This window comes from Hypanus sabinus, chromosome 3 (assembly GCF_030144855.1).
Source record: "Hypanus sabinus isolate sHypSab1 chromosome 3, sHypSab1.hap1, whole genome shotgun sequence".
Taxonomy (NCBI): Eukaryota; Metazoa; Chordata; class Chondrichthyes; order Myliobatiformes; family Dasyatidae; genus Hypanus; species Hypanus sabinus.
In genome coordinates, this window is record NC_082708.1 from 150,473,578 (window position 1) to 150,761,935 (window position 288,358).

Here is a 288,358-nt window from a genome sequence, read left to right on the forward strand (position 1 = left end):
TTCTGCTATAATCACCCCCACTTGTAAGCCTGAACATTCTGGGTTGAAATCCCATTCTAATCGAGCAGTGAGGTGCTGCTAGCAAACCTTTGGATGAGATGAATTATCGTGGACTAACATAGCAAGGGGCAAAATTAAAATTGTTGGAGAGAAACTCCTGGGGTCCAAGCCAACATATATTATATCCTCAGTAATCTTTGGATTATCTGTTCATTATTAGGTTGCTATTTGGGGGCCTTGAACTAATATCCGTTACTAGGTCAACTGCATGTATTTCACAGTGACTGCTTTTCAAAACATTATCTGATTAAAGTAGTATAGGAAACAAGCTATTTTGCTCAACTCATCCATACTGACGATATTAGTACCATCTCCCAGCACTTGGTCCATAGCCGTCTTTGCTTAATCCAGAAAACTTCTTAGTGAACCAGCTTCAACCATTCTTTCAGGAAGTGAATTGTTGGTCCTTACGGTTGTCTGAGTGAAGAAAGACACACTCATCTCCCCTTTGAATCTTTTCTCTCTTACACTGAAACGATGTCCTTTAGTCTAGCTGTGATATATGTGGGAAATTTCCTCAGTCATGTCCTCTCTATCACTCCTGGGCAAATGGCCTAGCTTAATGAGTACCCCTTCATAACTAATCTGCTCCCTTTTAGGTACCATGTTGGTGAAGCTTCTCTACACACAATGCACCCAATGCTACCTCAGAAGTAATATAGGTCATGTAAGGTCCCAATTGAATACAAATTGATTCTTTTTTCATCTGAGTTTACACTGTGTAAATGCAGGTTATTCTCACATAACCTTATATTTTCTCACAATGTAGGAGGACAATCAACCCACTAACACCATACTGGCCCTTTTAACATTACTAGCAGTTGCACTTCCCTGCTTATTTTTCCTGAAATCTAGTCTTTCGCATATGTCAGTAACTCCACCCTGATGTGACCTTCACTAAGGGGTAATTAAGTGTAGACAATTAACATAACAACCAACACACCTCTGAGATGTGACAAAAAACTAGACCATCCAGGGAACACCAAGCAATCATTTGGAGAACAAGCAAACTCCACACAGATGACATCAGAGATCAGGACTGAACCTAGACTGCTGGAGTTATGAGACAGCAACTCAGTGTGCTGTTACAGCCTACATTTGTTGAGAAGACCATATTCAAACTCTGATCTATGGAGAGGGAGGTGTTTCTCAGAATGCTAAGCTAAGATCAACATTATTGCAATAGGAAAATTAAATAATTTTGAGGATCCACTGATTTTTCTTTTATTAAGAACTTTTTTAAAATGGAATTTGGGGATGGAATCAGCTGGAATCATCCAGAACTGATCACTCAGGCAGAAAGGTCTAATTTAGTATTGCGTCATCTTCTGGATTTGAAGCTGCTGTTCACTGTAGCAAGCAGCTTGGAAGGAAAATATTTAGGGTATGGAAAGGAAATGCTTCTTTATATGATTGTCAAAGATCATCCCATGAAGTCATGGTAAACAACTTTTAGAGCTTGTAGGTGGCACAGGATTGCAGACAGGGAGGAGTTGGCACTGGCTTGAGTACAGGGAATCATGTGGTAACACTTCTCAGAATATAACCAACAGGGTTGCAAGGGCAGGGCAGATAAGATAGAGGAAGGTTGAAGAAAATGGATTAGTAATCTAGTGGCCTGGGTTTATAGTCTAGTGACATAAGATCAACCCTCATCACAACAACTGAGGGTTAATAATTAAATACATCTGGAATAAGTGCCACAACCATGGCATAATTTGGCACTGCAATGTTGTCTTAAAAATCTAGAAGTTAAAAATATCTGCTGTTGCTGGCAATGTGAAAGATATATAACCATATAACAATTACAGCACGGAAACAGGCCATCTCGGCCCTTCTAATCTGGGCCGAACACTTATTCTTAGCCCCACCTACCTGCACTCAGCCTATAACCCTCCATTCCTCTCCTGTCCATATACCTATCCAATTTTACTTCAAATGACAATATCGAACCTGCCTCTACCATTTCTACCGGAAGCTTGTTCCACACAGCTACCACTCTCTGAGTAAAGAAGTTCCCCCTCATGCTACCCCTAAACTTTTGCCCCTTAACTTTAAACTCATGTCCTCTTGTTTGAATCTCTGCTACTCTCAATGGAAAAAGCCTATCCATGTCAACCCCATAAAGCCTATAACTCTATATATAACTTTATAACTCTCTTTTGGTTTGAAATGTTCAAAATAAAAACAGGTCAAACAGCACCTATGGAGAGAGAAGCAGAGTAGAAGGCTCTAGAATTTAAGTACATTGTTGTTAACTGCCACACTCAGTAAGCAGCTCCATTTCCACAGATCAGAGTTGGACTGTAGTCTCTCCAACAATAATGGACTAGCACAATAGGAGGTGTTCCGGTAACCTGGGTTTGATCCTGACGTCAGGTGGAGTTTGCGTGCCTGGGATCTTCTGGGTGCTCTGGTTTCATCTCTCAATCCCTCAAGGATAGTTGGTTCTGATGATGAGTCCCACCTTTATTCTCTTCCCAGAAGCTCCATGTCTTGTTAAATACTTACATCACTTCTTTGTCTTTTTTTAGTTCAGATTTACAACCTATCTCTACTTCTATATTTAGTCTGAAATATTCGTATTTTTCTCCCTCTCCCCGGCCGGCTGAGTATTTTGAGCATTTTCTGTTTATCAGCAAACGAGATTTCATCTGGTGTTGTCCATGTGTAATTCACTCATCCCCCTGTGACAGCATGGGTTTCCTCCCACAAGCCAAGGTGATGTAGGTTGTTAGGTTAATTAGTCACTGGAAGTTGTCTGTAGGGTATACGTGAGTGGTAGAGTAGGGGTTGGGGAGCATTGGTGCTGTGGACTCAGTGAATCAAAGGGCCTGTTTTCATGCTGTATGGCTCTGATTCTATATCGTTAATACCACTCTGGTTTACCAGTAACCACTAGAGCAGAATATGAACTACATTCACAGGACTGGTTGGTGTTTGGTGAAGTTTTGCTTGGCCATCGGAAGTTTTGCAGCCCTTCATTTTTGCTTATGTACGTGACTGATTAACATTTCAATTTCTCCCTGGTTAAACAGTTTCTATCCTTGGATTAATTGTGTAATTTCATGGGAAACGTGAGCTGTCTCTGAGTGTATGTTTGCACAGCAGTGATTCGAGAGTACCAGCCGTCTTTGTTGAACAGGCTGCAGTGTTGCCAGGCAGAACTACCTAAACCAAAGCTGCTAATATCAAGGGAAGCCTTGCATCGGAAGGAAACTGTGGTAATGAAGAATATTGTCCAAACTCCAACTGATCAGGCCGATAATGCTAGGAACTGTTAAAATTTATGAGTCATTCTGGATCAGGGCCAAGCCAAGGGCAGGGCAATAAAGAGGAATTCATGTCTTGTCAGAAAGGGGAGGGAAACAGTGTGTCAGATCTGGATCAGGGAGTAGAGATCTCTGCCTTCTGTAATGTTAAATTCCATCAAGACTTCAGTGTGCTTCCAAAAAAATTAACATTCCTTGCTACATATCATCAATTTTATGAACAGAGAATGTAAGCGTTCAGTGCAATTATTTAATTCACAATCATGACACGATTCAAATTTAATCAATCTCCGCATGACAGGATATGTCTCAATAAATTCCCTGAACTGAAACCATTCTTTCTAATGATTAATATCTACATGACAATAAACTCCTTCACACAAAGGGTAGTGGAAATTTAGAACTTTTTCCAAAAACGTAATATGGATTTAGTGTCAGGGCAGTTGGGGTTCAGAAAATGAAAATTTTAGAAAGGAGACAGAGATTTTTAACGGGCTCAGGTATTAACAATTATAAAATCAGAGTTTAGATGGGATAAAAATGCTAATTTAGTTGAATAACACATTTGGGTGGACGACCTACCTGGGGGAAGCAACAATGGCCGTGCCTCTGACACAGAGTCTGGCCCTGTGGCTCAGAAGGGTAGGGAATTGAGGAGGATGATCGCAGTAATAGAGGACTGTACAGTTAGGGGGACAGATCGGCAAATCTGTAGATGTGAAAAAGACACACAGCTGGTATTTTGTCTCCCAGATGCCAGTAATGTTTCTGAATGCATCCACAATATCCTGAAAAGGGAGAGTGAGCAGCCAGAAGTCGTGATACATATTGGTTCCAATGACATAGGTAGAAACAGGGAGGAAGTCTTAGAAACAGAATGCAGGAAGTTAGGAAGGAAGTTGAGAAGCAGGACCTCAAAGGTAGTAATCTCGGGATTGCTGTCTGTGCCATGCGACAGTGAGGATAGGAATAAAATGAGAAGGCAGATAAATGCGTGGCTGAAGAATTGGTGCAGGGGGCAGAGATTCGGATTTCTGGATAATTGGGACCTCTTCTGGGGGAGATGTGTCCTGTACAAAAGGGATGGGTTGTGCTTGAATCTGAGGGGGAGACAATATTTTTGCAGGCATGTTTTCTAAGGCTGTTGGAAGTGGTTTAAACTAATATGACAGGAGATGGGAACCAGTATGATAGAGCTGAGGATGAGCCAGCAGATTTACAAGTAGATGCTGGGTGTAATATGAATGTAAGGAAGGACAAGCCAATGACTGGGTACAAATGCAGGCAGTGCAAAGAGTTAATTTGTACCACAGAGGCAAAATTCAAGGGGTGAAGAATGCAGGACTGAAGGTGCTGTATTTAAATGCATGGAGTATTTAGAATAAGGTGGATGAACTCATGGCGCAATTAGAGATTGGTCAGTGTGACGCTGAGGGCATCACTGAGTCGTGGCTGAAAGAAGGCCATTGTTGGGAACTTAACATCAAAGGATATACTTTGTAAAACAGGCAGGAAGCCACAGGCGATGGAATGGCTCCCTCGGTAAGAGATGGAATTACATCTTTAGAAAGAGGGGACATAGGGTCAGAGAATGTTGAATTTTTGTGGGTGGAGTGAAGAAACTGCAAGGGTTAAAAACCATTGTGGGAATCATATATAGGCCTCCAAACGGTATCCAAGATGTGGTGTTGAGATTGCAGAGGGAGCTGGAAATGGCATTTTATTAAGGGCAATATCAAAATTGTAATGGGGGTCTTCAGTATGCAAGGAAATTGGGAAAACCATTTTGGTGTCGGATCACAAGAGAGAATGCCTACGAGATGGCTTTTTAGTGCATCTTGTGCTTGAGCCTACTAGGGGAAAGGACAGCTTAGATCTGGTGTTGTCTAATAATCCAGATTTTATTAGGGAGCTTAAGGTAAATGAACCCTTTGGAGGCAATATGTTTGAATTCCTACTGCAATTTGAGAGGGAGAAGCATAACTCACATATAACAGTATTGAAATGGAATAAAGGGGATTACAGAGGTATGAGAGAGAGGAGCTCGTCCAGGTGGATTGGAGGAGGATACTGGCGGGGATGTTGGCAGAACTGATGTGGGTGAAGTTTCTGGGAATAGTTCACAAGGTGCAAGATAGATATGTCCCACAGAAGAAGAACTTCGCAAATGATAAGAATAGACAACAATGGCTGATAAGGGGAGTTGACTGCATAAAAGCCAAGGAAAGGGCATATAATGTAGCAAAAGTGAGTGGGAAGTTGGATGATTGGGAAGTTTTAAAAATCCAACAAAAGGCAACTAAAAAAGCCAAAAGAAAAGAAAAGATGAAACATGAGAACAAACTAGCCAATAATATAAAGCAGGATACTAAAAGTTTTTTCAGTTATATAAAGAGTGAAAGGGAGGTGAGAGGTGATATTGGACCACTGGAAAATGATGCTAGTGAGGTAGTAATGGGAGACAAAGAAAGACGGATGAACTTAATGAGCACTTTACATCTATCTTCAATGTGGAAGGCACTAACATTGTGCCAGACATCTGTGAGTGTCAGGGAGCAGGAGTGAATACCATTGCTATTACAAAGGGAAAAGTGCTAAGCAAGCTCAAAGACCTTAAGGTGGATAAGTCACCTGGACCAGATGGACTACAGCCTGGAGTTCTGAAAGTGTTTGCTGAAGAAATAATGGATGCATTGGTTATGATTTCAAGAATCATTTGATTCTGGCATAGTTCCAGAGGACTGGAAAATTGCAAATGTCACTCCACTCCTTAAGAAAGGAGGAAGGCTAAGGAAAGGAAATGATAGGTTAGTTAGCCTAACCTCAATAGATGGGAAATTGTTGGAGTCTATTATTAAGGATGAGGTTTTCAGGAACTTGGAGACTAATGATAAAATAAGTCAAAATCAGCATGGTTTCTGTAAAGGGAAACCTTGCCTGACAAATCTGTTAGATTTTGTCGAGGAATTAACAAGCAGCATGGAAAAACTAGAGGCAGTGGATGTTATTTACTTGGATTTTCAAAAGGCATTTGATAAGGTGCCAAACATGAGGCTGCTTAACAAGATAAAATCCTATGGCATGACAGGAAAGATACAGGAATGGATAGAGGAATGGCTGATGGACAGAAGGCGACAAGTGGGAATAAAGGGAGCCTTTTCTTGTTGGCAGTCAGTATCTGAAGCAGGTGGATACATCAGTTTGGCAAAGTGAGTAGTTAAAGATCTCCATATGACAGTAGATTTCTTTACCACTTTCCATTATCTCTTCAGTACTTATCACCAAGCTTCAAAACTGGAACTTCTGTATCTCCCTCTGCCACTGGATCATCAACATCCTTATTGGGAGATTATAGTTACCGCAGATTGGTAATAACATCTCCTCTTCATTGACAATCAACTCAAGAAGGTGTGCTTCATTCACTACTCTGCTTTTTCTGAATGGCTAAGCAGAGCTCAAATGACATCTATAAATTCACTAAGTGATGCTATCTTTGTTGATGAGTGAGGTTGGCTGATTGGGAGGTGATGCAAAAACAACCTTGCACTCAACGTCAGCAAGATCAAAGAACTGATTGCAGGCTTCAAGAAGGGGAAGTCAGGAGAACACATGCATTGAAGGGTCAGTAGTGGAAAGGGTGCGGAGCCGCAACATCTAGAGCATTAACATCTCAGAGGATTTACCCTGAACCAACACATTAATGCAATCACAAAGAAGGCACATCAGTGAATCAGTTGCATTAGGAGTTAGAGTTATTTGATCTGTCACCAAGGACTCTGGCAAATTTCTGTGGATGTGGAGAACATTCTGACTGGTTGCATCACAGCCTGGTATGGAGGCTTCAAAGCTTAAGATTGCAAAAAGTTGCAGAGGGTTATAGCCTCAGTCAGCCCCATGACGGGCACAACTTTCAACACTATTGAGGACATCTTCAAGAGATGTTACCTCAAGAAGGTAACAACCATCACTAAGGGCCTTCTCCATCCAGGACAAGACCTCATGTCATTACTGCTCCAGGGAGGGGTACAAAGGCCCAAAAGCCCACAGGTTTCTGAATGATTCCTGAACCTATGAACACTTCCTTGATATTTTTTACACTATATTTTTGCGATTTTTATACTTTTGTTGTCTTTGCACTGTGCTTTTGCCACAAAACAACAAATTTCCCATCATGTTAATCATATCGTATTAATACCATCTGGAATGGGGGGGGGGCTGCTACTGCACAGGATCAAAAGAAGCTAGAGATAATTGTAAAATTAGTAGTATCTTCAAGGACCAGTGCCTCAGAAAGGCAGCATCCATCATTAAGGACCACCACCACCCAGGACATGCCCTCTTCTCATTGTTAACATCAGGGAGCAAGGACAGAAGAGAGAAAGCACACACTCAGTGTTTCAGGAACAGCTTCTTCCCCTCTGCCATCCAATTCCTAAATGGACATTGAATCCCTGAATACTACTCTCACTACTTTTTAAAAATGTTTTATTTCTGTTTTTGATGTTAATTTAACTATTTAATATACTTATACTGTATATACTTATTGTAATTCATTTTTCTATATTTACCATGTATTGCATTGTACAGCTGCCACAAAGTTAATAAATTTCATGACATTTGCAGGTGATATTAAACCTGATTCTGAATCTGATTCAATGATAATAAATCTGAATATGAAAAAAATTGTAGATTGTTCTATAATTAAAAGTTGCTTGGATTAGGGCTTGATTTAATTTTTATTCTTTCTTCTTGAAACAAAGCTTTATGCAGCAATGAGTAGTTATTGTTCATTATTATCCATGAGTTGGATTGAGGCCAACAACAACTATAAAGCACTTTTAATATCTGGAAGAAAAAGTCTCCAAAGACACTATTGTAATTTAATCAGACGAAATTGGATGCCAGACCAAAGTACAAGATAGTTGGAGGGATGACAAAAAGGTGGTAAAAGGAGTGGTCTGAAACATAACTTCAGAGAGATGGGAAGGGTTGAGAGATAGGAAAAAGGAAGTCATGAAGTGTGGAATTAGGCAATTGAAGGTACAGGTTTTGATGTTGGAATGAAATATATCGGAAACTTAAGGTGAAAAGAGGATATAGGAGTTCTATTAAAATATGTAAATAAAGTCAACTAAGTGGGCATTAATATGGCAGGTGTAAATTGTCTATTTTGATAGGGAAGGTAGAAAAGCCTGTTATCTAGATGGTGAGACATTGCAGAGTTCTGAATGCAAAGCGATTTGATTGCTCTAGCGGATGTTTCACTAGGATACTCAGATACAAAGCTAACAGAACATTGTCATTCATCGCAGGGAACCAAAGGGTAGTGAATCTGTGGAATCCATTGCTGCAGACAGCTGTAGAGGCCATGTCTCTGGGTATATTTAAAGTGGAGGATGATAGTGTGGTGAACTACCTATACCTGTCTGGACACGCACCCCCACCCCCCACCCCGCTGACTGCTCCTGTGGCTCCTCCCACGGACCCAGTATAAAGGTGATTGGAGCCTGAGCCCCGGCCTCAGTCTCCAGGATGTAGTGTGGTGGTCAATTGCTGTTTGTTCTTCCTTCCAGCCAATCAAAGCCTATATCTCGCCTCACATCTCCGAGAGTTATTGATGGTGCATCAGATAGGTAATTGATTAGTAAGAGTGTCAAAGCTCATGGGGAGAAGGCAGGAGAATGTGACTGAGAGGAATAATAGATCAACCATGACTGAATGGTGAAGCAGACTAAATGGGCTGAATGGCGTAACTCTGCTCCCATATGGTCTTATGGTCTGGTAGAACTGAATATAAAGTAGGGAGGTTATGCTTCACTTATGTAGAGAATTGGTGAGGCCACATCTGGAGCACGCCATATGGTATTGATCTGATTATTTAAAGAAGAGTATTAATGTGAGGGAAGCAGTTCAGGCACTTGCTAGACTGATACCTATAAATGGGTGTGTTGGTTTATTAGGTAAGGACAGACTAGGTCTTTATCCGCTGGAGTTCAGAAAGTTCAAAGGAGACTTGTTTGAAACAAGTTCAAGTTTATTGTTGTCATAGGACATGTATTGTTGTCATAGGACATGTGTTGTTGTATACATGATACTTAACTTTTAGCAGCAACAGAAATGTATAATTAAATGTGACGACAAATATAAGTTTACATAAACTTAAATGAACATAAATTATGAATGACACTTGCAAAATAATCAATAAAGTAAGCATAACAACACTAGTCCTGACGAAGGGTCTCAGTCTGAAACGTCGACTGTACTTCTTCCTATAGATGCTGCCTGGCCTGCTGCGTTCCACCAGCAATTTGCGTGTGTTGCATAACAACACTAGTGCAAGACTGAGACAGCAAAGAAAAATTAGTCTGAGGGAGTGTTGAGGTTTTTCAGGTTGGTTCCAGCACTGGATGGCTTGAAAGCAAGAAGACGAAAGAATGCATGTGGGGAGCATGATTTCTCATAAGTGAACCTAGAACTAGGAGTCACTGTTTACAATTAAGGCAATGCCCAGTTAATCGAGATGAACCAAAATTTTTACTTCATTAGTAAAGGTCTACCCAACCCATTGAGTCCATGAATTGTGAAACGAGTTTTGCATCTAATGATATAACCAGCATTTTGTATAGGTACTTCAAATCTTCCCAGCTTTTGTACTTACTGCTTCTGTTTACGAATTCCATGATCCCATGTGTTTCAATAACTCATTCTCTTCATAGTAATCTTCCATCTTCAACAATGTAAACACGTGCACATTTGGTTCCCTCTGTTTCTGGACAAGCTTAACAATGGCACAATTTATTTTCACCCTTAACACATGACCTCTAGTTCTACTCTCACCTAATCTCTGTGGAAAAAGCCGACTTGCTTTTACCCTATCTATACCCCTCATCATCTGTTTAGGAAGGACTTGATGGTCCTGAGGAAGAGCAATAAAGTATTCATAGTCATACATGATATATCACAGAAAGTGGCTCGTTAGCCTACAGTTTTTTGATGACCATCAACCATCCATTTGCATTAATCCTACATGAGTCCTATGTTAAATAGAATGTTTCTGGGGCTGAGCATCCTGGGTAAAATAGTTTGAGTCAGGACAAGAGTTAAACTCAGGTCTGCAAGTTCTGGCTACATCCTTATAAATTTTCTTTGCACTGTTTCCATCTTATTGACATCTTTCCTGTAGGTAAGTTACGAAAACTGCACAAAATACTCTAAACAAGGCCTGACCAATGTTTTATACAATTTCAACATAACGTCTCAATCCCTGTACTCAGTATTTTGATTTATGACCCTATTTACCTGTGATGCCACTTTCAAAGAATTATGCTTCTGTATTCCCAGTTTCCTCTGTTCTACCACACTCCTCGGTGCCTACCACTTGCCAAGTAAGTCTTATCCTGATTTGTCTTCCCAAAGAACCGCCCTTACTCTATTAAATTCCATCAGTTACAGGACCTGTTTTCACATGTCTCAAGGAAAATCCTTTCCAATTCAGTAAGCAAATCAAGTGTCCACCCCAGCATCTTTGACTACAATCCATGGCAATAGAGATGATACAATTCCTTAAGTGAAGCTTTTTGTGTTAGATATCTTCCTGGCTCCTGCTCCACCAATTCCTGAGACTACAATAAAGATCTGAAACCTCTTGCGCTCCATCTCTGATCTACAGAGCTTTCTGCTTTAGGGATCTATTCAAACAGTATGATATAACCAGAGCTGTAGGACTGGAGGGGAGAGGAAATAAAGGATCGCAACACCAAACTCAGCACATGCTCTGTACCCATTGTGATGCAATGGATTTGTGACTGTTCTTGAGTCACTGGTAAATATGTCAATTCACTACACTTCTGTTATGGCAGAACAGATATTTGACCTCAGTTATGTTTGTTGCTTGAAAGATGGATCTGTTCCATTAGCCCTTAGTTTGTGTAATGTATAATTTAGGCTCATAGAACATAGAACAGTCCAGCACAGGACTGGCTACTTGGCCCACAGTGTTGTGCTGACCTTTTCACCTACTCCAAGATCAATCAACTCCCACATATCCCTCTGTCTTTCTCTCAGAGTCTCTTTCATCTCCCTAATACATCGGCCTCAGCCATCACTTCAAGCACTGTGTAAAGAACTTAGCTCTGACATCCCCTCTATCTGTCATGGTCCCTTCTGGCACCTGGCTGTCTTACTCAGGAATTGGGCCTTTAACACCTTATTTAGTTCCCAATCTATTCCCAGGTTCCAATCAGTATGAACACCTGCATGGCATCAACCAGCGTAGTATAAGAATCTGGTACCACTACCTAAAAGGTGCCAGTTTGTTGGTCAACTTGTGTACGAGTAACCTCACTCTATGGTGTTTAGGACTATCAGTTCTAAGTCTAGCCTTGTTCCTGAGTTATCTACCAAGACTCCAGGTAAACCCCCCCCTTGGAACCCTTCCCACGCTCGCTACGATGGCAGAGTCTCCCTCAACAAACTGATGCCAAAGTCCATTGGGTTCATGACTCAGAATTAGATTTTAAGTTCACAGGGATGATTTTTGGGAGCAGTGCAGAGGGTTAGAGATCAGATTTGTTTTTTGGGACTGGGATGCTTCATTAAGATATTTATAGCCAGGGTGGGAGGGGTTGGTAGTGGGGATGAGATGCCAATAGCATGCATCTCAAATAACCTCTGACAGCCAAGTCCAGCTCTTTGCCTTCACATATGGCTTAGCTACTAAACCTGGCGGAACCTTTTCTGAGGGGCAACTGTGGGTTACTGGCATCTTAAAACCAGTCGCTTTGGGCAGATGGGGCTAATCAACCATGGTTGGCAGTACATTTAGAAGGAAAACTCTGATCTCAATCTTCTGCTGACTTGTGTCTATACCTATTCACAGGGAAGGCTTTGGGAGTAAACCCTGAGGAAAAATCCAGAGCTAGACTCCCTAAGGCAGTCCTGTGTTGAGTTCAAAGCTGACTGGCAACTCCTGCAATGCAGCTGGTGCCAAACCGTATCTCTCTCCGCTGTTCCTTTGCATTCATCAGCTGCATGGAGGGGGGAGCCTGCTACATGGGCAGCAGTTTTCTCTCCATATCGTACTGTACTGGCTTGCATATCACGGAGACAGCCAGGATGCAACACTCATGGTTGACCCTGAACAAGAGTGGTCAGGGCAGTGAATGCAGAGCTGGAGGAAGGAACCAGGGATTGGTATTCAAGACAGAGTGTTCCACGTCGGGAGGGGATTGATCCACAAGGACGGAGGGCTGAGGTCTTTGTGCCCTCAAAAGAAGGGCTGATGATCCCTGAGGTCAGTGGGTCTGGGGTTGGAGGCCCAAGGAAGTTCCTGAGGTTGACTGGTGAGTCCTTGGGTCTAAATACAGTGGTCAGCAAGTTCGGATATCAAGGTAGGGAGGTTAAAGTCCCGTGAACAGTGAGGCCTGGGATTGATACACAGAGGTCAGCAAAGTCTGGAGGTCAGAGCCAGAGATCAATGTCCAGATGTGGGTGAGTGCAGAGTCTGAAGATCAGAGTCAGTGAGTCCAGAAGTTGCGAGTGAAGGCTGAAGCCCCTGGATTGGTATCTCCAGAGGTCAGAGCCCTAATATCTGCAAGTTTGCGAGTCCTGTGGCAAGGACTGGAGGTTGTAGGCCCAGAGGTGACCTGTTCTGAGGTTGGAGGCCTGACACTGCGTGTGAGTGGGTAAGGGGCTTGTTCTGCTGTTGCTTGTGTTGTTCTGCTGAATATTGTAGGATGCTATGTGGGCACCAGAATGTGTGGTGACATTTACGGGCTGCCCCCAACGTATCCACAGTTGTGTTGGTTGTTGATACAAATGATATATTTCACAGTTTATTTGGATGTACCAGTGATAAGTAAGTAAATTTGAATCTGAATCAAGTCACCTCTTATCCTCCTTCACTCTAAAGAGAAACGTTCTAGCTTACTCGACCTTTCCATATAAGATGTGCTCTCTAATCCAGCCACATCCTAGTAAATATCTACTGCACTCTCTCAAAAGCTTCCACACCGTTCCTATAATGAGGTGACCACAAATAAATGCAATTCTCCAAACGTGGTCCAATCAGGGCTTTATCAAGCTGCAATATTACCTTGCAGCTCTTGTATTCAAATACTTGTCGATACCTGGGCACAGCCACATCACTGACGGGTGACATAATTGGCTGAAATACTAAACTGCTCCCTCAAGTGGCAAAAGCTCCTCTATATTGTTTCAATTGACTTCCCTCCTTGTCTTTGGCCAATATAAGGAAAATTGACCAGAACATCATTGCTGCTTGCAAGTAATAATTTTTTAAGCCTTAATAAAGATTTCAGTATATCCTGAAGTGTTTCATGGTCAATGGAGCGTTTCCAAAGCTTGACATTTTGTAACTTCAACAACCCCTCTTCCCAGCTGCCTGTCATTGCAGCAGGATATGTATCCTTGGATGTTTTGTCCTTTGCTATGCTCTTCCAACACCTGACAATTTCTAACTGCACTATAAGCTTGTTTACCTTGTTTTGTATTCAAATATAACCCCCTCAGTCCTTTATTCCCCAGCTTCTCCTCAAATTTGATTCCATGTTGCCTTAAATTAAATTCTGATCCCTTTCTAAACTTCCTCTTTAACATTGTATTCTGGAGACTTCAATAACCTCTCCTTGGCTCTCTTTTCCTTTTACTTTATCTATAACTTCAGTCTGTGGATTCTGCAATGCCCCCCTCCCCACGTACTGTTTAGTTTAAAGGCCCATCCACAGTTCTAGTTATGTGATCCACCAGGTTCAGGTGGAGTTCATACCATCGGTACAGCTCATTCCTTCCAAAATACTGGTAGTAATGTTCCAAGAATTCAAACGCACTCCTCTGTCATTGATCCTTGAGGCATGTATTTAGCTCTCTAATCTTATTGACCCTGTACCAATTTGCCTTAGCTCAGATGACAATCCAGAAAGTAGTAACATTTCACTTCTGCTTTTTAATTTCATCCTCAGCAGAGTTTATTTCCTTGTTCTTCATACCACCTGAAGCACAACAACTGGATCTCTCCCTTCCCACTCCAAGTTCTTCTGCAGGTCAGATGAGATGTTCTGACCCAGGACACCAAGCAGATAATGTAGCTTTCTGTTCTTTCAGACAAGATCCTCCAGGCTCCTCCAGCACTATCTCTTAAATCCTCCTACCTGCCTGACTCATAGTCACACCCTCTTTTTCCTTACCGCAACGGTTGACCTAATAGATGTGACTGCCTCCTGAAACACAGCATCCAGGTAAATCTCCCCCTCCTTGATGTGTCGCAATATTTGAAGCTCAGAATCCAGGTGATCGACTTTGAGCCTAAGGTTCTCATTCTGCATACAGGGTCACCAGAAAACAAAATGGGATCCAGCAGCTCCCACATCATGCAGCACCTGATCCTGCTCCCCTCTTTATTTAATTAGTTGTAAATTGGTCTCTTTTCATTTAATTTAATTCCTATGTTAAAGCAGGTCCCTGTTGTCAACCCTAATCTCTACTTCTCTGAGGATGCCGATTTTGGTGTCTTTCAGATGTCTTGCTACTCCTTCACCTGTGTCTCATCGAGTACTAGCTTGTAACGTTCTTTGGTTTTGTGCACAGTCAGTATCAGTTTCCAATGTGCCGTTTCCTTTCCCCTTATTCCTTTGTCGGATGTGGCCATTGTTGGTAAGGCCGGCATTTATTGCCCATCTCCAGTGCTACTTGAAAATGTGACGATGACCTAGCACCCGGAGACACTGCCATCCTTCTGGTGTTCCCACAGTGCTGTTTGAAAGGCAGTTCCAGGACTTAGACCCATCAATAGTAATACATCTGTAAATGAAGATTTGATGAGATTAGAATGGAACCTGCAAGTGGAGATATTCAGATACCTTGACTTTCTAGGGATAGCAAAGTGCAGGCTGAGAGGCCCCATAAAGCAGCGGTGGAGAGTGATAGTAATGTACCATGTACAGTACGGACATTAGATGCTGCTTGATAAATTATTAGGAGTACACTAATAAGGTACCATTATCCTTGAGGAAGTAATAGGTTATGGAATCAACCACAAAGGAGAACAGGGCTTTAATCTTTCAGTGCTAGGTACCCTATTCCAAAACCTAGGAAGTTTACTTACTCCACCACAAGGCAGTTAGTGATCAATTGGTTTTTAGATAATTGGCAAGTGATGACCCTTGTCTTGGTGGTGATGTTTCCATGTCTGAGCCAGCAGGTTGTGCACAATCTACTGAGAGGAAACAAGAGCTCCACCCTTGAACTTTGGGTTATCCATTTTTTTAAACCTAATTCCAGGAGGAGAGGCGCTTTTATTGCAATGCACTCAGTCATTTCTCCTATTGCTGTTGGCAGGGGAATCTCTAGTTCACAAAAACAAGGCAGAGTGTCATCTGCTAATATTGAAAGCAGGAAATGTGCTGGGACAAGATGACAGCCATGGATGGCGTTGAGTCCTTGTTAGGTAGATATCGGGATAATGGAAACTTCTCATGGTAGAACAAAGCACTTCATTTTGCAATTTTCACAATAACTATCTTGTGCTGACCACTGGACCCCGCGCTATAACCAGTGGACTGATGGAGCCTCAACAACACTGGAGTACTTTCTCTGCAATGAATCACAGAAGAAGAGCACTTTAGATATCTGAGAGCACCAGTCCTCTGGGTAAATTCCTTCTAATGCTTTGCTTTGTGTCTGCATTCACATCAATGGACAATCATCTGCAATATAGAAGATGCACTGACATTTCATTGACTTTGTTGTTCTTTAGGGTCTGGACAAATAAAGAACACACAAGAACTTTACATTAAAATGGGAAAAAAGGTGTACTACGCATCAAGCTACAGCATCAAGTAATAACATCGTGTCCACCAAGGTATATCAAATACAGTATATTGAAATCTCTAGCAAGAAGAAATACGAGGTGGAACAAAGTACAGTGATACACTACAAAATATAGTATTGATTTATACTGAGCTAGTACACTATTTACATTGAACAACCAATCAAATGGAGGTTTTTTATCAGTGTGGATTGATGACAAATTAAACTTGCAAGAACTGAGAGGGCCAATGTGGGATGTTCCATTTGAAACAGAACAGTTATGTTGTGCAGTTGAGGACATTGATTAAGTTCTATAGAATGAATACATATTGCTTACAGACCTCACTCCTGAACCTACAGAGAAAACACTCCATAAAATAGCCTTACTCTCCTCTCAACTTTTGTCAGTATCTCAGTTACATTATTAACAGTATCTCTGGTGAAATTAGCTTTCACAAACATCCTTGTAAGGTAGGTTCAGTATCAGTAAATATGTAAAAGTTGTGGCATGAAAAAACATTTAGCCCCACCAGTCTGCTTTGATGTTTATCATCTGCATGAGCAAATAATTCCAATCACGTGTACCCACCCCGTTTTCATACTGCTTTGCCACATGGTCTCTTCTAATCTAATCTCTAGTATTAGCATAGTTTCTGCCTAACCCATTAACCCTGAAAGTGAATACCATGAACACTTCGCCTCCAAATTAATTTCATTTTTAATTATTAAACTTTCACTTGTTCTAATAAGAGGATTATTACTCTAAAAGTGTCAATGGCACATAAATATTAAATGCCCCAGGAACCCTGATACCTCAAGAAACTAACAATATTATGGATTCCTGCCTTGCAATAGGGTATTTCAATCCCATCATGAGTAAATGGAGAAGAGGGATACACAAATTGTTGCATGTCCTCATTTGAGTTCTGCTCTTTGGGGACTATGTAAAGCTGTCTTATAGCCAGATGGCATCACATGCAAAATATTGACTTTACCTCCATTCACCCTCAGTAATCTTCCAACATTCTCCTTTTAGTGTGCCCTGGACTGGTTGTACAGCAGTTCACATTAATGCTATAAATGTGAATAGCATAAGTTTAAATTATCTATAGATTTGACTGCACAGATCACATACAAATTTGGTATCAATTCAAATACATCATGGTATGTATAGCATAAACATCCACAAATCCAAAACCATCTTATCATACCTCTCCACAGTAAGTATTTGCCAAGATGTGTTCCCCTTCCCATTAACAGGATGTGGTATTCCACTACTGGGAATGTTGCACACAAATCTAACCCAGCATTTACTTTCAGCATTCCTTCTATAGCTCAGTCATATCACATCTAGCTTCATCGAGAGAGAAGAAACACGACACTTTAGGGTGAAGAAACTGTTGAGCTTGTGTCAACGTTTTGAAAAGAGTTTACAGTTGGTTCACCTGTGCTTCCCATAACCCTGCAACATTTTCGCCCAAGTTTATACCCAATTGTCTTTGGAATGTTTTTGTTGAATTAACATCCACCATCCTTTCAAGTAAGGTATTCCTGGTTGTTTATATTTGGCCACAGATTGACTTCTCAAAGAGGCACAGAAATTCCACGAAAATAGGGATTGTTGATAAATCAATTTCATAAAACCATGCACATGGACACTCAAGAATTCTTTTGATCATACGTGTGGGTAATGCTCACACACTTGCTTATATTTAACAAGAATTATGTTTTCAGGATGCTCCAAAAGGGTCTTGGCCAATTAATCATTTTGAAATGTTGGCAGTTACCATTGAGTCAACACATTGTGTGCGAGGACAGTGCTGTTGGATGAGAAGTTCCAGGATGTTGATGAAACAGCAAATAACTAGCAATGGACATCCAAACCGGTTGGTGTGAGCATCCAGAGATGATGGTGTTCCACAGTGGCAGCTACTCTTGTAATGTCAGGACGAGGCGATCAGCCCAACATAACATTGCTGCTTCCTGAGTCACTGGGACATTGCTGAAGATAAAAGTTTTCCATGTATGTGCAAGTCAAATAATGACTGGAAACCAATTTGTTTTTTTTAAATTTCTCTTTGATTTAAAGCATTCACATTTTCCATGCAGAGCTTATAAATGTCATAGCTCAACCAGGGAACTGGACATGCATGGCAGAAGATGGGAGCCATTTGGCCCAATAATTTTTTGCTAAATCCATCTAAAATGAATTCCACTATTCCAATGTACATTCATATGCTGAAACTATAGAAAATCATTTACAACTTGTTGGAATTCCTGCATAATTAAACCTAACACAATTGGATTCTGCTTAATTATATAGCACATCCAATATTTTATACAGTACATACCATTATTGTTGAGCTGGTGCTGGAATCTATTCTATTTAATGTCACATCACTGCCTTGATTTTTACTGTTTTACTGTTTTACTATTTTTACTGTTGTGGTGAACTACAGATACCTGTCTGGACACGCCCCCCTGCTGACTGCTCCTGTGGCTCCTCCCACAGACCCCAGTATAAAGGCAATTGAGGCCTGAGCCCAAGTCTCCAGGATGTAGTGTGGTGGTCAATTACTGCTTGTTCTTTCTTCCAGTCAATAAAAGCTGATATCTCGCCTCACATCTCAGAGAGTTATTGATGGTGCATCAACTGTTTAATTTATTCAGGTTTCTGTGCCATTTAGTTGATCTCTGGCTATGTATTTCCCACAAATTTAGGATTTTAATCCCTACATATTAAGGTCAGAAAATCATTTAGATGCTATTTTATCAGGGGAATTCTGAACTCAAGTTTGATTTTTTCCAAAAATACTGTAGATTTCAAGCAAGTAATGTGATTTGGGGTACAAGAGCGGTTGATTTGGTGGTCAAAGCTTGTGACGTTGGTGAACTTCTCTATGACTTGATGACTAAGATCAGCTTCCAACCTTACCTTGTTTGAATTTTTTTTTTGCTGTGTTTTACCCATTTCCTTCTCATCAGCTCCTGGAGCGCTAAAGTGTTAAGTCAACAGCAACAGGAATCAGCGGCTTCTGCTTGCATACCTCACCAATAACACAGCTAGTCAGAGAGAAGCAGAAACTTCCTCCCTGTGCTCTCAAATTCCTGAGGTAATTTTAGTGGAAGACGGTTAAAATCTGACCGCCTACCCCATTAGTCCGTACCAGCTCTCAGGGTATGGAGTCCTGAACGTATTCATCCTGACATATACCCATCAACTCCGTTTTCATTCTTCTCAACATTAACCAACCAACATTTCCCTCTTCTCGCAATTCCTCCGTCTCTGCCGCATCTGCTCTCAGGATGAGGCTTTTCGTTCCAGGACGAAGGAGATGTCTTCCTTTTTTTAAACAAAGGGGCTTCCCTTCTTCCACCATCAACTCTGTTCTCAAATGCATCTCTCCAATTTCCCGCATGTCTACCCTCACCCCATCCTCCCGCCACCCCACTCGGGATAGGGTTCCCCTTGTCCTCACCTACCACCCCACCAGCCTCCGGGTCCTATGTATAATTCTCCGTAACTTCCGCCACCTCCAACGGGATTCCACTACCAAGCACATATTTCCCTCCCCCCACTTTCTGCTTTCTGCAGGGATCGTTCCCTATGCGTCTCCCTTGTCCATTCATCCCCCCCCATCCCTTCCCACCGATCTCCGTCCTGGCACTTATCCTTGCAAGCGGAACAAGTGCTACACCTGCCCTTACACTTCCTCCCTCACCACCATTCAGGGCCCCAGACAGTCCTTCCATGTGAGGTGACACTTCAATTGTGAGTCGGCTGGTGTGGTATACTGCGTCTGGTGCTCCCAGTGTGGCCTTTTATATATTGGTGAGACCTGGCACAGACTGGGAGACCGTTTCACTGAACACCTATACTCTGTCCACCAGAGAAAGCAGGATCTCCCAGTGGCCACACATTTTAATTCCATGTCCCATTCCCATTCTGATACATGGCCTCCTCTACTGTCAAGATGAAGCCACGCTCAGGTTGGAGGAACAACACCTTGTATACCGGCTGGGTAGCATTTCAGTTACTGTGCGGCCAAACATCCACGTTGCTTAGAGGGATCAGTGACCAATATTGAGAGATGATGAAAGGTCTCAGCCAAACATGGCAATAGTTCGTTCATTTCCATAGATTCTGGCCGACCTGCTGAGTTCCTCCAGAGTTTTGTGTGTGCTACATGAAGATTTACAGTTGTCCATTAACATAAGCACGCCTCTGGGAGCTGGAGTTGTGACAAGCAGCAGTATTTGTTTCATCATGATTCAGCATAAGCAGTAGGCAAAAAAGATGCAAATAAAATTTCAGTGCGAGGAATTAAGTAGCTTTCTATCATTTACTCCAAGATGATAATGTCTCTATATTTGCCTACTATACTGTGTATAAGTTAATGTATTATTTAAGTGAATATACACTAAAAAGAGTATGAAAACCCCCACAAAAATCCTGGTGACTGTACTGAAAATTCAACCAATGCCACTGAAGCCTAACACTATATTCTTTTCACTCACGCTGTTTCACCAGGTTTTATTTAAACACCATTTAACTAAGCTTGCTTACGTTCTTTGATTCCATTCTCAAAGAAAAATCCATTTGACCAGCCTTGGAAGTTTTAATTCATATAAAGAGATCCTGTGTTCCTTCTTGTGTAAGAGATAGACAGAAGGGAGAAAAAAGAAAGTTGATTGGCCGACAGAGATGGGTAGGTAAGTAGATAGTAAGGCTGATTGCTCATTAACTGGTGCTGATTTCAAGCCATTTTTCAATTATACAAACTGGGGAAGGTGGACACTGCTCCAGCAGTCAATAGTATCACCACCCAGCTGCAGTGACTTGGGTTCAATCCTTTCCCTGGGAATTTGCATTTTCTCTCCCTAAATGGATGGGTGGAAGATTATTCTCTCAAGGGCAGTGAATCCCTGAAATTTTCTGCCCCTAAGAGTGGGGTAGGCAAGATAATTTAATACTTTTAAGGTGAAAATAGATAAATATTGGAAACATAAGAATATTTGAGGGTGTTAGGACTGGGTGTGATGTTGTTCAAAAATTCTTTGGAAGTCAAGAATGAGATGGAAATCTCATGGTTACTGCTGTTTGACTAGATGTTCATTCTAGAACAGGTCAGACAGATTCAGCATGTACCAGCAAGCAAGACAAGTAAAGAAAGAGCAAAGGAACGTATGCACATGTTTTTCTTTTATAGTGCAAACTTGCCTGAACTGGTTTAAGTAAGACACATATGAACAGGTACGGGCTGAGTCGCTCTTCACCTTTCTAGACAAAGAAATTACAGCATTTAGAACCAAATATACTACAAGTTACTAAACATTCACAAACTGGTGATTATACAAACATATAAGCTGGTGTTAAAAAAAGCTAAAACTTCAAAGGAAAACACAATTAAAACAACAATCTGGACCCATTCCAACAGAGGAAATGTCCACCTGGTATAGAGAGGGAGTTGAGGTCAGCATAAATCAGTCACGATCAACATATTCGATGTTAAGACAATCTTGAGGGGCCGAATGGCTTAATCATGCTGCTTTCGTCTTGTGTAGCTCTTCAAGAGCTCTGGTTTCCTCTCGTATCATGAAGTTTTATTCACAGGCTATTGGCTGCTGTAAGTTATTCCTTAGTTAATGGCAAAAGGGACATACAGAATGGCCCTTCCAACCCTTCGAGTCACACCACCCAGCTATCACCCAGTTTAACCCTAGCCTAATCAGAGGACAATTTACAATGACCAATTAATTGACAAATTGATACATTTTTGGAATGTGGGAAGAAACTGGAGCACCAGGAGGAAACCAACATGGTCACGAGGAGAACAAACAAACTCCTTACAGGCAGTGGCAGGAATTGAACCCTGGTCGCTGGCAACGTGAAGCGTTATGCTAACGCGGTATGTGTGAGAGAGGATATTGTAGCGATGCAGGGAAGGGGAGGGAATGGAACTAGTAGGATTGCCCTTTAGGAAAGAAGCATGCATCTAATGAGTCAAGGGGCCTTCTTCTGTGTCAAGCATGTTCGAGAACCCAGAGTTTTTTCACAGCAATTTGTGTTTTACAGTGATTTTTACCAGCTTTGAATGTCCAGATTTTGTCATGCTGAATTGAATTTTTTTTTATTGTTATAGTGGGATCTGAGCTCAAATTCATTTGGTTATAAACCCAGGCTCTGTACTGGTTCCTGTACGTTGTCTCTACGCAAACATGGCCATACAAGTAAGTGGGATAGAATAGGGAGAAAGCTTTAACAATTCTTTTGACTTACGCAAAATGTTCTTATCATGCATAATAGCTCTGTAGTGTCAAGGATTATCCTGTTAATAATTAATTAGAAATGGCATAGTGGAAAGTATTATCCTACAGCATCTAGCAGAACGGTAATGAAATGCTGCTGATTGAGAGGGAGCTAATCATACCAGATTCACCTTAGTGCTGTAGGACAAGGTTGTTCTGGATCTTAATGAGTTCATTCTATTTAAGAAATCAATCAGTAAATAGATCTGGGGTAGTTTATCTTTCTACATGTAAGGGTAAGTTATTTCTTGTTTGCAGCTTGGTGTAAGTATTTAAACTGTCTAAGGTAAACCCTGAGGTGGATTAGGAATTATTACACTCACTGATGGTCTTTTGTTTTCCCGGCACATTAGAACATTCTAAAACTAGTGCTTTTAAAATTGAGTTTGGGCAAAAGCCAGGAGAAGACACTCTCAGAAAGGTTGTGGGAAATTACACGTAAAAAGAGAGTGGGTATGATGATTCAGTGTTGTATTTTTCACATTTATATACGTCACTTCAAAGTCTTAACTCATTACTTTGCCTTTGATTGCTGTGCCTCCAAAGTTTGTAATTTTGTCAGATAATTTTGTTGGGATAAATATATTCATTTATGAATTTTGGCTTATTGTATCATGGAGGATTATCTTTTAAACACTTCATATCTTGTGCTATTAGTTGGTTTTCAATGGACTTGATGGAATTAAATGTTCTGTTATAAAAGCTTTCCATTTTGTTATTGAGATGGAATGTAAAGCTAACAGGACTGAAAATCAAGATAGCAGGGAAAGTGAGCTAGTGTTGTAGCAATCCTGCCAAAAACACTTCCCCTTTTCCAGGAAATCGGCCCAATTGCTGATCACTGAAATGAAGATGTTTCAGTCCTGGGCCATATCCAGCATATTGTGTCAGTTCTGTTTAACTTGACAAGATTCCAAATGTATATTCAACAGTTGTGTTGTAGGACTGTAAAATTAGTGATCTTTTAACTAGAGAAGATTCCAAGCATGTTTTATGTTAGCGCTGTTAAACATGTTTTTAATTTTGAGTTACTTATGTGCTTTATAATTCTACTGTAGTTCTGAATGGATTTAAAAGATAACGAGAGGTTAGTTAATTTATAAAGGCATCAAAATAAGCCTCTGAGCCAGAAGCAGCTGACTCAATGGAAGTGGGCTGAACCTGTAATCCAGCTGTCATTGGTTCAAAGCCATTCCTCAGCATCCAAGATTAATATTGTAATCAAACAATATGGACTAAAACAACTGTGCTGTTCCGAAGAGCACTATATGAGGTCATTCTTACCCTTGGCCATTAGGCTCTATAATGAGTCAACCTATAGCCAGGGAAGTGATGACCCCCCACACCCCCGCCACTCCTGTTAGATTGTTATTAACCTCTATTTACCAGAGCTCTGTTTAAGCTTTATTTAGCACTGTTTACCACAGCCCTACTGTCGCAGACACCCTGTGCAATACCGTGCAATATTACAATCACTTCTTATCTGAACAGTGGGTGTGAATGTGCACCCATTCCTGTATAATATTACAGTAATTCTTGCACTACCACCTTATCACTGTGAACTTGGAAATCTTGTAAATCTTGTAATCTGTGACTTGTAAATCTTGTATACCTTATATTTAAGGTAACTTACTTTTAAAAATTTTTTCTTATTTCTCTTCTAATATTTGTGTATCTGTGAGTTAGTAGTGCTACTGTGATGCTGTAGTTTCCTTTGGGATCAATAAAGTATCTATCTATCTATCTATCTATCTATATCTATCTATGAGTATAGAGCGAGGAGAGCAGTGGGCTTAGTACACATCCTTGTGCTGTGTCACATTGCTCGTCAGCAAGGAGAAGATGTTAATATTGATGTTCATGGACAGTAGTCTCCTGATTAAAAAGTCAAGGATCCAGTTGGGGGGTGGGGTACAAACCAGGTTTTGAAGCTTATTGATTGGCATTGACAATTGGCCTCTTTCACCTCAGACAGCTGAAGAAGTTTGGCATGGGCCCCCAAATCTTAAGAACTTTCTATAAGGGCATGATTGAGAGCATCCTGACTGGCTGCATCACTGCCTGATATGGGAACCGTACTTCCCTCAATCACAGGACTCTGCAGAGAATGGAGCGGACAACTCAGCACATCTATAGATGTGAACTTCTCACTATTCAGGACATTTACAAAGACAGGTGTGTAAAATGGGCCCAAAGGATGATTGGGGACCTGAGTCACCCCAACCACAAACTGTTCCTGCTGCTACCATCGGAGAAACGGTACCGCAGCATAAAATCCAGGAGCAACAGGCTCCAGGACGGCCATCAAACTGATTAATTCACCCGACACAACCGTATTTCTAGTTATATTGACTGTCCTGTTGTACATACTATTTATTATAAATAACTATAAAATGCACGTTGCACATTTAGACGGAGACATAACGTAAAGTGTTTTACTCCTCATGTATATGAAGAATGTAAGTAATAATTCAATTCAATGATTGTGTTAAATGCTGAACTATAATCAATGAAAAACAGTCTGACAGAGATATTGCTATTATTCAGATAATCCAGGACCAAGTGGAGAGCCAGTAAGATTGCATCCACTATAGACCCCCTGGACATTAGTTGTTGAGGCAGCTCACCCAACTCTTCTTGGGCACTGGCATGATTGATGCCCTTTTGAAGCAAATGCACCTGCAGCAAGAGAGGTTGAAGACGTTTTTGAATACTCCAGCTAGTTGTTTGGCACAGCTTCTCAGTACCCTGCCAGGTATGCTATCGGGGCCTGACACCCTGTGAGGCTTCACCTTAATGACGGATGGTCTGAGACAGAGATCACAGGTGTAGTTTTATTCTCCTTTTCAAAGTGTGCATAAAAAGCATTGAACTCATCCAGGAGTGAAACATCACAGTCATTTTTTAAGTATTAGTACAAAGTAAGTTTATTATCAAAGGTCACCACATACAACCCTGAGATTTGTTTTCTTGTGGGCATACTCAGTAAATCTAAGAAACAGAATGGAATCCGTGAAAGACTGTACCCTAGAGGATGGTCAAACAACCAAAGTGCAAAAGACAGCAAAATGTGCAAATACAAAAGAAAAATAAGGAAATAATAATCATAATAATACCAATAAATAAATAAGAAATGAATATCAAGTTTTGCAGTCAGGTTTCACCTTCTAGTAATAATGGCTTGCAAATCCTGCACAGTTGACATGCATTAGACTGTGTCTCTACCTTCACATGAAATTGCCTTCCATAGGTCATATCTGGACTTCCTGTAGGGTTCAGGGTTGCGGAATATGAAAACCACAGACCTAGCCACATACTGATGACATTGGTGATGACTGTTTTATTCATTCAGATCAAAAGATTAATCCTTGAATAGGGTCTTGATGGTGGTATAGCAGTGATCAAGGATATTGGCTCTTCTGGTTCCATAGGTGAAGTGTTGTCAGTAGCTTGCCAAAGACTTCTTTAAGCTGGCCTGGTTGAAATTCTTTGCAATGATTGGGAAGGTATCAGGGTGTTCTGTCTCTTGACTTTGATCCCAGGGCTCAGCTCCTCCAGTACCAGCTTGACATCTGCTCAGGTTGGAATGCGCACTGTAACTAGGATGATGGTGGAGAATTCCCTTATCAGATAGAATGAATGGCTCTTGTCTGCCAGATGTTCCAAGTCAGGAGAGCAGGACTGAGACAAAACCTCCAAGTCTATGCGCTATAGTCATGAAGAAAATACTGCTGCCTCTGCCTTTACCTGATGCCACAACCTGATCCATGCAGGGGCAGGTGTATCCCTCAAGCTGGAGTACTGAGGTGAGCCATGTCTCTGAAGCAGAGTACATAGCAGTTCCTGATGTCCTATATATCACTGTACTCTTCTGTTTTCCCACCAAAGTGAATATTTATATTCTACTGCATCCGCCAAATACTTGTGCACTTACTAAACTTGCATAAACTGCCCTGAAGCCTTGTCTGTTCAAGATGAGGGCTAAAGATCCTGCAATTTGCATGAGAAGTTTTGTAAGTTTCCCCTTCTTTACTTTTAAACATTCAATGTGCAATCTTTAGCACAAGCATTCTCTGAAATACAAAGCGTCCAATATGTTACAACATTACTGTACATAAACTATTGAGTGATTTAAATGCAAGGCTGTGGATTTTAATCTAGATGTGCTGGGAGCCGATGTGGATTGAAAAGCAAATATGATTGGAACTCGATGTGGGATAGAATGTGGGCAGCAAAAGAATGGATCTGTGGCACTTTGCAGAAATCATGACTTAAGCACAATTTTGCATGCAGAGTTCTCCACAGATCACTGTTTCACACTACAGTATAAATAATACCAGCTCAGCCCACCAGAATAACTAATATTGCTCATGCCTCAGTAACAGTGATCTTCTTATCTCTGTATCTGTAATACTGATTAGATTCAATACTTTCTTCTTCAAACTGTATAATTAAAAAAATCAATTTATTCTAATCTCTGTGGATTGCTTAAATTACATGCAACACAAAGAAGTAATGCAAACAGAATGTGAATCAGGGCAACTATAGGAAGATTCTACAATGGCAATTCCCTTGGTCATCTATATTTACTCTCAACCTGTCCTTGAGATCTGCCATAACAGAATATCTCTCTCTTTGGGTCCCCTGACCTCTCCCACTAGGAATCCATTTTGCTCCATTGGACAGAAAAACTACTAAGTGATCAATAAAGGACCTAGTGCATTCCTGGCATATACGACAAATAAACTTTTCTCCAGCTTTCAGCCGGGTACAGGTATCAATTTTAATCAGTGTTTCAATGACAAGGTGGCAGAGTTTGTCATCGAAATATTGGTTAAAATCGATACCTGTACCCAACTCAAAGCCTGAGAAGAGCTTACTCCCTCAAAAGGATCAATTCATGTTGGACAAGTTAACTCAGAAAGATCAGTAAAGAATACAGGACAATAAGTAGTTCCAGGGTTAGCGAGTATTCTGGAGTTATGTGAAGATTCAAGGAAGTTCTTAATGTAGATTGTAACTTGCAAGCAGTAAATTGAAATAAAAAGCACAGCTTTGCAAAATGATGACATTAGCATATGACTCAGCCAAATGTTAGGAGAAAGGGGTTGTGTTAATAGAAACATAGGAACATAGAAAATAGGTACAAGAGTAGGCCATTTGACCCTTCAAGCCTGCACCGCCATTCAGTATGATCATGGCTGATCATCCAACTCAGAAACCAGTACCTGCTTTCTCTCCATACCCCCTAATCCCTTTAGCCACAAGGGCCATATCTAACTTCCTCTTAAATATAGTCAATGAACTGGCCTCAACTGTTTCCTGTGGCAGAGAATTCCACAGATTCACCACTCTCCGTGTGAAGAAGTTTTTCCTCATCTTGGTCCTAAAAGGCTTCCCCTTTATCCTTAAACTGTGACCCCTCATTCTGGACTTCCCCAACATCGGAAACAACCTTCCTGCATCTAGCCTGTCCAATCCCTTTAGAATTTTATACATTTCAATAAGATCCCCCCTCAATCTTCTAAATTCCAGTGAGTATAAGCATAGTCAATCCAGTCTTTCTTCATGTGAAAGTCCTGCCATCCCAGGAATCAATCTGGTGAACCTTCTCTGTACTCCCTCTATGGCAAGAATGTCTTTCCTCAGATTAGGGAACCAAACTGCACACAATACTCTAGGTGCGGTCTCACCAAGGCCTTATACAACTGCAGTAGAACCCCCCTGCTCCTATACTCAAATCCTTTTGCTATGAATGCCAACATACCATTTGCCTTTTTCACCGCCTGCTGTACCTGCATGCCCACCTTCAATGACTGGTGTACAATGACACCCAGGTCTCCTTGCATCTCCCCTTTTCCTAACTGGCCACTGTTCAGATAATAATCTGTTTTCCTGTTCTTGCAACCAAAGTGGCAATTGCCCTACATCGACTATGTTTTAAGGAATTTGCACTATTGTAACAGTGTGAGCATTGTGTAAATTCAGGCAAGTAGTTTGACTTAGCAAAAGTATTTGAACATTCAGCGGTGTCGCCCACTGTAGACATGCAATTCAAAGGAAACATTATCAACCCTAAGTATTGAAGCAAACAATGTCATTGTAACTATTGAAACTACATTGAATCACCTATTGATCTTAAGGATATAAGAATGTGATGTGGTTTGAGCCAAAGAAGGACAATAGTGCAGAAATATTTAACTTTCTTCACAAAAGGGATACAACATCATGAGCTCATTTATGAAGAGGGGAGAATGCAAAGGCTATATTGACAGGAATGTGCAGTTATGGTGCAAGTGCAGAGGGAGATACACTGAAGCAGATGAACAGTTCAACGAATTTTAATAAGAATTGTGCAGAAATAAAGAAAAAATAATAAACGCTAGACCAACAGGGCTGTTGGCTAAAACTCTCAAACTGAAAGCTAGCACTGATACTACGTCTTGGGAGCAGTAACTTAACACTAATAAATATCACCTCTTTATGGTGTCAATCTACACGCTTTTTGGTCGAGATTCAACAAGGCTGAAATGAGAGGAAAGGAGTTAACTGCAATCACAATGAAACATAAATTGCCTAGAATGTGCATACTTATAGGTGCAATTGGCAACCCCGTTCTGTCGCCCACCTGCAAGGACACCCAGACTCTGCAGAGAAGTCCCTAGAGTGTGGCAGGGTCCATCTCACAAGGTGTCAGAGAGCTCTGCATGCTGGAAGTCCCAAATGAGAGACTTGTCCAGGATTTGGGTCAGAACCCAAGGGCATTCCTCTGGGTCATACCTCTCCCAATCCACAAGACACTGGACCCTGCCCGTACCCAGCAAGATGCCAAAAGGCACCACACGGTATAGACCAGAGACCCATGCGCCAGCAGGGAGAAGGGGGAGGTGTGTGACTGGAGCAAGGAGGGAGGAAGTCACTGGCAAGAGCTGGGAAATATGGAGCACTGGGTGAAATTTATCAATGATAGTGGGTGCAATCTATACGAGATCTTGTTGACAGCATTCTCCATTACAAGTAGTTCCACATAGCGTAGGGTCAACTCACAGCATTCAACTTTCAAAGGAAGATCTCTAAAAGCCAGCCAGACTTTCTCCCTTGTTCTGTCGGCTGAGTTGATCAGCCTGTTGAACATATTGGTTCTGATTGTGCAGCAGAAAAGCCCTAGCCATCTCCATGTGTGCTTTTTAGCATTGGACCAACTATTCACCAGCAGCAACTCCCATCTCAATCTCCTAGTCAGGGAAGAGTAGTGGCTGGAATCCCTTCTGGCTTCTAAGGGGGACATGCCAGTGGTGGGCGACTGGAGTTATTGTGGGCAATCTCTGTCCGGACCAGTTGTGAGCTCCAGATCGTGGGGCTGGAAGAGACAAGACAGCACAGGCATACCTTCAGCTCCTGATACACTCTCTCAGTCTGGTCATTAGATTGGGGGGGGGGAAAACTGGCAAGAAGCTGGCTGTGGTTCATTCAAGAGAACAGAAAGCCTTCCCAAAGCAGAATGTGAACTGTGGTCCTCGATCAGACACTATGTCCCGAGGCAAGGCCTGCAGCCTGAGCACATGCTGAACCATGAGGGTTGCAGTCTTACAAGCTGATGGGAGCTTAGGGAGAGCAATGAAGTGGGCAGTTTTGGAGAACCAGCTCACAACCACCAGGATGGCAGCATTTCCATCTGATGAGGGCAGACCAGTGATGAAATCCACCAAGAGGTGGGACCAGAGGTGGCAAAGCACAGGCAGCAGGCAGAGCAGACCCACAGGGCACTGACATGGCACCTTGATCTGGGCACAAGCAAGGCGGGCGGAGACAAAGTTGTGGTCATCCAGGGACATAGACGGCCACCAAGGTCATCTCTTTATAAATTTCAGGGTCCATTGAATTCTTAGATGACCAACCAGATGAAAAATGTCCCCACTCCAGCCCTCTAGGGTGCACAGTGGCAATGACAAACAGCCGGTTGGGAGGCCCCTCACCTGGGCCTGGATCAGACTGTTGGGCAGTCATCGCCTCTGCTTCCATTCCCCAAATAAATGGAGTGGCAATGCATGAGCAAAGAAGAGTGGGCTCTCGATTGGCATTATCCTCAGAGATGTCATACTGGTGGGAGAGAGCACTGGCCTTGGTGTTCTTGCCGCCAGGACTGTAGGTAAAGGGGTAATTACACTGGGTGAAAAAGAGAGTCCAACAGGCTTGATGGGAGTTGAGTTTCCTGGCATCCCAAATATGTAAGAGATTCATGTGGTCTTTCCATATGCAAAAGGGGCTTGCTCCTTGACAGCCAGGAGTTCTTGTTCCTGACATCGTAATGTTACATACCCCGTAACTGGGTCACTTACCAGCAAAGATAGAGAGGTCTGTTTAAGTCTGATGGTACTATTTTTAACAGTATTTATTGATAAAAATACACAAAATAATATCAATGCAAACATACAGATAATATACATCGTCAATACTAAATCTAAAAGCACGGGTATAATAATAATCAATAAGGAATAGCTCTATCGTTGTCTAGGGGATAATGTATTGTCCGATGGAAATATAAAAGTCACTTTAGTTCATTCAAGCTGCAGCGTTTTGTTTTGAGAGAAAGACGGGTTACAACTTGCCCAGTCCTTTTATGATGTCAATCCTTCGAGAGTCATTGGAAGTTAATTTCCCCGTTCTTAGCTAAAAACCGTTCTTCCGTGGTAAAGGCACACCGATTCCGGGGCAAATGGAACCGGACACACATGGCCTTCCCACTGGCTTTCACTATTACGGGATCGCTAGCGTTTCTTCTGGTGCGTCTGAGGGGCTGTTCCCACAGACCCTCTTTTATCCTGACTCACAGGGTCGCAGATGTCAATCAGGTTGGGATGATGCCTTCCCCCAACCAGCCCACGTTCCCTGAAGGCTTCCACGAAGCACAGTATTTTAATACACAATTCCGTCTCCAAGAGACAATGGCCGTTTCCCGTAGCTTTATTTCGCTGGGGGGGTGGGGTCAAGACATTCCAAACGTCTCTCTCTCATTTCCTGGGTCTCCTGAACTGACTCAATAGTTATCTTGCGATTCTCACAAAGGAGGGGCCTACCCCGCATCCTTCGGCCCCTCAGAGTTGTGGTACATTCATAACAGTAACTACACTCATCAAGATTCAAGAGAAGGGAAGAAAAGCACAGGAGTGTAGCTGATTATCCACAGAAGAGCCCTGGAAGATTACAGCTCCAATGCTGAAATCTGATGCATCTACCTTGACGATGGGGCTAGATGTTGCAGCACTGGGGCAGTGGTGAAGTGTCGCTTAAGTTCTGAGAATGCTTGGTCTGCATCACTTGTCCATAAGAGTTCTAGGTGAGTATATGTATGGGGCTGCAATGGATCTGAAGTTTCTGATGAAGTGGCAATAAAAGTTTACAAGCCCCATGAAGAAAGAGCCTCATCTGTTTAGGCTACTCAGTGACTGACTGAACTTTATATGGGTCCATTTAAACACTGGAAGGGGTGAGGATATAGCCCATGAACAAAACCCGCTCTTTGTGGAACTCACACTTTTCTGACTTGGCATAAAGGTTGTTCTCAAGAAGCCATCTGAGGACCATCCGGACATGTTGGATGTGTCCCTGGTGAAAACAGGAATTGATAAGAATTTCTTCCAAGTACACAAAAACAGTGATTTCAATATGTCCCAGAGTATATCATTGATTAGGGCCTGAAAAACAGCAGGGATGTTGGCCAGATCAAAAGGCATCATGAGGTACTCATAGAGGAGGTATTGAATGCTGTCTTCCATTTGTGCTCTTCTCAGATACAAACCAGGCTGAAAACATAGCGCAGATCTGTCTTGGAGAATATGGTTGCTCTTGGAGATGTTCAAAGGCAGAGGCAAGCTGGGAAAGAGGTTTGTGCTTCTTCACCGTGATGTTGTTGATGGGCCAATAATCAATGCGGAGACAGAGCTTGTTGACCTTCCTGCTCACAAAGAAGAAGCTCACCCTTGCTGGCGAGGGTGATGGATGGATAAATCCTCAGGCTAATGCCTCCTTGATGTATTCTTGCACAGCCATCAACTGAGGATAAGAGAGGAAAAAGAGCTGGCACCATAGAAGACCAGGACCAGGTAAGAGATCAATGGTGCAGTCATATGGGTGGTGTGGAGGCCTTTTTTTAATGAAGAGCTCAAGAAGGTCAGCATATTCAGCTGAAAGATCAGACAGGTCCACACTAGCAGTTGGCACAGGAAGGTTTACGCTGACAAAGCTGGACCCAGACAGACATGCCAGTCCCCACTCCTGGAGTGCCTTTAGGGACCAATCAATCCATGTGTTGTGTTGAGATAGCCAGGGAAGGTCTAGCTCCAATGGCAGTTCAAGTGAATCAACAAGACAGAAGGAGAGGAGCTCCCTGTGGTTGCCTTCCAGCATGTTGAGGGGCTCTGTGAAAAGGTGGACTTTGCCAATGCCTATAGTCTGACCATCAAGAGCGTTGACAGTGATATTCTTTCTGAAATGTTGAGTCAGACCTCTTCATCTGTGAGCCCGAAAGATATCCATGAGTTTCCTGGCTGCCCAGGATCTCATGGATCTGGGACACTCACAACAAGCAAGCTGGGAGCATTAGGGGAAGATGCTTGCAGAAAGAATTCCCCTTCGTTCCTCTTTTACTGGGCACTTGATACATGATGCCGGGAAGTGTCCTGGATGGCCACAGTAGAGGCAAAAACCTGACTTCCTGCGATAGGTGCATGCACCCTACCTGTCTAGGCTCCTGCACAGTCTGGGTACTGGCTGACAAGGGAGAGGATGAAGACAGTCATGATCTAAAGAGTGGGAAGCTCGAGGCATAGTTTCTCTACGCCTCTCGGTTGCCCGGATGTCAAGTCAAATGGCCAGATTTATCGTGTCATCCAGGCTGTCCTGTTCATCACGCACCACGATCTCATGCTGAACCCCTGCACTCAGCCCATGCACCAAAATGGCGATGGAGGATCTCTTATTCCATCCATCTCAGCTGCAAGTGTGTAGAAATTTACTATGTGGTCTCTCGCCGAACCTTTTGTTTGGTGCTGCTGCTGGAGTCGGAGGGCTACATCCTGACCCCATATTGGAAGATCAAACACTCTCTTAAGCTTGACCATGATTTGCTGGAAAGACTGGGCTGCAAGAGGACCTTGTTCTCACAGAGCATTGAACAGGCTGAGTGGGGATGCGTCTAAGCAGTACAGCATGTTTATGTGCATCATCACCAAACTGACCTGGTTGGACTTGGAACGTTAGCTCACACTAGGTAATAAAATCCCTGCAGTCGTCAGGGTCACAGAAATATCTGCCTGATGGAGTAATACTCAGTTTAGATCCAGACACTGTCATGGGAGTCAGGACATCAGAGACCAAGGCCGATAATACTTCTACACCTGAACCCAAGGGGGACCAATATCCTTGTGGCAGGTTTACTTGAGCTGTGGGGGAGGGTTTAAACTAATTTGGCAGGGGGATGTGAACCGGAGTGATAGGGCTGAAGATGGGACAGTTGGTATACAAGTTGATGCAGTGTCTAGTGAGACTGTGAGGAAGGACGAGTTGAAGTGCAGCAGGAGGCCATTAAAGAAACGGGTGATGAAAACAAGACTGAAGGTGTTATGTTTGAATGCACACAGTATACGGAATAAGGTTGATAATCTTGCAGCGTAGTTAGAGATCAGCAAGTGTGACATTGTGGGCATCACTGAGATGTGGGGTGGCTGAAAGAAGATCGTAGATGAGAGCCTGACATCCAAGGTACACCTTGTATCAAAAGGACAGGCAGGTAGGCAGAGGGGATAGGGTGGCTCTAAAATGAAATCAAATCCTTAGAAAGAGGTGAGGATTGGAAAACGTTGCCTCCTTGGGGTAGAGTTAAGAAACTGCAAGGGTAAAGAGACCCAGATGAGAGTTACATACAGACCTCCGAACAGTAGCCAGGATGTGGGCTACAAATTATGATGGGAGATTGAAAAGGCATGTAAAAAGGGCAATAGTTGTGATAGTCATGGGGGATTTCAATATATTGGTAGATTCGAAAAATCATGTTGGTTCTGGATCCCAAGAGTGGGAATTTGCAGAATGCCTACGAGATGGCATTTTAGAGTAGCTTGTGGTTGAGCCCACTAAGGGAAAGGCAAATCTAGACTAGATGTTGGTTAATGAACCAGATTTGATTAGGAAGATAAAGGTAAAAGGACCATTGGGAGGTAGTGCTCATAATATGATAGAATTCATCCTGCAGTTTGTGAGGGAGAAGAATCACTAGATTCTGGCATAATTCTGGAGGACTGGAAAATTGCAAATTTCACTTCACTCTTTAAGAAGGGAGGGAGGCAGAAGAAAGAAAATTATAATCCATTTAGCCTGACTTCAGTGATTAGAAAGATGTTGGAGCCTGTTATTAAGGATGAGGTTTCAGGTTACTTGGAAGAACATGACAAAATGGGCCAAAGTCAGCATAGTTTTCTTAAGGGGATGACAAATCTGTTGGAATTCTTTGAGGAAATAATGATCAGGAGTAATAAAGGAAAGTCAGTTCATTTTGTTTACCTGGATTTTCAAAAGGCCTTTGACAAGGTACTGCACATGAGGTTGCTTAATAAGATAAGAACCTGGATATAAGTCTGTTGTAAATCTAGTCAAGAAGAAAAGAAAAGCTTACGAAAGGTTCAAAAAACTAGGTAAAGATATAAATCTAGAAGATTATAAGGCTAGCAGGAAGGAGCTTGAGAAAGAAATTAGGAGAGCCAGAAGGGGCCATGAGAAAGTCTTGGATTAAGACAGGATTAAGTAAAACCCCAAGGCATTCTACAAGTATGTGAAGAACAAGAGGATAAGATGTGAGAGAATAGGACCAATCAAATGTGACAGTGGAAAAGTGTGTATGGAACCAGAGGAGATAGCAGAGGTACTTAATGAATACTTTGCTTCAGTATTCACTACGGAAAAGGATCTTGGCGATTGTAGAGATGACTTACAGTGGACTGAAAAGCTTGAGTATGTAGATATTAAAGAAGAGGATTTGGTGGGGACATTGGAAAGCATCAAGTTGGATAAGTCACCAGGACTGGACAAGATGTACCCCGGGCTACTGTGGGAGGAGAGGGAGGAGATTTCTGAGCCTTTGGCAATGATCTTTGCATCATCAATGGGGATGGGAGAGGTTCCGGAGGATTGGAGGGTTGCAGATATTGTTCCCTTATGCAAGAAAGGGAGTAGAGATAGCCCAGAAAATTATAGACCAGTCGGTCTTACTTCAGTAGTTGTTAAGTTGATGGAGAAGATCCTGTTAGGCAGGATTTATGAACATTTGAAGAGGTATAATATGATTAGGAATAGTCAGCATGGCTTTGTCAAGGGCAGGTCATGCCTACGAGCCTGATTGAATTTTTGAGGATGTGACTAAACACATTGATGAGGGTAGAGCAGTATATGTACTGTATATGGATTTCAGCAAGGCATTTGATAAGATATCCCGTGCAAGACTTATTGAGAAAGTAGGGAGGCATGGGATCCAAGGGGACATCACTTTGTGGATCCAGAACTGGCTTGCCCACAGAAGGCAAAGAGTGGTTGTAGATGGGTCATATTCTGCATGGAGGTTGGTGATCAGTGGTGTGCCTCAGGGATCAGTTCTGGGACCTCTATTCTTTGTGATTTTTATAAATGACCTGGATGAGAAAGTGGAGGGATGGGTTAGTAAATCTGCTGATGACACAAAAGTTGGAGGTGTTGTGGATAGTGTGGAAGGCTGCCAGAGGTTACGGAGGGACATTGATAGGATGCAAAACTGGGCTGAGAGATGGCAGATGGAGTTTGACCCAGATAAGTGTGAGGTGGTTCATTTTGGTAGGTCAAATACAATGGCAGAATATAGTATTAATGTTAAGACGTTTGGCAGTGTGGAAGATCAGAGGGATCTTGGGGTCCGAGTCCATAGGACACTCAAAGCTGCTGCGCAGGTTGACTCTGTGGTTAAGAAGGAATACAGCGCATTGGCCTTCATCAACTGTGGGATTGAGTTTAAGAGCTGAGAGGTAATGTTGCAGCTATATAGGACCCTGGTCAGACCCCACTTGGAGTACTGTGCTCAGTTCTGGTTGCCTCACTACAGGAAGAATGTGGAAGCCATAGAAAGGGTGCAGAGGAGATTTACAAGGATATTGCCTGGATTGTGGAGCATGCCTTATGAAACAGGTTGAGTGAACCTGGCCTTTTCTCCTTGGAGTGACGGAGGATGAGAGATGACCTGATAGAGTTGTATAAGATGATGAGAGGCATTGATTATGTAGAAATTCACATACTTTTCCTCAGGGCTGGAATGGCTATCATGAGAGGGCACAGTTTTAAGGTGCTTGGAAGTAGGTACAGAGGAGATGTCAGGGGTAAGTTTTTTTTACTCAGGGAATGGTGAATGCGTGGAATGGGCTTCTGGTGATGGTGGTGGAGGCGGATACGATAGGGTCTTTTAAAAGACTCCTGGACAGGTACATGGAGCTTAGAAAAATAGAGGGCTATGGGTAACCCTAGGTAATTTCCAAGGTAAGGACATGTTTGGCACAGCTTTGTGGGCCGAAGGACCTGTACTGTGTCGTAAGTTTTCTATGTTTTCTAAGTCCTGATGAAGGGTCTCAGCCCGAAATGTCGACTATACTGTTATCCATAGATGCTGCTTGGCCTGCTGAGTTCCTCCAGCATTTTGTATGTGTTGCTTGGATATAAGGCTGGCAGAATGGTAGGAGTCAAAGAATAGGAATAAAGGGGGACTTCTCTGGTTGTCTACCAGTAATTAGTGTTGTTCTGTAGGGGTCAGTATTGGGACTACTTCTTTTTATGTTCTATGCCGATGATTTGGATGACGGAGTTGATGGGCTTCTGTCCAAGTTTGTCAATGAAACAGAAACAGATAGTGTTAAGGAAGCAAGAAATCTTCAGAAGAACATAGACAAATTAGGATTTTGGGCAAAGAAGTGACAGATGGAATATATAGTGGGGAAGTGTATAGTCATGCACTCTGGTAGGAAGAAGAAAGTTGTACACTATTTTCTAAACAGAAAGAAACTCCAAAAATCAGAAGTTCTATGCATGACTCTCTACAGGTTAATTTCCAGGTTAAGTTGATGGTAAGGAAGGAAAATGCAATGTTAGCCTTCATTTCAAGAGAACTAGAATATAAGAGCAAAGATATATTACTGGGGCTTTATAAGACATTGGTCAGACCACACTTGGAGTATTGTGAGCTGTTTTGGGCCCCTTATCTAAGAAAAGATGTGCTGGCATTGGAGAGGAAGTTCACAAAGGAATGATTCTGGGAATGCCCAAGAAATCTATGGGGCAGTATGACCCCAGGGTTACAGGATGGAATATTCCCAACTATTGGGAAAGCCAACAATGAGGAAATACATTGGAACTTCAAGTAAGAAGTGTGGCAGTGACTTGGAGGAGAAGAGAGTAACTGGGAAATGAAAATGTCGCTTATTCAGAAGGCCAATGAACCTGCATGGGTTCATGAGATAATACTGGGTCAATGAGGTATACACAGGACTGTATGATCTGGAGACAAATGATCCAGTCTTCCTGAAAATGCTCAGTCCCCCAGGAAGTTTTACATCTGGGAATAACTGTGGGATCCAGCTACTCCACAATAGTTTATTGAGCTGGGGAAATAGTTCGATAGAGAGGAAAGAGAAGTCGTAATGTGACTGAAGTGGATATAGTTGCTGCAGGACACAGAGGACTTGATTTGTGTGCTAGCAACCAGGGCACCTAACAAAGGACTCCCAGAATAGAAATAGAAGGATAAAGACAATGGTTTGCTACAGCTGTGGCCTCTCAGGCCATGGTCAGGGGCAAAGTTGCAGGAAGGAAAGAAGATCTGACAGGCACCCACCAAGATAGGTAGAAACTACAGCAGCATCTTCTGTATTCACCTTGAACCACTGACCAGATTATAGAACTATTAAAGACAAACAGCTATCGGCAGCTCTCATTGCCAGTACTGGTCACCCATGGCTGCACACAAAAGCCTTAAGGGGGAGAACGAAGTGATATGTTAGTGGACCCAGAAGAATCAGTATCCATACCGATCTACCCTTGCCCAGGACTGGAGAGGTTATTTATCTTACAGGAAACAATGTAGAGGAGGAAACAATGAGGGCAGAAAAAGGTGAGCCTCAGGGAAAGGGAGTGTGCTTTCCAGTAGATCTTTGGGTGTGCCCGAACAATTAAGGTATTGCTCTGAGGACAGATGCACTTAGTAAGGCAAGTGCTGTCATTGATTCAGGGACGGATCTGATTACGTGGACAAGTTAGAGTCAGCAACCTCCTAACATTCACAGAACAAACAACGTGGCCACAGCAGCCCTGATGAGCAGGGACTGGAGCCCAGATGGTGTATACAGATTAAAGCAGGAAAACCAGGGGCATGGGCTGAACACAAATGGGATTGTGAACAGGTCAGAGTACTTCCGATTAGAACAGAAGATTCTAGCATGGTTCTAGAAGAATGAATTGCTCTAAAGTAGAAAACATTGCACAAGATTGTAAGACAAACTAGTCACACAAACAAAATTCTATAGATCAGAGATCTGTGTTTGAGAAAGCTCAGAAGATGTTGCAATTTTGGTTGATGTGGGGGTGATTGAATGCTATTTTTTTATGACCAATAATTTCCATCTTTCTTTGTTTCAAGGCTTTAAGGTCTAGGATTCTGGAAAGTGGTTGTAAATGTGTATTTTAAGATGCTTTGCTGAATGTTTAACCTTTGAGAGAAAGTAACTAAAATATGAATGGTTTGAATTAGAAAAATGATGCTTGAGGTGTGGCCAAGCGTGAGTTCATTTGAGCGAGAGTGAGTGAGTGGGTGCAAAGTCTGTCATGTACTTAGAGTCACAGAATCATAGAAAAGTACAGCGCAGAAACAGGCCCTTAAGCCCATCTAGTCCATGTCAAACTATTTAAACTGCCTACTCCCATCAACCTACACTGGGACCATGGCCTTTCATACTCTTACCATCCACGTATCTATCCAAACTTCTCTCAAGTGTTGAAATCGAGCTTACATACACCACTTGCACTGGTAGCTTCTTCCACACTCTCATGATCCGCTGGGTGAAGAAGAATCCCCTCATATTCCCCTTAAACTTTTCATTTTTCACCATTAGCCCATGACCACTAATTATAGTCCTGCTCAACCTCAGTGGAAAAAACCTGCTTGCATTTACCCTATCTATACCCTCATATTTTTGTATACCTCTATCAAAACTCCCCTCAATCTTCTACATTCCAAGGAATGATGTCTTAACTTATTCAATCTTTCCTTACAATTCAGGTTTTCCAGAGCTAGTAACATCCTCGTAAATTTTCCCTGTGCTCGTTCAACATTATTTACATCATTCCTGTAAGTAGGTAACCAAAAATGCACACAACACTCCGAATTAAGTCTTATACAACTTCAACCTAGCATCCAATCCCCTGTTCTCAGTACTTTGTTTTATGAAGGCCAAATGCCAAAAACTTCCTTATGACCCTATCGAACTGTCATGCCACTTTCAATGAATTATGGAACTCTGTCTGAGATCTCTTTGTTCGACTGCACTCTTCAGTACTCTACCATTCCAGAGAGGCAACTATTTACTCCCACTCTCTTGCTTCTCCCACAAAGCCATTATCTAGTCCAACTTCATCTTGAATGCTGAGTACTAAACCTCCTTGACCAACTTCCATGCTGGACCTTGTCAAATGCCTTACTGAAATCCAAATAGACAACATCCACTGCATTGCCTTCATCCACTTTCCTGGTAACTTCCTAGAAGTATTCTATAAGATTGCTTAGGTATGACCCGCCACACACAAAGTCATTCTGGCTATGCCTAATGAGTCCATGTTTATCGAAATACTGAAAGATTCAGTCACTTAGGACCTTGCCATTTCTTCAGCTTTTTGCTCTGTTTTTTACAAGGCCGAGTTGCTAGCTTGACGTTCAACCCTACATGAATGGAAAGCGAGCAAGATGCCAGCTGGATTTAAACTGGGCATCACTTGCCTTGAAGTTCAGTGCAGATGCCAGAAGACCACCTGTCAGGCCCTTAGAATACCTTCCAATAACATTCCCACTGCTGATGTCAGCCTCACCAGCCTGTAATTTCCTGTTTTATTTTTTTAGAGCTTTTCTTAAACAGCAGAACAACATTGGCTATCCTCCGATCCTCTGGTACCTCATCTGTTGCTAAGGATGATTTAATTATCTCTAATCGGTAAAATTTGGAATTTGGAGGGAGATTGAAACACTTGGGGAGCGAACTGAAATGTTGTTATTCTTATGAATAAGGTTAATATATACGTATATATGTAGGGTATTACCAGAGCACTGATTAAGTTTTACTTCTTTTGCAAAGAACTTCACAAAGTTGACACATAGTTATAGTGTATCTCATAAAATGCAAAAGAGTAGTAAGTACTGCGGTCATTCCTGCCTCCTAGAATGCAAATATAGAATGTGCTTAAAGTGCAGCATGTTTCGAGAAAAATGCAAATGTGAGTTCACACTGCTGACTATAGAGAATCAGAGGGAGAAGGCAGACAAAGGGAGCCAGCCCACTAACAATCTCATTATAGAAAACTTAAATAATGACACCAAACTTCTGATTGAAGAAGATCTGTGAATGAAAAGGAGCAGGAGTTGCAGAAGACACAAAGTGAGCATGACAGCAGGCCACGAGTAACATGGTAACACATAATGGCAATGGTACTTTGTACTGAAGGGCTGGTTTTGGAAGCCAGACGATTTAGTTATATAGATCAAAACAGAAAAAATATTGGGAAAGTAGTATGGACGATTCCGAGTTGGCAGAAATATTAGCTTCCACCTCTCATTCGTTCCACAACCTCGATGGCAAGGCAAACTAAGAAAAAGAGAAGACTTCGCAAAATGATGGGGCAAATGAATGTAGCTATCCCCTTATATTCAAGAACCTGCGCTTCACTTTCTCTATAACTGTTGCTCTGCATTCTGCTATTGCTTTCCCTCATACTACATATGTTTGCATTGACATGGTCTTAACAGATGGCATGCAAAATAGATTTTCACCATAGCTCATACACATGAAAATAACAAACCAATTTACCAATTTAATTTAGTATTAGCCACATCTACCACTATTTCTTCCCAATCAGTATTAGCTTCTCCTACATAATTTGATCTTTCTGCTATTACTCCACCATAGGAACTAGAGGATGTTCGGGGAGGCTGCTACCTATGGCAACCATGTTAGCATTGAGGAACACGTGCACTCTGTGACTAGCTACATAGAGAAGTGTTACTGCTATGGGTGAGGGCAAATCAGAAGCCTTGGCTTATTGAAGAGGTCCGTGCCAGGCTGAGGGATCGTAATGTTGCCTTTAGATAAGGGGATGTGACAGCTCTCAGGAAGCAAGAACTGTGCTTTCCTATTCCATCAGCAAAGTGAAATGGGATCATTCTCAGAGAATTTACAGTCACTTCTGTGTTACCAGAGAGACGAGGTGCACGTGGCAGGGAATTTAGAGGATTACAAACTACAAGGCTACCCTGCACGTCAGTGACAGGGATGCTTCATTCCCTGAGAGGCTGAATGTCTTCTAAGCCCAGTTTGATACACAGAGCAAAGTGCTGGCAAGGAAGGCACCCGTCTCCCCCGGGGAGCAAACATTCCATCTGGCTGAAGCTGGATTGGGGAAGGCCTTGGCCTGAGTAAACCCATGCAAAGCCTGATAATATACCAGGTCGAGTTCTGAACGATTGCGTAGCCTGGCTGACAGAGGTACTGATGGATATATTTAACATCTCTCTGGAACAATTCATTATCCACTCAGTTTTCAAGACAACAGTCATCATTCCAGTGCTAAAGAAGGCAAAAGTAATCTACCTAAATGATCATCGACCATTGGCATTAATATCAACCAGTCTGAACTGCTTTCAACAGCTGGTCATGGAGTATATTAACGCCTTTCTCCCAGCTACACTGGACCCTTTCCAGTTCGCTTATTGCTCAGATCGATCCACTGATGAATCAATAGCCTCAGCCCTCCACTCTGTCATGTCCCACATGGAAAATGGGATTTCATATGTCAGACTGCTGTTTATAGAAAATGGGATTTCATTTGTCAGACTGCTGTTCAGCATTCAACACCATGGCTCAGAAAATGGTGGGGAAACTGTCCTCGCTGGGTCTCAACACCTCCCTCTGCAATTGGATACTGGACTTCTTGACAGTAAGGCCACAGGCAGTCAGTGTGGGCAGCAATGTCTCTCACTCCATTACACTGAGCACCGGCACTCCCCAAGGCTGCGCACTCAACTCATTGCTGTTCACACTGCTGTCGTATGACTATGTTGCAGGATCCATTTCAAACCATGTCATCAAGTTTGCAGATGACACAACAGTGGTTGGTCTTATCAAGAACCATGTCGAGATGGAGTACAGAGAGGAAGTGGAGTGGCTGGTGGATTGGTCAGAGAAGACCAACTTAAGCCTGAATGTGAAGAAGACAAGGGAGATCATTGTGGACTTCAGGAAGATGCAGACAAACTACCTCCTTCTGCGAGTCTATGGCTCCTCTGTAGAGAGCGCTATGTGCACCAAGTTCCTGGGAGTGGAGTTGACATCACGGATGACCTCACCTGGTCTCTTAATATCACCTCCCTGAACAAGAAGGCACAACAGCACCTCCACTTCCTAAGGAGATTGAGACAAGCAAGGTTCCCACCCCCTATCTTAACTGCATTTTACAGGAGCATCATTGAGACTGCTCTCATACCAGAAAGAGTTGCAAGGCTCTTAGCATTATTAAGGATCCCACCCCTCCATTCTGCATCCTCTTTGACTTTCTACCATCAGGCAGGAGACTCTGATGCATAAAAACAAGAATGGTCAGGATGAGTAACAGTTTCTTCCCCCAGGCCATTAGGCTTCTGAACGCCCTGCTGCATTGTATTCAGAGTGTCAATGGTTAATCTGTTCCAGACCTTACATTATTTAATATTAATATACTTTGGTTTGTTATTTATGTGTGATCCATCTATAAATTTTATCCTTACCTTCATAAGTTATCATGTGTTATGTGTGTATTGTGCTTTATAACCTGAGTTGAAGAAATGTTGTCTCATTTCTATATACATCATATACATTATATACATGTATATAATTAAATGACAACAAACTTGACTTGGGTATTAGCTGTTCCATACATTAGTTTTTCCCAGTAATAGCTTCACTCAACATTTGTTTTCATTGTGTAGTAGCGCCTTTATTTTCTCTTCCTTACATTAGCTCCCTTATTGTTAGGTCTTCTCACCATTAATTATTTCTTTCAAGATGAGGCAAAATTTCAGCTCCTGCATTGCTTTTGGATCAGATGATCATGAGTTTTCCCTTAAACATATGGAAATTTGCTGACACCTCAGCATGTTACAGGGGTGAGTGTTGAACTCTATCCTGTTTTGAATGAAAAGATCAGTTGGTACAAAAATGTTCTCTTGGGTGAAAGCAGAAGTTCTTGAGGTATGATTTCAAAGAACGTGATAGTTAGACAATGGTTTTCATTTAATGACCTTCACTATAAATATATAGATTTTTCCAGATATTTATTTCATTGCTAATGGCACATTAGACTGAAATAACACAGGCTATCCTTTACAACTAGCATCAATGTTACAATAAAATACTTTAAGATAGTAAAAAATGATTTATTCAGACAAAAATATGTGGCATTGCTTTAAAAACCAAGGCATGAAGACATATAATAGATTTAAGGGAGGACTTAAAGAAAGGACAACGATAAAAGTTGAAAGTGAATTTATCATCAAAGTCCATATATGCAGGCATTTACAATAAATAAAAAGAAACACAATGGAATCAATGAAAATCTGCTCAAAACAAAGATGGACAAACAACCAAAGTGCAAAAGGCAATAAATAGTGGAAATACAAAAAAGAAAAAAAAACAAAGCAATAACAAATAAATAAATGAACAAATAAAAAAAACAAAAAACAAATAAATAGATAAACAAATATCTCTCTCTCTATATATATGTATAGAGATAGATAGTTAGATATTGAGAATATGAGTTGTAGAGTCTTTGAAAGTGAGTCCATAGATTGTGGAATCAGTTCAGCATTGGGTGCGTGAAGTTATTCCTCTGCTTCAAGATCTTGATGGTTGAAGAGTTATAACTGTCCCTCAACCTGATGTGTGGGATTTTGAAGACTTTGAAGGCTGCTGTAGCTCCTTTCTGATGGCAGCAATGAGAAGAGAGCATGGTCTAACTGGTGAATATCTTTGATGATGGATCCTGCTTTCCTGCAGCAGCTTTCCTTTTAAATGCGTGTAATAATGGGGAGGACTTTGCCTGTGATGAACTGGGCTGTATCCACTACTTTCTGCAGGCTTTTCTGTTCAAAGGCATTGGTGTTTCTATACCAGACTGTGATGCAACTGATCAGTATACTCTCTATTGCGCATCTACAGAAATTTGTAAAAGTTTGAGATGACATGCCAAAACTTCTTTAACGGCATTTATGTGTTAGACCCAGGACAGATACTCTGAAATGATAATGCCAAGGAATTTAAAGTTGCTGATCCTCTCCAGTACTGATCCCCTGATGAGCATTGACTCATGACCCTCTGATTTCTTCCTGCTGTTGTCAATAACCAGCTCTTTCATTTTTCTGACATTAGATGAGAGGTTGTGTTGTGACACCATCCAGGCAGATTCTAAATCTTCCCCTTACATGCTGATTCATCACCACCTTTGATTCTGCCAACAGCAGAGGTGTCATCAGCAAACTTAAATGTGGCATTGTGACATGAGTATAAAGCAATTAGAGCAGGGGAGTAAATGTACAGCCCAGTAGTGTACCTGTGCTGATGGTGATTGCAGAGGAGGCACTGCAATCCAAACTGACTGGGGTATGCAATTGAGGAAATCAAGGATCCAGTTACACAAGAGTTATTGAGGTCTAAGTCTGCAGCTTATTAATCAGTTGAGGGGATGATATTGTTGAATGCAGAGCTGCAGTCAATGAAGAGCATCTTGATATATGAATCTTCACTGTCCAGATATTCCAGTGTTGAGTGAAGAGCCAATGAAATAGCATCAGCTTTTGACCTGTTGTGATGGTAGGCAAATTGGAGCAGATCCAAGCCACTCCTCAGGCAGGAATTTATATGTGCAGGATTTGATAACATTAGCCTGCGATTGCATTATCATTCTTTAAACAGTAGTACGCTGGTCATAAATGGAGCAAAATGAGGGAGTGTTGCAGAAGCAACCATACTGAAGGAATCAAAAGATCTTGCAGAGTTGTAAGGCTGAAGGAGTGATAATAGAATCAAGAATGAACATTTTGAAGTAACAGTGCTGGTGGAATAATAATGGTTGTCCAAAGATAAACGTCTTTGTCCAATCTAATACACTTGAAAAAAATAGTGATTAAGCTGTTGAAGACATTGTGTAAATGCAAGTATTTTCTTTCATTGTGGTCCTTGCAACCAGAACGTGATGATGTTAATGTTTTTTCACTTTATATGACTGAGGGTAAGTTGAGATCTCATCCTATTTAGGAATCATCATTAGGAGTAAATTCCTGGGGAAAATTTGGTGGAATCACGCTGGGACTCCTGAGTAAACATTCTGTGTGGGAGTGAGCCATTTTGCCACATTTCCTTTTAGTATTGACATGTTTTCCTATTGCCCTCTGGTGGTTGGGTATGCCAATCGTATCACACAATGATTTTGGGAAGTAATAGGACGAAGCTTCACTTCTGCCACTGAGTATATTGATGTAGTTGTTTGTTTTACTGTACTCACAAATCAGTAAATGTAGATTTAATCTATGCTGCAGCAATTTGAATTCAGTTTTTAATATCTTGTAAATTGGTGTTAGTGAACAAAAGCAGAAAATGTTGGAAATCCTTGCAAATCAGGCAGCAATCTTCAATGGAACTGTCAAAGGTTAGAAATCAAGCATGTTTTATGTTACAGAGAAGATTTGCTGAGAACAAGGAATCTCTGTTACAGGACGAAAGCGAAGAGAGTGGGAATGATTAAAAAAGGCTAAGTAGAAGTGCTAACAACTTTTGAAATGCAGCTTATCTACTGATGTCTATTATGAACCCATGAACTCTCACAACTACCTGGACTATACCTCTTCCCAGCCTGCTATTTGTAAAATGCCAACCCCTTCTCTCAATTTCTCCATTTCAGCCACACCTGCTCTTAGGATGAGGCTTTTCATTCCAAAACCAAGGAAATGTCCTTCTTCTTAAAAGAAAGGGGCTTCCCTTCCTCCACCATCAATGCTGCCCTCAACTACATCTCTTCCATTTCATGTACCTCTGCCCTCACCCTATCCTTCCACCACCTCAGCAAGGATGGGGTTCCTCCACTCCACCAGCCTCTATGTCCAGCACATAATAAGCCTCTGGTGCTTCTCCCCCTTTTCATTCTTCCATGGTTTCTGTCCTCTCTTATCAGATTCTTCCTTCTCCAGCCCTGTATCTCTTTCACCAATCAACTTCCCAGCCCTTTACTTCACCCCTCCCAGTTTCAACTATCACCTTGTGTTTCTTCCTCCTCTCCCTCCACCTTCTAACTCTGACTCCGAAACGTAGACTGTGCTACTCTCCATAGATGCTGCCTGGCCTGCTGCGTCCTGCCAGTGACAACCTCTGTGCTTCTCAGTTGCCTGTCACTTTAATTCTCCATTCCATTTTGACTACCTATAGACTCTTATACTATTTCAATAAAACTTAACATGAGAAAATCTGCAAATGCCATAGATCTAAGCCACCCACACACAACATGCTGGAGGAACTCCAGAGGCCAGGCAGCATCTGTGGGAAATAGTAAAACGGTTGATGTTTCGGGCTGAGACCCTTCATCAGGACTGGGTCTTATGCAGGATCTTGGCCCAAAATATCAACTCTTTGCTCGTTTCCATAGATGTTGCTGGGCCTGCTGATGCGCTTTTTACATCTTACTCAACTCACTTTGGAATATACATTGAAAGGTCAAACTGTAAGGCAGAGTACTGGTTTATTAGCAGGATTCTTAGCAGTGCGGAATTACAGAGGGTTCTTGGGGTCCACGGCCACAGACCCCTCAAAGTTGCAGCTCAGTTTTGGTTAAGAAGGAGTATGGTGTGTTGCCTTTCATTAGTCAGGGATCAAGTTCAAGAGCTCCAAGTTAATGTTGCAGCTCTATAAAACTCTAGTTAAAGTAATATTGTGTTCACTTCTGGTCACTTCCTTATAGGAAGGGTGTGCAAGCATTTGAGAGGATGCAGAAGAGGTTTATTTGGAGGCTGCCTGGATTAAAGAGCTCATTTTATGAGGATAGGCTGAGAAAGCTAGGACTCTTTGTAGCAGAGGATGAGAGGCGACTTAACAGAGTTGTAAGGAGTATAAAATGACAAGAGGCATTGATGGTGTCGATCGCCAGCTCCTTTCTCCCAGGGTAAAAATGGCTAATACAAGAGGACATAATTTAAGATGTTTGGAGTACAGTATAGGGAGGATGTCAGAGACTGGCATTTTTAGACAGAGTGGTAGGTGTGTGGAACACTCTGCCAGGTTTGCTGGTAGAGGCAGATACATTAGGGACATTGAAGAGACTCTTAGGTAAGCACATAAGAAGAAGAAAACTGGAGGACTATGTAGGAAGGAATCAGAATCAGAATTAGGTTTAATATTGTTGGTATATGTCATGAAATTTGTTTTGTGGCAGCATTATAATGCAATACATAATAATAAAAAATCTATAAATTACTATAAGAAATATATACAGTGCCTATAAAAAGGATTCACCCCCCCCCCCCCCCCCGGAAGTCTTCATGTTTTATTGTTTTACAACAGTGAATCACAGTGGCTTTTTTTACACTGATTAACAGAAAAAGATTCCGTGTCAAAGTGAAATCAGATCTCCACAAAGTGATCTAAATTAATTACAAATATAAAATACAAAATAATTGATTGCATAAATATTCACTCTCCCTCTCCCCCTTTAATAATACACACCAAATCATCACTGGTGCACAAATTGGTTTTGGAAGTCACATAATTAGTTAAATGTGCAGACAAGGTGTTTCAATTGATTGTATTTAAAATACAATCTGGAGATACAATCTGTATCTGGAGGGTCCAGCTGGGGAGTTGGTGCATGCGTGAATCTGGTTTGGAACTTGTTGAGGGAAAGAGAGTGGGAAGGAGTGGGAATTGCTGGGAGGGGGTTGCCTGGGTCTGGTAATGGCAGACAAGGCGAGAGGAGGGGCTGAGGGTAAGAGAATGGAGAAGGAGCGAGATAGGGATTTGGGATCAGAGGTAGGCAGCTGGGGAGAAATGGATTATTGTGAAGGGAGAAATAAAGGGAATGAGGAGATAGTGAGGGGATGGATGAATGAAAACTGAGACAAAGGGAATAAAAGAATAAGAAATGACAGTGGAGAGAGCTCTGAAAGTGAGGAAGATGAACAAGTTTAGAGAGGAGGTGTTGTCATAATTAGGTTTAATGAGAAGGCGCAAGAACACATGAAGAAAATTAACCCCTTTGTGCTAACAATAACTCTGGCAAATAAGATAGGGGAAATAGTATTTGCAAAAGTCCTTAATGATGGCAATCTAAGCTAGAAGAGATAGGAAAATGCAAGGTGGAATATGGGAGAGTGGGAGCACGAAATGGTGGTTGTAAAGGAGTGATCATGGGTGTACCAATGAGTATAAACATGGAGGAGTTAAAGAGGAATATCAAAGGGGGGAAGTAATTAATGTTCTAAGACTGAAAACAACAAAGGAGGGAGTGAAAAAGGAAAGTGAAACAGTATTGATTGAATTTGAAAAAGAAAGAGTGCCAAGGAAAGTGTTCCTAGGTTTCATGAGTTGCCCAGTAAGGGTATATGTGCCAAAACCATTGAGGTGCTATAATTGTCAAAGGTTTGGACACATAGATAAAAACTGTAAAAGACAGAGGAGATGTGCTAGATGTGGGTGTGATCATGAATATGGAAAGTGCGGAACAGGAGTGCAACCAAAATGCTGTAATTGTGGAGGAGCTCATAATGTGGCATATAGTTGGTGTGAGGTTATGAGACGGGAGAATAAAATTCAAGAAATAAGAGTGAAAAGAAGGATCACTTATGCAGAAGCTGTAAGAATGTCAAGAGAACAGAATAATGCTCTTAATGAACAGGGAGCAGTAGGGATGTGAGAGATGCAGCAAAGAATAAATGACAGGAATTATGTAGAAAAAAAGCTCTAGTAACATTCATTGCAGAAGTGGTTAATAGCATGGCTGAGGTAAAGTCAAAAAGTGACAAAATTCAGCTGGTGGTCAAAGCAGCAGTAAACCATTTAGGGTTAGTAGGACTGACATGGGAAGAAGTGAGGGAGAACCTCACTAATCAGTCAAGTCAGGAAGTGTCATAGGTTGGTTAATACTCATTATGGCAATTCTTTTGCAATGGAATGCAAGGAGTTTACTGGCCAATGGCCAGGAATTTATTAAGGAAATGGTTGTAAAACTGGATGTAGTGTGTATTCAGGAAATTTGGTTGAAACCAGCTTTAGACTTTGTGGTATATGGGTATATAATGATAAGGAAAGATAGAAATCTAGGGGGAGGAGTGGTTTGTGCTATGTTAATCAAGTAAGGTATACCATATAGGGTACTGGAAAAAGGAGACAATCAGGAATACATAGTGGTGGAAATGTGGGAGAGAGGGGAGCGAGTGGTTATAATTAACTACTCCAATCCATGTAAAAGGTTGGATTTGGACAGCCTACTAAGGATACAAGGACAAAACAGACATAAAGTAGTGTGGTGTGCAGATTTCAATGCTCACAGCACAATATGGGGGGATCCGATTACAGATTCAAATGGAAATGTAATTGAAGATTTGATGGAAGAAAGGGATTCGGTATGTATGAATGATGGTAGAGGAACAAGGATAAACATAACAATAGGAACTGAGTTGGTATTAGATATTACATTAGTGTCTCATGTCTTGGCTGGCATTAGTAACTGGGGAGTTTGGACTGCTTCAACAGTAGGCAGTGATCATTACCCAGTTTTATGTTCAGTGGGTGAAAGAGTTGAAATAAGACCAGGTGGTGGAATCCCAAAGTGGGTGTTTGGAAAAGTAGATTGGGATAAGTTCCAGAAGTTAAGTGAAGAAGCATTGACAAATATTGACATTTCTGGAAATATAGATGAATTGAACAGTCAGGTGACTTCAGCAATTATTATGGCAGCAGAAGGATCTATACCCAGGAGTAAAAATAGGATGAATAGAAAACTAGTGCCATGGTGGACAGAGGAATGTTGTCAGGCTGTAAAAAACAGAAATAGAGCATTCAGGCTAGTTAAAAGAACCCATAATATGCAACATTTCATTCAAAATAAGAAGGCAGAGGCAGTGGTGAGAAGAACTATACATCAAGCTAAAAGAGCAAGTTGGAGGAGTTTCTGCAACAAAATAGGAAGAACAACGCCTGTGGGAGAGGTATGGGGAATGATTAAGAGGATGGGAGGAGATAGAAGGGATTGGGAATATCCAGTAATGATATCTGAGGAGGAAACAGCAGTCTCCAACAGGAATAAGGCTGAGATCATGGCCAAGTAATTTGTAAAGATAAATAGTTCAGAAAATTTGTCTGAAGAAAGGAGAAGGAGAAGGGAAAGAACAATGAGTCAATACCCAGGTGTGTTAAACAGGAGGGAAGAAACAGATGATATAATTGATGATCCATTTACTTTGGCAGTAATGGTGAGAGCAATAAAGAGATCGAGACCAACCTCCCCAGGGAAGGATCTAATATGCTATGATATGCTAAAAAATCTAGGAGAAGGAGCGCTCTTGAAGTTACTGCATTTTTATAACAGAGTGTGGGAGGAGGGAAGATTACCAAGTACATGAAAAGAAGCAGTAGTAATTCCAAATGAGATTTGCAGTTGTGCTTGAAAAGGGCTGTTCACTCATGATCCCCATGCAATCTGACAGAGCTTGAGAAGTGTTGTAAAGAAAAATGGGGAAAAATTGCAGTGTCCAGATGTGCAAAGCAGATAGAGACCCATCCACACAGACTCAAGGCTGCCAAGGTGCATCTACTAGGGGGTGAATACTTACACAATCAGTCATCTTGTGTTCTATATTTGTAATTATGTTCGATCACTTTGTAGAGATCTGTTTTTATTTTGACACAGAAGGGTCTTTTTTTGTTGATCAGTGTCAAAGTGCCGAATTAAATCCACTGTAATTCAATATTGTAAAACAACAAAATGAAAACTTCCAAAACTTTGTATATGCACTGTATAAATTAGTGCATAAAGTGAACAAAAATAGTGAGGTAGCACACATGGGTTCATTGCCCAATCAGAAATGTGATGGCTGAGGGGTAGAAGCTGTTCCTGAAACATTGAGTGTGTCTTCAGGCTCTTGCACCTGGTTGATGGTAGCAATGAGAAGAGGGCATGCCCAAAGTGGTGGGGGTCCTTAAGGATGGATGCTTTAGATAGGGAAGTATTTTTGATTTTTGATTAGGTTAAAAGAAAGGCCTGTACTGTGCTGTACAACACTAAATTCAAGAGTTTCGATAGCTTGTCTTCTAGATAAATGGCCATCAATCTATAACGTTAAATCTGTTTTCTCTCCGCAGCTATTGCCAAATTTGCTGGGTATTTCAAGCAATTTTATTTTGCTCTTGGTGTCTACCTACTATAAAAATGACTTGTGTCGTCTTATAAAAAGGAAGCTGACTGTCCAGTTTTAATGGCTTTGACTAATGTCCGTAACAACGTGATAGATCCTCAACGGACAAATAAGCTACTTAATTTAAGCAAACTATTACACGGATCAAAATGAAAAAAATCACAAACATTTGCAGGAAACTGATATCAGCTCTGGTTCAGCTGGCAAGTTTTGCACAGGAATCAGATTTTATATTCGTTATTTACAAACGCCGAGGCCGCTATTCCACCGCAGTAATGAGGAAGTGTATCACACAGCCTTTTCTCATTAGCAAATGCACTAGTGAGCTGAATGAAGTCTGGCCTCTCTGATTGACGCGGATTTCAGAATAAATCTGAGAGGATCAACAGCACAGAGAGAAATTATTGAATAGATGCATCAGTTCATTGAATCCGTGTCAGCCAACAAACTATCCATCTGTACTAATTACATATTAATTCCATGGTTTTATTTTCTCCACACGCTCCAAATTCTACTCATACAACGGGACAGGACGACTGATGCAGCCCGCTCTGCCTGAGGCCGGCTTCGAACCACCGGCGCTCGGCGATGCCGGCTCTACTCTCGCGAGATCTCGGCCGAGCTCCGCCCCTGACGCGTGGCGTGGCGCTGAAACCTGCTCAGTTTCGCTGCCTCTCGGTCTCCTAATTCGGGTTCTCGCCATGGAGGAGAAGCAAGTGAAGAAAGCGAAGCTGAACAACGATCCGAACTGGGTGAGAGACCGGGCAGACTGGAAAGCGGCGCGGGGCGCGGATGCGAGTCAGGTTGGGCGGCGGGGGAGTGGAGGAGGAGAGGAGGGAGGGAGTGGGTGGGGGAAGAGGGGAGATTGGCGGGGTGAGGGTAGGGGAGGAAGGAATGGAAGTGAGGAAGCGTAGAGGGAGAGAAAGAAGGGGGAAGGGAGACGATCAGAAATCGTAAAATATGAATTAATAGCAAGAAAATTATGACACCCAAACTAAACATGTTTGTGCTGTGAAATGCTGAAGGCAGCAGTTGTTGGCAATCTTAAATGCAAATACTCAGAAATGATGCATCATCTGCTGAAGGAGGGAGTTTAATTAACAATCTAGTCAATTAAGGATCTTCAGATCTGAAAAGCTGAGCGAACAGTACAGAAAGGGATGGGGGGTGGGGGGTAGGTGGTTTGTGTGAAGACCAGGGTTGTCTCAGTATAGAATCTTTTCGTTACCTTCAAAACAGATTTAAGCAGGAAATCGGATGGGTAAAAAGAAAGTATGTGATGGATTTGGCAATCAGGTTAAAACACATCCTGGCTGTGTTGCAGCCCGAAGGTGTGGTGACCCTTGCAGGCTGTCCCCAACACAGTTTTATGTGTGTTGGTCGTTAATGTAAACAACAGTTTACTGAATGCTTCCATGTACGTATGTGATAAATAAACCTGAAGCGGTTTTTCAGTTATTTTAACGGTAAAAGGGTGAGAGCATAAGTCCTTTTTAAGACCGTTAGGGTTTCCTATGTATGGAGCTCCAGGAGATGCCTGATATTTTTAACGTACATTTCTCCCTGTTGTTTACTAAGGAGAATATCATGGATACCAAAGAGCTGGGGGTAATAAGTTTCCAAATCAGAATCAGGCTTAATATCACCGGCATATGTTGTAAAATTTATTAACTTTATGGCAGCAGTGCAATGAATACATTATAAATATGGAGGAAAAATTGAATTATAGTAAGTATATATGTCAATGAAATAGTGAAGTTAAAATATGTAGTGCAAAATAAAAGTAGTGAGGTAGTGTTCATGGGTTCAATGTCCTTTTAGGAATTGGATGGCAGGGTGGATGAAGCTGTTCCTGAATTACTTGTGTGTGTGCCTTTAGGCTTCTGTACCTCCTTCCCATCGGTAACAATGAGAAGAGGGCATGTCCTGGGTGGTGGGGTTCCTTAATAATTGACACCACCTTTCCTCGAAGATGTCTTGGATAAAATGGAGGCTGTTATCCATGATGGAGCAGACTAATCTTGCAAGTTTCAGCAACTTAGTTCGATCTTGTACAGTCGCCACCCCCCATACCTGATTTAGCTAGTCAGAATGCTCTTGACAGTACATTTGTGGAAGCTTTTGAGTGTTTTAGTTGACAAACCAAATCTCTTCAAACACCTAATGAAATGTAGCCACAGTCTTGCCTGCTTTATAGTCACCTCAATATGTTGTGTCCGGCTTAGGTCCTCAGAGATATTGACACTCGGGAACTCGAAATTGTTTACTCTTTCCACTTCTGATCCCTCTGAGGATTGGTTTGTGTTCCCTCATCTTGCCCTTCTTGAAGTTCACAATCAGCTCTTGGGTCTTGCTGATGTTGAGTGCAAGGTTGTTGCTGTGACAACAGTTGACTAACTGATATATCTCCTGTACACCCTTTCACCACCATCTGAAGTTCTGCCAACCGTGGATGAATCATCAGCAAACTTATAGATGGCATTTGAGCTATGCCTAGCCACACAGTTATGGGTAGAGAGAGTAGAGCAATGCAAACTCAGTTGTGTCATTTAAGGTAAAATTGGATAGGTATATGGACAGGAAAGGAGTGGAGGGTTATGGGCTGAGTGCGGGTAGGTGGGACTAGGTGAGATTAAGAGTTCGGCACAGACTAGGAGGGCCGAGATGGCCTGTTTCCGTGCTGTGATTGTTATATGGTTTCCTTATATAAATTACAAGGAGAGCAAAGCAGAGCAAGAAAGAAGGTATCTGCACCTTTGAAGTGCATTAAGGTGGAGATATCCCAGGGCCTGACCATATGTATGCCTGAACCTTATGGGAGGCCAGGGAAAAATCGTAGAAGAACTTGTGGAGATTTTACTTTGTTGTCAACCACTGGTGAAGTTCCAGAACACTGGAGGGTGGCTAATGTTGTTCTGTTGCTCAAGAAGGTAACAAGGACAGGCCAGTGAGCCTGAATTCATTTGTAGGGAAGCTGATGAAAGGAATTTAGAGGGACAAAATCTACCATAATTTGGATAGTCAAAGCCTGATCAGGAGTAGTCATCATGGTTTTGTGTGTGGAAAGTCATGTCAGTCAAGTCTTTCAGAGTTTTTTGAAGAAGTAACTACAGGATGGATGAAGGGAAAGTAGTGGATCTATATGGACTTTAGTGGGGCCTTTTACAAGGTCCTGTGTAGCAGAGTGATCAGTAAGGTTAGGTTGCATGGGATTCCAGGGAGCTAGAGAAGTGGATTCTGAATTCACTCGATCGTCTGAAGCATAGAGTGAAGGGTATTTGTCCTTCTGGAGGCCTGTGAGTAGTGCGGTTCTCTATGGGATGAAATTGGGGCCTTTGTTTCATTATGTATGTAAATGATTTGGATGTGAATATCATGGCACAAGTTAACAAGTTTGTTGATTAAATTAAGTTAGGGAGAGGGACCTGTTGTTGGTGAAGGAAGTTTCAATGAATTGCGAAGAGATCTTGATCATTTGGGGAGATAGGCTGAGGAATGGCAAATGGATTTCTACTTGGATAAGTATCAGGTCATGCACTTTAGACTATTACCCTACTGAAGGACTTGTACAGTGAATGGCAGGGCACTGACATCTGTTGTGGAGTGAGTGCAGATGCTGCCTGGACTATAGAGCCTAAGCTATAGGGAGAGGTTGGCTACTTGGATCATTATTTATTGAGATACAGCACAAAGTAGGTACTTCCGGCCCTTTGTGCCATGTCACCCAGCAGCTCCAGATTTAACCCTAGCTTGAATGGGATAATTTACAATGACCAACGGTACATCTTTGGACTGTGGGAGGAAACTGGAAAACCCAGTGGAAGCCCTCACAATTATGGGAAGAATGTACAGACTGCTTGTAGGCAGTGGAGGGAATTGAACCTGGATCACTGATACTGTAAAGTGTTTTGCTAATCACTACCTTAGAGAATTTTTTGAGATCATGAGGGGTGTGGGTAAAGTGGGCAGTCATAGGGGAGTCCAAAGCAGATATTACAGTGGAGCAATTTCAAAGAAACCTTTAATGAGGGTATTGAGTAGCTGAAATCAGTTGCTTTCGGAAGTCGTTGTGGATACAACAGCAACATTTAAGAGGCATTTGGATAGGTACATGGAGGAGACGGGCTTGGAGGGTTATAATCCAAGCAGAAGTAACTGGGACTAGCAGGGATGATGCTGTGGTCAGCTTTCTTAAGTTGGGCTGAAGCTTTATAACTATGATTCTGTGGAGTATAGTACAGGGGAGTACACACAGCAGAAGGTAAATGGGAACTGGAGAAAGCAAGTGATGGAACAATAGAAGAGCTTGAGAAATATGCAGGTGTTGAAAATACACATTAGATGGGCAAGGACAAAGAGAATGCTTTAATATTGCAAGTGAGTGATCTTGCCTCAGAACTGGGTAGTACTGACACACATGAAAAGCTGCATATTTGATACAGGAAAATGAGTAGTAGTTTCTTGTATCTAATTCATTGGCTGAAAGTGAGATCTTGGTCAGAGAGGTAGAACAAAGGCAAAGCAGAATAGAAAAGAATGAAACGCTGATGGGCGTAAAAGCACTGAGAAAGCTGCAGAGATTCAGAAACAGGAAAGAATAACATCATAACAGAAGAAGAGGAAGATGGAAATGAGTAGGAAAGAACTAAGAATTTAGGCAAAAGAGATAATGTAAGAGAAATAGTGCAAATGAGAGTTGGTATTTTAAGATGGGTATAGAAGTGAGCCTGACAACCTTGAATGCAGGGCAGTTCAGAAACATTTGCTATAATATGGAAGCTCGTAATTTGCTCCATTTCCAATTTAGAACGGATTGGAGATGCTTGTAAGGCAGGTGGGGTCTGTGGAAGAGTTGGAACTTTTGAGATCAATAACCCTTCAGAAACCAAATGTTTAAAGCAGAGAAACAAGGATGGGTGGGACCAAATTATCCATTGTTCATAACCAATCTATTTAGTGAAGAGGAAAGTATATTAGGGCCATTGAAGAGGTGAACTGAACTACCCAGGCCAAATGAAAACTGCGTTGGAAGTGTGAGGTACAGAACATAGGAATTTTTGGAAATCATAATGGATACAGAAATATTCAGTTGATCAGATAGTATCAATGGAGAGAGAAAATAAAATGAGTTTGTGTTATAGGTAGATGATTTGCATCAGACCAAAGCATTTTTGACATACACAAAATAACCTAATAGAATATCACCAACATTTTCTGATTTCAGTTCAGATTTTCGACAACTGCATTTTTTTTTTGCTTTGCTATTTTTATGCCTTGAATGAAATGGAAAATTCTTTGTAAATTTGTTTTGTTTTAATTCTAATCTGCTTTTGTTGCCAGGAGAACCAGTATTAATAGGAAGGTATAATTACTGCAGCAATTTTACACAAATTTGCAATATATAATTCTCAATAAGAATATAATGTATATTCAGTAGGGTTTGAATATGATCTGCACACCCTTGTTATTTCTCCATTGTCCCAAGCCTGCATTCAGTATTGGTATTTTTATTGCTAATACTGGACGGGAATCATTTTTGTATGAAAATTAATCATGCTTATTAGTTCAGTTTAAGAATTTCTGACAAATTTTAATAAAACAACTGTACTTGTGGGATCTAAATTTTTTAATTAATTTATTTAAACATGGGGTTTAACTTAAAAAGCACTTGGGACAGTGGGTAGGAAAGGTTTTTAGATTGTGACTGATTGTAATGTATTAGACAAATGTGACTAGCTTAAATGGGTGTCTTGGTCAGTCGGGCTCTTTGGGACCAAGGGCCTGTTTCTGTGCTGTATGACTGTAGACATTTCCATCTTCTAGAAATTGTATATTCCAGTGGAGATAACTTCATTCGCCCCATCTCTGATCTGTTCCCACAATCTATGGACCCTCACTTTCAAGGACTCATCATCTTATGTTCTTTATATTGATTATTTTATTTTTTCTTTTGTGCTTGCACAATTTGTTGTCTTTTGCACATTCATTGTTTGTCCTTTTTGGTACAGTCCATCATTGATTCTATTGTGGTTCTTGGGTTGCATATGGTGACATATGTACTTCAATAAATTTACTTTCAACTTTTTGAGTTTTTAAACTTTTCCATTTATTTTATTGTAATCTGTTGCAATATTAAAGGGAGAGAATGAACACTTCCTTGGCTCTCAAACCACAGCTTTTGCAGCTTGAAAATTGCCCTGTAAATAGCTTTCTCTTGCACCTGTTCTTAAAGCTATCCGTGTGAAGTGAAAACCAGTAAAGACTCACAGAGCAGCACAGCCCATAACTCTTTCAAAATGTATTAAAGCAAACATACCATAAAAATAATTTTAAAAAATGTAAGTATTATAAGTAATGTGGCATGAAATGTCACAGAAATTACAGACGGTATAAAATTAATCACTATTGGCCACTTTACTAATATATATTTGCCTTTGTTTCACACATCCTTGTCTCTGCATAGGTGAGCAATTCCTTTTTTTTGCAGTTTCTTCACAAGCTATTCTTTAAACTATTTTTAACTGTGAATTTGGGCAGAACACATATTATCAGGCACTTGAACTGAATTAGACATGTGTCTTCAGTTTCCTTTTAGTTGATATTGTTTTCCCTGATCCAACTTTTTATATAATCTAGAAATCACATGTGACAATTGATATAGTCATATGTTTTGCTTGTGGCATCTTCATCTTGTTTGCTGTTGTGGGACTACCGTGAACTGTCTTGTTTAACCGACAATTAGCTCAGCAAAGATGCCTGTTCGGGAGGATAGGGTGAAGCAACAAGTTGAGTTTGTTTGCATTCTAAAAGAGCATTAATAAGGTTTTTTTTCCTCTGAAGTTTTACTGGAAAAGATGATCAATGCATTTTGTTTGGGGATGGAAATGTATTATAGTCTGAGCTTTCAAAAATTCATAAGTGCTTGCTGAAGATGGATCTGGCTACACCAGAGCCATTTTGTTATTTATAAAATGATTTGTAATTTTATTACATGGGAAGAATCGAGGAGAAAATTTTGGGATTGTATAAATGAATTCTCCAGTTTTATTTTCAATTTACAACCCACCTGAAATGTTCAGTGTTGACGCAAGTTTCTTTTGCCATATTGGAATAGGAATGTTTGTCAATTTTAGTTTGCCATGAGTTTACCACTCTTGCTGAAGGTGTCTGACTGTACCCAAATTCAGCAAAAAGTTTGCAAGCTAATTGGTTTCAAGTAAACACTAAGATCAATATTGAGACCCTAAACTACCCATGGACACCAGCCGGCTTTTACGATCTCACCAAAGCCTCAAATATTATGGAATTAAGCACAAAGTTGTTTGTTCACATTTCTGCAGGTGCCTGGCACATGATTAATGGGCTGACAGCAACAATAGCAGGACAGGACACTAGGGATTCACAGATTTTTGGTACTCCTATGTTAAAAATAGCATCTTGGGTATTTACAACATTCAGCTGAGAGTTAAGAGCGTAATAAATCTCCACCAGAGTGATGCTTTGGTGAACTATTTCGATGTGAATCTCAATAGAGTTTGTGAATTTAATCTTAGTTTACTGAAGTTATAAAACTGAAGATGCAGATTTGTTTTGTATTGTAGTCATTTCTTTGACCTGAGTCTTCACTGCAGAGGACCTATGCACATTCTTTTCAAATTCTTCCTCCCACTGATTCACAGTGCTTCCATCAGTATAACTTGTGCTACACAGTTGCATTGACAACGTTCCACAGATCTTGATTATTCTCAGTGAATACAGAATTACTTCCACCTTTTATTCCATCTCCACCCCACAAACTTGCATCAGCAACTTAAGCACATATTGCAGTATTATTGAATGGGTGATAATCATCCATGTAGTCTTTCAATATAGATAGGAACAACAGGGTGTCATGTATCAAACCATATTTGCATCATGAACTTGCTAATCCTTTTGCAGCGGGAATCAATATAAATTAGAGATTATTTCTCTCTCATTGTTCTCTTGTTTTATCATTGGTTTCCCTTGGCAACTGTAATGTAGTGAAGTTTCCTCCTCCCCCCCCCCCCCACATGTAAATTGTAATATTTTTGGCTTGGTGCTTTAAGTAACAGATTGAACAGTCCAGAGGCAGAATTTTGTGATTTTGCCTCTTCCATGCTGGCTTCTTGATAGCTACACTAATGTGGTCATTGCAAAATTTCAACTTTAACTTAGAAAAGGGTATTAATTGTTGTTGCAAGATAATTTCTTGGAAATAAAATCCAAGGACTGCCTAAAACCAGGAACTCCCTGAAGAATTTATTTGATTAGATTTGAAGGACAATATTGAATTAAGTTTATTGAATTTATTTAAATCTTACATCCATTCCACAACATGAGGGAGTAAAAATCTGTGTTATGTCTCCATCACAATGTACAGACATGAATTTAAAAGTGTAATGATTTGTAGAAGGAAGTTGACCTGTTGGTCCTGGCTTTAATGCTGCAGGTCCATTTGCCAGATGGAAGCAGCTGAACAGTTTATTGTTGAGGTGACTGGTGTCCCTGATGATCTTCCAGGCCTTCTTTCTGCACCAGTCAGGATGCTCTCAATGATGCTCCTGTAGAAATCTTGAGGATTTGGGGGCCCTCGCCAAAGTTTTTCAGTCACCTGAGGTGGAAGAGACGCTGTTGTGTTTTTTTTTGCCACAAAGCCAGTGTGTACAGTCCAGGTGAGATCAATTCTAAGGAACTTGAAGCTACTCACCCTCTCAACTGCAAAACACATTGATATTGATTGGGGTGAGCCTGTCTCCATTCCTCCTGTAATCCACAATCAGCTCTTGTGTTTTCTGGACATTGAAATTGTTCTCATTGCACCACTGTGTCAGGGTATCAACCTCTCCTCTGTAGGCTGTCTTGTCACTGCTAGAAATAAGGATGATCAACGTCGTGTCATCTGCGATTTTGATCAGGTTGGAGCTGTGTGTGGCAGCACAATCATGAGGGTAAAATATTCAGAATTCAAAAGGCAGTATTTAATCTGGAGCCAGAAACATGTCATATGCAGGTGAAGTAAAATTGTATAGACGGAACTTATCATTCAAGCAAGCCATTGTGACCACAATGTCTTGAAGCATATTTAAGCTCTTGGAACCTCCAGTTTTAATTGAGGTATTTCCTGCTCTAACTAATCATATCAAAATAACATTCAATTTTTTTTTCCCTTAACTTCCTCATTAATGATCTGTGCTCTTTGCCTTGACTATTCCATAAGGTAGCAAGTTCTGCATTCTACGCACTCTTTAGAGAAGCTGTCTTTAGATTCTTACATCATCGGGGTTTCTCTTCCTGCCATCACGGACATTTACACTACAAGCTGCATCCGCAAAGCAAACAGCATTATAAAGGACCCCATGCACCCCTCGTGACAGACAGACAGACATACATTATTGATCCCAAGGGAAATTGGGTTTCGTTACAGCCACAGCAACCAAGAATAGTGAAGAAATATAGCAATATAAAACCATAAATAATTAAATAATAATAATTATGAGTTAATCATGCCAAGTGGAAATAAGTCCAGGCCCAGCCTATTGGCTCAGGGTATCTGACACACCAAGGGAGGAGTTATGAAGTTTGATGGCCACAGGTAGGAATGACAAACTCTTCTCCCTCCTGCGGTCTGGGAAAAGGCGCTGAAGCATTCGGGCTCTTATGACCAGACTATGTAACACCTTCTTCCCCCAAGCTATCAGACTCCTCAATACCCAGAGCCTGGACTGACACCTTACTGCCCTATTGTCCTGTTTATTATTTATTGTAATGCCTGCACAGTTTTGTGCACTTTATGCTGTCCTGGGTAGGTCTGTAGTCTAGTGTAGTTTTTTTTTCCTCTTTTTTTTACATAGCTCAGTCTAGTTTTTGTACTGTGTCACACCATGGTCTTGAAAAACGTCTCATTTTTACTATGTACTGTACGTAGCAGTTATGGTCGAAATGACAATAAAAGTGACTTGACTTGATATTTTATTTATGCACCTTCATTGGTCACATAGCTATAAATGCAAAGTTGTGTGTTATTCTTTTTCTCTCATAAAGTAACTTTAACTGCATTGTATTGCCATTCTCTCCTCATTGACATGTCTTATAGGGTAAACAGAGGGCAACCAATGTGACCTTCCAAGCTCACCATGTTAGCAGGAACAAACGTGGACAAGTTGTAGGAACCAGAGGTGGCTTTCGTGGATGTACTGTCTGGCTCACAGGTAATGTTCCTTGTTCTGTTTTTAAATGTTCTCTTAAACTCTCCTGCGTTGCCCACCTCTTCCTGGTATAGCACTCAATGCAGTGAAAAGTCTGCGTATTTTTCTTACTGCTCTCCTACTGACACCCTAACTAAGCTTCAAGTGTTTATCTCAACATTCAAGCTCAGTCCAAGTCGCAGTCCTGTTAATTCACGTTGCATTACCTTTTCTTGAAGTGTACCATTTTCAGTACTACTTGAATATTCTCACATCTGTGAGCTCACAGCACCAGTGATCTGGGTTGGATCCTGATCACTGCTGCGATGTGCTTGGAATTAACACGGTCTTCCTTGGATTGTGTGGTTAATAGTTTCCCTTCTAGAACTCCAAGACAATGAATAACAGGAGAATAAGGGTGGAGTTGATGTTAATGTTGGTTATAGTGAAATAAATATGGAAGTTGGATTGATAGTAGAGCTCTGAGAACTGACATAGACTTGATAAGCTGAATGGCCTCCTTTTATAAATATGAACTCTGGGGGGGGGGGGGGAATGAATTATTTGACTCTTGATTTGTTGCTGGTACTGTTCTTCTCTACACTGGATGTGGTGGAATTGTGGCTTTATTACAATATTAGTAATCCAGGGGTGTGGCAAAACAGCTTGTCACTCCGATCATTTTGAGCCTGTCAGTATTAAGTACCGTCGCTAAAATGTCTTCCTTTCTCCCTGCACGATCATACCCTTAAATCTACTGAGTTACAGAACCAAGAATTCCCTGTTTCCTATGTTCCCTGCTATGATGAGCAGATTTTGAAGGATAATTGAAGACGGCTCTTTACTGTAAAAGCTACAGTTGCAAGAAAAGTTTGAGCCCTTTGCTATTACCAGGTCTTCTGCATTAATTACTCATAAAATGTGGTCTGATCTTTATCTAGGTCACAATGGTAGACAAACACACAGACAAACTAATAACACACAAACAATTGTACTTTTCATGTCTTTTTGAATATTGTTTAATCATTCGCATTCCAGGCTAGAAAATTTTATTTAATATCTGGTAGAACTTGTAGCAGCAAAAACCTCCACCAAACTTTTCCTGTAGCTGCTGATCAGACTCGGACAATGGCAAGGAGGAATTTTAGACTATTCCTTCATACAAAACTGTTTCAGTTTAGCAGTATTTCTGGGATACCTTCTTCAGGTCATGCCACAGCATCTCAATTGGGTTAAGGTCTGAACTCTGACTTTCCCATTCTAAGTTTTCTTGTTTTTAAACCATTCTTTTGTTGATTTACTCTTTTTTGGATCATCCAACTTCTATTAAGCTTCAGATCATGGACCGCTACCCTGATATTCTCCTGGAAAATGTCTTGATAAGATATTGAAATCATTGTTCCCTCAATGATAGCTAGTTGTTCAGGCCCTAAGGCAACAAAGCAGCCCCAAACCATGATGCTCCTTCCACCATGCTTCACAGTTTTTGGTGATGAGGTCTTGGTGTTGGTGTGCTGTGTCCTCTTTCCTCCAAACATAGCAATGTCCATTTCTTTCTTTATCACTCTTTTTATTAAGTTTCAAATAGGTAAACATAACAATGATAGTGATACAAAGAGATCGGGATTACATTAATAATAGTTAATGTAAACATAAACAGACTCCGAGTAACATGTGCAATCTAAGCCTCCGTAACTAAACTTGAGAAAGGTTCAAAGAAAAAAGATTTTTACAAAAAAAAATCCTGAATGAAAACAAAACAAAAGCTGGGCTGCCTTGTTTCATTGGTTAAAATATTTATTTATCATTAACTCCGCTCCTCTATACACAAACAAAAAGTTAATGAGAAGGATTCGGAAAAGGTCAGCTTACATCATATGAAAATGTTTCTTCAAATTTAACCGAAGAGTCGATAGTACCACTCCTAATTTTTTCCAAGTTTAAGCATATTATAGTTTGGGAAAACCATTGAAATGTAGTAGGGGGATTAGAATCTTTCCATTTAAATAAAATGGATCTTCTGGCTATTAATGTAACAAATGCAATCAAACAGCAAGCTGAAGGGGATAATTGACTAGGGTCCATCACTGGTAATCCAAAAAATGCAGTAATAGGATGAGGTTGTAAATCAATACATGAAACTGCTGAAATAATATCAAAAATCTTTCCAATATTTTTCTAAAAGAGGAGAAGACCAGAATATATGTGTCAAGGAAGCTACCTCAGACTTGCATCTGTCACAGATAGGATTTATATGACAATAAAAGCGAGCTAACTTATCCTTGGACATATGGGCCCTATGAACCACCTTAAGTTGTATCAAGGTGTGTCTAGCACACATTGAAGAAGTGTTAACTAGTTGGAGAATTTTCTCCCATTTCTCTACAGGTAAAGATACTCTAAGTTCTCTTTTCTCATTCATTAAATTTCTCAGATGTACCGAGAAGTATTTTCGTAATCAGATCATAAATAATTGCCATTAAACTCTTCTGATAGGGGTTTAAGTCTAAAATTTTTTCTGTAATTTCAGTTTGATGTGATACCGGAATAGTAGGTAACATAATATTCAAAAAGTTTCTAACCTGTAAATATCTGAAAAAATGTGATCTAGGCAAACTATATTTATTAGACAACTGTTCAAAAGACATGAGACAGTTATCCATGATAAGTCACGAAAACATATTATTACCTTCATTCTCCATAAAAGAAAAGCTTGATCAATTCTAGATGGTTGGAAGAAAAAATTAGGTATAATAGGATAAATCTATTCAATCCAAAAATTTATGAAATTGAAACCATATTCATACTGTATGTTTAGTTATTGGATTAGTCATTTGTTTATTCAGTTTAGTAAGTGCTAAGATAGAAGCCAATGAGAACCCCTGTACAGACTCGAGCTCAAGGTTCTCCCATCGTGGACAATGAATTTCATTCAGATCTTGCCCAGAACATGCAATATTGAATATTAATTGCCCAATGATAGAATCTTAAATTCAGCATTGCCAAACCACCCTCTTTTTTTGATTTTTGTAAATATTTCTTTCTTAATCTAGGATTTTTATTCTGCCATATATATGAAGAAGTTTTAGAGTCAATAATGTCCAAGAAGGATTTAGAAATGAAAATTGGTACCACCTGAAATAGATGCAGAAACTTGGGTAAAATAATCATCTTAATAGTATTAATTCTACTAATCAACGATGACAATGGGGACCATTTAGTAAGCAGTTGCTTAACATGATCAATTAAGGGTAAAAAGTTAACTTTAAATAGATCCTTATGCTTCTTAGTAATTTTAACACCCAAATAAGTAATCAGTCTGAATGGTGATTGTCTATAGATTGGAGTTTGCATATTTAATGGGAAAAGTTCACTCTTACTAAGATTCAATATATAACCAGAAAAAGTACTAAACTGAGCAGGTAGTGATATTATTGCAGGAATGGATTTCTCTGGTTTAGAGATATATAATAACAGGTCATCTGCATATAGCAATACTTTATGTATCTCATTCCCACGAATAATACCAAATATATTGGGTGAATCATGAAGAGCGATTGCCAAGGGCTCCAAAGCAATATCAAATAGTGAGGGACTTAAAGAACAGCCCTGTCTAGTACTTTGAAAATGCCTGAAAAAGGGGGATCTCTGATTATTGATAAGTACAGAGGTGTATAATATATCAATTTAATCCAAGGTATAAACTTTGGGCTGAAATTAAATTTCTCAAGCATATTAAATAAATATTCCCATTCAACTCTATCAAACACCTTTTTGGTGTCACGCGAAATAACACATTCTGGGGTTTTAGATGAAGGAGCATATACAATATTCATTAACCTCCTAACATTAAAATGCAAATAACGATGTTTAATAAATCCTGTCTGGTCATCAGAGACAATTTGTGGCAATATATTTTCTAATCTAATTGCCAATATTTTGGAAAAGATTTTGGAGTCCACATTCAACAAGGATATAGGTCTATATGATGCACATTCAGTGGGGTTTTTATCTTTTTTAGGAATTAAAGAAATAGATGCTTCATAAAAGGATTGTGGTAATTTGCCTACAAATAAGGCATCCTTAAAGATTCTGCATAACCAAGGAGAAAGTAGATTTGAAAAATTCTACGGTATACCCATCCAAACCAGGTGCTTTACCACAGTTATTGCTTTCTTTATTTCTTCCGTGATGGGTGCATCTAATGCTAAACGTTCATTAAGTGGTAATTTTGGAATATTCAATTTCCTTAGAAATTCATGCATTATGGTAGAATCATCAAGAAATTCTGATTGGTATAAAGAGATATAGAATTCTTGAAAAGATTTATTAATTTCATCATGGTCAATCATTTAACTACCATCCCGTTTAAGAACTTTAATAATCTGATGTTTAGCGGAAGCAATTTTCAATTGGTTGGCCAATAATTTACCTGATTTATCACCATGTATATAAAATAAACTCTTAGTTTTAAGTAATTGATTTTCAATCGGGGATGTTAATAATCGGGGGTGTTGCATCTGAAGTTCAACTCTTTTTATAAAGCTCCAGATTAGGAGCAACAGAATATTTTTTTTTATCAATTTCTTTAATCTTATCAACCAATGTAAGCATTTCATTATTCATCTTTTCAATCCAGCAGATATTATAATTTGACCATGCATGTATACTTTAAAAGTATCCCATAATATCCCACTGGAAATTTCTTCCGTAACGTTAGTTGAAAAGAAAAAGGTAATCTGTTTTTTTAATAAAGTTAACAAAGTTTAAGTCCTGAAGTAGATTAGAATTGAACCACCATTGTCAAGCTCTAAAAGTTACATCAGTTAATTTGATAGTTTCAAGGGCGCATGATCTGAATCGGCAATTGCATCGTACTCACAGGCAGTAACAGGCAGAGCTAATCGAGAGTCAATAAAAGTAATCAATTCTAGAATAATTATGATATACATGAGAAAAGAATGAGAACTCTTTATTGTTAGGATGTAAAAACCTCCAAATATCTAAAGTTCTGGAGTCAACTTAAAAGGAATTGATAAGAATAGCAGATTTGTTTGGAGGTACCTGATTGGACACAGACCTGTCCATCGAAGGATTCAGACAACAGTTAAAATCTCTGCCCGTTATCAACATATATTCATTTAAATTAGGAAGAGATGCAAATAAATGTATAAAGAATTAGGATAGTCGGCATTTGGTGCATGGATATTAACCATAACAACTTTTTGGTTATAAAAGTAAACCAGTAATTAGTAGAAATCTACCATTTGAGTCTGAGATTGTTTCCTAGTGAACAAATGAAATCAGGGAGTCTATAAAAATAGATACATCTTTCACTTTAGCCTGTGAATTAGAATGAAATTGCTCACCTTTCCAAAACCTAAAGAAATGCTGATTATCCTCCTTCCGCACATGAGTTCCCTGGGCAAAGATAATCTGAGCTTTCAATCCATGAAAAACTTTTAAAAATCTAATTCCATTTAATCGGATGGTTCAAACCATTCATATTCCATGAGACAAAGTTAGTAATATTATCCATTTTATTTGAATAATCCATAAGATATGTAAGGGAATGTAAAATGCATAGGAAACTCATGAATCAGGAAGAGGGAAAAAGGTTTAAAGGAAGTTACGACAATTCAGACATATTTGTAGTTTCAGTTCAGCCCAGATGTAAAAAACTAAACTATCTGAATCTGAGAAAATGGCGGCGCGACAGCAGCGCGCGCAGCCACTGTGGGAATGAATATCATCTGTAAGTAGGGGCCGTGCACAATCTTGATTTGATGGTGACGGACGTGAGAAGCACAGAGGAACATTTGGTGAAACTTCTGACATCCCTGTTTTGCTGCCGCGGCTACTGTGTGATCGACAAATCTCCGGAGAGGAAGGCCCCAAATCCTTGGCTTTGCCTGTTGCTTGGCGGTCGGGGGGTCGTAGTGCTCAGCAGAGATGGTGCTCGGTGTCGGACGGCTGGTCAGAGGCTCGAAGTTTTTCGGACGGACTCAGAGTTGGCTGTGGTCGGATGCTTCCAGAGGCTGCATTGGGAAGCTTTGCGGCGCTGGAGGTTCATGGCAGGAGGAGTTTTTCTTCTTTCTACCATCTACGTGAGATGATGGGCTATCGAGGACTTTGAGACTTTCTTTTACCGTGTCCATGGTCTGCCCTTATGAAATTATGGCATTGCTTCGCACTGTTATAACTATATGTTATAATTATGTGGTTTTTGTAAGTTAGTCCTGGTCTGTCTTGTGTTTTTGTGATATCATACTGGAGGAACATTGTAACATTTCTTAATGCATGCATTATTAAATGACAATAAATGAGGACTGAGTGTCCTCACAATCTAATCTAATCTAAGGACAGCCCCACCCCTCACCTACAAAGACTGGAAAACTGGCCAATAGACAGCCAGAAAGCTAACTAGAGCCTCCCTTATCCCCCACTCTCTTGATGGCAAGTCTCCAAAATTGGAAAAAAGATGCAAAATACCACCCAGTCAAAAATTGAAAAAGGAATACAGTCGGCCCTCATCTGCGGATTCCATATGCGCGGATTCAACCAACCACAGTTCGGGAAACCCTGGAAGTTCTCTCTCCAGCACTCGTTGCTTGAGCATGTACAGACTATTTTTTCTTGTCATTATTCCCTAAACAATACAGTATAACAACTATTTACATAGCATTTACATTGTATTAGGTATTATAAGTAATCAGAAATGACTTAAAAGTACAGGCAGTTCCCGGGTTATGAATGAGTTCCATTCCTGAGTCCATCTTTAAGTCGGACTTGAAGTTGGAACAAGTAATCCGGTATTATTTAGCGTCAGTTAGTCAAACATTTTTCTTAGTATAGTACATATTTTACCTTTCTATGCATATAAAACACTTAAGAAACATATGTATTTCAATAATTTAACCACTGCATTGCTTAGTAATAATTGTAGCTTTCATTGGGGCGGGGCCTTTCACATGCTCCATTAAAATTGTTCCGATCGTTGATTGACTGTAGCCTAATGCTTTTCCAATGACTGATGGAGTTTCACCTCTTTCCGATCGCTTTATTACTTCCACCTTATTTTCGATCGTGATTGTTTTCGTGAACAGAAACACTGCGGATTCAGAGCTACGCCACCAGGTCCTAATGTCCACCGCACGGAGACGTGTTAAATAAAGCCTGGGGTCCACTGGGTTCTAAAGACCACCTCACTGATACATGTTAAATAAGGGACTTGCGTGTCCGCGAATTTTGGTATCCGTGGGGGGGTCCCGAAACCAATCCCCCGCGGATAAGGAGGGCCGACTGTTCCATATTTGCAAAACATTTTGAGAAGCGAAATCTTAGAAAGTGAAACAGAATACAATCTTATTAATATTTCAGGAAAAAAAACAATCCGTCACCAGACCAGAAAAAACTTCAAACTCTTAACAGTCAGATCCATAAACTGGTTATTAATTTATAAAATAAATGAATGCAGACACGAAAAAAAATTGAAAAAAAATGCGAACTTCCACCTTAGTCAAAACATTGAGAAGGGAATGCTATAAACAACACCAAGCAAGTGCTTTAAAAAAAAATCAGCCATTTGCAAAACATTTTAATAGGCAAGCTCACAAAAAATGAAACAGAATGCAATCTTATTAATATTTCAGAGAAAAAAAGTCAATCACCAAATCAATTTCTTAATTATTTTCAAAAAACGAACAATTGAAAATAGTAAAGTAACAAAGGAAAAAAAAGAAACTTAAACATAGAAGCATAATAAACATGCATACTCCGAAACAGAATACAAGTGTTATCAAGCCAATGGCAAAAATCTTCAAACTTCAAAAGTCTAAATCTATGAAGTTTAACTTATAAACCAAATGAATACAGACATGAAGAGACAGTAAATTTATTAGACAGCTGGGATCTGGGATTGAACGTTGGTTGTCAAGGAATTGCTGAGCTTATTTCACGGATTTAAGCCATTTATGTGATTTGTCCGGCAGAACGACCCTTAAACGGGCTGGAAATAGCAAAGTTGGTTGAAACTTTCTTTGATAAAGCTCGGACATCACCGGTTTAAAAAGCAATCTTCCTCGCATCACATCGGGGCTATAGTCTTCAACCAGTTGAAACTTGAGGTCCCCGTGTACAGTAACCCATTTCTGACAGGCAGTTCCAATTAAATGCTCCTTGGTTTGCACATAGTGAAATCGAAGTATAACAGGTTGGGGCTTCAGCTCTTTAGGGGATTTGGCTCTGAGAGCATGGTGCACACGATCAAGTATAGGTAGTAGAGAAAGCTTCAGAGCTGAACATGTCCATTAAAAATTGAGAAAGAATTTAGTAAGCTCACCACTGTCAACATCTTCATGGAGTCCTATTATTTGCAGGTTCTGTCTACGACTGCAACTTTCCAGATCAATAATCTGGAGTTTATACTGTTCCAGTGTCTGAGTAGTCAAAGTTAATTTCTTTTCCAGCACATCCAATCTGTGAGCTCTCTGCCTTCCAGCTTCATTGAGTTCAGCTATTTGCCGCTGTTGTTCTTCACACTCCTGCTTAAGCAAACTGGGAGCTCTTTCAATCTTCTTTAATACTACTTCCAAAGTAGAAAATTTCTTATCGAAGTTATCATTCAGGAGTTTGGACATAGCTTCCAAAGTGAGTGGAGATTGTTGAAATTGTTTAGGATCTCCTCCTTTCCTTCTGCTTCCTTTACCGGCTTCCTTGCCTCCAGCTGATGCCTTCTGCCCTCTGGTATTCATTTTCGGCAATTAAAAATCAAAGTTCAGGCATATAAATGTGTTATAAACACTTTAATATAAATAGTGAAAGGGTGGTTAAAAAAAATTGAAAAATGAATGGAGCAAAGCCGAAATATGACTTATTCCATCTAGTGTCCCAAGAGAATCCCTGCAATGTCTGTTTCTGTCAAAAATAAGTTCAACTTTTGTCTCATCTGTATACAGAACATTGTCCCAGAGTGTTTTAGAACATTCAGGTGGTCTTTTATAAACTTAAGACATGCAGCAATATTTTTTTTCAGAGAGCCTTTGTTTCCTCTGTGGTGTCTTTCCATCACCGCCATTGTTGTTCAGTCTTTTTCTTGAAGTGGAAACATGAACAGAGAGTTTAGGAAGTTCCAGAGATTTCTGCAGGTCTTTTGCTGTTACCCTTGGATTCTTTTACACCACCTTCAGTACTGCACATTGTGCTCTTGGTGTGACCTTTGCAGGGTGCCCACTCCTAGGAAGAGTAGCAACAGTATTGAGCTTCTTCCATTTGTAGACAATATCTCTTACTTTGGGCTGATGAACACTCAGGTCTTTAGAAATGCTTTTTGCAGCCATTTCCGGCTTCATGGCTACAACTCTTCTAGTCTTCTGAAAGTTGTTTCGATTAAGGCATGGTGTGCATAAACAGATCTTTCTGGAGAATTGTAGGCTCTGTCTATAACCTCACTCTGTGTGCCTGTTTATTGGACAGGGCACCTCTCCAACCTACACCTCCCATCTCATCTCATTGATTGGAACACCCGACTCCAGTGGTGTCAGTTCTGATGAAGGGTCTCGACCCAAAATGTCAGCTATTTACTCTTTTCCTTTGGGGGGGGGGGTGTAAGTAACACCTGACTCCAAATTGCTTTTGTAGAAAGCATTACCCTAGAGGTTCACATACTTTCTGGAACCTGCACTGTGCTTGCTTAAATAGTGTACTAAGTTTTGACAAGTAGTAGTACAACTGGTTGTTATTAGTTTAGACAGATTATGTTTGTCTATTATTGTGACTTGGATGAAGATCAAACCACATTTTATGAATAATTAATGCAGAAAATCAGGTAATTGCAAAGGGTTCACAACCTTTTTCTTGCAACTGATATTCCACTGTTTTAATTATCTTCAATATTCTATATATCCAAAGACAAATTAAATTCTAAAAGTTGAATTTGACCTTCAGTAGTTCAATTGTTATATGAAAAAGTTAATACAATGAATTAAATCTTAACTAAAACTAATTTTTGGCAAGGATTATCAATCTCATTCATAAGAAAGGGGTTATTGCTGGCATAGTGCTCAGGTCTGGCATAATGTTTAAAACATCAGATGCTTTCTGCACCTGACCTTTAACTCTGCAATCCAGACTGGCCTCTGAAATCAGTTGTGAGTCTGCAGCAAAGTGTAAGGTCAAACATGCAGGCATCTTCAAATTCCATGTTGCAGCGCATAGAGATGTGAAAGTCAAAAATATGCTGAGTATCAGAGTCTGGAATGGTAGTTTCCCACATCGAAACTTGCTAATTCCATTTAAATTCTTCCAACATTAGAGACTGGAGACTGAAGATCAAAGCTGGGATGAGTTGCGGCTTGTGTATCTCCATTTGGAAATGGAGATGCCTGAATGGAAGGGTCAAAAATGAATCATGTGAGGGTGAGAACGGGATGGAAAGTGGCAGCACAAAGTAATGTGTGAGTGCAGGAGGCAACACCAATACAATTATCAATGTACTGGATAAAATGCTAAAGGAGGGAGACTGGTTAGGAATAGAACAAGACCCGTTTCATTAATGAAAAAAGATGAGCATAGCTTGGAGTTCAAACCAGAAGATGTGCATGGAGATCTTGCTACTTTTATACAGTAAAGCTCAATTAGACAGGATATCAACCTTTACTTATTAGTAGCAGCTCAAAAGGTTGCTGATGCTGTGCTCTAGTAAAGCTGAGGGTGAATCAGAAGCACTTTCAGCTGAGTTAATACACATTGGCCCACCTTGCCACTGTTGAAAAAAAGATGGTCATGTTCTTTCTTTTTCAATCTTTCTATTGAATTTCATATATAAAAGAAGCATAATATAATAAATAGGTTATAAATGCATAAGACTTGAAATTGAATTAGTAGTAGGATAACAACATCCTATTAAAATATCAACATATAAACATAGTACATTATCAATCAAGTCTGTAATAATTATATGAAAAAAATAAAAATAATCATCAAAAGAAAAAGAAAAAATTATAAAAATACAGGCAAAAAATATAAAAAAAAATACTAAACTAAACTAACATGGGCAATAATAACAGTTTATTTGTATATGATAGTGCCAAAAACTCCGGAACTCCATACTTGAACAAGGATAAGTAAAGAGAAGGTCTGGAAGAGGCCAAATTAATTCATATGAAAATGTCGAATGAACGGTCCCCAAGTTTCTTCAAATTTAATTGATGAGTCAAAAATAGTGCTTCTAATTTTTTCCAAGCTCAGAAAAGAAATAGTTTGAGAGAACCACTGCAACGTGGTAGGAGGATTTACTTCTTTCCAATTTTGTAACATAGACCTTCTGGCCATTAATGTTACAAAAGTAATCATACGTCTAATTTTTTACTCTGAAAAACTTTGTTCTTGATAGCCATATTTTACTTAATTTTTTTTTCAAACCTTCTTTGACAGATCAAGCCTTTAGCATATGGAAAAGGAAAGGTATAAAATGTTTTCGTGATCTTTTCTTTGAAGGTAGTTTGATGTCTTTCGACCAACTTTCCAACAAATTTGAGTTACCTAAATCTAACTTTTTTAGATATTTACAAATTAGAAATTTTTTACATAAAATTCTACCATCCTTCCCCAATTCAACTTCAATGGACTTTTTAGGTATGATTTTTACCTTAGATCCCTATCAGAAGGGATTAGTGGCTTTTATTTATAATATGATTATGAAGATACAACCAGAAATATCAGGTAGAATTAAACAAGAATGGGAAAAAGAACTTCAATATAATATATCAATAGAAAAATGGGAAAAAATTTTACAAATGGTTAATTCTTCTTCTATATGTGCTAAACATGCTTTAATACAATTTAAAATTGTACATAAAGCTCATATGTCTAAAGATAAGCTTGCTCGATTCTATTCTCATATTAACCCTCAATGTGACAGATGTCATTCAGATGTGGCTTCATTGACCCACATGTTTTGGTCATGTCCCGCTTTACATAACTATTGGAAGGACATATTTGCTACCATTTCCTCAGTTTGGAATATCGATTTACAACCTCATTTTATTACTGCAATTTTTGGTATACCAAATGAGGATGATAATCAGTTTTCCCCTTCAATTAGACGATGGTCATGTTCTGGTGTGTTTTATTTTTCAATCAGCATTTCTTAAAAAAATATATATTAAGCTGTTTTCAAATTTGCTAACTCATTCTCTTGGATGGCAAACTGAATTGTATCTCAACAATAAATCATTAGGAAAGTAGTAATTGTTAGGATTAATGGAGCAAAGTCTGTCAGATCTTTATCTTACTTTAAGGTGTTCTAGTAACTGTATTACACGATGATAGTGAAGTTAGCTAATTATGGCCATCAATATTTAATAAGTCAGTCCCATAATACGAAAATGGGCCCTTCATCCTAAATTGTTTATGCCAAACCAGCTGCCTACCCGAGCTTGTCCCATTTACCTGCATTTAACTGCTCCTGTCCATGTACTAGTCCAAATGTCTTTTTAATGTAATTGTATCTATTTCTGACAACTTGTTTCATGTATCCAGTATCCTCTGTGTGGAAAAAGTTGCCATTCATCTCCCCTTTAAATCTCTTGCTTTAAACTTATACCCTCTAGTTTTAGACTCCCCTCCTGGGAAAAAGACGGACTGTTTCATTTATCTAAGCCTATCAGAATTTTGTATAACTCTGTCAGGTCACCCCTCAACTTACTATTCTCCAGGGAAAATATTTCAGCCTATTCAAGCCCTCTTGCCCCGGTTACATCCTTGCCAATCTTTTGTGCACTCTTTCCAGTTTAATGACATCCTTCCTATAGCAAGCTGACAAGAATTGCGCATAATATAAAAATTGAGGTCTAGTACAGTTGTAACATGACATTAAAAATTTGGGGATAAATGCCCTGATTGATTAAGGCAAGCATAACCAGTTGCTTTTTTGCTATTGTGTATCTGTGATGACACTTTCAGGAAACTATTTTGTACCTCTAGATCTCTTCTACCATTTACTGTACAAGTCCTCAATGGTTTAACTTCCCAAAATGCAATGCTTTGCACTTGTCTGTGTTAAATTCCTGGCTCACTACTTTGATTGCTTTAGATCCCGTTATAATCTTAGTTAACTCATTCACTGCCCACTATGTGACTAACTTTGGTGTCATCCTCAAACTTACCATGTCAGCCACATTCTCATACGAATCTTTACTATAGATAAGAAAACAGTGGACCTAGCATCGCCCCCTGCAGCATATTGCTGGTCACAGGCCTTCTATCTGTAAAACACCCTTTTGCTTTTGGATCTTAATAAAGTTGATGTAGATGTCTACCGTCTTGCCTTATCAATCCTTTTGCTTGACTCTTTTATATAAAAAAAAGATTTGTGCAACATAATTTCTTGCTCACAAAGCCATGCTAACTATCCATAATCAGTCCTTGCCTTTACAAATGCAAACAGATCCTGACTCTCAGAATCTGCACCAGTAACTTTCTCACCACTGATGTTGGCATCACTGGCCTGTAGTTTTGTGGCTTCTCCTTGCAGTCCTTCTTGAGTAAATCCGCATCAGCAACCCTCCAGTGTTATAGTGTCTAATCAAAAGCATAATTCAGTGAATGTTAGAAATGTCCAATAAAAACACAATGTGCTGGACAAAGAAATAGTTAACACTGCAATGCAATTATCTTTTATGAGTTAAGTATGTGTAAGTGCTTTACTCTGCAGGTGCTACTTGATCTGCTAGCTTTTAGCATTATCAATTTTCTATTCGGGTGAGTTAGTCATGAACTCTGGGAAAACATCAGAAATGAATGAGAATATATTTTACAATCTATTCATAACAACGTATTTTTATAAAATGTGTATTTTTTATTTTTTATTTGATAGGCTTGTCTGGCGCTGGTAAGACAACAGTCAGCATGGCACTGGAAGAATATTTAGTTTGCCATGGGATACCCTGCTATACATTGGATGGTGACAATATTCGACAAGGTCTAAACAAAAACTTGGGCTTCAGCCCAGGAGACCGTGAAGAGAACATTCGACGTATTGCTGAAGTAGCCAGACTGTTTGCAGATGCTGGACTTGTGTGCCTTGCCAGTTTTATTTCTCCATATACAAAGGTACTTTCCCATTTTTATGTCTAAGATTTTTTCTTTATAGTTATCATTAATTTAATCTTCAACTGCTTCATCCTGTTTATTATTTCCAATAGCATTCATATTTTCCTCATCAGTTTCAATATGCATCTAACAGTTTGCTTGGAGAATTAACTTTTGTGATAGTTTACTGTTTCTCCAATGTTAACATTTTAACATCAAAAATGCCATAGTATGCCTTTTGAATGCAAATCAGATATACAGGTAAATCCTTTTCTTTTTCAACCTTATTATTATTATTAATATCAACATAATAAGATTAATACATAGATATTGGGATTACAAACTTACAAATTTATACTGAACACGAAAGGATATGCAAACAATAGTTATAATATAATTAAGTCTTCCCAAATCATGAATGATACAAATAACATAAAAACAAAGCAAAACTAGGTTATATCATAATATATATTAAAACAAAAAAGAAAAAAAGAAAAAAAATTATGCTAGGAAAACTAATCTAACATCCTAATAAAGAGAAAAAATAAGAAAAAAAATGGGCTGTTTATAATATCTATATATAAAAAAATACAAAATCATCAGTGTCGCCAACTCCAATCCTCTCAACATATGTATAAATCAAAATTGGAAAAACGAATAGGTTTGGAACAGGGTCTCATTACATCATATGAAAATATTGAATAAATGGTCTCCATGTCTTTTTAAATTTAATAGAAGGGTCAAATACAACACTTCTAATTTTCTCCAAATTTAGACATAACATAGTTTGAGAAAGCCAATGAAATACGATAGGGGGATTAATTTCTTTCCAATTCAACAAAATAGATCTTCTAGCCATTAATGTAAGAAATGCAATCATTCGACAAGCAGAAGAAGATAAATGGATTGAGTCCATCACTGGTAAACCAAAAATTGCAGTAATAGGATGAGGTTGTAAATCAATGTTCAATACCGTAGAAATAATATCAAAAATGTCTTTCTAATATTTTTTCAAAAGTGGACATGACCAAAACATATGAGTTAAAGACGCTATCTCAGAATGACATCGGTCACAAATAGGATTTATATAGGAATAAAAATGAGCCAATTTATCCTTAGACATATGAGCCCTATGCACAACTTTAAACTGTATTAATGAATGTTTAGCTCATATAGATGATAAATTGACTAATTGAGGAATTTTATCCCAATTCTCAATAGGGATAGTAAGGTTAAGTTCTCTTTCCCAATCATTTTTAATCTTACAGAAGGGCTCTGAATGTATTTTCATAATTATATTGTAGAGTTTTGATATTACACCTTTCTGAGAAGGATTTAGTTCTAACAAATTCTCCAAAGTACCCGTAGACTCAAGATTTGGAAAGATAGGAAGTACAGTATTTAAGAAATTCCTAATCTGTAAATATCTAAAAAAAATGAAATCTAGGTAAATTATGTTTATTAGATAATTGTTCAAAAGACATAAACTAATTATCCAAAAATAAATCAGAAAATCGTAGTAATCCTTTAGTCTTCCAAGCTGAATAAGCTTGGTCTATAATAGAAGGATTAAAAAAAAATTGGATGCAATAGGAATAGTTAAAACAAACTGATTCAACCCCAAAAATTTCCAAAATTGAAACCATATACGTAAAGTATGTTTAACTATCGGATTGTCAATTCGTTTCTGCAATTTAGAAAGAGCAAAGGGAAGAGAAGACCCTAAAATAGAACCCAATGAAAATCCTTGTACAGATTTAGTTTCCAGGTTCATCCAATGAGGATTAAAAGATAAATCCCAATCCTTTAACCAACATATCAAATATCGGATATTAATGGCCCAATAATAAAATCTAAAATTAGGCAATGCCAGTCCACCTTCCTTCCTTGCCTTCTGTAAATATTTTTTACCTAATCTAGGATTTTTATTCTGCCATATATATGAAGAAATTTTTGAATCAACATTAGCAAAAAAAGGATTTCGGAATAAAAATTGGTATCGCTTGAAATATATATAAAAACTTGGGTAAAATAATCATCTTAATAGCATTAATCCGACCTATCAGAGATAAAGATAATGGTGACCATTTAGTGAACAAACATTTAATCTGATCAATTAAGGGTAAAAAATTAACCTTAAATAACTCCTCATAATTTTTAGTAATTTTAATCCTTAAGTATATAAAAGAGTCATTAACTAATTTAAAAGGTAAATTTCCATAAATTGGAACCTGTCTATTTAAAGGAAACAATTCACTCTTATTAAGGTTTAATTTATACCCGGAAAAATTACTAAATTGAGCCAACAATGATATAACTGCGGAAATGGATTTCTCAGGATCAGAAATAAATAATAATAAATCATCTGCGTATAATGATAACTTATGTATTTCCATCCCACGAGTAATGCCAAAAATGTTCGGTGATTCTCTAATAGCAATTGCCAAAGCAATATCAAATAATAATGGACTAAGAGGACAGCCTTGTCTAGTACCCCAAAATAAACGAAAAAAGGGAGATCTTTGATTGTTAGTAAAAACCGAGGCTACTGGAGTATGATATATCAGTTTAATCCAGGAAATGAATGTTGGACTAAAATTAAACTTCTCAAGCACAGTAAATAAGTATGGCCATTCAACTCTATCAAATGCTTTCTCTGCATCTAATGAAATGACACATTCTGAGGTGCTACGTGAAGGAGTATAAACAATATTCAATAATCTCCCAATATTGAAAAAAGAATAGTGATTTTTAATAAAACCAGTTTGATCTTCCGAGATAATTTGAGGTAATACCTTCTCCAGCCTGGACGCCAGTAACTTGGAAAAGATCTTGGAATCTACATTCAATAAGGATATTGGTCTATAGCAGGGGTCAGCAACCTTTACCACTGAAAGAGCCACTTGGACCCGTTTCCCACAGAAAAGAAAACACTGGGAGCCGCAAAACCCGTTTGACATTTAAAATCCCTGTGTATAAACAAACTATAATGTGTTGCATTTATGAAATTGATGAACTCCTGCAGAGAAAACGAAATTACATTTCTGCATGCAACAAAAACATTTTGAACTCCGAAAAAAATACTTTGGGTTGAAGGTTACTTTTAAGTAAAATACTCAACGTCTATTTGAGTCCTTCTTGTATTTATGAAAAACGCCAAACTTAAATTTGCCGCCAGCAGCAAACCAAAAATAATGTCAGCCAGCTGTCAACCTGAAAATTAAAAGGACTATTTCACTGAACAATGAAAACATATGAATATACGTAAAATAATAGGCAATTAAAATATTTATCATACTTGTTCAGGTTGACTCACACCTGACAATGCAGTCGTATTCAGTAGGGATGGATCGATGCTTAGGGGAGTGACTGGGAAGGATAATGTGTTTTTTTCCTCTCTGAACTCACAGAAGCGTTTCCCAAACGATGTTTGCATTGCGATGATTGCAGAATGTAAATACTCCGAATTTATCATGTCGTGACCTTGTTTGAACTTTCTCAAATTGGGGAAGTGAGACAATGTGCCTTTCTGTAAATCTCTGGCAAGCAACGTCAACTTGCGCTCGAATGCCAAAACATCCTCCAACATGTGCAGGGCTGTACGTCCTTACCCCGTTGAAGAGCTGTGTTCAGCGTGTTCAGGTGCGCTGTCATGTCTACCATGAAGTGTAGCTTTTCCAGCCACTCTGGCTGTTCCAGCTCAGGAAAGGTGAGCCCTTTGCTGCCCAGGAAAGTTTTCACTTCTTCCAGACACGCGACAAAGCATTTCAGCACCTCCCCTCTGGACAGCCAGCGATAAAAACACGTTGTAATGGTGTGCTACACGCAGTCAGTAAACTGCGGTCAAAGATAGCTTTATTCGAACTAAGCAGCCTTGCTTTTAAGCCTCCCTCAACCCGCCCCCCCCATGGACGCGGATGCTGCAAAAGACACGTACTCACAAACCCCCGTAGGCTATCTCCCTTAGCCTGAACGCTGGCTAATTGTGAGCCGGTTCGGATGTGTCAGGAAATGGGTCGCCACAACGTCTTATTTAGATTGTACAAGATCACCATAATCTTCAAATTTAGATTTACATTTCAAAAACTAACAAACTAACATTAAATACTGACCATGTAGCGGTGTGCTACACGCAGCGCTAAAATTACGACACAGAGTCGGTAACTGCAGTCGAAGGAAAAAACTTTATTCAAAATCTTCAGCCTCACTTTTAAGCCTCCCTCAACCTGCCCCCCATGGCGCAGAGGCTCCAAAGCTCTGTGCTCGCAAACCGCCGTAGGCTATCGTAATTGTGAGTCGGTTCGGATGTGCCAGGAAAAGGGTCGCCACAACCAATTATTTCCCAAAGCAACAGGGAGCCGCAGCACAGACGTAAAAGAGCCACATGTGGCTCCGGAGCCGCGGGTTGCCGACCCCCGGTCTATAGGATCCACAGTCAGTAGGGTCTTTATCTTTTTTCAATATTAAAGAAATGGAAGCTCTATAAAAAGATTGTGACAGTTTACCCAATCTAATTGCTTCTTCAAAAACCCTGCATAACCAAGGAGAAAGAGTAGAGGAAAACACTTAAAAAATTCCACTGTATACCCATCTGGACCTGGTGCTTTCCCAGAATACATAGAGGAAATAACCCCTTTAATTTCTGCATCCATAATAGGAGTTTCTAATATTGAAAGACCATCTGATGATAATTTTGGAAAATTCAATTTCCCAAGAAAATCATACGTGGTATTATGATCATGAGGGAATTCAGAATGATATAGGGAGGTATAAAAATCTTGAAAAGATTTGTTTATCTCATCATGGTTACCTGTCAATTCACCATTCTGTTGACGAATCTTAATAATTTGACGTTTAACCAAAGCATTCTTTAATTGATTAGCTAACAGCTTACCCAATTTATCACTATGTATATAAAAATCAGATCTGGTTTTCATTAATTGATTTTCAATCGAAGATGTAAGTAATAAACTGTGTTCCATTTGAAGTTCAACCCTTTGTTTGTAAAGCTCCTTACCAGGAGCAGTCGAATATTTCTTGTCAATTTCTTTAATTTTATCAACCAATAAAAGAGTTTCCTTCTTAATATGTTTTCTCAAACCAACAGAATAGGAGGTAATCTGTCCATGTATATATGCTTTAAAAGTGTCCCAAAGTGTTCCACAAGAAATGTCATCCGTGGAATTAGTTGAGAAGAAGAAATCGATTTGTTCCTTCATAAATTTAATGAAATCCGGATCTTGCAGCAAGGTAGAATCAAATCGCCATTGCCTAACACTAGAAGCTGTATCCATAAATTTAATAGAAAGTTTCAATGGAGCATGATCAGAGATGGCTATAATATCATAATTACAACCAATTCCAGATGGAATAAAACGAGAGTCAATAAAAAAATAATCAATTCTCGAGTAAGAATGATAAACATGTGAGAAAAATGAAAACTCTTTGTCCTTAGAATGCCGAAATCTCCAAATATCGAAAATTCCATTATCAGTCAAAAAAGAATTAATATAAGTTGCCGACTTATTAGGTAAAGTCTGAGTGGATATAGATCTGTCCAGCAAAGGATTTAAACAACAATTAAAGTCACCACCCATTATTAACATATATTCATTTAGATTAGGTAGAGATGTAAATAAGGACTTTAAAAAATCAGGATAATCCACATTTGGAGCATAAACATTAACCATAGCAACCTTTTTGTTAAAAAGTAACCCAGTAATTAACAAAAATCTACCATTCTGATCCAAAATAATATCGTGTTGGACAAATGTAATCGAGGAGTCAATAAAAATTGAAACTCTCTTTACTTTGGCATTCGAATTTGAATGGTACTGCTGACTCCTCCAAAACCTAAAAAAAAACGTTGATTGTCCTCTTTCTTCACATGAGTTTCTTGTACAAAAATAATATGTGCATTCAGTCTTTGGAGTACTTTGAAAATCTTTTTCCTTTAATTGGATGGTTTAAGCCATTAGTATTCCAAGAGACAAAATTAATGGTCTGAGCCATATTTCTAAAATCAACCCTTTGGTATATAAAGAGTTAACCAAATTATGAACTCGTGCACCCGGAAGAGGAACAAAAATAAGGGGCAGACCCGGAAGTGACGATATCGCAATATCACTAGTTTAAAATCAGCCCAAATGGAAAAAAAACAAACTGGTAAAAAGAACAATAGATTTAGAAAAGAGACCCCCACCCCCCACCCACGAAGAAAAAGTCCATCCCAAGCCTGGAGAAGGCTGGGGGAAAAAAAGAGTGATACTAAATCTACCCCGGTGTCAGGAGAAGGCAACTCCAAATATATAAAGGAGAGAAAAAAAAAGATCCACCCAAACTCCAAAAAAGTAATTATCACTATACTAAAACAACCTTCTTAATATAATTGCTAGTAAAAAAAAACCAAAAAGAATATAAACACTAGTAACTTATAAATCAGGTTAAAACTCAAACAAAAAGTGAAAATGTGATAAGAAATGCTTTATAGGAAGAAGACGAGAGAAAAAAAATGGCGAAATAAAAAAATATTTTAGAGAAGAAACCGCCATCTTAGTCACACAAAAAATGAAAAGGATATATATAAAACCGTTAAAAAAAATTTGCCTTCAAAGGGTTAATAATAATGACCAAAAATAAAGTACAATGGTTAAAGTAAGTAAAATATAACGATTAGTACGTCGAAAAACTTTAATTAGAATATAAAATATAGAATAAACCTACACCAATAGCCAGAAACAAAATCTGGTTTTAGAAACAAAAATTATCTTGTAACGATCAAAATCACTCATTTATTAGAAACGAGAGTCCAAAGCAGTAGGATAATTCTCATCCAGAAAGCTTCGAGCCTCAGATGTGGAGAGAAAAACACGCCGTGGTACATTCAGAGGCGAGATTCTAAGCTTTGCAGGGTATAAAAGCGCTGGTTTTAGATTTTTCTCATAACATTCGGACATCAGAGGTTTAAAAAGAAGCCTTGCCTTCATTACTTCTGGGCTAAAGTCCTCCACTAATCTACACTCGAAATCTTTGAATTTAACCATCCCTAAACGCTGAGCCACACGAATAAGTTGCTCTTTGACATGCACATAATGAAACCGAACAATTGCAACAGGTGGTTCAGATGAAGAACTTAATGATCGGCGCATAATTCTGTGGGCGTGATCAAGTAACGGAGGACTGTCTGGGAATACAGAAGGGAACACATCCTGTAAAAGTTGAGCAAAATACTTCGAGGGGTCCCCTTGTTCAATACCTTCCGGGAGACCAAAGTTCTGTCTTCTGGACCGATTTTCAAAGTCGACACTCATGGCTTTAAGTGTTTCCACCTGTTTAATTGTCGAAGATAATTTCTGCTCCAGTTTTTCAATTACCAAGTTTCGCTTCTGAGTGTCCTCTTGTAAAGTTGCGATTAGAGCTTGCTGCTGTTTAATTACTGAATCAGTCTTATCCATAGAATCCTGGAAAGCCTTTAGATCTTGTTTGAAAGTTTGTCGTTCTTCAAATTTTTCATTTAAAAGTTCCAATAACATATCATAAGTCAATTCAGTATGCTTAGGATTGGTCTTTTTTTTCTTTCCGTTGCCGTTAGAATCTTTCCCAGGGTTTCTCCCTTTAGATCTTAAAGCCATTTCTGTACTCATTTCTTCAAAATTCACAGTACACTCTTAAAGGTAAGTCCAAAAAAGTAGCAAGAATCTTTTGGTGTAGGTAAAAGTAAGTTAAATAAGGGTGATCATAGGTTAAGAAAAGTAAAGGTTATGGAGCGAATCTGAAACAGTACTCACTCCATGAGCGTCTCCTGGTGACCTGAGGTAAATCCTGTGTTATAGCCATTCAGATTATAAAAAATCCCCTGGACAGAATTCGCAAATCACTCGCTAAAATTTTGAGCTATGGAAAAAGAGTTGGTTGTCATATACACATGAGGTTATGGGTGCTGGAAATCCAAAGCACTACACACAATGCTGGAGAAGCTCAGCAGATTTTTTAAAGATTCTATAAAGGGGAATAAACACTCGATGTTTCAGGCCAAGACCATTCATCAGGACTAGAAAGGAAAGGGGAAGCAGCCTTAATAAGAAGGTGGGGGAGGGGAGAGAATACTGTTACGTACCCCGTAACTGGGTCACTTACCAGCAAAGATAGAGAGGTCCGTTGAAGTCTGATGGTACTATTTTTAACAGTATTTATTGATAAAAATACACAAAAATAATATCAATGCAAACATACAGATAATATACGTCATCAATACTAAATCTGAAAGCGCGGGTATAATAATAATCAATAAGAAATAGCTCTGTCGTTGTCTAGGGGATAATGTATTGTCTGATGGAAATATAAAAGTCACTCAAGTTCATTCAAGCTGCAGCTTTTGGTTGGAGAGAAAGACGGATGTTTATCTTGCCCATTCCTTTTATGATGTCAATCCTTCAAGAGTCGTTGGGGGCTGATTTCCCCTTTTGTTGTTAGCTAAAGCCGTTCTTCCGTGGCAAGACCCACCAATTCTGAGGCAAATGGAAAAGGACGCATGTGGGCGTTTCCACCGGCTTTTGCTATTACGCTGTTACAGGAGTTCTAGCATTTCTTCTGGTGCGTCTGAGGGGCTGTTCCCACAGACCCTCTTTTGTCCCCACTCACGGGGTCTCAGATGTCAATCAGGTTGGGAGGATGCCATCCCCCAACCAGCCCACGTTGCCTGATTCCTCGAGGGCATCGATGAATAGCACAGCGCTCAATACACAATTCCGTCTCCAAGAGGCAATAGCCGTTATCAATGGTTCCGCCTTTCGGAGGCCAGGACACATGCCAAACTCTTTGTGGATTCTGCATGTCTTTCTCTCATTTCCTGGGTCTCCTGACCTGACTTATTAGCGATCTTGCGATTCTCAAAAAGAAAGGGGGGGGGGGGGAAGCACAGGCGTAACAATACAATCTGGCAGGTAATTGATGAAGCCAGATGAGGGTGGGTGTGGGAAGGGGATGAAGCGAGAAGTTGAGGTGGTAGGTAGTAAAGGGGGGCTCCTCTTCATTTCCCATTCTGGTTTTCCTCTTACTCCTTCCCTTCTCCACATCTGTCCATCTCCTCTCTCTGATGCCCCAGCTCCTGCCCTTTCTCCCATAGTCCACTCTTCCATCAGATTCCTCCATCATAATCCTGTTAACTTCCATCTATCACCTCTCAGCATCTTACTTTACCCTCCCATCTTCACCCATACACCTTCCCACTCACCTCCACCTATCATACACCAGCTTGTACTCCTTCCACTTCCCCACCTTCTCATTCTGGCTTCATCCCCCTTCCTTTCCAGTCCTTTTGTAGGGTCTTGACCCATGTATTGACTGTTCAGAATCGGAATTATTATCATCAATGTATGCCGTGAAATTTGTTCACTTAGCAGCAGTAGTTCAAAGCAATAAATAATATAGAAGAGGAAAATAATAATAGTGAATAAGTAAATCATTACAGTATACACATATTGAATATATTAAAAATCATGCAAAAACAAATAATATATATTAAAAAAGTCAGGTAGTGTTCATGGGTTCAATGTCCATTTAGGAATCGGATGGCAGAGGGGAAGGAGCTTTAACCAAATCGCTGTGTGTGTGCCTTCAGGCTTCTGTACCTCGTACCTGATAATAACAGTGAGAAAAGGACATGCCCTGGGTGCTGGGGGTCCTTGATAATGGACACTGCCTTCAGAGACACTGCTCCTTGTAGATGTCCTGGGTACTTTGTAGGCTTTTACCCAAGATAGAGCTGACTAAATTTACAACCCTTTGCAGCTTCTTTTCGTCCTGTGCAGTAGCCCCTCCACCCACCCCCATACCAGACAGTGATGCAGCCTGTCAGAATGCTCTCCATGGTACATCTATAGAAAGTTTTTGAGTATTTGTTGACATGCCAGATCCCTTCAAACTCCTAATGAAGGATAGTCACTGTCTTACCTTCTTTATAGCTACGTCGATATGTTGAGACCTGGTTAGGTCCTCAGAGATCTTGAAGCTGCTCACTCTCTCCACTTCTGATCCCTCCTGAGGATTGGTATGTGTTCCTTCATCTTACCCGTCCTGAAGCCCCCAATCGGCTCTTTTGTCTTAGGCTATGTCCACACTACACCGGATAAATCCATAACCGAAGCTTTCGCTCTTTGTTTTTACACTCTGTCCGCACTAAAATGGCGTTTTCATCCCCTGAAGCCTGAGCTTTTCAGAAATGCTGTCCAGGGTGTGTAATTTTGAAAATGCCGCTTGGGCAGATCAGTGTGGACGGGGTAACTAGAGAAATCTGAAAACGCTTGTCAGCCAGCTGCGCGCCATTTCATTGTTATCCTGAACGCAACTCCCCCCCACAATCTAACAATTTCAGAACAGATGGCAATGAGACTGAAGCTAGAAGAGTTAGAAATGTACTCACCAAATACTGTGACCCATAACTTATTGAATAAATAAGTATACTCACTTTGCCCTGTCTTCTGTCCTTGCTTGTATGAAGGTGGTTTACCTATTTATGCAAGTTCTTCTCTGACAATAGATGTGTAACAGCCTAATGTAACATCAATTAACAAGGTAACACTGATGCAGACATGTTTTACACATTTAACAAGGTGCTTTATTAATGCAACGGAGTTAGTCAGTTTTTCAATGTTTATCATCAGCCGGGTCAATCTGTCCGTGAACTCCCTGTCGGTTGCCTCCATATGCTCCAGTATTTGTTTTTTTTTAAACTTTTAAGTCCTCCTGCATGAGAGCCAACAGCTGCTCGTCGTTTAAGTTTTTCTAGTCTGTAACAACAAATGCGCACTTCCACAGCGAGATTCGACACCAAACATGTTGCTTGTTTTCGGTAAATGTGTCCTGCGCATCCGCAGTAGGAGGAGATTTGCAGAAATCTCTATTTCAATGTGGACAGAGATATTTTTAAAAATGCCTAGTGTGGACGCCTGTTGTTTTTACGCGAAACCGACGTTTTCAAAATTATCCGGTCTAGTGTGGATGTAGCCTTACTGATGTTGAGTGCCAAGTTGTTGCTGTGACACCACTCTACTATTTGGCATATCTCACTCCTGTACGCCCTGTCATCTCCATCTGAGATTCTACCAACAATGGTTGTTATCATCAGCAAGTTTATAGATGGTCTTCGAGCTATGCCTAACTATATAGTCATGGGCTGTTCATTGTCCTTCGTAGGTGTTACCTGACCTGCTGAGTTCCTCTAACATTTTGTGTGTTTCTTAATGCATATACTGATGGCACAGCTTTGCATTATAGAAAATCACCATATGGACAGTTTTCTTGGGACACAAACCATGAAATGTGGGTACTCACCTGTAGTTACAGTTTCTGGACGCTAGATGGATTCTTCAGAAAGTTGTTCTAAATTCCATTGGCATATTCAAAACCAGTGTTCATGATTGATTTCAGTACCTCATTGTTTGAACTGTATCTTGGTGCTGCAAATTCTTATTCAAATTGCAGCTCAGCGTTAACCTGTTGTGCACAAAGTTTCAATATCCAACAACTATCCCATTTACGAATTTGCTCCATCTCCCACAGAATATGAAATCTAAACAAATTTGCTTTCCACCATTCTCCTTCCCCCAACTTGGGAATGAAGTAGAGGAGATTCTGCCTGCCTCCTCCCTTCTCTCCTCAACTGAGTAAGTGAATGAAGCTGATACAAAGTGCCAAAAAGGAAATGAGTTCTGACCCTCAGTTAGGGTATGAAGTAAAATGGATTAAATTTGGTGGGAGCTCATCACGTTAGTATGCCTTATATATTCTTCAATAACTGCTAGAATGGCATTATCAAGGGTCTTAGTGTATATGTGTACTTCATTGAATGAATACTCTATCGATCCCAAGTTGGAAATTCTTTTGTTACAACAACAACATTTAAAAACATGCTTAGCAATGTGCAGACTTAGCTAATAATAAAGTACAGAATAATAATATACGAGTTTCCCCTGCTATTTGAAGGTAGAACGTTCCTATGAAGTGGTTCGTAAGCCGGAATGTTGTAAAGTGAAGAAGCAATTACCATTTATTTATATGGGAAAAATTTGTGAGCGTTCGCAGACTCAAAAAATAACCTACCAAATCATGCCAAATAACACATAAAACCAAAAATAACCGTAACATATAGTAAAAGCAGGAATGATCTGATATATACACAGCCCATATAAAGTAGGAATACTTTTCTGCAATCATTGCAGCACTGTCCACTGTAGCGAAAATCTCACGCAAGCGCTCTCAGCAGAAAGACTGCGCAAGCGCTCTTGGCAGAAGTACTCTTTCCAGTAACCTTTAAGCTATGAAGCTGCCAAATCGTACTAAATAACACATAAAAATACACAGTCTACATAAAGTAGAAATAATGTATGTCCTGTGTAGTTTCACTTACCAGAATCAGAAAGACAGTGAGCACACTGGTGATGGTGTGGTAGGCTGAGTTGTCAGAGGCTGGGGTGGTGGGAGGAAAAGGAGACTGTGGTGTCATCTCATCGTTGTCTGTCTTCATCAGGGTAGGCAGGTCATCTTCTGTGTCTGCCTGTCTCGATGTCGAAGGTTGAGTTTCATTGTCTGCTGTGGCTGATGTGGGAGGCTTGAAAAACGTCAGTATGCTTGACTGCTTAGCCTCGGGCATTTTTCTATCATACAGTTCTTTGTAAGCACTCAAACCATCCTGCAAATATGCCCTAAACCTACGTACCGTTTCAAAATTAAAGTCATACTTTTCTGCAACCATTGCAGCATTGTCAATCGTAGCGAAAATCTCACGCAATTGCTTTATGTTCAGTTCCTGGACGACTTCACTTGTGCACCGTTCGCTACCGCAATCGGCTTCAATTGTTATCCTTTCCTCTTCATCTGTCAGTTCTTGGTCATGAGATGCCAAAACTTCTTCAACATCATCTTTGTCAACTTCCACAAACCCTTAACAATACTCACTATATCCTTACTTCATTCACCATGATCGAAACGCTTTATTATGTCTAGTTTTATGGCAAGTGTAACACCCTTATGTGCTCTTTTAGGCTTTTCTGATACCTTAGAACTCATCTTGCTTACAGATGCACAAAATAAATCGACATAAAGCACAGATGATTACAGGCACGTGTTTAAGCAATATCGGCTAGAATGCAGTTCCGGGGAGGAGCTTGGCTGCCCGGGGTGCGCTGCCTTTTTTCGTGTGCTGTCTTTTTTTGTAACAGTGAAAACACCTTCTGTTAGCGAAAACAGGTAACTAACGTAGGTCTTTCATAGCAGTGAGGTGTCATAAAGCGAACGTTCAAAAAATGGGGGACACCTGTACACAATAATTTATGAACCCAGGGAAACACAAAGCACAATTTAAAAATATAAAATTATCTTTGGTGGGACATACATAGAAAAACCTTTGTTTTACTTTATAGTTTTTAATATTTTAAAACTGCATGTCAAACGATGTAATTGTGGGAATGAATGTTTGATTTCTGACTTTTAAATCTTAACCTTCTATTTCCCAGGATCGGAAAAATAGCAGAACCATACATGAGAGTGCTGGTCTGCCTTTTTTTGAAATATTTGTTGATGCTCCGCTGTATGTCTGTGAGAGCAGGGATGTGAAGGGACTTTACAAAAAGGCCAGAGCTGGAGAGATAAAAGGTATGTACCATATGAAAACGGAACAGAAAAAGAACCTTGTGAGTGCTTGATCAGTAGTGATGTGTGATTGTACTTTGGTTATTTTAGTAAAATAAGATTTCTGTACTGGTGGGCATGAATATAATTAAATTCTATTAAATAGAATATTGAATTGGAGACTCAGCTAATGATTGTCGTTCACCCTTTTCTACATCCACACGTTCCCTCACCAGATTTTGTTGATGCACCATAGAGAGCATCTCTACATCATGACTTACTATGGCAACTGCTCTGCCCATGACTGCAAGAAACTGCAGAGAATTTTAGATACAGATCAGCACATCAGAGAGTTGGTCTGGTTTTTTTTGATATATTTGTTGATGCTTCACTATGTTTGTGAGAGCATGGATGTGATGGGACTTTACAAAAAGTTTAGACTGGAGATAACTAACTTGAAGACTAGTCTGAGAAATCCATAGTACTTTATTAATAGAACTGTCTCAAAGCTAGAGTATTCTTTATTAAATTGAGAACTTATTCACTGACTTTGAATGGTGCGCTGAACTTGTTTTCTTGCAGGGTTCACTGGTATTGATTCGGAGTATGAGAAACCAGAAGCTCCTGAGCTGGTTCTGAAGACTGATGTCTGTTCTGTCAATGAATGTGTCCAGCAAGTGATTGAACTTCTTCAGGAGAGGGTATGGATTCAGTCAAAGGTTTCAATAGCAATGTTTAAGATTTGGTTTAGTAGGACTTGGTTAATTAGATTCTAAGGTAAACCTGAAACCAATACATACACTACCAAAAGTCAGTCTGAGTCAATTTCATTGTTAGTGTCTCATCTCTGAATCTGATGGCTTTAGGCATTTTTCTAGCGAGTTCATGATTTGCCTGTATAAGTCAACAAAGCAATTAAAAATAGACATGAGCAACAGTAGCTCTGCATTTAGCTTTCTATGAACTGTTGTTGCTGTTGTAAAGTTCTTGATTCACGTGTCATTCCAACAATTTGATCATAAAACTACACGGACATTCCTGCACACTGCTAGGTGTGCCGGGTACTGCTGAAAGTACTGACTTTTGAACGGGGACATTAATGTGAGAACTTGCCTGCTTTCTCAGGTTGATGCCTTGGTTTCCATTATAGAATATTAGAATGGCATGGAAGGTATGTTTTAAGTCTTAGTCAATATTTACCAATTGCATTAAAGTTATCTGGCCTTTGTCATGTTTGTGGAAGCTTACTGCATTAAAGTGGCTGGCACATTTTCCATAGCAGTAGTATTTCAAAGAAAAATATAAATTAGGAGATGCTGAATGGGATTTGTAATAATTGATATTCAGCAAGTCTTGTCAAAGTGCTGCTAAACGGATAAGAGGCCATGGTATTACTGAAAAGATATCATGGTTTGAAGATTGCTGAATGACAGAGGCAAGGAGTGGGAATAAAGGAGACCTCTTGTGGTTGAGTGCTGGTGACTAGTAGCCAGGCTTTCAGATGATATGAAGATGGGTAGAGGAGCAGGTAGTGGTGCGGAAGCAGGGTGTCTGCAGAAGAACAGATAGGGAGAATGGGCAAAGAAGTGGCAGATGGAATATAGTGTAGGGAAGTGTATGGTCATACACTTTGGTAGAAAGAATAAAGGCATAGACTTTTCTACACTGAAAATTTTAGTATCAGAGGTGCAAAGGGACTTGGAAATCCTTGTGCAGGATTCGCTAAAGGTTAACGAGGTTGAGTCGGTGTTAAGGAAGATAAAAGCAATGTTAGCTTTTATTTTGAGAAGACTAGTATATGAAAGCAAGGGCGTAATATTGAAGTTTTAAAAGGCATTAGTCAAACCACACTAGGAGTATTGAGAGTAGTTTTGGGCTTCTTATCTAAGAAAAGATGTGCTGACAATGGAGAGGGTCTAGAGGACAATTCCAGGAATGAAATGGTTAATGTAGGAGGAATGCTTGACTGCTCTGGCCCTGTGCTCGCTTGAGTTTAGATAAATGAAACCTATTGAATATTGAGAGGCCTAGATAGAGCAGATGTGAAGAAGATGTTTCTTATAGTGGGGGAAGTCTAGGACCAGAGGACACCGCTTCAGAGTAGAGGGACGTCCATTCAGAACTGAGATGATGGTTTATTTAGCCAGAGGCTGGTGAATCTGTGGAATTCATTGCCACATCTGGCTGTGGAGACTAAATTATTGGGTATATTTAAAGTGGAGGTTGATTGATTCTTGATTAGTTAGGGTGCCACAGGTTACTGGGAGAGGCAGGAGAATGGGGTCACGATGGGGGCAAAATCAAGACATTATGGAGCAGACTTGATGGGACGAATAGCCTAATTTTGCTCTTGTGTCTTGTGGTCCATAAAGAAGTGCTGCATCTATACTACTAAAACTCTCATGCTCTCTCTGTCTGTCTTGTTTGTGACCTCCATTAGTGCAAACGGTGCATTGCAGCAGCAACTTTTTTGGCTAAATCGACTTCAAGTGCGCTAACTTACAGAATGCAGGCAAAGTTCAGGGTTACATATTCGTATAAAATTGCTCATTCGCAAAAATCAACAGGCTGCCTTTCACTCGAGCTGATCCGCCACGATGAAAATCAGGACGCAACAACATGATGCATGCGCATGGCCAGCCTCAGCAGCGACACCAACTGGAGCAAAAGGGCAGGGCAGCTCTATTTCGAGTGGTCAGATTCTGCTAATCACCATCAGCACGTGCAGGATTGGGATAGATCTAACTGCCACCCATCAATAAGAGATCATTAAATCTTATTGTAACGATGTACTTTCAATATTTTTATTAGTTTCTGCATAAAGGAATACAGAGTACAATAAGATATACAAGTAAAAAAAAAGTACCAAGTACATTGTATTAAAATACAGTAACAATCACAAAACCCTGTATCCATAAAAAATAAATTAAATTGTAATATTGAAATATTAAATATTTGGTATACAGAAAAAAAATCTAAACCCACTACCAAAGTCAGAGCTGTTAGGAAAAGCAAGAAAAAAGGGGGAAAAAGACCCTTATCATATAATGAAATATATTATTAGCCATCATCTGTACTTTTATAACAAATCAAAGGTTTTGAAAATAACTCAAAAATGGTCCCCACAATATATAAAAGTCTTGACTAGATTCAAAATTCAGATTCAAGATTCAGATCTTCTGTAAATTTAAGCATGATATAGCATCCCGTAACCCATAATGAAGTACTTTGAGACCCCCATAAACCCCTTGGCTGCAGTGAAAGGACTGCGGTGACTATATCACGTCCATTTTGGCGAGCAGCAACCACATCATCAAGAATAATCAGCTTCCTTTGGTATTACTGCTTCGTATTTTCTATCCAGCATTAGGGTAAAAAAATATTGTCAGCCTAATTATGCCGCGTGGAAAGAGAAGGGGGGGGGGGCACCAAACGTTGTCGGGAAGTGGCAAGGAGAGGGAAAGAACAGGAATCGGATGAGGCTAGGGCTGCATGACTCCAGAATGACAACAACAGACACAGGAGGAGGAGAGAGGAAGAGACAAAGGAGCTGAGAAATGCACATCAGAGACAAAGGACAACCGGCAGAAGAGATGAAGAGACAACACATGAAAGGACTGCACATCTCCAGAATGACAGTGAGAGGCACAAGAGTGGCAGATCAACCAGAAATGTTACCATCAGAAGTGTCCTTTGTTAAACGGGGAGGAGTTATATTTGCCTTGCTACGCATTCTTCTTCTTTAATAAACTGGTTTTTATTCTTTAATTTCCAAAGCATAGCGATACCAATAGCATTAAGGAAAATTTAATGTTCTTTCTGATCACATCAGACTGTATTACCTTTTTCTCAAAGGGTGTCCCAATGGGTCACCCCGTTGTCTAGTATTACACTAAAAATAATTGACTTTTCCAACCAGTTGCTTTTTGAGGAAGTGAAATCTCAAGTGGACCTTTTCACTTTCAGGAAAACTTTAACTCTCAGTATGTCATTCATGGCAATATTTGTTGTTTATTGATGAGCAATGAATGAAACAGTGTTTGACTACTTTCCTGAGGTGCTAGTGACTTTCACAGCCTTAGTATCATGAGGAACATGTAGGTTCAAGTCCTACTCTGTGCATAGTCTTTGTTGGTACTGCAGTGCATTTGCATGCATTATACAGAAAAAAATCAAAGTCAAAAAGAATAATTTTCTGTAATTATTTGCCTGTGGGTCATCATAAAGTTGGGAAACAGACAGGAATGCACTGCTAGCTGGGGAGGGCATCTACCTGTGTGCTGGAAAGAGCCGAGTAAGACCATGTACCTTGAGGATATGTAATAGCCTCGACTTTGTTTCCCAGGTCAGCAGTAGGAAGCTGGCAAACACGAGGTTCAGCCCTTTAATCCAGTTTTGCCATTCTATTAAAATACAGCTGATCTGTTGTTTAACTATTCTGGTTTATATCTGTATTACCAAATAAACATAGCTAATAGATTTATTGAACATTTATTTTCAATGTATTATTAACTTAATATTTTGAAATGTATTAAATTGACAAGGTAATCATAAACTTTGGGCAAATACAGTATTGTGCAAAAGTCTTAGGCACATATGAATAGGGTGCCTAAGATTTTTGCACAGTCAACAACACACACAAAATGCTGGTGGAACACAGCAGGCCAGGCAGCATCTATAGGGAGAAGCGCTGTCGACGTCTCGGCCTGAAACGTCGACAGCGCTTCTCCTATAGATGCTGCCTGGCCTGCTGTGTTCTACCAGCATTTTGTGTGTGTTGTTTGAATTTCCAGCATCTGCAGATTTCCTCGTGTTTGCACTTTTGCACAGTACTGTATTTATAAACATGAAGCAAAGAGTGAGTTTATAAATCTGGTAGGAGTGAAGGATATTAGGAATGGTGAGGGTGGAGTGCAGCAGGTGGGGTGATGGAGGAGGTGTGCCAGGTGTGAGGGGAGGTGTGTTGGATGCAGACACACCTAGCCCTGGGACACAAAGGCAAAGTCATTTGATTTCAAACAATTGGTTTATTGATCATTACAGAATGTCTTTCTAGTATTTCCTGCTCTTTCCCTTTCCCAACCATGTTCCCTTCCCTCTCTGTCCGCAATAGAGACCCATATCAGAATTGGGCTTATCATCACTCATGTATATCATGAAATTTTTTTGCTGCAGCAATAAAATGCAATATATTAGATCACTACAGTACTGTGCAAAAGCCTTAGTCACCCTAGCTATATATATGTGCCTGAGACTTTTGCACAGTACTATATTTTTCAGGTTTCAACCATGATTGAAAAAAATGTACACCTCCTTTGGTTATAGATTCCTAATATAGAAAATTATTTCTATTTTCTTTCATTTAATACTTCACTTTAAGCATCTTATTTAGATCACTGCTTAAGATACTGAGCTTGCAGGAGCAGTTGGGAAGTGATAGTGCATTTATTTTTAAGTTGTTGAGGGGCTTAACGTAAAGAAAATTTTCATTTCACTTTTTGCAGAAGCTTTCCTGCAACTCATTCTCCATTTTAGTCCCAGTTATTGGATTAAAAGAAGATGTTCCTATGTGGTCAAAAACTAGATAAACTTTTATAAACTAGATGTTTAAGCAAACAGCAAGTTTGATGCAATACGCAAAATAATGGAGGACCTCAGCAGGCTAGGCAGCATCTGTGGAGCGAAATGAACAGTCGGTGTTTTAGGCAAAAACTTCAACTGGACTGGAAAGAAAGAGAGAAAAAACCAGCGTAAGAGTAGGGGGAGTGGGAGGACTATGAGCTAGCGGATGAATCCAAGAGGGAAGGTAGAAAGGTCAGGGATGGGGGGAATGATTTGAGAAGCCAGGAGTGAATTTGTGGGAGAGCAAAGGCCTGAAGAAATCTAATAGAAGGCGGTAGACCATGGAACAAAAAGAAGGAGTTGGGGCACCAGAGGGACTAAAGGTGTAGGGCAGGTTGTGAGGATGGAGGAGAAGAAAGAGAAGAGCTAAAAGGGCATAAGGGGGAACAGTGGAAGGGGCAAAATAAAGGGGAGTAATTAATGTAAAAGAAATTGATGCTGGTGCTTTCACATTGGAGATCACCAAGATGGAATATGAAGTATTCCTTCTCCAATCTGAGTCTGGCCTCCACTTGGCAGTAGAGGATGCTGTGGACAGTCATCAATGTGGGAATGGGAAATGCAGTGAAAATGACTGGCACTGGGAGATCCTGGCTGTTACAGCAGACGAAGCGAGGATGGTGAATGAAGCAATCCCTCAATCTGCAGGAGCACCAGATACGATTGACCCCATTGGATTTGCATATGAAGCGTTGCCTCACCTGGATGGACTGTTTGGGCCCTGAATGGTAATGAGGGTGGAGGTGTAGTGACAGGTCTAACATTTAGTGTGTTTGCAGTGATAAGTGCCTGAAGGGTGACTGGTGGGGAGGGATAAGCAGACAAGGCAGTCATGGAGAGAGCCATCCCTGCAGAAAGCAAAGAAGGGAGGAGGGGAAAGGGAAGATGTACCTGGTGGTAGGATTGTATTGAAGATACTGGATGTTGTGAAGAATAATGTGTTAGATGCCAGTCTTCTGGGGTTGCAGGTGAGGACATGGGGAGCTCTGTTTCTGTTCTTCCCCCTTCCATCACTATTTTATTCCAGCTTTTGCCCTCTTTCCACTCCTGATCAAGGGTCTCAGCCTGAAATGTCGACTGTTCATTTCTCTCCATAGACGCTGCCTGACCTGCTGAATTCCTCCAGCATTTTTTGTGTTGCACCAGGTTTCCAGCATCTGCAATTTCTTTTGTGTCAGCAAGTTCGGAGGAGTTGGAATTTAAAAGTGCCATGTTCTACTTAAATAAACCAGAGCTTACTTCCCTTTTTAATCCACTTGTGAAGTAAACTATAAACTGATGTTTCTTTGACTACAAAGACAAGACTTTCTACGTTATGGAGTCACTCAGGCCTTACCAGTCACCAAAACAAATGAGAGCTTTTGTTCTTGTGGAAAAGAACAAAAGTTGAGAAGATAATTATGAAGGGTTGTGGTGAACTACATATACCTGTCTGGACACGCCCCCTGCTGACTGCTCCTGTGGCTCCTCCCACAGACCCCGGTATAAAGGGGATTGAGGTCTGAGCCCGGCCTCTCTGTCTCCAGGATGTAGTATAGTGGTCACTCACTGCTTGTTCCTTCTTCCAATCAATAAAAGCCGATAACTCGCTTTTACATCTCAGAGTGAGTTATTGATGGTGCATCAAGGGTATAGATAGGGTAAATACAAGCAAGTCTTTTTTCCACTCCGGTGGAGTGGGACTACAACTGGAGGTCATGTGTTAAGGGTAAAAGGTGAAATGTTTAAGGGGAGCATGAGGGGAAACTTCTTCACTCATAGGGTGGTGAGTGTGGAATGAGTTGCCATTGCAAGTTGTGTTGGCAAATTCAATTTCGGTGCTTAAGAGAAGTTTGCTCGGTACAAGAATGGGAGAGGTATTGAAGGCTGTGGACGGGGTGCAGGTCAATTGGACTAGGCAGTTCAAGTGGTCTGGCATGGACTAGATGGGCTAAAGGGGTCATTTCGGTGCTGTAGTTTTCTATGATTATTGAGAAATATGAGGGAATTAAGGCATTTCCTTACTTGAGTGGTGAGAATAGCCGTTGATAGTGGAGAACTTCGGTTCAAGATGGTGCTACTTACTGACGTTGAGCAGCAGCTAACTGGTGCTTATTAAGGCAAGCAATGTGACTAAATACTTCATGAATAGCACTTTTTCTGTGGTAAGTTGTGGTAATCTATCACAGCAAACAATGAATGTGAAGTAAACAAGACACAGTAAATGCATTGAAAGGAAGGTAAATAGGAACGTTATGGAATAGAGCTTCATATACATAAATTTGGACAAGAAAGAGATCACTTGTTGAGGTTGAATCCATAACAGACTTATTATCTCTGACTTATGATTTTTGTTTTGTAGCAATAGTGCAGTGAAAATTGCTATAAATTTCAGAAATAGTCTAACAAGATAGTGTTCTTGGAATGTTCAGAAGTCTGATGACAAGGGGAAGAAGCTCTTTCTGGATCATGAAGCGTCGCTCTCCAGAGTCTTGAACCACCTCCCTCATGAGGGCAGCGAGACGAGGGCATGTACTTGTTGGTGACTGTCCTTAGTGATGAATGCTGCCACCTTTAGGCATCACCTCAAGATGTCCTTGATTGTGGGGTAGCATAAGCAGCACAGAAAAATATCATTCAGTTCACCCAGTCCATGCAGTGTTTATGATTTTCACTCATCTATTCCTTTCTCCATCATGTAACTGTCTAGCTTCACCTTCAGTTTATGTATATTGTTCATCCTAATCACATCATGTGTGATGAGTTCCACATTCTCACAGTTCCCTCTCAATTTCCTGATGATCATTTTACATTTACAATTTCAAATTTTGTTCTTTCCCACAAGGAGACAATCTATTATTTATTTTGGTAACTAGAAACAACATTGTGATTCCAGAATGGAGGAAGTCACATGTCTGGCATCAGACAGTCACAGTCAGAAATGCCAAAGTGTGGTTTACCACCCAAAAAGCAGATTAAATGGAAGCTATTTTTTTCTATTAAAGCAGAGTACTGCCTTTTTAGATTATATGAAGCATGCTTATCAGTACTCATTAGGGGATTATTTGTGTTCTCGTTGACAGCAAGCTTGCTTTGTACCACATTCATAATGCAATGAGTTCAGAAGTCTCAATCTAAGTCTGAATCATTGAAGCAATGAATGGTACATATTTATCCATATTGTCAGTTTCTGGCTTTATTTCTCAAAGTTGGAATCGTGTATCAGACTGAAAATTTATAATGGCTACTATAAACCCAGCACTCAGCTCAGAATTTGATGGAGAGTTCATGTTGAAATAATCACCATGCTCTGAACCTGTAGGAATTTGACAGGAAGCAAAATGATAAAAATACTTAGCTGGTCAGACAGCAGCTGTAGATCAAGCAATGTTAATATTTCAGAATCATATCCTTTATTCAGATCTGAGAAAAGGTAGTTGCACAATACAACAAAGAAACAGATCAAATGGAAAGCAGAAGCAAATGAGAGCTAGTAAATAACATAAAGCAGGAGTAGGTGTTGATGGTGGAGAACTTCCAGTTTAAGATTGCACTACTGAAATTACTAGCTAATTACTAAAGCAAGTAATACGACCTAATACTTTATGAATAGCATCTTTTCTGTGGTGAACTATCACTGCAAACAATGAAAAGGTGAGTGAAGTCGAGGCTTACTCGAGGGTTGAGCTGTGCAGGTACGATGCAAAGTCAGAGCATGGCATGTTTGAGGAGAAGAGGTCAGAGCAAGGTTGAGACATGGTCAAGTTGGAATCAGAAGCGGAGTTGGAGCAAGCAAAGCAGAGAGGAGGCAACGCGGAGAAGTTTTAGAGCCTGTCCATCTAAACTGGGAGTGAGATTGAATCAACTTAAGTGCAGAGCCAGTTTGGAAAGATCGAGAGCGGCCTCAGGCTGGGCGGCGGGGTACAGGCCTAGAGCGTATCACCATGTCGCGGCCCGGGTCCTAGTGCAGGGTACAACCCGGTGTTTGGACAATTTGAATGCTGATCCAGATAGACTGAAAAGATGAGCAGATGAGTCGATAAGACTTGACCTTCCCTGATGTTTATTCTTCTCCCTGAGGCTCTGAGACTGTTCCGACTTCTATGTACTTTGTGTATGCAAGCTTACTGAATTTGCCCAGCTGCTTGATGAACTGAGACTGAGGCTATGGGCCTGCTCCATGCTCTGGGTCTACGGACACAATTTGGTTTGAACTGCTTTTGCTTGCTTGTATTGTTTGCATGATTTGTGTTTTTTTTTTCTTCCTCTGCGTATTGGGTGTTATTTTTTAAATTGGATTCTTAAAGGCTTCTTGCTTTGTGGCTCCCTGTAAGAAACAAATTTCAAGGTTGTATTGTTATGTGTGCTGAATAAACCAGATGGAAATGGGGTCCAGGGCTGACTCCCCCCTCCCCCAGGAACTATGCTGCTAATGGGAGAGGGAGATGAAGAACAGAGGTGGAGGCATCTGCTACAGATAAGAGAGAGAGAGAGACGACTGATTTATGTATTATGCCTTCTTCACTGATTATTTACCTTTTGCTACAAGGACACTTTGCTTGTTAACATTCTTGCTGAGACAGCAGGGAGTGGACTAGTTTGATGGACATGTGGAGTAGATGGATGGCTGATATCCCGTCAGTGGGGATAAAAGACGGATCTGGGGAGACACCCTCAGACACACCAGTGGACTCTGAAAGAGTGTTGTGCACCCACAGGAAGGTGGGGGCCTGGAGGATCGGTTCAGGAGAATCGGTCTAGAGCACGGTGGATGAAGCAGACCGGTGGGGATGTGTGTGTGTCTGCCCTTGCCTGGGTGACGAGTCCATCACTGAAGAATGGTCTAGCCTGGAACGGAAGGGTCATAACCAATTACCCCTATGGTACAACGGAGCAAGAAGATGATGGAAGGTTTGCCTGCTGCAGCTGCTCATCTCTTGCTCACTCGTTCTCTCTCTCTCTCTCTCTCTCTCTCTCTCACCAACATTGCAACACAACAACAACTACCTCAGCACGAACTGAACTGAACTCTTTATTCTCCTATGACAATTCATTTACCCCTAGACTTTGATAAAGCTTGTTTTTTTACTGTTGATTATTATTCCTACACTTCTGTTTTTATTATTGCTAACCTATTTTATACGTGTATTGGCATTTTTGATACTGTATTGTTTAGTTTACTAATAAGCAACTTTAGTTACAGTACCACCAGACTCCAACGTATCATTCCATTTCAGCTGGCTTGTTAACCCAGTTACGGGGCACGTAACAGTATAACTTGTACATTATTTGATAAATGTGCTTTGAATCCCTTTTCATTCTATTATGTCGCATGTCGCATTCCATTTGTCTATTTTTCTCTCCCACCTATCACATACCTTCCCTTCTGTTCCCGATGACTCTCCTTCTATAATTAGATCCTTAGCTTTTCCCATTTTTGATGAAAGGTCAGATATTCTTTGTCTTGTCCCTCTATTTCTCATCCTTTCTGCAATTTAAAACTGATTTGTTTTCTCTTCTGTGAATCGTAATGAAGGATGATCTTTCTACAAATGCTGCCTGACCTACTGAGCATTTTCTGTTTTTACTTCTCTTTACCAGAATTTGCACTTATTTTGGTTTCCATCAACTGAAATATAATTTCTGTTGATTTCTTAGCAGACTTTTATCACTTTAAGCAATTGGAATCTTCCCTTAATAAGAAGAATATTTTTCAGATGCTCTTTGTTGCTTATACAATGTAGCTCCTGCAATAGCAAGACATAATTCTAACCTTGTACTAATTATCTTCTCATCTTGCTTTGTAATACCAATCCATGGATAACAAGATGTTCTCTGAGAAAGTGTGAGGGAACAAACTAGAGATGTGACTTTTTAAAAGTTGTTAATTGTGCATTTAATGTTTTTTGCTGTTGTACACAGCTGGCTTGATGAACTTTTAAGTAGACAAGTCAGAGTGATGTAATTCCCCCCCCCCCCCCTTAGCCACATCCCTAACTCCTCCCCCCCCTCCCATGCATAAACCTGTTACACTTCCAAGAAATCGAGTTGTATGTGATGCCAATTTTTCTCCTTACTTTTGAGATTGACTTTGACTTGGGCTGTGGTCATCATTGTACAGTCACCTTGCTCCTAAATTGAAGCATTATTTCACTAAGATCCTTATAAAAAAATATTGTTTGCTCCATGAGTCTGTAAATTTTATATTTGTAACAGTGATTTAATAAGCAATGGTTTCTTTTTTTCTAACGACTTACTGATTTATGAACACAGGATGGCACTACAGAGCCAATGCTTTAGTTTTTTTAATGCTAAATTAACCTTGAGTTATGCCAGAAATCAAGAGTTGTGACTAACTTGATATTGTTTGGGTTTATTGTTTCCAATAGGACATTGTTCCTGTTGACTCTTACGCTGAAATAAAGGAACTATTTGTCCCAGAAAACAAGCTGGATCTCGCTAGAGCTGATGCAGAAATCTTGCCAGCACTGGAAATCAGTAAGGTAGATGTGTTTTCCTTTCCTTTTTTACAGATTCAACTGATGGTGGCCCTCTTGTTGTAAGGTGATGGGCTTATCCCAGTCTGAATGCTCTCCACACCAATTCCAACCTTGCCATCAAATTCATAGACTACATTTGTCTGTTTTCCCCCTCCCTTTACTTTCTTTTAACCCATCAGTCCCAGTACTCGGACTCTTGTACCTTCCTTAGTTTCGCAATCTGTCCATCACTCTCAAATTCCTCTTTCTGGTACCTCTGCTCACCTCCTGACAATTATCCTATGGCCCACTGTACTCTCTTATCAGATTCCATTTTCTTTAACTTCCTGTTACTTTTAACTTCCAGACCTGAAGTAAGTTCTTGACCTGAATCGTTGACTATCCATTACCATCCACAGATGTCTGACCCACTGAATTCCTCCAGCATTTTGTGTTATACCATCGTGTATCAATTTTCTTAGTATTCTAACAAGAGTTCTATCTCTACAATCACTGCAACGTAGATAACTCAGTCTCTTAGTGGGAGGATGATACCAGAAAATGGAAACACACAGATGTGACACCCTTGTTAAAAAAGGAGAAAGATAGAGAACTACAGGTTATTGGTTAACAGCTATTATTAGACAATAGACAATAGGTGCAGAAGTAGACCATTTGGCCCTTCAAGCCTGCACTGCCATTCTAAGATCATGGCTGATCATCTACTATCAATACCCGTATCCTGCCTTGTCCCCATCTCTCTTGATTCCCCTATCCATAAGATACCTACCTAGCTCCTTCTTGAAAGCATCCAGAGAATTGGCCTCCACTGCCTTCCAAGGCAGTGCATTCCAAACCCCCACAACTCTCTGGGAGAAGAAGTTTTTCCTTAACTCTGTCCTAAATGACCTACCCCTTATTCTTAAACCATGCCCTCTGGTACTGGACTCTCCCAGCATCTGGAACATATTTCCTGCCTCTATCTTGTCCAATCCCTTAATAATCTTATATGCTTCAATCCGATCCCCTCTCAATCTCCTTAATTCCAGCGTGTACAAGCCCAGTCTCTGTAACCTCTCTGCGTAACACAGTCCGGACATCCCAGGAATTAACCTTGTGAATCTACACTGCACTTCCTCTACAGCCAGGATGTCCTTCCTTAACCCTGGAGACCAAAACTGTACACAATACTCAAAGTGTGGTCTCACCAGGGCCTTGTACAAATGCAAAAGGATTTCTTTGCTCTTGTACTCAATTCCCTTTGTAACAAAGGCCAACATTTCATTAGCCTTCTTCACTGCCTGCTGCACTTGCTCATTCACCTTCAGTGACTGATGAACAAGGACTCCTAGATCTCTTTGTATTTCTCCCTTACCTAACTCTACACCGTTCAGATGATAATTTGCCTTCCTGTTCTTACTCCCAAAGTGGATAACCTCACACTTATTCACATTGAACGTCATCTGCCAAGTAGCTGCCCACTCACCCAGCCTATCCAAGTCACCCTGAATTCTCCTAACATCCTCATCACATGTCAGACTGCCACCCAGTTTAATATCATCAGCAAACTTGCTGATGTTATTCTCAATGTCTTGATCTAAATCGTTGATGTAAATCGTAAACAGCTGTGCTCCCAATACCGAGCCCTGTGGCACCCCACTAGTCACACCTACCATTCCGAGAAACACCCATTCACCGTTGCCCTTTGCTTTCTATCTGCCAACTAGTTTTCTATCCATGTCAATATCTTCCCCCTAATGCCATGAGCTCTGATTTTACCCACCAATCTCCTATTTGGGACCTTATCAAATGCCTTCTGAAAATCAAGGTACACTACATCCACTGGATCTCCCTTGTCTAACTTCCTGGTTACATCCTCGAAAAACTCCAAACTCAAAACGTCAAGCATGGTTAACCCTTGGTAAAACTATGCTGGCTCGGCCCAATCCTATCACTGCTATCTAGGTATGCCACTATTTCATCTTTAATAATGAACTCTAGCATCTTCCCCACTACTGATATTAGGCCGACAGGACAATAGTTCTCTGTTTTCTCCCTCCCTCCTTTCTTAAAAAGTGAGATAACATTAGCCATTCTCCAATCCTCAGGAACTGATCCTGAATCTAAGGAACATTGGAAAATGATTACCAATGCATCCGCAGTTTCCAGAGCCACCTCCTTTAGTACCCTAGGATGCAGACCATCTGGACCTGGGGATTTGTCAGCCTTCAGTCCCATCAGTCTACTCATCAACGTTTCCTTCCTAATGTCAATCTGTTTCATTTCCTCTGTTAACCCTATGTCCTTGGCCCATCCATACATCTGGGAGATTGCTTGTGTCTTCCCTAGTGAAGACAGATCTAAAGTACTTATTAAATTCTTCTGCCATTTCTCTGTTTCCCATAACAATTTCACCCAATTCATTCTTCAAGGGCCCAACATTGTTCTTAATTATCTTCTTTCTTTTCACATACCTTAAAAAAAGAGCAGCTTTGCTACCCTCCTTTATATTCCTGGCTAGCTTGCATTCGTATCTCATTTTTTTCTCCCCTTATTGCCTTTTTAGTTAAGTTCTGTTGTTCCTTAAAAATTTCCCAATCATCTGTCCTCCCACTCACCTTAGCTCTGTCATACTTCCTTTTTTTTTAATGCTATGCAATCTCTGACTTCCTTTGTCAACCACTGTGGCCCCTTCCCCCCCCCCCCCTTTGAATCCTTCCTTCTCCAGGAGATGAACTGATTTTGCACCTTGTGCATTATTCCCAAGAATACCTGCCATTGCTGTTCCACTGTCTTTTCTGCTAGGATATGTGTCCAGTTAACTTTGGCCAGCTCCTCCCTCATGGCTCCTTAGTCTCCTTTGTTCAACTGCAACACTGACACCTCCGATCTGCCCTTATCCTTCTCAAGTTGCAGGTAAAAACTTATCATATTATGGTCACTACCTCCTAATGGCTCCTTTACTTCAAGATCGCTTATCAAATTCTGTTCATTACACAACACTAAATCCAGAATAGCATTGTCCCTGGTCAGCTCTCGTACAAGCTGTTCCAAGAATGCATCCTGTAGGCACTCTACAAACTCCCTATCCTGGGGTACAGCACCAACCTGATTCTCCCAGTTCACCTGCATGTTGAAATTCCCCATAACTACTGCGACATTACCTTTGCCACATGCCAATGTTAACTCCCTATTCAACTTGCATCCAATATCCATGCTACTGTTTGGTGGCCTGTAGACAACACCCATTAGGGTCTTTTTGCCCTTACTGTTCCTCAGTTCTATCCACACAGACTCTACTTCTCCTGATCCTATGCCCCCCACCCCTTGCAAAGGACTGAATCTCATTCCTCACCAACAGGGCCACTCCACCCCCTCTGTCCACATTTCTGTCCCTACGATAGCACGTATACCCTTGTACATTAATTTCCCAGGTCGGATCTCCCTGCAGCAATGTCTCCGTTATCCCAACAACATCATAGTTACCCATTCGCACCTGAGCTTCAAGCTCATCCGCCTTATTTCTGACACTTAGTGCATTCAGATATAGAATTTTTAGCCCATTTCTCCTCACTCTGTTTAAATCGCTGCCTATTGTGCTTAACCCAGCTCCTCGAACTCCCATCGGGCTATACGTCCCTTGAATTTTGTTCTTCCTAAATTTACTTATTCTTTCTGCACATTTAACTCCATGTTCCATCAGACCATCCCTCTGTACCTGTGTCCTCCTTATCACTTGTTCCTCCTCACCTTTCTCTACTACACACTTAATATTCCGGAACCATGTCCTTTATTCTTCAAGTCCCCACTTGTCCTTTATTCTTCATCTCGCTATCCTCTCTCACATTCTGGATCCCTGCCCCTGCAAATTTAGTTTAAACCCCCCCCCCCCCCACAAGAAGCACTAGCAAATTTTCCTGCAAGAATGTTAGTACCGCTCCAGTTCAGGTGTAAACCGTCCCGTCAGAACAGATCCCACCTTCCCTGGAATAAAGCCCAATTATCTAAAAACCTAAAGCCCTCCCTCCTGCACCATCCTCTCAGCCACGTATTCATCTGTATAATCCTTCTGTTCCTTGCCTCACTCACACGTGGCACAGGTAGCAATCATAAGATACTAATTATAAGTTAGTAAGATACTGGAGTCAATCATTAAAGAAGAAATAGATAACCAATTAGGAAATCTGAATATAATTAAATCTAGTTAATGTGGTTTTATGAGAGGCTAAATCATACTCGATAAATTGCTCAGTTTATTTTCTGAAATGCACAATCGAATCCTTGGTTGATTTGAAATCAAACAGCAGGTTATTATCTATCTAAGACCAAGTAAGTGCAGTATGAAGGGACATAGGTTTTTTTTTCCCGTGAATCACAAGATGCAAACAGATGAGCACCAACAATAGTTAGGAAGGCAAATAGCATTTTTGGTCATTATTGCAAAGTGGTTAAGGTTTAGAAATAGTTTTTGTTGCAATTGTAGAGTGTTGGAGAGGTCTTGCCAAGAGGTCTGCACAGTTTTGGTCCACTAAAAAAAAGATACTGTAACATTGGTGGCAGTAAAGAAGAGATTCACCATGTTATTTCCTGAGATGAGGCAGTAGTACTACCAAATGATTTGGAGCTGTATCCTTCGAGTTAGAAGAAATAAGTTATGAATTTATTCAAACATATTCAAAGGGGCTTGATGTAGAAAATGTTGGGATGTTTTCATTAGTGGGAGAGCCTCACCAAAGAGAACTAACCACAAGATCAGGGACTGGAAATTTAAAACTGAGGTATGTAAAAAAAATGTTTTCTCACAGAGGGTGGTAAATCTCTGGAATTCTCTGCCCCAGAAGATGGTAGAAGCTGTCTCATTGGAAGTATATAAAGTGGAAGTGGATGAATATTTGATTAATACTAGGAGTAGAGGTATATGGGGAGAAATAGCACAAGAGTAGATGGACATGTTAAGTGGTGAGGCAGGTTTGCTGACTTACTATTGTTTCTTGTGAACCGAACATGGACCAAAGTTGCTTTGCAGTGTAATCCATTGGCTTTAAAATACTTGAATCATCTCTTGGGTATTCAGATGCTACTTGCAGAGCTTTGTTTTTACAGCTGCTGAACACAAATTTTGGGATTTTGAAAAGAAAAACTATATAACTTTTTGTTCCAGGTGGACATGCAGTGGGTGCAGGTTCTGGCTGAGGGTTGGGCCACCCCTCTCAATGGCTTCATGCGAGAGCGAGAATTCTTGCAGTGCCTTCATTTTAGCTGCTTGCTGGATGGTAAGAACTATGTGAAAGTTAAGTCATAAATACAATGCAAACACTGAATATCTTCTTGCATATAAGTTTGAGCATTCTCATTTTGGCAGTTCTGAAGGCTTATTGTGGGAGCAAACCTGGGAAGTTAATGTAGGAGTTGAATGAAACATCAACTGCTATAAATGAAAATTTAAGTCACTTTCAAAACTTCAGCTGGCTTTCCCATTTGGTTCGGTATGTCCCTTTGAAGATGCACACCTCCATCTTTAATCTCCTATTTCTCAATAAAAATCACTGCACTGTGCCCCTGTCTCAAACAGCTTCCCTTGATATGAGCTCCATTTGCACCTCCTTGTTCATGGAAAGTTCAGTGAATATGACAAACAATTTTTTTTGATGTATCTGTATATTTGGTTATACACCCTGAAGTCAAGTTGCCCTTGCTCTTATCAGACAAGTCTCCACACTTTTCTAGGATGACTTTGAAAAACAAAGATAACCTTCAGCTCCTTTTACCTATTTTGCAAACAATTTCTTTAAACTGCTCTCCTTTGTTTCGAAGTCCTGTCCTGCTTCCTTAATTTACTCAGAGACAGCTATTGCAGCTATTTGCTCAAGAATTGAATACTTTCTCTAATTTTGTATCTTTCCCAGTTCCTCTATATTAGCTCAACTTGCTTCATCAGCTGCTTCCTCACCTTAGCTCACTACAGTGCCGGACACCCCTGCCCCGTCAAACATTGTTGTTTTATCTCCTGATCCTGAATCAAAAAGTTGATTGACCATGTCCTTCCACAGATGCTGTCTGATCCACTGAGTTCCTCCAATATCTTGTTTGTTACTCCATATTTCAACATCTGCAGTTTGTTACTCTGTTCTTGTACCTAATTGCAGCTTCAACCTCCCTTTTGGCTTTCCAAACTTGTGCCAGTAGCTTTCTAGTTGAATTCTTCCAACCTGTTTTAACCCTGACACAGTGGCAAAAATGGCTCTAATGTGATAAATGCTTTGCTGAAATAGTAGCCTACTTTTACTCAGCCTTTCACATTGTTGACAGAAGCAACCTCTTCCAATTTATCCCTTCCATTCAATTGAGTGGGATTGCACTCACCTGGTTCCATTTTTTTATTTATTCAGTCATCACAAGAGAGTCAACAGCAATGTCTTATTGCATCTTTACCACTTCCTGGGACATGATCCAAATAATACAGAACAGTTGAATCGGTTAGGGTTTCCTTCCCTGGAGTGGAGAAGGAAGAGGTGAGGTCTTGTAGCGGTATAGAGAGGAGAAATACAGGCTTTTTCCCCTGAGGTTGGGTGAGAATAGAATTGAAGGTCATAGTTTAGGGTGAAATGTGAAATAATTAATAGGAACTTCTTTATTCAAAGGATGGTTCAGTTGTGGAATAAGCTGCCAGTGGAAATGGGAGGTTCAGGTTCATTTGCAACAAGGGATTTTTGGTTAGGCACATGAATGGAAGGGGTAGGGAGTGCTATGGTTTGGATGCAGGTAGATGGAATTAGGCATAAAAACAGGTTTGCCTGGACTAGATGGGCTAAAGGGCAACACTCTGACTTGATTTATGCTATAATTTATCCAAGTATTACCTCTTGGTAATGATGCTCAAAATATATAGTATCAATTTCCACATATAAGCTGATGGCATCCAAGTCTACCTCATCACCTCCTGATCACTCCACAAACAGACACTTTGTTCATTGTCCAGAAAAGCATGAGTAGGAATTTCCCTTTAGTAAAAATTGCCTGCTCTCCCCTCTTCCTTTGAACCCAATTATTTGGTACTACTCGCACTGTTCTTGCCTGCAAAGCATGGCAGGACGACTATATAGTGGGGTGAAGAATGTTAATGAACTGACTGATCTGCTTCTCTACTGACCAGTTGGTACTTTCCTTGTTTAGTGTTATCTAGTCATGATGTCAGGCGAAGAACCTTCAATGTTAACTGTTTAGTCCCTTCCATGGATGGTACTCGCTAAATTCTTCCGGCATCTTGTGTATGTTGTTTAAGAGATTCTGTAATAGGATGAGGTTGTAAATCAATATTCAATACCGTAGAAATAGTATCAAAAATGTATTTCCAATATTTTTCCAAGGACGGACATGACCAAAACATATGAGTTAGAGAAGCCATCTTAGAATGACATCTGTCACATATAGGATTTATGTGGGAATAAAAACGAGCTAATTTATCCTTGGACATATGAGCCCTGTGCACAACCTTAAACTGTATCAATGAATGTTTTGAACATATAGAGGATGAATTAACTAGTTGAAGAATTTTATCCCAATTCTCAATAGGGATAGTTCTTTTTCCCAATCATTCTTAATCTTATAAAAGGCCTCTGAACGTATTTTCATAATTATATTGTAAACATTTGATATTACACCTTTCTGAAAAAGATTTAATTCTAACAATTTCTCAGAAATACCCATAGAATGTAGATTTGGAAAGGTAGGAAGTACAGTGTTTAAAAATCTTTGGTTTACCAATGATGGAGTCAATTCATTCATCTCCCTCTGCTTGTCAGATGATTGCATTCCTTACATTAATGGCCAAAAGATCTACTTTGTTGAATTGGAAAGAAATTAATCCCCCAACCACATTTCATTGGTTTTCTCAAACTATTTTATGTTTAAATTTGGAAAAAATTAGAAGTGTCATATATGACCCTTCTATTAAATTTGAAAAGACTTGGAGGCTATTCATTCAATATTTTCACATGATGTAATTTTACCCTGTTCCAATCTTATTTTTTTTTCTTGTTTCTGATTGTATATATGTAGAGAGGATCGGAGTTGGGGACACTGATGATTTTTTGTCTTAGACACTATAAACAGCCCATGTTTTTTTTTCTTTTCTTTTCCTTCTATTAGTTAGTGGTTAGTTTGTTAGCAAACACGAGGAAGTCTGCAGATGCTGGAAATTCAAACAACACACACAAAATTCTGGTGGAACACAGCAGGCCAAGCAGCATCTATAGGGAGAAGCGCTGTCGACGTTTCGGGCCGAGACCCTTCGTCAGGACTAACCGAAAGGAAAGATAGTAAGAGATTTGAAAGTAGTGGGGGTAGGGGGAAATGCGAAATGATAAGAGAAGACCGGAGGGGGTGGGATGAAGCTAAGAGCTGGAAAGGTGATTGGCGAAAGTGATACAGAGCTGGAGAATGGAAAGGATCATGGGACGGGAGGCCTCGGGAGAAAGAAAGGGGGGGGGAGCACTAGAGGGAGATGGAGAACAGGCAAACAACTAAATATGTCAGGGATGGGGTAAGAAGGGGAGGAGGGGCATTAACGGAAGTTAGAGAAGTCAATGTTCATGCCATCAGGTTGGAGGCTACCCGGCTGGTATATAAGGTGTTGTTCCTCCAACCTGAGTTTGGATTCATTTTGACAATAGAGGAGGCCATGGATAGACATATCAGAATGGGAATGGGACATGGAATTAAAATGTGTGGCTCAGAAGTCAAAAGCCCATCTCGTTATGCTCTTGCACCTTATAGTTTACCTGCACTGCACTTGTGTATCTGTTATGTATTATTCTGCATTATTGTTGTTTTGCTGTGTTCTGCCTTAATACATTTTAATGATCTGAGCTGTATCTCAGTACATGTGACAATAATATTCCAATTCCCAAAAGACTCTCAAAAGATGCTTAATTTGTTCTAGGATTAATAGTGGGGATAGTGAAGTGGTCAAGAAGTGTGCAAAGTTAAGATGGGTTGGTATGTCAATTGGGCTTAAATGGAACAAGCTAGTCTAAGTATTGGCGTTTATTTTAAATTGACTGCACTGGGGGGAGAAAGCATTACTGTATAATGTATAAATTGAAAATAACCTTCCAAGTCTGTACCCATTAACATGCCTTTTTGCCGTCTGTTGTTTGACAGGGGGCCTCATTAATCTGTCAGTGCCCATTGTCCTGACAGCATCGGATGAAGATAAAGAGCGATTGGATGGCTGTACTGCCTTTGCATTGGTATATGATGGACGTCGAGTGGCCATCCTTCGAAACCCTGAATTCTATGAACACAGGAAAGAGGAGCGGTGTGCACGTCAGTGGGGAACAACATGCAGAGAGCACCCTTATATCAAGGTTTTGTTAGAATCCTTTTTTCAGACCCTTTAATCCATATGACATTCAGGTTTTCTGTGAGATAAGTCTAGGGTTAACATTTCAGATTGATGGTTTATTATTATTATTATTGTTATTATAGAAAATGGCTCAGAGCCAGGGATTAATCTGGATAAGGCACAGGCAGAGCAAATGAGTGATTTGTGTTTTGAAAGACGTGAGATGTTTATTATAGCAAGTGATGGTCCAAGTCAATGAGAAGAATTAGTAATGAGATAAATTAGAGAGACAAAGGTACAATCAAAAAAACTTGCTTCCAGCAGTATCATAGGCATATAGCAACATCTAAGCAGCATTCTCAAGGAAAACATAATTTATACTTAATCTATGCACAAAATGCTGGAGTAGGTCAGGCAGCATCTATGGTGGGGAATGGGCAATCAATGTTTCACACCAAGATCCTTTATCAGGATTAGTCCTGTCATGATGAAAGGTCTAGAGTCAAAATATTGACTGCTTATTCCCCTCTGTAGATGCTGCTTGACTTGCTCTAGCATTTGGTGTGTTGCTCAAGGTTTCCAGCTTCTGCAGTATCTTTAGTGTTGGTGAACATAAATTGTACATATTTTTCATGAGCGAGAACTCATTTAAAACAAAAGTACCCAATTTTAGTGCAAAATGATCAAAGTGGTAATAGTGATTAGGAAGTAGCTGTTCTTGAAGCTGGTGTGGGACTTGTACCTCCCACCTGTTGGTAGCTATGAGTTGATGTCATGGCCTGGATAGTGGAGACCTTTGATAGACATTGCTTTTTGATGCGGTACCTTCTGTAGATACTATTGACAATGGGGAGGGATCTACTCGTGATTCATTGGACCAAGTGAACTACTCTCTACAGCTTCTTGTGCGTTTGAATTGCCATAACAGACCATAATCAACCAGTCAGGATACTTTCAGGAGTGTATCTGTAGAGGTTTGTTCAAGTGTATAGCTGTTATCTGTGTGTTTCCAGGGTGGTCTGTTATTATTAGTTTCCAGCATGAGCAATTCTTGATTTTCATCTGCTTATTTTTTAATTTCATGTTAGTTTTTCTCAAATGTAACTATTGTTTCTCTACCCTATGAAACCAACAGATGGTAATGCAGAGTGGCAATTGGTTAGTAGGCGGAGATTTGCAAGTTCTTGATCGTGTTTATTGGAATGATGGACTTGATCAATATCGCCTCACCCCACGTGAATTAAAGCAAAAATTTAAAGCAATGAATGCTGGTGAGTACCAGTTTATCTTGTCTATCTGTTTCCGTACATGTGATTGTTTAAATTCATGAATCTAGTCAATATTTATAGTATACACGAGTGAATCTGCAGATGCTGGAAATAAATAAAAACACAAAATGCTGGCAGAACTCAGCAGGACAGACAGCATTAATGGGAGGAGGCAGTGATGACGTTTCGGGCCGAAACCCTTCTTCAGGAGTATAGTTAGTATAGTATAGTTGTTTGCAATCAAATGCCAAAGAAGCTTTTTCTTTTATTGGTTGTTACATGAGGAACATTAAGTTTGGGAAACAGCCAGTTCCTTATGTTAGCTTTTTGATGTTAAAAGTTAGGATTTCTGAGAAAGCAATCTCATTTCAGGCTTGCCATTCTAATTCCATGCCAGATCATGGGATTACTGTATCTACTTGGCTCAACCTGCTAGCATTTGGCGTACAACTGCTATACTGTCCATCCCCTTTATTTTTGAGTCCAGAAGAGGGGTCTGAACTCAGAGTGCTGATTGTTCATTTCCCTCCACAGATGTTGCCTGACCCATTGAGTTCAAATAAGATGCTAAACGTTACTCTAGATTCTAGTATCATATCTCCAGTAGGAGGATTATAGCAGTTCCATAACAACAGGCTTTTTTCATGCTTTGAGGATAAACATTAAAAAAAACCTAAAACTCCAGTTTGCTTCATCCCAAATTGATTCTTCTACCAAGATAACTACTGATATCAAAGTGTCTTTCATGCAGATTATCAAGTGGAGTCAGTCAGTTCTCCACAAGGTGGAAGCAAAACATAACTCAGTCAGTCTGAACTGCTATTTTGTACTTGAAGTCGCCAGTAAGTGTAGCACAGCAATGATTGTGAAATGAAACAGAATTTTAGCACACAAAGGCGAATGTGTGAGCCGATAGGAACGGGGTCAGAACTGCAAAGCCAATCCTTGAATTACAGAGTGGAGATAAGGAACTGGCAACTAAAGCACTCTCAGAATGTAGGTTGACAATTAATTGTTTTTGAGTTGGGTAGCCTCAAAGGGAGGGCAGAGAGAAGCAGAACTCTGTACCCAACCAATTCCCTCAAATCTTCAACAAATCATTGCCCTTGGTGTCCTAAACCATCTTCTTAACTGCAGGATGGTTGAGACCAGGAAATTTAAATAATTTGAAATAATTTTTGCAGTTTTCTGATTTTTTTTTTCACTGATTTTGCTCTGAAACAACTTTCTAAGATAAAAGTGCTCTGAGCTGATCTCTACAACAGTACAGAACATTCAACTTCCATTTTAATTCATTATTGTCTACCAAACTACTTATTCCACATCTTAGTATCGTTTAGTATTTATTTAGTTAGTTGCTTGCTATAAAAGCATAAAACATAGGAGAAGAATTGGGTTATTTGGCCCATTGTCTGCTCTGCCATTTCGCCATGGCTGATCCATTTCCCACTCAACCCCCTTCGCCTACCTCCTCCCCATAACCTTTCACATCCTGACTAATCAAGAACCTCTCAACCTTTTCCTTAATTACACCTAACAATCTGGCCTCCACATTTGCCTGTGGCCATGAATTTCACAGATTCACCACCTGTAGCTTAAGAAGTTCCTCTACCTCTGTTCTAAATGAAAGATTCTCTATATTGCAGTTGTGCCCTCTGGTCCTAGACTTGCCCACATCCAGTCAATCTAGGCCTTAATATTTGATAGGTTTCAATGAGATTCTTCTCATTCTTTTAAGTTCCAGTGAGAACAGCCCCAGAATCACACACTCTCCTCATAAGCTAACCCCTTTCATTTTCGTGAACTTCCTCTGTACCCTCTCCAATATCAGCACATCTTTTTTGAGACAATGAACCCAAAAGTGCTCACAAAACTCCAAGTGAGGCCTCACCAGTGCTTTATAAAGTCATAGCACTGCATCCTTGCTTTTATATTCAAATCCTCCAGAAATGAATACTAATAATGATTTATTTCTCATCACCGACTCAAACTGCAAGTTAACCTTTGGGAGTTTCTGTGCAGAATTCCCTAAGTTCTTTTGCATCTTGGATTTTTGAATTTTCTTCCCATTTAGAAAATAATTACGCTTTTATTTCATCTACCAAAGTGATGAAGGAAAGATTACTTTCCTACACTGTAATCCATCTGCCACTTCTTTGCTCGTTCCCCTAATTCCTTCTGCAGCTTCCCTCCTTCTTCGACACTATTTGCCCCCTCTGCCCATCTTAATATCATCCACAAACTTGCCCACAAAGCCATCAATTCCATCATCCAAATCATTGGCATACAATGTTAAAAGCAGTGGTCCCAACACCTTCGGTTGTCTGTCGGAATCCGATGACGACGTCCACTCCTTTAACAGTGAGATCTTTGACTATACAGTCCTATCCTGAACCCACAAGTTCTATTGCAGGTCCCAACACCAAACCCTGTGGAACATCACTAATCATTGGCAACCAATAAGAAAAGGCTCCCTTTTTTCCCCATTCTTTGCCTCCTGGCAAACAGCTAATGCTCTATCCATGCTAGTATCTTTCCTGTAATACTATGGGCTCTTATCTTGCTAAACAGTCCTGTTCAACACCTTGTCAATGGGCTTTTGGAAATTTAAGTACACAATATCCACTGATTCTCTTCTGTCTATTCTGTTTCTTATTTCTTCATAGGCAAGATTTTCCCTTAAGAAAATCTTGCTGACTTTGGCCTATTTTATTATATGCATCCAAGTACCCCAACACCTCACAATCGACTCCCAACGTTTTCCCAACTACTGAAGTCAGGCTAACTGGCCTATAATTTCCTTTCTTCTGCTTCCCTCTCTCCCTTGAAGAATGGAGTGACATTTCAAATTATCCAGTCCGCCGGAACCATGCCAGAATCTATTGATTCTTGAAAGATCATTACTAATGCCTCCACGATCTCTAGCTATCTCTTTCAGAACCCTGTAGTGTAGTTCATCTGGTCCAGGTGACTTATATACCTTCAGACCTTTCAGCTTCTCATTTTCCCTCATTCTTCTAACTCCAGCAAGTACAAGCCCAGAGACATGAAATGCTCCTCATAAATTAATCCTTTCATTTCTCGGATCATTCTCATGAACATTCTCTGGACAGTCTCTGAAGACAGCATATCTTTTCTCAGATACGGTGCACAAAACTGCTCACATGTACTTCATGCAATCTGACCAATGCCTTAATGCCTCAGCATTACATCCTTGCTTTTGTATTCTCGCCCTCTCGAAATAGATGCTAATATTGCATTTGCCTTCCTTACTTCCGACTTAGGCTGCAAATTAACCTTTAGGGAATCCTGCATGAGAACTCCCAAGTCCCTTTGCACCTCTGGTTTTTGAATTTTCTCCCCATTTAGAAAATAGTTCATGCCTTAATTCCTTCTTCCAAAGTACATGACCCTCTACTTCCCTACACTGTATTCCATTTGCCACTTCTTTGCCCATTCTCCAATCTAAGTCCTTCTGCAGACTCCCTTCTTCCTCAACACTACCTGCCCTTCACTGCAAACTTGGCCACAAAGTGATCAATTATGTCCTCCAAATCATTGACATATAACGTGAAAAGGAGCAATTCCAAAAATGAACAGTACTGTAGCACTCTGCTATTCACCGGGAGCCAACCAGAAAAGGCCCTCTTTATTTCGACTTTTTGCCTCCTGCCAGTCAGCCGATCTTCTATCCATGCTGATATCTTTCCTTTAATACCACTGGCTCTTGTATTGTTAAGCAGCCTCACATATGGCCTTGTCAAAGGCCAAAATCCAAATAAACATCCAATAACTCTCTTTTGTCTATCCTGCCTGTTACTTCCTCAAATAATTCCCACTGATTTGTCAGGCAAGATTTCCCCTTGAGGAAACCATGCTGACTTCGGCCTATTTTGTCATGTGCTTCCAAGTACCCCGAAATGTCGCCCTTAATGATAGATTTCACCATCCTTCCAACCACTGAAGTTAGGCTAACTTCTGCCTCCCTCCCTTCTTGGAGTGACATTTGCAATTTTCCAGTCCTTTGGAATCTTTCCATAATCTAGTGATTCTTGAAAGATAATTACTAATGCCTCTACAGTCCCTTCAGGTTTCAACCTAACTCCCTTTATTCTCTCTTCAAGACCTCCTACTTGTGTTGGCTGTTCACCGTCCCCCTTTAGAATTCTGTGGACCTGATGCAAGTCATCCCTGGCTTGACACATGGGAGGCAATACACAATCCCAGTGTCTTTCACATCCACAGAATTTGCTTTCTGCTCCTCTAATTGTGGAATCCCCGGTACTACTGCACTCTTCAAACCCTCCCCACTGCCTTACTACCAAAGACAGAGTCAGTGTCAGAGATCATGTTGTTGAGGCTTCCCCCGGTAGGGTGTACCCCCAACAGTATCCAAAGTGGGATTATTGAGGGGAACATCCACAGTGGATCTCTGCAAGGTCTGCCTATTCCCTTCCCCTATCCTGACAGTCACACAGGTACCTGCCTCCTTCAACTTCGGAGTGACTACTTCCCTGTAGCTCTGATCCATCACCTTATGAGCCAAAGGTCTTCCAGCTGCAGCTCCAGTTCCTTCCCACTGTCTCTAAGGAGCTGAAGTTTGGTGCATTTTGTGCAGATGTATTTATCAGGGTGACTGGAGATCTCCCAAATTCTCACATCTGTCACAAGAAGCCTACCACTAACTCTGGACCCATTCTCAGTGCAGTAGGTGTGTACTAGACCATAACATGTAAGAACAGAATTAGGCCATTTGGCCCATTGAGTCTACACTGTCATTTCATCATGGCTGATCCATTTTTCCTCAGCCCCAATCTGTAGCCTTCTCCCCATGCCTTCACTAATCAACTTACTAGCCACTGCCTTAAATATACATAAAGACTTGGCCTCCACAGCTGCCTATGGCAGTGAATTCCACAGATTAACCTCTGGCTAAAGAAATTACTCCTCATCTCCATTCTAAAAGGACGCCCCTATATTTTGAGGCTGTGTCCTCTGGTCTTAGATTCTCCCACCATAGGAAACATCCTCCCCACGTTCACTCTATAAAGGTCATTTCCATAAATATAGTAATGAAAGTGCAAGGAAATAGAGCAAGGATCTATTTGAAGTGCCTGAAGAGAATGGATTTGAACAGTAGTTGCATTTTAGGTTGAACACCAATGCAAAGACAATGTAAAAGAGAACTGGGTTTTCAATTTATCCATAAATTACATGTTGTTTTAATCAAACATAACTGGAATATGGTATGGTATTGATGGAGTGGTGAGCCTTCTAGACTGCAAGTCTGGAGACATGCTTTCAAATTTGAATTAAATTAATAATCTGGAATTTAAAAAAAAAACCACGTGTCGTTTCAATACTGATGGCCGTTTTCAAAGGAGGAAAGTGCCACACTTGCCCAGATAGCTCGAAGTATGACTCACCTTGAAAGAAATGTGTTTGGCTCTTAAGTTGTCCTCTGAAATGGCCCATCATACCACTCAGAACTGCTGTGTTAAATGGGTAAATGAAAAAACTGGAAAGACTTCCTAGCATCAACCTAGACTCTGAATTTGGACATCTGGAAAATGGTTTGGGAGAACGGGCAGTAGGCTGACGCAGTCATTCAGACTGATAGTGTACGTACTAAGTGACACTTACAGCAGAAGCCCTGCCAACGTCCTGTCCCACCAGCAGGACAGAAGAGCCAGCAAAGTGATATACAGGCAGGAGGAAGTATCCCAATGCTTCCTCAATACTGACTGAAGACCATGAGGTCTCATGCTGCTAAGTCTTCTCAGCTGATGAGTGGGTGTGCTGGCCGCCATGTCAATGAATAGCACTGTGTGAAGCAATGAAAGTAGCAAGGACATAATGTCACAGGGCAGGAGACGTCCAGTAGAAACTTAGCAGCAATACCATCGAGTAAGCTGGCAAGTTCCTAAAGGATTTTGCTGTCCCACCATTTCTGTACCAATCAGTGAGCAAATTGCCATAAGTAGAATCAGAATCAAGTTTAATATCACTAGCAAATGTTAATGAAATTTGCTGTCTCTGCGGCAACAGTATAATGCAATACATAACAATAGAAAAATAATTTGTGTATATATAGAGAAACAGAATGGCTCAGCATCTGTAAAGGATATGATAAGGCTGTATTTTCATTCCTTGCCTGTTTAATTTGTATGCTGAACAAATCTTCAGAGAAGCAAGGGAATCGAGGGGTGAGAATTGGTGACAGAATCATCAATACCTTCGTTATGCTGATGACAAGACAATACCGGCTGAAACTGAAGATGACCCGAAGGAACTGCAAACCAACATCAAAGAACATAGCTTCAAAAAGAAGACTAATAGTGACTACTGGCAGCACAACCAATTTCAATCTGTATGGAGTGGAAATTGAAGTGGCTGACAGTTTCAACTTGCGTGGATCAATGATTAACCCTGAAGCAGTAAGCAGGCAAGAAGTCCCAATGAAAAATCACACTTGACAGATCAGTCGTGAAGGATTTAGAGAAGATCTTCAGGAACATGAATCTATCTCTACGTACAAAGACTTGATTTGTACAGGCAATGGTGTTTTCAATGACATTATATGGGCGCGAATGTTGGATGGTAAAAAACGATAGGAAGCATATTTATGCCTTTGAAGTGTGGTGCTGGAGAGAAACACTACACATCTCATGGACCTGTCTCAGAACAAACTAATCAATGGTCAAACCAAGGCATCTCTCTGTAGGCTTAAATGACAAGACTCTGCCTTACTGTACTTTGGGTACATCATGCAAAAAAAAACAGCTCCCTGTAAAAGGATATGCTTGGCAAGGTGGAAGGCCAGCGGAAGAGAGGAAGGCTACTAATCAGATGGGTGGACACAATAAGGACAGCTATGAACGCAATCTTACTGTATCAACTATGACCTGCCTTTGCAAGGTTCAAAACTCATTTAGGGCAACTATCCATAGGGGCGCCATAAGTCGACAACGACTCAATGGCACTTAACAACAACAACATATGTTAGATTGAAAAAGCAGTGCAAAAATAAAAATTAAAAAAGTAGTGAGGTAGTGTTCATGGGTTCAATGTTCATTCAGAAATCAGATGGCAGAGAGGAAAGAGCTTATTCTGAATCATTGAATATGTACATTCAGGCGCCTGTACCACCTCCCTGATGGTAGCATGTCCTGGGTGATGGGGTCCTTAATGGTCATTGCCACCTTTTTGAGGCATCACTCCTTGAAGATGTCCTAAATACTACAAAGGCTAGTGCCCATGATGAAAGCTCATTTACAGCTCTCTGCAGCTTATTCAATCCTACGCAATAGCTTTGTCCCCTGGCCCACCATACCATGTGATGATGTAGCTATTTAGGGAGCTCTCCATAGTACATCTGTAGAAATTTGCAAGTGTCTTTAGTGACATACTAAATCTCCTCAAACTCCTAATGAAATATAGCCTCTGTGATATCCTCTTTGTAGCTGCATCAATTTGTTAGGCCCAGGATAGATCCTCAGAGATACTGACACCAGAAACTTGAAATTGGTCAGTCTTTCCACTTTGTATCCCTCCGAGGACCGGTGTGTGTTCCCTCATCTTGCCTTTTCTGAATCCATAATCAGTTCTTTGGTCTTACTGATGTTGAGTGCAAGGTTGTTGCTGTGACACCACTCAACTAGCTGATATCTTGCACTTCTGTCACTATCTGAAATTCCGGCAAAATAACTGTCATCAGCAAATTTATGGATGGCATTTGATCTGTGTCTTGCCACATTGTCATGGGTGTAGAGGGAGCTCCCTGAGGTGCGCCAGTGTTAATTATCAGTAAGGTGAGGTTATTTCCCATCTGCACAGATTGTGGTTTTCCTATTAGGAAGATGAGGATCCAGTTGCAGAGGGGGCTACAGGGGCCCAAGTTTGGAGCTTTTTGATCTATAGGAATGTTTGTGCTAAATGCTGAGCTGTAGACAATAAACAGCATCCTGACATAGGTGTGTATATTGAGGAAAATCTACTGGATTATTTCCATGTCATTCTACCTGCAGCAGGCACACCTGTCCATGGCAACATTGGTAAAGAATACAGTTGCTGTCCCTTCTTACTGTATCTGGCAGCTTTATGGGATAGACCTGGAGAAGATCTGACAGCTCAGGATGGAGTATCCATGAGCAGCAGCAGAGATGTACTTTGCCACAGTCGACATCGTAATATTCTTCGATCTAACTTTATGATCCAGATAGGCTCTCAACCTTAGTTCCATGAGGGGTGTGGGGAGTCCTTATGGGAGCAGCATCAAATCTACCTAAAGCTGCATGCACACTTGTAACCCCCAGGTCGCCTCAGGCTCACTCACCTCGTTCTCGTCTAGGGGGAGCAGCCTTTGGCCCCGCCAAACTGGGTAATCGCCAACGAACAAACAGGACACCATATGCGATTAAATGATTACAGTTTATAAAGATTACTATAAGTAATTAATAATGATAAAGTATACATTAGATACAGGATACAGGACATGCACTACCTTAGGCAGGTAGTGCAGGAGTCCCCTGGGGTCATCTTCCTCCTAAACAGATATACTGTTTTGGATACTGTTGGGGGAGATGTCTCATCAGGGGAAGGCAGCAGCAGCCAAGTTCATTGCACCATGGGTGGCTCTGCGGCACAGGAGGGAAGGAAAAGGAGTGGGAGAGCTATAGTGATAGGGGATTCAATTCTAAGGGGAATAGATAGATGTTTCTGCGGCCGCAAATGAGTCTCCAGGATGGTATGTTGCCTCCCTGGTGCAAGGGTCAAGGATGTCTCGGAGTGGCTGCAGGACATTCTGGAATGGGAGGGTGAACAGCCAGTGGTCGTGGTGCACCTAGGTACCAACGATATAGGTAAAAAACGGGATGAGGTCCTACAAGGTGAATTTAGGGAGTTAGGAGATAAACTAAAAAGTAGGACCACAAAGGTAATGATCTCTGGATTACTACCAGTGCCATGTGCTAGTCAGAGTAGAAATAGGAGGATATTTCAGATGAATACGTGGCTTGAAAAATGGTGCAAGGGGGAGGGATTCAAATTTCTGGGGCATTGGAACCAGTTCTGGGGGAGGTGTATAAACAGGACGGTCTGCACCTGGGCTGGACTGGAACCAATGTCCTAGGGGGAGCGTTTGCTACTGCTGTTCAGGAGACTTTAAACTAATGTGGCAGGGGGATGAGAACAAGTGCAGAGAGACAGAGGGGTGTAAAATGAGGGTAGAAACAAAAAGTAGTAAGGTGAAAAGTAAAAGTGGCAGGCAGGCAAATCCAGGGCAAAAAGCAAAAAGAGCCACTTTTCAACATAATCGTATAAGGGCTAAGAGTGTTGTAAAAACAAGCCTAAAGGCTTTGTGTTTCAATGCGAGGAGCAACTGTAACAAGGTGGATGAATTGAATGTGCAGATAGTTATTAATGAATATGATATAGTTGAGATCACAGAGACATGGCTCCAGGGTGACCAAGGATGGGAGCTCAACATTCAGGGATATTCAATATTCAGGAGGGATAGACAGGAAAGAAAAGGAGGTGGAGTAGCATTGCTGGTTAGAGAGGAGATTAATGCAATAGAAAGGACGGACATTAGCCTGGAGGATGTGGAATCGATATGGGTAGAGCTGCATAACACTAAGGGGCAGAAAACGCTGGTGGGAGTTGTGTACAGGCCACCTAACAGTATTAGTGTGGTTGCGGATGGCATTAAACAGGAAATTAGAAATGCGTGCAATAAAGGAACAGTAGTTATAATGGGTGACTTCAATTTACATATAGATTGGGTGAACCAAATTGGTAAGGGTGCTGAGGAAGTGGATTTCTTGGAATGTATGCGGGATGGTTTTCTGAACCAACATGTCAAGGAACCAACTAGAGAGCAGGCCATTCTAGATTGGGTATTGAGCAATGAGGAAGGGTTAGTTAGCAGTCTTGTCGTGCGAGGCCCCTTGGGTAAGAGTGACCATAATATGGTGGAATTCTTCATTAAGATGGAGAGTGACATAGTTAATTCAGAAACAAAGGTTCTGAACTTAAAGAAGGGTAACTTTGAAGGTATGAGACATGAATTAGCTAAGATAGACTGGCAAATGATACTTAAAGGGTTGACGGTGGATATGGAATGGCAAGCATTTAAAGATCGTATGGATGAACTACAATTGTTCATCCCAGTTTGGCAAAAGAATAAATCAGGGAAGTAGTGCACCCATGGCTGACAAGGGAAATTAGGGATAGTATCAAGTCCAAAAAAGAAACATATAAATTAGCAAAAAAAAGCTACACACCTGAGGACTGGGAGAAATTCAGAGGCCAGCAGAGGAGGACAAAGGGCTTAATTAGGAAAGGGAAAAAAGACTATGAGAGAAAGCTGGCAGGGAACATAAAAACTGACTGTAAAAGCTTTTATAGATACGTGAAAAGAAAAAGATTAGTCAAGACAAATGTAGGTCCTTTACAGTCAGAAACAGGTGAATTGATCATAGGGAACAAAGACATGGCAGACCAATTGAATAACTACTTTGGTTCTGTCTTCACTAAGGAGGACATAAATAATCTTCCGGAAATAGTGAGATGGAAGAACTGAGGAAAATATATGTTAGTAGGGAAGTGGTGTTAGGTAAATTGAAGGGATTAAAGGCAGATAAATCCCCAGGGCCAGATGGTCTGCATCCCAGAATGCTTAAGGAAGTAGCCCAAGAAATAGTGGATGCATTAGTGATAATTTTTCAAAACTCTTTAGATTCTGGATTAGTTCCTGAGGATTGGAGGGTGGCTATTGTAACCCCACTTTTTAAAAAAGGAGGGAGAGAGAAACCGGGGAATTACAGACCGGTTAGTCTGACATCGGTGGTGGGGAAAATGCTAGAGTCGGTTATCAAAGATGTGATAACAGCACATTTGGAAAGAGGTGAAATCATCAGACAAAGTCAGCATGGATTTGTGAAAGGAAAATCATATCTGACATATCTTATAGAATTTTTTGAAGATGTAACTAGTAGAATGGATCGGGAAGAGCCAGTGGATGTGGTATATTTAGATTTTCAAAAGGCTTTTGACAAGGTCCCACACAGGAGATTAGTGTGCAAACTTAAAGCACACGGTATTGGGGGTATGGCATTGATGTGGATAGAGAATTGATTGGCAGACAGGAAGCAAAGAGTGAGAGTAAATGGGACCTTTTCAGAATGGCAGGCAGTGACTAGTGGGGTTCCGCAAGGCTCAGTGCTGGGACCCCAGTTGTTTACAATATATATTAATGATTTAGACGAGGGAATTAAATACAGCGTCTCTAAGTTTGCAGATGACACGAAGCTGGGCGGTGGTGTTAGCTGTGAGGAGGATGCTAAGAGGATGCAGGGTCACGGCAGATGCAATTTAATGTGGATAAATGTGAGGTTATCTGCTTTGGCTGCAAGAACAGGAAAACAGATTATTATCTGAACGGTGGCCGATTAGGAAAAAGGGAGATGCAATGAGACCTGGGTGTCATTGTACACCAGTCATTGAAGGTGGGCATGCAGGTACAGCAGGCGGTGAAAAAGGCAAATGGTATGTTGGCATTCATAGCAAAAGGATTTGAGTACACGAGCAGGGAGGTTCTACTGCAGTTATACAAGGCCTTGGTGAGACCACACCTAGAATATCGTGTGCAGTTTTGGCCCCCTAATCTGAGGAAAGACATTCTTGCCATAGAGGGAGTACAGAGAAGGTTCACCAGATTGATTCCTGGGATGGCAGGACTTTCATTTGAAGAAAGACTGGATCGACTAGGCTTATACTCACTGGAATTTAGAAGATTGAGGGGGAATCTTATTGAAACGTATAAAATTCTAAAGGGATTGGGCAGGCCAGATGCAGGAAGATAGTTTCCGATGTTGGGGACGTCCAGAATGAGGGGTCACAGTTTAAGGATAAAAGGGAAGCCTTTCAGGACCAAGATGAGGAAAAACTTCTTCACACAGAGAACGGTGAATCTGTGGAATTCTCTGCCACAGGAAACAGTTGAGGCCAGTTCATTGGCTATATTTAAGAGGGAGTTAGATATGGCCCTTGTGGCTAAAGGGATCAGGGGATATGGAGAGAAAGCAGGTACAGGGTTCTGAGTTGGATAATCAGCCATGATCATGCTGAATGGAGGTGCAGGCTCGAAGAGCCGAATGTCCTACTCCTGTACCTATTTTCCATGTTTCTACACGAAGGAAAAGAAAATAAAGAAAAGGCGCCAAACTTATCGAAGTCCAAACCATTTCTTGCACAACCGTTGGAGCTCAATTACTGAAGCCTTCTGGCCACCTTTCGATCCCCTCCGAAATCTTCGACTCGCAGCTCAGGATCACCTGAAGTGGTCAACCAAACACATCTATCTTCATCTCCCCTCGCGCAGATCTCCCCAAAAGCCCGCCAACAATAGATTACAGACTCAGAAGAAAGAACATTAATCCCAATTGGTTTACAAAGGAATACAATTCTCGTTATCAGTAAATTTTAACCCAAACAAGCTTCCAGCACTCTCTCGCAACAAAGAAGCATTCCTACTTTTAACAAAACAAAGAAGCCATTTTGATTAACATACGCAGTAACAAAGAAAAAGAAGAAACCCCCCCCCTTTTCACACTGAACATTGAAAATAATCTGTAGTATTCAATAGAGTATGAAATCCCACAGCTATTGAAGAAGATCAAATTTCTGCAATCCTGTCATACATAGCTATCAAATGAACATGTTCATACAAAATATCATTGTCCTGAAACATTAATTCTTTTTGTATCACCACATTATTCTGCCTGGCCTACTGATTTATTCCAGTGAGTTATTTCAGATTTCTAGTATTTACTGCTTTGCTTTTGGATATGGTGGTGATGCAGTATTTCAATTGCAAACTAATATCCAGAGTCTGGACCAACAATCCAGAGACCACATTCTAACTTAGCACGTGAAAATTACATTTACTTAATAATTTGGGGCAGCCACTGGTTTTAGTATAATGACCACAAGGCCAATCAGTTGTTGCAAAAAACTCCATCAGGATTGTTCAAGATTTTCAGAGAAGGAAATCTGCCATCTATACGCAATCTATCCTGTGTCTGATGTCAGACTCTGTCCATGTCATTGACTCTTAAAATGCCCTCTAAAATAACCTAAAGAATAACAACATGCAGGATGTTCTTTCTAATGGTATAGTATAAAATGAATGGGGATTGATTTTTTTCTTCAGATTAAAACTGTCAATATTTCTGGCTCACGCAATTTCTTGTATCTTGAGGTATAGTATACTGGCATTTCAATTACTGAAAACAACTATATTTAAAATAACATCTCAGTTATTTAGAATGATATCTAAGTTACAACTGAATTAAAAACAACTCTCAATTTAAAAGAAATACTGGCTGCCTATATTCTTCCATTTTCCTCACATTCATGTGCCTATCTAAACTTCTGTGGAGTTTCTAATGTTTCTACCTCTACTACCACCCCAGGCATTCCAGCAAACAAACTTGCCCCTCACAACTCCTTTGAAATGACCACTTCTCACCTTAAATGCATGTATTAGACATTTCAACCCTTGGAAAAAGATATTGTCTGTGCCTCTTGTCCTTACAAACCTCTTATTAGATCTCCCCTCAGCCATAGTATCTCCAGACAAAACAGAAATTTATCTGACTTCTCTTTATAGCACATGTAAACCTCTTCTGCACCCTCTCCAAATCCTTGACATCCTTCCTATAATAGGGGCCTGTGGCGACCCTCTTCCTAGCGCACTCGAACCGGCTCACAAATAGCCAAATAGCACAAAGGCCAGTCCCAAAAGGGTGCCAGGTCTGTTTCACCAACAAAGTGAAAAGCCTGCGGGGGATTGTGAGTACATGCCCCTACAGCATCCGCGCCCAGGGAGGGTGGGATCAGGGAGGCTTTAAAGCAAGGTTGTGAAGTTCGAATAAAATCTTTCTTTAACTGCAGTTTACCGACTCCGTGTCATTATTTTAGCACTGCATGTAGCACACTGCTACAATTGGTGACCCCAACGGTCCAAATGATTTTTGGACCGGCGGTTTTGTTGAAACTGCCAAGCTTCTGGACGCTGCGACCTCACCTATGGTTCCAGCAAGCAGAAGCCCAATTCCACGTTCAGCAGATAACCTCCAAGGGCACACGTTACTACTACGTGGTGAGCTCCCTTGACCAGGACACAGCGGCCCAGGTTGACGAGTTCGTACAGTCTCCCCCAGCGGACGGCAAGTACACGGAATTCAGAGCCCTGCTCATAAGGACTTTCGGACTCTCACGGCACGAGCGGGCTGCCTGTTTACTGCACCTGGATGGCTTGGGAGACAGACTTCCATCGGCTTTAATGAATGAGATGTTGTCTCTGGCCGGCGGACACAAACCCTGCCTCATGTTTGAGCAGGCATTCCTGGAGCAGCTGCCCGAGGACATACGCCTGCTGCTGTCTGACGCGGATTTCAGCGACCCCCCCCGGAAGGTGGCAGCCCAGGCAGACTTGCTGTGGAATGCCAAGAAGGAGAGTGGGGCGTCCGTCGCACAGATCACCAGGCCACGTTCCCAGCAGCAAACCAGACCAGGCCCGGCTACAGAGCTCGCTAACCCCAGAGGCAGGGGTGAGGAGACCAACGAACAATGGTGCTTCTACCACCAGTGGTGGGGCACAGAAGCCCACCGCTGTAGCCCGCCCTGCAATTTCCCAGGAAACGCCAGGGCCAGCCGCCGCTGTTGGCTACAGCGGCTGGCCATTGGGATAGCCTCCTGTATGTGTGGGACAAGCAGTCGGGACGCCGTTTTTTGGTCGACACCGGTGCCGAGATCAGCATCTTACCTCCGACGAGTTACGACACCCATAACAGGGCACCGGGTCCCCCCCTGAGAGCCGTGAACGGCAGCACAGTAAGGACCTACGGCACCCGTACGGTGCAGCTACAGTTCGGCTCCAGCAGGTTCACGTGGGACTTCACACTGGCCGCCGTAGCCCAACCGCTTCTGGGTGCGGATTTTTTGTGGGCTCACAGCCTGCTGGTCGACCTGCCGAGGCAGAGACTGGTCCACGCCAAGACCTTTCAGACGTTCTCCATGGGAGAAGCCCAGTTGCCAGTCCCACACCTCGACTCCATCATGCTGTCCGACAACGACTTCACCAGAGTCCTGGCGGATTTCCCATTGGTTCTGGCACCGCAGTTCATGGCAGCCATGCCCCGACACGGCGTACAGCACCACATCCCGACCCAGGGACCACCCCTCCACGCCCGTGCTCGGCGGCTTCCCCCGGACAAGCTCCGACTGGCGAAGGAGGAGTTCAAGAGGATGGAGGAATTGGGGATCATCTGGCGGTCCGACAGCCCACGGGCCTCCCCCCTGCACATGGTGCCCAAAGCGACAGGGGGCTGGAGACCATGCGGCGACTACTGCAGGCTGAACGAGGCTACCACACCGGACCGCTACCTTGTGCTGCACATTCAGAACTTTGCAGCAAACCTGCACGGTGCACGGATCTTCTCCAAGGTACACCTCATCCAGGGCTACCATCAAATCCCGATGCACCCGGGTGACGTCCCCAAAACATTCGGAATTTTCGAGTTCCTCCGCATGCCGTTCGGCCTGAAGAATGCCGCACAGACGTTCCAGCGGCTAATGGACGCGACCTGGAGTTCACATTCATCTATTTGGACGACATCCTCATAGCCAGCAGCAGTCGTCAGGAGCATCTGTCCCACCTCCGTCAACTCTACGCCCGACTGAGTGAGTACGGTCTAACAATCAACCCGGCCAAATGCCAGTTCGGGCTTGACACCATTGACTTCCTGGGCCACAGGATTACTAAAGACAGGGCGACCCCTCTGCCCGCTAAGGTAGACGTGGTCCGCCATTTCCCCCGACCCACCACAATCAAAGGCCTTCAGGAATTCGTAGGTATGGTCAATTTCTACTACCGCTTCCTCCCTTCAGCTGCCCGAATCATGCGCCCCCTGTTCGCCCTGATGTCCGGTCCGGGCAAGGACATTACCTGGGACGAGGAGTCCACCGCCGCTTTCATTAAAACGAAAGAAGCCTTGGCAAATGCCGCGATGCTAGTGCACCCTAGAATGGACGTCCCTACCGCCTTCACAGTGGACGCCTCTAACACGGCAATTGGTGGGGTACTGGAGCAACTCACCGCGGTTCGCTGGCAACCCCTGGCGTTTTTCAGCAAACACCTGCGGCCACCTGAGCTCAAATACAGTGCTTTCGACCGGGAACTGTTGGCGCTATACCTGGCAATTTGGCATTACAGGTACTTCTTAGAAGGTAGGCCCTTCACCGCGTTCACGGACTACAAGCCACTTACCTTTACGTTCACGAAGGTGTCCGATCCCTGGTCGTCCCGCCAGCAGCGCCATCTGCCCTACATCTCTGAATACACGACGGATGTCCAGCTCGTCTCGGGTAAGAACAATGTTGTGGCAGACGCCCTCTCTCGCCCTAACATTCATGCCCTTTCCCAAGGGGTAGACTTTGAGGGACTGGCAGAGGCGCAGCAGGCAGACGAGATCCCGAGTTACAGAACCGCAGTCTCCGTTTTGCAGCCCCAGGACCTCCCTGTAGGCCCAGGTGAGAGGACCCTACTCTGTGACGTCGCCACCGGCCAGCCCCGTCCCGTCGTCCCAGCACCTTGGCGGCGACGCGTTTTCAACTCCATTCATAACTTAGAGCACCCCTCCATCAGGACAACCGTCTGGATGGTCTCCAGCAGGTTCGTTTGGCACGGACTCCGCAAGCAGGTCAGTGAATGGGCCAGAACGTGCATGCACTGCCAGGCGGCCAAGGTGCAGCGGCACACCAAAGCTCTGCCGCAGCAGTTCCACCCCACCCACTGGCGTTTCGACCACATTCATGTGGATATCGTGGTCCCTCTGCCAGTGTTGCGAGGAGCGCGGCACTTCCTGACTATCATGGACTGGTTCACCAGATGGCCAGAGGCGATCCCGCTCACCGACACCACCTCCGAATCTTGCGCCCGGGCACTGTTCACCACCTGGGTGTCCCGCTTTGGTGTACTGGCCCACATTACCTCCGACAGAGGCGCCCAGTTCACCTCCAGCCTGTGGTCAGCTATGGCCAGCCTTTTGAGGACGCAGCTGCACCACACCACTGCCTACCACCCACAGTCGAACAGCCTGGTGGAGCGTTTCCACCGTCACCTGAAGTTGGCTCTCATGGCCCACTTGAGAGGAGCTAACTGGGTGGACGAGCTTCCCTGGGTCCTGCTCGGCATCCACACGGCTCCCAAAGACGATCTGCATGCCTCGTCGGCCGAGTTGGTGTACGTCGCACCCCTGGTCGTCCCCGGGGAGTTCATACCAGCCCCAAGGGGGCAAGAGGCAGAACCCACAGCAGTCCTGGGCAGACTACGCGAGAGGCTCGGGTGACCTGGCCCCCATATCCACTTCGCAGCATGGGCAGAACCTGAACTGCGTACCCCAAGACCTGCAGAACTGTAAGTTTGTGTTTGTACGAAGGGGCGGGCATCGGCCACCGCTGCAACAGCCCTATGAGGGGCCGTTTATGGTGCTCAGGAACAACGGTTCCACGTTCGTGCTGGACGTTGGGGGGAGAGAGGAGGTTTTCACGATGGACCGACTCAAACCAGCCCATGTGGACTTGGCACAACCGGTCGAGTTTCCGGCACCGTGGCGCAGAGGCCGACCTCCCAAACAGGGTCCGGCCCAGACTGTGGACATTGGGGGGTGTATCGCCGGTTCTGGGGGGGCGGTTATGTGGCGACCCACTTCCTAGTGCACTCGAACCGGCTCACAAATAGCCAGCACGCCGGCACAAAGGCCAGTCCCAAAAGGGCACCTGGTCTGCTTCACCAACAAAGGGAAAAGCCTGCGGGGGATTGTGAGTACATGCCCCTACAGCATCCGCGCCGGGGAGGGCGGGATCAGGGAGGCTTTAAAGTAAGGCCGTGAAGTTCAAATAAAATCTCTCTTTAACTGCAGTTTACCGACTCCGTGTCATTATTTTAACGCTGGGTGTAGCACACCGCTACAGGCCTCCAGAACTGTATGCAATACTCTAGATGCAGCCTAACTAAGAGTTTTATGAAGACACAACCTAACTTAGTGACTTTTGAACTCAATGCCTCAACTAATAAAGGCAAGCATGCCATATGCCTTCTTAAGTACCGCTTTCAGGGAGCTACAAATCTGGGCCCCAAGGTGCCTCTGCTCATCAACACTGTTACGGATCTTGCCCTTAACAGTGTACTGTCTCCTTGCATTTGACCTAGCAAGGTGCAACACTTCACTTTGGGTTGGGTTAAATTCCTTTTTCATTTCTCCTCCCAAATGTGCAATTGATCTATTTCCTTTTGTATTCTTTGCCAGCTTTTACGCTATCCATAATACCACCAGTCTTCGTATCATCTGCAAACTTATCTCCATTTTCATCCAGGTCACTTAGCTATGTCACAAACAGCAGATTTCTCTGTACAGATCCCTGCAGAACCACTAATGACAGACCACCAGCTAGAATAAGTCCCTTCCACTACCCTCTCCCTTCTAGGGGTAAGCCAATTCTGAATCCAAACAGTATAAATCACATAAAAACACCATAAATCACATGGACCTTCTGGATGAGCTTCCTTTGAGGGACCTTGTTATACACCTTACTAAAATCTATGCAGACAATGCCCACAGCTCTACTTTTATCAATTACCCTTGTAACCTCATCAAAATACTTAATCAGGTTAGTAAGACATGACTTGCCCCACACAAAGCCATGCTGGATCTCCCTAATTAGGCCATGGTTTTACAAGTGCTCCTAAATCCTATTCTCTCCGGTAACTTCCCTATCACTGATGTGAGACTCACAGGTCTATAGGCTCCAGTATATATCTGGTTCCCTTCTTAAATAATGGAACATTAGTTACTTGCCAGTCCTCCAGGGCCTCGCCTATGGCTAGAGAGAATATGAAGATATTGGTCAAGGTCCCAGCAATTTCTTGTTTCTCTCAATAACCTGGGGTATATCCCATCAGGCACTAGGGACTTGCCCACTTAACATGACCTCCTTTACCTTGAAATGCCCTAGCATATGAATACACTTGGCTCTGATCTCCCTGTTCTCTACATCCTTCCGTTTGGTAAATTCTGATATAAAGTGCTCATTAAGGACCTCACCCACATCGTGTGCATCCAAACAAATGCCCTCTCTGAGTGCGGCTGTGATATTGTGCCTAAATTGTAGTGCACCACCTTGATAACCATCTCTTTAACCCCCTTCTCTACCTTTTCTAAAACATTGAAACCCTGGGATATTAAGCATCCATTCCTGTCCTTGTACAGGTCAGCCCTGTCCCAGAAAACGTTCCAATCATCCAAGAACCTGAAACCGTGCTCTCTGCCACCAGTTCCTCAGCCACATACTAATTTGTACTGTTATTGTATTCCTGCTCTGCGGAGTACATAGACTGGGAGTAATTCAGAGGTTACTACCTTGGAGGTCCTGCTCTTTATTCTCTTCCCTAACTCCATATACACACAGTTCAGGATCACTTCTCCTTTCTACCTGTGCAGATTGAGTCAGTGGTGAGGAAGGCAAATATAATGTTAGCATTCATTTTGAGCAGACTAGGATATATAAGCAAAGATGTAATGTTGAGGCTTTATAAGACACTAGGGAGGTCTCACTTAGAGTATTGTGAGCAATTTTGGGCCCCTTATCGAAGAAAAATATGTGCTGACATTGGAGAGTGTGCAGAGGGTGTACACAAGAATGATTCCGGGGATGAACCCTAGACACGCCCTCTTCTCATTGTTACCATCGAAAAGGAGGTACAGAAGCCTGAAGTCAGACACTCGGCGATTCAGGAGCAGCGTCTTCCCCTCTGCTATCCGACTTCTAAATGGACATTGAACCCATGAACACTACTTCCCTACTTTTTTATTGTTCTTTTTTTGCACTGCGTATTTTAACTTAACTATTTAATAGACATTTACTTTAATTCAGTTTTTTCCTCTGGGCTTGTACTCACTGGAAATCAGAAGAATAAGGGAGGATCTCATTGACACCTGTCAAATGTTGCAAGATCGTGATAGAGCGGATGTTTCTTATGTTGGGGGAGTCTAGGACCAGTGGGCACAGCTTCAGAATAGAGGAATATCCATATAGAACAGATACGAGGAATGTCTTTAGCAAGAGGGTGGTGAATTTGTGGAATTCATTGCCACAGGCATCTGTGGAGGCCAAGTCATTGGGCATATTTAAAGCAGAGGTTGTTAGGTTCTCAATTAGTCAGGGCATGAAGGGTTACGGTGAGAAAGCAGAAGGTTGGAACTGGGAGGGAAATGGATTAGCCGTGGTGAAAAGCCAGAGCAGACTCAATGAGCCAAATGCCTAATTCTGCTCCTTTGTCTCATGGTCTTATGGACATTAGTGTGAACGTGCACCACGACCTTGGGCTTTTAAAGACCGTCCCTTTTAAAGAGTATTCTGCAGCCACTCTAAGGCATCCTGGACCCTAGCATCTGGGAGGTATCCCACCACCCTGACTTCTCTTTCACGGCCTCAAAATCTCCTGTTCGTTCTCTTATCAAGTCTCCTATTCCCATCACTCTACCTGACTTTACCCTTCCCTGCCTACTGGTCTAGTTGCTGCTGTGACCTGATTATCTCCCACCCCCAGCAGTATCCAAAGGAGTATTCTTGTTGCTGAGGAGAATGGCCACAAGGGAACTCTGCACTGACTGCTTACTCCCCTTCCTTCTCGTAGTCACCCATCTTCTATCAGAAGCCTGCATTCTGAGTTTGACCACCTCAGTAAAAGCCTCATCTGAGGATTTCAGCCTGCTAGATGGTCCAGAGCACATCCAGCTCCAGCTCTGGTTCCTTACCCTGTCAGTCAGGAGCAGAGTTTGGGTGCACTTCCTGCAGATGTATTCATCAGGGAGACTGTTGGGAATCCTGCAATCTAAATATTTTACAGGAGGAGCTTCCTTTGCCTTAACTCCCATCTTATCTACACTTGTTATACCTTTGGCTCTTACTAAGGTTAAGTTCTACAATCAACTAAATGATTCCAAATGACTCTGCACCCTTGACCTCTACCTGTTCTTGCCGAAGCCTGAGCATTCTAACACTGGTCCACTCACACAGTAGCTGCTCTGCTTACACCTCGCTTCTTTTTATTGGCCCATGCTAAGTTGCTAATAATTTAAGCAATCTCTCGCTGTGCAGACAAGGCCCGACAGGTACCGATTACTTTTTAAACCTGGTGTGTAAAGTCCACAGTAAACTGTTTCCAGCTCTGTCCGTGATTTCTCACTCTGCAATATTCCCTAACTTTGCCTAATACAGATGAAAATCAGTTCTGTAGAAAATATTTAAGCTGAAAGAGATAATCCATCATCCATACCAAAATTATTTGTTTAGCAAAGTATAATAACCACTAGCTAACTAGATGTAGTGTTGTTAGCAGTTGTCTATATATATTTTGTACAAAATTGAAATAATCCAGGGCATAGTCTTAGAGACTTGAGTTCAAAAGATCCAGCTGAATTTTTACAACCACTTCCAAGTCCACAAAAAAAGTGTAAATGCTGGACATTCTTAGTGCTGATTATTCAACCCTGTGGTCATGGTTGGTCTTCTAGATGGATCAGGTTTCTAATACAGTGCTTTAAAAATTATTGCAGAAGGCTGCAGAAACTGAATGCAGCTTGTCCTTAAAGTGATGTATTCTTTTGCACTGATACTCTTTTGTGCTTTTTTTAAGTGTAGTTAAATAGGAAACTCGAGATTTTTGTGCATGATGTGCACTGCATATTGTACAGAAAGCTTAACCAATTGCTTTGGGTTGTGGACCACCTTGGAGACATTTTTTCCAAGGAGTGGCGGTAATGGTAATTAAAATATTTCTAAAATAGATCTTTTCTGGTTAGATAAATATGCCGTAATTGTTTCCACCCTCCAGATGCTGTCTTTGCATTTCAGCTACGCAACCCAGTGCACAATGGGCATGCTCTACTGATGCAGGATACCTTTCAGCGATTGATTGACCGTGGCTACAGACGTCCAGTTCTCCTTCTTCATCCATTAGGCGGCTGGACAAAAGACGATGATGTGCCTTTAATATGGCGAATGAAGCAACATGCTGCTGTGTTGGAGGAGGGAGTTCTTAAACAAGAATCTACTGTTGTGGCCATCTTTCCTTCTCCTATGATGTATGCTGGACCAACTGAGGTGATTCTTGTCCTTCACCCTCTCCTGTATCTCGTGTTTTTATTGATTAATCTTTTTTACTGCAGTAAACGGTATAAAATCAAATTAATATCTTGCCTTTTATTCAGCACCCTTTTTCAAATTGATTGGTCATTTGAATTGACATGCATTGTATACAATATGCCAATAAATTCTTGGTCCCAAACAAGTTACTAAAAACACAAAGTTTTTATATATATATATAATATATATTTAAAAAATCATAGAACCCCACAGCATAGCAGCCCTATTGGCTCATTGTGCTGTATTGGATCTTTGAAAGAGTGATCAAATTAGACACTAATATTTTTTCTCTGTGGCGCTAAAGGGTTAAAAGAAACAAATTACCCTTGTTAAAGCACTAATAATTCTCAAAATGTGGAAAGATAAAATATATCCATCTGGATAGGAGGGTACTGGAGAATGCTGCCTGAAATGGTGGTAGAGGCAGATATCTTCATCTCAAAAAAAACTTGGATGTGTTCTTTGAAGAGTTATTATCAGGATTATAGATTTTGTGCTGATGTTAGAGTGGCCATTCTTGTTGACAGTGGGCTTCCTCTTGTTATATACTCACAGCCACTTTATTAGATACAGGAGTAGAGCCCAGTATGGTATTCTGCACACCATTGTTGTAACACATAGTTATTTGAGTTACTGTTACCTTTCTGTCAAGCTTGAACCAGCCTGGTCATCCTGCTCTGACCGCTCTTATTAACAAAGCACTTTTGACCCAGAACTGCCACTCACTGGATGTGTTTTATTTTTCATATCATTCACTGCAAATTTAATTGTAACGACTGATGCAAGAAAATTCCAGGCGATCAGTAATTTATGAGTATTCAAACCACCCCATCTGGCACCATTCCACGGTAAAAGTCACCTGGATAACATTTTTTCCTCGTTCTGTGTTTAGTCTGAGTAACAACTGAATCTCTTGATCATCTCTGCATGCTTTTCTGCATTGAGTTGCAGCCACATGATTGGCTGATTAGATATTTGCATTAATAAGCAGGTAAAGTGGCAACTGAGTGTATATTTGCTGTGGTTCCATGTCAGGCATTGTTAAAAAGAGGAACAACAATAATTAAGGTGAAACTGGCCACATCAAAGGAATGTGCAATGTTAGTATGGAGTGGAAAGAAAGCTAATCAGCACTTTTCAAGCTAATTCCTCACCACTCGCTGCTGTTATTTGCTCTGTCTCTGATGTCATAAGTCTCTGATGAACAGGTCAACAGTGCTGTCCACTTATTTGCATCAGGTATTATATCAAATGAAGTAATTAGATAACTGTTTTAAAGCAACTTTGCAAAGTTTCAACAAGTTAAATCCAATTAGTGAATGTACTTTGGGAAAGCAATCTGGATCATTTAGAATTCATTCTCTAGATTAGTTGATGTTATAACACCAATAATTATAAGTTTCTAGAAAAAGAAAGTTTAAAAGATCTCACTGATTACATTATTAATTTTTGACCATGCATGAGAACATGAATGTAATCAGGTACGTGCCATTGAAATTCTGCTGTTTGTTTTGGGCACTCAGTCAATGATCAAATCCCAAGGTAACCTCTGCCAAAATGTTGTCAAATGGTTTTAAAAATTTGTTGGGCTTCATTGCCAAGACAGCCAGTCATTTAACACTTGGATTGCAATATTTGATATTGTTCTGAGCGATCAACTTCAAATAATCCCAAAAATACCCAGTAAGTGATTATCAAAGGAAAGAGGGCCTTGTGTGTAGCAAAAGGAACCAGTAATGGTTAAACAATAGAAATAGAATTTTCTTTTTAATTGCTATTTTGCAATACTGTTCCAATTCAAAGGCATTTTCTAATTGAGATAATCTCTTTGATTTGTGAGATTATAGATAGATGCTTAGCAACATCTAAGTCATAGAACATACAACAGTACAGCACAGGAACGGGCCATGTGGCCTTCAATGTTGTGTCTAACCAGGTAATTTAGTAACCAAATCGTAAACGAAACTTATCTGTTCTGCTTACAGAATGTTCATACTCTTCTATTTTCTGCGCATTCATGTGCGTATCTAAACATTTCTTAAAAGTCTGTACCACCATCCCAGGCAGTGCCTTCCAGGCACCCACACTTTCTGTGTAAAAATATATCCTCACATCTTTGAAATTATCCCCTCTCACTTTAAGTCCATGCCTTCTGGTATTAGACATTTCAACCTTAGAAAAAGATATTGTCTATCTATGCCTCTTGTAATCTTATAAACCTCATCCGAATTGTATGCAGTATTTCAGATGTAGCCTAACTAGAGTTGTATGAAGCTGCAATGTAACTTTCACATTTGAACTCAGTGACTCGACTAATAAAGGCAAGCATGTCATATGCTTTAACAACCCTATCAACCTGTGTAGCCACTTTCAGGGAGCTAGGAACTTGGATGCAAGGTCCCTCTGCTCATCAACACTGTTAAGGATCTTGCCCTTAGTAGTATGCTGTCAGTTTACATTTGACCTACCAAGGTGCAACACTTAATATTTGGTTGGGTTATATTCCATTTACCATTCCTCCGCCCCTTTGTATTCTTTGCCAGTCTTCTATGCCACCAACCTTCATCTTTTCTGCAAACTTAGTAACCTACCCATCTACAATTTCATCCAGGTCACTTGTATACATCACAAACTGCAGATATCCCAGTACAAATCCCTGCAGACCTCCACTAATGACAGAGCTCCAGCTAGTCATTTCAACCACTGCTATCTTCTGTAGGCAAACCAGTTCAGAATCTAAACGTTCAATTCGCCATGGATCCCATGGATTTTTTGGATGAGCCTTCCATGAGGGACCTTGTCAAACACCTTACTAAGATCCATGTAGACAACATCCACAACTCTACCTACATCAATTACCCTGGTGTAGGAGCAGAATTAGGCCATTTGGCCTATTCAGTCAGCTCTGCCATCATGGATGATCAAATTTTCCTCTCAGCCCCAATTTCCTGCCTTCCCCTGCATCCCTTCGTGCCCTGACCAATCAAGAATCCATCAAACTCTGCCTTAAATATACTTGGCCTCCACAGCTGCCTGTGGCAAAGAATTCCACAGATTCATCACTTTCTGGCTAAAGAAATTCCTCCTCATATCCGTTCTTAATGAACACCTCTCTATTCTGAGGCTGTGTCCTCTGGCCTTAGACTCTCCCAGCATAAGAAGCATCCCTCTCCACATCCACTCAACCTTTCATCATTTGATAGGTTTCAATTAGGTTGCCCCTCATTCTTTTGAATTCTAATGAATACAGGTCCAGAGCCATCAAATACTCTTCATATGACAAGCCATTCAATGCTGGAATGATTTTCATGAACCTCCTTTGAACTCTGTCCAGTTTCAGCACATCCTTTCTGAGATGAGGGGCCCAAAACTGCTCACAATATCCAAGTGAGACTTCACCAGTGCTTTATAATGTCTCAACATTACATCCTTGCTTTTATATTCTAGTTCCCTTGAATTGAATGCTAACGTTACATTTGCCTTCCTTACCACAGACTCAACCTGTAAGTTAACCTTCAGGGAATCCTACAGGAGGACTCCCAAGCCCCTTTGCAGCTCATTTTTTTAAATATATTTTCTCTCTGTTTAGAAAATGGTTAACCTATTTCTTCTACCAAAGACTACGACCATACACTTCCTGAAACAGTATTCCATCTGCCGCTTCTTTGCCCACTGCTTTATTCATGCTAGAATCTTTCCTGTGATATCATGGGCTCATAGCTTGTTCTGCAGCCTCATGTGTGGGCCTTGTCAAAGGTCTTCTGAAAATCCAAGTACACAACATCAACCAATTCCCCTTTGTGTATCCTGCTTGTTATTTCTTACAAGAGTTCAAACCAATTTGTCAGTCAACCTTGCTGACTGCAGCCTGTTTTATCATGTGCCCCCAAGTACCCTGGGAGGTCATCCTTAACAATTGACTCCAGCATCTTTCCAGCCACTGAAGTCAGACTAATTGGCCTATAATTTCCTTTCTTCTGCCTCTCCTTTCTTGAAGAATGAGCTAACATTTGCAATTTTCCAGACTTATACTCAGTTGTGTTCCCCAGCTAAAGTCCCACTTTTCTCCCACTCACTGGCTATAATGCAGTTATCAATAAAAAATCTTTATGGGTACACAGTTTCTTACATTACATAGAAACTATACAATATTTTTAAAGTAACATGCAAAAGAAGCATAAAAATTCAGGCGTGCTCTTTTTACAGATCTAGAATTTGAAATGGACATATGTATACTCAATCCTGTAGGTTGTGATCAACGGGTAAATGTAATACAGTCTGTGTAATATATAAACGGTTTCTAAAGCTTCAGTAATTATAACTACAATGTGCATTTTTGTACCCATCCCCAAAAACCATTAAGGATACACTCTCAGGAACTATGAAGTTAACTTCCTACATTATTGCTCTCTAGGTGTGAAATATCCTGTTCTCAATATGCTGTTTTGTTACTACAAATGTCAAGCACACCAAATCAATTTCCCATCTGTACAAAATAGCAATATAGGATGTGGCAACTGTCATATCCACAACTTTGACAGCAGAATGATGGCTGTTCCACAAACTGTTCTGGAAATAGGATATAACGGGCGGATTCAATAACAAGGCCAACACATTGGCTTAATTAGTCAAAAATGTTGTGCATGGATATATCAACACAAACATTCTAAGCTCAATCAAATAGTGAATCACACTTGAACCAGTTGTGAGAGGGCTGGCAGCCTCAAATCTACTAGAATTTTACAGCTACACTATTAATTCTAGCACTTTCTTACATCAGGAAAATCATGACAGTGATTTCCAGATGTCATTTACTCAACAGAACATCCTGTTTTCTCATAGAGAATGGAAAGCAAATAGGCATTTTCTTCTGCAATTGTTTGGTTTTAAACAATCAGTTAACAAACGGCCTCTGTTTTTCCCAGGTTACTGTAGTGTACAGGGTTCCATTGTCCATTCAGAAATCCAAGGGTGGAGGGGAAGAAGCTGTTCTTGAAACATTGAGTGTATGTCTTCATGTTCCTGTAACAACTCCTTGAGCAATGGTAGCAATGAGATGGTATGTTCTGGGTTCAATAGTTCTAAGTAAGTTTCTACTAAGTTTTTTTTCTGTTAGTATGTAGTTAGTGTGCTGAAAATGAGTCAGTGGTTAGTGTTAGTGGTATGTTTCCTCTTAAGTAGTGGAGGTGATAGATGGGAGCTACAGAGAGGTATTCACCACTAAGTTGGAAGAAGCAGTAGCTGGGTAACATTCAGGAGGGAGAAACAGAATAGACCATCAGTGCAGAGTATCTCTGTAGCCGTTCCCTTCAATAATAAATATTCTGCTTTGGATTCTGTTGAGAGAAGCAACCTAACAGGGGGAAACCACAGTGACCTGATCTCTGTGTCAGTCTCTGTGGTTCAGAAGAAAGTGGGAGAAGAGTGCAATAGTAATAGGGGATCCCATAATTAAGGGAGCAGACAGAGGATTCTGCGGATGTGATAGACACCTGCATAGTATTTTGCCTCCTAAATACCAGGGTCTGGGATGTCATGAATAAGGTCCACAGTATTCTAAAGGGGGAGGTCATAGTACATATTGGTACTAACAACGTAATTAAGAAATGGGGGGGAGGTTCTGAAGAGAATATAGGGAATTGGGTAGAAAGCTGAAAAGCAAGACCTCCACGGTAGTGATTTCTGGATTGCTGTTTGTGCCATGTGCCTGTGAGGGTAAGAATAGGATAACTTGGCAGACGAATGCTTGGCTGAGGAATTGGTGTAATGGGCAGGTTTTCTGGATTATTGGGATCTTTTCTGGGGAAGGTATAACCTGCAGAAAAAGGAGGGTTTGCATCTGAACCCAAGGGGGAACCTTGTGGCAACAAATTCCAGAGATTTACCACCCTCTGACTAAAGTAATTTCTCCACATCTCAGTTCTAAAAGGACGTTCTTTAATCTTGAAGTTGTGCCCTCTTGTCCTAGACTCCCCTACCATGGGAAATAACTTTGCCATATCTAATTCTGTTTAGGCCTTATAACATTGGGAATGTTTCTATGAGATCCTCCCCTCATTCTCCTGAACTCCAGGGAATACAGTCCAAGTGCTGCCAGACGTTCCTCAGACGGTAGCCTTTCATTCCTGGAATCATTCTCATGAATCTTCTCTAAACCCTCTCCAACATCTGTGCATCCGTTCTAAAAGAAGGAGCCCAAAACTGCACACAATACTCCCAAGTGTGGTCTCATGAGTGCCTTATAGAGTCTCAACATCACATCCCTGCTCTTATATTCTAAACCTCTAGAAATGAATGCCAATATTGCATTCATCTTCTTCACAACAGATTCAACCTGGAGGTTAACCTTTAGGGTATTTTGCACATGGACTCCCAAGTCCCTTTGCATCTCTGCATTTCGAATTCTCTCCCCATCTAAATAATAGTCTGCTGTTTATTTCTTCCACCAAAGTACATGACCAACATTGTATTTCATTTGCCACTTCTTTGCCCATTCACCTAAACTATGTAAGTCTCTCTACAGGCTCTCTGCTTCCTGAACACTAACCACTTCTCCACCTATCTTTGTATCATCAGCAAATTTAGCCACAAATGCATTAATACCGTAGTCCAAATCATTGACATACATCGTAAAAAGCAGCGGTCCCAACACCAACCCCTGTGGAACTCCACTGGTAACCAGCAGCCAACCAGAATGGAATCCCTTTATTTTCACTCTTGTTTTCTGCTGATCAGCCAATGCTCCACCTAGTAATTTCCCTGTAATTCCATGGGCTTTTATCTTGATAAGCAGCCTCATGTGTGGCACCTTGTCAAAAGCCTTCTGAAAATGCAAGTACACCATGTCTACTGCATCTCCTTTGTCTACCCTGCTTGTAATTTCCTCAAAGTATTGCAGTAGCTTTGTCAGGCAGGATTTTCCTTCTAGGAAACCATGTTGGCTTTGGCCTATCTTGGCCTGTGCCTCCAGGTACTCCGTAATCTCATTCCTAACATTTGATTCCAACAACTTCCCAATCTCTGAAGTTAAGCTCTATAAGGTCTATAATTTCCTTTCTGCTGCCTCCCACCCTTCTTAAATAGCAGAGTACCATTTGCAATTATCCAGTCATTCAGTACAGTGCCAGAATCTATGGATTATTGAAAGATAATTGTCAATGCCACTGCAATCTCTCCAGCTACTTCCTTCAGAAACCGAGGGTGCATTCCATCAGGTCCAGGAGATTTATCCACCCTCAGACCATTAAGCTTCCTGAGCACCTTCTCAATCATAATTTTCATTGCACAAACTTCACTTCCCTGACACTCTTGAATGTCTGGTAAACTGCAGATGTCTTCCACTGTGAATGATGCAAACTACGTATCCAGATCCTCTGCCCTCTCTGCATCTCTTACTACAATATTTCCAGCATCATTTTATATTGGTCCTATCTCTACCCTTGACTCTCTTTTACCCTTTATATAATTAAAAAAGCTTTTAATATCTTCTTTGATATTAGTCACCAGCTTCCTCTCATAATTCATCTTTTCCTTCCGAATGACCTTCTTAGTTTCCTTCTGCAAGTTTTTAAAAGCTCCCCAATCCTCTATCTTCCCACTAGCTCTGGTTTCCTTGTATGCCCTCTCTTTTGCTTTTACTTTGACTCTGACTTCACTTGTCAGCCACAGTAGTGTCTTTCTTCCCTTTTGTATACAGGCTTCAGAACAGTAGTCAGGATTTGGGGTACCAATTACAACAGGAGGTAAAAAAGGCATGTGAAAGGGGCAATGATACGATAGTCATGTGGGATTTCAATATACAGGTAGATTGGAGAAAATCAGGTTGGTGCTGGATTCTAAGAGGGAATTTGTAGAATGCCTATAAGATGGCTTTTAGAGCAGCTTATGGTTCAGCCTACCAGGTGAAAAGCAATTCTGGATTGGGTGTTGTGTAATGAACCAAATTTGATTAGGGAGCTTAAGCTCAAGGAAACCTTAGGAAGCAGTGATCCTATTATGATAGAATTCACCCTGCAGTTTGAGGGAGAAACTAAAGTCAGATTACAGTGGAGTCAAAGGAATTACAGAGGCATGAAGGAGGAGCTAACCAAGAATGATTGGAAGATGACACTATCAGGGATGACAGCAGAACAACAATGTCTGGAGTTTCTGGTGACAATTCAGAAGGTGCAAGATAGATACACTCCAAAGGGAGGATGAGGGAACTGTAGCTGACATGGAAGGTCAAAAACAGCATAAAAACAAAGGGGAGGACATACCATATAGCAAGAGTTAGAGGATTAGGAAGCTTTTAAAAACCAACAGAAGGCAATATAAAAGCCTTAAAGAGAGTAAAGAAACTGAAGGGATGCTAGCCAGAAATATAAAGTGGATACCAAAAGTATTTATTTCAAATACATGATGAGTAAAAGAGAGGTGAGAGTCAATATCGGACCTCTGGAAAATGCTGCTGGAGAGGTAGTAATGGGGAACGAGGAAATGGCAGAGGAACAATAAATATTTTGTATCATTCTTCACTAGAAGACACTAGCATTATTAGAGAAATTCAAGAATGGCAGGACAGAAGTGAGTGTTGTTGCTATTACTAATGAGGAGGTGCTCGGGAAGATGAAAGGTCTGAAGATAGATAAATCACCTGGTCCATATGCATTGTCCCTCAGGATTATGAAAGAGGTGGCTGAAGACGTTGTGGAAGGTTAGCAATGGTTTTTCATGAATCACTAGAATGTGGAATGGCTCTGGGGGAATAGAAAATTGAAATCTCACCCTACTCTTCAAGAAGGGAGGGAGGTAGAAGAAAGGGAATTACAGGCCAGTTAGCCTGACTTCACTGGTTGGGAAGATGTTAGATTCCGTTATCAAGGATGAGGTTTCGGGGTACATGAGAAAATGGGCCAAAGTCAGCACAGTTTCCTCAAGAGGAAATCTTGCCTGACAAATCTCTTAGATCTCTTTGAGGATACAACAGTCCACATAGACAAAGGAAAGTCTCAATATTGTTTACTTGGATTTTCAGAATGTCTTTGATAAGGTGCTTAACAAGATGAGAGTCCATGGTATTACAAGAAAGATACTAGTATGGATAGAAGATTGATAGACTGGCAGGAGGCAAAGTGGGGAGGGGGAATACGGGACCTATTCTGGTTAGTTGCCTTTGTCTACTGCTGTTCTGCATGGGACAGTGTTGGGACTGCTTCTTTTCACGTTGAATGTGAATGATTTGGATGACAGAATTGATGGCCTTGTGCTAATTTTACAGATGATACGAAGATAGGTAGAGGGGTAAGTAGTGTTAAGGGAACAGGGATTCTGCAGAAGGACATATTGAGATAATGGGCAAAAAAGTGGCAGATGGAATATAGTGTAAGGGAAGTGCATGGTCATGTACTTCAGTGAAAGGAATAAAAGTGTAAACTATTTTCTAAACAGATAAAATTTAAAAAATCAGAAGTACAAAGGGACATGGGAATCTTTGTGCAGGATTCCCTAAAGTTTAATTTCCAGGTTTTGGGAGTGGTAAAGAAGGCAAATGCAATTTTAGTATTTGTTTTGACAGGACTAGAATGTAAGAGCAAGGATGTAATGCTGAGGCTTTATAAGGTATTGGTCAAACCACATTTGGAGTATTGTGAGCAGTTTAGGGCTCTTTATTGAAGAAACAATGGGCTGGCAATTGAAAGAGTCCAGAGAGTTCACGAGAGTGATTCTGAAAATGAAAAGGTTAACATATGGGATCTCATTGAAACCTATCAAATACTGTAATATCTAGATGGATGGTATGTAGGGAAGATGTTTCCTTTAGTGGGTGAGTCTAGGACCAGAGAGCATAACCTTAGACGAAGGGGACGTCCATTTAGAACAGAGATGAGGAATTTATTTAGCCTGAAGATGGAGAATCCGTATAATTCTTGCCACAGGTGGCTGTGGAGTCCAAGTCATTGAGTATATTTAAAACAGAGATTGATAGGTTCTTCATTAGTCAGGGTGTCAAGGATTACAGGGAGAAGGCAGGAGAATGAGGTTGAGAGCCATGATGAAATGTGGAGCAGATTTGATGCCCCAAGTGGCCTAATTCTGCTCCTATATCTCTGATTTAATACATCTTAATACAATGCTTGGGATTTTCCTTCACCTTGTCTGCCAGAGCAACCTAATGTCTTCTTTTAACTTTCTTGATTTTGTTCTTAAGTGTTCTTTTGCATTCCTCAGGTAACTGATTTGCTCCTTCCTGCCTATACCTGCTATGTACCTCTTTTTTTTGAAAACCAGGGCCTAAACCTGTTATCATTGTCTTTTATTCTGAAAGGATCATTCTAACTCTGTACTGACAAACTTTCAATTTTGAAGGCCTCCCACTTATCAGGTACACTTTTCCCAGAAAGCAGCCAGTCCCAATCCACACTTGCCAAATTCTGTCTGATACTGATAAAATTGGACCTTTTAACAATTTAGAATCTAAGACTACCTTCCTCAGTATTAACACCACCAACTATTCCTATCATGTGCAAACTTTGGAAAGAATTTTATGGAACACAATCTACTGCGAAAATAATTGTTTAACAACAGAGTAAACTGCACTTAAGACAGAAGTTGCAGCAATTTTTTTGAAATATTGAATGAAGGAAGTGCAGTCACTAGGATTGATTGACAGAGGAATTATCCAATGGTCTATTAAGGTGTAGGAGCAGAATTAGGCCATTTGGCCCATCAAGTCTGCTCCGCTATTCCATTATAACTGATTTATTATCACTCTCAACTCCATTCTCCAACTTCTTTCCTGTAACCTTTGATGCCCTTACTAATCAAGAACCTATCAATCTCCGCTTTAAATATACCAAATGACCTCCACAACTGTCTGTGGCAATGAAATGCAAATATTTTTACCCTCTGGCTAAAGAAATTGCTTCTTTTCTCTGTTCTAAAGGGACATCCTTCTATTCTGAGGCTTTTCTCTACTCCTGGGAATATAATTGTTTCTACACGAAACCTAGATATGAAAAAAATTGAAGCCTAGTGTGCACACAGCAGAATCTACAACCCAGAGCGCACACATTTGTGGATACCTGAGAACTGGAAGGCAAAATCAACATGTGGCAGATAGTTTATTGATCCCAAAGGAAATTAGTGTTACAGTGCATTTCCAGTGCACAGATATACAAATATTAGAGGAGAAGTAAGAAAGAATAAAAAAAAGTTACCTCAATCAGCCTAACAAGAGTGTCTCAGTAACAAAAGGAAAATGAATAGTTTGTATTATCCATTTTTGTGTTTCTTTTAATGTGTTCTTTATAGGTCCAGTGGCACTGCAGGGCACGCATGATTGCAGGAGCAAATTTCTACATTGTGGGCCGAGACCCTGCAGGCATGCCTCATCCTGAGACCAGGAAGGACTTGTACGAGCCAACACATGGGGCAAAAGTACTGACTATGGCCCCAGGCCTGTTGTCCCTGGAAATTGTACCATTCCGTGTGGCTGCATATAACAAGCAGAAGAAATGCATGGACTACTATGACCCTGAACGGTAAGTATAAATTAAGTGGTTAAATATGTGAAAGCTGTAAATTAACCTCATAAAACTAGGATGCAGAGAAATTGGAGGTTACTGTTCCAGAATTGTTTGTGGTATAGGAGATCTAATTGGTTTAAAGAACAAAGGAGAAAATACACTCTAGATTTTGTCTTTTTATTTAAATAAGTGTATTTTCTCCTTTGTTCTTTTACCAATTAGATTAGACAAAATCTAATCAGTTCCCCCTGAACAGCTGAAGGCAGTGAACACCAAGCAGAATGGAAGAAATTTAAGTTGCTTATTATAACGTATAGATTAACTTGCAACTGGAACAGTGTGCAGAATCTCAGTGTCTTAATTGTTTTCTAGTCATTAAAATCTACTGAAATAGGTGAGCTTGATAATGGTGAACCCCAAATCTAGTATAATATTTAGAGCTTCCTGTATTACTCCAAAAAAGATGTATGCCATATTCTGTGATACATATTAGCTGTTTGCAATGATAGAAGCATATAGCTAAGCAGATGGAGTTTTCAATATGAAGGTGATTAGATTTTTTTTACAAATGGATATCAAAGTTTGTGGATCAAAGTCAGTAAACAAAATAAAGGTGAATTTTGGTTACAATCTAATTGAATGGCAGTTCAGAGCAACAATGGAAATTGTAGAACCAATCAGAATAAGTAGTAACGTGAACAAAAGTGGGTTGATTAGAGAAAGCCGACATTTGCTTTAGTTAAGTCATGTGTAACTCACTTGTTATAGTTCTGTGATCAAGTGTGAGAGACAACTGCTGTAGCAAATGCAGTTGATATGGTATATCTGATCTTCCCAAAAGCAATTGATAAAGTTCCACATAACAGACGTCAACAAAATTGAAGCACAGAACTAAATGATAGTGTAACAGCAGAGATAGAAAAGTAATCAGAAACAAAATATTATGAAAGCTTATTTTTCAGACTATAGGGAAGTGTGCAGTGGGCAAGCCCAGGAGTCTGCACTAGCCCCTTTGAGCACCAATACAGGTTTCAGAAGTAGAAAGTCAGTTTTGTTTGTATGTGATAAATGGTAAATTTCACATTGAACCTCACTTTACTCCATTCATTTCAATGTAACCAAAATTTGGAAGACAAATACAATGCACATTCATTATCACATGACATGTAATAGAGGACAAATTTGGTGCTCTTGAAAGTAACTTCCCTTGAGATGCAGTGCAGAAGAGGTTAAAATGAATAAACTATTAAATGCAAAGCACCATAGTACAATGACACACAGTATCGAAATACCAGTTGAGCCTTCTCAACCCTGTGTTACATTTTAGAGGTGAAGTGAAAGCATGGTACTTCATTGGGTCAGAGGCAAGGCAACTGAGTTGCTGTTTCATGCCTCCTAGTCTTCAGTGATGTATTGGCAGAGATCTGGAAACAGATTGCCCACCCACCATCTCAGCTGCAAACCAGGATAGACCACAAGGGGAGAAAGAAGATTTTTAAAAAATTAGAGGACAACAAACCCTCAGAAAAAGAAAATCTTTGATAGAAAAAAAACATTTCAAGAGGGAAGTGATCTCACTAAGATTATTTGTAAAAGGGCTGCAGTGAATTAACTAAAATGATGCTGCTGTTGTCACTGCATACTGTGAAGGCTTTATAGTCTCACCCAGCTCATTATATAAATTGTTTACTGATTTTTAGTTTGAAACAAATAAATACGGCAGAAATAAGTATAATGTATTTTGTGTACAACATACTTTTCTTTCTTTAATCTTTACATTTTCTAATTTAAAGCCATGAAGACTTTGACTTTATTTCTGGAACGCGCATGCGTAAATTGGCACAGGAAGGAGTGAACCCACCAGAAGGATTCATGGCTTCGAAAGCATGGGCAGTCCTCACTGAATACTATAAGTCCTTGGAAAAGATGTAGATGGGAACAGCAGAAATGTAACACAACAGTTCCTTAATTGATAGCAGGGGACCACACACACAGCAAGAGTTCCAGCAATTTTATTGATGTTTCTTTGGAACCAGTGTTCTTCCTGAAGCTACATTACTGTCTGCACAAGTCTTATGAGCTTTATTATATATGAGGACCTATAGAGTTGCTCTTCCCACTGTTCTTCCTTTCTTTGAGTTGCCATGTTTTCTGTTTCTAATACCTTTATCTAGTGTTGACATTTCCAGTTCAAACTACCATTAAAAATTTGTTTACTCAAGGGCATTCGATGGGTTGAGCTTTCAACTGGAGCAAATTTAAAGGTGTCACTGTTTATTCATTATTACTTAGCTTTTGTTTAATTTTTTTTATTTCTCTGTTTGCTGGGTTTTTATCATATGCAGACATGGCTGTCTTTTAACTTTCAACCCCCTCTCCTCCAGATACAGCATTAAGTTTTTTTCGATCTTTGAAATTTCTTTAACAATTTTGATTTGAAAGGCATAATGAAAGCCAAAAGGACTCTTTGATTGCAAAGCAGCTGGTATGTTGTCACACTACAATTAGGGTCATGCCTCTCATGAGCATTTCGGTTTTAGTAGATATTGCAAAGACTGCAATAGAGAATGGATTATTGCAGTGAAGGATATACAACTCAGAATTGTAAATGACTTGACATTTTACAGGTGCTTTTCACATTGGGCCATCAGTTTGGGATTTCCAGTAAAACTCAATAAATGTCCAAACCCAATTAATGTCTGATTTATTAATTGTAGGTGTCAAATACGTGAAGTAGACTGGTGACAACCCATGGGACTTCCAAACCTAACTATTAACCTAGCTATAAAGTGGGCATGGTAAAATCAAGTGTAATGATGTTGCATAATTGGTCATGTAATTTGAAAACCTGTTCACAGTCATGTATGCAGTTATTGCAATGATGAGGTTTGCTTGATATGTGCCTCTGTAATAAAGATGGTCTTTCATTGAATTTAACTATTGTTAGATTGCTTAATTTTGATTCCAAAATTCATCTTCAGATTTTCAAGGTGATGTAAAGAACTCTATCTTTTCTTCTCTTACTCCACATTCAGCCAGGGGTGTGCTGCATTGTGTTTAGTTTTTCACATGAACGTTTGGTTGTATTGACATCTATGGTCCGTCAGTGATGGCCGTTGAGACTGTTTTGTTGAATTAAGGGATTGCCACAGCCAATCCCATTCTTTAAACTCTCTTCTGCTACAGAAGTATTTAAGGAGTTATCCATAAACAAAAATGACCACACCTCTGGCAGTGTATTATCTCATGATTTATTTCTCTGCGCACAGAGTCTGTTTGACTTTCCAAGGCTTCAGATATGCTTTGAGCCATACTGACTGAGAACTATGTACCAAAATGCAGCCAGAACTCGACATTTTTGTAAACAGAAATCAAAGACATTTAATCAAATTCCATTTGATGTGTGTTATTTAATGGGATTCTGTGTCAAATGCAACCATCACAATAGGTCTGTATACTTTGTATCAGAATCCATGGAGAAGTTTCTTACTGAAAATTATATTGTCAGTTTTACTTAACTGTTTCCAAAGGGAGTAGAGAAGGTAGCCTCTTGCCTTCTCCATGATCAGCCTTGCACTCACCAATATGTAAATAGCCATCATCTTCTCTGTTTAGTAGATCTAATTAGCTCAGTCAACCCCAGCTTTATCACCATCTCCAGTCTGTTTGAGCTCATGGGTTTTCAGTTACTTAGAAGTGACTTCCTGTTCAAAGTTGTGCTTCTGATCAGCTATTGTGTTTGCAGCACTACATTGATTTAATAGCCACAAGTTTTCATAGTAGATATACTTGACATGTTAAACTAATCTGCCTTTATATCATATTTCAAAAGACTTTCAACAATACTCTCCCGAAGGTTCAACTTCCTCTGATCTTTATACTTACCCTCCTCCACCTTTATGAGAATAGTAGAATCCATGCTTAGTTTTGTATTAAGTAACTCCTCATTTTGATCTAGGGTCATTGCACCCTTCATCTCTCAATTCAAAGTAGAGTGTCAATAGGAAACAATGCTATTTTAAAACTGAATCCAGTATTTATATAGTCCAAATATAAGATTTGACTTAAATTATCCACATTTGTTTTAAAATAGTCTGCAAAGAGTTGTAATGAAATAATTCAGCCTATACTGGGTCACTTTACCACAAGTATTACATCGTTGCAATGAACAATCAGTACAATTAAATGTACTCAGCAGCAATAAAGTCCTCCAGGATATGATGAAGGCCATAATGTACAATGATATTGTAATTTATGAAAGATTTTTCTATAGCAAAAAAGCTGTTTGTTTCAGTTTGGGATGATTTGATTTGGTAAAATCTAGATGTAGTTTATTCCCATTAGATCATAGGGTTGGAATTGACAATTTACTGCTGAGCAGCTGCAGAATTGACCATTGTAAACAGGGCATGAGTTTGACTAGGATTTAGACATACTTGACAAGAGATGTTTTGCAGATTTGAATTTGAATCCTTTTGGTTATCAGACTTCATTAGAGCTCAGCTCTAATGTTGGCATCTGTTTTGCATTCAGCTGCAAGTGAGCTCTTGGTCTCACAGGAAGGACTCTGATCTCTGATATGGATGAATTGACATCTTTTCTGTTAACTTGTGTAGGAGAAAATGATGAAGCACTTAGCATAGGTAAGAGAAGAAAGTGTGAGAGTTTTAATATGAATCAGAACCCCTAGTATTTTGTAAAATAAAATGCAAAGCATTTTGAGCTTGTAGATTGAAGCAATATTTACAATGGCAGAATTCTCTAGTTTAATGGAAACTAGGGTTTAAGGCGGTTAAACCCATATGAACTTTGTAATCTGATTTTATTCACACTTGAATGCAAGTTGCAGATGTTTAAGACAAATGAAAAATAACCACATAAATAGATATAAATCATTTGTCGGTTCAGCATGCGTCGGGAAATTTTGCAATTTTGATTTCCCCTAATGCATTTGGATCTATTACTAATTCCAAACACCTCTTCCAACAGATGAGAATAAATGAACAAAACTGCAGTGTAGGGTAAAGCATCACACCACTCCCCAACTGTCAACTATTCACTCCCTCCACTACGGACTACAATAGGTACTACTCAGATTAAATAAAAAGATAAAAGATTAGCTTTATTCGTCACATGTACATAGAAACGGAGCAAAATGCATAGTTTGTGCCAAATCAGATCAGCAAGCGTTGTGCCGGCCAGCCCACAATTGTTACCACACTTCAGCATCAACATAGCATGTCTACAACTCAAAAGCCCTTACTCCAGCTGTCTTTTGAACATGGGACGAAGTGGACTTGGAGGAAACACATGTAATCACAGGGAGAAAGTACAAACTCTTCAGACAGCATTGCGAATTGAACCCAGATCTTGCAGCTGATGCTGTAAAACATCGCACTATTGTGCCACCCCACTCAGCCCAGTGTACTGCAGATGCCCAATACTAAAAGAAAACTTTTACCACAGGGCAGGACTTCGTTCTGTGACATGGTTCTGATCTGTAAGTTATGGTGTATATTCAGCAAATTGCATCATATCAGGGAGTTGATCATGTGGCATCCTCTCCTTTTGATTAGAACTGTCAGAAGACACTGTTAAATCTTCCTCCTTAACAATCTGGAGAATGATTTGCTTTCACCCCTGTTTTGTAGGTTGAGACCAATGAGAAGACCACTGACTCTTCCACAGATGGAGTGGGTGGATAGTTTGTAAGGTGAAGTGCTCCTGACACTTCTGTGTCCTCAATGTACATACTCAATCACTTCTGTACCTTCCTGAGTACTTGTGAGAGCAAGAGTTTTCCACAGTTTGGGAGGGTGAGGATGCAGAATACTGTATTTTTTCAAGAAGGTTTTGAGTACATCCTTGAATCTCTTCCCATGATATGCCTTGAAAATAGAATGCATATTTCAGGGGTCTGGTGTCAGGCATGTGAGTAGCGTAGTCCACCAATGGTACTGAGGCAGCAGTTAGAGCCCTGCTGCTTGGAACATTGGCTTGAGCAAGATCAATGGTATATTGATCCTTCCAGGTTGCAGGATTTTGTGAAGATTGTAGTTAAGTTGTTTACTTTGAGGTGCCTGCTGCAAATCATCCAAGTCTCAGGGATACATGGAAGGGCAGGGATTACAATAGACGACGAGTTTTGTGCCTGATCTTGGGTGTTGATCTTCAGATACCTTTTACCTCCATCTATCAAAGGCTGTGGGCTATGATGACACATGGGGGATAATGATGAGTTCCACCTCTGATGTGTGCCCTGAGAGACAGGTGGCTTCTAAGAATTAAAACTAGACATTTACACAGTGCAAAGTGGTATCTAACAGTTAATTTAAAATTACCTAGTTCTTGAATTAATCTATCAATAATTCAGCCCAAGCTGGTAGCAAATTTAATCCTTTATAGTAAAGGGATGTATTCTGAACAACTGTGGCTCCTGCCTGATTTTCAATTGTTATATATGTAATGTCCTGGTTAAGATTTTTATTGCTATGCTGTAGGTATTTAATTTTAGCAGTTCTGTAAAAACATTGGGTTCTGCTTTCAGGATATTTTGAGTTTTTGGCTAAAGGTAAGGGCTGTGATGTACAACTTGAGGAATGTTGTGTCAGGCAATCAGGATGGTGGAATTGGGAGAGGGTTCTACAGAAAGCTGGGCAGAGAGGACAGACAGGAAGATGGCTGAGGATATTGTGGGAAGGAGCGTTCCCCATTGCACAAGGGTTTTTTTTGCAGATGAATGGTTCCGAGGAGAAAGGGCCATTCTCCCTAGAGAGTGCCCATTTGTTGAAGATGGATTTTGAGCAACATTTAGAATGTGGTGTGTGCTTTCACGCAGACTGCATTTCCAGAGCATGATGAGTTCCAACTATATACACATTTAGACTGGTGTAACTAATAAGCCCTTTTATTTTTTTCCCCTTTTTATACTAACTGTTCAATTAAAGCTGAAATTTCAGCTTTCAGACAGATGATGGAGATGTTAACTGGCAGTCGACTCAGGTGAGCATAACTGATGAAGAGTTTTAAGTTTAAAACAGCAGCAGCAAAATAAGAAAATTGAAAGCAATCTTTTTCTTCTATAGTTTTTTATTGGCGGTTGGCAGGCCAACTTAAAAGGTGCAATACCGCAACCTACTGAACTGGAGTGTGAGGAGGATTCAGGAGAGTGATCCTAACACCACTACCTCTATGAAGAAACAATATTAATAATAAGGATAATAATGATAATAAAAGAAATAAATATTCATATAAACACCCAATGCTATTGACAAGTCTATTTAGCCTGTTGGCCATTCAATCCTTCTCTCCCCTCCTCAGCCCCCGTCCCTGGCCTTCTCATAACCTTTGAAGCAGTGTTCAATCAAGAACTTATCAATCTCTGTCTTTAATACACCCAACGACTTGGCCTCCACAGATCCCTGTGGTAACAAATTCCACAAATACATCACCCTCTGGCTAAAGCAATGTCGCCACATCTCTGTTTTAAATGGACCCCCTTCTATCCTGAGGCTGTGCCCACTCATCCTAGACCCCCCACCATAGGAAACGTCCTTTCCACATCTATTCTGCCCAGGTCTTTCAACATTTGAAAGGTTTCAGTGAAAACCCCCTCCCCATCCTTCTAAATTCCAGCGAATACAGACCCAGAGTTATCAAATGTTCTTCATATGAAAATCCTTTTATTCCTGGAATCATCCTTGTGAACCTCCTTTGAACCCTCTCCAATGCCAGGGCATCTTTTCTTCGATGAGGAGCCCAAAACTGTTCACAATACTCAAGCTGAGACCTTACCAGTCTCTTATAAAGCCTCAGAATCACATCCCTGTTCTTGTATTCAAGACCTCTTGAAGTGAGTGCTAATGTTGCATTTGCCTTCCTTACCACCAACTCAACCTGCAAGTTAACCTTTAGGTTGTTCTCCCCAAGGACTCCCAAGTCCCTTTGGGTCTCAGATTTTTGTATTTTCTCTCCAGTTAGAAAATAGTCTGCACATTTATTTCTACTACCTAAGTGCATGACCATGTACTTCCCAACATTGTATTTCATTTGCCACTTTCTTGCCCATTCTCCTAATCTGTCTAAGTCCTTCTGCAGCTTACCTGTTTCCTCAACACTACCTGCGCCTTCACCAATCTTAGTATCATCTGTAAACTTAGCAACAAAACCATCTACCCCATCATATAAGTCATTGATATACAGCATAAAAAGAAGCAGTCCCAACACCGGCCCCTGTGGAACACCACTAGTCATTGGCAGCCAGCTAGAAAAGATCCTTTTATTCCCACTCACTGCCTCCTACCAATTAGCCAATGCTCTAACCATGCCAGTATCGTTCCTGTCATACTATGGGCTTTTAATGTGGTAAGCAGCCTCATGTGGCACCTTGTCAAAGGCCTCTGAAAGCCCAAATGTACAACATCCACTGCATCCCCTTTACCTATCCTACATGTAATCTCAAAGAATCCCAACGGGTTCATCAGGCAAGATTTTCCGTTAAGGAAACCATGCTGACTTTGTCCTATCTTGTCCTGTGTCACCAAGTACTCCATAACCTCATCCTTAACAATTGACTCCAACATCTTCCCAACCACTGAGGGCAGGCTAACTGGTCGATAATTTCCTTTCTACTGCCTTCCTTCTTTCTTAGAGTCGAGTGACATTTGCAATTTTCCAGTCATCTGGTACTATGCCAGTGCTCAATGATTTTTGAAAGATCATTACTACTGCCTCTATAATTGCTACCACTATCTCTTTCAGAGCCCTCAGATACAGTTCATCTGATCTGGGCAACTTACATACCCTTAGATCTTCCAGCTTTTTGCATAGCTTCTCCCTTGCAATACTAACTGCACTTACTTCTCTTTCCTCGCACCCTTCAAGATCTGGCATGCTACTAGTGCTTTCCACAGTGAAATCTGGTGCAACATATTTATTTAGCTCATCTGCCATCTCCTTGTCCCCAATTATTATTTTTCCAGCCTTATATTCTAGCGGTCTATATCTACTCTCATCTCTCATTTTTTTTATGCACTTGAGAAAGGTTTCACTCTCCACTTTGATATTGTTTGCTAGCTTGCTTTCATGTTCCATCTTTTCCCTCCTAATGGTTCTTTTAGTTGCTCTCTGTAGGGTTTTAAAAGCTTCCCAATCCTGTCTTCCCACTAACTTATGTGTTGTTGCTTTTGCTTTTACATTAGTTTTGACTTTCTTTGTCAGTCACAATTCTACTAGTTTTCCACTTGAATATTTCTTTGTTTTTGGAATAGATATGCCCTCCACCTTTCTCATTTTTCCCAGAAACTCACGTCCTTGCTGCTCTGCTGTCATCCCTGCCAATGTCTCCTTTCAATTTACTTTAGCCAACTTCCTCTCTCATACCATTGTAATTTCCCTTACTCCACTGAAATACTGCTACATCAGACTTTACTTTCTCCCTATCAAATTTCAAGTTGAACTCAATTCTATTGTGATCACTGTCTCGTAAGGGTTCCTTTATCTTAAGCTCTCTAATTGCCTCCGGTTCATTAAATAACAACCAATCCAATATAGCTGATCCCCTAGAACGCTCAATAACAAACTGCTCGAAAAAGCCACCTCATAGGCATTTAACAAACTCACTCTCTGGAGATCCATTTCCAACCTAATTTTTCCAATCAACCTGCATGTTGAAATCTCTCATGACCATCATAACATTGCCCTTTTGACATGCCTTTTCTATTTCCTATTGTAATCTGTGGTACACAACCCAGCTACTGTTGAGAGGCCAGAATATAACTGCCATCAGGGTCCTTTTACCTTTGCAGTTTCTCAACTCAACCCACAAGGGTTCAATATCTTCTGATCCTATGTCACATCTTTCTGCTGATTTGATGTCATTCTTTACCTGCAGAGCCATGTAACCCCCTCTGCCTGCCTTCCTATCCTTCCGATACAGTGTGTAACCTTGGACATACTGCTCCCAACTATAACCATCCTTTAGCCATAATTCAGTGATGGCCACAACATTGTACCTGCCAATCTGTAGATCATCCAACTCATTTCTTTGTGCTTTGAGATATAACACTTTCAGTACTGTATTTGCTATCCTTTTTAATTTTGCATCCCCAAAGCACTAATTCTCACCCTTCTGGCTGCAGTTAAGTCCTATCATCTGCTTGACAGTCTGACTGCATGCTACCTTTGCCTTTTTACCAACTGTCCTGTCATGAGTTCCTTCACTCTGGTTTCCACTCCCCTGCTAAATTAGTTTAAACCCTCTCCAACAGCTCTAACAAACCTGCCTGTGAGAATATTGGTTCCCCATGGGTTCAGGTGCAACCCGTCACTTTTGAACAGGTCATACCTCGCCCAGAAGAGATCCCAATGACCCAAGAACCTGAAGCCCTGTCCCACACACCAGCATCTCAGTCATGCATTAATTTTTTTTAAATTGTATTAAACAACCCAACAAGTTTCAAGAACTTAAGTACTTGCTTCTGCTTCTCTCATGCTTCTTGACTATACCCTACCAAACTATCCAACGTAACAATATAGTTTCCCATGGTCTGCTTTCTCTCCCACTCATGTGCCCAATATTCTAATAACACATGAGATTATCTTTGGAAGTTGATATTGTTTATTTTCACCTGAAGTATGTTTACCAAGTCTAAAAAGTGTGGCATTTAAACCAGTATGGTCAAACCTAAGCCAAATAATTATAACTTCTGGACCCTGCTCTCCTCCAAAGTGAAGTAACCATTTTTTTTTCCAAATCCCATTCAAATTATTTCCCCTTTAATTGTGTGTCCTACAGACCCTGCCAAATTAAGTGATCATGGTCCTTAATTTAAACTTTTGCCTCCCCCTTTGTTAGTGGAATATCAATATCAACAGCACTCACCTTCATAGATTGTTTACCTAGCCTACTGACTACTTCTTTCCTTCCACTCCGACATGAGTTGGAATCTACTAAAAGCAGACTTCTGATTTTAAATACTGCAGCTGTAATACTGTATATCTAACTTCCAACAAAACATCTGGATGACTATTGGACACACTCACTTTAAGATGACATAGTAACAGAGAAGCGATCTGAACAGACAACACCACAGATAGGCTGTACATCTTCTATCCACTGCAATGCTACTATTTCAATAGTATAAACTGATAGTTTACTAGATAACCTTTTTCTAATTAATACCTGAAATTCTAGGAAATAGTTTCCTGCATCAGTGTTATGAGACCCTGGGTCCTTATCTGTCAACACTGGAACCATTCCATAATATTGATACTGCACAAGTAGAGTCACCACTACCTCTTCAGATACACAACAGGCACATTCTGACAACCTCTCCCAAAGAGTGAAATCTACTCTAGATAGATAAAGGAAATAACAGAGAGGAATAATGGATAAAGCTACACTAGGAACATAGGTGATATTTGAAGAGATATGCTCTTGGCCTGATCCTTTCCTTCCAAGCCAGAGCTACAAATCTTGTGATCTTGATGCTCCCAAGAATCTTTCAACATGTTCTTAGTTGGATGATTATCCTCATGACCACTGAGGTGTGCCCAGTAATTCATAGCACCTGCAATCTTCATAAATACAATGAGCAGAGCAGAATCAGGACAAGACCCTAACAAGCACCAAAGCAGAGACATAAAGCCTGGGCTTGAATAAGGGGAATATCCAGCAATTTCAAAAGTGAGGGGTCAGCAGACTCTCATGCAGCACAGCCATAATCTAAGACAATTCTAATCAATGTATTATACAAAGTAATCATTGATATCCTATTAGCCCGCCCCCAATTGAAAACAATCCCCAGACAATGGAAAATTTATGGGACAGGGCACATGTGAAAACAATTAGTACTGTGTTAATTAATACCTTCCAGCTTCATAAAGATGTCATTGAACTGTGCTGGAGTTTGTAACAAATCTATTCAAGACTATTGCTCCAACTTGATAGGGTCTTGATTTTAAACATTTGTTCTCCAGTTGTGTGGTAGCAGCATAGAACCAAGCTTTCAGCATCTCTGAAAATTAGAGATCTGGACTCAATCAAATATCCCTGAAATGAGAACTAAATGACTTGATTCTATATACATATTAATAGAGTGGATTCCAGTTAATTGGGCCATCAGTTAATCGGGACAACAGCTTATTTGGGACAACTCTGAAAGCATAAAATCAAACTGATTCGATAGCCGGTACTTTCTTTGGTTACTTGGGACAGCCATTCTAACCAGTGTCAGTCGTGTGCACTTGTGCGGCTGTTTGATACTACACTGTGCTTAGTGAGAACAGTTTTGAAATAGTTCCAGTTGCATATGTTGGTATTCAAAAAGCAATGATTCTTGTCATTGATAGTTGGTGAGAAATAAGCAGCAGGACAATCCAGAACTGTTTTGCCCACTGTGGTTTCGAACATTTGGGCTTGGAGGTGCCATAAACGGCCAAGAGTGAAAATGAAATTATTTCACTACTTCAACAAGTTAGGAACAATGAAGAATTTGAAGGTATCAACAATCATCTTTACAGTTATAATGAAAATGAAAATTTGGAGGATGCAGTCGTAGGAAGGATCATATGAAGGCAGTCTATTCACTAGGCGTCTGCACTGATTTTGTTGATTTACAGATAATCAAAAGAAAACGGCAGGTACACATTTTGACTATCAAGAACTTACTTGTTTTAACTTGTTCTGTATTTCACTTAATTACATAATTTATTACTCAGTTAAATGGTAGTTTGTCTTTTTTTAAATCTTTTTAATAATTTCCACAAAACCTCAGCTAATTGGGGCAGCCATCAAAATGGGCCAAAATGTAGTGGTCCCAATTAACTTGGAATTGATTGTATATGTATATAGATATTAAAATGGACTGATGGTAATTGATAAATATTCTGAAATATATTGAATTGACTTTATTGCTTATGTCTTTCATATACATGAGGAATAAAAATCTTTACATTACGTCTCCATCTAAATGTCCAATGCGCAATTATAGTAATTTATAATAAATATTATGTACTGCAAGGAGATAGAAAGAGATAGAATCCTCTGACCTAACCAAAACATAAATATCTCAGGTTTTTTAATCTCCATTTTCAATGGTTTGTTGGACTATTATTCCAAATCTCCATGAACCTCCTTGTATAATGAAAAATCACTCCAAGTTCAATCCATAACAACTTAGGTCAAGTACACATCCATCATAAACACCGACAGCCAACCTTGCCAAGCACCCTTGTCAGAACTGAGAAAGAGAGAAAAGAATCGTGATAAACTACAGGGAGGTGGGGAAGTGGGATAAGGCTTTCACAGCGTAACTTTGGGAATATGCTATAAACAGGTTATCTGGTCAATGAGTGAATGGGAGCAGTTAGGGAGTGACAAATTAGACAAAAGAAAGTTGTAAAATGTAGACCATGAAGATATGCCCAGCAAATCAGGCTGGACATGTCCTCCACTCCCAGAGGTAAAAAAGGAGCATAAAAAGCACACATGCAAGCTGAGCCAATAGCACAATCTGACAGAAAAATTAAGTTACTTGAAACTTAAGTTTCCAAGGACTCCTCCCATCCTGGCCATTCTCTCTTTTCAAGATATGGAAAAAACACACCAGCAGGCTCAAGAACCGTTTATTTCCCACGGTTACCAGACTCTTGAAGAGATCTCTCATCATGCTCACAGGTGAACGTTTGATCTCCCCATCTATAATCATCAGAAGGATAGCGGCAGGTCCAGGAAGGCCACTCACGTACACCACACTACGAAATCAAGCATATGCAATAACATTCTGTAAACTGAATTATTTAAGAAGCTGAGGGTCATCCAGCCATAGATGAAGAGAGATCCACCAAAGCAATGGGCATGGAGCAGGTGGGAGCAGGCCATGGAGAGTGACATGGACTGATCTCTAATAGGCAGAGCCACACCAAATCAAGTTCCTTGTCCAGGTGTTATATAACATCTTGACCAGTCCATCCAACCTGCATTGCTAGGGGAAGGTTGATGCCCCAGACTGTCTGTTGTGTTCCAGGAGAGGAACCTTGGAGCACATCCTGAGTTGCTGCAGAAAAGCTCTTGGAGAGGGCCAATACTTCTGGAGAAATGACCAGGCATTGAAGACCCTCGCAGAATCAGTAACAGTGAACGAGCTCGAACCTGCAATTGAACCATCGCCTTCATGAGAGCTGGAGAGCAACCAGAAGCAAGAGTAAAGCCACCCATCAGGATACTGGTACCCGCTGGTGAGTGGCAACTCATGACTGACCAGGAGAAGCAGCTAAAGTTCCCATTGCACATCATCAAGACCAGCTTGAGACCAGACATCCTCCTGGTCTCAGAGGCAGTAAAAACACATCATCCTGCTGGAGCTGACAGTGCTGTGGGTGGAGCTTCTGGAGGAAGCTTGCCAGATATGAGGAACTGGTCAGCCACAGTCAGAGGCAGGGATGGGAGGCAAAGTGCCAGTTGAAATGGGGCTGCCGGGGCTTCTCTGGGCAGTCTCTACACAGAGCACTCAGCGCATTGGGCATTGCTGGTACAAGGCAGAGAGCCATCAGCAACATCACCAAGGTAGCAGAGAAAGCCTCAAGATGGCTCTGGATGGAGAGAACAAATCCATGGGAATCTGCAGTATGTGCTACCTGAACGCAAGTCATGGCTTGATCAACCATGGCTGGTCACCTGGGTGAGAGTGTCAGACATCGAAAGAGGTAACCCAATGACCCCAGGTTAGATCGCTGATGTGTTCAGACCATCATGATATCTATTCCTCAAAAATTGTTTTTTTTTACTATTTTAAACACCTAATCATAGATTATCCCCTATACTCCACTGTCGGCTGTCAAACTTAGATGGGTGTACTTCATTATCTGAAGATAAGTAGGATATTTCTCCTTGGCGTCTTGGCCCAAAGTCACCAGATTATCCAATCATTTTTTTTCAAAGCTGCTTGTGGGTGCTTGTGCTGTGGCTCCCATGGTGGATACATTACAAAGTTCTTTCAAATAAATGTCTTAGTCCCATGAACTAGACCAAACTGCAAAGGTAAGTGTGTAGTTAAAACTTATTGAAATTGATACCCTGTACCAAGTTTAAAGAACTCCTGCGCTAACAAAGTCAACATGTCCGGTATTAGTTTTTCCATGAGATGATGAGACAAGACAGGCAAAATATGAAGAGATATTCTCCTGTGAAGGCATCTCATCTCTAATTATCTTTGACAAGTAACCAGTATTACCAGCAGTCCTGCAACAAACATTATCTAACCTTTGTCAGGAGTTAAGGCCTGAATTGGAAGCAGATTCTGCATGAGTCTGATCTTGTTGATGCCATTGATGGTGACAGCTATTACATTGCAACGGCATTTCAAGCCCCAAAAACACATCGTTGCAAGCTTTAGACAGCTTTCTGCACTACATCTCTGACAGTGCAGGTGGCTGATGTCTTCAGTAGGGTGGCAGGCTGCCAACTATACTGACCAGTAACAGAACTCTGAGACTGATTTGGTTTCACTAAGGGCATTGATGTTGCTGGGTTACATACATGGTAAAATACATGCACCTTTAAGGAATTCAAGGTTCTCCTGCTGTTCAAGTGGGTCATGTCCTTTCTGGGCCGCTATACTCAGTGCCATTGCTTTATGAATTCTGGAGGATTCTTATCATGATATTATTCTGTTACAATTGGAAGCTGCTTATTGTAGAGAAGGATAAATCCCAAATCTGGCTTCTAATTCACTTACAAAATTACATCCTCCTGAGGGATTAAAAAGTTGCCTTTTGTAATTCAGTTCCTCTTCCTGATTATTCCATCACTAGTGTAGTATGTTGATTATTCAATCTATTGCATCAATTCCAACCCCCATGTGATTAGTTACATCTTTAGCATGATTTGTAATAAAGTCACTGAGGGCCATGTCAAAATGTTGTGGTGAAAGTTTAGCCTTTTGTTCACATCTGCCACTCATGAATCCCTGCTCTATCAAACACATCTTCTCCATATGATCCTAAATACAAGCAGCCTGATCCTGTGGCAGCTGATACTAAGACTAATCAGGTAAAACCTTTGCTTAGTGGTGAAATGTCAGCTCCCTGTTCTCAGCTTTGTCATCTATCAAATTTTGTCAAGGCTTATCTGCATTCCTGAATGCTCCTGACATTCAGAAATATCTAAAAGCTTTTAATATGAAATCAGTAACTTAAGAAAAAAACATTTCAAAATAAAATAATATTACAAAAGACGTCAAAAACATTAAACCAAGCACAAGTAATTGAAAGGTAGAATTTACCCCAGATTTTACAGTTTCTGTTCTTTGCCCAACAATCTCCATTCAGGTCAATGAACTTGCAAGTGCTGTAATGATCTGAGAGCTGACTCTAAAGCATATATGGATAAATCTTGAAAAATTCTCAGCAGGGCAGTTGTGGGAGTCCAACAGTGGAAGTAAACCAAAGAGTGACTGGCCATTAAGTTCAAGACTTGAGCATTGACTAATGCTGCTACTACTGATGAGAAATGCCATCGGTTATGAGTGGAACTGTTATCAATCCCAGCAAAACCAGGTCCATGAATAATTTCATTTACCAGCCTTCAATCTGCAACCCTTAACCTCTGAGTCTCCTGAATGCCAGAGCATAGAGATCCATTCTACTGACAAGAAGCTCGATTTGCACCCTTTCTGTTTTTGATTTTTTTTTTCATTCGAGATTTTCATTTGTTCTGCTCTACAACTCTACAAGGCAAGGAGAAAAGGTACATTTTAGCTTATCCGTGAAGATGAATTTGAAAGTTCTCCTCATGACTTTGGTGATGCAATATTCATAAAATATTGACAAAGTCAGACTAAATCAAAAACAGGAAGTGCTGGAAACACTCAACAGACCAGGCAGCACCTGTGGAGAAAGAAATGGAGTTAATACTTCAGATCGACAGCCTTCCACTGGAATTGTTAGAAATCAAACCCATTTTAGTTAACAGAGAAGTTGGATGTGTGTAGGAAAATAGAAGGGTGAAGGCAAAAAGTGATTGTGGAAATCTCTTTACTAAAAATATCTTTACTATATTTTTGTCACACAACAACTTGTATACTTTTTTTCATCTGTAACATGCAATGAATGAGCCCTGCTGTTTCTCAGAGTGGAAAGGCAAAGAGGGAGCTATTGAGGGGAATGTGCAAAATCTGGCCTTAGATTAGAAAAGCTGGAATAAAGAATGAGGAGGAGATGGAAAGGGTAGGATGGGTCTAGGAGGTAGAAGAAGACATTGTCCTTGAAAGTAGGCAAAGAAGAGAGATAGAGCGTTGTTTTCAGGTGATGAGTGTCGACTAGTGTGTGGCTGAGATTATAATCAAAGGCACTGGTCATTACTCTACCTTGATTACTCCATTTTCTACATGGCTGCTGGTGTGACTAAACAAAAGATGGTAAGAGGGTATCCCAAAATGTCCAACTCTAAATTGTCAACATCAGTTGACAATGAATCACCTGGAGCTGAGGTATGTGAGAGCACTATGGGCTGGGGATGTAATAATAACTCCCTGGTCTAAGCCTCAGGGGAGTAGATTCAAATGAATTAATAAATAAATTGCAAAAGGGAAAATAAATCTGAGCATTTAACATACAGGCACTTTTCTGAAGAAGTCACACACCAGTGAGCAGGGAACAATGAACTGAAGATAAAGAAAATACTTAGAATTTTCTGGATACTGACTAATACAAGACTTTTATGTAGTGCCCATAATAATAAAATGCCTCAAGGCATTTCACAGGCACAAACTTTGGCACCAGCCTACATATAGAGGGATCAGGATGCAACTTTTGCAAAGAACCTCAAGGAAAGAAAGGAGGAAGGGAGGTTCGTGAATAATGGGGGAGGTGAGCAGGATTGTCAATGGTGAAATCTGACAACTTGGGACATATAGTGACCGGATTTGGTGGAGTGCAGAGAACTCAAAGGCAGTAGGGCCACAGACATGGTTTGTTATAATCAAAGCCATTACATCAAATGCCAGAGTCATGTAACGTGATTAGCATTTTTGCTTGAAGCTGATTCTGATGTGCATGGCTGATGCAATTGGTAGACGTGGATTTAGAATGACAATCATTGAGAGGAGTTGTGCACATTAATGATTCAATATATTTGATCTAAATTTTCAAATCCTGGAATTGGCTGTAATAATAATATATAGTATACATTTATAATGCATATTGTAAATTTGTAAATGACATCTCTATTAGGGCATCAGGTTTCTATGTTACAAGTTACTGTAAAGGGTTTTTAAAATAAATGGATAGTGCTGAGCTAAAGTCTAGTCCCAATGATGTGCTTCACTGTGAATTTAAAGCATTTGCTATAATGTTTGTATTAAATCTTCCCCAGATTTCTCTGACAAAGAAAAACGGTACTTATATTATGCTTACTGACAAAGCTGGCATCTTCCACTCAGATATGATTAGGCTGTGGGGCCTTCTCCAATTCAAACAATCTGTTTTCCCTAATCCTTTAACTGGAGGTTTGCAACAAAGACTTGGCTTCATGTGATGTGATTGTTATTTTGATTGGAATCCATGACAACAAACATAAATTTCTTTTGATATGTTCTGTTTGCTTATGATGAGTTGCTGGCAGTTAAGAAATGAATGCCATGTAAGCATCTAGCAACAGTAAGCCTCATTTTATTTTGGCTAACAGTTGTATACTGTTAGCCAAAATAGAGACTGAAAAGGAAGAAGTGTGATTGGTCAAGTCATTGCAACTTATCTATCAGTCAACAACTACATACATTAAAATGGACAAGTATTTAAAATCTTCTGAACTGTGTTGGAAATTCAGAGGTTGGTGGATATTCATTGAGTGAGTTCATTAAAGTGGTCGACTCCATGCAGGGTGGCAGCAAGTCCTTGTATGACATGGCTGCAGTATGTGGGTAGGCAATAGAAGCCCCATTCACAACACTTCTCTTCGTTGATAGATAAAGCCTTCAAACTCCTTTTAGTTTCCTTCAAAGCTGTCGATGCTTCTCTTTGCCCCTTAAGTTCATGACCACTTAAACATTGGTTATATTGAAATTAAAAACCATTGAAATAATCTCAAATAAATAAAAATTGATAAAAACAAATCTTATTCTATACTGCCCTTCTTACAGCTGTGAGATCTGCATTGGATTATGGCTTATCGATGTTGTGACGGGTCTCACTAGCTACGTGATTCTGGAGCAGGTTCTGGGTCCTAAGTACCAGGAAAGTCCAGTGATACTCCTCTCCAGTGATGGACAGGAACTGAGAGCAGAGCTCAGCTATCAGTTGCAGGGCTTCTGCTTTTCTTTGGCAGTTCTATATCTGCATACACTTACAGGAGCTTAACTGCTGGCAGATCAGCGCAGATAACCGGAACTAATTCAATGGACAAATGTAGGGATCAAAGCATTTATTTTTCATATTTTCTTCTACTATGGGAAGCCAAGCACTCGCTCAAATCTGAACTATTTCTCAGAACATTTTTTTGTTAATCTCTGTCCCCCCCTATTTCGGTTAACTTTTTCTCTATCACTGCCCATCAATTCTCTCCCATCTCCACCCCATGCCCCGGCTCTCCTACCAACAACCTACATCTTTGGGAAACAGGAGGAAATCTAGGCAGCCAGAGGAAACTCATTCTGTCATGGGGAGATGGTGGGAACAGCTTTGCTTAGGAATGAGTACGGGTCAACTGGACCCGTAACATAGCAAATCCGCTGCAGGCTTTTCATATCCTCTTGATGTTCTGCTTGGAAAATCCCCATAATTTCCTATCCCTTTGGTATGTCACCAAGGGATTTTACTTGGAATGATTCAACATATGATAAACGTGGGATAAACGTGCAGCCAATTTCTTTTCTCGATCCTTGCTAATGAGCTACAGGTTCACAACCAAAAGAGGACCATTTCTTAGATTCATAGAGAAATATAGTATCAAACCAGGCCTTTCAGCCCAAATCATCCATGCCAACAAGAAGCCTACTGAGCTAATCCCATTTGCTTCTGCTTGGCACATACCACTCTTTTTTTCTGAGTCATGTACATGTCAAAATGTCTCTTAAATGTTAAAAGCCTCTACCACCTTCTCTGTCTGCTTGTTCCTATGCCCATCATCCTCTACGTGGGGAAAATTCTCCCTCAGGGCCACTTTAAATCCATTTCTTCTCACCTTAAATATATGCCCCTTAGATTTAGACTCCATTATCATGGGATAAAAACTGTGACCATACACCTTAGCCCTGCCCTCACATATATACATCTTAAATACATATATAAGGACATTTCTCAGCTTATACATTCCAGGGAGTAAAAAGGCAGGGACCACCAGGCCAAAGGACAGCTTCTGTCTCAGTTATAATCATTCTGAATGGTGGCATTACAATCTGGATCAGAAAAAGCTGCAGAGGGTTGTAAATTCAGCCAGCTCGATCATGTGCATAAGCCTCACGATCATCGAGGACATCTTCAATAGGCAATGCCTCATCATTAAGGACTCTCACCATCCAGCACATGCCCTCATCTCATTGCTACCATCAAGGAGGAGGTGCAGGAGCCTGAAGACCCACATTCAAGGTTTTATGAGCAGCTTCTTCCCCTCCACCATCAGATTTTCCCAAGTCATATGGTCTATCGTCTAAAACAGCCAGCAATTATGGTTGGATTGTTCCTTTTGTCATTTACTTGTTCACTTTATGGGATGATTGTATGACTTGCAAAAGTCAGTATTTATGGCTCAAATCTAATTGGACCTGAGAAGGTTGCCCTCAGGATAATAAACCTGTGCTCCAGTAAGTAGGTCAGCAGGGCTGAATTTATTGTCACAGTTTGGAGTCCTGTACTCTGTATTAAACCTCCCTATAAAACCTTACAGCTTGCAGACAGAGTGGCTTGACACAATCAACTGAATTAGCCATGAGGGAGTTTGCCATTGTGCAGAATTGCCTTCACTGTGTTCCTAAGCTCTCGGAACCTATAAAAGTAGTTAGAAGCTGCTTTCAGTAAGATGAGTAATGTGTGGCAGAAAGGAAGCAGATCTTCTCCAGCCATGTGTCGAAGTCTGCATACTCTATCCTTGACTCAGTGTTACAGCATCTCCTCCTACTTTCTTTCTGCATGTTTGCTTGAAGTCTGTGCAAGAAACATCCCTACCTCTATCCCTGCCCCAAAAAGCATCACTAAAATTTATACTTCTTTTCTGTACATTCAGTTCTGAATCCACCATTATTCCTGCTCAAATCCTCTCATGTCTTGTCTAGTGTCAGTCTGTACCCAGTGTAAATCACCCACAAGGAGCATACACAGATGTTTCTCCATTACAAAGGCCACTATGCTGAGAACCTCACTACTCATGGTTTCAATTAATTAACACTCTCACTGGGCCTCAGCATTTATTCCCCAGGGTAGCGGGATCCACTCAAACCACAGACATTTGCACTGAAATATGCCTTCTGCAAAAGTTCTGATGTAGCATGTTGATTAATCATGTCCGGAGTCAGATAGTAAGAAATTTTGGAATTACTGCAGTCAGTAATCCCCTGATTAATGATATATTCCAAAGTTTAGATGGTATGTGACTTGAGGGTTAAATTGATTGTGCATATATCATATCCCATGCAATCTCATTCACTAACCACCCCTTAAACGCTTTGATTTACATTGGCCCAAATCCACTCATGAATCAGTTCTAAAACCTTCACCTTCTGATTAAATGATTCTACAGTCTCACTGACTCTCATTCCTGCCTCTAGCGCTAAATGCCTCAGGAAAACCTGTGTTTCTTCAAGATTAACATCTCACATGTCAAAGCCGGATACTCTTCAACACAACATTAGCAAACCACAGATCTGGAAATCACTCACTTTACCATTTGCCACTTCTCCCCTCCTTACCATTGCGTGGTACTGACAAGGCTGCCTCCTTTGAACGGTTAGCAAGACATCTTCAGCTGGCAATTAAGAAAATATTTTTCCTGGGTGTTCCTTGAAAGATAGTCTTCTGGGTAAGGAGAAACTTCCCTCCTGAGTCTGTCAGAGTCATCTATTGTATCCATTGCCTTCAATATGGCCTCCTCTACAGTGGTGAGACCTGATGCAGATTAGAGACCCACTTTGCCAAGTACCTTAGCACTGTCTGCCACAAAAGGCAGTATCTTCCAGTGGTTACCCATATCATTTTGATTTTGCATCGCCATTCTGACATGTCTGTCCATGGCTTCCTCTACTGCCATGATAAAGCCAAACTCAAGTTGGAGGAGCGACACCTCATATTCTGTCTGGGTAGGATCCAACGTGATGGCATGAACATCAATTTCTCTAATTTTTTCTCCCCCCCCCCCCCCAACCTTCTTTCTTTTTTCCTTTCTTCATTCCGGTTATCCTCTCACCTTTTCTCCTCTCCTCCCCATCATCTTCCTCTAGTTCCATTCCTCCTTCTCTTTCCTCTATGGTTCACTGCCTTCTTCTATCAGATCCTTCAATCCTTTAACCCTTCCACCGAATCCCCACAGCTTCTTACTTTAACCCCTTCTTCCATTTGCCCACTTTTCCCCCTCACGTATCCTCACTTATCACCTGCCAGTTTATATCCCTTCCCCTCCCCACACCTTTTTATTCTGGCTTCTGTCCCTTTCTTTCCAGTCCTGATGAAGGGTCTCAGTTCAATATTTATTCTCCTCCATTGGCCTGCTGAGTTCCTCCAGCATTTTACGTGTATTGCTGAAGACTTCCAGCATCTCCAGAACCTCTTGTGTTTAGAAAATCATTTTGCTGGTTTGGATGGAGTCACATACAGGTCACGATAGATTTCCTTTTCTACATTGGTGAGTATGTTGGCCTTACACAACAATCTGGCAGCTTTGGGAACTTTTATTGCATCTACTATATTTCAAAATCACTAAAATTCTCATATGGGACTCCAGCCATCTGAGAATCAGGATTGCCCATCTCCTGATGCAATTGGGACATTACCCTGCCAATTTTGTTCCAATGGAAAATACCAACTCTCAATACCTGTAGTTAGGGCAAGTTACATTGCTTAATATTTTAGAGTTATAAAGTCATACAGCATAGAAATATACTTTTCAGCTCAAATGGTCCATGCTGACCAAAATTCTCACCTAAGGTAGTCCCATTAATTTGCATTTAACACATATCCTTCTAAACCTTCCCTATCCATATAGCTGGCAATGCACCTACCTCAACTTTGGGTTAAAATATTGCCTCTCAGGTTCCTCTGAAATCTCGCTATTCTCACCCTAAACCTATGTCCTCTAGTCCTTGATTCCCTAACCCTGAGGGGAAAAAAGCTGTAATGAATCAATGGTGAGGGTCAGTGGGGGCTTGACGAATTTCTTTAGCCTCGCGAGGAAGTAGAGCCAATGGTATTGCTTTTGCTGCCATTTCATCTGTGGACCAGGAGAGGATATTGATTCTGTTCATGCCTGGAGCTTAAATCACTGAAATCTCTCAGCTTTAACATCAATGATGTTAACAAGCCTATTAAATGGTTTGTATGAGTGCACTAGAATTAATACTTGAGACTTACTAGATGTTGTTGCAGTTATATAAAAGATTAGTTTATGATTTGTATCAATGCATTTACACAAGTACTCCTATTGATATTGAGTGATAAAGAGAGCACAGCTCAGTCTTCTAAAGGTAGAGGAGGTAGAGTATGTTTTATCATTAACTCATTGTGGTGAACAGTCATGTCGATTCTGTCCCAGTCCTGTTCACCTAACCTGGAACATCTAGCAATCAAATGTTATCCATTTTATCTGCCAAGGGAGTCGTTCACCATCATCCTGGTAGTGGTGTTCACTCCTTCTCAGGACTACGTCAAGCAGGCACTGGAGGAAATGAGCACTGCAATCACCAGGTACCCTGATGCTTTCTCTAACATAGCAGGAATTTCAACCAGGCCGGCTTAAAGAAATCTCTGAAAACTACCACTAACATACCACCTGTGGAGGAGCTCAACACACGTGACCACTGTTATACCACCATCAAGAAGGCTTACCGTGCCATCCCATGCCCACACTTTGGACAGTTCGATCACCTGGCTGAACTTCTAATCCCAGTATGTATGCAGAGACTAAAGACCATAGCACTAGTGGTGAGGACCAAGAAGGTATGGACAAGGGAAGTGGAAAAGCGCTTACAAGACAGCTTTGAGTCGGTGGACTGGACTGCACTTAGGAATTCATCCTTGAATCTGAATGGATACGCCACGCTTTTCATCAACTTCATCAAGACCTGTATGGATGAGTGTGTGCCTTTGAGAACATACCATTCATACCCAAATCAAAAGCCATGGATACACCAGGAGATACATCGTTTGCTGAGGGCCAGATCTGTGGCATTTAAGACCGGTGATCCAGAACTATACCTGAGGTCCATGTGCAACTTATGGAAGGCTATTTTAAAAGCAAAAAATTTAATTGAGATTAGAACTGGAATTGGATGCGGCTCTGTCAAGGTTTGCAGGCCATTACTTCCTACAAAGCGAAACTTACAGTAACATCCTGGATGGCTGTGATACTTCCCTCCCAGATGAGCTCAATGCCTTTCATGCACAGTTTGAAAGGGAGAATAAAACTACTCCTGTGCAAATCCCTGTAGCATCTGGTGAGCCTTTGATCTCTGTCTCAGACACAGAATTCAGAACATCTTTCAAGAGAGCATAGGAGAATGAGAGGAGATTTGATAAGGGTGCTCAAACTTACCAGCGGCATAGATAGGATAAATGAAAGCAGGCTTTATCCACTGAGGTTGGGTGAGACCAGAACAAGAGGTCATGAGTTAAGGGTGAAAGGTGAAATATTTATGGGGAACATGAGAAGGAACTTCTTCAAAAAGGCAATGCCTCAAAAAGGAGGCATCCATCATTAAGGACCCCATCTCCCAGGATATGTACTCTTATCATTGCTTCCATCAAGGAGAAAGTACAGGAGCCCAAACACACACATTCGATGTGTTGAGGAATAGCTTCTTTCCCTCCGATTTCCATCAGATTTCCGAATGACAATAAACCAGAGAATACCACTTCACTATTTTTTTCCTTCCTCTCTTTTTGCACTACTTACTTAATTTAGTTTTAAAATATATTCAGTACTTCTTACAGTAATTTATAGGTTTTTAAAGTCATTATATATTGCAGTGTATTGCTGCCACAAAACAACAAATTTCACGGCATATGTTAGTGCTATTAAAGCTGCTTCTGACTCTGATGGGACTATGGAAAACAAATAAAGCTGCAGATGCTGGAATCTCCTCCTACTGCACATGCACAGGACACATCTACCGAAAACAAGCGACACGTTTGGTGTCGAATCTCACCGTGAAAGAGTTGGTGCGCGTTTGTCCAGTTACACACTAGAAAAACTTAAACGACGGACAGCTGTTGGCTCTTGTACAGGAGGACTTAAAACTAAAAAAAAAACAAATACTGGAGCATATGGAGGCAACTGACAGGGAGTTCAAGGACTGTATGACCCCGCTGATGACAAACATTGAAAAACTAACTAAATCTGTTGCATTAATAAAGTTCCTTGCTAAATGTATAAAACATGTCTGCGTCAGTATTATCCTGTAGTCCCATACAATGTTATATTAGGCTGTTACACATCTATTGTCAGAGAAGTACTTGCATAAAAAGGTAAATCACCTGCATACGAGACAGGTATTCATCAGAAGCAAGGCCATTAGTATTGCCAGTGATCCCTCCCATCCGTTCAACAATCTCTTTGACCCCCTACCATCAGCCTGGCTGTACGACAGCATTAGGGCAAGGACTGTTAGGATGGGAAACAGCTTCATTCCCCAGGCTGTGAGACGACTGAACTCTTTGCCACCTCCCAGCCCTCATCACAGAGGAAGCGGTTTCAGCGTTATACTGTTTACATTTTAGCTTGTGTCATTAATGCACCTCATAATTAATTTATGTTGATAATATGACTTGTGAGTTGTACAGTGTTGTGTACTATGCTCCTAAGAAACATTGTTTCATTTAGTGGTATACATGTGTGCAGTTGAATGACAGTAAACTTGAACTTAAAAGAGAAACCTGTCAACATTCTAGGACCTGGAGGAAAAAGCTGCAAGTCCATAAGCCAGTTCTCATTAAGGGATCAGTGGTGGAAAGGGTCAGCAATGTCAAATTCCTTAACGTTATCAAATCAGAAGATCTGTTCTGGGGCCGGCATGTACCATCACAAGGAAGGCACGACACTCCCTTTACTTTCTTAGAAGTTTTTGTAGATTTGGCATATCATCTAACTCTTTGACAATCTTCTACAGATGCTCAGTGAAGAGTATCGTTTCTGGATGCGTCATGACTAGGTAAGGAAACACCTTTGGCCAGGAATGAAAGATCCACAAAATTACAGTCCAATCCATCACAGCATTGTCCACCATTGAGCATATTTATAAGGAGCACTGCCAGAAGGATGTACCATCTGTTATCAAGGACCCCCCTATCCAGGCCATGCTGCTATCAGCCAGGAGGCGTAGGAGTCTTCAATCACATGCCACCAGGCTCAGGAATAGCTGTTACCCTTCAACCATCAGGCTCCTGTACTAATATGGACAACTGCACTCACCTGAACTCTGAACTGATTCCTCAACTCACCGGCTCACTTTCAAGGACACTACACATTCATTTTCTCAGTTTTTATTTTCATTTTAATTTGCACAATGTGTTTTCTTCAGAACATTGGTTGGTTGTCAGACTTCGTTTACTGCACGTACGTTTTCATAAATTCTATTGTAATTCTTTATTTTCCTATAAACGAATTCAAGAAAATTAATCTCACGGTTGTATATGGCGGCAAACATGTACTATGATCATAAATCTACTTTGAACTTTTTAACTTTGAAGACCACTCATCAAAACCCTAATTAGTTTCACTTTCCAATGTGATTCTACTGACAGAGTACTTCCAGCACTTCTGCTTTCATTTACAATTTTTTTCACTAAAGTCAACTACTGCCCTTAATCTTACTTGTAAGTTAAGTGGAACCTGTGCAAAGGACAGGGTTGCTGACTTCTGGATCACCGAGATCTCTTTTGGGGAAGATTTGATCTGTACAAAGAAAGTCGTGTTACACCTGAACCTAAGAGGGTCCAATACTCTTGTGGGCAGGTTTGCTACAGCTGTTGGAAAGGGTTGGCAGGAGGATGGGAACCAGAGTGATAGAGCAGAGGATGTGGCAGTTGGTATACAAGTCAATGCATTTTGAAGTGAAACTGAGGAAGGACAAGCAGATGACAAGGCAAAATTGCAGTCAATGGGATGAGTTGACATGACTTGTAACAAGGGGCAACATCAAAAAAGTAATTAATACAGGACTAAAGGTATCTGAATGTATGCAGTGTACTGAATAATTTAGATGATCTTGTAGCACAGTTATGGCAAAAATGACACTGAAATGTGGCTGAAGGAAGATCATAGTTAGAAGTTTAACATGCAATGCTACACCTTGCACCAAAAGGTCAGGCAGGTAAGCAGAGAGGGTGGGGTGGCTCTGTTGGTAAAAAATAAAATCAAATCCTTAGAAAGAGGTGACAGGATCAGAACATGCAGAATCCTTGCAAGGGTAAAAAGACCCTGATGGGAGCTATCTACAGAGCTCCAAGCAGTGGCCAGGGTGTGGGATATAAATAGAAAAGGCATGTGATAAGGGAAATGCTACAATAGTCATGGGGTGTTTCAATAGGCAGGTTGATTGAGAAAATCAAGTAGGTGGTGGACTCTAAGAGAAGGAATACTGACATGATGGATTTTTAAAGCAGCTTGTGATTGAGACTACTGGGAGACTCCATCCTGAAGAAGGCCCAGCAGCGGATGTACTTCCTGCGGCTCTTGAGGAAATATGGTCTGCCTCAGGAATTGCTGCTGCAGTTCTACACTGCAGTCATTGAGTCTGTCCTGTGCACCTCCATCACTGTGTGGTTTGGAGCCGCCACCAAGCAGGATAGAACCAGACTACAGCGCACAGTGAGGACTGCCGAGCGCATCATTGGAGCCTCCCTGCCCTCTATTGTGGACCTGTACTCTTCCAGGTTGAAGAAGAGGGCGGGGAACATCATAAAGGACTCCTTCCATCCTGCGCACGGACTGTTTGAACTGCTTTCGTCTGGTAGGCGCTTCAGATCCCTCCAGACTAAGACTAATAGGCACTGGAGAAGTTCTTTCCCTACTGCGGTCACTTTGCTGAACAGTTAACTGCCGGTTAACTGTCGGCTAACTATTACTTGGATTGCACTACTTGTATGTATAATCTATATTTTCATTTATATTTATCATCTGTTATGAGCAGAGAGACAACATCTGCCAGAAGTAACTTCCTTGTATGTGCACAGGTACTTGGCGATTAAAGTCTGATTCTGAAAGGCAATACTGGATTGAGTGTTTGTGTAATGAATCAGATTTGATTAGAGAACTTAAAGTGAAGGAACCCTTGGGAGGCAGAAATCATTATATGATAGAATTCACCCTGCACTTTGAAGTGGAGTAAAGGGAATTACAGAGGCAGGGAGAGGAGCTGGCCAAAGTTGATTGGAAGGGGGACACTAGCAGGGATTATGGCAAAACAGCAATGGCTGGAGTGTTTGGGGGCAATTTGGAAGGCACAGGATAGAAAGATCCCAAAGGTGAAGAAGTATTCTAAAGGGACGATAAGGCAACAGTGGGTCACAAAGGAAGCCAAAGATAACGTAAAAGGAAAATAAATTTTCAGATATATAAAAAGTAAAAGAGAGGTTGGAAAATGGCGAGGGAGAGGTCGTAATAGGGGAAAAAGAAATGGCAGATAAACTTAATAAGCACTGTGTGTCAGTTTTCACTGTGGAAGACACCAGTAGCGATCCAGAAATTTGACAGTGTCAGGGGACATAAGTGCGCACAGTTACTATTACTGAAGTAACTGAAGGTGCTTGGGAAGATGAAAGGTCTGAAGGTAGATAAGTCACCTGGACCAGATGGACTACTCCCCACCCCCACCCCCAGTGTAATGACGAGCTAGCTGAAGAGATTGTGGAGACATTACTAATGATTTTTCAAGAATCTGTTGGAATTCATTGAGAAAGTAACAGGCTGGATAGTCAAATGAGAGTCAGTGAATGTTGCTAACTTGGATTTTCATTATGCCTTTGACAAGGTGCCACACAAGAGGCTGCTTAACAAGATTAGAGCCAATGGTATTGCAGAAGTACTAGCACAGATGGAAGATTGTCTGATTGGCAGGAGGAAAAGAGTTGGAATAAAGAGGACCTATTCTGGTTGGCTGCCCGTGAACAGTGGTGTTCTGCAGGGGGTTGGTGTTGAGACTGGTTCTTTTCACATTCTACAATATGTCAATGATTTGGATGACGGAATTGATGACTTTGTGGCCAAACTTGCAGACAAGACAAAGATAGGCAGAGTGACAGCAGGGATTCTGCAGAAAGACTTGGATTGGCAGAATAGGCAAAGAAGTAGCAGATGAAACAAAGTGTAGGGAAATGTATAGTCATGCACTTCTGTAAAAGGAATAAAGGCATTCATTATTTTTTAAAGTTCAATAATCAGATGTGCAAAGGGACTTGAGATTCCTTGTGCAGGATTCCCTAAAGGTTAACTTGCAAATTGAGTCAGTGGTAAGGAAGGTAAATGCAATGTTAGCATTTATTTTCAGAGGACTAGAAATAAGGAGCAAGGCTGTGATGCCAAGGGTTTATCAGGGATTGGTTGGATCACATTTGGAGTATTGTGAGCAGTTTTAGGCCCCTTATCTAAGAAAAGTTGTGCTGGCATTGGAGAGGGTCCAGAGGAGGTTCATGAGAATGACTCCAGGAATTAAAGGGTTAACGTATGAGATGCAGTTGATGGCTCTGGGACTGTACTTACTGAAGTTTAGAAGAACGGAGGGGGGTGGGGGGGGGGTTGGATCGCACTGAAAGGCCTAGACAGATGGATGTGAAGAGGATGTTTCCTATAGTGGGTGAGTCCAGGACTAAAGGGCACAGCCTCAGAGCAAAGGGATGTCCATTTAGAACAGAGATGAGAAGGAATTTCTTTAGTCAAAGGGTGGTGAATCTGTGGAATTCATTGCCATGGATGGCTGTGGAGACCAAGTCACTGAGTCTGTTGAAAGCAGAGGGTGATAGGTTCTTGGTTAGTCAGAGTGTCAAAGGTTATGGGGAGAAGGCAGGAGAACGGGGTTGAATGGATAATAATTCGGCCATAATGAAATGATGGAGCAGACTCGATGGGCCGAGTGGCCTAATTCTGCTCCTATGTCTTATAATCTCATTATAAACAAATAAATTGTCTGAGATGTCATTTACAATGAGGCACTAAAAGGCCTAGACACTGATGTCAAACATACTCCCAGTCTGAACATCATGCCCAGCAGTATGGTGAACAATTCAGAGTGACACTCAACTGTGATCAATAGATGGCCAAGTGAGAAGGTGGTATCCAGGTTCAACTACAAGAGTATAAATCCACACCAAATCCAGGAGTACTCTTGGTTTCTCTCACATTCCAAAGATGTACCGGTTAGAGGTAGAATGGGTGTATTTGGGCTGTGGTCTCTTGTTGGGTTGGAAGAGCCTGTTACTTTGCTGAATTTCTAAATAAATAAAAGAAAGTAAAGTAAATCTTGTGTAGGGGAGTCAAGTCTATCAAGTGATCCAAGAGAAGGCAAGCTTTTTCAACCTGTTCTCATCAGCCACTGTAACCGGTTTATGATGACGCTGGTGAAGCCCAGCAACGGCTTACTGGTGGGAAAGAAAACAAATAATACAATTAAATACTTTATTAATGACACTTTTTCTTTTAAAATTTATGGTAAACGATCACTGCAAACAATGGAGAGGCGAGCAAAGACAAGGCTAAGTCGAGAGTCAAAGCGTGTGTATGCGAAATAAAGTCGAGCCAAGGGCAAGGTATGTTCAAGGCAAAGTTGGAGTGAGGTCGAGGCATATTTGAGGCAGTCGGGACAAGCAGAGGAGAGGCAGATTCAAGGTCTGTCCACCTGGACTGAGAACAAGGTTTGATCAATCTAAGTGCCAGGTCAATTTGGAAAGGTTGGGGATGGACTGAACTGTGGCGTCAGGGCCCAACCCCAGAGCGTATCGCTGTTTCAGGATCTGGGTCCTAGTACTAGGAACAATCCAATGTCTGCAGGACTTAAACGCCAGGCAAGTTGGATTGAAAAGGCAGGGTGTCAGAACAAGAGGCAAAATTCGGGCCGGTTGTGTTTGCTGCTCCATGACGTTTGATCGGCTCTGCGCTGAACTGACACTGAGGCCTTGGACTGCTCCAGCTGCTCTGGGCTCCGTGACACTTACACAGCTATTTGTTGAATTGAGGCTGAGGCCTTGGACTGCTCCAGCTGCTCTGGGCTCCGTGACACTTACACAGCTCTGTGTTGAATTGAGGCTGAGGCTCTGTGACTGGCTTCGTTGTTCATAGATCCACTTCCGTTCTGAATGCTATTTGCTTACTTTCATCATTTGCATGATTCGTTTTGTTCTCTCTGCACATTGGGTGTTTGATGGTCTTTTTTTCAATGGATTCTTCTGGGTTTCTTTGTCTTACGGCTATCTGCAAGAAGACTAATCTCAAGGTTGTATAATGTATGCATACTTTGATAATAAATATTCTTTGAACTTTGTATTGAAATGGTTATGGAGCTTTGTGTTTATACTCCAGATATGCAATCCCGAGTCTTGGACCAAATGATCCATAAACATGAATTCCACCATGGCATCTGGAGAATTTAAATTCACTTAACTAAGTAGTTCTTAAAATAAGATAATGATGTTCTTAAAAAAAACTTAATAGTCATAAACTCCTGTCTGTTTCGTGACTTCTCTTCAGAGAAGGAGATCTCCCATCTTTATTTGGTTTGGCAGAAATGTGAGTTACTGATAACTTCCTCAGCTCAAGAACAATAAAAATTGGGAAATAAATGCTGTCCTTGCCAGGGAATTTCATATGTCACAAAGCAAAGATTTTTGTAGCACAGAACCCAAGTGAAAACATGATTTTGCAATCTATTTAATAGACAATAGACAATAGACAGTAGGTGCAGGAGTAGGCCATTCAGCCCTTCTAGCCAGCACCGCCATTCACTGTGATCATGGCTGATCATACACAATCAGTACCCCGTTCCTGCCTTCTCCCCATATCCCTTGACCCCGCTATCTATAAGAGCTCTATCTAACTCTCTCTTGAGTGCATCCAGAAACTTGACCTCCACTGACTTCTGGGGCAGAGCATTCCACATATCCACCACTCTCTGGGTGAAAAAGTTTTTCCACATCTCTGTTCTAAATGGCCTACCCCTTATTCTTAAACTGTGGCCTCTAGTTCTGGACTCACCCATCAGCAGGAAAGCTTGTTTGCAAATACTTTAACTGCAAGTTCACTCTGTAGAAATTAATTCCAAACTCCAAATTCATAATGATTGTGTGGGCGAATTGAAAATACTCTAGGTGCTAATAATCACCTGACACTTAGATTGTGGGCCGAAGGCCTGTATTGTGCTGCAGGTTTTCTATGTTTTTTCTCTGTAATCAATAAAAATGTAAAAACATATGCAATTCTGTTGAAAATCCAGAGTAAAAAAATGCTGGAGGGACTTGGCAGGTCAGGCAGAATCTATGGAAAGGAACAAAGTCAATTTTTCTAGTCAAGACCCTACATCAGGCCTGGAAACGAAGGGGGGAAGAAGCCAGAATAATAAGGTGGTGGAGGGGAAGGAGGGCAAGCTGGAAGATTGGTGAAGCTAGATGATAGGGAAGGTGCAGCGCCTTGAAAAAGTATTCAGACCCACAACTATTTTCATATTTTACTATCTCATTTTCAAAATTTGAAATATTGGCATAGGATTTTTTGAGCTAATCTACAAAACATTGTGCATCATGTCAAGTCTAAAGGAAAATTCCAAAACCTGTAAACAATTTTCTAAAAATTAAAAACCAAACTCGTGAGACTGAAAAGGTATTCATCTGCTTTGTAATTACTACACTAACTTCCCTCGGTAGCAATACATTACCTTACCAACTCATTCAATTTGTTGATGTAGAAAATTGGAGGATCACCTATTTTCAATGAATAGCTACTATCTCTAGAAGATCCAACAGTATGGTAGATTTTCAGCAGACCAAACAAAAATGTAGACAAAAGAGCATTCAGAACAAGTCAGGGGAAACAATAACAGAGAAGCACAGATGGTACAAGACAGGTACAGATACAAGATGGTACAGGGTGTATGGGGTGTCAGGGAGAGGTAGTACCTCTGACTGGGAACACGTCGTACTCTTCTGAGTAGTTTGTCCGCATTGGTCCTCACCTGACACTCAGCTCTCACCAGTGGTTCCTCGTAGCTGTTTGCATGCAACAGCAGCCACGCCCCGGGCAACGGCTTCGACTGGCTGGCAAAACCTGGTGAGGGTAGCCGATGGGCTTCAACCCTCGGTGACTTAGGGCTTGTCTACCTACGCAAGTGAAGACTGAATTCGGCGGACTACGCGGAGGAGACCACCACTTGGCAGTCCAACGAGTAGTAAGGTGGACCCAGCAAAGCGTTGTGGAGCGCAATCAGGGCACAGTGAGACACGTAGGACACTGCTGGCCATCCACTGCATCCCGACTTATCTCTAGCCATCTCGACTCCGTCTTGCAACTGGATACAGATAGGTCGAGATGAGAGAGTGAGGCTGACGATTTGCGCAACTCTCCCTCACTTTAATCCAAGTCAAGCGCAAGTCACAACTCCAAACTGCAGAAGAAATGTTTCAAAGACTGCCTCAAAGTGTCCCTCAAAGACCTCAACATCAATCGCAGTAGCTGGGAATCGCTTGCTCTGGACCGCCCAACCTGGTGGAGCAGGGTCACTAAAGGAGCGTATGCAGCAGAAATCAGACGCACCGCAGAGGCTCAGAGGAAACACGCCGCACGCAAGGCTCGAGCTACCTCCACATCCACTGCAGCACCTACCTTCATGTGTCCCACATGTGGGCGAGCTTTCAGGGCCCGGATTGGCCTCACCAGTCACCTCCAGACCCACAGTCACAAACCCTCCACCTGACAGAAGTCGTGGTCGTCTTCGACTCCGAAGGACGAACAACAACAAGACCAGCTCAATGGCACTGAACATACCTCAGAGTTCAGTGTAGTTCATCACGAAGAAGTAGAAAAAATATGAAACCACAACCACACTGCCTCAGTCAGGCTGCCCCTCTAAACTTAGTAACCAGAGAAAAATTGCAGCTGTAAGACAGGCTACTGTGACACCAACAGTTAGCCTAAGCGAGCTGAAGAAGTCAATGGCTGCAACTGGAGCCACAATTGCTAAGGCCTTGCACAAGTTGATGGCCTTGAGTGAGCCAGTCAGAGTCCTGACCTTAACCTGATCAAGCATCGCTGGCAAGACCTCAAGATTGCTGCCCACCACTGCTTCCCAACTAATTTCCTGGTATTTTGGGCTCTACTGTGAAAAAGGGAGAATGTGATCCACAAATGAAAACTCTCTGTTATGTTGATCAAAATCACTGATTGTAATACTCATTAATGTGAACAAAGGGTTAGGGCTGAAAACTTTATGAAGGCATTGTGTATTGTTTAGGGGTGGGGGATCAAGGCTACGTCCACACTAGACCAGATAATTTTGAAAACGCCAGTTTCTCGTAAAAAAGATAGGCGTCCACACCAATTTTTTTTGAAAATATCCCTGTCCACATTGAAATGGAGATTTTGGCAAATCTCTTCCTACTGGAGCGTTCGGAGGCAAACGACAGGGAGTTCAACGACAGTATGACCCTGCTGACAACGAACATTGAAAAACTGACTAACTCTAATGCATTAATAAAGCACCTTGTTAAATGTATAAAACATGTCTGCATCAGTATTATCTTGTATTTCCATGCTACGTTACATTAGGCTGTTACACATCTATTGTCAGAGAAGTACTTGCATAATTAGGTAAACCACCTTCATATGAGCAAGGACAGAAAACAGGGCAAAGTGAGTACAGTATACTTATTTATTTAGTAAGTTATGGGTCAAAGTATTTGCTGAGTATGTTTCTAACTCTTCTAGCTTCAGTCTCGTTGCCGTCTGTTCTGAAATTGTTAGGTTGCGTTCAAGAAAACAATGAAATAGCGCGCTGCTGTCACCATCTGTTCCGGCACATCATGACAGCGTTTTTAGATTTCTCCGGTTACCCCGTCCACACTGCTCTGGCCAATCTGGCATTTTTGAAATTACACACCTTGGAGAACGTTTTAGAAAAGCTCCATTTTCAGCGGACTAAAACACTGTTTTAGTGTGGACAAACCGAAGAGAAAAAGCTTCGGTTACGGATTTATCTGGTGTAGTGTGAATGTAGCCGAAGTGAGAAGCATGCAGATTATAGGTGGAAAAGGTGAAGGGCTGAATAACAAGGAAGCTGATAGGTGAGGAAAGTGGACCACATCAGAAAGGGAAGCAGGAGTGGCACCCGAGGGGCGGGAATAGTCAGGTGAGAAGAAAAGGGGCAAGCTAAAATGGGGGATGGAAAAGGAGGGTTGGGGGAGGATGAAGAAATTACCATTCATTGGAAAAATCAATGTTTATGCTGTCAGTTTGGATGCTATTCAAACAGAATATGAGGTAACAAATCATAAACACAAGGAAGTCTGCAAATGCTGGAAATCCAAAACAACACACAGAAGATACTGGAGCAGGTCAGCAGTCAGGCAGCATCTCTGGAAATGAATAAGTGGTCACTGAGACCCTTCTTCAGGACTGAAAAGGAAGGGTGAAGATACCAGAATGAAGAGGCAAGAGAAGCTAGCAAGAAGGTGATAAGTAAAGCCAGGTGGGTGGGTGGCTGGAGAGAGATGAATCCGATAGGAGAGGAAAGTGCATCATAGGAGAAAGAGAAGGAGGAGGGAACCCAGGGGGAAGTGATAGGCAGGTGAGAAGAGGTAAAAGGCCAGAGTGGTGAGCACAGATGTCCGGGAAATGGAGGAGATGTGGTTATGCAGTATCAATGGTGAAGGAAGAGAAAACACCATTGTTTGAAAAAGGAGAATGTCTCAGATGTCCTGGAAAGGAAATCTGCATCCTGGGAACAAATGTGGTGGAGGCAAAGGTACTGAGAAAAGGGACTGCCATTTTTACAGTGGAAAGAGGTATAGTCAAGATAACTGTGGGAATCCGTTGGTTTATAAAAGATTTCAATTGACATTTCATCTCCACAGATGGAAGCAGAGAGATCGAGAAAGGAAGGGAGGTATCAGAAACAAACCAAATGAATTTAAGGGCAGTGTGGAGGTTAGAGATAGAGTTGATGAAGTTGAAGAGCTCAGCATGGGTGCATGAAGCAGCACAACGCAGTCATCAGTGTAGCACAGGAAGAGTTGGGGAGTATTACCAGGGAAGGCTTGGAACACGAACTTGGAATATGAGGTGTTACTCCTCCAAATTGAAGGTGGCCTCATTGTGGCAGTATAGGAGGCCATGGGCTCAAACCACGTTATGGTTAAACTTAGAAAAAATCAGAAGTGCTATATATGATCCATCTATTAAATTTGAAAAGACTTGGAGGCCTTTTATTCAACACTTTCATATGATGTGATTTGACTTTTCTCCAAACCTATTCTCTTGTTTTAATATTTGCAGAGAGGTTCGGAGTTAATGGTTCTCTCTTTTTTGATGTTACATAACAGCCCATGTTTTTTTTTTCCTTTTTCTTAGTTTTTGATTACTATTGTTCAGATTAGTTTTTTTTCCTTGGGGGTATATATTTTTTTCTCTTTTTTTTCTTTTTGGATATGTTAATCCTTTCTTCTATGTATACTACATTTGTACTCGAACAATTCTGGGAGGTTTGTTACCTTTGTATTAACTGAATATATATTTATATATGTTAGCTATTAACAATGTAATCCCAATCACTGTGTAGCATTACTAAGCTGTATCCACTATTTTGATATTAATGAAAAGATTGAAAAAGAAAGAAAGGAGGCCATGGACTGACATGTCAGAATGGGAATGGGGAGTGGAAATAAAGTGCTTGGCCACTGTGAAATCCATCCAGTTGAGGCCAGAGTGAAAGTGCTCATCAAAGCAGTCCCCCAGTCCACATTGGTCTCACCGATGTAGAGGAGGCTGCACTGGGAACACAGGATACAGTAGATGACCCTGACAGAACTGCAGGTGAAGTGTTGTCTTACCTGTAAGAATTGTTTGGTACTGAGAGAGAAGATGAAGGGGCAGATGTAACACTTGTTCAATGGTTAGTATCAGAAAATATATACGATATACAATCTGAAAATCCTACTCTCCGCAGATATCCTTGAAACAGAAAATCCCCAGAGAATGAATGACAGAAAAAAACCTTAAATACCCCAAAGGCCCCTGCCCCCCTCCCATGCACAAGCAGCATCAACCCTCCCCCCTCCCATTCTCCCCCCACTCGTTCTAGCAAAAGCATCAGCACTCCCATCATCCACCATGAAAGCAACAGCACACCCCCAAAGAGAGACCATGGCCTACAGTCCTTCAAAAACGGCTGTTCATCCCAACAGTTCAACATCTCTCAGGCTCTCTCTCTCACTAACAAGGGTCAGAGAGGTATCACTCCTTCCACAGCAAGAGGGGAGACAGTCAGTGTTTCACTGTCACAGTCTGTCTGTAACTGCTTTTATTTCCAGTTTCCCCTGACCAGTGGCAAACTCTTACTCACTATCGAGAGAGAGAGAGTGATCACCCAAGTGCAGAGGCCTCTGACAGCCGCTCTCACTATCTCAATGTTCTGGTTCCCTGTGATACTTCAGGATGTGACACTGATGAGGCATTGGGTTCATGGGGCCACACTAGGCTTCACCCCAAAGGTGTCCATCTTCCAGACAGCTCCTGGAGATACCAAAAATGCGGCCCATCCAAAAACAGGAACACACATCCGTGCAGGACCGTGGTTTGAGGCGGCTGTAGATCACAGACTCCAGCAGGACTCCAGCTACCTTGGAAAGGAAATTAGTTAAAGAAAAATTTAAATGGTTCCAGTGACGGGTTGGGAGAAGTCGCCCTGGTGGCATCTTCACCTCTGCTGAGAGTGTAAGGTGTATCATCCTTGAAAGTGAGCCTATAGGCTACGGAATTAATTTAGAGTTGAGGTGAGTAGTGTGCCGATTCAGGAGCTTGCAGACTGAAGTGTAATAACTGTTTCTGAACCTGGTGATTTCAAATCTGAGGTTTCTGCACCCCCTTTCAGCCAGAAGAGAGTGCAGGATGGAGGTCCTTGATGATGGATGCTACTTTCTTGTGGAGGAATCCTTGTAGATATTCTCAATGGCAGGGAGGTACAGTATTTAGTTGTGATGGACTAGGTTTATCACCATTTAAGCCAAAAATGACTAGTCCCTTACTCCGACTTCCTTTCGCTATTCTCAATTCTCCATTCCTTGCAAGAGGCCACTCTACATCGACATACAGTACTTCAATCAGTTTGCCTCTTGTTCTTCTAAACTTCACATAACTACTTCCATGCCATCTGCATTTAATTAGTACTGAAGTATCAGGAAAGAGCAACATGTCTTTGTTTTAGTGCTAAGTTTGATAGTGTGCTTGTCTTGTAAACTCCAAGCAATGAAAAGTAAAGAAACACAAAATCATAATTTCACAGCAGCTAGATTTTTTGGTCTAGCAGGCCCCAGGTCCATTCCAATATATAAAGTCAGATAGAATCAGACTTGTAATTGGTGTGGCTTTGTGCAATATAAATGAGGCAAGGGACAAATAAACTCTCCCTCTTGGTAGCAGTTTCAGCTAATTGATAGGAGCTGGTGGAGCCTGGCTGTCTGGCAAAGTGATATGATTAATTTTAAATTCTGCAAAAAAAGCAAAATGAATCCTTTATTTCTTTTATTCATCAGTGAGATTCCTATTGTGTGATTTAGACATTTAATTTAATTGGTTGTCGTGTGTTTGGCTAGAGGCAACTAACACCTTGCTTACTTTTCTTTCACATCACAAATCCACTTGCCTTGTAAGTTAACAGCCCTTTGAATTCAGAACATCTTAATGGAGTGGCCCTGGCTCCTTAACCCCAAAATGGTTATGAGTTCATTTACAGTAAACTAACCACTTCACGTTAGAAATACCTGTGTCATGAGTCAAAGTACATTTATTATCAAAAAATGTTTGCAGCATCCAACCTTGAAATTTGTCTTCCCCACAGACAGTCAGGAAACAAACAATAACCATGGACCAACATACTCAAAGAAAAATATCAAACTTCAAACTTGCTTCCCCCACCACATGCAAAAACATTGTGCAAAAGAGAACAAAATAAAATGAGACAACCCAGAATAATAAAACATTAAATCCCAAGACATATTTCAGTTCAGTTCAGCTCAGTGTTCGTTATCTGCAGGCTGCCCCGATACAAAAATTGCCCAGAAGTAGTAACAGAAAAAGAGCAACCAGGTCTAGAACACATCATTAAAACAGAATTCGAGACCAAATCTACAATCTGCATCAATTAAAGAACACTGAGGGAGAAGGAGATCATTCAGAAGCAAAGATCTTCCCTTGGGAGCACCAAGCGAGGGGAAGAGCAGAGTCAAGTGCAGGACCCTCTCAGGTAGCAGTGAGCAAGATGCTGGTAGACAGTGCAGAACACTTGCCTCAGTGATTTCAATCTTCCTTGGCGTTTTAATCGATGGGATCGGCAAGAGATGACCTACGCCATGACTCCAGGCTTTCTGGCCTTCGTACCCCAGGCTTTGGTGGAATACTCTTGAAGATAGCAAAGCGCCAGATGGCTCGATTGGCCCAAAATCACTCTGCCAGAATGTAGATAACAGGCTCTGAGAGTAATAGAACCATATCTGAAATAAAATATGTGAAAAAAGTGAAAGGAATTGCTTCATGAACCATTTTGAGGATGTTGCCTTAGGTGGTGTTGTTTGTTGGTGCCATCTTCTTCCAATTTCAGTATTTCTTCAATTTGTGTAATGAGCTGCAAACCAGATGTCAATAGCTTCCCACTATAACATCTGGCTGTCCATGTTATTAGATGGCACTGTTTTTCCAATTATGTCATACATTGAGGAATAACATTTTCACATAAGGCTTGGAGAAACTTACAACTTCTACTGTCTATTGATCCAGGGAAGTGAAAGGTTCATTTTTAAGATTATCTCAGGTCAGACTGAGTTGAGATGAGATTCGTTTGATCAGATGATCGTAAACCTTTAAGAATTCTGTACTTTGGAAGGCAGTGGATGCTCAGTTTCTGAGTTTATTCAGATTAAGGGAATCTGAGGATTGGTAGAGATATGGAGTTGGAGGATATGGTCGATCATCAATGGTTAACAAAGCACACTCATTCCTCTGGCTTGTGGGTCTTGCATTTGTTAAGTAAAAACAACAAAACATAGACCTACACTCAGCAACCATTTTATTAGATACACCTGTACACCAAGCTTGATAATGCAAATATCTAACATAAACTCAATGCATAAAAACATGCAGACATGGTCAAGAGGTTCTATTGTTGTTCAGACCAAACTTCAGAATGGGGAAGAAATGTGATCTAAGTGACTTTACCGTGAAATGATTGTTTGTGCCATAAGGGGAGTTTTTGTCTCATAGAAACTGCTGATCTCCTGAGATTTTAACACACAATAGTCTCTGAAGTTTACAGAGAATGGTGTGAAAAACAACAACAAATACTTCCAGTGAGCAGCAGTTCTGTGAGTGAAAATGCCTTGTTACTGAGAGAGATCAGAGAAGCTGGCTCAAGCTTACAGGAAGACGACAGTAACTTAAATAACCATGCGTTACAACAGTTACAACAGTGGTGTGCAAATGAGCATCTCTGAATGCACAACACTTTGAACCTTGAAGCTCTAATTGCTAATCCTACTATTTGAAAGTCTCAGTGACACCTGGAGTACATGTGAATGGAGAAAATCAAAAGAAATTTCTTGCCTCTGTGAACACTGATTTTATAAAGTAAATTCTCCTAATCACTCAAAGGCACCTCATTCATAAAAGCAGCCTGAAGTTTCCTTGAAGCAGCAATAATCAGGCTCTGAGCTTGATAGAGTATAGAAGAATTAAAGTAATATTTTAAGATAAAATTTAAAATTTCTATTTTAATGTAAAACACATCACTTTGTCAAATAAAATACACAACTTGGAAATACCAACATTGGGAAAAGAAATCCCAAGAAAATGCACATAGCTCCCAAAAAAACCATTTATTTCTTCTCAACTCCTTCACTTCACTTATCAGACCGATCAACTTCAGCACTAGTAGCTTTTTGTGTTCCTGCTTGTTTCCCTCAGCAGTTGTCTCCAAATTTTGCACCTCCTTCCCCGCCCCATGATCTATCTATCTCTCAATTGTATTTCTCTCTCTTTGTGTGCCTTCATCTATCTATAAATCACCTGCCATGGTCTCCCCGCTCCAAACCTACTCTCCTCCCTTACCTGGCAGCATCTACCCAACATCTTACACCCTTTCATTGTCTACCTAGGACTCCTTTCACACCACTCCCTTCTCCTTTTTACACTGGCCACCTCACCTCTCCACTCTCAGACCTGATGCAGGGCTTTGACCTGAACCTTTTGCAGAACCTTTCCTCCTGCAGATGCTGTTTGACCCATTCAATTCCTCCAGTAGAATGTTTGTGGCTCCAGATTCTAGCATTGCAGTCTTCTGTGTTTCAAACATTCATTCCTCACGGGTATCCGAAAGCAAATGGGAAATTTCTTTCCAGAGTATTCCTGGAACAACAGTTACCCAAAGCAATAACAGTGGTTTTTGAAGGGGGTCTATTCACTGTATTCTAACACAGGTTGAAGGTCAACATGGTCAAATGTAAATTAAGGGTCTGATCTTTATGTCTTTCCCATGCTTATTTTCATGTCTGCTTTCCCTCACTTTCTTCAGTTTCACACCCCCTGCAGTGTTTGTAAATTGTTGGTGTGGTTATTGAAGTGGCGTCAGTCAACCCATGCAATCTATCGCAGAAACATTTCCACAGTGCTGCTATTCCTTTGTGTCAGTAGTGTCTGGGATTGTTTAAATGAAGGAAATTTTACTTTCATTGAACATTGTTTGAAAGAAAGAATGTCCCAAAGTAAAGTGTTTTGAGGTAAAATTAAAGAAGCAATAAACTATTTTTCAAAGGGCAGAGCATAAGACCATAAGACTTAGGAGCAGAATTAGGCCATTCAGCTCATTGAGTGCTCTCCCATTCCATTGTGGCTGATTTCTCATCCCTCTCAATGTTACTCTCCTGCTTTCTCCCTGTAGCCTTTCATGCCCTGACTAGTCAAGAACCTATCAACCTCTGCTTTAAATATACCAGTCACTTGTCCTCCACAACTATCTGTACCAATGAATTCCACAGATTCATTAGATAGAGAAAATTTTCCTCATCTCTGTTCAAAAGGGAAGTCCTATTATTCTGAAGCAGTGCCTACTGATCCTAGCTCCCCCACACACAAAATCTGGAGGAACTCAGCAGGCCAGGCAGCATTTATGGAAAAAAGTACAGTCAACTTTTCAGGCTGAGCTGCTTCAGCAGGGCTGGAGAAATAAAAGATAAGGAGTAGGTTTAAAAGATATGGGAAGGGAGAGAGAAACACAAGGTGATAGGTGAAACTGGCAGGGGGAGGGATGAAGTAAAGAGATGGGAAGTTGATTGGTGAAAGAAATAAAGGGCTGGAGAAGGAAGTCTAATAGGAGAGGACAGAAGGCCATGGAAGAAAGAAAGGGTGGTGGGGGGAGGAGCGCCAGAGGGAGGTAGTGGACAGGCAAAGAGATAAGGTGAGAGGGGTAAAAGGGGATGAGGAATGCAGAAGGGGGTGGGGGGGCATTACCGGAAGTTCGAGGAATCAATGTTCATGCCATCAGGTTGGAGTCTACCCAGATGGAATATAAGATATTGTTCCTCCAACCTGAGTATGGCCTCATCACAACAGTAGAGGAGGCTATGGATAGACATATCAGAGTGGGAATGGGAAGTGGAATTAAAATGGGTGGCCACTGGGAGATCCTGCTTTTTCTGGCGGATGGAGCACAGGCACTTGGCGAAGCAGTTTCCCAATCTACTTCGAGTCTCATCGATACAGGAGGCCACACTGGGAGCACCAGTCCTCATCACAACAATAGAGGAGGCAATGAATCACCACTATAGGCAACATGCTCTCCAGTCAGTATTGTATTCCGTGCATCCACATGCAATAAAAAGATAAATAAGTCTCATGTTGATGACTACATGTCAACCAGGGAACTAAATATTAACATGGAGGCACCTACCTTCACCTGAGTGGTGATTCTGGTCTCCAGTTTATCTCATTAATTCAAAATATGCACTTCCAACTGAGCCAAGCTCCTTTTGTTTCTGTAATATAAATCTGACCCTGTGGTCTTTGGACTCAGAATAAGAAATCCAAATCACATAAAATTCATTTCATTTTCTTGTGAATTTTACTTCTGGACTTGTGCCAGATGTTCCATAAAATGAAAAACTGTTGAAAGTGATCCAATGAAAGAGTTAAGGAAATTCTTTTCAATTTTTTTCACTTTAATCACTGTCTGGAAGCTAAAAGTGTTGGAAATTTAACTCCTAATAATTGGTTTCATTGTATTTTACAATCGCTTGTGGTTAATAGGACCCACTGTGTGAAAACTCTGAGTGATAGTTAGATTGATAGCTTTCAGAACACTTCCAGAATAAAAGACCCACCCTATGATTAATTCTCTTGGATCCAGTATCAAAAATCGCCCACAAAAGGAGTCTCAATTCTCAGAGTATTTACTCATACTATGATTGCCACTTTCTAATTACTCGAGACATTCTGATGAAAAGGGAATTCACAGATCTGTTCCCTACAGGTAGTTTTCAAACTCCATGAAAAAAATTCAAATAATGAGCTTGAAAAATGAGCCTTATTCATACCACTTAGGTTAACTTCATATAGAAATGTATTAAAAATTAGTTGATATGCAGGGCCATTGCATTAGTTCCTTTTAGTACCAAGGACACCAGTTGTTTCATAAAGCAAGAGTTGCTGGACTCTGAAGCAACATGAAAAGAATACACTGAAGAAGCTCGATGGGTCAGGCAGCATCTGTGGAGGGAAATGGATTGGCAACACCTTGGATTGAGATCCTTCGTCACCTTGACCTGATGTACTGGACAGGCGGGAAAGGGGCTTGTTTTGCTGCTTGTTGCCGTTGATGTTGCTGCTTGTGTTGTTCTGGATATTGTGGGCACACTATATTGGCGCTGGAACATTTAGCGACACACCCTCTTGGGGGTGTTGATCTTTAATGCAAAAGGTGCATTTTTCTGCCTGTTTTGATGTACATGTGATAATTAAATCTGAATCAGAATTTGTTCAGACTGATGGGATGCCTATCTCACTTGCCTGCCTTTCCTAACCAAGAACTACCCAAACTCCTTTTAGGCATTGTATTATATAATTGTAACAGAGTACTGTGACATTAAAGACACAAGCAAAACAGGCAGCACAGAAAAAGGCCTTTTTGGTCCATGCTGAAACCAGTTAAATGCCTTCCCCCATCAACCTGCACTGGGACCATAGCCCTCCTAACCCTTGCTATCCGTGTACCTATCCTAACGTTGAAAGCGAGCTCACATGCTCCACTTGTGTTGGCAGCTCATTCCACACTCTCATGACCTTCTGAGTGAAGTTTCCCTTCATGATCCCCTTAAACTTCTAACCTTTCACCCTTAACCCATGACTTCAGATGCATTTACCCTATCTATGCCCTGCATAAGTTTGTGTACCTCTATCAAATCTGCTCTGAATATTCTGCATTCTGAAGTATAGAGTTCTAACCTATTCAAACATTCCTTATAACTCAGGTCCTCCAGACCCTGCAATATCCTTGTAAATTTTCTCTGCATTCTTTGAAACTTGTTTACATCTTTCCTGTAGGCAGGTAACCAAAACAACACACAATACTCCAAATTAGGCCTCACCAACATCTTGTACAACTTCAACATAACAATCCATCTTCTGTCCTCAATACATTGATTTATGAAGGCCAATGTGACAAAAGCTTTCTTTACAGCTTTATCTACCTATGACGCCTCGTTCAACTAATTATTGACCTGTATTCCCAGATCCCTTTGTTCTACCTCACTCCTCGGTTTCTCACCATTCACTGTGTAAGACCTACCCCGGCTGGTCATACTGAAGTGCAGAACCTCGCATTTGACTGGATTGAATTCCATCTGCCATTTTTCAGCCCATTTTTCCAGCTGATGCAAATCCTTTTGCAGGCCATAATAGCCTTCTTCACTGACCCCAATCTTGGTGTCATCCACAAATTTTCTGATCCAGTTAACATTATCATCCAGATCATTGATATAGACAACAAACCAGAAAGGACCTGGCACCGATCCCAGTGCGCACACCACTTGTCAGAAGTCTCCATTCAGAGAGACAACCCTCTACCACCACTCTCCGTATTCTCACACAAAGACAATGCCAAATCCAATTTACTACTTCATTCTGAATGCTGAGTGACTGAACCTTCTTGACCAGGCTCCTATGCAGGACCTTGTCAAATGCCTTGTTAAAGTCCATGTAAACAACATCTACTGCCTTGCCTTCATCCACTTTCCTGCTAACTTCCTCAAAAAAAATTCTATAAGATTGGTTAAACATGACCTACCACACATTAAACCATGCTGACTATCCTTAATAGGCCCATGTCTATCCATATACTTACATATCTGGTCCCTTATAATACCTTCCAATAACTTTCCCACAGCTGATGTCAGACTCACTGGCTTAGCAAACACAAAGTTACTCTGAATAAGAACAGAATGAGGGAAGTGCTGACATTTTGTTTTGGGTTCGGTCAGCAGTTTCTGCAGTCTTTTGATGAAGTTGAAGTTACCTCTTGCTAATTCTGTAAATAAAGGTTCTTTTAATCCATCTCAGAGAGATTCCTACTGTATTTCAACCAACATCATCCTGATGTCTTTATTGTTAACTCAAGGATGTTCTATGTGTTAAAGTTTGGGTAGTACACATTATTGTCAATGATTGAGATGTTAAACTGAGGCATTCTTGGTCTTTACAGATGCACATAAAGAATTCCAGGACATGATTGGATGTTGTTTATCTATTTGTCAAGATCTACATCAGATGACTGAATCATCTGTTTCACAGTTGTTTGTGGAGAACTTTCCATGTTTTGATGTTTCTACAAAGGGTGATTGATAAGTTCGTGGCCTAAGGTAGAAGGAGTTGATTTCAGAAACACTAGCACATTTATTTTTCAACATAGTCCCCTCCTACATTTACACACTCAGTCCAGTAGTTATGGAGCATATGGATCCCTTCTTTGTAGAAGTCAGCATCTTGGACCTCCAGAAAGTGGTCCACAGCAGGGGTAATTGATTAATTCATGGCCTAAGGTAGAAGGAGATGAATTATACAGCTCTCATTACATGCACATGCAGTTCAACTCTTTGAGTGATTATGCAGAAATTTGAAGTTAATAACTTTTGTGGTATTTCTGTTTCAGATCATTTAAAATTGCAAGTAAGCACTGTCTGAGAAAATGGACATTGGCCTTCGTGCAGTCATCCGCTACCTCGGTCTCAAGGGCTTATCACCCAAGGAGGTCCACGAGGACATGGTGGCAACACTAGAGGAGGGTGGAAAATAAATGTGCTAGGCTTTCTAAAATTGACTCCTTCTACCTTAGGCCATGAACTTATCAATCACTCCTCGTATTTTATGTAAACTGTTTTAGGACATCCAGAGTTTATAGTTTTGCTGACGGGAAGTTATAGAAGTGGATATGTGAACAATGTGAACAGAGGTGGTTAGTCAAGCAGATGAAAAGGCAGGAAATGAATAGATATTGATAATGTGAAGACAGATGGGATTAGTTTGGGATGGCATTGCAGATGGCACAGACAAGCTGGGCTGAAAGGCCTGTTTCTGTTTGGTGCTGATCAATGTTCTAAATGCTATTTTTTTCATTTTTTTTGCTCTGCTTTTGAGTGATTATTTCAGGATCCTGGATGCAAGGAGGATTCACCTCCTAACACTGTTCTTCACAAGATGCTTAATTGCTCTGGTTTTTCCCAGTCCATCCTGTTATTTCAGGTGCCAATGAGGCTTGCGTGCAAGAAGATTAGCAATCGGGCTTGGTCATGGGCCACATACTTAACATATGTGCAGAGAGCATTCTGCCCAGTTCTCTTGTCCATCTTTTAAACAATGCCAAGAACAACAGGTGGCCTCTTGAATTACAAAGTGAACCAGAACACATCTTGGCCAACTCCATTATCAAGACACCACACAGCCATTCTATTTAATATGCTTACATTCAGGAATGGAATGTCACACTTGTACTTCTATTAAACCGATTAGTCCTTTGGATATCAAGCAAAGTGTAAGGCAAAGAAATGCAAGGCAACTTATTTTGAGAACAAGAATAATGGTGAGGCATATACATAGGTCTCTAAAATAGTGTGAATAAACTGATCAAGCCATAAAAAACAGATTAAATTCATTTACAAGTTTAATTGTCAAAAGTAAGGAAATATAGATATAAAAATATTGAATTGACTGCAGATAGTATATTGCCATTGATAAAAAGTTCTTATTTGTTCAAGTTATAAAAGTTTAATAATCAGGATATTTAATAATCAGCAGGCCATTTTCCCGAGCATAACTATGCTAGCTTTTTATAAGAAATTTCACATTTAATTACAATTGTCATTCATTCTTTGGGGCACTCCTCTGTTTTCATGGAAAAAATATTTCAGGATGTGTGTTGTATACGTTTCTCTGACATTAAAGGTACCTTTGAAACCTTTGATAAGCATGTTGCTTCCGATGCTGAGAGGTATATTTTAATTAATTTACTCTAAATTCAACAACCACTGGAGCTTATCAGATATTTGCATTTCTCAATTAAAGCAAAAGAACTTGAGTTTATTTATATTACAGTGAGGTATAAGTACAATGAAAAACCTGCTTACAGCAACATCACAGGCGCATAGACTCAGACAGCAATGCACAGGAAACTAGTAATACTTAAATTTTACAAGGCAGTATGAAAAAGCACTATTCAAAACAATATATTAGAGCAAAAGATTGCAATCATGGCCACAATAGTACAAGAGGTAACATGAAATGCTGGAGGAACACAGCAAGACATGCTGTATCTATGGAAAAGAGTAAACGGTTGATGACAAGGCCGAGATCCTTCATCAGGACTGGGAGGTGGACCGTAGCGTTCTGTTGCTGAGGTCGGATTAGAGTTGTGCAGATCAGTTCAAGAGCACGGTAGCTGTTCCTAAACCTGATGGAGCTTGACTCTATGAAGACCAGAACACCAGAAGGAAAAGGAGCAAAATTAGGATATTCAGCCCATTGAGTGCGCACTGTCATTTCATCATGGCTGATCCATTTTCCCTCTCAATGCCATTCTCCTGCCTTCTCCCCCCCGTAACCTTTCATGCCCTGACTAATCAAGAATCTATCAACCTCCGACTAATGTGCAACGAATTCCACGGATTCACCAATAGTTCAAAGGATCGAAGGCTCACTTATTATCAAAGTATACAACTCTGAAATTATTCTTCTCCAGATAGCCAGGAAACCATGAAGGAAAAGAATGGCAGCACAGTTATCAACACTGAAATTCGTCCCTCCCACACAAAAATGAACAAAAACACAACAGGCACATAAATCCACAAATCCCACTAACTGCACACAAAAACAAACAAGAAATATTGCAAAAACACAGAACATAAAAAAAGGTAAGACTGAAAAAAGATCTATAGTCCAAGCCTATAACCAAAGTGCTAGAAACCTGGGCAACATTCAGTGGGGACAACAGCAGGGCTTTTCCCTCTGTGGCAGCAGAGTGAACCCCAACAATCAAAAGACAGTCACCGCTCTCCGATACCAGAGCGAAACCCTAAGTGATCAAAAGGCAGTTATCCCTCTTCGATAGCAGAGCGGTCCCCCCAGTGATCAAACGCAAGTCTCCCCTCTCTGATAGCAGAGTGATCCCCCTGGTGATCAAACGCCAGTCACCCCTCTCCCATAGCAGACAGATCCCCCCCCAGTGATCAAAAGGCAGTCTCCCCTCTCATATAGCAGAGCGAACCCCCAATGATCAAACGTCAGACACCCCTCTCCGGTAGCAAAGCAATACCCCCAGTGATCACACGCTTGTCTCCCCTCTCTGATAACAGAGCGAACCCCCCAGTGATCAAACGCCAGTCACGACTCTCCGATACCAGAGTGATCCCCCCAGTGATCAAAAGGCATTCTCCCCTCTCCGATACCAGAGCGATCCCCCTGTGATCAAAAGGCAGTCTCCCCTCTCCAATAGCAGAGTGATCCTCCCATTGATGAAAAGGAACTCACCCCTCTCCGATAGCAGAGCGATCCCCCTGGTGATCAAAAGGGAGTCTCCCCTCTCCAATAGCAGAGTGATCCTCCCATTGATGAAAAGGAACTCACCTCTCTCTGATAGCAGATCGATCCCCCCAGTGATCAAATGCGAGTCTGCCCTCTCTGATAGCAGAGAGATACCCCCAGTGATCAAAAGGCATTCTCCCCTCTCCGATAGCAGAGTTATCCCAACTGTGATCAAAAGCCAGTCTCCCCTCTACGATAGCAGAGCGATCCCCCCAGTGATCAAACGGCAGTCACCTCTCTCTGATAGCAGAGCGATCTCCCCAGTGATCAAACACCAGTCCCCTCTCTCCGATAGCAGAGTTATCCCCCCGTGATCAAACGCCAGTCTCCCCTCTCCGATTGCAGAGCAATTGCACCAGAGATCAAACGTCAGTCTCCCCTCTCCGATAGCAGAGCGATCCCCCCAGTGATCCAACGTCACTCTCCCCTCTTTAATCACAGAGCGATACCCGCAGTGATCAAACGCCAGTCTCCCCTCTCCGATAGCAGAGCGATCCCCCCCAGTGATCAAAAGGCATTCTCCCTTCTCTGATTGCAGAGCGATCCCCACAGTGATCAAAAGGCAGTCTCCCCTCTCGGACAGCAAAGTAATCGCAACAGAGATCAAACGCCAGTCTCCCCTCTCAGACACCAGACTGATCGTCCCTTTGATCAAAAGGCAGTTTCTCCACTTAGTTAGCAGAGTGATCCCGCCAGTGATCAAAAGGCAGTCTCCCCTTTCCGATAGCAGAGCGATCCCGCCGGTGATCAAACGCCAGTTTCCCTTCACCGATACCGGAGCGATCCACCCAGTGATTAAAAGACAGTCACGCCTCTACAATAGCAGAGTGATCCCCCCCAGTGATCAAATGCTAGTCTAGCCTTACCGATAGCAGAGCAATCGCACCAGAGATCAAACGCCTGTCTCCCCTCTCCAATAGCAGAGTGATCCCCACAGTGATCAAATGCCAGTCTCGCCTTTCCGATAGCAGAGCGATCCCCGCAGTGACCAAACGCCAGTCTCCACTCTCCGATAGCTGAGTGATCCCCCCAGTGATCAAATGCCAGTCTCGCCTTACCAATAGCGGAGCAATCGCACCAGAGATCAAATGCCAGTCTCCACTCTCTGATAGCAGAGATATCCCCGCGTGATCAACCGCCAGTCTCCCCTCTCCGATAGCAGAGTCATCCACCCAGTGATAAAAAGGCAGTCACCCCTCTCCAATTGCACAGTGATCCACCTCAGTGATCAAATGCCAGTTTCGCCTTTCCGATAGCTGAGCGATCCCCACAGTGATCAAACGCCAGTCACACCTCTCTGATAACAGAGCGATCCTCCCAGTGACCAAATGCCAGTCTCCCCTCTCAGATACCAGAGCCATCCCCCCAGTGATCAAACGTCAGTCTCCCCTCTCCGACAGCACAGCGATCCTCCCAGTGACCAAACACCAGTCTCCCATTTCTGATAGCAGAGCGATCCACCCAGAGATCAAACGCCAGTCTCCCCTCTCAGACACCAGAGTGATCGTCCCTTTGATCAAAAGGCAGTTTCCCCACTTAGTTAGCAGAGTGATCCCCCCAAGTGATCAAACGCCAGTCTCCGCTCTCTGATTGCAGAGTTTTCCCCCTCTGATCAAACGCCAGTCTTCCCTCTCCAATAGCAGATTGATCCCTCTAGTGAGCCAACGCCAGTCTCCCCTCTTTAATCGCAGAGCGATCCCCCCAATGATCAAACGCCAGTCACCCCTCACCGATACTAGAGTGATACTTCCTTTGATCAAATTGCAGCCACCACTCTCGGATAGCAGAGCGATACCCCCAGAGATCAAAAGGCAGTCTCCCCTCTCCGATAGCAGAGTGATCCCCCCAGTGATCAAACACCAGTCTCCTCTCTATGATAGCAGAGCGATCCTCCCAGTGATTAAACGCCAATATCCCTGCACTGATACCAGAGCGATCCACCCAGTGATTAAAAGGCAGTCACCCCTCTCCAATAGCAGAGCGATCCCACCAGTGATAAAAAGGCAGTCTCCCCTTTCCGATAGCAGAGCGATTCCCCCAGAGATCAAATGCCAGTCTCGCCTTTCCGATAGCAGAGTTATCCCCACGTGATCAATCGCCAGTCTCCCCTCTCCGATAGCAGAGTCTTCCACCCAGTGATAAAAAGGCAGTCACCCCTCTCCGATTGCACAGTGATCCACCCAGTGATCAAACGCCAGTCTCCCCTCTCCGATAGCAGCGTCATCCACCCAGTGATAAAAAGGCAGTCACCCCTCTCCAATAGCAGAGTGATTGCACCAGTGATCAAAAGGCATTCTCCCCTCTCCGATAGCAGAGTGATCCCCCAGTGATCAAACGACAGTCTCCCCTCTCCGATAGCAGAGCGATCCCCCCAGTGATCAAAAGGCAGTCTCCCCTCTCCGATAGCAGAGCGATCCTCCCAAGTGATCAAACGCCAGTCTTCCCTCTCCGATAGCAGATCGATCCCTCTAGTGATCCGATGCCAGTCTCCCCTCTTTAATCGCAGAGCGATCCCCCCGGTGATCAAACACCAATCTCACCTCTCCGACAGCAGAGCGATCCCCCCAGTGATCAAAAGGCAGTCACCCCTCTCCGATAGCAGAGCGATCCCCCAGTGATCAAACGCCAGTGTCCCCTCTCTGATAGCAGAGCGATCCCCCGGTGATCAAACGCCAGTCACCCCTCTCCGATACTAGAGTGATACTTCCATTGATCAAATTGCAGCCACCACTCTCGGATAGCAGAGCGATACCCCCAGTGATCAAACGCCAGTCTCCCCACTCCGATAGCAGAGCGATCCCCCCAGTGATCAAACGCCAGTCTCCCCTCTCCGATACTAGAGTGATACATCCATTGATCAAATTGCAGCCACCACTCTCGGATAGCAGAGTGATACCCCCAGTGATCAAACGCCTGTCTCCCTTCTCCGGCAGCAGAACAATTCCCCCAGTGATCAAACGCCAGTCTCCCCTTTCCGATAGCGGAGCAATTCCCCCAGTGATCAAACACAAGTCTCCCCTCTCCGATACTAGAGTGATCCATCCATTGATCAAATGGCAGTCACCACTCTCGGATAGCAGGGCGATCCCCCCAGTGATCAAACGCCAGTCTCCCCTCTCCAATAGCAGAGTCATCCACTCAGTCATAAAAAGGCAGTCACACCTCTCCGATTCCACAGTGATCCATCCCAGTAATCAAATGCCAGTCTTGCCTTTCCGATAGCAGAGAGATCCCCAGAGTGATGAAACGCCAGTCTCCCATCTCCGACAGCAGAGTCATCCACCCAGTGATAAAAAGGCAGTCACCCCGCTCTGATTGCACAGTGATCCATCCCAATGATCAAATGCCAGTCTCGCCTTTCCGATAGCTGAGCGATCCCCACAGTGATCAAACGCCAGTCACAACTCTCCGATAGCAGAGTGATCCCCCCATTGATCAAATGGCAGTCCCCTCTCTCTGATAGCAGAGTTATCCCCCCGTGATCAAACGCCAGTCTCCCCTCTCAGATACCAGAGCCATCCCCCCAGTGATCAAACATCAGTCTCCCCTCTCCGATAGCACAGCGATCCTCCCAGTGACCAAACACCAGTCTCCCATTTCTGATAGCAGAGCGATCCACCCAGTGATCAAACGCCAGTCTCACCTCTCAGACACCAGAGTGATCGTCCCTTTGATCAAAAGGCAGTTTCCCCACTTAGTTAGCAGAGTGATCCCGCAAGTGATTGAACAGTATTCTCCCCTCTCCGATACCAGAATGATCACCCCAGTGATCAAATGCCAGTCTCCCCTCTCCGATAGCAGAGTGATCCCCCCCGTGACCAAACGCCAGTCTCCCCTCTCAGATAGCAGAGCCATCCCCCCAGTAATCAAACGAAAATCTCCCCTCTCTGATTGCAGAGTTTTCCCCCTCTGATCAAATGCCAGTCTTCCCTCTCCGATAGCAGATCGATCCCTCTAGTGATCCAACGCCAGTCTCCCCTCTTTAATCGCAGAGCGATCCCCCCAGTGATCAAATGCCAGTCTCCCCTCTCCGATAGCAGAGCGATCCCCCCAGTGATCAAAAGGCAGTCACCCCTCTCCGATAGCAGAGCGATCCCGCCGGTGATCAAACGCCAGTTTCCCTTCACCGATACCGGAGCGATCCACCCAGTGATTAAAAGACAGTCACGCCTCTACAATAGCAGAGTGATCCCCCCCAGTGATCAAATGCTAGTCTAGCCTTACCGATAGCAGAGCAATCGCACCAGAGATCAAACGCCTGTCTCCCCTCTCCAATAGCAGAGTGATCCCCACAGTGATCAAATGCCAGTCTCGCCTTTCCGATAGCAGAGCGATCCCCGCAGTGACCAAACGCCAGTCTCCACTCTCCGATAGCTGAGTGATCCCCCCAGTGATCAAATGCCAGTCTCGCCTTACCAATAGCGGAGCAATCGCACCAGAGATCAAATGCCAGTCTCCACTCTCTGATAGCAGAGATATCCCCGCGTGATCAACCGCCAGTCTCCCCTCTCCGATAGCAGAGTCATCCACCCAGTGATAAAAAGGCAGTCACCCCTCTCCAATTGCACAGTGATCCACCTCAGTGATCAAATGCCAGTTTCGCCTTTCCGATAGCTGAGCGATCCCCACAGTGATCAAACGCCAGTCACACCTCTCTGATAACAGAGCGATCCTCCCAGTGACCAAATGCCAGTCTCCCCTCTCAGATACCAGAGCCATCCCCCCAGTGATCAAACGTCAGTCTCCCCTCTCCGACAGCACAGCGATCCTCCCAGTGACCAAACACCAGTCTCCCATTTCTGATAGCAGAGCGATCCACCCAGAGATCAAACGCCAGTCTCCCCTCTCAGACACCAGAGTGATCGTCCCTTTGATCAAAAGGCAGTTTCCCCACTTAGTTAGCAGAGTGATCCCCCCAAGTGATCAAACGCCAGTCTCCGCTCTCTGATTGCAGAGTTTTCCCCCTCTGATCAAACGCCAGTCTTCCCTCTCCAATAGCAGATTGATCCCTCTAGTGAGCCAACGCCAGTCTCCCCTCTTTAATCGCAGAGCGATCCCCCCAATGATCAAACGCCAGTCACCCCTCACCGATACTAGAGTGATACTTCCTTTGATCAAATTGCAGCCACCACTCTCGGATAGCAGAGCGATACCCCCAGAGATCAAAAGGCAGTCTCCCCTCTCCGATAGCAGAGTGATCCCCCCAGTGATCAAACACCAGTCTCCTCTCTATGATAGCAGAGCGATCCTCCCAGTGATTAAACGCCAATATCCCTGCACTGATACCAGAGCGATCCACCCAGTGATTAAAAGGCAGTCACCCCTCTCCAATAGCAGAGCGATCCCACCAGTGATAAAAAGGCAGTCTCCCCTTTCCGATAGCAGAGCGATTCCCCCAGAGATCAAATGCCAGTCTCGCCTTTCCGATAGCAGAGTTATCCCCACGTGATCAATCGCCAGTCTCCCCTCTCCGATAGCAGAGTCTTCCACCCAGTGATAAAAAGGCAGTCACCCCTCTCCGATTGCACAGTGATCCACCCAGTGATCAAACGCCAGTCTCCCCTCTCCGATAGCAGCGTCATCCACCCAGTGATAAAAAGGCAGTCACCCCTCTCCAATAGCAGAGTGATTGCACCAGTGATCAAAAGGCATTCTCCCCTCTCCGATAGCAGAGTGATCCCCCAGTGATCAAACGACAGTCTCCCCTCTCCGATAGCAGAGCGATCCCCCCAGTGATCAAAAGGCAGTCTCCCCTCTCCGATAGCAGAGCGATCCTCCCAAGTGATCAAACGCCAGTCTTCCCTCTCCGATAGCAGATCGATCCCTCTAGTGATCCGATGCCAGTCTCCCCTCTTTAATCGCAGAGCGATCCCCCCGGTGATCAAACACCAATCTCACCTCTCCGACAGCAGAGCGATCCCCCAGTGATCAAACGCCAGTGTCCCCTCTCTGATAGCAGAGCGATCCCCCAGTGATCAAACGCCAGTGTCCCCTCTCTGATAGCAGAGCGATCCCCCGGTGATCAAACGCCAGTCACCCCTCTCCGATACTAGAGTGATACTTCCATTGATCAAATTGCAGCCACCACTCTCGGATAGCAGAGCGATACCCCCAGTGATCAAACGCCAGTCTCCCCACTCCGATAGCAGAGCGATCCCCCCAGTGATCAAACGCCAGTCTCCCCTCTCCGATACTAGAGTGATACATCCATTGATCAAATTGCAGCCACCACTCTCGGATAGCAGAGTGATACCCCCAGTGATCAAACGCCTGTCTCCCTTCTCCGGCAGCAGAACAATTCCCCCAGTGATCAAACGCCAGTCTCCCCTTTCCGATAGCGGAGCAATTCCCCCAGTGATCAAACACAAGTCTCCCCTCTCCGATACTAGAGTGATCCATCCATTGATCAAATGGCAGTCACCACTCTCGGATAGCAGGGCGATCCCCCCAGTGATCAAACGCCAGTCTCCCCTCTCCAATAGCAGAGTCATCCACTCAGTCATAAAAAGGCAGTCACACCTCTCCGATTCCACAGTGATCCATCCCAGTAATCAAATGCCAGTCTTGCCTTTCCGATAGCAGAGAGATCCCCAGAGTGATGAAACGCCAGTCTCCCATCTCCGACAGCAGAGTCATCCACCCAGTGATAAAAAGGCAGTCACCCCGCTCTGATTGCACAGTGATCCATCCCAATGATCAAATGCCAGTCTCGCCTTTCCGATAGCTGAGCGATCCCCACAGTGATCAAACGCCAGTCACAACTCTCCGATAGCAGAGTGATCCCCCCATTGATCAAATGGCAGTCCCCTCTCTCTGATAGCAGAGTTATCCCCCCGTGATCAAACGCCAGTCTCCCCTCTCAGATACCAGAGCCATCCCCCCAGTGATCAAACATCAGTCTCCCCTCTCCGATAGCACAGCGATCCTCCCAGTGACCAAACACCAGTCTCCCATTTCTGATAGCAGAGCGATCCACCCAGTGATCAAACGCCAGTCTCACCTCTCAGACACCAGAGTGATCGTCCCTTTGATCAAAAGGCAGTTTCCCCACTTAGTTAGCAGAGTGATCCCGCAAGTGATTGAACAGTATTCTCCCCTCTCCGATACCAGAATGATCACCCCAGTGATCAAATGCCAGTCTCCCCTCTCCGATAGCAGAGTGATCCCCCCCGTGACCAAACGCCAGTCTCCCCTCTCAGATAGCAGAGCCATCCCCCCAGTAATCAAACGAAAATCTCCCCTCTCTGATTGCAGAGTTTTCCCCCTCTGATCAAATGCCAGTCTTCCCTCTCCGATAGCAGATCGATCCCTCTAGTGATCCAACGCCAGTCTCCCCTCTTTAATCGCAGAGCGATCCCCCCAGTGATCAAATGCCAGTCTCCCCTCTCCGATAGCAGAGCGATCCCCCCAGTGATCAAAAGGCAGTCACCCCTCTCCGATAGCAGAGCGATCCACCCAGTGATCAAACGCCAGTCTCCCCTCTCCGATAGCAGAGCGAACCCCACAGTGATCAAACGCCAGTGTCCTCTCTCTGTTGGCAGAGCGATCCCCCTGTGATCAAACGCCAGTCTCCCCTCTCCGATACTAGAGTGATACTTCTATTGATCAAATTGCAGCCACCACTCTCGGATAGCAGAGCGATACCCCCAGTGATCAAAAGGCAGTCACCCCTCTCAGGTAGCAGAGCGATCCTCCCAGTGATTAAACGCCAATATCCCTGCACCGATACCGGAGCGATCCACCCAGTGATTAAAAGGCAGTCACGCCTCTCCAATAGCAGAGAGATCCCACCAGAGATCAAACGCCAGTCTCCCCTTTCCGATAGCAGAGCGATTCCCCCAGAGATCAAATGCCGGTCTCGCCTTTCCGATAGCAGAGTTATCTCCGCGTGATCAATCGCCAGTCTCCCCTCTCCGATAGCAGAGTTATCCCCCCGTGATCCAACGCCAGTCTCCCCTCTCTGATTGCAGAGCAATCGCACCAGAGATCAAACGTCAGTCTCCCCTCTCCAATAGCAGAGCGATCCCCCCAGTGATCCAACGTCAGTCTCCCCTCTTTAATCACAGAGCGATACCCCCAGTGATCAAACGCCAGTCTCCCCTCTCCGATAGCAGAGCGATCCCCCCAGTGATCAAAAGGCATTCTCCCCTCTCCAATTGCAGAGCGATCCCCACAGTGATCAAAAGGCAGTCTCCCCTCTCGGACAGCAAAGCAATCGCAACAGAGATCAAACGCCAGTCTCCCCTCTCAGACACCAGAGTGATCGTCCCTTTGATCAAAAGGCAGTTTCTCCACTTAGTTAGCAGAGTGATCCCCCAAGTGATCAAACGGTAGTCTCCCCTCTCCGATAGCAGAGTGATCCCCCGAGTGATCAAACGCCAATTTCCCCTCACCGATACCGGAGCGATCCACCCAGTGATTAAATGGCAGTCACGCCTCTACAATAGCAGAGTGATCCCCCCAGTGATCAAATGCTAGTCTAGCCTTACCGATAGCAGAGCAATCGCACCAGGGAACAAACGCCAGTCTCCCCTCTCCGATAGCAGCGTCATCCACCCAGTGATAAAAAGGCAGTCACCCCTCTCCGAAAGCTGAGCGATTGCACCAGTGATCAAAAGGCAGTATCCCCTCTCCGATAGCAGATTGATCCCCCAGTGATCAAACGACAGTCTCCCCTCTCCGATAGCATAGCGATCCCCCCAGTGATCAAAAGGCAGTCTCCCCTCTCCGATTGCAGAGTGATCCCCCCCAGTGATCAAATGCCAGTCTCGCCTTACCGATAGCAGAGCAATCGCATCAAATGCCAGTCTCCTCTCTCCGATAGCAGATTTATCCTCCCAGTGATAAAAAGGCAGTCACCCCTCTCCGAAAGCTAAGCGATTGCACCAGTGATCAAAAGGCAGTCACCCCTCCCCAATAGCAGAGCGATCCCACCAGTGATCAAACGCCAGTCTCCCCTCTCCGATAGCAGAGTCTTCCACCCAGTGATAAAAAGGCAGTCACCCCTCTCCGATTGCACAGTGATCCACCCAGTGATCAAACGCCAGTCTCCCCTCTCCGATAGCAGCGTCATCCACCCAGTGATAAAAAGGCAGTCACCCCTCTCCAATAGCAGAGTGATTGCACCAGTGATCAAAAGGCATTCTCCCCTCTCCGATAGCAGAGTGATCCCCCAGTGATCAAACGACAGTCTCCCCTCTCCGATAGCAGAGCGATCCCCCCAGTGATCAAAAGGCAGTCTCCCCTCTCCGATAGCAGAGCGATCCTCCCAAGTGATCAAACGCCAGTCTTCCCTCTCCGATAGCAGATCGATCCCTCTAGTGATCCGATGCCAGTCTCCCCTCTTTAATCGCAGAGCGATCCCCCCGGTGATCAAACACCAATCTCACCTCTCCGACAGCAGAGCGATCCCCCCAGTGATCAAAAGGCAGTCACCCCTCTCCGATAGCAGAGCGATCCCCCAGTGATCAAACGCCAGTCACCCCTCTCCGATACTAGAGTGATACTTCCATTGATCAAATTGCAGCCACCACTCTCGGATAGCAGAGCGATACCCCCAGTGATCAAACGCCAGTCTCCCCACTCCGATAGCAGAGCGATCCCCCCAGTGATCAAACGCCAGTCTCCCCTCTCCGATACTAGAGTGATACATCCATTGATCAAATTGCAGCCACCACTCTCGGATAGCAGAGTGATACCCCCAGTGATCAAACGCCTGTCTCCCTTCTCCGGCAGCAGAACAATTCCCCCAGTGATCAAACGCCAGTCTCCCCTTTCCGATAGCGGAGCAATTCCCCCAGTGATCAAACACAAGTCTCCCCTCTCCGATACTAGAGTGATCCATCCATTGATCAAATGGCAGTCACCACTCTCGGATAGCAGGGCGATCCCCCCAGTGATCAAACGCCAGTCTCCCCTCTCCAATAGCAGAGTCATCCACTCAGTCATAAAAAGGCAGTCACACCTCTCCGATTCCACAGTGATCCATCCCAGTAATCAAATGCCAGTCTTGCCTTTCCGATAGCAGAGAGATCCCCAGAGTGATGAAACGCCAGTCTCCCATCTCCGACAGCAGAGTCATCCACCCAGTGATAAAAAGGCAGTCACCCCGCTCTGATTGCAAAGTGATCCATCCCAGTGATCAAATGCCAGTCTCGCCTTTCCGATAGCTGAGCGATCCCCACAGTGATCAAACGCCAGTCACAACTCTCCGATAGCAGAGTGATCCCCCCATTGATCAAATGGCAGTCCCCTCTCTCTGATAGCAGAGTTATCCCCCCGTGATCAAACGCCAGTCTCCCCTCTCAGATACCAGAGCCATCCCCCCAGTGATCAAACATCAGTCTCCCCTCTCCGATAGCACAGCGATCCTCCCAGTGACCAAACACCAGTCTCCCATTTCTGATAGCAGAGCGATCCACCCAGTGATCAAACGCCAGTCTCACCTCTCAGACACCAGAGTGATCGTCCCTTTGATCAAAAGGCAGTTTCCCCACTTAGTTAGCAGAGTGATCCCGCAAGTGATTGAACAGTATTCTCCCCTCTCCGATACCAGAATGATCACCCCAGTGATCAAATGCCAGTCTCCCCTCTCCGATAGCAGAGTGATCCCCCCCGTGACCAAACGCCAGTCTCCCCTCTCAGATAGCAGAGCCATCCCCCCAGTAATCAAACGAAAATCTCCCCTCTCTGATTGCAGAGTTTTCCCCCTCTGATCAAATGCCAGTCTTCCCTCTCCGATAGCAGATCGATCCCTCTAGTGATCCAACGCCAGTCTCCCCTCTTTAATCGCAGAGCGATCCCCCCAGTGATCAAATGCCAGTCTCCCCTCTCCGATAGCAGAGCGATCCCCCCAGTGATCAAAAGGCAGTCACCCCTCTCCGATAGCAGAGCGATCCACCCAGTGATCAAACGCCAGTCTCCCCTCTCCGATAGCAGAGCGAACCCCACAGTGATCAAACGCCAGTGTCCTCTCTCTGTTGGCAGAGCGATCCCCCTGTGATCAAACGCCAGTCTCCCCTCTCCGATACTAGAGTGATACTTCTATTGATCAAATTGCAGCCACCACTCTCGGATAGCAGAGCGATACCCCCAGTGATCAAAAGGCAGTCACCCCTCTCAGGTAGCAGAGCGATCCTCCCAGTGATTAAACGCCAATATCCCTGCACCGATACCGGAGCGATCCACCCAGTGATTAAAAGGCAGTCACGCCTCTCCAATAGCAGAGAGATCCCACCAGAGATCAAACGCCAGTCTCCCCTTTCCGATAGCAGAGCGATTCCCCCAGAGATCAAATGCCGGTCTCGCCTTTCCGATAGCAGAGTTATCTCCGCGTGATCAATCGCCAGTCTCCCCTCTCCGATAGCAGAGTTATCCCCCCGTGATCCAACGCCAGTCTCCCCTCTCTGATTGCAGAGCAATCGCACCAGAGATCAAACGTCAGTCTCCCCTCTCCAATAGCAGAGCGATCCCCCCAGTGATCCAACGTCAGTCTCCCCTCTTTAATCACAGAGCGATACCCCCAGTGATCAAACGCCAGTCTCCCCTCTCCGATAGCAGAGCGATCCCCCCAGTGATCAAAAGGCATTCTCCCCTCTCCAATTGCAGAGCGATCCCCACAGTGATCAAAAGGCAGTCTCCCCTCTCGGACAGCAAAGCAATCGCAACAGAGATCAAACGCCAGTCTCCCCTCTCAGACACCAGAGTGATCGTCCCTTTGATCAAAAGGCAGTTTCTCCACTTAGTTAGCAGAGTGATCCCCCAAGTGATCAAACGGTAGTCTCCCCTCTCCGATAGCAGAGTGATCCCCCGAGTGATCAAACGCCAATTTCCCCTCACCGATACCGGAGCGATCCACCCAGTGATTAAATGGCAGTCACGCCTCTACAATAGCAGAGTGATCCCCCCAGTGATCAAATGCTAGTCTAGCCTTACCGATAGCAGAGCAATCGCACCAGGGAACAAACGCCAGTCTCCCCTCTCCGATAGCAGCGTCATCCACCCAGTGATAAAAAGGCAGTCACCCCTCTCCGATTGCAGAGTGATCCCCCCCAGTGATCAAATGCCAGTCTCGCCTTACCGATAGCAGAGCAATCGCATCAAATGCCAGTCTCCTCTCTCCGATAGCAGATTTATCCTCCCAGTGATAAAAAGGCAGTCACCCCTCTCCGAAAGCTAAGCGATTGCACCAGTGATCAAAAGGCAGTCACCCCTCCCCAATAGCAGAGCGATCCCACCAGTGATCAAACGCCAGTCTCCCCTTTCCGATAGCAGAGCGATTCCCCCAGAGATCAAATGCCAGTCTCGCCTTTCCGATAGCAGAGTTATCCCCGCGTGATCAATCGCCAGTCTCCCCTCTCCGATAGCAGAGTCATCCACCCAGTGATAAAAAGGCAGTCACCCCTCTCCGATTGCATAGTGATCCACCCCAGTGATCAAATGCCAGTCTCCCCTCTCCAATAGCAGAGCGATCCCCACAGTGATCAAACGCCAGTCTCCCCTCTCCGATAGCAGCGTCATCCACCCAGTGATTAAAAGGCAGTCACCCCTCTCCGATTGCAGAGTGATTGCACCAGTGATCAAAAGGCATTCTCCCCTCTCCGATAGCAGAGTGATCCCCCAGTGATCAAACGACTGTCTCCCCTCTCCGATACCAGAGCGATCCCCCCAGTGATCAAAAGGCAGTCACCACTCTCCGGTAGCAGAGCGATCCCCCCAGTGATCAAAAGGCAGTCTCCCCTCTCCGATAGCAGAGCTATCCCCCCAGTGATTAAAAGGCAGTCTCCCCTCTCCGATTGCAGAGCGATCCCGCCAGTGATCAAAAGCAAGTCTCCCCTCTCAGATACCAGAGCCATCCCCCCAGTGATCAAACGCCTGTCTCCCTTCTCCGGCAGCAGAACGAACCCCCCAGTGACCAAACGCCAGTCTCCCATCTCCGATAGCAGAGCGATCCCCCCAGTGATCAAACGCCAGTCTTCCCTCTCTGCTGGCAGAGCGATCCCCCTGTGATCAAACGCCAGCCTCCCCTCTCCGATACTAGAGTGATACTTCCATTGATCAAATTGCAGCCACCACTCTCGGATAGCAGAGCGATACCCCCAGTGATCAAAAGGCAGTCTCCACTCTCCGATAGCAGAGCGATCCCCCCAGTGATCAAAAGGCAGTCACCCCTCTCAGGTAGCAGAGCAATCCCCCCAGTGATCAAACGCCAGTCTCCTCTCTCCGATAGCAGAGCGATCCTCCCAGTGATTAAACGCCAATATCCCCGCACCGATATCGGAGCGATCCACCCAGTGATTAAAAGGCAGTCACGCCTCTCCAATAGCAGAGAGATCCCACCAGTGATCAAACGCCAGTCTCCCCTCTCTGATTGCAGAGCAATCGCATCAGAGATCAAACGTCAGTCTCCCCTCTCCAATAGCAGAGCGATCCCCCCAGTGATCCAACGTCAGTCTCCCCTCTTTAATCACAGAGCGATACCCCCAGTGATCAAACGCCAGTCTCCCCTCTCCGATAGCAGAGCGATCCCCCCCAGTGATCAAAAGGCATTCTCCCCTCTCCGATTGCAGAGCGAACCCCACAGTGATCAAAAGGCAGTCTCCCCTCTCGGACAGCAAAGCAATCGCAACAGAGATCAAACGCCAGTCTCCCCTCTCAGACACCAGACTGATCGTCCCTTTGATCAAAAGGCAGTTTCTCCACTTAGTTAGCAGAGTGATCCCCCAAGAGATCGAACGGTAGTCTCCCCTCTCTGATAACAGAGTGATCCTCCCAGTGATCAAATGCCAGTCTCCTCTCTCCGATACTAGAGTGATCCATCCATTGATCAAATGGCAGTCACCACTCTCGGATAGCAGAGCTGTCCCCCCAATGACCAAACGCCAGTCTCCCATCTCCGATAGCAGAGCGATCCCCCCAGTGATCAAATGCCAGTCTCCCCTCTCCGATAGCAGAGCGATCCCCCCAGTGATCAAACGCCAGTCTCCCTTCTCCGATAGCAGAGCGATCCCCCCAGTGATCAAACGCCAGTGTCCCCTCTCTGTTGGCAGAGCGATCTCCCTGTGATCAAACGCCAGTCTCCCCTCTCCGATACTAGAGTGATACTTCCATTGATCAAATTGCAGCCACCACTCTCGGATAGCAGAGCGATACCCCCAGTGATCAAACGCCAGTCTCCCCTCTCCGACAGCAAGTGATCCCCCCAGTGAACAAACACCAGTCTCCTCTCTATGATAGCAGAGCGATCCTCCCAGTGATTAAACGCCAATATCCCCGCACCGATACCGGAGCGATCCACCCAGTGATTAAAAGGCAGTCACTCCTCTCCAATAGCAGAGAGATCCCACCAGTGATCAAATGCCAGTCTCGCCTTTCCGATAGCAGAGTTATCTCCGCGTGATCAATCGCCAGTCTCCCCTCTCCGATAGCAGAGTTATCCCCCCCGTGATCCAACGCCAGTCTCCCCTCTCTGATTGCAGAGCAATCGCACCAGAGATCAAACGCCAGTCTCCCCTCTCAGACACCAGACTGATCGTCCCTTTGATCAAAAGGCAGTTTCTCCACTTAGTTAGCAGAGTGATCCCCCAAGTGATCGAACGGTAGTCTCCCCTCTCTGATAACAGAGTGATCCCCCCAGTGATCAAACGCCAGTTTCCCCTCACCGATACCGGAGCGATCCACCCAGTGATTAAAAGGCAGTCACGCCTCTACAATAGCAGAGTGATCCCCCCAGTGATCAAATGCTAGTCTAGCCTTACCAATAGCGGAGCAATCGCACCAGAGATCAAACGCCAGTCTCCCCTCTCTGATAGCAGAGATATCCCCGCGTGATCAACTGCCTGTCTCCCCTCTCCGATAGCAGAGTGATCCCCCCAGTGATAAAAAGGCAGTCACCCCTCTCCGATAGCAGAGTCATCCACCCAGTGATAAAAAGGCAGTCACCCCTCTCCGATTGCACAGTGATCCACCCCAGTGATCAAATGCCAGTCTCGCCTTTCCGATAGCTGAGCGATCCCCACAGTGATCAAACGCCAGTCACACCTCTCTGATACTAGAGTGATCCCCCCAGTGATCAAAAGGCAGTCTCCCCTCTCCGATTGCAGAGCGATCCCCCCAGTGATCAAACGCCAGTCTCCCCTCTCCGATTGCAGAGTGATCCCCCCCAGTGATCAAATGCCAGTCTCGCCTTACCGATAGCAGAGCAATCGCACCAGAGATCAAACGCCAGTCTGCCCTCTCCGATAGCAGAGATATGCCCCCAGTAATCAAAAGACAGTCACCTCACTCCGATAGCAGAGCGATCCCCCTAAGTGATCAAACGCCAGTCTCCCCTCTCCGATATCAGAGTGATCCCTCCATTGAACAAACGCCAGTTTCCACTCACCGATACCGGAGCGATCCAACCAGTGATTAAAAGGCTGTCACCCCTCTCCGATAGCAGAGCGATTCCCCCTGTGATCAAACACCCATCTCCCCTCTCCGGTAGCAGGGTGATCCCCACAGTGATCAAACACCAGTCTCCCCTCTCCGATAGCAGAGTTATTCCCGCGCGATCAAACGCCAGTCTCCCCTCTCTGATAGCAGAGTGATCCCCCCCATTGATCAAATGGCAGTCCCCTCTCTCTGATAGCAGAGTTATCCCCCCGTGATCAAACGCCAGTCTCCCCTCTCCGATTGCAGAGTCATCCACCCAGTGATTAAAAGGCAGTCACCCCTCTCCGATAGCAGAGCGATCCCCCCAGTGATCAAACGTCAGTCTCCCCTCTCCGACAGCACAGCGATCCTCCCAGTGACCAAACACCAGTCTCCCATTTCTGATAGCAGAGCGATCCACCCAGAGATCAAACGCCAGTCTCCCCTCTCAGACACCAGAGTGATCGTCCCTTTGATCAAAAGGCAGTTTCCCCACTTCGTTAGCAGAGTGATTCCCCCAAGAGATCAAACGCCAGTATCCCCTCTCTGATTGCAGAGTTTTCCCCCTCTGATCAAACGCCAGTCTTCCCTCTCCGATAGCAGATCGATCCCTCTAGTGAGCCAATGCCAGTCTCCCCTCTTTAATCGCAGAGCGATCCCCCCCAGTGATCAAACGCCAGTCACCCCTCTCCGATACTAGAGTGATACTTCCTTTGATAAAATTGCAGCCACCACTCTCGGATAGCAGAGCGATATCACCAGAGATCAAAAGGCATTCTCCCCTCTCCGATAGCAGAGTGATCCCCCCAGTGATCAAACACCAGTCTCCTCTCTATGATAGCAGAGCGATCCTCCCAGTGATTAAACGCCAATATCCCCGCACCGATACCAGAGCGATCCACCCAGTGATTAAAAGGCAGTCACCTCTCTCCAATAGCAGAGCGATTCCCCCAGTGATCACACGCCAGTCTCCCCTCTCCGATAGCAGAGTCATCCCCGCGTGATCAATCGCCAGTCTCCCCTCTCCGATAGCAGCGTCATCCACCCAGTGATAAAAAGGCAGTCACCCCTCTCCGATAGCAGAATGATTGCACCAGTGATCAAAAGGCATTCTCCCCTCTCCGATAGCAGAGTGATCCCCCAGTGATCAAACGACAGTCTCCCCTCTCCGATAGCAGAGTGATCAAATGCCAGTCTCCCCTCTCCGATATCATAGCGATCCCCCCAGTGATCAAAAGGCAGTCTCCCCTCTCCGATTGCAGAGCAATCCCCCCAGTGATCAAACGTAAGTCTCCCCTCTCAGATACCAGATCCATCCCCCCAGTAATCAAACGCCAGTCTCCCCTCTCCGACTGCAGTGCGATCCCCCCAGTGATCAAACGCCATTCTCCCCTCTCCGATTGCAGAGTGATCCCCCCCAGTGATCAAATGTCAGTCTCGCCTTACAGATAGCAGAGCAATCGCACCAGAGATCAAACTCCAGTCTCCCCTCTCCGATAGCAGAGCGATCCCCACAGTGATCAAATGCCAATCTCCCCTCTCCGATAGGAGAGCAATCGCACCAGAGATCAAACGCCAGTCTGCCCTCTCCGATAGCAGAGATATGCCCCCAGTAATCAAAAGGCAGTCACCTCACTCCGATAGCAGAGCGATCCCCCCAAGTGATCAAACGCCAGTCTCCCCTCTCCGATATCAGAGTGATCCCTCCATTGAACAAACGCCAGTTTCCACTCACCGATACTGGAGCGATCCACCCAGTGATTAAAAGGCTGTCACCCCTCTCCGAGAGCAGAGTGATCCCCCCAGTGATCAAACGCCAGTCTCCCCTCTCCGATAGCAGAGTTATTCCCGCGCGATCAAACGCCAGTGTCCTCTCTATGATAGCAGAGCGATCCTCCCAGTGATTAAACGCCAATATCCCCGCACCGATACCGGAGCGATCCACCCAGTGATTAAAAGGCAGTCTCCCCTTTCCGATAGCAGAGCGATTCCCCCAGTGATCAAAAGGCAGTCTTTCCTCTCCGATTGCAGAGTGATCCCCCCAGTGATCAACCACCAGTCTCCTCTCTATGATAGTAGAGCGATCCTCCCAGTGATTAAACGCCAATATCCCCGCACCGATACCGGAGCGATCCACCCAGTGATTAAAAGGCAGTCACCCCTCTCCAATAGCAGAGTGATCCCCCAGTGATCAAACGACAGTCTCCCCTCTCCGATAGCAGAGTGATCCCCCCAGTGATCAAACGACAGTCTCACCTCTCAGATAGCAGGGAGATCCCCACAGTGATCAAACGCCAGTCTCCCTTCTCAGATAGCAGAGTTATTCCCGCGTGATCAAACGCCAGTCTTCCCTCTCCGATAGCAGAGTGATACCCCCATTGATCAAATGGCAGTCCCCTCTCTCTGATAGCAGAGTTATCCCCCCGTGATCAAACGCCAGTCTTCCCTCTCCGATTGCAGAGTCATCCACCCAGTGATTAAAAGGCAGTCAACCCTCTCCGATAGCAGAGCGATCCCCACAGTGATCAAACGCCAGTCTCCCCTCTCAGACACCAGACTGATCGTCCCTTTGATCAAAAGGCAGTCAACCCTCTCCGATAGCAGAGCGATCCCCACAGTGATCAAACGCCAGTCTCCCCTCTCAGACACCAGACTGATCGTCCCTTTGATCAAAAGGCAGTTTCTCCACTGAGTTAGCAGAGTGATCCCCCAAGTGATCGAACGGTAGTCTCCCCTCTCCGATACCAGTAATCCCCCCAGTTATCTAATGCCAGTCCCCCCTCTCCGATAGCACATCGATCCCCCCAGTGACCAAAAGGCAGTCTCCAGTCTCCGATACCAGAGTGATCACCCCAGTGATCAAATGCCAGTCTCCCCTCTCAAATACCAGAGCCATCCCCCCAGTGATCTAATGCCAGTCTCCCCTCTCCGATAGCACAGCGATCCTCCCAGTGACCAAACACCAGTCTCCCATTTCTGATAGCAGAGCGATCCACCCAGTGATCAAACGCCAGTCTCCCCTCTCAGACACCAGAGTGATCGTCCCTTTGATCAAAAGGCAGTTTCCCCACTTAGTTAGCAGAGTGAACCCCCCAAGTGATCAAACGCCAGTCTTCCCTCTCCAATAGCAGATCGATCCCTCTAGTAATCCAACGCCAGTCTCCCCTCTTTAATCGCAGAGTGATCCCCCCAAGTGATCAAACGCCAGTCTCCCCTCTCTGATTGCAGAGTTTTCCCACTCTGATCAAACGCCAGTCTTCCCTCTCCGATAGCAGCGTCATCCACCCTGTGATAAAAAGGCAGTCACCCCTCTCCGATAGCAGAGTGATTGCACCAGTGATCAAAAGGCATTCTCCCCTCTCCGATAGCAGAGTGATCCCCCAGTGATCAAACGACAGTCTCCCCTCTGCGATAGCAGAGCGATCCCCCCAGTGATTAAAAGGCATTCTCCCCTCTCCGATTGCAGAGCGATCCCACCAGTGATCAAAAGCAAGTCTCCCCTGTCAGATACCAGAGCCATCCCCCCAGTGATCAAAAGCCTGTCTCCCTTCTCCGACAGCAGAACAATTCCCCCAGTGATCAAACGCCAGTCTCCCCTTTCTGATAGCGGAGCGATTCCCCCATTGATCAAACACAAGTCTCCCCTCTCCGATACTAGAGTGATCCATCCATTGATCAAATGGCAGTCACCACTCTCGGATAGCAGAGTGGTCCCCCCAGTGACCAAACGCCAGTCTCCCCTCTCCGATAGCAGAGCGATTCCCCCAGTGATCAAACGCCAGTCACCCCTCTCCAAAAGCTGAGCGATTGCACCAGTGATCAAAAGGCAGTCACCCCTCCCCAATAGCAGAGCGATCCCACCAGTGATCAAACGCCAGTCTCCCCTTTCCGATAGCAGAGCGATTCCCCCAGAGATCAAATGCTAGTCTCGCCTTTCCGATAGCAGAGTTATCTCCGCGTGATCAATCGCCAGTCTCCCGTCTCCGATAGCAGAGTCATCCACCCAGTGATAAAAAGGCAGTCACCCCTCTCCGATTGCACAGTGATCCACCCAGTGATCAAACGCCAGTCTCGCCTTTCCGATAGCAGAGCGATCCCCCCAGTGATCAAAAGGCAGTCTCCCCTCTCCGATAGCAGAGCGATCCCCCCAAGTGATCAAACGCCAGTCTCCCCTCTCTGATTGCAGAGTTTTCCCCCTCTTATCAAACGCCAGTCTTCCCTCTCTGATAGCAGATCGATCCCTCTAGTGATCCAATGCCAGTCTCCCCTCTTTAATCGCAGAGCGGTCCCCCCAGTGATCAAACACCAATCTCCCCTCTCCGACAGCAGAGCGATCACCCCAGTGATCAAAAGGCAGTCTCCCCTCTCCGATAGCAGAGCGATCCCCCCAAGTGATCAAACGCCAGTCTCCCCTCTCTGATTGCAGAGTTTTCCCCCTCTTATCAAACGCCAGTCTTCCCTCTCTGATAGCAGATCGATCCCTCTAGTGATCCAATGCCAGTCTCCCCTCTTTAATCGCAGAGCGATCCCCCCAGTGATCAAACACCAATCTCCCCTCTCCGATAGCAGAGCGATCCCCCAGTGATCTAACGCCAGTGTCCCCTCTCTGATAGCAGAGCGATCCCCCGCTGATCAAACGCCAGTCTCCCCTTTCTGATAGCGGAGCGATTCCCCAATTGATCAAACACAAGTCTCCCCTCTCCGATACTAGAGTGATCCATCCATTGATCAAATGGCAGTCACCACTCTCGGATAGCAGAGTGGTCCCCCCAGTGACCAAACGCCAGTCTCCCCTCTCCGATAGCAGAGCGATTCCCCCAGTGATCAAACGCCAGTCACCCCTCTCCAAAAGCTGAGCGATTGCACCAGTGATCAAAAGGCAGTCACCCCTCCCCAATAGCAGAGCGATCCCACCAGTGATCAAACGCCAGTCTCCCCTTTCCGATAGCAGAGTGATCCATCCATTGATCAAATTGCAGCCACCACTCTTGGATAGCAGAGTGATACCCCCAGTGATCAAAAGGCAGTCTCCCCTCTCCGATAGCAGAGCGATCCTCCCAGTGATTAAACGCCAATATCCCCGCACCGATACCGGAGCGATCCACCCAGTGATTAAAAGGCAGTCACCCCTCTCCAATAGCAGAGCGATTGCACCAGTGATCAAAAGGCATTCTCCCCGCTCCGATAGCAGAGTGATCCCCCAGTGATCAAATGACAGACTCCCCTCTCCGATACCAGAGCGATCCCCCCAGTGATCAAAAGGCAGTCACCACTCTCCGGTAGCAGAGCGATCCCCCCAGTGATCAAAAGGCAGTCTCCCCTCTCCGATAACAGAGTTATCCCCCCAGTGATCAAAAGCCAGTCTCCCCTCTCCGATATCATAGCGAGCCCCCAGTGGTCAAAAGGCAGTCTCCCCTCTCCGATTGCAGAGCGATCCCCCCAGTGATCAAAAGGCAGTCACCCCTCTCCAGTAGCAGAGACATCCACCCATGATAAAAAGCCAGTCACCGCTCTCCTATAGCAGACCGATCGCACCAGTGATCAAAAGGCAGTCACCCATCTCCGATAGCAGAGCGGTCCCGCCACTGATCAAACGCAAGTCTCCCCTCTCAGATACCAGAGCCATCCTCCCAGTGATCAAACGCCAGTCTCCCCTCTCCGACTGCAGAGTGATCCCCCCCAGTGATCAAACGCCAGTCTCCCCTCTCCGATTGCAGAATGATCCCCCCCAGTGATCAAATGCCAGTCTCGCCTTACCGATAGCAGAGCAATCGCACCAGAGATCAAACGCCAGTCTCCCCTCTCCGATAGCAGAGATATGCCCCCAGTAATCAAAAGGCAGTCACCTCACTCCGATAGCAGAGCGATCCCCCCAAGTGATCAAACGCCAGTCTCCCCTCTCCGATATCAGAGTGATCCCTCCATTGATCAAAAGGCAGTCTCCCCTCACCGATACCGGAGCGATCCACCCAGTGATTAAAAGGCAGTCACCCCACTCCGATAGCAGAGAGATTGCACCAGTGATCAAAAGGCATTCTCCCCTCTCCGATAGCAGAGTGATCCCCCCAGTGATCAAACGCCCATCTCCCCTCTCCGATAGCAGGGCGATCCCCCCAGTGATCAAACGCCAGAATCCCCTCTCCGATAGCAGAGTTATTCCCGCGCGATCAAACGCCAGTCTCCCCTCTCCGATAGCAGAGTCAACCACCCAGTCATTAAAAGGCAGTCACACCTCTCCGATTGCATAGTGATCCAGCCCAGTGATCAAACGCCAGTCTCCCCTTTCCGATAGCGGAGCGATTCCCCCAGTGATCAAACACAAGTCTCCCCTCTCCGATACTAGAGTGATCCATCCATTGATCAAATGGCAGTCACCACTCTCGGATAGCAGAGCGGTCCCCCCAGTGACCAAACGCCAGTCTCCCCTCTCCGATAGCAGAGCGATTCCCCCAGTGATCAAACGCCAGTCACCCCTCTCCAAAAGCTGAGCGATTGCACCAGTGATCAAAAGGCAGTCACCCCTCCCCAATAGCAGAGCGATCCCACCAGTGATCAAACGCCAGTCTCCCCTTTCCGATAGCAGAGTGATCCATCCATTGATCAAATTGCAGCCACCACTCTTGGATAGCAGAGTGATACCCCCAGTGATCAAAAGGCAGTCTCCCCTCTCCGATAGCAGAGCGATCCTCCCAGTGATTAAACGCCAATATCCCCGCACCGATACCGGAGCGATCCACCCAGTGATTAAAAGGCAGTCACCCCTCTCCAATAGCAGAGCGATCCCACCAGTGATAAAAAGGCAGTCTCCCCTTTCCGATAGCAGAGCGATTCCCCCAGTGATCAAACGCCAGTCTCGCCTTTCCGATAGCAGAGTTATCCACCCAGTGATAAAAAGGCAGTCACCCCTCTCCGATTGCAGAGTGATTGCACCAGTGATCAAAAGGCATTCTCCCCTCTCCGATAGCAGAGTGATCCCCCAGTGATCAAATGACAGACTCCCCTCTCCGATACCAGAGCGATCCCCCCAGTGATCAAAAGGCAGTCACCACTCTCCGGTAGCAGAGCGATCCCCCCAGTGATCAAAAGGCAGTCTCCCCTCTCCGATAACAGAGTTATCCCCCCAGTGATCAAAAGCCAGTCTCCCCTCTCCGATATCATAGCGAGCCCCCAGTGGTCAAAAGGCAGTCTCCCCTCTCCGATTGCAGAGCGATCCCCCCAGTGATCAAAAGGCAGTCACCCCTCTCCAGTAGCAGAGACATCCACCCATGATAAAAAGCCAGTCACCGCTCTCCTATAGCAGACCGATCGCACCAGTGATCAAAAGGCAGTCACCCATCTCCGATAGCAGAGCGATCCCGCCACTGATCAAACGCAAGTCTCCCCTCTCAGATACCAGAGCCATCCTCCCAGTGATCAAACGCCAGTCTCCCCTCTCCGATTGCAGAATGATCCCCCCCAGTGATCAAATGCCAGTCTCGCCTTACCGATAGCAGAGCAATCGCACCAGAGATCAAACGCCAGTCTCCCCTCTCCGATAGCAGAGATATGCCCCCAGTAATTAAAAGGCAGTCACCTCACTCCGATAGCAGAGCGATCCCCCCAAGTGATCAAACGCCAGTCTCCCCTCTCCGATATCAGAGTGATCCCTCCATTGATCAAAAGGCAGTCTCCCCTCACCGATACCGGAGCGATCCACCCAGTGATTAAAAGGCAGTCACCCCTCTCCGATAGCAGAGAGATTGCACCAGTGATCAAAAGGCATTCTCCCCTCTCCGATAGCAGAGTGATCCCCCCAGTGATCAAACGACAGTCTCCCCTCTCCGATAGCAGAGCGATCCCCCCAGTGATCAAAAGGCAGTCTCCCCTCTCCGATAGCAGAGCGATCCCCCCAAGTGATCAAACGCCAGTCTCCCCTCTCTGATTGCAGAGTTTTCCCCCTCTTATCAAACGCCAGTCTTCCCTCTCCGATAGCAGATCGATCCCTCTAGTGATCAAACGCCAGTCTCCCCTCTCCGATATCAGAGTGATCCCTCCATTGATCAAAAGGCAGTCTCCCCTCACCGATACCGGAGCGATCCGTCCATTGATTAAAAGGCAGTCACCCCTCTCCGATAGCAGAGAGATCCCCCCAGTAATCAAACGCCCATCTCCCCTCTCCGATAGCAGGGCGATCCCCCCAGTGATCAAACACAAGTCTCCCCTCTCCGATACTAGAGTGATCCATCCATTGATCAAATGGCAGTCACCACTCTCAGATAGCAGAGCGGTCCCCCCAGTGACCAAACGCCAGTCTCCCCTCTCGGATAGCAGAGTGATCCCCCCAGTGATCAAACGCCAGTCTCCCATCTCCGATAGCAGAGCGATACCCCCAGTGATCAAAAGGCAGTCTCCCCTCTCCGATTGCAGAGTGATCCCCCCAGTGATCAACCACCAGTCTCCTCTCTATGATAGCAGAGCGATCCTCCCAGTGATTAAACGCCAATATCCCCGCACCGATACCGGAGCGATCCACCCAGTGATTAAAAGGCAGTCACCCCTCTCCAATAGCAGAGTGATCCCCCAGTGATCAAACGACAGTCTCCCCTCTCCGATAGCGGAGCGATCCCGCCAGTGATCAAACGACAGTCTCCCCTCTCAGATAGCAGGGAGATCCCCACAGCGATCAAACGCCAGTCTCCCCTCTCAGATAGCAGAGTTATTCCCGCGCGATCAAACGCCAGTCTTCCCTCTCCGATAGCAGAGTGATACCCCCATTGATCAAATGGCAGTCCCCTCTCTCTGATAGCAGAGTTATCCCCCCGTGATCAAACGCCAGTCTCCCCTCTCAGATTGCAGAGTCATCCACCCAGTGATTAAAAGGCAGTCAACCCTCTCCAATAGCAGATCGATCCCTCTAGTAATCCTACGCCAGTCTCCCCTCTTTAATCGCAGAGCGATCCCCCCAGTGATCAAACGCCAGAATCCCCTCTCCGATAGCAGAGTTATTCCCGCGCGATCAAACGCCAGTCTCCCCTCTCCGATAGCAGAGTCAACCACCCAGTCATTAAAAGGCAGTCACACCTCTCCGATTGCATAGTGATCCAGCCCAGTGATCAAACGCCAGTCTCCCCTTTCCGATAGCGGAGCGATTCCCCCAGTGATCAAACACAAGTCTCCCCTCTCCGATACTAGAATGATCCATCCATTGATCAAATGGCAGTCACCACTCTCAGATAGCAGAGCGGTCCCCCCAGTGACCAAACGCCAGTCTCCCCTCTCGGATAGCAGAGCGATACCCCCAGTGATCAAAAGGCAGTCTCCCCTCTCCGATTGCAGAGTGATCCCCCCAGTGATCAAACACCAGTCTCCTCTCTATGATAGCAGAGCGATCCTCCCAGTGATTAAACGCCAATATCCCCGCACCGATACCGGAGCGATCCACCCAGTGATTAAAAGGCAGTCGCCCCTCTCCGAGAGCAGAGTGATACCCCCAGTGATCAAACGACAGTCTCCCCTCTCTGATAGCAGAGTGATCCCCCCCATTGATCAAATGGCAGTCCCCTCTCTCTGATAGCAGAGTTATCCCCCCGTGATCAAACGCCAGTCTCCCCTCTCAGACACCAGACTGAACGGCTCTTTGATCAAAAGGCAGTTTCTCCACTTAGTTAGCAGAGTGATCCCCCCAGTGACCAAAAGGCAGTCTCCCCTCTCCGATACCAGAGTGATCACCCCAGTGATCAAATGCCAGTCTCCCCTCTCAGATACCAGAGCCATCCCCCCAGTGATCAAACGTCAGTCTCCCCTCTCCGACAGCACAGCGATCCTCCCAGTGACCAAACACCAGTCTCCCATTTCTGATAGCAGAGCGATCCACCCAGAGATCAAACGCCAGTCTCCCCTCTCAGACACCAGAGTGATCGTCCCTTTGATCAAAAGGCAGTTTCCCCACTTCGTTAGCAGAGTGATTCCCCCAAGAGATCAAACGCCAGTATCCCCTCTCTGATTGCAGAGTTTTCCCCCTCTGATCAAACGCCAGTCTTCCCTCTCCGATAGCAGATCGATCCCTCTAGTGAGCCAACGCCAGTCTCCCCTCTTTAATCGCAGAGCGATCCCCCCCAGTGATCAAACGCCAGTCACCCCTCTCCGATACTAGAGTGATACTTCCTTTGATAAAATTGCAGCCACCACTCTCGGATAGCAGAGCGATATCCCCAGAGATCAAAAGGCATTCTCCCCTCTCCGATAGCAGAGTGATCCCCCCAGTGATCAAACACCAGTCTCCTCTCTATGATAGCAGAGTGATCCCCCCCAGTGATTAAACGCCAATATCCCCGCACCGATACCAGAGCGATCCACCCAGTGATTAAAAGGCAGTCACCCCTCTCCAATAGCAGAGCGATTCCCCCAGTGATCACACGCCAGTCTCGCCTCTCCGATAGCAGAGTTATCCACCCAGTGATTAAAAGGCAGTCACCCCTCTCCGATAGCAGAGCGATCCCCCAAGTGATCAAACGCCAGTCTCCCCTCTCCGATATCATAGCGATCCCCCCAGTGATCAAAAGGCAGTCTCCCCTCTCCGATATCATAGCGATCCCCCCAGTGATCAAAAGGCAGTCTCCCCTCTCCGATTGCAGAGAAATCCCCCCAGTGATCAAACGTAAGTCTCCCCTCTCAGATACCAGATCCATCCCCCCAGTGATCAAACGCCAGTCTCCCCTCTCCGACTGCAGTGCGATCCCCCCAGTGATCAAACGCCATTCTCCCCTCTCCGATTGCAGAGTGATCCCCCCCAGTGATCAAATGTCAGTCTCCCCTTACCGATAGCAGAGCAATCGCACCAGAGATCAAACTCCAGTCTCCCCTCTCCGATAGCAGAGCGATCCCCACAGTGATCAAATGCCAATCTCCCCTCTCCGATAGGAGAGCAATCGCACCAGAGATCAAACGCCAGTCTGCCCTCTCCGATAGCAGAGATATGCCCCCAGTAATCAAAAGGCAGTCACCTCACTCCGATAGCAGAGCGATCCCCCCAAGTGATCAAACGCCAGTCTCCCCTCTCCGATATCAGAGTGATCCCTCCATTGAACAAACGCCAGTTTCCACTCACCGATACTGGAGCGATCCACCCAGTGATTAAAAGGCTGTCACCCCTCTCCGATAGCAGAGCGATTCCCCCAGTGATCAAACGCCCATCTCCCCTCTCCGGTAGCAGGGTGATCCCCACAGTGATCAAACGCCAGAATCCCCTCTCCGATAGCAGAGTTATTCCCGCGCGATCAAACGCCAGTCTCCTCTCTATGATAGCAGAGCGATCCTCCCAGTGATTAAACGCCAATATCCCCGCACCGATACCGGAGCGATCCACCCAGTGATTAAAAGGCAGTCACCCCTCTCCAATAGCAGAGCGATCCCACCAGTGATCAAACGCCAGTCTCCCCTTTCCGATAGCAGAGCGATTCCCCCAGTGATCAAATGCCAGTCTCCCCTCTCCGATAGCAGAGTCATCCACGCAGTGATAAAAAGGCAGTCACCCCTCTCCGGTTGCACAGTGATCCACCCCAGTGATCAAACGCCAGTCTCCCCTCTCCAATAGCAGCGTCATCCACCCAGTGATAAAAAGGGAGTCACCACTCTCCGATAGCAGAGTGATTGCACCAGTGATCAAAAGGCATTCTCCCCTTTCCGATAGCAGAGTGATCCCCCAGTGATCAAACGACAGTCTCCCCTCTCAGCTAGCAGCGTCATCCACCCAGTGATAAAAAGGCAGTCACCCCTCTCCGATAGCAGAGTGATTGCACCAGTGATCAAAAGGCATTCTCCCCTCTCCGATAGCAGAGTGATCCCCCAGTGATCAAATGACAGTCTCCCCTCTCCGATACCAGAGCGATCCCCCCAGTGATCAAAAGGCAGTCTCCCCTCTCCGATAGCAGAGCTATCCCCCCAGTGATTAAAAGGCAGTCTCCCCTCTCCGATTGCAGAGTGATCCCGCCAGTGATCAAAAGCAAGTCTCCCCTCTCAGATACCAGAGCCATCCCCCCAGTGATCAAACACCTGTCTCCCTTCTCCGGCAGCAGAACAATTCCCCCAGTGATCAAACGCCAGTCTCCCCTTTCCGATAGCGGAGCAATTCCCCCAGTGATCAAACACAAGTCTCCTCTCTCCGATACTAGAGTGATACATCCATTGATCAAATGGCAGTCACCACTCTCGGATAGCAGAGCGGTCCCCCCAGTGACCAAACGCCAGTCTCCCCTCTCGGATAGCAGAGTGATCCCCCCAGTGATCAAACGCCAGTCTCCCCTCTCCGATAGCAGAGCGATCCCCCCAGTGATCAAACGCCAGTCTCCCCTCTCCGATAGCAGAGCGATCCCCCCAGTGATCAAACGCCAGTCTCCCCTCTCCGATACTGGAGCGATCCACCGAGTGCTTAAAAGGCAGTCACCCCTCTCCAATAGCAGAGTGATCCCCCAGTGATCAAACGACAGTCTCACCTCTCAGATAGCAGGGAGATCCCCACAGTGATCAAACGCCAGTCTCCCTTCTCAGATAGCAGAGTTATTCCCGCGTGATCAAACGCCAGTCTTCCCTCTCCGATAGCAGAGTGATCCCCCTAGTGACCAAACATAAGTCTCCCCTCTCAAATACCAGAGCCATCCCCCCAGTGATCAAATGTCAGTCTCCCCTCTCCGACAGCAAAACAATCCTCCCAGTGACCAAACACCAGTCTCCCATTTCTGATAGCAGAGCGATTCACCCAGTGATCAAACGCCAGTCTCCCCTCTCAGACACCAGAGTGATCGTCCCTTTGATCAAAAGGCAGTTTCCCCACTTAGTTAGCAGAGTGAACCCCCCAAGTGATCAAACGCCAGTCTTCCCTCTCCAATAGCAGATCGATCCCTCTAGTAATCCAACGCCAGTCTCCCCTCTTTAATCGCAGAGTGATCCCCCCAAGTGATCAAACGCCAGTCTCCCCTCTCTGATTGCAGAGTTTTCCCACTCTGATCAAACGCCAGTCTTCCCTCTCCGATAGCAGCGTCATCCACCCTGTGATAAAAAGGCAGTCACCCCTCTCCGATAGCAGAGTGATTGCACCAGTGATCAAAAGGCATTCTCCCCTCTCCGATAGCAGAGTGATCCCCCAGTGATCAAACGACAGTCTCCCCTCTGCGATAGCAGAGCGATCCCCCCAGTGATTAAAAGGCATTCTCCCCTCTCCGATTGCAGAGCGATCCCACCAGTGATCAAAAGCAAGTCTCCCCTGTCAGATACCAGAGCCATCCCCCCAGTGATCAAAAGCCTGTCTCCCTTCTCCGACAGCAGAACAATTCCCCCAGTGATCAAACGCCAGTCTCCCCTTTCTGATAGCGGAGCGATTCCCCCATTGATCAAACACAAGTCTCCCCTCTCCGATACTAGAGTGATCCATCCATTGATCAAATGGCAGTCACCACTCTCGGATAGCAGAGTGGTCCCCCCAGTGACCAAACGCCAGTCTCCCCTCTCCGATAGCAGAGCGATTCCCCCAGTGATCAAACGCCAGTCACCCCTCTCCAAAAGCTGAGCGATTGCACCAGTGATCAAAAGGCAGTCACCCCTCCCCAATAGCAGAGCGATCCCACCAGTGATCAAACGCCAGTCTCCCCTTTCCAATAGCAGAGTGATCCATCCATTGATCAAATTGCAGCCACCACTCTTGGATAGCAGAGTGATACCCCCAGTGATCAAAAGGCAGTCTCCCCTCTCCGATAGCAGAGTGATCCATCCAGTAATCAAACACCAGTCTCTTCTCTATGATAGCAGAGCGATCCTCCCAGTGATTAAACACCAATATCCCCGCACCGATACCGGAGCGATCCACCCAGTGATTAAAAGGCAGTCACCCCTCTCCAATAGCAGAGCGATCCCACCAGTGATAAAAAGGCAGTCTCCCCTTTCCGATAGCAGAGCGATTCCCCCAGTGATCAAACGCCAGTCTCGCCTTTCCGATAGCAGAGTTATCCCCGCGTGATCAATCGCCAGTCTCCCCTCTCCGATAGCAGAGTGATCCCCCCAGTGATAAAAAGGCAGTCACCCCTCTCCGATTGCAGAGTGATTGCACCAGTGATCAAAAGGCATTCTCCCCTCTCCGATAGCAGAGTGATCCCCCAGTGATCAAATGACAGACTCCCCTCTCCGATACCAGAGCGATCCCCCCAGTGATCAAAAGGCAGTCACCACTCTCCGGTAGCAGAGCGATCCCCCCAGTGATCAAAAGGCAGTCTCCCCTCTCCGATAACAGAGTTATCCCCCCAGTGATCAAAAGCCAGTCTCCCCTCTCCGATATCATAGCGAGCCCCCAGTGGTCAAAAGGCAGTCTCCCCTCTCCGATTGCAGAGCGATCCCCCCAGTGATCAAAAGGCAGTCACCCCTCTCCAGTAGCAGAGACATCCACCCATGATAAAAAGCCAGTCACCGCTCTCCTATAGCAGACCGATCGCACCAGTGATCAAAAGGCAGTCACCCATCTCCGATAGCAGAGCGATCCCGCCACTGATCAAACGCAAGTCTCCCCTCTCAGATACCAGAGCCATCCTCCCAGTGATCAAACGCCAGTCTCCCCTCTCCGACTGCAGAGTCATCCACCCAGTGATAAAAAGGCAGTCACCCCTCTCCGATAGCAGAGTGATTGCACCAGTGATCAAAAGGCATTCTCCCCTCTCCGATAGCAGAGTGATCCCCCCAGTGATCAAACGCCAGTCTCCCCTCTCTGAGTGCAGAGTTTTCCCCCTCTTATCAAACGCCAGTCTTCCCTCTCCGATAGCAGATCGATCCCTCTAGTGATCCAATGCCAGTCTCCCCTCTTTAATCGCAGAGCGATCCCCCCGGTGATCAAACACCAATCTCCCTCTCCGATAGCAGAGCGATCCCCCAGTGATCAAACGCCAGTGTCCCCTCTCTGATAGCAGAGCGATCCCCCGGTGATCAAACACCAGTCTCCCCTCTCCGATACTAGAGTGATACTTCCATTGATCAAATTGCAGCCACCACTCTCGGATAGCAGAGTGATCCCCCCAGTAATCAAACACCAGTCTCCTCTCTATGATAGCAGAGCGATCCTCCCAGTGATTAAACGCCAATATCCCCGCACCGATTCCGGAGCGATCCACCCAGTGATTAAAAGGCAGTCACCCCTCTCCAATAGCAGAGTGATCCCCCAGTGATCAAACGACAGTCTCCCCTCTCCGATAGCAGAGCGATCCCCCCAGTGATCAAACGCCAGTCTCCCCTCTCCGATAGCAGAGCGATCCCCCCAGTGATCAAACAACAGTCTCCCCTCTCCGATAGCAGAGCGATCCCCCCAGTGATCAAAAGGCAGTCTCCCCTCTCCGATAGCAGAGCAATCCCCCCAAGTGATCAAACGCCAGTCTCCCCTCTCCGATAGCAGATCGATTCCTCTAGTGATCCAATGCCAGTCTCCCCTCTTTAATCGCAGAGCGATCCCCCCGGTGATCAAACACCAATCTCCCCTCTCCGACAGCAGAGCGATCCCCCAGTGATCAAACGCCAGTGTCCCCTCTCTGATAGCAGAGCGATCCCCCGGTGATCAAACGCCAGTCTCCCCTCTCCGATACTAGAGTGATACTTCCATTGATCAAATTGCAGCCACCACTCTCGGATAGCAGAGTGATCCCCCCAGTAATCAAACACCAGTCTCCTCTCTATGATAGCAGAGCGATCCTCCCAGTGATTAAACGCCAATATCCCCGCACCGATACCGGAGCGATCCACCCAGTGATTAAAAGGCAGTCACCCCTCTCCAATAGCAGAGTGATCCCCCAGTGATCAAACGACAGTCTCCCCTCTCCGATAGCAGAGCAATTCCCACAGTGATCAAACGCCAGTCTCCCCTCTCCGACAGCAGAGCGATCCCCCAGTGATCAAACGCCAGTGTCCCCTCTCTGATAGCAGAGCGATCCCCCGGTGATCAAACGCCAGTCTCCCCTCTCCGATACTAGAGTGATACTTCCATTGATCAAATTGCAGCCACCACTCTCGGATAGCAGAGTGATCCCCCCAGTAATCAAACACCAGTCTCCTCTCTATGATAGCAGAGCGATCCTCCCAGTGATTAAACGCCAATATCCCCGCACCGATACCGGAGCGATCCACCCAGTGATTAAAAGGCAGTCACCCCTCTCCAATAGCAGAGTGATCCCCCAGTGATCAAACGACAGTCTCCCCTCTCCGATAGCAGAGCAATTCCCACAGTGATCAAACGCCAGTCTCCCCTCTCCGATAGCAGAGCGATCCCCCCAGTGATCAAACGCCAGTCTCCCCTCTCCGATACCGGAGCGATCCACCCAGTGATTAAAAGGCAGTCACCCCTCTCCAATAGCAGAGTGATCCCCCAGTGATCAAACGACAGTCTCCCCTCTCCGATAGCAGAGCAATCCCCCCAGTGATCAAACGCCAGTCTCCCCTCTTCGATAGCAGAGTGATCCCCCCAGTGATCAAAAGCAAGTCTCCCCTCTCAGATACCAGAGCCATCCCCCCAGTGATCAAACGCCAGTCTCCCCTCTCCGATAGGAGAGCAATCGCACCAGAGATCAAACGCCAGTCTCCCCTCTCTGATAGGAGAGATATGCCCCCAGTAAGCAAAAGGCAGTCACTTCACTCCGATAGCAGAGCAATCGCACCAGAGATCAAACGCCAGTCTCCCCTCTCCGATAGCAGAGATATGCCCCCAGTAATCAAAAGGCAGTCACCTCACTCCGATACCGGAGCGATCCACCCAGTGATAAAAAGGCTGTCACCCCTCTCCAATAGCAGAGTGATTCCCCATGTGATCAAACGCCCATCTCCCCTCTCTGATAGCAGGGAGATCCCCACAGTGATCAAACGCCAGTCTCCCCCCTCAGATAGCAGAGTTATTCCCGCGCGATCAAACGCCAGTCTTCCCTCTCCGATAGCAGAGTGATACCCCCATTGATCAAATGGCAGTCCCCTATCTCTGATAGCAGAGTTATCCCCCCGTGATCAAACGCCAGTCTCCCCTCTCCGATAGCAGCGTCATCCACCCAGTGATTAAAAGGCAGTCACCCCTCTCCGATAGCAGAGTGATTGCACCAGTGATCAAAAGGCATTCTCCCCTCTCCGATAGCAGAGTGATCCCCCAGTGATCAAACGACAGTCTCCCCTCTGCGATAGCAGAGCGATCCCCCCAGTGATTAAAAGGCATTCTCCCCTCTCCGATTGCAGAGCGATCCCACCAGTGATCAAAAGCAAGTCTCCCCTGTCAGATACCAGAGCCATCCCCCCAGTGATCAAAAGCCTGTCTCCCTTCTCCGACAGCAGAACAATTCCCCCAGGGATCAAACGCCAGTCTCCCCTTTCTGATAGCGGAGCGATTCCCCCATTGATCAAACACAAGTCTCCCCTCTCCGATAGCAGAGTGATCCATCCATTGATCAAATGGCAGTCACCACTCTCGGATAGCAGAGCGGTCCCCCCAGTGACCAAACGCCAGTCTCCCCTCTCCGATATCATAGCGAGCCCCCAGAGGTCAAAAGGCAGTCACCCCTCTCCAGTAGCAGAGACATCCACCCATGATAAAAAGCCAGTCACCGCTCTCCGGTAGCAGACCGATCGCACCAGTGATCAAAAGGCAGTCACCCATCTCCGATAGCAGAGCGATCCCGCCACTGATCAAACGCAAGTCTCCCCTCTCAGATTGCAGAATGATCCCCCCCAGTGATCAAATGCCAGTCTCGCCTTACCGATAGCAGAGCAATCGCACCAGAGATCAAACGCCAGTCTCCCCTCTCCGATAGCAGAGATATGCCCCCAGTAATCAAAAGGCAGTCACCTCACTCCGATAGCAGAGCGATCCCCCCAAGTGATCAAACGCCAGTCTCCCCTCTCCGATATCAGAGAGATCCCTCCATTGATCAAAAGGCAGTCTCCCCTCACCGATACCGGAGCGATCCACCCAGTGATTAAAAGGCAGTCAGCCCTCTCCGATAGCAGAGAGATCCCCCCAGTAATCAAACGCCCATCTCCCCTCTTCGATTGCAGAGTCATCCACCCAGTGATAAAAAGGCAGTCACCCCTCTCCGATAGCAGAGTGATTGCACCAGTGATCAAAAGGCATTCTCCCCTCTCCGATAGCAGAGTGATCCCCCCAGTGATCAAACGCCAGTCTCCCCTCTCTGAGTGCAGAGTTTTCCCCCTCTTATCAAACGCCAGTCTTCCCTCTCCGATAGCAGATCGATCCCTCTAGTGATCCAATGCCAGTCTCCCCTCTTTAATCGCAGAGCGATCCCCCCTGTGATCAAACACCAATCTCCCTCTCCGATAGCAGAGCGATCCCCCAGTGATCAAACGCCAGTGTCCCCTCTCTGATAGCAGAGCGATCCCCCGGTGATCAAACACCAGTCTCCCCTCTCCGATACTAGAGTGATACTTCCATTGATCAAATTGCAGCCACCACTCTCGGATAGCAGAGTGATCCCCCCAGTAATCAAACACCAGTCTCCTCTCTATGATAGCAGAGCGATCCTCCCAGTGATTAAACGCCAATATCCCCGCACCGATACCGGAGCGATCCACCCAGTGATTAAAAGGCAGTCACCCCTCTCCAATAGCAGAGTGATCCCCCAGTGATCAAACGACAGTCTCCCCTCTCCGATAGCAGAGCGATCCCCCCAGTGATCAAACGCCAGTCTCCCCTCTCCGATAGCAGAGCGATCCCCCCAGTGATCAAAAGCAAGTCTCCCCTCTCCGATAGGAGAGCAATCGCACCAGAGATCAAACGCCAGTCTCCCCTCTCCGATAGCAGAGATATGCCCCCAGTAATCAAAAGGCAGTCACCTCACTCCGATACCGGAGCGATCCACCCAGTGATAAAAAGGCTGTCACCCCTCTCCAATAGCAGAGTGATTCCCCATGTGATCAAACGCCCATCTCCCCTCTCTGATATCAGAGTGATCCGTCCATTGATCAAAAGGCAGTCTCCCCTCACCGATACCGGAGCGATCCACCCAGTGATTAAAAGGCAGTCACCCCTCTCCGATAGCAGAGAGATCCCCCCAGTAATCAAACGCCCATCTCCCCTCTCCGATAGCAGGGCGATCCCCCCAGTGATCAAACGCCAGAATCCCCTCTCCGATAGCAGAGTTATTCCTGCGCGATCAAACGCCAGTCTCCCCTCTCTGATAGCAGAGTCATCCACCCAGTGATTAAAAGGCAGTCACCCCTCTCCGATAGCAGAGAGATCCCCCCAGTAATCAAACGCCCATCTCCCCTCTCCGATAGCAGGGCGATCCCCCCAGTGATCAAACGCCAGAATCCCCTCTCCGATAGCAGAGTTATTCCTGCGCGATCAAACGCCAGTCTCCCCTCTCTGATAGCAGAGTCATCCACCCAGTCATTAAAAGGCAGTCACACCTCTCCGATTGCATAGTGATCCAGCCCAGTGATCAAACGCCAGTCTCCCCTCTCTGATAGCAGAGTTTTCCATCTGTGATCAAACACAAGTCTTCCCTCTCCGATACTAGAGTGATCCATCCATTGATCAAATGGCAGTCACCACTCTCGGATAGCAGAGCGGTCCCCCCAGTGATCAAACGCCAGTCTCCCCTCTCCGATACTAGAGTGATCCATCCATTGATCAAATGGCAGTCACCACTCTCGGATAGCAGAGCGGTCCCCCCAGTGACCAAACGCCAGTCTCCCCTCTCCGATAGCAGAGTTATCCCCCCAGTGGTCAAAAGGCAGTCTCCCCTCTCCGATTGCAGAGCGATCCCCCCAGTGGTCAAAAGGCAGTCTCCCCTCTCCGACTGCAGAGCGATCCCCCCCGGTGATCAAAAGGCAGTCACCCCTCTCCGGTAGCAGAGACATCCACCCAGTGATAAAAAGCCAGTCACCGCTCTCCTATAGCAGACCGATCGCACCAGTGATCAAAAGGCAGTCACCCCTCTCCGATTGCAGAGCGATCCCCCCAGTGATCAAAAGGCAGTCACCCCTCTCCGGTAGCAGAGTTATCCCCCCAGTGATCAAACGCCAGTCTCCCCTCTCCGATAGCAGAGTGATCTCCACAGTGATCAAAGACCAGTCTCCGCTCTATGATAGCAGAGTGATCCCCCCCAGAGATCAAATGCCAGTCTCGCCTTAGGGATAGCAGAGCAATCGCATCAAACGCCAGTCTCATCTCTCCGATAGCAGAGTTATCCTCCCAGTGATCAAAAGGCAGTCTCCCCTTTCCGATAGCAGAGAGATCCCACCAGTGATCAAACGCCAGTCTCCCCTCTCCGATAGCAGAGTCATCCACCCAGTGATAAAAAGGCAGTCACCCCGCTCCGATTGCACAGTGATCCATCCCAGTGATCAAATGCCAGTCTCGCCTTTCCAATAGCAGAGCGATCCACCCAGTGATCAAAAGCAAGTCTCCCCTGTCAGATACAAGAGCCATCCCCCCAGTGATCAAAAGCCTGTCTCCCTTCTCCGACAGCAGAACAATTCCCCCAGTGATCAAACGCCAGTCTCCCCTTTCCGATACTAGAGTGATCCATCCATTGATCAAATGGCAGTCACCACTCTCGGATAGCAGAGCGGTCCCCCCAGTGACCAAATGCCAGTCTCCTTTCTCTGATAGCAGAGTTATCCCCCCAGTGGTCAAAAGGCAGTCTACCCTCTCCGATTGCAGAGCGATCCCCACAGTGGTCAAAAGGCAGTCTCCCCTCTCCGGTAGCAGAGACATCCACCCAGTGATAAAAAGCCAGTCACCGCTCTCCTATAGCAGACCGATCGCACCAGTGATCAAAAGGCAGTCACCCATCTCCGATAGCAGAGCGATCCCGCCACTGATCAAACGCAAGTCTCCCCTCTCAGATACCAGAGCCATCCTCCCAGTGATCAAACGCCAGTCTCCCCTCTCCGATAGCAGAGTCATCCACCCAGTCATTAAAAGGCAGTCACACCTCTCCGATTGCATAGTGATCCAGCCCAGTGATCAAACGCCAGTCTCCCCTGTCTGATAGCAGAGTTTTCCATCTGTGATCAAACACAAGTCTTCCCTCTCCGATAGCAGAGTTATCCCCCCAGTGATCAAACGCCAGTCTCCCCTCTCCGATAGCAGAGTGATCTCCACAGTGATCAAAGACCAGTCTCCGCTCTATGATAGCAGAGCGATCCCACCAGTGATAAAAAGGCAGTCTCCCCTTTCCGATAGCAGAGCGATTCCCCCAGTGATCAATCGCCAATCTCCCCTCTCCGATAGCAGAGTCATCCACCCAGTGATAAAAAGGCAGTCACCCCTCTCCGGTTGCACAGTGATCCACCCAGTGATCAAACGCCAGTCTCCCCTCTCCGATAGCAGCGTCATCCACCCTGTGATAAAAAGGCAGTCACCCCTCTCCGATAGCAGAGTGATTGCACCAGTGATCAAAAGGCATTCTCCCCTCTCCGATAGCAGAGTGATCCCCCAGTGATAAAACGACAGTCTCCCCTCTGCGATAGCAGAGCGATCCCCCCAGTGATTAAAAGGCATTCTCCCCTCTCCGATTGCAGAGCGATCCCACCAGTGATCAAAAGCAAGTCTCCCCTGTCAGATACCAGAGCCATCCCCCCAGTGATCAAAAGCCTGTCTCCCTTCTCCGACAGCAGAACAATTCCCCCAGTGATCAAACGCCAGTCTCCACTTTCTGATAGCGGAGCGATTCCCCCAGTGATCAAACACAAGTCTCCCCTCTCCGATACTAGAGTGATCCATCCATTGATCAAATGGCAGTCACCACTCTCGGATAGCAGAGCGGTCCCCCCAGTGACCAAACGCCAGTCTCCCCTCTCCGATATCATAGCGATCCCCCCAGTGGTCAAAAGGCAGTCTCCCCTCTCCGATTGCAGAGCGATCCCCTCAGTGATCAAAAGGCAGTCACCCCTCTCCGGTAGCAGAGACATCCACCCAGTGATAAAAAGCCAGTCACCGCCCTCCTATAGCATACAGAACGCACCAGTGATCAAAAGGCAGTCACCCATCTCCGATAGCAGAGCGATCCCGCCACTGATCAAACGCAAGTCTCCCCTCTCCGATAGCAGCGTCATGCACCCAGTGATAAAAAGGCAGTCACCCCTCTCCGATAGCAGAGTGAATGCACCAGTGATCAAAAGGCAGTCTCCCCTCTCAGATACCAGAGCCATCCCCCCAGTGATCAAACGCCAGTCTCCCCTCTCCGACAGCACAACGATCCTCCCAGTGACCAAACGCCAGTCTCCCCTCTCAGACACCAGAGTGATCGTCCCTTTGATCAAAAGGCAGTTTCCCCACATAGTTAGCAGAGTGATCCCCCCAAGTGATCAAACGCCAGTCTTCCCTCTCCAATAGCAGATCGATCCCTCTAGTAATCCTACGCCAGTCTCCCCTCTTTAATCGCAGAGCGATCCCCCCAGTGATCAAACGCCAGAATCCCCTCTCCGATAGCAGAGTTATTCCCGCGCGATCAAACGCCAGTCTCCCCTCTCCGATAGCAGAGTCATCCACCCAGTCATAAAAAGGCAGTCACACCTCTCCGATTGCATAGTGATCCACCCCAGTGATCAAACGCCAGTCTCCCCTCTCCAATAGCAGAGCGAACCTGCCAGTGATCAAACGCCACTCTGCCCTCTCAGATACCAGAGCCATCCCCACAGTGATCAAATGCCAGTCTCCTCTCTCCGATAGCAGAGCGAACCCCCCAGTGATCAAACGCCAGTCTCCCCTCTCCAGTAGCAGAGCGAACCCCCCAGTGATCAAACGCCAGTCTCCCCTCTCCAATAGCAGAGCGAACCCCCCAGTGATCAAACGCCAGTCTTGCCTTACCGATAGCAGAGCAATCGCACCAGAGATCAAACGCCAGTCTCCCCTCTCCGATAGCAGAGATATGCCCCCAGTAATCAAAAGGCAGTCACCTCACTCCGATAGCAGAGCGATCCCCCCAAGTGATCAAACGCCAGTCTCCCCTCTCCGATATCAGAGTGATCCCTCCATTGATCAAAAGGCAGTCTCCCCTCACCGATACCGGAGCGATCCACCCAGTGATTAAAAGGCAGCCACCCCGCTCCGATTGCACAGTGATCCATCCCAGTGATCAAATGCCAGTCTCGCCTTTCCAATAGCAGAGCGATCCACACAGTGATCAAACGCCAGTCTCGCCTTTCCAATAGCAGAGCGATCCACACAGTGATCAAACGCCAGTCTCCCCTTTCCGATAGCAGAGCGATCCACCCAGTGATCAAAAGTCAGTCTCCCCTCTCAGACACCAGAGTGATCATCCCTTTGATCAAAAGGCAGTTTCCCCACTTAGTTAGCAGAGTGATCCCCCAAGTGATCGAACAGAGGTCTCCCCTCTCCGATAGCAGTACGATCCCCCTGTGATCAAAAGGCAGTCACCACTTTCCAATAGCAGGGCGATCCCCACAGTGATCAAACGCCAGTCTCCCCTCTCCGACAGCACAACGATACTCCCAGTGATCAAACGCCAGTCTCCCCTCTCCGATAGCAGCGTTATCCACCCAGTGATAAAAAGGCAGTCACCCCTCTCCGATATCAGAGTGATCCCTCCATTGATCAAAAGGCAGTCTCCCCTCACCGATACCGGAGCGATCCACCCAGTGATTAAAAGGCAAGTCACCCCTCTCCGATTGCATAGTGATCCAGCCCAGTGATCAAACGCCAGTCTCCCCTGTCTGATAGCAGAGTTTTCCATCTGTGATCAAACACAAGTCTTCCCTCTCCGATAGCAGAGTTATCCCCCCAGTGATCAAACGCCAGTCTCCCCTCTCCGATAGCAGAGTGATCTCCACAGTGATCAAAGACCAGTCTCCGCTCTATGATAGCAGAGTGATCCCCCCCAGTGATCAAATGCCAGTCTCCTCTCTCCGATAGCAGAGTTATCCTCCCAGTGATCAAAAGGCAGTCACCCCTCTTTAATAGCAGAGAGATCCCACCAGTGATCAAATGCCAGTCTCCCATCTCCGATAGCAGAGTCATCCACCCAGTGATAAAAAGGCAGTCACCCCTCTCCGATTGCACAGTGATCCACCCAGTGATCAAACGCCAGTCTCCCCTCTCCGATAGCAGCGTCATCCACCCAGTGATAAAAAGGCAGTCACCCCTCTCCGATAGCAGAGTGATTGCACCAGTGATCAAAAGGCATTCTCCCCTCTCCGATAGCAGAGTGATTGCACCAGTGATCAAAAGGCATTCTCCCCTCTCCGATAGCAGAGTGATCCCCCAGTGATCAAACGACAGTCTCCCCTCTGCGATAGCAGAGCGATCCCCCCAGTGATTAAAAGGCATTCTCCCCTCTCCGATTGCAGAGCGATCCACCCAGTGATCAAACGCCAGTCTCCCCTCTCCGATAGCAGCGTCATCCACCCAGTGATAAAAAGGCAGTCACCCCTCTCCGATAGCAGAGTGATTGCACCAGTGATCAAAAGGCATTCTCCCCTCTCCGATAGCAGAGTGATCCCCCCAGTGATCAAACAACAGTCTCCCCTCTCCGATAGCAGAGCGATCCCCCCAGTGATCAAAAGGCAGTCTCCCCTCTCCGATAGCAGAGCAATCCCCCCAAGTGATCAAACGCCAGTCTCCCCTCTCCGATAGCAGATCGATTCCTCTAGTGATCCAATGCCAGTCTCCCCTCTTTAATCGCAGAGCGATCCCTCCGGTGATCAAACACCAATCTCCCCTCTCCGATAGCAGAGCGATCCCCCAGTGATCAAACGCCAGTGTCCCCTCTCTGATAGCAGAGCGATCCCCCGGTGATCAAACGCCAGTCTCCCCTCTCCGATACTAGAGTGATACTTCCATTGATCAAATTGCAGCCACCACTCTCGGATAGCAGAGTGATACCCCCAGTGATCAAAAGGCAGTCTCCCCTCTCCGATAGCAGAGTGATCCCCCCAGTAATCAAACACCAGTCTCCTCTCTATGATAGCAGAGCGATCCTCCCAGTGATTAACCGCCAATATCCCCGCACCGATACCGGAGCGATCCACCCAGTGATTAAAAGGCAGTCACCCCTCTCCAATAGCAGAGTGATCCCCCAGTGATCAAACGACAGTCTCCCCTCTCCGATAGCAGAGCGATTCCCACAGTGATCAAACGCCAGTCTCCCCTCTCCGATAGCAGAGCGATCCCCCCAGTGATCAAACGCCAGTCTCCCCTCTCCGATACCGGAGCGATCCACCCAGTGATTAAAAGGCGGTCACCCCTCTCCAATAGCAGAGTGATCCCCCAGTGATCAAACGACAGTCTCCCCTCTCCGATAGCAGAGCAATCCCCCCAGTGATCAAACGCCAGTCTCCCCTCTTCGATAGCAGAGTGATCCCCCCAGTGATCAAAAGCAAGTCTCCCCTCTCAGATACCAGAGCCATCCCCCCAGTGATCAAACGCCAGTCTCCCCTCTCCGATAGGAGAGCAATCGCACCAGAGATCAAACGCCAGTCTCCCCTCTCTGATAGGAGAGATATGCCCCCAGTAATCAAAAGGCAGTCACTTCACTCCGATAGCAGAGCAATCGCACCAGAGATCAAACGCCAGTCTCCCCTCTCCGATAGCAGAGATATGCCCCCAGTAATCAAAAGGCAGTCACCTCACTCCGATACCGGAGCGATCCACCCAGTGATAAAAAGGCTGTCACCCCTCTCCAATAGCAGAGTGATTCCCCATGTGATCAAACGCCCATCTCCCCTCTCTGATAGCAGGGAGATCCCCACAGTGATCAAACGCCAGTCTCCCCCCTCAGATAGCAGAGTTATTCCCGCGCGATCAAACGCCAGTCTTCCCTCTCCGATAGCAGAGTGATACCCCCATTGATCAAATGGCAGTCCCCTATCTCTGATAGCAGAGTTATCCCCCCGTGATCAAACGCCAGTCTCCCCTCTCCGATAGCAGCGTCATCCACCCAGTGATTAAAAGGCAGTCACCCCTCTCCGATAGCAGAGTGATTGCACCAGTGATCAAAAGGCATTCTCCCCTCTCCGATAGCAGAGTGATCCCCCAGTGATCAAACGACAGTCTCCCCTCTGCGATAGCAGAGCGATCCCCCCAGTGATTAAAAGGCATTCTCCCCTCTCCGATTGCAGAGCGATCCCACCAGTGATCAAAAGCAAGTCTCCCCTGTCAGATACCAGAGCCATCCCCCCAGTGATCAAATGCCAGTCCCCCCTCTCCGACAGCACAACGATCCTCCCAGTGACCAAACGCCAGTCTCCCCTCTCAGACACCTGAGTGATCGTCCCTTTGATCAAAAGGCAGTTTCCCCACTTAGTTAGCAGAGTGATCCCCCCAAGTGATCAAACGCCAGTCTTCCCTGTCCAATAGCAGATCGATCCCTCTAATAATCCAACGCCAGTCTCCCCTCTTTAATCGCAGAGCGATCCCCCCAGTGATCAAACGCCAGTCTCCCCTCTCCGATACTAGAGTAATACTTCCATTGATCAAATTGCAGCCACCACTCTCGGATAGCAGAGCGATCCCCCCAGTGATCAAACGCCAGTCTCCCCTCTCCGATAGCAGAGTAATCCACCCAGTGATAAAAAGGCAGTCTCCCCTCTCCGATTGCAGAGCGAATCCCCCAGTGATTAAAAGGCAGTCACCCCTCTACGATAGCAAAGCGATTCCCCCCAGTGGGCAAAAGGCAGTCACCACTCTCTGGTAGGAGAGTGATTCCCCCAGTGATCAAACGCCAGTCTCCCCTTTCCGATAGTGGAGCGATTCCCCCAGTGATCAAACACAAGTCTCCCCTCTCCGATACTAGAATGATCCATCCATTGATCAAATGGCAGTCACCCGTCTCTGATAGCAGAGCGATTCCCCCCAGTGGGCAAAAGGCAGTCACCACTCTCTGGTAGCGGAGAGATTCCCCCAGTGATCAAACATAAGTCTCCCCTCTTCGATTCTAGAGTGATCCATCCATTGATCAAATGGCAGTCACCACTCTCGGATAGCAGAGCGGTCCCCCCAGTGACCAAACGCCAGTCTCCCATCTCCGATAGCAGAGTCATCCACCCAGTGATCAAACGCCAGTCTCCCTTCTCTGATAGCAGTGATCCCCCCCAGTGATCAAAAGGCAGTCTCCCCTCTCAGATACCAGAGTCATCCCCCCAGTGATCAAACGCCAGTCTCCCCTCTCCGATAGCAGAGTGATCCCCCCATGATCAAAAGGCAGTCTACCTTCTCCGATAGCAGAACGAACCCCCCAGTGATCAAAAGGCAGTCTCCCCTCTCAGATACTAGAGCCATCCCCCCAGTGATCAAACGCCAGTCTCCCCTCTCCGACTGCAGTGCGATCCCCCCAGTGATCAAACACCATTCTCCCCTCTCCGATTGCAGAGTGATCCCCCCCAGTGATCAAATGTCAGTCTCGCCTTACCGATAGCAGAGCAATTGCACCAGAGATCAAACTCCAGTCTCCCCTCTCCGCTACCAGAGCGATCCCCACAGTGATCAAATGCCAGTCTCCCCTCTCCAATAGCAGAACGAACCCCCCAGTGATCTAACGCCAGTCTCCCCTCTCCGATAGCAGCATCATGCACCCAGTGATAAAAAGGCAGTCACCCCTCTCCGATAGCAGAGAGAATGCACCAGTGATCAAAAGGCATTTTCCCCTCTCCGATAGCAGAGCGATCCCCCCAGTGATCAAACGCCAGTCTCCCCTCTCCGACAGCACAACGATCCTCCCAGTGACCAAACGCCAGTCTCCCCCTCAGACACCAGAGTGATCGTCCCTTTGATCAAAAGGCAGTTTCCCCACTTAGTTAGCAGAGTGATCCCCCCAAGTGATCAAATGCCAGTCTTCCCTCTCCAATAGCAGATCGATCCCTCTAGTAATCCAACGCCAGTCTCCCCTCTTTAATCGCAGAGCGATCCCCCCAGTGATCAAACGCCAGTCTCCCCTCTCCGATACTAGAGTGATACTTCCATTGATCAAATTGCAGCCACCACTCTCGGATAGCAGAGCGATACCCCCAGTGAACAAACGCCAGTCTCCCCACTCCGATAGCAGAGCTATCCCCCCAGTGATCAAACGCCAGTCTCCCCTCTCCGATAGCAGAGTCATCCACCCAGTGATAAAAAGGCAGTCACCCCTCTCCGATAGCAGAGTGAATGCACCAGTGATCAAAAGGCATTCTCCCCTCTCCGATAGCAGAGTGATCCCCCAGTGATCAAACGCCAGTCTCCCCTCTCCGATAGCAGAGTCATCCACCCAGTGATAAAAAGGCATTCTCCCCTCTCCGATAGCAGAGCGATCCCCCCAGTGATCAAAAGGCAGTCACCACTCTCCGGTAGCAGAGCGATCCCCCCAGTGATTTAAAGCAAGACTCCCCTCTCAGATACCAGAGCCATCCCCCCAGTGATCAAAAGCCTGTCTCCCTTCTCCGACAGCAGAACAATTCCCCCAGTGATAAAACGCCAGTCTCCCCTCTCCGATAGCAGAGTGATCCCCCCATGATCAAAAGGCAGTCTCCCCTCTCCGATACCCCTAACGATCAAAAGGCAGTCACCACTTTCCGATAGCAGAGCGATCCCCCCAGCGATCAAACGCCAGTCTCCCCTCTCCGATAGCAGAGCGAAACCCCCAGTGATCAAACGCCAGTCTCCCCTCTCCAATAGCAGAGCGAACCCCCCAGTGATCAAACGCCACTCTCCCCTCTCCGATAGCAGAGATATCCCCCCAGTGATCAAAAGGCAGTCACCTCACTCCGATAGCAGAGCGATCCCCCAGTGTTCAAACAAAAGTCTCCACTCTCTGATAGCAGAGTTTTCCATCTGTGATCAAACACAAGTCTTCCCTCTCCGATAGCAGAGTTATGGCCCCAGTGATCAAACGCCAGTCTCCCCTCTCCGATAGCAGAGTGATCTCCACAGTGATCAAAGACCAGTCTCCGCTCTATGATAGCGGAGTGATCCCCCCCAGTGATCAAATGCCAGTCTCGCATTAGCGATAGCAGAGCAATCGCATCAAATGCCAGTCTCCTCTCTCCGATAGCAGAGTTATTCTCCCAGTGATCAAAAGGCAGTCACCCCTCTCCAATAGCAGAGAGATCCCACCAGTGATCAAACGCCAGTCTTCCCTCTCCAATAGCAGATCGATCCCTCTAGTAATCCTACGCCAGTTTCCCCTCTTTAATCGCAGAGCGATCCCCCCAGTGATCAAACGCCAGAATCCCCTCTCCGATAGCAGAGTTATTCCCGCGCGATCAAACGCCAGTCTCCCCTCTCCGATAGCAGAGTCATCCACCCAGTCATAAAAAGGCAGTCACACCTTTCCGATTGCATAGTGATCCACCCCAGTGATCAAACGCCAGTCTCCCCTCTCCAATAGCAGAGCGAACCCGCCAGTGATCAAACGCCACTCTGCCCTCTCAGATACCAGAGCCATCCCCACAGTGATCAAATGCCAGTCTCCTCTCTCCGATAGCAGAGCGAACCCCCCAGTGATCAAACGCCAGTCTCCCCTCTCCAGTAGCAGAGCGAACCCCCCAGTGATCAAACGCCAGTCTCCCCTTTCCGATAGCAGAGCGATCCACCCAGTGATCAAAAGTCAGTCTCCCCTCTCAGACACCAGAGTGATCATCCCTTTGATCAAAAGGCAGTTTCCCTACTTAGTTAGCAGAGTGATCCCTCAAGTGATCGAACAGAGGTCTCCCCTCTCCGATAGCAGTACGATCCCCCTGTGATCAAAAGGCAGTCACCACTTTCCATTAGCAGGGCGATCCCCACAGTGATCAAACGCCAGTCTCCCCTCTCCGACAGCACAATGATACTCCCAGTGATCAAACGCCAGTCTCCCCTCTCCGATAGCAGCGTTATCCACCCAGTGATAAAAAGGCAGTCACCCCTCTCCGATAGCAGAGTGATCCCCCAGTGATCAAACGCCAGTCTCCCCTCTCTGATAGCAGAGCGATAACGCCAGTGATCAAAAGGCATTCTCCCCTCTCCGATTGCAGAGCGATCCTGCAAGTGATGAAACGCAAGTCTCCCCTCTCAGATACCAGAGCCATCCCCCCAGTGATCAAACGCCAGCCTCCCCTCTCTGATAGCAGAGTGATCCCCCCATGATCAAAAGGCAGTCACCCCTCTCCGATACCAGAGCGATCCCCACAGTGATCAAACGCCAGTCTCCCCTCTCCGATAGCAGCGTCATCCACCCAGTGATAAAAAGGCAGTCACCCCTCTCCGATAGCAGAGTGAATGCACCAGTGATCAAAAGGCATTTTCCCCTCTCCGATAGCAGAGCGATCCCCCCAGTGATCAAATGCCAGTCTCCCCTCTCCGACAGCACAACGATCCTCCCAGTGACCAAACGCCAGTCTCCCCTCTCAGACACCTGAGTGATCGTCCCTTTGATCAAAAGGCAGTTTCCCCACTTAGTTAGCAGAGTGATCCCCCCAAGTGATCAAACGCCAGTCTTCCCTGTCCAATAGCAGATCGATCCCTCTAATAATCCAACGCCAGTCTCCCCTCTTTAATCGCAGAGCGATCCCCCCAGTGATCAAACGCCAGTCTCCCCTCTCCGATACTAGAGTGATACTTCCATTGATCAAATTGCAGCCACCACTCTCGGATAGCAGAGCGATACCCCCAGTGATCAAACGCCAGTCTCCCCTCTCCGATAGCAGACTCATCCACCCAGTGATAAAAAGGCAGTCTCCCCTCTCCGATTGCAGAGCGAACCCCCCAGTGATTAAAAGGCAGTCACCCCTCTCCGATAGCAAAGCGATTCCCCCCAGTGGGCAAAAGGCAGTCACCACTCTCTGGTAGGATAGTGATTCCCCCAGTGATCAAACGCCAGTCTCCCCTTTCCGATAGTGGAGCGATTCCTTCAGTGATCAAACACAAGTCTCCCCTCTCCGATACTAGAATGATCCATCCATTGATCAAATGGCAGTCACCCGTCTCTGATAGCAGAGCGATTCCCCCCAGTGGGCAAAAGGCAGTCACCACTCTCTGGTAGCGGAGAGATTCCCCCAGTGATCAAACACAAGTCTCCCCTCTTCGATTCTAGAGTGATCCATCCATTGATCAAATGGCAGTCACCACTCTCGGATAGCAGAGCGGTCCCCCCAGTGACCAAACGCCAGTCTCCCATCTCCGATAGCAGAGTCATCCACCCAGTGATCAAACGCCAGTCTCCCCTCTCCGATAGCAGAGCGATCCCGCCAGTGATCAAAAGGCAGTCTCCCCTCTCCGATAGCAGTGAAATCCCCCCTGTGATTAAAAGGCATTCTCCCCTCTCCGATTGCAGAGCGATCCCGCAAGTGATGAAACGCAAGTCTCCCCTCTCAGATACCAGAGTGATCCCCCCAGTGATCAAACGCCAGTCTCCCCTCTCCGATAGCAGAGTGATCCCCCCATGATCAAAAGGCAGTCTCCCCTCTCCGATAGCAGAGTGATCCCCCCAGTGATCAAACGCCAGTCTACCTTCTCCGATAGCAGAGTGATCCCCCCATGATCAAAAGGCAGTCGCCCCTCTCCGCTACCAGAGCGATCCCCACAGTGATCAAACACCAGTCTCCCCTCTCCAATAGCAGAACGAACCCCCCAGTGATCAAAAGGCAGTCTCCCCTCTCAGATACCAGAGCCATCCCCCCAGTGATCAAATGCCAGTCTCCCCTCTCCGACAGCACAACGATCCTCCCAGTGACCAAATGCCAGTCTCCCCCTCAGACACCTGAGTCATCCACCCAGTGATAAAAAGGCAGTCACCCCTCTCCAATAGCAGAGTGAATGTACCAGTGATCAAACGCCAGTCTCCCCTCTCCGATAGCAGAGTCATCCACCCAGTGATAAAAAGGCATTCTCCCCTCTCCGATAGCAGAGCGATCCCCCCAGTGATCAAAAGGCAGTCACCACTCTCCGGTAGCAGAGCGATCCCCCCAGTGATTTAAAGGCAGTCTCCCCTCTCCGATTGCAGAACGATCCCGCCAGTGATCAAAAGCAAGACTCCCCTCTCAGATACCAGAGCCATCCCCCCAGTGATCAAAAGCCTGTCTCCCTTCTCCGACAGCAGAACAATTCCCCCAGTGATCAAACGCCAGTCTCCCCTCTCCGATAGCAGAGTGATCCCCCCATGATCAAAAGGCAGTCTCCCCTCTCCGATACCAGAGCGATACCCCTAACGATCAAAAGGCAGTCGCCACATTCTGATACCAGAGCGATCCCCCTGTGATCAAAAGGCAGTCACCACTTTCCGATAGCAGAGCGATCCCCCCAGCGATCAAACGCCAGTCTCCCCTCTCCGATAGCAGAGCGATCCCCCCAGCGATCAAACGCCAGTCTCCCCTCTCCGATAGCAGAGCGAAACCCCCAGTGATCAAACGCCAGTCTCCCCTCTCCAATAGCAGAGCGAACCCCCCAGTGATCAAACGCCACTCTCCCCTCTCCGATAGCAGAGATATCCCCCCAGTGATCAAAAGGCAGTCACCTCACTCCGATAGCAGAGCGATCCCCCAGTGTTCAAACAAAAGTCTCCACTCTCTGATAGCAGAGTTTTCCATCTGTGATCAAACACAAGTCTTCCCTCTCCGATAGCAGAGTTATGGCCCCAGTGATCAAACGCCAGTCTCCCCTCTCCGATAGCAGAGTGATCTCCACAGTGATCAAAGACCAGTCACCGCTCTATGATAGCGGAGTGATCCCCCCCAGTGATCAAATGCCAGTCTCGCCTTACCGATAGCAGAGCAATCGCATCAAATGCCAGTCTCCTCTCTCCGATAGCAGAGTTATTCTCCCAGTGATCAAAAGGCAGTCACCCCTCTCCAATAGCAGAGAGATCCCACCAGTGATCAAATGCCAGTCTCCCCTCTCCGATAGCAGTGTCATCCACCCAGTGATAAACAGGCAGTCACCCCTCTCCGAAAGCTGAGCGATTGCACCAGTGATCAAAAGGCAGTCTCCCCTCTCCGATTGCAGAGCGAACCCCCAGTGATTAAAAGGCAGTCACCCCTCTCCAATAGCAGAGCGATTCCCCCCAGTGGGCAAAAGGCAGTCACTACTCTCTGGTAGCAGAGTGATTCCCCCAGTGATAAAACGCCAGTCTCCCCTTTCCGATAGCGGAGCGATTCCCCCAGTGATCAAACACAAGTCTCCCCTCTCCGATACTAGAATGATCCATCCATGGATCAAATGGCAGTCACCACTCTCGGATAGCACAGCGGTCCCCCCAGTGACCAAACGCCAGTCTCCCCTTTCCGATAGCAGAGCGAACCCCCCAGTGATCAAACGCCAGTCTCCCCTCTCCAATAGCAGAGTCATCCACCCAGTAATAAAAAGGCAGTCACCCCGCTCCGATTGCACAGTGATCCACCCCAGCGATCAAATGCCAGTCTCCCATCTCCGATAGCAGAGCGATCCCCACAGTGATGAAACACCAGTCTCCCATCCCCGATAGCAGAGCGATCCCCCCAGTGCTCAAACGCCAGTCTCCCCTTTCCGATAGCAGAGCGAACCCCCCAGTGATCAAACGCCAGTCTCCCTTCTCCGATAGCAGAGTGAATGCACCAGTGATCAAAAGGCATTCTCCCCTCTCCGATAGCAGAGTGATCCCCCCTGTGATCAAACGCAAGTCTCCCCTCTCAGATACCAGAGCCATCCTCCCTGTGATCAAACGCCAGTCTCCCCTCTCCGACAGCATAACGATCCTCCCAGTGACCAAACGCCAGTCTCCCCTCTCAGACACCAGAGTGATCGTCCCTTTGATCAAAAGGCAGTTTCCCCACTTAGTTAGCAGAGTGATCCCCCCAAGTGATCAAACGCCAGTCTTCCCTCTCCAATAGCAGATCTATCCCTCTAGTAATCCAATGCCAGTCTCCCCTCTTTAATCACAGAGCGATCCCCCCAGTGATCAAACGCCAGTCTCCCCTCTCCAATACTAGAGTGATACTTGCATTGATCAAATTGCAGCCACCACTCTCGGATAGCAGAGCGATACCCCCAGTGAACAAACGCCAGTCTCCTCTCTCCAAAAGCAGAATCATCCACCCAGTGATAAAAAGGCAGTCACCCCTCTCCGATAGCAGAGTGAATGCACCAGTGATCAAAAGGCATTCTCCCCTCTCCGATAGCAGAGTGATCCGCCAGTGATCAAACGCCAGTCTCCCCTCTCCAATAGCAGAGCGAACCCCCCAGTGATCAAACGCCAGTCTCCCCTCTCCAATAGCAGAGTCATCCACCCAGTAATAAAAAGGCAGTCACACCTCTCCGATTGCACAGTGATCCACCCCAGTGATCAAATGCCAGTCTCCCATCTCTGATAGCAGAGCGATCCCCACAGTGATGAAACACCAGTCTCCCATCTCCGATAGCAGAGCGATCCCCCAAGTGATCAAACGCCAGTCTCCCCTCTCCAATAGCAGATCGATCCCTCTAATAATCCAACGCCAGTCTCCCCTTTTTAATCGCAGAGCGATCCCCCCAGTGATCAAACGCCAGTCTCCCCTCTCCGATAGCAGAGCGATCCACCCAGTGATAAAAAGGCAGTCACCCCTCTCCGATAGCAGAGTGAATGCACCAGTGATCAAACGCCAGTCTCCCCTCTCCGATACTAGAGTGATACTTCCATTGATCAAATTGCAGCCACCACTCTCGGATAGCAGAGCGATACCCCCAGTGATCAAACGTCAGTCTCCCCACTCCGATAGCAGAGTCATCCACCCAGTGATAAAAAGGCAGTCACCCCTCTCCAATTGCACAGTGATCCACCCAGTGATCAAACGCCAGTCTCCCCTCTCCGATAGCAGAGCGATCCACCCAGTGATAAAAAGGCAGTCACCCCTCTCCGATAGCAGAGTGAATGCACCAGTGATCAAAAGGCATTCTCCCCTCTCCGATAGCAGAGTGATCCCCCAGTGATCAAATGACAGTCTCCCCTCTGCGATAGCAGCGTCATCCACCCAGTGATTAAAAGGCAGTCACCCCTCTCCGATAGGAGAGCAATCGCACCAGAGATCAAACGCCAGTCTCCCCTCTCCAATAGCAGAGCGATCCCCCCAGGGATCAAACGTCAGTCTCCTCTCTCAGACACCAGAGTGATCGTCCCTTTGATCAAAAGGCAGTTTCCCCACTTAGTTAGCAGAGTGATCCCCCAAGTGACCGAACGCCACTCTCCACTCTCCAATAGCAGATCGATCCCTCTAGTGATCCAACGCCAGTCTCCCCTCTTTAATCGCAGAGCGATACCCTCAGTGATCCAACGCCAGTCTCCCCTCTCCGATACCGGAGCGATCCACCCAGTGATCAAATGCCAGTCTCCCCTCTCCAATAGCAGAGCGAACCCGCCAGTGATCAAACGCCAGTCTCCCCTCTCCAATAACAGAGCGATCCCCACAGTGATCAAATGCCAATCTCCCCTCTCCGATAGGAGAGCAATCGCACCAGAGATCAAACGCCAGTCTCCCCCCTCCGATATCAAAGTGATCCCTCCATTGATCAAAAGGCAGTCTCCCCTCACCGATACCAGAGCGATCCACCCAGTGATTAAAAGGCAGTCACGCCTCTCCAAAAGCAGATCGATCCCTCTAGTAATCCAATGCCAGTCTCCCCTCTTTAATCGCAGAGCGATCCCCCCAGTGATTAAAAGGCATTCTCCCCTCTCCGATTGCAGAGCAATCCCGCCAGTGATCAAAAGCCTGTCTCCCTTCTCCGACAGCAGTACAATTCCCCCAGTGATCAAACGCCAATCTCCCCTTTCCGTTAGCAGAGCAAACCCCCCCAGTGATCAAACGCCAGTCTCCCCTCTCCGATAACAGCGTTATCCACCCAGTGATAAAAAGGCAGTCACCCCTCTCCGATAGAAGAGTGATTCCCCCAGTGATCAAACGCCAGTCTCCCCTCTCCGATAGCAGAGAGATACCCCTAGTGATCAAAAGGCAGTCGCCCCTCTCCGATACCAGAGCGATCCCCCTGTGATCAAAAGGCAGTCACCACTTTCCGATAGCAGAGCGATCCCCCCAGCGATCAAACGCCAGTCTCCCCTCTCCGATAGCAGAGTGATCCCCCCAGTGATCCAACGTCAGTCTCCCCTCTCAGATACCAGAGCCATCCCCCCAGTGATCAAACGCCAGTCTCCCCTCTCCAATAGCAGAGCGAACACCCCAGTGATCAAACGCCAATCTCCCCTCTCCGATAGCAGAACGATCCCTCTAGTAATCCAATGCCAGTCTCCCCGCTTTAATCGCAGAGCGATCCCCCCAGTGATCAAACGCCAGTCTCCCCTCTCCGTTAGCAGAGCGATCCCCCCAGTGATTAAGAGGCATTCTCCCCTCTCCGATTGCAGAGCGATACCGCCAGTGATCAAAAGCCTGTCTCCCTTCTCCGACAGCAGTACAATTCCCCCAGTGATCAAACGCCAATCTCCCCTTTCCGATAGCAGAGCGAACCCCCCCAGTGATCAAACGCCAGTCTCCCCTCTCCGATAGCAGAGAGATACCCCTAGCGATCAAAAGGCAGTCGCCCCTCTCCGATACCAGAGCGATCCCCCTGTGATCAAAAGGCAGTCACCACTTTCCGATAGCAGAGCGATCCCCCCAGCGATCAAACGCCAGTCTCCCCTCTCCAAAAGCAGAGCGAACCCCCCAGTGATCAAACGCCAGTCTCCCCTCTCCGATAGCAGAGTGAACCCCCCAGTGATCAAACGCCACTCTCCCCTCTCAGATACCAGAGCCATCCCCCCAGTGATCAAACGCCAGTCTCCCCTCTCCAATAGCAGAGCGAACCCCCCAGTGATCAAACGCCAGTCTCCCCTTTCCGATAGCGGAGCGATTCCCCCAGTGATCAAACGCCAGTCTCCCCTCTCAGACACCAGAGTGATAGTCCCTTTGATCAAAAGGCAGTTTCCCCACTTAGTTAGCAGAGTGATCCCCCCAAGTGATCAAACGCCAGTCTTCCCTCTCCAATAGCAGATCGATCCCTCTAGTAATCCAATGCCAGTCTCCCCTCTTTAATCGCAGAGCGATCCCCCCAGTGATCAAATGCCAGTCTCCCCTCTCCAATACTAGAGTGATACTTCCATTGATCAAATTGCAGCCACCACTCTCGGATAGCAGAGCGATACCCCCAGTGAACAAACGCCAGTCTCCTCTCTCCAAAAGCTGAATCATCCACCCAGTGATAAAAAGGCAGTCACCCCTCTCCGATTGCACAGTGATCCACCCCAGTGATCAAACGCCAGTCTCCCCTCTCCGATAGCAGCGTCATCCACCCAGTGATAAAAAGGCAGTCACCCCTCTCCGATAGCAGAGTGATTGCACCAGTGATCAAAAGGCATTCTCCCCTCTCCGATAGCAGAGTGATCCGCCAGTGATCAAACGACAGTCTCCCCTCTCCGATAGCAGAGCGATCCCCCCAGTGATTAAAAGGCATTCGCCCCTCTCCGATAGGAGAGCAATCGCACCAGAGATCAAACGCCAGTCTCTCCTTTCCGATAGCAGAGCGAACCCCACAGTGATCAAACGCCAGTCTCCCCTCTCCAATAGCAGAGCGATCCCCCCAGTGATCAAACGCCAGTCTCCCCTCTCCGATACTAGAGTGATACTTCCATTGATCAAATTGCAGCCACCACTCTCGGATAGCAGAGCGATCCCCCCAGTGATCAAAAGGCATTCTCCCCTCTCCGATAGCAGAGTCATCCACTCAGTGATAAAAAGGCAGTCACCCCTCTCCAATTGCACAGTGATCCACCCAGTGATCAAACGCCAGTCTCCCCTCTCCGATAGCAGACCGATCCCCCCAGTGATTAAAAGGCATTCTCCCCTCTCCGATAGGAGAGCAATCGCACCAGAGATCAAACGCCAGTCTCCCCTTTCCGATAGCAGAGCGAACCCCACAGTGATCAAACGCCAGTCTCCCCTCTCCGATACTAGAGTGATACTTCCATTGATCAAATTGCAGCCACCACTCTCGGATAGCAGAGCGATACCCCCAGTGAACAAACGCCAGTCTCCCCTCTCCGATAGCAGAGCGATCCCCCCAGTGATCAAACGCCAGTCTCCCCTCTCCGATACTAGAGTGATACTTCCATTGATCAAATTGCAGCCACCACTCTCGGATAGCAGAGAGATTCCCCCAGTGATCAAACGCCAGTCTCCCCACTCCGATAGCAGAGTCATCCACCCAGTGATAAAAAGGCAGTCACCCCTCTCCAATTGCACAGTGATCCACCAGGTGATCAAACGCCAGTCTCCCCTCTCCGATAGCAGACCGATCCCCCCAGTGAAGGCAGTCACCCCTCTCCGATAGCAGAGTGAATGCACCAGTGATCAAAAGGCATTCTCCCCTCTCCGACAGCAGAGTGATCCCCCAGTGATCAAACGACAGTCTCCCCTCTGCGATAGCAGCGTCATCCACCCAGTGATTAAAAGGCAGTCACCCCTCTCCGATAGGAGAGCAATCGCACCAGAGATCAAACGCCAGTCTCCCCTCTCCAATAGCAGAGCGATCCCCCCAGGGATCAAACGTCAGTCTCCTCTCTCAGACACCAGTGATCGTCCCTTTGATCAAAAGGCAGTTTCCCCACTTAGTTAGCAGAGTGATCCCCCAAGTGACCGAACGCCACTCTCCACTCTCCAATAGCAGATCGATCCCTCTAGTGATCCAACGCCAGTCTCCCCTCTTTAATCGCAGAGCGATACCCTCAGTGATCCAACGCCAGTCACCCCTCTCCGATACCGGAGCGATCCACCCAGTGATCAAATGCCAGTCTCCCCTCTCCAATAGCAGAGCGAACCCGCCAGTGATCAAACGCCAGTCTCTCCTCTCCAATAACAGAGCGATCCCCACAGTGATCAAATGCCAATCTCCCCTCTCCGATACGAGAGCAATCGCACCAGAGATCAAACGCCAGTCTCCCCCCTCCGATATCAAAGTGATCCCTCCATTGATCAAAAGGCAGTCTCCCCTCACCGATACCAGAGCGATCCACCCAGTGATTAAAAGGCAGTCACCCCTCTCAGATACCAGAGCCATCCCCCCAGTGATCGAACGCCAGTCTTCCCTCTCCAAAAGCAGATCGATCCCTCTAGTAATCCAATGCCAGTCTCCCCTCTTTAATCGCAGAGCGATCCCCCCAGTGATCAAACGCCAGTCTCCCCTCTCCGTTAGCAGAGCGATCCCCCCAGTGATTAAAAGGCATTCTCCCCTCTCCAATAGCAGAGTCATCCACCCAGTAATAAAAAGGCAGTCACACCTCTCCGATTGCACAGTGATCCACCCCAGTGATCAAACGCCAGTCTCCCATCTCTGATAGCAGAGTGATCCCCCAGTGATCAAACGACAGTCTCCCCTCTGCGATAGCAGAGCGATCCCCCCAGTGATTAAAAGGCATTCTCCCCTCTCCGATTGCAGAGCGATCCCACCAGTGATCAAAAGCAAGTCTCCCCTGTCAGATAGCAGAGCCATCCCCCCAGTGATCAAAAGCCTGTCTCCCTTCTCCGACAGCAGAACAATTCCCCCAGTGATCAAACGCCAGTCTCCACTTTCTGATAGCGGAGCGATTCCCCCAGTGATCAAACACAAGTCTCCCCTCTCCGATACTAGAGTGATCCATCCATTGATCAAATGGCAGTCACCACTCTCGGATAGCAGAGCGGTCCCCCCAGTGACCAAACGCCAGTCTCCCCTCTCCGATATCATAGCGATCCCCCCAGTGGTCAAAAGGCAGTCTCCCCTCTCCGATTGCAGAGCGATCCCCCCAGTGATCAAAAGGCAGTCACCCCTCTCCGGTAGCAGAGACATCCACCCAGTGATAAAAAGCCAGTCACCGCTCTCCTATAGCAGACAGATCGCACCAGTGATCAAAAGGCAGTCACCCATCTCCGATAGCAGAGCGATCCCGCCACTGATCAAACGCAAGTCTCCCCTCTCCGATAGCAGCGTCATGCACCCAGTGATAAAAAGGCAGTCACCCCTCTCCGATAGCAGAGCGATCCCGCCAGTGATCAAAAGGCATTCTCCCCTCTCCGATTGCAGAGCGATCCTGCAAGTGATGAAACGCAAGTCTCCCCTCTCAGATACCAGAGCCATCCCCCCAGTGATCAAACGCCAGCCTCCCCTCTCCGATAGCAGAGTGATCCCCCCATGATCAAAAGGCAGTCACCCCTCTCCGATACCAGAGCGATCCCCACAGTGATCAAACGCCAGTCTCCCCTCTCCGATAGCAGCGTCATCCACCCAGTGATAAAAAGGCAGTCACCCCTCTCCGATAGCAGAGTGAATGCACCAGTGATCAAAAGGCATTTTCCCCTCTCCGATAGCAGAGTGATCCTCCAGTGATCAAACGCCAGTCTCCCCTCTCCGATAGCAGAGCGATCCCGCCAGTGATCAAAAGGCATTCTCCCCTCTCCGATTGCAGAGCAATCCTGCAAGTGATGAAACGCAAGTCTCCCCTCTCAGATACCAGAGCCATCCCCCCAGTGATCAAACGCCAGCCTCCCCTCTCCGATAGCAGAGTGATCCCCCCATGATCAAAAGGCAGTCTCCCCTCTCAGATACCAGAGCCATCCCCCCAGTGATCAAACGCCAGTCTCCCCTCTCCGACAGCACAACGATCCTCCCAGTGACCAAACGCCAGTCTCCCCTCTCAGACACCAGAGTGATCGTCCCTTTGATCAAAAGGCAGTTTCCCCACATAGTTAGCAGAGTGATCCCCCCAAGTGATAAAACGCCAGTCTTCCCTCTCCAATAGCAGATCGATCCCTCTAGTAATCCTACGCCAGTCTCCCCTCTTTAATCGCAGAGCGATCCCCCCAGTGATCAAACGCCAGAATCCCCTCTCCGATAGCAGAGTTATTCCCGCGCGATCAAACGCCAGTCTACCCTCTCCGATAGCAGAGTCATCCACCCAGTCATAAAAAGGCAGTCACACCTCTCCGATTGCATAGTGATCCACCCCAGTGATCTAACGCCAGTCTCCCCTCTCCAATAGCAGAGCGAACCCGCCAGTGATCAAACGCCACTCTGCCCTCTCAGATACCAGAGCCATCCCCACAGTGATCAAATGCCAGTCTCCTCTCTCCGATAGCAGAGCGAACCCCCCAGTGATCAAACGCCAGTCTCCCCTCTCCAGTAGCAGAGCGAACCCCCCAGTGATCAAACGCCAGTCTCCCCTCTCCAATAGCAGAGCGAACCCCCCAGTGATCAAACGCCAGTCTTGCCTTACCGATAGCAGAGCAATCGCACCAGAGATCAAACGCCAGTCTCCCCTCTCCGATAGCAGAGATATGCCCCCAGTAATCAAAAGGCAGTCACCTCATTCCGATAGCAGAGCGATCCCCCCAAGTGATCAAACGCCAGTCTCCCCTCTCCGATATCAGAGTGATCCCTCCATTGATCAAAAGGCAGTCTCCCCTCACCGATACCGGAGCGATCCACCCAGTGATTAAAAGGCAGCCACCCCGCTCCGATTGCACAGTGATCCATCCCAGTGATCAAACGCCAGTCTCCCCTTTCCGATAGCAGAGCGATCCACCCAGTGATCAAAAGTCAGTCTCCCCTCTCAGACACCAGAGTGATCATCCCTTTGATCAAAAGGCAGTTTCCCCACTTAGTTAGCAGAGTGATCCCCCAAGTGATCGAACAGAGGTCTCCCCTCTCCGATAGCAGTACGATCCCCCTGTGATCAAAAGGCAGTCACCACTTTCCAATAGCAGGGCGATCCCCACAGTGATCAAACGCCAGTCTCCCCTCTCCGACAGCACAACGATACTCCCAGTGATCAAACGCCAGTCTCCCCTCTCCGACAGCACAACGATACTCCCAGTGATCAAACGCCAGTCTCCCCTCTCCGATAGCAGCGTTATCCACCCAGTGATAAAAAGGCAGTCACCCCTCTCCAATAGCAGAGTGATCCCCCAGTGATCAAACGCCAGTCTCCCCTCTCCGATAGCAGAGCGATCCCGCCAGTGATCAAAAGGCATTCTCCCCTCTCCGATTGCAGAGCGATCCTGCAAGTGATGAAACGCAAGTCTCCCCTCTCAGATACCAGAACCATCCCCCCAGTGATCAAACGCCAGCCTCCCCTCTCCGATAGCAGAGTGATCCCCCCATGATCAAAAGGCAGTCACCCCTCTCCGATACCAGAGCGATCCCCACAGTGATCAAACGCCAGTCTCCCCTCTCCGATAGCAGCGTCATCCACCCAGTGATAAAAAGGCAGTCACCCCTCTCCGATAGCAGAGTGAATGCACCAGTGATCAAAAGGCATTTTCCCCTCTCCGATAGCAGAGCGATCCCCCCAGTGATCAAAAGGCAGTCTCCCCTCTCAGATACCAGAGCCATCCCCCCAGTGATCAAATGCCAGTCTCCCCTCTCCGACAGCACAACGATCCTCCCAGTGACCAAACGCCAGTCTCCCCTCTCAGACACCTGAGTGATCGTCCCTTTGATCAAAAGGCAGTTTCCCCACTTAGTTAGCAGAGTGATCCCCCCAAGTGATCAAACGCCAGTCTTCCCTGTCCAATAGCAGATTGATCCCTCTAATAATCCAACGCCAGTCTCCCCTCTTTAATCGCAGAGCGATCCCCCCAGTGATCAAACGCCAGTCTCCCCTCTCCGATAGCAGAGTAATCCACCCAGTGATAAAAAGGCAGTCTCCCCTCTCCGATTGCAGAGCGAACCCCCCAGTGATAAAAAGGCAGTCACCCCTCTCCGATAGCAGAGTGAATGCACCAGTGATCAAAAGGCATTTTCCCCTCTCCGATAGCAGAGTGATCCCCCAGTGATCAAACGCCAGTCTCCCCTCTCCGATAGCAAAGCGATCCCGCCAGTGATCAAAAGGCATTCTCCCCTCTCCGATTGCAGAGCGATCCTGCAAGTGATGAAACGCAAGTCTCCCCTCTCAGATACCAGAGCCATCCCCCCAGTGATCAAACGCCAGCCTCCCCTCTCCGATAGCAGAGTGATCCCCCCATGATCAAAAGGCAGTCTCCCCTCTCAGATACCAGAGCCATCACCCCAGTGATCAAACGCCAGTCTCCCCTCTCCGACAGCACAACGATCCTCCCAGTGACCAAACGCCAGTCTCCCCTCTCAGACACCAGAGTGATCGTCCCTTTGATCAAAAGGCAGTTTCCCCACATAGTTAGTAGAGTGATCCCCCCAAGTGATAAAACGCCAGTCTTCCCTCTCCAATAGCAGATCGATCCCTCTAGTAATCCTACGCCAGTCTCCCCTCTTTAATCGCAGAGCGATCCCCCCAGTGATCAAACGCCAGAATCCCCTCTCCGATAGCAGAGTTATTCCCGCGCGATCAAACGCCAGTCTCCCCTCTCCGATAGCAGAGTCATCCCCCCTGTCATAGAAAGGCAGTCACACCACTCCGATTGCATAGTGATCCACCCCAGTGATCAAACGCCAGTCTCCCCTCTCCAATAGCAGAGCGAACCCGCCAGTGATCAAACGCCACTCTGCCCTCTCAGATACCAGAGCCATCCCCACAGTGATCAAATGCCAGTCTCCTCTCTCCGATAGCAGAGCGAACCCCCCACTGATCAAACGCCAGTCTCCCCTCTCCAGTAGCAGAGCGAACCCCCCAGTGATCAAACGCCAGTCTCCCCTCTCCAATAGCAGAGCGAACCCCCCAGTGATCAAACGCCAGTCTTGCCTTACTGATAGCAGAGCAATCGCACCAGAGATCTAACGCCAGTCTCCCCTCTCCGATAGCAGAGATATGCCCCCAGTAATCAAAAGGCAGTCACCTCACTCCGATAGCAGAGCGATCCCCCCAAGTGATCAAACGCCAGTCTCCCCTCTCCGATATCAGAGTGATCCCTCCATTGATCAAAAGGCAGTCTCCCCTCACCGATACCGGAGCGATCCACCCAGTGATTAAAAGGCAGCCACCCCGCTCCGATTGCACAGTGATCCATCCCAGTGATCAAATGCCAGTCTCGCCTTTCCAATAGCAGAGCGATCCACACAGTGATCAAACGCCAGTCTCCCCTTTCCGATAGCAGAGCGATCCACCCAGTGATCAAAAGTCAGTCTCCCCTCTCAGACACCAGAGTGATCATCCCTTTGATCAAAAGGCAGTTTCCCCACTTAGTTAGCAGAGTGATCCCCCAAGTGATCAAACAGAGGTCTCCCCTCTCCGATAGCAGTACGATCCCCCTGTGATCAAAAGGCAGTCACCACTTTCCAATAGCAGGGCGATCCCCACAGTGATCAAACGCCAGTCTCCCCTCTCCGACAGCACAACGATACTCCCAGTGATCAAACGCCAGTCTCCCCTCTCCGATAGCAGCGTTATCCACCCAGTGATAAAAAGGCAGTCACCCCTCTCCGATAGCAGAGTGATCCCCCAGTGATCAAACGCCAGTCTCCCCTCTCCGATAGCAGAGCGATCCCGCCAGTGATCAAAAGGCATTCTCCCCTCTCCGATTGCAGAGCGATCCTGCAAGTGATGAAATGCAAGTCTCCCCTCTCCAATAGCAGAGCGATCCCCCCAGTGATCAAACGCCAGCCTCCCCTCTCCGATAGCAGAGTGATCCCCCCATGATCAAAAGGCAGTCACCCCTCTCCGATACCAGAGCGATCCCCACAGTGATCAAACGCCAGTCTCCCCTCTCCGATAGCAGCGTCATCCACCCAGTGATAAAAAGGCAGTCACCCCTCTCCGATAGCAGAGTGAATGCACCAGTGATCAAAAGGCATTTTCCCCTCTCCGATAGCAGAGCGATCCCCCCAGTGATCAAAAGGCAGTCTCCCCTCTCAGATACCAGAGCCATCCCCCCAGTGATCAAATGCCAGTCTCCCCTCTCCGACAGCACAACGATCCTCCCAGTGACCAAACGCCAGTCTCCCCTCTCAGACACCTGAGTGATCGTCCCTTTGATCAAAAGGCAGTTTCCCCACTTAGTTAGCAGAGTGATCCCCCCAAGTGATCAAACGCCAGTCTTCCCTGTCCAATAGCAGATCGATCCCTCTAATAATCCAACGCCAGTCTCCCCTCTTTAATCGCAGAGCGATCCCCCCAGTGATCAAACGCCAGTCTCCCCTCTCCGATAGCAGAGTAATCCACCCAGTGATAAAAAGGCAGTCTCCCCTCTCCGATTGCAGAGCGAACCCCCCAGTGATTAAAAGGCAGTCACCCCTCTCCGATAGCAAAGCGATTCCCCCCAGTGGGCAAAAGGCAGTCACCACTCTCTGGTAGGAGAGTGATTCCCCCAGTGATCAAACGCCAGTCTCCCCTTTCCGATAGTGGAGCGATTCCCCCAGTGATCAAACACAAGTCTCCCCTCTCCGATACTAGAATGATCCATCCATTGATCAAATGGCAGTCACCCGTCTCTGATAGCAGAGCGATTCCCCCCAGTGGGCAAAAGGCAGTCACCACTCTCTGGTAGCGGAGAGATTCCCCCAGTGATCAAACACAAGTCTCCCCTCTTCGATTCTAGAGTGATCCATCCATTGATCAAATGGCAGTCACCACTCTCGGATAGCAGAGCGGTCCCCCCAGTGACCAAACGCCAGTCTCCCATCTCCGATAGCAGAGTCATCCACCCAGTGATCAAACGCCAGTCTCCCCTCTCCGATAGCAGAGCGATCCCGCCAGTGATCAAAAGGCAGTCTCCCCTCTCCGATAGCAGTGCGATCCCCCCTGTGATTAAAAGGCATTCTCCCCTCTCCGATTGCAGAGCGATCCCGCAAGTGATGAAACGCAAGTCTCCCCTCTCAGATACCAGAGCCATCCCCCCAGTGATCAAACGCCAGTCTCCCTTCTCTGATAGCAGAGTGATCCCCCCAGTGATCAAACGCCAGTCTCCCCTCTCAGATACCAGAGTGATCCCCCCAGTGATCAAACGCCAGTCTACCTTCTCCGATAGCAGAGCGATACCCCCTGTGATCAAAAGGCAGTCGCCCCTCTCCGCTACCAGAGCGATCCCCACAGTGATCAAACGCCAGTCTCCCCTCTCCAATAGCAGAACGAACCCCCCAGTGATCAAACGCCAGTCTCCCCTCTCCGATAGCAGCATCATGCACCCAGTGATAAAAAGGCAGTCACCCCTCTCCGATAGCAGAGAGAATGCACCAGTGATCAAAAGGCATTTTTCCCTCTCCGATAGCAGAGCGATCCCCCCAAGTGATCAAACGCCAGTCTCCCCTCTCCGATATCAGAGTGATCCCTCCATTGATCAAAAGGCAGTCTCCCCTCACCGATACCGGAGCGATCCACCCAGTGATTAAAAGGCAAGTCACCCCTCTCCGATAGCAGAGAGATCCCCCCAGTAATCAAACGCCCATCTCCCCTCTCCGATAGCAGGGCGATCCCCCCAGTGATTAAAAACGCCAGAATAGCCTCTCCGATAGCAGAGTCATCCACCCAGTCATTAAAAGGCAGTCACACCTCTCCGATTGCATAGTGATCCAGCCCAGTGAACAAACGCCAGTCTCCCCTGTCTGATAGCAGAGTTTTCCATCTGTGATCAAACACAAGTCTTCCCTCTCCGATAGCAGAGTTATCCCCCCAGTGATCAAACGCCAGTCTCCCCTCTCCGATAGCAGAGTGATCTCCACAGTGATCAAAGACCAGTCTCCGCTCTATGATAGCAGAGTGATCCCCCCCCAGTGATCAAATGCCAGTCTCCTCTCTCCGATAGCAGAGTTATCCTCCCAGTGATCAAAAGGCAGTCACCCCTCTCCGGTTGCACAGTGATCCACCCAGTGATCAAACGCCAGTCTCCCCTCTCCGATAGCAGCGTCATCCACCCTGTGATAAAAAGGCAGTCACCCCTCTCCGATAGCAGAGTGATTGCACCAGTGATCAAAAGGCATTCTCCCCTCTCCGATAGCAGAGTGATCCCCCAGTGATCAAACGACAGTCTCCCCTCTGCGATAGCAGAGCGATCCCCCCAGTGATTAAAAGGCATTCTCCCCTCTCCGATTGCAGAGCGATCCCACCAGTGATCAAAAGCAAGTCTCCCCTGTCAGATACCAGAGCCATCCCCCCAGTGATCAAAAGCCTGTCTCCCTTCTCCGACAGCAGAACAATTCCCCCAGTGATCAAACGCCAGTCTCCACTTTCTGATAGCGGAGCGATTCCCCCAGTGATCAAACACAAGTCTCCCCTCTCCGATACTAGAGTGATCCATCCATTGATCAAATGGCAGTCACCACTCTCGGATAGCAGAGCGGTCCCCCCAGTGACCAAACACCAGTCTCCCCTCTCCGATATCATAGCGATCCCCCCAGTGGTCAAAAGGCAGTCTCCCCTCTCCGATTGCAGAGCGATCCCCCCAGTGATCAAAAGGCAGTCACCCCTCTCCGGTAGCAGAGACATCCACCCAGTGATAAAAAGCCAGTCACCGCTCTCCTATAGCAGACAGATCGCACCAGTGATCAAAAGGCAGTCACCCATCTCCGATAGCAGAGCGATCCCGCCACTGATCAAACGCAAGTCTCCCCTCTCCGATAGCAGCGTCATGCACCCAGTGATAAAAAGGCAGTCACCCCTCTCCGATAGCAGAGTGAATGCACCAGTGATCAAAAGGCAGTCTCCCCTCTCAGATACCAGAGCCATCCCCCCAGTGATCAAACGCCAGTCTCCCCTCTCCGACAGCACAACGATCCTCCCAGTGACCAAACGCCAGTCTCCCCTCTCAGACACCAGAGTGATCGTCCCTTTGATCAAAAGGCAGTTTCCCCACATAGTTAGCAGAGTGATCCCCCCAAGTGATCAAACGCCAGTCTTCCCTCTCCAATAGCAGATCGATCCCTCTAGTAATCCTACGCCAGTCTCCCCTCTTTAATCGCAGAGCGTTCCCCCCAGTGATCAAACGCCAGAATCCCCTCTCCGATAGCAGAGTTATTCCCGCGCGATCAAATGCCAGTCTCCCCTCTCCGATAGCAGAGTCATCCACCCAGTCATAAAAAGGCAGTCACACCTTTCCGATTGCATAGTGATCCACCCCAGTGATCAAACGCCAGTCTCCCCTCTCCAATAGCAGAGCGAACCCGCCAGTGATCAAACGCCACTCTGCCCTCTCAGATACCAGAGCCATCCCCACAGTGATCAAATGCCAGTCTCCTCTCTCCGATAGCAGAGCGAACCCCCCAGTGATCAAACGCCAGTCTCCCCTCTCCAGTAGCAGAGCGAACCCCCCAGTGATCAAACGCCAGTCTCCCCTCTCCAATAGCAGAGCGAACCCCCCAGTGATCAAACGCCAGTCTTGCCTTACCGATAGCAGAGCAATCGCACCAGAGATCAAACGCCAGTCTCCCCTCTCCGATAGCAGAGATATGCCCCCAGTAATCAAAAGGCAGTCACCTCACTCCGATAGCAGAGCGATCCCCCCAAGTGATCAAACGCCAGTCTCCCCTCTCAGACACCAGAGTGATCATCCCTTTGATCAAAAGGCAGTTTCCCCACTTAGTTAGCAGAGTGATCCCCCAAGTGATCGAACAGAGGTCTCCCCTCTCCGATAGCAGTACGATCCCCCTGTGATCAAAAGGCAGTCACCACTTTCCAATAGCAGGGCGATCCCCACAGTGATCAAACGCCAGTCTCCCCTCTCCGACAGCACAACGATACTCCCAGTGATCAAACGCCAGTCTCCCCTCTCCGATAGCAGCGTTATCCACCCAGTGATAAAAAGGCAGTCACCCCTCTCCGATAGCAGAGTGATCCCCCAGTGATCAAACGCCAGTCTCCCCTCTCCGATAGCAGAGCGATCCCGCCAGTGATCAAAAGGCATTCTCCCCTCTCCGATTGCAGAGCGATCCTGCAAGTGATGAAACGCAAGTGTCCCCTCTCAGATACCAGAGCCATCCCCCCAGTGATCAAACGCCAGCCTCCCCTCTCCGATAGCAGAGCGATCCCCCCATGATCAAAAGGCAGTCACCCCTCTCCGATACCAGAGCGATCCCCACAGTGATCAAATGCCAGTCTCCCCTCTCCGATAGCAGCGTCATCCACCCAGTGATAAAAAGGCAGTCACCCCTCTCCGATAGCAGAGTGAATGCACCAGTGATCAAAAGGCAGTCTCCCCTCTCAGATACCAGAGCCATCCCCCCAGTGATCAAATGCCAGTCTCCCCTCTCCGACAGCACAACGATCCTCCCAGTGACCAAACGCCAGTCTCCCCTCTCAGACACCTGAGTGATCGTCCCTTTGATCAAAAGGCAGTTTCCCCACTTAGTTAGCAGAGTGATGCCCCCAAGTGATCAAACGCCAGTCTTCCCTGTCCAATAGCAGATCGATCCCTCTAATAATCCAACGCCAGTCTCCCCTCTTTAATCGCAGAGCGATCCCCCCAGTGATCAAACGCCAGTCTCCCCTCTCCGATACTAGAGTGATACTTCCATTGATCAAATTGCAGCCACCACTCTCGGATAGCAGAGCGATACCCCCAGTGATCAAACGCCAGTCTCCCCTCTCCGATAGCAGAGTGATCCCCCCAGCGATCAAACGCCAGTCTCCCCTCTCCGATGGCAGAGCGAAACCCCCAGTGATTAAAAGGCAGTCACCCCTCTCCGATAGCAAAGCGATTCCCCCCAGTGGGCAAAAGGCAGTCACCACTCTCTGGTAGGAGAGTGATTCCCCCAGTGATCAAACGCCAGTCTCCCCTTTCCGATAGTGGAGCGATTCCCCCAGTGATCAAACACAAGTCTCCCCTCTCCGATACTAGAATGATCCATCCATTGATCAAATGGCAGTCACCCGTCTCTGATAGCAGAGCGATTCCCCCCAGTGGGCAAAAGGCAGTCACCACTCTCTGGTAGCGGAGAGATTCCCCCAGTGATCAAACACAAGTCTCCCCTCTTCGATTCTAGAGTGATCCATCCATTGATCAAATGGCAGTCACCACTCTCGGATAGCAGAGCGGTCCCCCCAGTGACCAAACGCCAGTCTCCCATCTCCGATAGCAGAGTCATCCACCCAGTGATCAAACGCCAGTCTCCCCTCTCCGATAGCAGCATCATGCGCCCAGTGATAAAAAGGCAGTCACCCCTCTCCGATAGCAGAGAGAATGCACCAGTGATCAAAAGGCATTTTCCCCTCTCCGATAGCAGAGCGATCCCCCCAGTGATCAAAAGGCAGTCTCCCCTCTCAGATACCAGAGCCATCCCCCCAGTGATCAAACGCCAGTCTCCCCTCTCAGATACCAGAGTGATCCCCCCAGTGATCAAACGCCAGTCTCCCCTCTCCGATAGCAGAGTGATCCCCCCATGATCAAAAGGCAGTCTACCTTCTCCGATAGCAGAGCGATCCCCACAGTGATCAAACGCCAGTCTCCCCTCTCCAATAGCCGAACGAACCCCCCAGTGATCAAACGCCAGTCTCCCCTCTCCGATAGCAGCATCATGCGCCCAGTGATAAAAAGGCAGTCACCCCTCTCCGATAGCAGAGAGAATGCACCAGTGATCAAAAGGCATTTTCCCCTCTCCGATAGCAGAGCGATCCCCCCAGTGATCAAAAGGCAGTCTCCCCTCTCAGATACCAGAGCCATCCCCCCAGTGATCAAATGCCAGTCTCCCCTCTCCGACTGCACAACGATCCTCCCAGTGACCAAACGCCAGTCTCCCCCTCAGACACCTGAGTCATCCACCCAGTGATAAAAAGGCAGTCACCCCTCTCCGATAGCAGCGTCATCCACCCAGTGATAAAAAGGCAGTCACCCCTCTCCGATAGCAGAGTGAATGCACCAGTGATCAAAAGGCATTCTCCCCTCTCTGATAGCAGAGTGATCCCCCAGTGATCAAACGCCAGTCTCCCCTCTCCGATAGCAGAGTCATCCACCCAGTGATAAAAAGGCATTCTCCCCTCTCCGATAGCAGAGCGATCCCCCCAGTGATCAAAAGGCAGTCACCACTCTCCGGTAGCAGAGCGATCCCCCCAGTGATTTAAAGGCAGTCTCCCCTCTCCGAATGCAGAACGATCGCGCCAGTGATCAAAAGCAAGACTCCCCTCTCAGATACCAGAGCCATCCCCCCAGTGATCAAAAGCCTGTCTCCCTTCTCCGACAGCAGAACAATTCCCCCAGTGATCAAACGCCAGTCTCCCCTCTCCGATAGCAGAGCGAACCCCCCAGTGATCAAACGCCACTCTCCCCTCTCCGATAGCAGAGATATCCCCCCAGTGATCAAAAGGCAGTCACCTCACTCCGATAGCAGAGCGATCCCCCAGTGTTCAAACAAAAGTCTCCACTCTCTGATAGCAGAGTTTTCCATCTGTGATCAAACACAAGTCTTCCCTCTCCGATAGCAGAGTTATGGCCCCAGTGATCAAACGCCAGTCTCCCCTCTCCGATAGCAGAGTGATCTCCACAGTGATCAAAGACCAGTCACCGCTCTATGATAGCGGAGTGATCCCCCCCAGTGATCAAATGCCAGTCTCGCCTTACCGATAGCAGAGCAATCGCATCAAACACCAGTCTCCTCTCTCCGATAGCAGAGTTATTCTCCCAGTGATCAAAAGGCAGTCACCCCTCTCCAATAGCAGAGAGATCCCACCAGTGATCAAATGCCAGTCTCCCCTCTCCGATAGCAGGGCGATCCCCACAGTGATGAAACACCAGTCTCCCATCCCCGATAGCAGAGCGATCCCCCCAGTGATCAAACGCCAGTCTCCCCTCTCCGATAGCAGTGTCATCCACCCAGTGATAAACAGGCAGTCACCCCTCTCCGAAAGCTGAGCGATTGCACCAGTGATTAAAAGACAGTCACCCCTCTCCGATAGCAGAGCGATTCCCCCCAGTGGGCAAAAGGCAGTCACTACTCTCTGGTAGCAGAGTGATTCCCCCAGTGATAAAACGCCAGTCTCCCCTTTCCGATAGCGGAGCGATTCCCCCAGTGATCAAACACAAGTCTCCCCTCTCCGATACTAGAATGATCCATCCATGGATCAAATGGCAGTCACCACTCTCGGATAGCACAGCGGTCCCCCCAGTGACCAAACGCCAGTCTCCCCTTTCCGATAGCAGAGCGAACCCCCCAGTGATCAAACGCCAGTCTCCCCTCTCCAATAGCAGAGTCATCCACCCAGTAATAAAAAGGCAGTCACCCCGCTCCGATTGCACAGTGATCCACCCCAGCGATCAAATGCCAGTCTCCCATCTCCGATAGCAGAGCGATCCACACAGTGATCAAAAGGCAGTCTCCCCTCTCCGATAGCAGAGTGAATGCACCAGTGATCAAAAGGCATTCTCCCCTCTCCGATAGCAGAGTGATCCGCCAGTGATCAAACGCCAGTCTCCCCTTTCCGATAGCAGAGCGAACCCCACAGTGATCAAACGCCGGTCTCCCCTCTCCAATAGCAGAGCGATCCCCCCAGTGATCAAACGCCAGTCTCCCCTCTCCGATACTAGAGTGATACTTCCATTGATCAAATTGCAGCCACCACTCTCGGATAGCAGAGCGATACCCCCAGTGATCAAACGCCAGTCTCCCCTCTCCGATAGCAGAGTAATCCACCCAGTGATAAAAAGGCAGTCACCCCTCTCCAATTGCACAGTGATCCACCCAGTGATCAAACGCCAGTCTCCCCTCTCCGATAGCAGACCGATCCCCCCAGTGATTAAAAGGCATTCTCCCCTCTCTGATAGGAGAGCAATCGCACCAGAGATCAAACGCCAGTCTCCCCTCTCCAATAGCAGAGCGATCTCCCCAGTGATCAAACGTCAGTCTCCTCTCTCAGACACCAGAGTGATCGTCCCTTTGATCAAAAGGCAGTTTCCCCACTTAGTTAGCAGAGTGATCCCCCAAGTGACCGAACGCCACTCTCCACTCTCCAATAGCAGATCGATCCCTCTAGTGATCCAACGCCAGTCTCCCCTCTTTAATCGCAGTGCGATACCCTCAGTGATCCAAAGCCAGTCTCCCCTCTCAGATACCAGAGCGATCCACCCAGTGATCAAACGCCAGTCTCCCCTCTCCAATAGCAGAGCGAACCCCCCAGTGATCAAACGCCAGTCTCCCCTCTCCAATAGCAGAGTCATCCACCCAGTAATAAAAAGGCAGTCACACCTCTCCGATTGCACAGTGATCCACCCCAGTGATCAAACGCCAGTCTGCCATCTCTGATAGCAGAGCAATCCCCACAGTGATGAAACACCAGTCTCCCATCTCCGATAGCAGAGCGATCCCCACAGTGATCAAACGCCAGTCTCCCCTCTCCAATAGCAGATCGATCCCTCTAATAATCCAACGCCAGTCTCCCCTTTTTAATCGCAGAGCGATCCCCCCAGTGATCAAACGCCAGTCTCCCCTCTCCGATACTAGAGTGATACTTCCATTGATCAAATTGCAGCCACCACTCTCGGATAGCAGAGCGATACCCCCAGTGATCAAACGCCAGTCTCCCCACTCCGATAGCAGAGTCATCCACCCAGTGATAAAAAGGCAGTCACCCCTCTCCAATTGCACAGTGATCCACCCAGTGATCAAACGCCAGTCTCCCCTCTCCGATAGCAGACTCATCCACCCAGTGATAAAAAGGCAGTCACCCCTCTCCAATTGCACAGTGATCCACCCAGTGATCAAACGCCAGTCTCCCCTCTCCGATAGCAGAGCGATCCACCCAGTGATCAAACGCCAGTCTCCCCTCTCCGATAGCAGCGTCATCCACCCAGTGATAAAAAGGCAGTCACCCCTCTCCGATAGCAGAGTGAATGCACCAGTGATCAAAAGGCATTCTCCCCTCTCCGATAGCAGAGTGATCCCCCAGTGATCAAACGACAGTCTCCCCTCTGCGATAGCAGCGTCATCCACCCAGTGATAAAAAGGCAGTCACCCCTCTCCGATAGGAGAGCAATTGCACCAGAGATCAAACGCCAGTCTCCCCTCTCCAATAGCAGAGCGATCCCCCCAGGGATCAAACGTCAGTCTCCTCTCTCAGACACCAGAGTGATCGTCCCTTTGATCAAAAGGCAGTTTCCCCACTTAGTTAGCAGAGTGATCCCCCAAGTGACCGAACGCCACTCTCCACTCTCCAATAGCAGATCGATCCCTCTAGTGATCCAACGCCAGTCTCCCCTCTTTAATCGCAGAGCGATACCCTCAGTGATCCAACGCCAGTCTCCCCTCTCCGATACCGGAGCGATCCACCCAGTGATCAAATGCCAGTCTCCCCTCTCCAATAGCAGAGCGAACCCGCCAGTGATCAAACGCCAGTCTCCCCTCTCCAATAACAGAGCGATCCCCACAGTGATCAAACGCCAATCTCCCCTCTCCGATAGGAGAGCAATCGCACCAGAGATCAAACGCCAGTCTCCCCCCCTCCGATATCAAAGTGATCCCTCCATTGATCAAAAGGCAGTCTCCCCTCACCGATACCAGAGCGATCCACCCAGTGATTAAAAGGCAGTCACCCCTCTCAGATACCAGAGCCATCCCCCCAGTGATCAAACGCCAGTCTTCCCTCTCCAAAAGCAGATCGATCCCTCTAGTAATCCAATGCCAGTCTCCCCTCTTTAATCGCAGAGCGATCCCCCCAGTGTTCAAACGCCAGTCTCCCCTCTCCAATACTAGAGTGATACTTCCATTGATCAAATTGCAGCCACCACTCTCGGATAGCAGAGCAAACCCCCCCAGTGATCAAACGCCAGTCTCCCCTCTCCGATAGCAGAGTGAACCCCCCAGTGATCAAACACCACTCTCCCCTCTCAGATACCAGAGCCATCCCCCCAGTGATCAAACGCCAGTCTCCCCTCTCCAATAGCAGAGCGAACCCCCCAGTGATCAAACGCCAGTCTCCCCTCTCCGATAGCAGAACGATCCCTCTAGTAATCCAATGCCAGTCTCCCCTCTTTAATCGCAGAGCGATCCCCCCAGTGATCAAACGCCAGTCTCCCCTCTCCGTTAGCAGAGCGATCCCCCCAGTGATTAAGAGGCATTCTCCCCTCTCCGATTGCAGAGCGATACCGCCAGTGATCAAAAGCCTGTCTCCCTTCTCCGACAGCAGTACAATTCCCCCAGTGATCAAACGCCAATCTCCCCTTTCCGATAGCAGAGCGAACCCCCCCAGTGATCAAACGCCAGTCTCCCCTCTCCGATAGCAGAGAGATACCCCTAGCGATCAAAAGGCAGTCGCCCCTCTCCGATACCAGAGCGATCCCCCTGTGATCAAAAGGCAGTCACCACTTTCCGATAGCAGAGCGATACCCCCAGCGATCAAACGCCAGTCTCCCCTCTCCAAAAGCAGAGCGAACCCCCCAGTGATCAAACGCCAGTCTCCCCTCTCCGATAGCAGAGTGAACCCCCCAGTGATCAAACGCCAGTCTCCCCTCTCAGATACCAGAGCCATCCCCCCAGTGATCAAACGCCAGTCTCCCCTCTCCAATAGCAGAGCGAACCCCCCAGTGATCAAACGCCAGTCTCCCCTTTCCGATAGCGGAGCGATTCCCCCAGTGATCAAACGCCAGTCTCCCCTCTCAGACACCAGAGTGATAGTCCCTTTGATCAAAAGGCAGTTTCCCCACTTAGTTAGCAGAGTGATCCCCCCAAGTGATCAAACGCCAGTCTTCCCTCTCCAATAGCAGATCGATCCCTCTAGTAATCCAATGCCAGTCTCCCCTCTTTAATCGCAGAGCGATCCCCCCAGTGATCAAAAGCCAGTCTCCCCTCTCCAATACTAGAGTGATACTTCCATTGATCAAATTGCAGCCACCGCTCTCGGATAGCAGAGCGATACCCCCAGTGAACAAATGCCAGTCTCCTCTCTCCAAAAGCAGAATCATCCACCCAGTGATAAAACGGCATTCACCGCTCTCCGATTGCACAGTGATCCACCCCAGTGATCAAACGCCAGTCTCCCCTCTCCGATAGCAGCGTCATCCACCCAGTGATAAAAAGGCAGTCACCCCTCTCCGATAGCAGAGTGATTGCACCAGTGATCAAAAGGCATTCTCCCCTCTCCGATAGCAGAGTGATCCGCCAGTGATCAAACGACAGACTCCCCTCTCCGATAGCAGAGCGATCCCCCCAGTGATTAAAAGGCATTCTCCCCTCTCCGATAGCAGAGTGATCCGCCAGTGATCAAACGCCAGTCTCCCCTTTCCGATAGCAGAGCGAACCCCACAGTGATCAAACGCCAGTCTCCCCTCTCCAATAGCAGAGCGATCCCCCCAGTGATCAAACGCCAGTCTCCCCTCTCCGATAGCAGAGTCATCCACCCAGTGATAAAAAGGCAGTCACCCCTCTCCAATTGCACAGTGATCCACCCAGTGATCAAACGCCAGTCTCCCCTCTCCGATAGCAGACCGATCCCCCCAGTGATTAAAAGGCATTCTCCCCTCTCCGATAGGAGAGCAATCGCACCAGAGATCAAACGCCAGTCTCCCCTTTCCGATAGCAGAGCGAACCCCACAGTGATCAAACGCCAGTCTCCCCTCTCCAATAGCAGATCGATCCCTCTAATAATCCAACGCCAGTCTCCCCTCTTTAATCGCAGAGCGATACCCTCAGTGATCCAACGCCAGTCTCCCCTCTCCGATACCGGAGCGATCCACCCAGTGATCAAATGCCAGTCTCCCCTCTCCAATAGCAGAGCGAACCCGCCAGTGATCAAACGCCAGTCTCCCCTCTCAGATACCAGAGTGATCCCCCCAGTGATCAAACGCCAGTCTCCCCTCTCCAATAGCAGAGTGAACCCCCCAGTGATCAAACGCCAGTCTCCCCTCTCCGATAGCAGAACGATCCCCCCAGTGATCAAACGCCAGTCTCCTCTCTCAGACACCAGAGTGATTGTCCCTTTGATCAAAAGGCAGTTTCCCCACTTAGTTAGCAGAGTGATCCCCCAAGTAACCGAACGCCACTCTCCACTCTCCAATAGCAGATCGATCCCTCTAGTGATCCAAAGCCAGTCTCCCCTCTTTAATCACAGAGCGATACCCCCAGTGATCCAACGCCAGTCTCCACTCTTTAATCGCAGAGCGATCCCCCCAGTGATCAAACGCCAGTCTCCCCTCTCCAAAAGCAGATCGATCCCTCTAGTAATCCCACGCCAGTCTCCCCTCTTTAATCGCAGAGCGATCCCCCCAGTGATCAAACACCAGTCTCCCCTCTCCGATACTAGAGTGATACTTCCATTGATCAAATTGCAGCCACCACTCTCGGATAGCAGAGCGATCCCCCCAGTGATCAAACACCAGTCTCCCCTCTCCGATACTAGAGTGATACTTCCATTGATCAAATTGCAGCCACCACTCTCGGATAGCAGAGCGATACCCCCAGTGATCAAAGGGCAGCCCCCCCTCTCCGTATCACAGTGATCCCCCCCAGTGATCAAAGGGCAGCCCCCCCTCTCCGTATCACAGTGATCCCCCCCCAGTGATCAAAGGGCAGCCCCCCCTCTCCGTATCACGGTGATCCCCCCCCAGTGATCAAAGGGCAGCCCCCCCCTCTCCGTATCACAGTGATCCCCCCCCAGTGATCAAAGGGCAGCCCCCCCTCTCCGTATCACAGTGATCCCCCCCAGTGATCAAAGGGCAGACCCCCCTCTCCGTATCACAGTGATTCCCCCCCAGTGATCAAAAGGCAGTCATCACTTTCCAATAGCAGAGCGATCCCCCCAGCGATCAAACGCCTGTCTCCCCTCTCCGAAAGCAGAGCGAAACCCCCAGTGATCAAACGCCAGTCTCCCCTCTCCGATAGCAGAGTGAACCCCCCAGTGATCAAACGCCAGTCTCCCCTCTCTGATAGCAGAGCGAACCCCCCAGTGATCAAACGCCACTCTCCCCTCTCAGATACCAGAGCCATCCCCCCAGTGATCAAACGCCAGTCTCCCCTCTCCAATAGCAGAGCGAAGCCCCCAGTGATCAAACGCCAGTCTCCCCTCTCCGATAGCAGAGTGATCCCCCCATGATCAAACGCCAGTCTCCCCTCTCCGATAGCAGAACGATCCCCCCAGTGATCAAACGCCAGTCTCCTCTCTCAGACACCAGAGTGATTGTCCCTTTGATCAAAAGGCAGTTTCCCCACTTAGTTAGCAGAGTGATCCCCCCAAGTGACCGAACGCCACTCTCCACTCTCCAATAGCAGATCGATCCCTCTAGTGATCCAAAGCCAGTCTCCCCTCTTTAATCGCAGAGCGATACCCACAGTGATCAAACGCCAGTCTCCCCTCACCGATACCGGAGCGATCCACCCAGTGATCAAACGCCAGTCTCCCCTCTCAGACACCAGTGATCGTCCCTTTGATCAAAAGGCAGTTTCCCCACTTAGTTAGCAGAGCGATCCCCCAAGTGATCGAACAGTGGTCTCCCCTCTCGGATAGCAGTGCGATCCCCCTGTGATCAAAAGGCAGTCTCCCCTCTCCGATAGCAGATCGATCCCCCCAGTGATCAAAAGGCAGTCTCCCCTCTCCGATAGCAGTGCGATCCCCCTGTGATCAAAAGGCAGTCACCACTTTCCAATAGCAGGGCGATCCCCACAGTGATCAATCGTCAGTCTCCCCTCTCCGACAGCAGCGTTATCCACCCAGTGATAAAAAGGCAGTCTCCCCTCTCCGATAGCAGAGCAATCCCGCCAGCGATTAAAAGGCATTCTCCCCTCTACGATTGCAGAGCGATCCCGCAAGTGATCAAACGCAAGTCTCCCCTCTCAGATACCAGAGCGATCCCCCCAGTGATCAAATGCCAGTCTCCCCTCTCCAATAGCAGAATGAACCCCCCAGTGATCAAACTCCAGTCTCCCCTCTCCGATAGCAGCGTCATGCACCCAGTGATAAAAAGGCAGTCTCCCCTCTCCGATTGCAGAGCGATCCCCCCAGTGATCAAAAGGCAGTCACCCCTCTCCGGTAGCAGAGACATCCACCCAGTGATAAAAAGCCAGTCACCGCTCTCCTATAGCAGACAGATCGCACCAGTGATCAAAAGGCAGTCACCCATCTCCGATAGCAGAGCGATCCCGCCACTGATCAAAAGGCAGTCTCCCCTCTCCGATAGCAGTGCAATACCCCCAGTGATCAAAAGGCATACTCCCCACTCCGATTACAGAGTGATCCCCCCATGATCAAAAGGCAGTCTCCCCTCTCCGATAGCAGAGTGATCCCCCCAGTGATCAAACGCCAGTCTCCCCTCTCCTATAGCAGAGCGATACCCCCAGTGATCAAAAGGTAGTCAGCCCTCTCCAATACCAGAGCGATCCCCCTGTGATCAAAAGGCAGTCTCCCCTCTCCAATAGCAGAGCGAACCCCCCAGTGATCAAAAGGCATTCTCCCCTCTCCGATAGCAGAGCGATCCCCCCAGTGATCAAAAGGCATACTCCCCTCTCCGGTAGCAGAGCGATCCCCTCAGTGATCAAACGTCAGTCTCCCCTCTCCGATAGCAGAGTCATCCACCCAGTGATAAAAAGGCAGTCATCCCTCTCCGATAGCAGACCGATCGCACCAGTGATAAAAAGGCTGTCTCCCCTCTCCGATAGCAGAGCGATCCCCCCAGTGATCAAAAGGCAGTCACCCCTCTCAGGTAGCAGAGCGATCCCCCCAGTGATCAAATGCCTGTCTCCTCTCTCCGATAGCAGAGCGATCCCGCCAGTGATCAAATGCCAGTCTCCTCTCTCCGATAGCAGAGCGATCCCCCCAGTGATCAAAAGGCTGTCTCCCCTCTCCGATAGCAGTGCGATACCCCCAGTGATCAAAAGGCAGTCACCACTTTCTGATAGCAGAGCGATCCCCCCATTGATCGAACGCCAGTCTGCCTCTCCGATAGCAGAGCGAACCCCCCAGTGATCAAATGCCAGTCTCCCCCCTCCGATAGCAGCGTCATCCACCCAGTGATAAAAAGGCAGTCACCCCTCTCCGATAGCAGACCGATCGCACCAGTGATCAAAAGGCAGTCTCCCATCTCTGATAGCAGAGTGATCCCCCCAGTGATTAAAAGGCAGTCACCCCTCTCTAATAGCAGAGCGAACCCCCCAGTGATCAAACGCCAGTCACCCCTCTCCGATAGCAGAACGATCGCACCAGTGATCAAAAGGCAGTCTCCCATCTCCGATAGCAGAGCCATCCCCACAGTGACCAAACACCAGTCTCCTCTCTCCGGTAGGAGTGTGATCCACCCAGTGATCAAACGCCAGTCTCCCTTCTCCGATAGCAGAGTGATCCCCCCATGATCAAAAGGCAGTCTCCCCTCTCCGATAGCAGTGCAATACCCCCAGTGATCAAAAGGCATACTCCCCACTCCGATTACAGAGTGATCCCCCCATGATCAAAAGGCAGTCTCCCCTCTCCGATAGCAGTGCAATACCCCCAGTGATCAAAAGGCATACTCCCCACTCCGATTACAGAGTGATCCCCCCATGATCAAAAGGCAGTCTCCCCTCTCCTATAGCAGAGCGATACCCCCAGTGATCAAAAGGTAGTCAGCCCTCTCCGATACCAGAGAGATCCCCCTGTGATCAAAAGGCAGTCTCCCCTCTCCAATAGCAGAGCGAACCCCCCAGTGATCAAAAGGCATTCTCCCCTCTCCGATAGCAGAGTGATCCCCCAGTGATCAAACGCCAGTCTCCCCTCTCCGATATATGAGCTATCCCCCCAGTGATCAAAAGGCAGTCTCCCCTCTCCGATAGCAGAGCGATCCCCCCAGTGATCAAAAGGCAGTCACCCCTCTCAGGTAGCAGAGCGATCCCCCCAGTGATCAAATGCCTGTCTCCTCTCTCCGATAGCAGAGCGATCCCGCCAGTGATCAAATGCCAGTCTCCTCTCTCCGATAGCAGAGCGATCCCCCCAGTGATCAAAAGGCAGTCTCCCCTCTCCGATAGCAGAGCGATCCCCCCAGTGATCAAAAGGCAGTCACCACTTTCTGATAGCAGAGCGATCCCCCCATTGATCGAACGCCAGTCTGCCTCTCCGATAGCAGAGCGAACCCCCCAGTGATCAAATGCCAGTCTCCCCCCTCCGATAGCAGCGTCATCCACCCAGTGATAAAAAGGCAGTCACCCCTCTCCGATAGCAGACCGATCGCACCAGTGATCAAAAGGCAGTCTCCCATCTCTGATAGCAGAGCGATCCCCCCAGTGATTAAAAGGCAGTCACCCCTCTCTAATAGCAGAGCGAACCCCCCAGTGATCAAACGCCAGTCACCCCTCTCCGATAGCAGAACGATCGCACCAGTGATCAAAAGGCAGTCTCCCATCTCCGATAGCAGAGCCATCCCCACAGTGACCAAACACCAGTCTCCCCTCTCCGGTAGGAGTGTGATCAAGCCAGTGATCAAACGCCAGTCTCCCCTCTCTGATAGCCGAGTGATCCCCCCAGTGATCAAAAGGTAGTCACCCCCCTCCGATACCAGAGCGATCCCCCTGTGATCAAAAGGCAGTCACCACATTCCGATAGCAGAACGATCCCCCAGCGATCAAACGCCAGTCTCCCCTCTCGGATAGCAGCGTCATCCACCCAGTGATAAAAAGGCAGTCACCCCTCTCCGATAGCAGAGTGAATGCACCAGTGATCAAAAGGCATTCTCCCCTCTCCGATAGCAGAGCGATCCCGCCACTGATCAAACGCGTCTCCCCTCTTAGATTCCAGAGCCATCTCCCCAGTGATCAAACGCCAGTCACCCCTCTCCGGTAGCAGAGCGATCCCCCTGTGATCAAACGCCAGTCTACCCTCTCCGATACCAGAGCGATCCCCCTGTGATCAAACGCCAGTCTCCCCTCTCCAATAGCAGAGCGAACCCCCAGTGATCAAACGCCAGTCTCCCCTCTCCTATAGCAGAGCGATACCCCCAGTGATCAAAAGGCAGTCTCCCCTCTCCAATAGCAGAGCGAACCCCCCAGTGATCAAAAGGCATTCTCCCCTCTCCGATAGCAGAGTGATCCCCCAGCGATCAAACGCCAGTCTCCCCTCTCCGATATATGAGCTATCCCCCCAGTGATCAAAAGGCAGTCTCCCCTCTCCGATAGCAGAGCGATCCCCCCAGTGATCAAAAGGCATACTCCCCACTCCGATTGCAGAGTGATCCCCCCATGATCAAACGCCAGTCTCCCCTCTCCGTTACCAGAGCGATCCCCCTGTGATCAAACGCCAGTCTCCCCTCTCCAATAGCAGAGCGAACCCCCAGTGATCAAACGCCAGTCTCCCCTCTCCGCTACCAGAGTGATCCCCCCATGATCAAACGCCAGTCTCCCCTCTCCAATAGCAGAGCGAACCCCCAGTGATCAAACACCAGTCTCCCCTCTCCGATACTAGAGTGATACTTCCATTGATCAAATTGCAGCCACCACTCTCGGATAGCAGAGCGATCCCCCCAGTGATCAAACACCAGTCTCCCCTCTCCGATACTAGAGTGATACTTCCATTGATCAAATTGCAGCCACCACTCTCGGATAGCAGAGCGATACCCCCAGTGATCAAAGGGCAGCCCCCCCTCTCCGTATCACAGTGATCCCCCCCAGTGATCAAAGGGCAGACCCCCCTCTCCGTATCACAGTGATCCCCCCCCAGTGATCAAAAGGCAGTCATCACTTTCCAATAGCAGAGCGATCCCCCCAGCGATCAAACGCCTGTCTCCCCTCTCCGAAAGCAGAGCGAACCCCCCAGTGATCAAACGCCAGTCTCCCCTCTCCGATAGCAGAGTGAACCCCCCAGTGATCAAACGCCAGTCTCCCCTCTCTGATAGCAGAGCGAACCCCCCAGTGATCAAACGCCACTCTCCCCTCTCAGATACCAGAGCCATCCCCCCAGTGATCAAACGCCAGTCTCCCCTCTCCAATAGCAGAGCGAAGCCCCCAGTGATCAAACGCCAGTCTCCCCTCTCCGATAGCAGAGTGATCCCCCCATGATCAAACGCCAGTCTCCCCTCTCCGATAGCAGAACGATCCCCCCAGTGATCAAACGCCAGTCTCCTCTCTCAGACACCAGAGTGATTGTCCCTTTGATCAAAAGGCAGTTTCCCCACTTAGTTAGCAGAGTGATCCCCCCAAGTGACCGAACGCCACTCTCCACTCTCCAATAGCAGATCGATCCCTCTAGTGATCCAAAGCCAGTCTCCCCTCTTTAATCGCAGAGCGATACCCACAGTGATCAAACGCCAGTCTCCCCTCACCGATACCGGAGCGATCCACCCAGTGATCAAACGCCAGTCTCCCCTCTCAGACACCAGTGATCGTCCCTTTGATCAAAAGGCAGTTTCCCCACTTAGTTAGCAGAGCGATCCCCCAAGTGATCGAACAGTGGTCTCCCCTCTCGGATAGCAGTGCGATCCCCCTGTGATCAAAAGGCAGTCTCCCCTCTCCGATAGCAGATCGATCCCCCCAGTGATCAAAAGGCAGTCTCCCCTCTCCGATAGCAGTGCGATCCCCCTGTGATCAAAAGGCAGTCACCACTTTCCAATAGCAGGGCGATCCCCACAGTGATCAATCGTCAGTCTCCCCTCTCCGACAGCAGCGTTATCCACCCAGTGATAAAAAGGCAGTCTCCCCTCTCCGATAGCAGAGCAATCCCGCCAGCGATTAAAAGGCAGTCTCCCCTCTCCAATAGCAGAGCGAACCCCCCAGTGATCAAAAGGCATTCTCCCCTCTCCGATAGCAGAGCGATCCCCCCAGTGATCAAAAGGCATACTCCCCTCTCCGGTAGCAGAGCGATCCCCTCAGTGATCAAACGTCAGTCTCCCCTCTCCGATAGCAGAGTCATCCACCCAGTGATAAAAAGGCAGTCATCCCTCTCCGATAGCAGACCGATCGCACCAGTGATAAAAAGGCTGTCTCCCCTCTCCGATAGCAGAGCGATCCCCCCAGTGATCAAAAGGCAGTCACCCCTCTCAGGTAGCAGAGCGATCCCCCCAGTGATCAAATGCCTGTCTCCTCTCTCCGATAGCAGAGCGATCCCGCCAGTGATCAAATGCCAGTCTCCTCTCTCCGATAGCAGAGCGATCCCCCCAGTGATCAAAAGGCTGTCTCCCCTCTCCGATAGCAGTGCGATACCCCCAGTGATCAAAAGGCAGTCACCACTTTCTGATAGCAGAGCGATCCCCCCATTGATCGAACGCCAGTCTGCCTCTCCGATAGCAGAGCGAACCCCCCAGTGATCAAATGCCAGTCTCCCCCCTCCGATAGCAGCGTCATCCACCCAGTGATAAAAAGGCAGTCACCCCTCTCCGATAGCAGACCGATCGCACCAGTGATCAAAAGGCAGTCTCCCATCTCTGATAGCAGAGTGATCCCCCCAGTGATTAAAAGGCAGTCACCCCTCTCTAATAGCAGAGCGAACCCCCCAGTGATCAAACGCCAGTCACCCCTCTCCGATAGCAGAACGATCGCACCAGTGATCAAAAGGCAGTCTCCCATCTCCGATAGCAGAGCCATCCCCACAGTGACCAAACACCAGTCTCCTCTCTCCGGTAGGAGTGTGATCCACCCAGTGATCAAACGCCAGTCTCCCTTCTCCGATAGCAGAGTGATCCCCCCATGATCAAAAGGCAGTCTCCCCTCTCCGATAGCAGTGCAATACCCCCAGTGATCAAAAGGCATACTCCCCACTCCGATTACAGAGTGATCCCCCCATGATCAAAAGGCAGTCTCCCCTCTCTGATAGCAGTGCAATACCCCCAGTGATCAAAAGGCATACTCCCCACTCCGATTACAGAGTGATCCCCCCATGATCAAAAGGCAGTCTCCCCTCTCCTATAGCAGAGCGATACCCCCAGTGATCAAAAGGTAGTCAGCCCTCTCCGATACCAGAGAGATCCCCCTGTGATCAAAAGGCAGTCTCCCCTCTCCAATAGCAGAGCGAACCCCCCAGTGATCAAAAGGCATTCTCCCCTCTCCGATAGCAGAGTGATCCCCCAGTGATCAAACGCCAGTCTCCCCTCTCCGATATATGAGCTATCCCCCCAGTGATCAAAAGGCAGTCTCCCCTCTCCGATAGCAGAGCGATCCCCCCAGTGATCAAAAGGCAGTCACCCCTCTCAGGTAGCAGAGCGATCCCCCCAGTGATCAAATGCCTGTCTCCTCTCTCCGATAGCAGAGCGATCCCGCCAGTGATCAAATGCCAGTCTCCTCTCTCCGATAGCAGAGCGATCCCCCCAGTGATCAAAAGGCAGTCTCCCCTCTCCGATAGCAGAGCGATCCCCCCAGTGATCAAAAGGCAGTCACCACTTTCTGATAGCAGAGCGATCCCCCCATTGATCGAACGCCAGTCTGCCTCTCCGATAGCAGAGCGAACCCCCCAGTGATCAAATGCCAGTCTCCCCCCTCCGATAGCAGCGTCATCCACCCAGTGATAAAAAGGCAGTCACCCCTCTCCGATAGCAGACCGATCGCACCAGTGATCAAAAGGCAGTCTCCCATCTCTGATAGCAGAGCGATCCCCCCAGTGATTAAAAGGCAGTCACCCCTCTCTAATAGCAGAGCGAACCCCCCAGTGATCAAACGCCAGTCACCCCTCTCCGATAGCAGAACGATCGCACCAGTGATCAAAAGGCAGTCTCCCATCTCCGATAGCAGAGCCATCCCCACAGTGACCAAACACCAGTCTCCCCTCTCCGGTAGGAGTGTGATCAAGCCAGTGATCAAACGCCAGTCTCCCCTCTCTGATAGCCGAGTGATCCCCCCAGTGATCAAAAGGTAGTCACCCCCCTCCGATACCAGAGCGATCCCCCTGTGATCAAAAGGCAGTCACCACATTCCGATAGCGGAACGATCCCCCAGCGATCAAACGCCAGTCTCCCCTCTCGGATAGCAGCGTCATCCACCCAGTGATAAAAAGGCAGTCACCCCTCTCCGATAGCAGAGTGAATGCACCAGTGATCAAAAGGCATTCTCCCCTCTCCGATAGCAGAGCGATCCCGCCACTGATCAAACGCGTCTCCCCTCTTAGATTCCAGAGCCATCTCCCCAGTGATCAAACGCCAGTCACCCCTCTCCGGTAGCAGAGCGATCCCCCTGTGATCAAACGCCAGTCTACCCTCTCCGATACCAGAGCGATCCCCCTGTGATCAAACGCCAGTCTCCCCTCTCCAATAGCAGAGCGAACCCCCAGTGATCAAACGCCAGTCTCCCCTCTCCGCTACCAGAGTGATCCCCCCATGATCAAACGCCAGTCTCCCCTCTCCAATAGCAGAGCGAACCCCCAGTGATCAAACGCCAGTCTCCCCTCTCCTATAGCAGAGCGATACCCCCAGTGATCAAAAGGCAGTCTCCCCTCTCCAATAGCAGAGCGAACCCCCCAGTGATCAAAAGGCATTCTCCCCTCTCCGATAGCAGAGTGATCCCCCAGCGATCAAACGCCAGTCTCCCCTCTCCGATATATGAGCTATCCCCCCAGTGATCAAAAGGCAGTCTCCCCTCTCCGATAGCAGAGCGATCCCCCCAGTGATCAAAAGGCATACTCCCCACTCCGATTGCAGAGTTATCCCCCCATGATCAAACGCCAGTCTCCCCTCTCCGTTACCAGAGCGATCCCCCTGTGATCAAACGCCAGTCTCCCCTCTCCAATAGCAGAGCGAACCCCCAGTGATCAAACGCCAGTCTCCCCTCTCCGCTACCAGAGTGATCCCCCCATGATCAAACGCCAGTCTCCCCTCTCCGATAGCAGAGTTATTCCCGCGCGATCAAACGCCAGTCTCCCCTCTCCGATAGCAGAGTGATCCACCCCAGTGATCAAACGCCAGTCTCCCATCTCCGATACCAGAGCCATCCCCCCAGTGATAAAAAGGCATACTCCCCACTCCGATTGCAGAGTGATCCCCCCATGATCAAACGCCAGTCTCCCCTCTCCGTTACCAGAGCGATCCCCCTGTGATCAAACGCCAGTCTCCCCTCTCCAATAGCAGAGCGAACCCCCAGTGATCAAACGCCAGTCTCCCCTCTCCGCTACCAGAGTGATCCCCCCATGATCAAACGCCAGTCTCCCCTCTCCAATAGCAGAGCGAACCCCCAGTGATCAAACGCCAGTCTCCCCTCTCCTATAGCAGAGCGATACCCCCAGTGATCAAAAGGCAGTCTCCCCTCTCCAATAGCAGAGCGAACCCCCCAGTGATCAAAAGGCATTCTCCCCTCTCCGATAGCAGAGTGATCCCCCAGTGATCAAACGCCAGTCTCCCCTCTCCGATAGCAGAGCGATCCCCCCAGTGATCAAACGTCAGTCTCCCCTCTCCGATAGCAGAGTCATCCACCCAGTGATAAAAAGGCAGTCATCCCTCTCCGATAGCAGACCGATCGCACCAGTGATAAAAAGGCTGTCTCCCCTCTCCGATAGCAGAGCGATCCCCCCAGTGATCAAAAGGCAGTCACACCTCTCAGGTAGCAGAGCGATCCCCCCAGGTGATCAAACGCCAGTCTCCCCTCTCTGATAGCAGAGTTTTCCCCCTGTGATCAAACACCAGTCTTCCCTCTCCGATACCAGAGCAATCCACACAGTGATCAAACGCCAGTTTCCACTCACCGATACCAGAGCGATCCACCCAGTGATTAAAAGGCAGTCACCCCTCTCCGAGAGCAGAGAGATCCCCCCAGTGATCAAACGCCCATCTCCCCTCTCCGATAGCAGGGCGATCCCCCCAGTGATCAAACGCCAGAATCCCCTCTCCGATAGCAGAGTTATTCCCGCGCGATCAAACGCCAGTCTCCCCTCTCCGATAGCAGAGTGATCCACCCCAGTGATCAAACGCCAGTCTCCCATCTCCGATACCAGAGCCATCCCCCCAGTGATAAAAAGGCATACTCCCCACTCCGATTGCAGAGTGATCCACCCCAGTGATCAAACGCCAGTCTCCCCTCTCCGATACCAGAGCGATCCCCCTGTGATCAAACGCCAGTCTCCCCTCTCCAATAGCAGAGCGAACCCCCAGTGATCAAACGCCAGTCTCCCCTCTCCGCTACCAGAGTGATCCCCCCATGATCAAACGCCAGTCTCCCCTCTCCAATAGCAGAGCGAACCCCCAGTGATCAAACGCCAGTCTCCCCTCTCCGATAGCAGAGTGATCCCCCAGCGATCAAACGCCAGTCTCCCCTCTCCGATATATGAGCTATCCCCCCAGTGATCAAAAGGCAGTCTCCCCTCTCCGATAGCAGAGCGATCCCCCCAGTGATCAAAAGGCATACTCCCCACTCCGATTGCAGAGTGATCCCCCCATGATCAAACGCCAGTCTCCCCTCTCCGTTACCAGAGCGATCCCCCTGTGATCAAACGCCAGTCTCCCCTCTCCAATAGCAGAGCGAACCCCCAGTGATCAAACGCCAGTCTCCCCTCTCCGCTACCAGAGTGATCCCCCCATGATCAAACGCCAGTCTCCCCTCTCCAATAGCAGAGCGAACCCCCAGTGATCAAACACCAGTCTCCCCTCTCCGATACTAGAGTGATACTTCCATTGATCAAATTGCAGCCACCACTCTCGGATAGCAGAGCGATCCCCCCAGTGATCAAACACCAGTCTCCCCTCTCCGGTAGCAGAGCGATCCCCCTGTGATCAAACGCCAGTCTCCCCTCTCCGATTGCAGAGTGATCCCCCCCAGTGATCAAATGCCAGTCTCGCCTTACCGATAGCAGAGCGATCCCCCCAGTTATCTAATGCCAGTCTCCCCTTTCCGATAGCACATCGATCCCCCCAGTGATCAAAAGGCAGTCTCCCCTCTCCGATAGCAGAGCAATACCCCCAGTGATAAAAAGGCAGTCACCCCTCTCCGATAGCAGACCGATCGCTCCAGTGATCAAAAGACAGTCTCCCATCTCCGATAGCAGAGCGACCCCCCCCCCAGTGATTAAAAGGCAGTCACCCCTCTCTAATAGCAGAGCAATCGCCCCAGTTATCAAAAGGCGGTCTAGCCTCTCCGATAGCAGAGCCATCCCGCCACTGATCAAACGCGTCTTCCATCTTAGATTCCAGAGCCATCCCCCCAGTGATCAAAGGCCAGTCTCCCCTCTCTGATAGCAGAGTATTACACCCATTGGTCAAAAGGCACTCATCCCTCTCCGATAGCAGAGCGATCCCGCCAGTGATCAAAATGCATTCTCCCCTTTCAGACAGCAGAGCGATCCCCACAGCGATCAAACGCCAGTCTCCCCTCTCAGATAGCAGAGCGATTCTCCCTTGATCAATCACAAGTCTCCCCTCACAGATAGCAGAGCGATTCCCCCGTGATCAAACGCCAGTCTCCCCTCACAGATAGTAGAGCAATCCGCCCCGTGATGAAACGTCTGTCTCCCCTCTCCGATAGCAGCGCGATCCCTCCAGTGATCAAACGCCAGTCTCCACTTTCCGATAGCAGAGAGATTCCCCCAGTGATCAAACGCCAGTCTCCACTTTCCGATAGCAGAGAGATTCCCCCAGTGATCAAACGCCAGTCTCCCCTCTCCGATAGCAGAGTCATCCACCCAGTGATAAAAAGGCAGTCATCCCTCTCCAATAGCAGACGGATCGCACCAGTGATAAAAAGGCTGTCTCCTCTCTCCGATAGCAGAGCGATCCCCCCAGTGATCAAAAGGCAGTCACCCATCTCAGGTAGCAGAGTGATCCCCCCAGTGATCAAAAGGCAGTCACCCCTCTCAGGTAGCAGAGCGATCCCCCCAGTGATCAAACGCCAGTCTGCCCTCTCCGATAGCAGAGATATGCCCCCAGTAATCAAAAGGCAGTCACCTCACTCCGATAGCAGAGCGATCCCCCCAGTGATCAAAAGGCAGTCACCCCTCTCAGGTAGCAGAGCGATCCCCCCATGTGATCAAACGCCAGTCTCCCCTCTCTGATAGCAGAGTTTTCCCCCTGTGATCAAACGCCAGTCTTCCCTCTCCGATACCAGAGCAATCCCCACAGTGATCAAACGCCAGTCTCCCCTCTCCGATAGCAGAGTCATCCACCCAGTGATCAAAAGGCAGTCACCCCTCTCCGAGAGCAGAGAGATCCCCCCAGTGATCAAACGCCCATCTCCCCTCTCCGATAGCAGGGCGATCCCCCCAGTGATCAAACGCCAGAATCCCCTCTCCGATAGCAGAGTTATTCCCGCGCGATCAAACGCCAGTCTCCCCTCTCCGATAGCAGAGTGATCCACCCCAGTGATCAAACGCCAGTCTCCCATCTCCGATACCAGAGCCATCCCCCCAGTGATAAAAAGGCATACTCCCCACTCCGATTGCAGAGTGATCCACCCCAGTGATCAAATGCCAGTCTCGCCTTTCCGATATATGAGCTATCCCCCCAGTGATCAAAAGGCAGTCTCCCCTCTCCGATAGCAGAGCGATCCCCCCAGTGATCAAAAGGCATACTCCCCTCTCCGGTAGCAGAGCGATCCCCACAGTGATGAAACACCAGTCTCCTCTCTCCGATAGGAGTGTGATCCACCCAGTGATCAAACGCCAGTCTCCCTTCTCCGATAGCAGAGTGATCCCCCCATGATCAAAAGGCAGTCTCCCCTCTCCGATAGCAGTGCAATACCCCCAGTGATCAAAAGGCATACTCCCCACTCCGATTACAGAGTGATCCCCCCATGATCAAAAGGTAGTCAGCCCTCTCCGATACCAGAGCGATCCCCCTGTGATCAAAAGGCAGTCTCCCCTCTCCAATAGCAGAGCGAACCCCCCAGTGATCAAAAGGCATTCTCCCCTCTCCGATAGCAGAGTGATCCCCCAGTGATCAAACGCCAGTCTCCCCTCTCCGATATATGAGCTATCCCCCCAGTGATCAAAAGGCAGTCTCCCCTCTCCGATAGCAGAGCGATCCCCCCAGTGATCAAAAGGCATACTCCCCTCTCCGGTAGCAGAGCGATCCCCTCAGTGATCAAACGTCAGTCTCCCCTCTCCGATAGCAGAGTCATCCACCCAGTGATAAAAAGGCAGTCATCCCTCTCCGATAGCAGACCGATCGCACCAGTGATAAAAAGGCTGTCTCCCCTCTCCGATAGCAGAGCGATCCCCCCAGTGATCAAAAGGCAGTCACCCCTCTCAGGTAGCAGAGCGATCCCCCCAGTGATCAAATGCCTGTCTCCTCTCTCCGATAGCAGAGCGATCCCGCCAGTGATCAAATGCCAGTCTCCTCTCTCCGATAGCAGAGCGATCCCCCCAGTGATCAAAAGGCTGTCTCCCCTCTCCGATAGCAGTGCGATACCCCCAGTGATCAAAAGGCAGTCACCACTTTCTGATAGCAGAGCGATCCCCCCATTGATCGAACGCCAGTCTGCCTCTCCGATAGCAGAGCGAACCCCCCAGTGATCAAATGCCAGTCTCCCCCCTCCGATAGCAGCGTCATCCACCCAGTGATAAAAAGGCAGTCACCCCTCTCCGATAGCAGACCGATCGCACCAGTGATCAAAAGGCAGTCTCCCATCTCTGATAGCAGAGCGATCCCCCCAGTGATTAAAAGGCAGTCACCCCTCTCTAATAGCAGAGCGAACCCCCCAGTGATCAAACGCCAGTCACCCCTCTCCGATAGCAGAACGATCGCACCAGTGATCAAAAGGCAGTCTCCCATCTCCGATAGCAGAGCCATCCCCACAGTGACCAAACACCAGTCTCCTCTCTCCGGTAGGAGTGTGATCCACCCAGTGATCAAACGCCAGTCTCCCTTCTCCGATAGCAGAGTGATCCCCCCATGATCAAAAGGCAGTCTCCCCTCTCCGATAGCAGTGCAATACCCCCAGTGATCAAAAGGCATACTCCCCACTCCGATTACAGAGTGATCCCCCCATGATCAAAAGGCAGTCTCCCCTCTCCGATAGCAGAGTGATCCCCCCAGTGATCAAACGCCAGTCTCCCCTCTCCTATAGCAGAGCGATACCCCCAGTGATCAAAAGGTAGTCAGCCCTCTCCGATACCAGAGAGATCCCCCTGTGATCAAAAGGCATTCTCCCCTCTCCAATAGCAGAGCGAACCCCCCAGTGATCAAAAGGCATTCTCCCCTCTCCGATAGCAGAGTGATCCCCCAGTGATCAAACGCCAGTCTCCCCTCTCCGATATATGAGCTATCCCCCCAGTGATCAAAAGGCAGACTCCCCTCTCCGATAGCAGAGCGATCCCCCCAGTGATCAAAAGGCAGTCACCCCTCTCAGGTAGCAGAGCGATCCCCCCAGTGATCAAATGCCTGACTCCTCTCTCCGATAGCAGAGCGATCCCGCCAGTGATCAAATGCCAGTCTCCTCTCTCCGATAGCAGAGCGATCCCCCCAGTGATCAAAAGGCAGTCTCCCCTCTCCGATAGCAGAGCGATCCCCCCAGTGATCAAAAGGCAGTCACCACTTTCTGATAGCAGAGCGATCCCCCCATTGATCGAACGCCAGTCTGCCTCTCCGATAGCAGAGCGAACACCCCAGTGATCAAATGCCAGTCTCCCCCCTCCGACAGCAGCGTCATCCACCCAGTGATAAAAAGGCAGTCACCCCTCTCCGATAGCAGACCGATCGCACCAGTGATCAAAAGGCAGTCTCCCATCTCTGATAGCAGAGCGATCCCCCCAGTGATTAAAAGGCAGTCACCCCTCTCTAATAGCAGAGCGAACCCCCCAGTGATCAAACGCCAGTCACCCCTCTCCGATAGCAGAACGATCGCACCAGTGATCAAAAGGCAGTCTCCCATCTCCGATAGCAGAGCCATCCCCACAGTGACCAAACACCAGTCTCCCCTCTCCGGTAGGAGTGTGATCAAGCCAGTGATCAAACGCCAGTCTCCCCTCTCTGATAGCCGAGTGATCCCCCCAGTGATCAAAAGGTAGTCACCCCCCTCCGATACCAGAGCGATCCCCCTGTGATCAAAAGGCAGTCACCACATTCCGATAGCGGAACGATCCCCCAGCGATCAAACGCCAGTCTCCCCTCTCGGATAGCAGCGTCATCCACCCAGTGATAAAAAGGCAGTCACCCCTCTCCGATAGCAGAGTGAATGCACCAGTGATCAAAAGGCATTCTCCCCTCTCCGATAGCAGAGCGATCCCGCCACTGATCAAACACGTCTCCCCTCTTAGATTCCAGAGCCATCCCCCCAGTGATCAAACGCCAGTCACCCCTCTCCGGTAGCAGACCGATCCCCCTGTGATCAAACGCCAGTCTCCCCTCTCGGATAGCAGCGTCATCCACCCAGTGATCAAAAGGCAGTCACCCATCTCAGGTAGCAGAGTGATCCCCCCAGTGATCAAAAGGCAGTCACCCCTCTCAGGTAGCAGAGCGATCCCCCCAGTGATCAAACGCCAGTCTGCCCTCTCCGATAGCAGAGATATGCCCCCAGTAATCAAAAGGCAGTCACCTCACTCCGATAGCAGAGCGATCCCCCCAGTGATCAAAAGGCTGTCTCCCCTCTCCGATAGCAGTGCGATACCCCCAGTGATCAAAAGGCAGTCACCACTTTCTGATAGCAGAGCGATCCCCCCATTGATCGAACGCCAGTCTGCCTCTCCGATAGCAGAGCGAACCCCCCAGTGATCAAATGCCAGTCTCCCCCCTCCGATAGCAGCGTCATCCACCCAGTGATAAAAAGGCAGTCACCCCTCTCCGATAGCAGACCGATCGCACCAGTGATCAAAAGGCAGTCTCCCATCTCTGATAGCATAGCGATCCCCCCAGTGATTAAAAGGCAGTCACCCCTCTCTAATAGCAGAGCGAACCCCCCAGTGATCAAACGCCAGTCACCCCTCTCCGATAGCAGAACGATCGCACCAGTGATCAAAAGGCAGTCTCCCATCTCCGATAGCAGAGCCATCCCCACAGTGACCAAACACCAGTCTCCTCTCTCCGGTAGGAGTGTGATCCACCCAGTGATCAAACGCCAGTCTCCCTTCTCCGATAGCAGAGTGATCCCCCCATGATCAAAAGGCAGTCTCCCCTCTCCGATAGCAGTGCAATACCCCCAGTGATCAAAAGGCATACTCCCCACTCCGATTACAGAGTGATCCCCCCATGATCAAAAGGCAGTCTCCCCTCTCCGATAGCAGAGTGATCCCCCCAGTGATCAAACGCCAGTCTCCCCTCTCCTATAGCAGAGCGATACCCCCAGTGATCAAAAGGTAGTCAGCCCTCTCCGATACCAGAGAGATCCCCCTGTGATCAAAAGGCAGTCTCCCCTCTCCAATAGCAGAGCGAACCCCCCAGTGATCAAAAGGCATTCTCCCCTCTCCGATAGCAGAGTGATCCCCCAGTGATCAAACGCCAGTCTCCCCTCTCCGATATATGAGCTATCCCCCCAGTGATCAAAAGGCAGTCTCCCCTCTCCGATAGCAGAGCGATCCCCCCAGTGATCAAAAGGCAGTCACCCCTCTCAGGTAGCAGAGCGATCCCCCCAGTGATCAAATGCCTGTCTCCTCTCTCCGATAGCAGAGCGATCCCGCCAGTGATCAAATGCCAGTCTCCTCTCTCCGATAGCAGAGCGATCCCCCCAGTGATCAAAAGGCAGTCTCCCCTCTCCGATAGCAGAGCGATCCCCCCAGTGATCAAAAGGCAGTCACCACTTTCTGATAGCAGAGCGATCCCCCCATTGATCGAACGCCAGTCTGCCTCTCCGATAGCAGAGCGAACACCCCAGTGATCAAATGCCAGTCTCCCCCCTCCGACAGCAGCGTCATCCACCCAGTGATAAAAAGGCAGTCACCCCTCTCCGATAGCAGACCGATCGCACCAGTGATCAAAAGGCAGTCTCCCATCTCTGATAGCAGAGCGATCCCCCCAGTGATTAAAAGGCAGTCACCCCTCTCTAATAGCAGAGCGAACCCCCCAGTGATCAAACGCCAGTCACCCCTCTCCGATAGCAGAACGATCGCACCAGTGATCAAAAGGCAGTCTCCCATCTCCGATAGCAGAGCCATCCCCACAGTGACCAAACACCAGTCTCCCCTCTCCGGTAGGAGTGTGATCAAGCCAGTGATCAAACGCCAGTCTCCCCTCTCTGATAGCCGAGTGATCCCCCCAGTGATCAAAAGGTAGTCACCCCCCTCCGATACCAGAGCGATCCCCCTGTGATCAAAAGGCAGTCACCACATTCCGATAGCGGAACGATCCCCCAGCGATCAAACGCCAGTCTCCCCTCTCGGATAGCAGCGTCATCCACCCAGTGATAAAAAGGCAGTCACCCCTCTCCGATAGCAGAGTGAATGCACCAGTGATCAAAAGGCATTCTCCCCTCTCCGATAGCAGAGCGATCCCGCCACTGATCAAACACGTCTCCCCTCTTAGATTCCAGAGCCATCCCCCCAGTGATCAAACGCCAGTCACCCCTCTCCGGTAGCAGACCGATCCCCCTGTGATCAAACGCCAGTCTCCCCTCTCGGATAGCAGCGTCATCCACCCAGTGATCAAAAGGCAGTCACCCATCTCAGGTAGCAGAGTGATCCCCCCAGTGATCAAAAGGCAGTCACCCCTCTCAGGTAGCAGAGCGATCCCCCCAGTGATCAAACGCCAGTCTGCCCTCTCCGATAGCAGAGATATGCCCCCAGTAATCAAAAGGCAGTCACCTCACTCCGATAGCAGAGCGATCCCCCCAGTGATCAAAAGGCAGTCACCCCTCTCAGGTAGCAGAGCGATCCCCCCAAGTGATCAAACGCCAGTCTCCCCTCTCTGATAGCAGAGTTTTCCCCCTGTGATCAAACGCCAGTCTTCCCTCTCCGATACCAGAGCAATCCCCACAGTGATCAAACACCAGTCTCCCCTCTCCGATAGCAGAGTCATCCACCCAGTGATCAAAAGGCAGTCACCCCTCTCCGAGAGCAGAGAGATCCCCCCAGTGATCAAACGCCCATCTCCCCTCTCCGATAGCAGGGCGATCCCCCCAGTGATCAAACGCCAGAATCCCCTCTCCGATAGCAGAGTTATTCCCGCGCGATCAAACGCCAGTCTCCCCTCTCCGATAGCAGAGTGATCCACCCCAGTGATCAAACGCCAGTCTCCCATCTCCGATACCAGAGCCATCCCCCCAGTGATAAAAAGGCATACTCCCCACTCCGATTGCAGAGTGATCCACCCCAGTGATCAAATGCCAGTCTCGCCTTTCCGATATATGAGCTATCCCCCCAGTGATCAAAAGGCAGTCTCCCCTCTCCGATAGCAGAGCGATCCCCCCAGTGATCAAAAGGCATACTCCCCTCTCCGGTAGCAGAGCGATCCCCACAGTGATGAAACACCAGTCTCCTCTCTCCGATAGGAGTGTGATCCACCCAGTGATCAAACGCCAGTCTCCCTTCTCCGATAGCAGAGTGATCCCCCCATGATCAAAAGGCAGTCTCCCCTCTCCGATAGCAGTGCAATACCCCCAGTGATCAAAAGGCATACTCCCCACTCCGATTACAGAGTGATCCCCCCATGATCAAAAGGTAGTCAGCCCTCTCCGATACCAGAGCGATCCCCCTGTGATCAAAAGGCAGTCTCCCCTCTCCAATAGCAGAGCGAACCCCCCAGTGATCAAAAGGCATTCTCCCCTCTCCGATAGCAGAGTGATCCCCCAGTGATCAAACGCCAGTCTCCCCTCTCCGATATATGAGCTATCCCCCCAGTGATCAAAAGGCAGTCTCCCCTCTCCGATAGCAGAGCGATCCCCCCAGTGATCAAAAGGCATACTCCCCTCTCCGGTAGCAGAGCGATCCCCTCAGTGATCAAACGTCAGTCTCCCCTCTCCGATAGCAGAGTCATCCACCCAGTGATAAAAAGGCAGTCATCCCTCTCCGATAGCAGACCGATCGCACCAGTGATAAAAAGGCTGTCTCCCCTCTCCGATAGCAGAGCGATCCCCCCAGTGATCAAAAGGCAGTCACCCCTCTCAGGTAGCAGAGCGATCCCCCCAGTGATCAAATGCCTGTCTCCTCTCTCCGATAGCAGAGCGATCCCGCCAGTGATCAAATGCCAGTCTCCTCTCTCCGATAGCAGAGCGATCCCCCCAGTGATCAAAAGGCTGTCTCCCCTCTCCGATAGCAGTGCGATACCCCCAGTGATCAAAAGGCAGTCACCACTTTCTGATAGCAGAGCGATCCCCCCATTGATCGAACGCCAGTCTGCCTCTCCGATAGCAGAGCGAAC

At 45.2% G+C, this 288,358-nt stretch overlaps 1 protein-coding gene across 1 annotated transcript; it reads left to right on the forward strand.

Annotated features, from left to right (window-relative positions):
* The first annotated feature begins 22,617 nt into the window (after positions 1-22,617).
* Positions 22,618-149,539, forward strand: papss1 (3'-phosphoadenosine 5'-phosphosulfate synthase 1). Its single transcript, XM_059965377.1, has 13 exons — positions 22,618-22,702; positions 52,744-52,964; positions 62,327-62,441; positions 76,294-76,529; positions 90,020-90,158; positions 90,717-90,835; positions 102,125-102,238; positions 107,376-107,487; positions 111,377-111,582; positions 112,696-112,831; positions 134,790-135,058; positions 146,393-146,622; positions 148,401-149,539. Exons 1-13 carry the CDS (start codon positions 22,633-22,635, stop codon positions 148,537-148,539), a joined length of 2,106 nt encoding a protein of 701 aa, XP_059821360.1. The 5' UTR covers positions 22,618-22,632; the 3' UTR covers positions 148,540-149,539.
* The last annotated feature ends 138,819 nt before the right edge of the window (positions 149,540-288,358 follow it).

Coding starts and splice junctions, on each gene's coding strand:
- papss1 (XM_059965377.1), top strand. CDS start 22,633: ATGAGTTCATTCTATTTAAGAAATCAATCAGTAAATAGATCTGGGGTA. Junction 62,442..76,293: donor ATGTACTGTCTGGCTCACAG/GTAATGTTCCTT, acceptor TTTATTTGATAG/GCTTGTCTGGCGCTGGTAAG. Junction 112,832..134,789: donor ATTTAAAGCAATGAATGCTG/GTGAGTACCAGT, acceptor TCCACCCTCCAG/ATGCTGTCTTTGCATTTCAG.